General features: G+C 41.5%; 11 protein-coding genes across 19 annotated transcripts; 6 read left to right on the forward strand and 5 right to left on the reverse strand.

Moving 5' to 3' along the window:
* The first annotated feature begins 28,421 nt into the window (after positions 1–28,421).
* On the forward strand, positions 28,422–31,996 carry LOC116320516 (cholecystokinin). Its single transcript, XM_031740132.2, has 4 exons — positions 28,422–28,539; positions 29,118–29,238; positions 29,318–29,473; positions 31,560–31,996. The coding sequence occupies exons 2-4, from the start codon at positions 29,118–29,120 to the stop codon at positions 31,694–31,696; spliced, it is 414 nt and encodes a 137-aa protein (XP_031595992.1). The 5' UTR covers positions 28,422–28,539; the 3' UTR covers positions 31,697–31,996.
* A 10,873-nt stretch (positions 31,997–42,869) lies between these two features.
* On the reverse strand, positions 42,870–59,675 carry LOC116320491 (trafficking kinesin-binding protein 1-like). Its single transcript, XM_031740111.2, has 18 exons — positions 59,512–59,675; positions 58,338–58,532; positions 55,482–55,558; positions 55,242–55,358; positions 55,064–55,164; positions 54,836–54,941; positions 54,668–54,746; positions 53,365–53,495; positions 53,187–53,261; positions 52,953–53,090; positions 52,797–52,873; positions 50,871–51,119; positions 50,480–50,757; positions 47,856–47,974; positions 47,469–47,676; positions 47,160–47,265; positions 46,425–46,550; positions 42,870–46,064 (listed from the first exon to the last, which is right to left on the reverse strand). The coding sequence occupies exons 3-18, from the start codon at positions 55,530–55,532 to the stop codon at positions 45,470–45,472; spliced, it is 2,556 nt and encodes an 851-aa protein (XP_031595971.1). The 5' UTR covers positions 55,533–55,558; positions 58,338–58,532; positions 59,512–59,675; the 3' UTR covers positions 42,870–45,469.
* Positions 59,676–63,782: 4,107 nt separating this feature from the next.
* On the forward strand, positions 63,783–81,077 carry si:dkey-166k12.1 (solute carrier family 22 member 6-B). The gene is made up of 10 exons (XM_039605381.1): positions 63,783–64,743; positions 67,864–67,967; positions 68,745–68,899; positions 71,934–72,102; positions 72,250–72,364; positions 76,142–76,248; positions 76,344–76,555; positions 76,656–76,764; positions 76,848–77,060; positions 77,253–81,077. The coding sequence occupies exons 1-10, from the start codon at positions 64,411–64,413 to the stop codon at positions 77,353–77,355; spliced, it is 1,620 nt and encodes a 539-aa protein (XP_039461315.1). The 5' UTR covers positions 63,783–64,410; the 3' UTR covers positions 77,356–81,077.
* Positions 81,078–81,358: 281 nt separating this feature from the next.
* On the reverse strand, positions 81,359–89,195 carry LOC116320483 (digestive cysteine proteinase 2-like). Its single transcript, XM_031740103.2, has 11 exons — positions 89,039–89,195; positions 88,351–88,410; positions 88,175–88,267; positions 87,400–87,572; positions 86,170–86,431; positions 85,884–86,079; positions 85,591–85,784; positions 85,419–85,510; positions 83,201–83,362; positions 81,976–82,165; positions 81,359–81,890 (listed from the first exon to the last, which is right to left on the reverse strand). The coding sequence occupies exons 1-11, from the start codon at positions 89,082–89,084 to the stop codon at positions 81,703–81,705; spliced, it is 1,656 nt and encodes a 551-aa protein (XP_031595963.1). The 5' UTR covers positions 89,085–89,195; the 3' UTR covers positions 81,359–81,702.
* Positions 89,196–93,618: 4,423 nt separating this feature from the next.
* Positions 93,619–106,290, reverse strand: LOC116320486 (SH3 domain-binding protein 5-like). Its single transcript, XM_031740106.2, has 9 exons — positions 105,961–106,290; positions 105,643–105,705; positions 101,905–102,033; positions 96,843–97,007; positions 96,626–96,756; positions 96,145–96,187; positions 95,821–96,037; positions 95,288–95,659; positions 93,619–95,044 (listed from the first exon to the last, which is right to left on the reverse strand). Exons 1-9 carry the CDS (start codon positions 106,036–106,038, stop codon positions 94,869–94,871), a joined length of 1,374 nt encoding a protein of 457 aa, XP_031595966.1. The 5' UTR covers positions 106,039–106,290; the 3' UTR covers positions 93,619–94,868.
* A 2,967-nt stretch (positions 106,291–109,257) lies between these two features.
* On the forward strand, positions 109,258–117,345 carry mturn (maturin, neural progenitor differentiation regulator homolog (Xenopus)). Its single transcript, XM_031740113.2, has 3 exons — positions 109,258–110,070; positions 114,388–114,510; positions 115,903–117,345. Exons 1-3 carry the CDS (start codon positions 109,912–109,914, stop codon positions 116,008–116,010), a joined length of 390 nt encoding a protein of 129 aa, XP_031595973.1. The 5' UTR covers positions 109,258–109,911; the 3' UTR covers positions 116,011–117,345.
* Positions 117,346–118,156: 811 nt separating this feature from the next.
* On the forward strand, positions 118,157–126,454 carry LOC116320518 (E3 ubiquitin-protein ligase znrf2). Its single transcript, XM_031740134.2, has 4 exons — positions 118,157–118,901; positions 120,341–120,436; positions 123,163–123,268; positions 125,458–126,454. Exons 1-4 carry the CDS (start codon positions 118,595–118,597, stop codon positions 125,513–125,515), a joined length of 567 nt encoding a protein of 188 aa, XP_031595994.1. The 5' UTR covers positions 118,157–118,594; the 3' UTR covers positions 125,516–126,454.
* Positions 126,455–128,548: 2,094 nt separating this feature from the next.
* Positions 128,549–132,091, forward strand: txnl4a (thioredoxin-like 4A). Of its 2 annotated transcripts, none has more exons than XM_039605184.1 (4): positions 128,549–128,629; positions 128,949–129,128; positions 130,434–130,537; positions 131,582–132,091. In XM_039605184.1, the coding sequence occupies exons 2-4, from the start codon at positions 128,976–128,978 to the stop codon at positions 131,751–131,753; spliced, it is 429 nt and encodes a 142-aa protein (XP_039461118.1). In that variant the 5' UTR covers positions 128,549–128,629; positions 128,949–128,975; the 3' UTR covers positions 131,754–132,091. The 2 variants fall into 2 exon arrangements, with proteins under 2 accessions (XP_039461118.1, XP_031595964.1); XM_031740104.2 differs by having other exon boundaries at positions 128,562–128,731.
* Positions 132,092–155,890: 23,799 nt separating this feature from the next.
* fam49al (family with sequence similarity 49 member A, like) lies at positions 155,891–194,900 on the forward strand. Of its 6 annotated transcripts, none has more exons than XM_031740146.2 (12): positions 155,891–156,327; positions 172,543–172,633; positions 177,047–177,126; positions 182,830–182,951; positions 184,580–184,685; positions 187,750–187,886; positions 188,018–188,095; positions 188,389–188,505; positions 190,201–190,280; positions 190,574–190,700; positions 192,884–192,954; positions 193,039–194,899. In XM_031740146.2, the coding sequence occupies exons 3-12, from the start codon at positions 177,057–177,059 to the stop codon at positions 193,100–193,102; spliced, it is 972 nt and encodes a 323-aa protein (XP_031596006.1). In that variant the 5' UTR covers positions 155,891–156,327; positions 172,543–172,633; positions 177,047–177,056; the 3' UTR covers positions 193,103–194,899. The 6 variants fall into 6 exon arrangements, with proteins under 6 accessions (XP_031596006.1, XP_031596003.1, XP_039461889.1 ...); XM_031740143.2 differs by lacking the exon at positions 177,047–177,126 and adding an exon at positions 179,104–179,183 and having other exon boundaries at positions 155,893–156,327; XM_039605955.1 differs by lacking the exons at positions 155,891–156,327; positions 177,047–177,126 and adding exons at positions 172,228–172,247; positions 179,104–179,183.
* A 14,045-nt stretch (positions 194,901–208,945) lies between these two features.
* trit1 (tRNA isopentenyltransferase 1) lies at positions 208,946–271,013 on the reverse strand. 3 transcript variants are annotated; one of them, XM_031740161.2, is made up of 11 exons: positions 270,806–271,013; positions 232,190–232,330; positions 228,379–228,477; positions 227,835–227,989; positions 227,185–227,327; positions 226,955–227,066; positions 223,274–223,386; positions 223,042–223,119; positions 211,804–211,913; positions 210,069–210,186; positions 208,946–209,712 (listed from the first exon to the last, which is right to left on the reverse strand). In XM_031740161.2, the coding sequence occupies exons 1-11, from the start codon at positions 270,962–270,964 to the stop codon at positions 209,498–209,500; spliced, it is 1,443 nt and encodes a 480-aa protein (XP_031596021.1). In that variant the 5' UTR covers positions 270,965–271,013; the 3' UTR covers positions 208,946–209,497. The 3 variants fall into 3 exon arrangements, with proteins under 3 accessions (XP_031596021.1, XP_031596020.1, XP_039462046.1); XM_031740160.2 differs by having other exon boundaries at positions 227,835–227,992; positions 270,806–271,011; XM_039606112.1 differs by lacking the exon at positions 208,946–209,712 and having other exon boundaries at positions 211,809–211,913; positions 227,835–227,992.
* Positions 271,014–272,083: 1,070 nt separating this feature from the next.
* myclb (MYCL proto-oncogene, bHLH transcription factor b) lies at positions 272,084–278,963 on the reverse strand. Its single transcript, XM_031740140.2, has 3 exons — positions 278,670–278,963; positions 277,083–277,758; positions 272,084–275,216 (listed from the first exon to the last, which is right to left on the reverse strand). Exons 2-3 carry the CDS (start codon positions 277,711–277,713, stop codon positions 274,435–274,437), a joined length of 1,413 nt encoding a protein of 470 aa, XP_031596000.1. The 5' UTR covers positions 277,714–277,758; positions 278,670–278,963; the 3' UTR covers positions 272,084–274,434.
* Positions 278,964–288,358: the final 9,395 nt, after the last annotated feature.

Below are 288,358 nucleotides of genomic sequence, written 5' to 3' on the forward strand. Positions count from 1 at the left end.
CCAAGTCTATTTCCTCTTCCTTTATTCCCTTTTCTCTTTCGTTCTTACTCTGTAACAAAAGTTTGGAATAAAAACTAATGAAGACCAGGGAGACTTCATAATGACACGTCACCACAAAGGTCTGCAGGCTTTCATGAATTAAGACGAATGACAGTGAAGGATTTTTTCATCTTCATCATTATTATGGTGATGACTTGACTTGAGCTAGAAACACATGTGATATTTGGTGTAAAATGAGAAGCAGACCGATAACCTTCCACCATGCATAGACCCCTGTGTAAATATCCCTCTGCAACAGCAGAAGCACCGCCATATGCTGTTGTGATTGTTGTGTGTCTCAAGGCTGCTGTATTTTGACATGCGGTGATTGTGGATGAATCCATCAGGTTGAACAGGACAGCGGGATCAAGAGATTAGAAGCTTTACTGCCGTCCTCGCTGTCAGCATGGAGGACAAGTGATGTGACGCTGCTGGGAGAACTGTAGTACATTTTTAAAGAGGCAGTTATGGATGGATGCGTGCCCTTTTTTGCATTCTCAAACACATGCTAAATCTTTCTGTAGCTGAGGGGACTCACTTTGACAGCAAAAACACTGGTGATCAGTGGCACTGCAAAAACACGGAAGTGCCACAGGGTAAAAGTTAAAAATTTAAAATGTTGACACTTCATGGAAAAGCTAAGATTGGGTCTGTGGCTTAAACTGAGAGCACAATTGTTAAAGTTACTTATTGCAAATTCCTGTTTTAAAAAGCTTTCTTTACATTTCTTAAGAAAATGTCAAGGAAAAAACTTCAGTGTTTTTGTTTCCAAAAACATCTGTGTGCAGTACTTTGGTGAAGGGATATCAGCTGAAGCTGAAGTAGGGCTGGGCTGTACTTTTGTCAAACTATTTAGCCAGGCAATGCATGCCCACTGCTGGTGAAAGGTTTAGTGAAATTATTCAGAGTGTAAGGACTACAACATCTTTTGGGGACAGAGTTTACTGTTATAGATTATTTTTCATGACCTAAGCCAAACTAATACAAAGAAGGATGGACAAAATAATGAAGTGGAAAACTGAACCATGAGCTGAACGGTTGTTTTCCCATTGAGTTTTATGTAATTGGACTTATTTGTAAAGAGTGATGTATGGCCATTAGAAAGAATCCAGGTTTAAGGGACTCCTGCAGTCCATTCAACTAAATCCACTGTGATGCTTAGATATTAGTAAAGTTATTATCCTTACACCTGAACCTATTATTATTATTGTTATTAATTAATAAATTACACTATTGGTGTCCTATTGTTTTTAAAAATAAACAAAAAGAAAAATTAAAGGGTGTTTGTTTACCAGAACAGTGAATATTAGTGCATTAGATAAGAAATTGGTGGAGATGCACATTAATGTTACCCTTGGTCAAACTCAGGCTGCTGCAGTGAGCCTAGCAGCATATGGGTTCTCTCTAAACCAGGTGAGCTAAACTGGTGCCAGTGCCCTATTCTATTCACAGATGATGTTGTAGAGAGCATAATGTTCACCAAGGTGTCTCCAGACTCTTTCACGCCTTTCACATGTGGTCAGTGTGAACCTGCTCTCATCTGTGCAGAGAATGGGGTGCCAGTGGTGGACCTGCTAGTCCTGGTGATCTCTGGTGAATGCCAGTTGAGCTGCTGGGCTGTGACTACATCCCACCCTCACGGACACTAAGACCTTTGGTCAGAAACATGCCCAGGAATAACCTGCTGGAGGTCATTTCATGGGGTTCTGGCAGTGCTCCTCCTGTTCCATATGCGAAGGAGCAGATAGCGCTCCTGCTGCTTGGTTGAAGCCATTCTGCAGACCTGTCCAGCTCTCCTCGTGTATCTCCCGGCATCTCCTCTACACTCTTGAACTGTGCAGGGAGACAGTAAAAATTCTTGGAGCTGGAGTCCCTGTGCAACCTAAATGGGCTGCAGGAAACGTGCCATGCCACCAGCAGTGAGAAGGACACCAGTGAAAAGCAAAACTAAAGAAAAACCAGTGAGGAGGATAATGCAATGGTCTGTGGCCACCACCTGCTAAACGGTTCCCTTTTTAGGGTTTGTCTCGATAGTCTCTTCAGTGCACCTGTTGTCACTTCCATTTGCACCAAAGCAGATGAAATGCATTCACCGTGGTTTCTGCTTCCTAGCTGGACAGATGACATCCCTGAAGCTTCGCTGACTTTGTGTCACGCCGCGATGATCGAGTGTTCCCTGAATCATTTCTGACCATTGTGGTGTCTCTAGCTGTTGTCATTCTCTCAAGCTGCACAGCAACAAGTTGTTTTTCAATTATTGACTGCTTCTCGCAGGAAATTAAATAATCCACTGTAATAATTTAATTAGGAGCAGCGCTGGTGTATTTTTGGTAGGGTCAGCGATAGGATGGCCTTATAGAAATCGTAGCAGTCGATCATCGCTGCGTTGTAGCTCCTGCTTCTCCTGACGAACAGTAAAGGAACGGAGAAGAAAAAAGACAAAACCACAGCTGTGATTGAGGGACAGACAGATGTTATCACCCCCTCTTTCTAATTAACACCCCCTCAGACAAACATCAGTGCAGATTGATTTTAGTCTTGAGTGCTCCATTGTCAATTCCCTTGTCTTAGAGGGAGTGATAATTAGTACTGTTACAGGACATGGCTTACACTAAAATGACAAGTAATCAGTCAAGAGAGGTAGTTTGCCCTAAATTACATAAAACATTTGAGACATTTTGTCTTTATTAAAGCCTCCCAGAGGTGCAGCATTGCCTCTTTACTGTATCACCCACATACTTCAACCGAGGGGGGGGGGAACAAAATTAGGAGTTACGGTCAATGTTGATACATTTATTTGATTTTTTTAAAAAACTTAGCCCATGCTCAAACTACAACAGCACATCTGGGGCTAACGTGCAGTTTTTAATCTTCCCCAGAAAAAAAAATGAATGATCCAATTCATTCCCGAGTAACCTTGATCACTGAAAGACCCAGCTGTTCACTGCTGTTCGCTCATCTCGTACAAGCCATTAAAACTGGCACAAAATGAACTTCATAAATTCTCGAGGATAAAATTATATCTAATATCCATGTATTGGAGTGATAAGACTGTGCACGCAAGTCATTTCAGCCGCGCAGTTTCTGGTCCATTAGTGTAATATGAGTCAACTGAATGGATCAAAGTGCAAAGCATGCTGTGAAAACTTGTTTTTTCTCTCTCTCTGTGATACAACATTTCAAGTAACTCTTCAGAATTAGTGTATTATTTAATTTAAAGCTGAATTAAAACAGTAATGCAAGTTGTTAGATGGCTGCACTGGTGCAGGGGAGAACAAGAAGGCTCTGGGTTCAGTCAGCTGGAGCAGACTGCATGTTCTCCCTGTGCTTGTATGGATTCTCTCTGGTCCTCTTGCTTCGTCCCCAAGTCCAAACATATGCATGCTGGGTTACATAGAGCTTTAAATTGGCCTTAGGTGCAAATGGTTGTCTTTAAATGTTAGCTCTATGATAGGCCGGAGACTTCAGAAGGGTTTTCCCAGCAAGACTCCAATGCTATCAGGGAATCACTCCAAACCACTAACATGGTAAACGTCATACGGTTAGTGAAAGTCAGTATTCATAACCAAATTCACAAAGGTGACCACTGAGGAAAGTATTACGATATTTATGTATTTACTGTATAAAGAGCTGTGAAGTCTGGAAACGCCTCTTCTATTAACTGATTACTTAGACCACTTTAGGGAGCAGTGTAGCCAGCAAGTATTTTCATAACGGACTTCCTGGATCATGTGCCATCCCACGTTCACATTCAGATTCAGTCAAATAAATAAAGAAAGCAAAGCCGATTTTTAAAAAAAGAAAAAAGGAAAACATTGTAAGATGGTAGCCAATGCTTTCAAGAAAGCCAATCAGCCGATGTGCTACTCTTCTGCTCTCAGACTGTTTACTTGGATGAAGCCAAAGTCCATTAAAACATCCATCCATCTTTTTCTTGACTCATCCACTCAAACAGGACTGGGGAATATTCTCTCAGCAGACTTGAAATAAAAACCAGAAAACATCCCGTAGCAAAGTTACGATGTCTATATGTCTATAGATGTCTGATTATTAACTGTGTAAAGCTTCAAGCATGAGGTAATTGCCAGAAAATTTACATTTTTTGCTGCTGTTGCTGTCATATAAATAAGGAAGGAGCTGCTGAGTGAGCTACACTCACTTATGTCAACAGGGAGAGAGCGGTTCACTGTGCTGTAAATTCATTAACTTATCTCTGCATATGTTTTCAGACACACTGAAAAATTCCTCTAACTCTTGTTTTTTCTATTGTTCTCTAGTTTGTTTTTTTTACTATTTGCCACTTCAAGGGGTACTCAGTCTAATCTGTTGTCCCACATTCTCTGCAGCCAGAATTGATAGTCCTAAACAGAGCTATAAATGCAACAAATAAATTATAAAATATTAAGGAAAGCTTTTTAATTCTCTGTTGAGCGACCTCTGAACTGTGACGTGCTGCTCAGATTTAACACGTACTGGTCACTGAATTACGGGCTGTTGCGATTCACCTATGCTAACTTAATAAAAGTAAACACACTTCATCTGCTGCTTATTTAAATATTAATTTTAAGAACTGAAAACAAAACCTAAGAATAAGCACGGGCAGTCAGGACGGGCCTGCTGGTGAAGTGGGCGGGCCCTGGCCCCATGAGGCCCACCCACATCACTCCGATGGGGTCTTATTCCTGCAAAATGTGGTGATTTAGTTACTGCTAATGCAAACTGAGCTTTTCCTACACTGTTGAAACTTCAGATTAATACATGGAAAAATACTTTATTACAAATTAAGCACATACAGTTTTAAGTGGGAAAACTTACAGTTTGCTAAAATGCACTCAGAATTTTATGACCTGTTGTTAAACAGCTCAACACACAGTCTTACCTAAAGACTCACTGAAACCATTTGATTATTCATTGATTTATTGAAAAAATGGAAACGTATTCTAACTGCTCGTCCAAAAACCAAAAGATGTTTTGAGGAGCCGGAAACATTTTTAGACTCTAAATATCTCCTATAAATAATAACTTCTCAGTTTTATTAAAACTCTTGGCGGTTTACCGTCTGTCAGATGAGTAAATCATGTCATGTGAACACTTCACAAACACAAGCACAAGCCAGCCTGGTCGTATGACATCGTAAAATCCACACAAGGGTCAATTTAAATGTTATTACAAAAAGGAAACTTGGAGTACAGCCTTTTTTCATTTTCACTTTCACAGCGTTATAACCAAATTGAAGAGCTTCACACTTTCTCCCAGACCTGAACGTGGTCTGTTTTAAAGAGGTTTTCGCACAGCGACAGAAGCTTCATTAGTTCTTAAAGGAATTTTGAAGCCTACACCCCCCTAACCGCTTGTGGATGGAGCCATCTGGGAGATGGGCGGCTTGGCTCCTCTGAGATCGTCTGTCAAGCCTTAGTGCTGCCTCGCCTGTTTGGCTTCGTCTCTGTGGGATTCTCTGTAGATTCAGGTTGCTTTCTTCTTCGTCTATTTTTTACTTTGGTATCTCGTGGACCACATGGACTAATGGGTTGCCTGCCACATGGGTAACGTGGCTGTGCATTAGACGTCTCTGTTAACAAATATTTATGAGTCTGCACATTGTTAATTTCTTAGGATTGACTTTTGTTTAAAGATGTAGAAGTTAAAAAGCTTTTATCTAATTTTTTAGTTACTCTAGAAAAGAAGACGAAGCGCTATTGTCAGGCTTGCATTATTGCCAAAGTATTAAAATGAGCTCTGAGCAAATAACCACCTAGTCAACTCGCCTTACGGAGCGACTTCCTTTTTAAGCTTTCCTGCTTTTCTTTGTAAACTTCCTGACAAATGTGAAACAGCATCTTTGGTCATTAAACCTAAAGTAAGACAAATTTGAGTAGAAAAAAGGATGTTTACAGAGAAGCAACTGGCTGCATGACTTTCAAATTTTTTATGGATCCCATTTGAGTCTGAAAAGAACAAAATGTGGTGAAATCGGGAAGCAATTGAGCAGCTGATCTAATGTAGCCATGCCCAACTAACCAGACCTTTCCTGGAAACTGAGTACACAATGTGTGCAAAGAAGAGAGAAAGGAGAGTGGAGAGAGAGAGAAATACATTCTTAAATGCTAATACGTGAACAAGGTCCAGGTGTACAGGAGACAGGCAGAAGAGGTACCATCTGCTTATCTGGACAAGGCATGCCAAATATGAAATATTCATTATGATTCATAGACACACACACACACACACACACACACACACACACACACACACACACACAGCCATACCATGCATACTGTATTTCAGCAGGGTTCGAGGCTACGGACATCCATATGCAATAAGCTGGGAGCTGGATGTAGCTGTCGGGATGTGTGAGAAAGAGAGACCGAGTGCCCACATAAAATGACTGTCTGGGTTTCAGTGTGGCTGTTGTCATGGCTCTGTGACTAATTCCTTCATGCCAGCTCTAGTTAGGAGCGTTTAGCCTGTCATTGCTGTGCTACTATATGACTGTGTTTTCCAAGGAAAAAAAAAATGTCCCCACCATTCCCACCCATAAATGTTTTCATAGTATTTTTGTGTATGTGTGGATTCTTGGATTTATTTCCAGCAGTTCTGTAAATTAAAAGATTTGTCCACAGTTTTAAATATATGGATGATAAAGTTTCTAATAATAAAGGAATTACATGTGAATATAATTCCTTTATTAATTTATTAGTATATTAATGACTAACCTCGTGTTGTGGATGGATTATCTCAGTTGTTCTCCTGACTGAAGTTTGGTCCGTTTACAGCATCCTGCCATGTGATTGCATTTGACCCTAACCATCAGGAACCATCACGTTAACTTTTATCGAGAGGAAAAAGGTTAGCGTTCATCCTCCAGCTTCACTGTGTTAATAATGTTTATATTATGCTAACCACAGCTGTGTATCTCGCCACCACGTAGCACATCATTATAGACCAGCTAGCCCATCTTCAGTAACTGTATAACATCACTGCTGTTTAGTTTTGTGTCTTTATTTATGTTGAAAGTGATAGCAGAGCTGTATGTTGTAATTTTTCAGAAATCGCTCAATCAGAACATGGTGTATCATTTCATCTTAAATTGTTTTTTGGAGACTTCCCACATACCACTAGAGGGAGACCACATACCACCAGTGGTACGCGTACCACAGTTTGAGAACCACTGGTTTAAGCCTTGAGTGTCATGTTCAAAGCTGAGCATATCACGTTTACGGTACATTTGCCTCTGATAGAACATCCCTGACCCAAACGCTAACTGTTAGCTTATTAAATGTTTAAATTTACTGCATTTTTAGCTCCCAAAATTACAGACTCCATGTCTGAGAAGATACTTTTGTAGCTGCATTAAAAAAAGGGGGCTTTAGGTGTGAACATATCACACCAGCCTTCTGATCTGGCCTCAAGTGTTCAAGCTAGAAACTGCAGTTTTCAGCAGTTCCTCACTGGCCAGACCCACAGGTTGCTGCTTATGTGTTACACGAGTTGTTTGTAAGGCACTCTTCTTGAAACAGACCAAATCTGCTCTCAGTGGGTGTTTTGCAGTCCTCATAATTAAATTTCTTGCAAGCTTTTGTCTTCTTTCTCTGTACTAATAGCTCTGTATAAGATGATAAGAGGAGTGTTTTTGCACCTCCTAGAGATAATCTGTCAATCAGACAGCGCTTCCTGTCAGCACTCTCTCCGTAGGTGGCACTCTGTTTATTCAAGGTGGCGATCAGTGTTCAGCTTACTACCCACTCCTTCTATTTATTCCCTTAAAAGCAATGATAAAGGTCAAATTTTGCTGACAAAGTCCCATCAGAAAACAGATGCTGTATGGCTGATGATTTATACAACAAATACTATAAGTTTCCATGAAAGTTGCAAGTTGAATTTCTAGCAAAATAAAAAAAAAAAATCAAAAACACAAATATAGAGTTAGAAGTTAGATTTATAGATCTATCCACTGGTGACATGTCCAGTTATACCGGGACACCAGCTGATTCCCTACACTGGAAACAACTAATCAATTTAAACACTTCTAACTGATTTTAGCTAACTGATGTTGTTTTGTTGAACACATTTTGAAGTCCTGAGGGTGCTCAGAAAAAACTTAACTGTCACCCTAAAAAGATCATGGTCTAGAAATTACACATATTTAATGGAAAGTAAAAACTTTACTTTTATTAAGGTGCTGGTTTAGCTCACTGGGTAAGCAGGCAACCATATAGCACATGAAAGAAAAATCAGCGGTCAAAATTCTAGTTCAACTGGTCGCCCATTCCTGTCTAATCTTTACAGCTCCACTGTGCAAAAAAGGGAAAAATACCCAAACTATAATTGAAAGTAAACTTAAGTCATTAAAAGTCTAATAAATATATTTTATTAATATATACATCTACAGTGTGATGAGTTCTTATTTTTGTTGCATATTTGTCACACTTAAATGTTTCAGATCATCCTGAGTAAATACAAAATGCAGTTTTAAATTATGATTTCATTTATTAAGGGAAATAAAGTTATCCAACCTACTTGGCTTGGTGTGGTTGTGCCACCCTTGGGAGCAATAACTGGAATCAAGCGTTTGTGATTACTGGTAATGAGTATTTCCCTTTGGAGGGATTTTGGCTCGCTCTTCTTGGAAGAATTGTTTTCATTCTGTCACATTGGAGGGTTTTTCCACCATAAACAGCCTGTTTAAGGTCAAGCCCAAACATCTCAACCTGATTTCACTATGGACGTCTTCTACATCAAAGAAACCTTCATTTTCTTTCTTTTTTTTTAGCCATTCAGAGGTGGAGTCGCTGCGGTTTTTCAGATCAATGTCCTGCTGCATAATTCAAATGTGCAACAAACCAGCTCCAGACCATCACAGTACCGCCACCATGTTTGACTGTTGGTGTGATGTTCTTTTTATGAAATGCTGTTCGTTTTAGTTTTAGATGTGACGGGACTCAAACTTTCCTAAAAGTTCAACATTTGTCTCGAGAGTCCACAGAATATTTTCCCAGAAGTCTCGGGGACCCTCAAAATGTTTTTGGGCAAATGTGAGACAAACCTTTTTATTCTTTTTGGTCTGCTGTGGTTTTTTCCTTGGAGCTTTACCATGGATGCCATTTTTGCCCAGTCTATTTTTGTTGATCTGAAACATCTAAGTATGGCAAATATGGAAAAAACGGAAGAAGGAAGGGAGCAAATACTTTTTCACAGGACTGTGAGTGTGATAAAACTCAGAAAGATTTATTAACAACTCCACGTACATATACTGGTATTTCCATGGCTGACGGCTGAAGCAGCACATTACCAGAAGCAAACATACTTTTTTGTGTGTTTTTAAGAAGAGCCAGGGTGACACAAGCCCTGAATATCACCTTGGTACAAAAGCCATTATCACCTAAAAATCTTTTGGATTGGATCGACTGAATCACTGCTGGTTAGGAAGACTAATAGATGCTTTCCAATTCTGAATTCCTCAGCAGCATCTCTGACATGTGCAACGTACCTCAGTGCTTTCAGCATCTGTCATTCTCTCGGGTCAGTGCTTGCACACCCCCACACACTCTCCTTCTTCTCTGTGCTTGGACCCTTTACTTCTGGTAATTGCCAAATTTGTGTCACATTACTACTCTGAACTCTCACAGAGCCAGCAGCTGCCAAACTCCACTAACGCATAATTAATAGTACATCCTGTTCGAGGCAGAGCCAGGCAAAGGGTGTGTGTGTGTGTGTGTGTTCTTAAGTCATAAACTTCCCTGCTGTCTTTAGGATTCAACAAGTATTTAGAAATGGAAGTTGAAAGAATAGTGAGAACATTTGTATGAAGATTTTAGTTAACTGACACTAATTTGTTCTAATTTTTATGACTGAGAGACATAAAAAAGAAAAAGAAAAACCTCATTCAAATTCAGCAAAGCTGGCAGGAAAGCTTACAGAGCAATAGGTGACATAACAGAGCGGACACCGGCAGCAATCTGCCGCAGTCACACCTTCAGTTTGTTGTTTCTGGTGCAAACCCTTTAAGCCTTATCTATTGTTCTTTTTTTACATTCATGCTGCCTAATCACACAATAAAAAAAAATAAAATAAAAATAGTTTAAAGTCAATATGCTGTGTTATTCTTTGCGATCCAGAACACGCAGTATTATACATTTCCTTGAGCAATCGCACGTGTCACATGCGGCGCATAAATATTAATCTCAGCCGATCAATATTTGGTTAGTTTGTTAAGATTGTGTTTGATCGTTACAACTGCAGCAATCAATAGAGATTCTCCGGGCTGGATTTTAAATCTAGTTAATGGTTTCCCCTGATGACAGATAACGACCGCTGCTTATCTCCTTTTATTGGCCGATTCCTTCTTGTGTCACCAGCGCAAACATTGAACACAAAATCTGCGGCGCACGCTTCATATACGCACATCCAAGTGTGAGTCCATCATTCTAAATGACAATTAGCGCGTGTTTAATATTTAATGATTTATCTAATGGATTTGTACTTAACTGGCTTTGACGTGAGTTGTGGTTTGCATTAACGCGCCCGACTCTTCCCAGGCAAACACCGTGAGGTGGAAAAAAAACAAAACGTGATGAATCAAGTGAAACTTTCCAAAAACCAAAATGAAGGGAGATGATTTAAAACAGAGTTAGTGTTTAATTTTTGACAATGTTGTATTGGTGAGCTTACTGAGGAACAGTCTAAATACATTTAGAACTTAAAAATAAATTATCAGGTGTTGTCATTTTCTTAAGTTTTTCTAAAGTCCTGGACAAATTAATCATGAAGTTTCCTCCATATTGGATGCGATACAACTACCAGTCACTAGGGAAAAATGCAAGTTCCCCCAAAAACCTACTTGTCACTGCACTGGTTGCAAGCAGATTGCTGCAGCTGTATTTTGTATAAAAGACAACAACTTGTCTGCAAACACTTGCTAACTATTTGCCAAGATAAGAAAGCTAAACTGGAAACCCACTTGGCTTCAAAGTAAAAGTTTTGCACGTTACTGCTGAACCCAACACATCTTAAAAGGAGCAACTTTTACTTTCTTGCTTATGCACACAGCTCTAGCAGTTTCCAGACAAGTCTGCAACTTCCATGTAAACACTGGGTGACCACGGCTGAAGGCCACAAGCTGAAACGTGTTAGTCAGCTAATAAAGTTGTTCCAGATCTTTGTCCTTCTTTGGATGTGCAATGTGCAAACAACCAAAGTGACTGCAAGGAGCTTTTGGCCAACAGGTCAGGGAATAACCTCCAGCAACCAGTCACCAACCAGTCAGGAAATGTTTATCTTTCGTGCAGTGGTTGCCAGAATGTTGTTGATCCGTCTCCAGGCTTGCATGGACGGAGCCCATCACTCTGACTTCACCCACTGAGTAGTGTAGTCCTGTGGCGTTGGTAGCAACATCTCTGTGACAAAGTATCCATTAGACTGTTGAGCGCTACTTTAAAAAAAAACTTTGACTAAATGAACGAGCTGCTGGTGAAGATGCTGATTGTGTCTGGGACATACAGCTGTAGCTCCAGTATTTCAGAATGATGAGTCATTCCATCTCAAATTAGCATATTTTACAAACATTTTCTAGTTAACCATTTTTTCTTTGCCTTAAAATTTTATGGTTTAAAGTTTGGACACATAGAATGATTGTTGTGAGTAACATACTTTTTAATATGAAATTCTTAATCAGTTGTGACCTAAAAGAAAAATTGAGAAAATGCCAAAATGCCTGGATTAAACAAATATGTCAGAATACTGTCTTCTCTAGAATAAAAATGTGAAGTTTCTGGTCAGCTAATAAAATATTAGCTGACCAGATATTTAAAAAAAAATTAAAAAATAAAATAAAGAATTTTGTAAAGTATGTCTTTATTTTTTTTAATTTTTTAGATCGGACCATTTCTTCTCAAATCATCACATTTTCTGCACAACTAGCTGCGATTTGTATAAAAACTTTATGTTAAAGTTTTGATATATATTTAATTATGTCTGCTGGTCCATCCATCCGTTTTCAGAGCCTGTCGTGAGGTTTTGAGTTTGTTTAGACTTGTTGTTGCAGAATATCGAGAGAGCCTCTGAGCTTTGTTAAAGTTCTAGTTATTAGTTCTTGTTTAATTTCATTCCCTTTTCTTGTCCAGTCTCTTAGTCCTTCCTCGCTGCTCAGCGTCCCCAGTGTGTTGTCAGTCATGTCTGTTTACATTTGACCCGTGTCTGTTGGCCTCGTCATGTGTGGTTCTCATGTGGCTGTTGCTTGCTTTCATGTCTGTTCCCCTTTTCGTGTCCAGTCTGTTTTGTCTTTCCGGTCTGTTGTGTGCTTCCATGTCTGTTATCCCATGTACTAGTGTCAAGCTCACGTCTTTGTGTGAGTCTCAGTGTGCTGGCAACTTCCTGTTTTATTTTGATAGTCCCTCGTCTCATGTGTGTTACATTTGGTTTTGCTTCCTGTGTTTCATTAGTTGGATTTCTTCCATCTGTGTTTTCCACCTGTTGCCCATCCTCTTTTTATCCTGTGCATTTATCCTTAGTTTTCCTCTGTTCCTTGTCACGTCGTCATCATTCCCTTCTCGTCTGTTTCCTGTTTGCTCTGTTATGAACTCAGTAAGTTCTTATATTCAATTTAGGTTGTGTTTCTTGTTGTTTTGTATTTTATTTCCTGAACTGTTTAAGCTGTTTAAGTTGTAAGCCTACTAAGTCCTGCATTTTGAGTCCTCTCTCTACCTACCACACACCCTCACGTGACAGACCCCCTTTTTTTGTTTGCACATTGAAATCTGAGGCCATGACTGAAGATGAATATCTATATCAAAATCTAATACAAATAAAAACCAGAATTTTTCCCTGTTCTTTCTTACAATCAGAATAAACCAGAATCTGTCATTTGGGACACATTGATCAACAGCTGTATGCTGTGTTTGTGTTTTTTGATGAAATACACATGAAATGAGTTTGTTAAAAAAAAAAATTGACCTAAACATGCGCACACGTAGAATACACAAGTGGTTTCACTGCATGCGTAATCATCAGCAGTTTATCCACTCGTGATAAAAAAAGATGTGGCTCCTCTTCCCTTTTGATCCTAACCTTATCTCCCTCTTATGTTCCTAAATGCAATATTTTTATTAGCTTTTACCGCGTTTCTGTCAGTTACAGCCGTCTGATTTGCAGCCCCTACGAGTCAGAGTTGATGAAAAGAGTCCCATTTGCCCCTTTTGTTAAATTGAAGAGAAAAAAAACTCATACTGTTTCACATTTACTGCACATGAGTCCGTGTCTAAGTATAAGTGTAGGAATAAAGCCATCTCAGATATCTTTTCGCTGCTTGATGCCGCTGTTTGCTCAGTCGGAGTAACCTACAGTATATCCACTGTCGTCTGTCAGCCGTGACACACCACAGGATCATTTATAATTCAGTGCAGAGACCAAGTAGAGCCAGAGGAGGCACACGGATAGCTTTCCTGCAGACAACGCCGCAGCCGAGAAACAACCACCATCCTCTCGGGCCCCTCTCCACCCATGTGTGCCGCATGTGTAAACACGCCGTGCAAATTCGTTGATGACATTTTAGAGCTTTCAGATAAAATCCGGAGGACTGACAGCAGGAAAAACTTTGTGTGTGCGGCGCCTGTCCGGTGTGATCCATGTTCCATGACAGAATTAATAAGGTTTCAGCTTACCCCATCTTCTTCTATAGGCCTTCACTAGTTTTCGTCACAGGCTGCCTTTCCTTCAAAAGCTTTGTTAATTGCTTTGGGTTCAGAAATGTGGCGTCAATTAATGAAGGCTCATCAACTTAATTGGATGCGCACGATTCACATACAGTCAATATAGCAGCTGACTGCACACATACAGATAAACATGTGCACGCGCACATACTGTATGAGTCGAATGCAAATGTGCACGATAACATATTGCGTCCTGATTCAGGCTTTAGCCGAGCAGCTAGGAGGAAAATTTATTGTACAGGAAATAGTTTCTTAATGGAAGCTGTTCCTGTTTTTTGGGAGGACAATCCAAAAAAAGCATTTCAGCTGGAAGCCTTTTGCAAGCATTAATGAGCAAGTTTTCTTTAAAAGCCGTTCTCCCTCTAAAGACGCAGATCCATGCTTGGGATTGCAGGTCAGGATATCTATAAAAAAACAAAAGCCCTACTTATTTTGACAGTTTTCGCTTCTTCTGGGCTGTATCCCCCGACGCCAGCAGTTTTCTAAATAAGAAAAGTGATGCTGTTATATAACAAGTCCTGACGAGGAGATGCCAAAGATCAGGACACGAAGGAACAGTTTGCGAGAATATAGCTGAGGGCAAAAACCTGGCTTCCCAGTGAAATACACAATATGTTTGTGTATCTAAATTTTATCCTTAACGAAAACGACATTAAAAGCAAATAGACTGTTACAGCTCTGCTGCATTTTACATCCTAGGTTGACACGAGTTCACCTAAATAGATGACCCCATCTCGGTACAGTCTCATTACCCGCCATTACTAACTGTGGAAATCGAATCAGTTTTCCCACTTTTCCCTGTTTGACATCATGCGATTTGACTTCTGCAAAAGTCACAATGACACATTTAATACTGTTTGCAGTTCAGTCTAGAGCAACAAGGTGACTGAATAATAAGAAGTGTCATGTGTTCTGCCTCAAAAACGCCTGTCTCTGTTGTGCCAGGCTTCAGGAAACTGATTCAGATGTTGTTGAGGGCAAAGCTATAAAATGATGTTGGCTGTTCTTTACTCTTGACTTGACCTGAATCTGGATGGCCTTCAGTAACACTGTGAGGAATCTTTGAGTCGTTTTTGACCACGATATGTCCTTCAGTGTGCACATGAAAGAAATATGTAGGACTGGTTTGTTGCATTTGTGCAATCTCTAAAATTAGAAACTTCCTGTCTCAGAGTGATGCTGACAAACTAGTTGTGGTTCATTATTATCAGGATGTCCTAAAAACTCCCTGAAAAGATTCTGTTAAATTCAGAATCAAATGTAAACTCCTTCTCCTCACATACAAAGTCATAGTACCGTATCACCTCATTAGAGGACTTTGCTGTTTTGTGCTTCCTAAAGTATTTAAAAGTATACTGGGAGGCAGAGCCTTCAGCTTTCAGGCCCCTCTTCTGTGGAACCAGCTCCCAGTTTGGATTTGGGAGACAGACACTATCTCTACTTTTAAGATTAGGCTTAAACAGGTAGGTAAAACAGTGAGTGTTTTCAATGGAGCTACGGGAACATAGCAGGAGCTGTAGTGTTGTTGTTTTTTTTTAAAAAAATATAGCTTATAGTTCATGTGCCAAATCATGCATGTTTTGATGGAGCTGATCATTCAGTGTATGCTCATTGTAGAGAACCACATGGGTACGCTGCCATGGCTTATTTGGCTGGAGATGATGTAAATTTTGCATGTTTGGACTACCAAATAGAAGCAAGAGTCTGCCAGCTCGCTGGAGTTGGCTTGGTTTTTGTGACATTCACAAATTAGTCCCGAGCTGATGAGATGCAATTTAGCAAATAGCAAACTAACTTGAATCTTTAGACTGAGAGGAAATATAGTCTTTTCAGTGAATACAAAATGTAATGCCTTTTATTTGTATGTAAATGAAACATGCAAAACATAACCCACACGAGTCTACTCCACATAGACTGATAACCACCGCCGTTTCAAAGTTAAATATGAGAAAAAGGCTCATTTACTACAAATCGCAGAGGGCCAACTATGTGCTGCTGGAACAATGTGTTAACAGATGAGCTTATCATGAAATGTGAAAAGTGGAAAAATGAAAGCGCAGATGCTCCTGGAAACCACGAGCTGCCTTAAGCTCTGGCGGCAGAGAGGCTTTTCAAAAAGCAGGTGAAACAATGGTTTCATTAAAGTGAATCCATACTATTGACCACCTGAACGTCTTTTAAATCAGCTAAACTATACCTGCTGTTAATGATTCCTTCCTTCCTCTTGTTTTTAAATCTGAGACTCCTCCTTTTGTCTGCTCTCTTTCCTTCATTCAAATTTGTTTTCCCTCTTTTCACTCCTGTCATCAGTTTAATTTAGAATAGAAAATGAACACCACACAGAGAGGGAAGTCAAAAATAAATTAGAAAGCCAATATATTACATTAATTTCTTCCAGCTAATACATTCCCATCTCCGTCATATGAGACGGGAGGAATAACGTGGCCCGAAAAAAAGAAAGAAAAAGCTCAACAGGAAGAATTTCTGAGCAATTCGCACGTGATAATATGTGTGACCATGTCCATCATAGTGGGTCCATTGCTGCGGTCTCATCAACCCATGTGTCAGAACAATTGATGGGAAGCAGGGTGTAATAGGGCTCCCTGTCCTGTCCGTGCTGGTGCTCGATCTCCCGGGAGATTCATTCACACGAGACGCCGCCTGCGGCCCGCGAAGGAAAATGGAAAAGCTTCATGTGTAGAAATGAATCCTAAACTTCCAGCAAAGGGATGAATAAAACCTCTGTTTTAATAACGCGTCTGTTTTTGTTCCAAGTTTTTTTTTCTATAAAAACGAATTGATTTGGATATATGGACCGTGTACAGTAAGCTAACAATAAGATTGAAAGAAATGGAGATCTGCATAAGGACACTATTCCTTTTTGAGTTTGTAATGGATGCGGGATTGGATGATTTCCTTCCAGGTATGCGCGCCTGTGTGTGTAGGTGTTTAAAAGGGAGCGCGGGGGCTCCTTCCTTGTCTAAATGCAGCCGAGTGTCCAGGTGTCTTTTTCATACTGCACTTGAAACTGAATTCATTGGGACTCGAGTGCTGCTGGACCACCTCTGTATCAGCACCACCGGCACAGAGCATTCATCCATAATGTAAGAGTATGTGTGCTTAAACTGTTTCAGAGCAAACCTCCGGGCATACACCGGTGGGTGGTTGCTACGCTGTTGTGTTGCTCTGCTCTTGAACTGAGGTTGTAGCTTTACGTCATAACACACAAAGGGTTACTGAGAGCTGATGACAAGCACTGGATATGTAGTATCATCTGCTGTTGTGCAAGACGATTACCATTATTCGTTATTTATCGAACATTTTATTGCAAAAAGCATAAGAGATGAGTCGCTGTGACTCAGATTCTTCAGTCAAATAGGATTATATATGGCTATGACAGATAACACAGTCTGGAAAAAGAGTCAAGGGATCAAAAATTTGACGTATCAGCACCAACAAGACTTACACATCGAACATGCTGTGAAAAAACAGCTGAATTTAAATTTGTCGTGTAACGTATGTGCCACATCAATCCTAACTTACCACAATGACAAGGCCGTCATCACACAAACATACTCTCCGAAATATTGTTGGAGGTTTTGTTTTTCCTTCTTCTTATTGACACTTTGGGCACAATTTAGACATTTTCCTTTAGCAGTATACTCACTTTTGTTGCCAGCGGTTTAGACATTAATGGCTGTGTGTTGAGTTATTTTGAGGGGACATCAAATTTACACTGTTATACAATCTGTACACTGATTACTTCACATTGTATCAAAGTGTCATATCTTCAGTAATGTCCCATGAAAAGATTTAATAAAATATCTACAAAAATGTGAGGGGTGTACTCACTTTTGTGCGATATTGTATGTAGCAACGAAAAAATTGATAAATAACTTTAACATGTTTTCTATTTTAGACTCCTGAAAGTAGTGACAGTGCTGCAAACCCTTGGCCTTCACAGGTGTGCCTTGTCAGGGTCCATTTGTGGAATTTCTTGCCTTGTTAATGGGGTTGGGACCATCAGTTGTGTTGTACAGAAGTGAGGTTGGTACACAGCTGATGGCCCAATTTGACAGCTGTTAAAATTCATATTGTAACAAGAACCAATCAGCTAAGTAAAGAGGAAGTCCATCATTACTTTAAGAACTGAAGGTCAGTCAGTCCAGAAAATTGCTCAGACTTTGAATGTGCCCCCAAGTGCAGTCGCAAAAACCATCAAGCGCTACGATAAAACTGAGGACACATGAGGACCGCCGCAGGAAGACCAAGAGTCACCTCTGCTGCTGAGGATAAATTCATCCGAGTCACCAGCCTCAGAAATCAAAAGTTAACAGCACCTCAGATTAGAGCCCAGATAAATGCCACACAGAGCTCCAGTAGCAGACACATCTCACATTAACTGTTCAGAGGAGACTGCGCAATGGTGTGGGGGTGCTTTGCTGCTGACACTGTTGGGGATTTATTCAAAACTGAAAGCACACTGAAGCAGCATGGCTAACACAGCATCCTGCAGCGACAAGCCATCCCATCCAGTTGGCATTTAGTTGAACCATCATTTATTTTTCAACAGGACAATGACCCCAAACACACCTCCAGGCTGTGTAAGGGCTATTTGACCAAGAAGGAGAGTGATGGAGTGCTGCACCAGATGGCCTGGCCTGCACGGTCACCTGACCTAAACCCAGTGGAGATGGTTCAGGATGAGATGGACCTCAGAGTGAAGGCAAAAGGGCCAACGAGTGATCAGCATCTCTTGGAACTTCTTCAAGACTGTTGGAAAACCATTTCAGGTGATTACCTCATGAAGCTCACTGAGAGAATGTCAAGAGTGTGCAAAGCAGTAATCAAAGCAAAGGGTCACTATTTTGAAGAATCTAAAATATTAAACATGTTTTGAGATATTTCACACTAATTTTGTGTTCTAAATATTGTTCATTCAATATGTTCATTCATAGTTTTGATGCCTTTAGTGAAAATCTACAATGTAAATAGTCATTTTAAAAAAGCGAAACCTAACATAACCTTTCCCAAAACGTTGATTCTGTTCATCTGGACGTAGCGTTTTCAGTGGGAGAAACATTTCGTCACTCATCCAAGTGACTTCTTCAGTCTCAGATGACTGCAGGTTTCCCCGACCTTATAAACAGTACTCATGGCCATTGATCAATGGTCATGACAATTTGCATATTAATGATCAAGGAATTGATCCCACAGCCCATTGTTCCTTCAGTGGGCTAGTTTCAGTCCTCGTGAAAATGTACTGTGTATAAGGTTGTTTCTCCCACTGAAAATGTTACGTCCTGATAAACAGAATCAACCTTTTGGGATTTACTTACCTGGATGATTGAACATAAATCAGGACACAATGACCTAACCATTATTTTTCTTTCTTTATTTTCTTAAATAAAATAAAAAGGAGAAGATGTGCCTAAACTTTTAACTAGTTGTGTAGATGGCTAGTCTCGAGGCATTTGCATAAAATGCCATTAGGCTGTTGTATTCAACATGGCTGTTTCCATAAACTGTCACTCTCACCTATTTATTTTTAATGGGTTTACTTTAAGTATGAGAAGACATAATCAGTGCATATTTATCAGTACAATATCTTTTTTTCCCTAATGAATAAACTCAAAAAATGATTGACTGTACCTTTAAAGCATACCATTCAAATGTGAAAGTTACATGTTTCTGTGTAAAGAGCTGCAGCATTGTTCAGATGAACTTGTTTTTTGCTCTTTTATCTTATCAAAAAAGATCAGGAGCCTGGACCTCTCGGTTTGGTTGGTGTATGAATGCTGAGCTTGATTGTAACACCTGGGAGAACATCTACACTGATCATATAATTGGAGAAGAATCTGGACCATTTTTACCTCTGATAGTGCCTCAATTTGAGTGTGTTTGTTGCTAAAAACTGAAGAACTAGGAAATGGCTTGTTATGTCAGGCATTAGTACCGTTGCTCTGGTTACGTACAGTTGGAATAGTTATTTTTAGGGAGCTAAAGGTGGGGTTCATCTGTTTTCTAGAACAAATCATTATCCTTTTTTGTATTTGAATGACCTCTCTTTACTTGTTTAGAGCTTAATTATGCAAACAAATAACTCCAGTTCGTCATGATCATGGCAACAGCAAAGCAGTGTTACTAAATATAGTCTAATATTTGTTTTGGTTATTTTTACTCAGCTCATAGCCTCTCAAACAAAACGTAATACTGCATGTATATAACTGTGTATAAATGGTTCATCAATGGCTCATCAAGAGTTGTACTCTAAGACACTTCTTCAGCTGAGAATCAGAGAGGAGAAACACACAGTTTTACTTGCATGCAAGGGCAGCCACAGAGCACCTGCACCCAGAGTGAGGGCTCCTGGTCTTTATTTATATACAAGAAGAGTAATACAACAGTGAATACGTTTGTTCACTGGAATGTTGATGCGCGAGCATGTGCGGATATGTGTGTGTGTGTGTGCGCGTGTGTGCGTGTGCCAGGAGAGGCTCCTCTACCTGATACAGAGCAGTACCTGCTTATTAAGGTCTTATCTAGCAGGTACTGCTCCTTCCCTGCATGATAACGGGTCACAGTGAATTAAAAACAGTCTGAGTTATAAAGAGGTCATCATGCAGTATTCTATCATATGCAAACTTATATTATTAAAAGATTATACTGACTACTAAGTACAATTTTCTATTGACATATCATGAAGGGTGGAGCGTCATTTTTATGCTCATGCCTACAGATATAGTTAGAATCTGTAGCTACATGCAAACTCGTGTGTTCATTTTAATCGAAGATTTGTGGTTTAAAAGCTTACCTGGGATGAGAAATGTGAAATGAAAACAGTCAGATTTGACCATGCACCATTGCATTTAAACTGGGGGGGGCTCAAACCTAAGGCCCGCAGGCCAGAATCTGCCCAGCACAGATTCTAATCGGGTATACTGGACGGTTTTGGAAAACGTTTACAGCAGTTTTACAGCTTTTTCTACTGATAAAGACCTCCCCCATGGCAATTCATACAACACCAAAGTAATTAAGTAATAGATAAACAATTAAATAACGGGAAAGTTCATGTTTTCCCCTGTCTACTGTTTGTGTTATGTGGATCATTCTGCAAATTAACAAAAACTTTCTGTTTTATAATTACAAGACAGTCTGTGGCATGAGGTACCTGAACTTTTCTGTAACTTTACACAGTAATTTCTTACTACTTAAGCTCAGAGAGTTGTGCTGACAGATTTATTTATTAGAGCAGTATTTCTTTATCATGTAGAAAAACTGTACTGTTGAAATTCTTTGTCTTATGTTAGGATAGATGAGTGATTAAATGTGTAGTTAAACTTATTTACACTGACCAGAGGTGGCTAAAGCACAGACTTTCTATACTTAAGTAGAAGTACAGATGCTTGTGTTAAATAATACTCCAGTAAAAGTTGACGCACTGAAGGAACTTCTTCACTCAAGCAGAACTGAAAACATAACAGGCTCTGAAAGGTATTCAAAGTAAGAAAGTAAAAAGTAGCTCTTTGAAGGACAATTCTACCTACAATTTTGGTACAAAGGTAACTGAACCTTGTGCTATATTTTAATATAATAATAAAATAATATTATATGAATGCAGATATACAAATCTAAATTCTCATTCTAATGAATGTACATGATGTGATCAGCTGACCTGCTGCTCTTTGTGGATTTACACAACTGAATTCAACAAGATGTAAGCAGATGTTTCACAGATATCTCAGCTGATCTCTATTTCCTACACTGACATTACACTGTTTATAGTGTCTTTATACTAGACTGTATACAGTTGGTATAAAGTTGGTAATTATTAATGATTCTGTCATTATCTGAAATGCAAATTCATTTCTGCTACCCTTTAACCTAACTCTGACCATGAGCACCACAGCTGCTGTGCACCAGTCACTTTACTACAGCAGTCCCCAACCCCCGGGCCGTGAGTCGTTTGGTACCGGGCCGCGAAAGTTGAGGCTCGGGTGTGAAATTTATGGTTTTCAGGGTTTTTATTGTTAACTCTGTCTTATTTTGAAAGAAATATTTATGCGTTACCATAGCAACCAGAGAGCGTTAAGGGGCAGAGAGGAGGATGTTACTCTCAATGTTGTTGGCGCATTTCAGGAGGACGCTGCTAATAAAGTTACACAATTACACAGTGAATTCACGTTTATTATTATATTTACAAAAAACCACAGATTTTGTCTTGGTCGTATCATTTTATTTTGTTGTATTTATCCGCGACACCTTAAAGGCCTGTCTGTGAAAGTATTGTCGGACATTAAACGGGTCTGTGGCGCAAAAAAGGTTGGGCACTGCTGCTTTACTATACATTTACCACATTGATGCAAACTAAGTTGTTTATCCTGGACAAAACTACCAGTATTTTCTTGCAACATTTGATCTGCCCCATCTGCCCCTTAAAAGATGCCATTCCCTTCATGCATCCTCCTCTTCTGCAGTTCCGCAAACATAACTTACAGACACCTGCAGTCCTTCCAGCCATATAAACCCTATAGATGAACATAAAGTCTGTTTTGTAAGAAGTAGAAAGTACAGATATTTGTGTTAAAATTTAGGGTGTAAAAGTTGTCAAAAAAATAAATACTTAAGTAAAGTACAGATACCTAAAAGTTCTTCCCACCTCTGACACTGACAGATCAAAGTATGTGGCCCATGGTGTAAAATGAGTTTGACATCCCTAATTTAAGGTTTAAGAACATGTGAGGTGCAGCAGTGCATCATTCATCCAGAGCGTATTTTCCTGCTGTCTGGCTACGCTATGGCCCTCGGCTTTTGTGATGTCATTGAATTTCGGTTCCTGTCTTGTTATTTTTTTTCTTTCAGTTATTTTTTTTTTTCCAGATATTTGGTTTCCTTACATCTTGTTTCAGTTTCTACTACTTGTCTTCCTTTTGTTTTCTCCATAATGGTTTCCACCTGTGGAAACCTCTTGTGTTCCCTCTCTGAGTCCCCCCTTTGTCAGATAGTTGGTTCATCTCCAGTGTTTGTCCCAGTTTGTCTTTTTTCAGGGGGATTTTTGCAATAAGCTAAATAATAGACACCTTTTCATTTCTTTTGTTTGGCGGTTTTCCTGCATTTGTGTCCTCCCCATACCACACCCTGACAGATTAAGGCTGTGACTGTGGCAAGTATAGCATAATCACAATGTCCAGTCAATCCACAGAATGCCATTTTAGCCTGGAAGCCACTATAATTGGGAAATGAAGAAATGCAGAGGAAATGCCTTCAAGCATCTACATCACCGCGGAGCGACTGCACAGAAAAAAACTAAAAATTTTCAAAATGTTTACATGTTGCAGTTTTTATTTTGTTTATGTGTGTATATCTGTGTATATATGTGCGTACATATAGATATTATGTGGACTCTGAGATAATAATTACCAAATAACATAAGTTTATATTTTGTCCTACTCCTTTTTCAGTATGTAAATTGTGCCGTATTTCTATTGGCTATTTGCATTATATTATTTTTGTTGACATCTTCAAAATCAATCAATTAAAACTTGCATAATAAAACACGTAAATATGTAAGCCATTTAATCCTGACTGCTCTAAGACGCTTGTTTGAGTGGAGCACAATGCTACTGAGACAGATGCATTAATAGATCTATGCATTATTTAGTGTGTTTACTAACTGTATACCAAAGCTGTAATACCCTCAGCGAGGGGTCTCTGCCGGTTGTCTCTATAATTACGCGCTTTAGAATAGTTACTTGTGGAAATCTCCTTCAGCGTCATCAGTTAAATTCTTCATTCAAAGCAGTAAAACCCGCCTGTCAGGCTAGATGTGTGCTGCAGATAGACATTTAGCTCTTGGAGTGCAGACTTTTTGCTCACTTCCACTAAAACCTGAGAGTGAGAGCAACAGGTTGCCTCTTGGCTGCCATCTCGTCTGTCCACATCCCAAACACATACACAGCCCAAGAAGAGACGCCCAAAAGCAAGTGCCTGAGACACAACACACACATTTCACACACATGCACGCCTCCCACACCGCATGGTTAATTAATTCTAATTTGAACGACCGTAGCCTCACCTCCTACACTCATGCCTTCTGATGGTGCTTGGAGAAAATGTCTCAGTGATCTTCAGTGAGTGGAAAAGACGAGCAGAGTGAAGCAAAAGAATGAATGTGAAAATAGAAAAAATGTCAGGGGGAGGTGATGTGATTGGCAGAGACTCATTGTTCCTGTGTGGTGGCTGGGAGTTTGGCTCAAAGTTTTAAAGGCAGCTTTGGAAGTGGCAGCCAGAAGTGCTGGCTTAATTGGATGGAGATGGTCATCAAGTGTGGTGATAGTTTTTGGAGGACACAACGTCGAGCTCGGCTGCAATCAGTGCTAGGACACATCAGCTGATAGCTCAAATTTACACAACTGATATAAGGTGCTTTACTTTGGCTGCTTTAGCCTGTCCACAGGTACTGTACAAATGCAAGCTGCTTTACAACCCACCGACCAAAAGCAAGGAACCCACTAGCTTCTGGTTTCATCCATCCATTTTTTTCTGTTTATCCAACTCAGGGTCACAAGGAGGCTGGAGCCTTTTGTAATTATGTTCTATTATTTTGTTGTTATATTGATCTTGAAAAGTGATATACAAATAAATATTTGACTTTACTTACTTACCTCCACACACACACACCCCACCCCCATGCTGTATGTGCCTTAATCAGTGTTGTACATGGTGCCACTGATGCCTGGTGTTCAGTGCTGGCTTCTCGAGGCTTTATGAAATCCATGTGTGCACAAAAAAAAGGTTGGGGAGGTCCCAAAATGAAATCATGTTGCCACATAGATTAGATAATATTACAGTACATGGAAAAATCAATCTTCTTTTAACTACAGTGGTTCTCACTGAAGTACCATAATTCTTTTATGATGTCAGTAAACAGTTTACAGCAATTACACAACCTGGTGAGGTTATGATATCTAATGCAATTACTGGGATTATAGAGACTAGTGCGATAACCACATCTGTGCTCATGTCTTGCAGCTAATTAAGAAAAATATTTAAGTTTGAATGTGCCACTCAAACCTCCATGTATGGATGGCATATGGGCAATGAGATTGCTGCTGTAATACAGATATACAGAGAGTTACATTATTTGATGTACGTGCAGGTGAGACGAGTGCCGTGGTGGTGAAAAACTGTCCGTTGTGAACATTAAGACTATACAGAAAGGTGTTTAACCTGCGGTGTAGTCATTTTCCCTGTTCTTCCACAAGCAGCAAGATAGGCATGAAGATTCAGAGTAAAAGGTACACGTGTAACTAAGATGATTAAATCAGGTGTGCTCAGTGTGGTACATGTGGTATAAATTATATAAAACATAAAACCAGATTTTTTCTTGGCTCCTTGGGGGCATTGATGAAAGCAGAAAACACTGACAAATTATCCCAGCAGTTGGTGCTGAACAATGACTTTTTTACACATCCAGCAGCTACACTGGATTTCTGACATTTATTTAGATTCATATTAATGTCCCTCTGACAAATGTGATGCCAGTTTTTACTCTTCATTTTGGTGCATTTTTAATGCAGTTAAGACAAATAATATTGATGGCTTCATGGCTAATACAGCTAATGGCCCATCTAACAAGTGTGTGCTCCAGTGTGGGAGATTTGGTTGTCTTGGTATCTGTGTCTGTGTGTTGCATTGTGTATGGATGCATCTCGCTTACTAGCTTACTAGCAAGCTTAGTAAGCTAGCTTACTAAGCCACTGCCAAAAGCAAGGAACCCACTAGGTTTTGGTTCCATCTGGCCATTTTTTTCTGTTTATCCAATTCAGGGTCACGAGCAAGCTTGGTAAGCTAGCTTACTAAGCTAGCTAGCTGATATGTTAGCACTGCACCTGTTCAACCAGATACAAACAACCAACATCGCAGCTAACTAACTAAAATGCTAACTTTGGGGCTTCAAAATGCTCGATCCCAAACCAATAGGTGGCATCATGGTAGCTACGTCAATGGTGGGATTTATTGGGGGTGTTGGGCTACATCCGTTCATCTGCTAAACCAGTTTCATTCCTGGTGGGGATCAGTATTTATATCTTAAAACAGTTTACAGATCAAACAACACTAAAACCAGGAACTCTATTGGGCTTTCAGCAGATGATGATGAGTTAGATTTATTCAGCTTTTTATTAAGCTACCAAGCACTGGTGTTTCAGAGTGTGCAGCTTCTTCTGTTAGCTATAGTGCTTGTGACATTCTCCAGGTAGAAAACCGTGTTATAAAGGGTGTCTCTGAAGAAATTACCTGCACAGTTTGTTGGCTCTGCAAATGATAGTACAGCTGCTGTGATGAGCTGATATAGAGGAGCAGCTACCCTCCTGAGTGAAAAGATAAACCTTAACCTGTCCGCCATTCACTTAATCAGTCACAGCTGGAACTCGGGCTCCATTAGACAGGGCGAGTCATTTTCACGTATTTATTGACTCTCCAACTCCAGAAGTTTGCAGCTGATCTCAGTAAATGGAACAGTTTCGTCCTCCTCTGGTTAGAGATGCAGATGTGGGTTAAAGGCAGGTAACTTGCTGCAGGTGATGTTCTGCAAAAAGTAGAAAGAGTACATCATCAAAGTGGATTGTTTTCTGAGTTTGATATGTAGAAATTTAGTCTGCAGGGTGATATTTATATATTTGTTTATTTGTTTTTCAACCAACGGCATTTTGTTCTGGTGAAATATTAAATGTGTTTGAATGGCACAGTTGACCAAATAGCAATGAAGGAAGTGGGATTTAATTGAGTTTTATTCATACAGCGCCAAATCACAACAGTCACCTCAAGGCGCTTTCTATTGTAAGGTAGACCCTACAATAATACATACAGAGAAAAACCCAACAATCATATGACCCCCTATGAGCAAGCACTTTGGCGACAGTGGGAAGGAAAAACTCCCTTTTAACAGGATGAAACCTCCGGCAGAACCAGGCTCAGGGAGGGGCGGGGCCATCTGCTGCGACCGGTTGAGGTGAGAGAAGGAAGACTTTTATGACTAATATGTAATTATTTAAAGCGCACAGGATACAGTGAAATAAATATTGGTACTGATGACATATTTATTTCCTCCTCTGGCACACCTCAGGATGCTTTTGCGATTACCAAAAATATGTGATGAAATGCTCCCAGACCTTCCCCTGCGTTAATACCAGGACAGTCTGGGTGGCACAGTTCACACTCGACTTCAGTGTTGTCTCGCTCCTTTTAACGCCAGGGTCTTTGACACTGCGAGTGACCTCTTTCATATTAAACACTGATGATGTAAGCTTTTATCTGGTGCAGCTTTGCGTATTTTACTAACCTTTCCACTTTGCTAATGCAAAAATATTAATACGAACATGATATTAAATGTATGCAAAAGACTGCAGCAATTTTCTAATCTCTCTGTTACAGGCTCACACCATTAATACAGCTGCTATTTTTGACTTGTGGCTTAAATGCAGCTAACTCTCAGTGTCTTTATATATGTCTGGCACTACAACTTCTGGACAGGACTTTTGAACAGTGGATGGTGCCTTTAAGAGATTTTTCATCTGCACTGGCTAAAAAAAGCAAGGTAAAGAAGTTAAGTGTCAAGAACAGTTATTGATTTTAACAGAAACCCCTCAGAGAATCTTGTAATTGTGACTGTTTTTCACTTATTTGACAGCAAACAAGCAATTAATCCATATTTCATGGAGATGTAAGCATACTGTAAACTGTAGCTGCTTTGAAACATTGCTCGAGTACAGCTTCAGCGTCCTCTACATTTCAGACCCGCCACTCATGTTTCTATTAATTAGACTATTTGCAAGAAAAGGGCGTCTGCGTTCCTCTTGTACAGTTTCATTGTTCACTTTAACCTTATTTAACAGCCTTATTGACGCTTATCTCAGCAGGTAAGAAGAGCCGCGGCGCTCCAAGTCGTCCACCAGCATCGGGAAAATCAGCCTCATTAATAAAACTGTTAACCCATAACAGCTGATCAATAGCATTCAACCGATTTGCACCTGCATGATCAATGAGGCGGGTTAATCCTGCGTGGTTAGAGAAGCAGAGAGGGTGGGGGGAGAGAGACAGTAGGTGGATGGTGAGGATGTCTCACTTCAAGATCGGTCAACTGTTAAATGAGCAAAACTGAAGATTCTCATTTGTGCTTCCGCCCACTTTTTAAGCAGCCACTGACATCTAACACATATGTGGGTGTGCACAAACACTCACACCTACGCATGCCTGGCCATACGGCCCCCACTCACACACACACACACACACACACACATGCACGTGTGCACACAGACACACACACACATGCACGTGTGCGCACACACACACATGCATTATGAATGTCCTCGATTTTCCTACATGGATACTGTAGAACTTCTCAACATTTTGAGGCTTTACTTCAGATCAGAATGATTCAATGTTGTGTGCAATGTTCACAGATTGTTCACGATGAAACACACGCACACACACACACACATATAACGCAGTGTCACTGGATGTCAAACAGGCAGCTCTTGATGTGGAGTTTTATGATAAGCCAACAAACAATAAAAGTGAAGCTCTCCGTTGTATCACTGTAACGAGCACGCTTGCGCACGGCTCTCAAACACTCAGAGGGATACACAGGATGCCCACTCAAGGAAAATCACGCACACGCAGACACACACTCTGACGGCGCTGAGCAGGGAGTATAAAAGGGGCATCCTTCCCACTCAGCGCAGAAGTGCTCTCACTCTCACACACTCCTATAACCTGCTGAAGATCTTTTCTCAAGGTAAGCTTTATTTGCTTTATGGCAGGTGATTTCAGGCTTTTATGAGGATTGTTAAACTAAGAATTTCCTTCTTTTTTATTATTCTTTTGTTTTCTTTACAATCATTTCAGAATTCAAACACAGAGTCTATTCTAAAACAGACAAAAAGTGAGGTACAGAGGATAAAATCTGATATTTTTGTGCTAATCTTTAATTCTTTGAAAGCTACACATGCTCCCTCCTTATGTGTACAATTAGATGAAAATGATTTGACACTAATTGATAAACCAATTTCCAGAGATGTTTCCCAAAATCAAAATGGACATTTTTTTTCTGCAATAAAAATCAAGTCAGTTCCACCTGGTGAAGCTTCGTGATATCTACCCTCAGTTATCTAATGTGACCAGAGTGTGTTGCGCGCGGGTGACTGTGTTAATATGTTAATATGTTGCCCTCATTAACGTGTTGAGTCAGAGTAATTGTTTGCTGTGAAGGAGCGCTTGTCTGGCAGATGGTCCAAGCTGTCGTTTCTCACTCTGGACTGCATCTCTGATTCCTTCTCATTAAACTTCTGTTTGCTCCTCTCCCACCGCTCCCAGATGAATGCTGGGCTGTGTGTGTGTGTCGTGCTGGCAGTCCTGTGTGCGAGCTGTTTGGGGCTCCCCTTCTCCTCCCAGCCATTAGACGAGGGCCAGCGCCCCATCTCTGCTCTCTCTGAAGGTAAAAGTCGCGACACATTCCTCGCCATCACAGTGAGTTTTTGTGCCTGACTCGTGTTTTTCTTGCCTGTTTCGAGCAGCTGTCCTTGAGGCTGACACCCACACCTTGGGAGATCTCCACCTCCGACACAGGCGCTCTGCCCCCCAGCTGAAAGCTCTTCCTCTGGCTGAGGAGGATGCAGACTCCCGAGCCAATCTCAGTGAGCTGCTCGCTAGACTCATCTCCTCCAGGAAAGGTGTGTTAGTGAGTGTGAAGGATGTGGATTTAGGTAGCATCCTTTCCATGCCTGCAGCCATAAATGATATATGTGTTTAGAGAAGTGTCTGTGTCCATGTGAGTGTGAAATGAAAAACATCTGGCAACAGTAGTTTTTGGAGCGCAGTGCTTTTTCCTGCCTTCCCCTCCCCTCAGTCATGCTAATTACGGGAATTAGTGCACAACCAGCTTTGTAAAATGAATTAGTGGCTCTGAAAAGCTTTTGTGGTTTGAAAGAGCATGTATTACTGTGTAGAGCCTTCCGGCCACTTGCCTCATACCATCTTATTTCACTTTTGTTTTCCCCCTATCTGACTTCACATCACTTTTTTTTCTTTTTTTTGCTAAGGAAACAAACCCTCGATCCTGTCGTAGATTATAACGTCCAGCACTCACGTCTCTCGGACAGCTGACCGGACAGGAGAAAACACACACACATGCACAGACACACTGTCAGAATCAGACTTTTCCACTTGGCTTCCAGATACTGAATCTGACTCCTTGCGTGTCTCTTTGTAGGACAGTTTGTACAGACTGAAACATTTTGCAGAGCTACAGACAGACAGCGAAATCTTTTATTTTGGCATCAGTGGCTTTAGTGAGAAAACTGGATTTTACCCCATTCTTTAGCTCAGTTTTTCAGCTTAAGTAAAACACAAATATGTATTTGAGGTACAGCCGTACTTTTTATTTGCTGTTGTGTAATATCATTTATAAAAGTTCCCCAGACTCAGAAAGCGTTGGGCCAGACAGTGAACACTCTAAAATGTCAGAGGGCGCCGTGAAACTCATATGTAATGCCTCAGGGAATGTGTGTTTCTGTTAATCGTGCGTGTGCGATTGTGGGTGTCTGTGCTCATGTGCATGCTGTTCACTTGCATGTTTTGGTGTGGGAGGTGTCGTTATCGAGTCTTTCTGCAGCCAATCTTCTCAGCACGCCAGGGAGTTGAAACGCAGTGTGAATGCATGTGCATGCCGCCGTGTGCGTGCGTGTGTGTGTGTGTGTGTGTGTGTGTGTTGTGTAGGAGGATGTGGGTGGAAAAAAAACTGCATCTCTGTGAGCGCGCAATTGATTACCAAACGGAGAGCAGTTCTGCTCCAGTTCACTTGGAACAGAAATCAAAAGATCGGAAGCAGACGTGTTCTACAAGATCTCTGTGTGTGTGTGTGTGTGTGTGTGTGTGTGTGTGTGTGTGTGTGTGTGTGTGCGGTCATTTTACTGCAAAGCACACACAAATTTCTGCACACATGCACTGATACAGTGATCATGACACACAGGAAGGGAGGCTAATGGCACGCTGTCAGGCTAAACTTCAGCTGTGTCTTTAGTTTGTGTGTGTGTGTGTGTGTGTGTGTGTGTGTGTGTGTGTGTGTGTGTGTGAGAGAGAGAGAGAGAGAGAGGGAGAGAGGGAGAGAGAGAAATAGAAATAATGACGATGCAAGCCCAGAATCACTACCGGGCAATTAAAATGCCCAAAAGCCACCCAGTTTACCGCAGAGCGATCACAAAATGAAGCAAAGATGAGAACATTTTTTCAAAGCCCAGCTCACCAGCCAAATATCCTCAGTGCAGAGAGCCAGTTTTCGAATATTGTGGGCACTTTTTCTTCCAGAAGGCACAAATAAAAAATTAAGTTAAGCTGTAAGCTGGTAATGAACACAGCTAACTGCCAAAGTGCCCTTAAGTGCACAAAATGTGCCTTAAAAAGTTAGAAAAGAGATGCAAATTTAGATATTCAAAAGATAAATCCATATAAAGTCTATAAACTGCTTGGTTTATGAGAGCACTTATTTGCGTCAGCGTTTCCCACATTTTTTAATTTCCTGCATGTGCTAAAAACCTCTCTGAGGTTTCCGCTCAAGTTTCTTGCGGAATTAAAAGTCTGATTCATGTCTCTTACTTTGAAAATCAGAGCGTCTCTATGCAAAATAAGAAATCAAAAGTAAGATCTCACCGCAGAGAAGTTCTCAGCTTCTCTCATGCTCTCCTCACTCAGAGGAATACTAATTTCACTCATGCTCTTTTTCTCTCCTCCACCCACGCTTTTTCCCTCCTCCCCTCCAAGGTTCTGTGCGCAGAAACTCCACGGCAAACAGCAAAGGCGTCGGACCGAGTGCCAACCACCGGATAGCAGACAGGGACTACTTAGGCTGGATGGATTTCGGCCGCCGCAGTGCAGAGGAGTATGAGTACTCCTCATAAGGGGAAGTCACGGCTCACACCACCACCACCATATGGGCACAAGATAAAAAGAAGAAAAAAAAAAAACCTGCGCAAGCTGTCTCACAATAAGAGTCTATTTATGATGTATTTGTTGTACATTTGTTTGTAAAACTGTAATAATGCAATATACATACAGTATGCCAAATTTTGCAGAAAAGCTCTCACTGTCCAACTTTGTTCGTTTTTTGGATTTCTCTGGTTTCTTTATCATTCAAAGTGGAAAGGAGTCAGATGGTGTCAGGGCTTGTGGAAAGTAACCAAATAAAGATTTAAACTGTCGCTCTGCAGAAGTATTCTTCCAATAAAATGCACGCTGCTTAAAGTAGATCCATTAACATTCATTAACTGCTGTTACGTAACATGCGTGCCGAAGAACCAGATTATCTGAAACACTTCATTTCTAGTGCAATCATACGCCTTTATATAGCAAGGAACTGAAATGACAACATAAGCGTGGACTGATACTAAGTACATATTTACTTTGGTGACAGTTTATGAGGGTAGAGGCCTTGTAAATCAAAGGTGGCAGATAAAACATCCCAGTCAGGGTTAGGGTCTACTTTATTTAAGTGTTTCTACATCTCAGATTAACAGTTAAAAGGCACATTTGAACCCAGGACCTTCTTGCTGTGAGGCAACAGTGCATACTACTGCACCATTTAATTACTCAATTTGCCTAAATAAAATAACCTATTGCCTCATTTAAATAAAGTTATATGTTGTAACTGCTATCATTTATTTTGAGTCCCGGTGATTAAAGTAATAAAACCACTGGCTGTATATAAAAAATGGAAGTTGCCCACTGGTTTGTTGACTCACATTTTGAAACTCTAACATGTCAGAAGTTGCTATGTTTAGATGAGCAAGTTATCATCATCAGTTAATGCTCGCTACTTTAAATATCAACATCTATAAACTCTACATGTGCAACACAGAGACTACTGCTAACTGATGTTCTTCAAACGGCACAAATACCTCAAAAAATGATGGAGTGGTCCAATTCAGTGACCGGTCTTTGTGGAGTGAAACACTGCAGGCACTGATTTGCCACAGCTGCCTCTTAATCTATATATCCTTGCCTCTCAGTCCACAGTTTTAATAAGACATCACTCCCTGTGTATTATAAAGGAGAAAACTATGCATAGAGTTCCAGAGCGCTTTGAAGATGTTAATGTGATACTTAAAGGTCTGAGTCTAACATTGGAGTCTGTGGGGAAAGACTGGTTTTTCATTCTCGCCTCAAGTGTTCTTTAAAGGAAGTGGGGATTTTAGCTTTTCCATTTTGAAAGAGCCAAAGGTTGATAGTTGAATAAAACTCAAACTTAATAAATTCCAAAGTAAGCAAGCTCTGCTTGCAAGTTAGTTTAGCCGACTTAAAGATAAATCACCAAATCATGAAAGGTTTTATTTATTTATTGTAGAAAGCTAATAAGATAAGATAAGATAAGATAAGATAACCTTTATTAGTCCCACATGTGGGAAATTTGTTTTGTCACAGCAGGAAGTGGACAGTGCAAAAGTCATATAGCAAAATTAGAATACAATAAGAATAAAATACTGTACACAACTGTACAGAATAGAATACAATAAAATACTATATACAGTAGAATAAATAGAATAAAATATTCAATAGGATAAAAATAGAATGCAAATGCTTTATAGAACTGAGTAAAAATACAACTATGTCAGAAAAAGAATATTGCACATTAGTGTTATTGCACATGTGTGGATGTGTGTGTTTGATCAGTTGAAGTCTTTGTTGTGGAGTCTGACAGCAGTGGGGAGGAAAGACCTGCAAAATCTCTCCATCCCACACCGTGGGTGCCGCAGTCTCCCACTGAAGGAGCTGCTCAGTGCTGTCACAGTCTCCTGCATGGGGTGGGAGATGTTGTCCAACAGGGATGACAGCTTAGCCACCATTCTCCTGTCACTCACCACCTCCACTGGGTCCAGAGGGCATCCTAGAACAGAGCTGGCCCTTCTAATCAGCCTGTTCAGTCTCTTCCTGTCCCCGGCAGAGATGTTGCCGCCCCAGCAGACCACACCATAAAAGATGGCTGAGGCCACCACAGAGTCATAGAAGGTCTTCAGGAGTGGGCCCTCCACTCCAAACGACCTGAGTCTCCGCAGCAGGTACAGCCTGCTCTGCCCTTTCCTGTAGAGGGCGTCTGAGTTATGAGTCCAGTCAATAGTACTTAAATGAACAACAACATTACATATCAGTTGACAGAGATGTCCAACACACTGCTAGTGCAAACACTGTTTTTATTAACATTTGGACATCAACTGAAAAGCAAATCTTTAATCTCCGAGTCAGAGAATCTCCGAGTCGTCTTGGTCATGGTCACTAACTAAACCTTATCCCTGGTCATGGCCAGAACTTTGGAAACCACGTGATACATTCACTACAATTAAAGTTTAAAGGGACAGTGTGTAAAATGTCACCACTAGATGCTAGTAGATTGTAGACTGCACTCTCCTGAATTCAGTTTTCTTACCCCTCCCATTTTAAATCTATAATTCTAGCTATGGCGGTGGCTGTAAGACAAACAGCTCTGGCTGTAGTGATCGTAGACTGTTAGTCTGCCGTTTACCTCAGCTGTCATTATTTACTCTGGAGGAGTCTGATATGAGTCGATGAGTCAGTGAAGTTCACTTCTGTTCAATGACAGCAATAAAGAGGTGGATTTTTGAGGATATCCTGAACTTCTCTGTCAGTAAATACTGCTGTTTTGCTACTTTTAGCATCTGTTAGCTGGCTTTAGTGAAACTGTCTTTAGTGGACTTAATATTGTTGAACTTGGATGCTTAGTGAATGAACTCTCATACGATATAAGAATGTAATCAAACTGCTTATCAGAGGGAAAGTGTTATTTTTAGCACACTCGAGCCTAACATTAGCTGCCTTAATGTTAGCTGTTGTTGTTGTTTAGCTGACTTCCTGTCAGTTCATGTCAGGACAACATGGTGGCTTCCATTAACTGGCGCCTTCTCCTTTGCATTTTTAATGGATTCTAAGTTTATGAGAACACATCAATGTGTTGGAATACATAATTATGTTATGTCTATCAGTACATTATTCTTTTTTTCTATTAAATAACCTTAGAAATGACTGACTGCACCTTTAAATGCTGCATATGTGAAATAACATTTAAGAAAATCCTATATATTTAGAAAAACAAGTTATTAAATTATTAAATTAAAGTAGGTATGCAAAATGTACATAAGCCGGTGTAAGAAAGCAAAGTTTAAATATTAGCGTAAACTGAGCTAAAAGCACTCATTTGTTGCAAGCAAGCTGTTTATTTTCATTTATAGTGCATTTTTAGTGAAGCTGAACCTTCAGGATGAAGTACCGAAAGTGACTCCCTTGGAGCTAGTGGTAGAGAAAGACAATTACTATCTGATTCTGCCTGAAGAATAAAAATACACACCACAACTGGGCTGTAGCCATGGCCTTGGTGTGACGGGGGTGGAGTAAATCAGAGCTGGGAGTGTGGGGTCTATCATTCCCCCACTGAATTACATTTTCTGATCTCAGTATCTGCAAACATTGGCTCATCTCTCTTACTAATATATGCTTCTATCATCTGACTTTTCTCCTCACTGTACTGCTCTCTACTTTTCTTTTTCGTACACATGATGAAACTGTGTGAATAAAGGCCTGCTGCAGTAAAGTTGCTTGAACTGCAAGAATATTATAATACTAATCCATTGTAAGCAAGTACAACTACATGGTAAGAAACTACTGCTAACTGCATAAATTATATATGCAACACAGCATATATAGCCTACACTTTACTCAGGCTTGATGTCCCCTAATGAGTCAAATGTAATGTTAGACTGGAGCCCATGCGCACCATTTCTGGTCCTTGGGAGAATGTGTAGCTAATTTGATAACTAAGATATGTTAGCAGGTGATAGCAGTAGATGACTGGTTTGCAGCCACAAGTTTCAGGAAATAAAACTTTCACTAAGTGGTCACCTGGAACTACTGCAGCTCCTTTAGTGGCCATTTGAAGTTGCCTTAAAAAATGAGCCTATCCCCAGAGACTGTTAAATGTTAAAATACACAGCTTTACAAGCTTTACAGCATGTTTACAACCTCATATAAAAACAGTATTGGTCTCTATGGATGGTTTCTCCCTGGTCATTTTCTAAAATAGCTACTCCTCCTGATTACTGGGAGATGGCAAAATGACTGCTTTGGTTAGCATCGTTCTGACATAGGCAGCTTTAGCTTCAGCTAACAGCTGTGTACTTGCTGTTACCTTCACTAACTGGATGTTTCCACCATGTTTGTAGTGTTAGTGCCTTGTAGAACATTTTAATTAAATTAAATTAAATAACATGGTCTCCTGTGTAGTTCAGACCATTGTTTGTCATCCAGTTTGGATGACTTTGGCATCTATCTGAAAAATATGCATTACCTGACTGGTTGTGAGTTGTTGCTAACAGTAAAAGAAATTGTTGAGGGCCCATAGGTCTAGAGACCAGTCAGTGACTCACTGGTAACTAGGCAGAAGTTTTTATTCTGTAACAGGTTGGCAAGTGGTTGCTAGAGGTTGCTGGCAGACTCTAATGTGAAACTGGTCGCAAAGAGGTATGCAGTGCTGCACCAAAACCTCCTTGCAGTTGCTTTTGTCACAAGCAGGTTGCCGCAGTCAGTAATAGTGTGCATGCAAGTTGCCAGCCTGTCTGCAAACAGTTGCCAACTACTCGCAAAGCTGCACTGAATCTGTAAAAAGTATAGCGCCAACTGAAAACAGAGAACGTCTGCCTTTAAAGTAAAAGTTGCATATTTTGGAATTTGTTGGTCACAGCAACAAGACATGACACTTTTTTAATTTCACTTCTCATTTGCACTGCACTCTTTCAAGTTTCACTACAGTTTGGCGGACAGTGATTATTTATAAGTATTTTATTAAAAAATCTATAACATCAATCTCATGTTAAAGGGAAAGAGAGGTGCGTTGCAAGCATTGAATAATCACGCGAACACAGAGGTCATCCTATGCAGAAGATTAAAAACACCTTGCAGGGACATGAAGAATTATGGGTAATGATGTTGGCTTTAGAATATGATGAATGTAAAGGAGAAAACGTCTAAGGCTGACATAAAGGGACAACTTGGAGCAGCACAAAGGAGATGAAAGTCAGTGAGCGTATCATTTAGGGAGCCAGCTGGAGAAAGTTCAAAAATATCTTCAAAAGAACACTAAGATCGTTATGAGCTTTAACGTCTACGCTAAATATTGAAATGGCTTGAAGTGTCTGGGGGAAACTGGTATCAATTGAATTATTAAAGCAGGTCTGAATCTAAATCCTAATAATTGCTTTTGACTCCACTTGAGAGGCAGGAAAGGCTTTTGCGGAGTCTGGTATATTTTGGCGTGCTGTGAAAACAATGTAGGCAAAGAGAAAAGCTGATTTGACAGCTTGGCACTGACATTTAGTCATATTGTTTACTCCAGTCTACTTGACATTTTGGCTCTTTTCTTTGAAATGATCTTGAAAACAATACCAGTGGTTACAAAGGGTTATAAAGTTGAGCCTGTAGAAAGTATTAGCAGACACAATAGCCACAGTGGTGGTGAATTATAATGAATGATGCCCATTATGCTGCTCCTGGCTGTGTGTGTTAAGTGAAAGATGTGTCTTTGTGAGCGAGAGGTGGAGAGGGCGATCGATGAACAAAGCAGGTTCGGTGAATTATTCAATGAAGTGGGCTGGGAAACCCTGGGGGGAAAAGTTTGGTTTTGCTGTGCCTGTGTGTGTGTGTGTGTGTGTGTGTTTTGGGCATTAAAGCCACTGGCTCGAACTGAGGTCGCACATGAAGCAAAAACCTACAGAGCCTTGAGATTCACAGCGATCCATGGGAATCGATTCAACTTTCTGTTTAAAGAGCTGAGGCCAGAAAGGCTACAGAGCTAAAAAGGCTTAGGAAAGGTTTAAAGGCTTCAGTGGAACGAGCTGTAAATGTCTCCGTTTGTATCGTGCACATCTGTATGTGTGTGTGGTTTCAGAACTGTCAATGCAGAAATAAAAAAGGTCAAAGCCTACCATAAGCCTACCATATCCTATGTTAGGCAATTTGAGCATTCCTATATGCACAAGATTTTGTTTATGGGCAAAGCCACGCAGTCATGAAAGGAACAGGCGTGAGGCTGTAATGAAGTTCCAGCCACGTTGACGAGCAGATGGTCTGAGCTCTTCCTGAAACTGGCTGAATATGCTGCGTTTCATTCTGTTCTATCCATCTCCAAAACTTTCCTTCCTTTGACTTCAGATCTGTCATTTGAAACACATTTCAGAGGCGTCTAGAAGAAAAGGGCTTGTGGTAAAATCGGGAGTCTTTAAAGCTTCTGATGTTTGGAGCTGAACTCCAAAATGCTCCGATTCCAAGCTTACATAACACAGATTCATCTAACAGCACCGCCACCTGACAGTGCAGCAAAGACGCTGATGAGAAAATGGGATAGCTACGCATTTTGAACCGTTAGAAAGATGCTCTTAGTGTTGCTGCTAGTTGGGAATACATACAGTGGGATGCAACAGTTTGGGCAACCTTGTTAATAGTCATTATTTGCCTGTATAAATCGTTGGTAGTTGCAATAAAAAATGTCAGTTAAATATGTCATATAGGAGACACACAGTGATATTTGAGAAGTGAAATTAAGTTTATTGGATTTACAGAAAGTGTGCAATAATTGTTTAAACAAAATCAGGCAGGTGCATAAATTTGGGCACCACAAAAAAAGAAATGAAATCAATATTTAGTAGATCTGCCTTTTGCAGAAATTACAGCCTCTAAACGCTTCCTGTAGGTTCCAATGAGAGTCTGGATTGTGGTTTAAGGTAGTTTGGACCATTCCTCTTTACAAAACATCTCTAGTTCATTCAGGTTTGATGGCTTCCAAGCATGGACAGCTCTCTTTAACTCACACCACAGGTTTTCAATAATACAGGGTGGGCCATTTATATGGATACACCGTAATAACATGGGAATGGTTGGTGATATTAAAGTCCTGTTTGTGGCACATTAGTATATGTGAGGGGGCAAACTCCTCAAGATGGGTGGTGACCATGGTGGCCATTTAGAAGTCGGCCATCTTGGATACAACTTTTGTTTTTTCAATAGGAAGAGGGCCATGTGACACATCAAACTTATTGGTAATGTCACAAGAAAAACAATGGTGTGCTTGGTTTCAACGTAACTTTATTCTTTCATGAGTTATTTACAAGTTTCTGACCACTTATAAAATGTGTTCAATGTGCTGCCCATTGTGTTGGATTGTCAGTGCAACCCTCTTCTCCCACTCTTCACACACTGATAGCAACACCGCAGGAGAAATGCCAGCACAGGCATCCAGTATCCCCATTTTATTACGGTGTATCCATATAAATGGCCCACCCTGTATTCAGGTCTGGGGACTGAGATGGCCATTCCAGAGCGTTGTACTTGTTCCTCTGCATGAATGCCTTAGTGGATTTTGAGCAGTGTTTCGGGTCGTTGTCTTGCTGAAAGATCCAGCCCCAGCCCAGCTTCAGCTTTGTCACTGATTCCTGGACACTGGTCTCCAGAATCTGCAGATACTGAGTGGAATCCATGTGTCCCTCAACTTTGACAGGATTCCCAGTCCCTGCACTGGCCACACAGCCCCACAAGCATGATGGAACCACCACCATATTTTACTGTAGGTAGCAGGTGTTTTTCTTGCAATGCTGTGTTCTTTTTCCTCCATGCATAACGCCCCTTGTTATGCCCAAATAACTCAATTTTAGTTTCATCAGTCCACAGCATCTTATTCCAGAATGAAGCTGGCTTGTCCAAATGTGCTTTAGCATACCTCAAGCGGCTCTGTTTGTGCTGTGGGCGGAGAAAAGGCTTCCTCTGCATCACTCTCGCATACAGCATCTCCTTGTGTAAAGTGCGCCGAATGGTTGAACGATGCACAGTGACTCCATCTGCTGCAAGATGATGTTGTAGGTCTTGGTGTCGGTCTGTGGGTTGACTCTGACTGTTCTCACCATTCGTCGCTTCTGTCTATCCGAGATTTTCCTTGGTCTGCCACTTCGAGCCTTAACTTGAACTGACCCTGTGGTCTTCCATTTTCTCAATATGTTCCTAACTGTGGAAACAGACAGCTTAAACCTCTGAGACAGCTTTCTGTATCCTCCCCCTAAACCATGATGGTGAACAATCTTTGTCTTCAGGTCATTTGAGAGTTGTTTTGAGACCCCGTGTTGCTACTCTTCAGAGAAAATTAAGAGGAGGGAAACTTACAACTGACCCCCTTAAATACTCTTTCTCATTATTGGATTCACCTGTGTATGTAGGTCAGGGGTCACTGAGCTTACCAAGCCAATTTGAGTTCCAATAATTAGTTCTAAAGGTTTTGGAATCAATAAAATGACAACAGTGCCCAAATTTATGCACCTGCCTGATTTTGTTTAAACAATTATTGCAAACTTTCTGTAAATCCAATAAACGTCATTTCACTTCTCAAATATCACTGTGTGTGTCTCCTATATGATATATTTAACTGACATTTTTTATTGTAACAACCAACGATTTAAACAGGGAAATAATGACTATTAACAAGGTTGCCCAAACTTTTGCATCCCACTGTATGGCAGGGGCTGGTTAGCTAATAGGACTCGTTAAGTAGTTCCTGTAATGCTTGTTATACAGGCAATTTTAACTTATAATTATAGAGAAAGTTGAATACATGATATATAAAAGGCTTAGCTGATATATTTCCCCGTACGAGAGGCTCAGTTTTGCAACTAAAATAGGAAAAAGATAGCTATTGTGTTTTATTTAGCTTGGTAGCTATTGCTACCCAGTGATCATGGTTCAAGCAGTGACAGTAAAAAAAAAAAACAGAAGGACTGTAGGAAGGAATGTAGTGATATTAATACAATAGAAGTTCAATCAGATCCTCCAGAGCCAGATGTCATTGTGGGCAGGAGGCAGTACACCTTAAACAGGCCATTGCAGATTAACTATGGGCAATTTAGAGCCAGCAGTAACCCTAACATGGATATCTTTGGACTGTGGGATTTATATTTATATACTATTTATATTGTTCATCTTGCCTTTTTTGTCTCTGCATTAAGATTATTCAAATACTCTACCACTTCCTCTCCAATAAACAACGTTATCGACCAAAACCTGACCTCATCTGGAGGTGAACTCAAAGGAAATTGAATCATACCATGACTTCTCTTAATTCATAACTGCTCTTCTGCCTGCACACCATCCACAGCCTACAGTTTATGCAGCTCCAGTATCCTGAATATTTCAGAAACTGATCTACTGGGAGTTTCCCACACACCCATCTCTGGAGTTCACAGAGAACAGTCTGAAAAAGAGAAAATGCCCAGTAAGCCATTGCTCTCTAGTGAAAAGGCCTAGTTGAAGCCGAAGGTCAGAGGATAATGGCCAGACTGCTTCTAACTCATCTAATCACTGGTTACAAACCAAGTTATGCAGAAGAGCATCTCTGAGTTCACAACACGTCAAACCTTCATCATCTACACGAGCAGAAGAACACACTTAGTGTCACAGAACAGGAAACTGAGGAAACTCATTAAAACTGGACAACAGGAGATTAGAAAAATGTTGTGTGGTCTTATGAGCCTCCATTTGTGCTGCAACATTCAGATGGTAGGGTCTGAATTTGTCAGCAACATGAAGCATGGGTCCATCCTGCCTTTTATAAACAGTTCAGGCTGCTGCTGATGGTGTAATGGTGTGGGGGATATCTTCTTAGCACACTTTAGGTCCATTAGTATCAATTAGGTATTGTTTAAACGTCACAGCCCACGCGAGTCCATGTTCATCCCTTTATGACCACAGTGTACGCATCTTCTGATGGCTGCTTCCAGCAGGATACCGCTCCATGTCTCAAAACCTCAAATCATCTCAGACTGTTTTCTTCAACATGACCGGAAGTTTACTCCACTTAAATGGTTTCCATGGTCACCAAATCTCAGTCCAGTACCTAAGGAGACACTTTTAGGATGTGGTGGAAGAGGAGATTCCCATCACGGATGTGCAGCAGACAAATCTACGGCAATTGTGTGATGCTACTGAATCAAAAATTCTGAGGGATGTTTTCCATCAATAAGTAATCTTTTCACTCACTGTACTGCACATCTTTGCAATCAGTAAAAGCTACTAATCCCATTTCTCGAGAATATCATCTTGTTTGTTTTAGGTGCTTTTCCCCCACTCGTCTGCACAAATCAGGTCCAGACACTCATTCTTCCACATTTGAGTGGGAAAAAGGAAACACGCGCACAGGAAAAAAGAGCACCAGAAATGAACTAAAGAGTATCGCAGCGAGGGGCTTGAATGTCGGCACATGAACCGGTTAACAACCAACCATAGCCCAGCATTTATAAAGACCACCAAGCAGTCTGCAATCCAGGGGCTAAGCGAAGACGTTACAGAGAAACAATTTTGTACAGCAAATTAAAAAACAAAAAAATACCCCAACTTGAACACCCTAACCCTAACCCTAGCATTTAATAAACACTAAACCCTGTGAGGGTAGTCTGGGTGGTAGTTATTGAATAAAAATGATGCTTCCAGACTTCCTGTCTACTATCACCTAAAATGAGCTTGTCTGGTATATGACAGGTACCTAAGCTCATCTGTTGGGGCTGTGTCATTACATCCAACAAAAATAAGGTTATGAAACAAGATTATCAAAATGCTTCTCTAAGATGACAAATATCCGACATGAGCGACATCACTGGCATTTGAAACCAGTTTATATTTTCTAATTAGACTCGCCGCCTGCCACTGTGACATTTTTTGGTTATTGCTCACCTCTCATTCACCTGTGGCCAGCCTAAGTTTAATAAGCAGCCTTCGTCATGTCCCCTCCACGAGATCCAGATGGTGAATGGGTAATGGATGATGACTGCAGACAGACAGATGAACGCAATACACATCCTCGCCGTCGCGTGCCGAGTTATTTGTGAGCACCATCTGCTGGAGGAGGCCAAGCAATCATTTCCTGTGTGTGTGGCTTTTCTTTATGTCGTTATTACCCCGGTTCAATTCTGAGTCATGTTTTAAAACTCCATCACACAGAAAGGAAAAAGAAATCCTATTAATAAATTATTGTTTGACGACTTTTTATTTGGAAAAACCCTGATTACATGCTCACCCAGATACAGCGATGTGTGGTTCTTGGTTAAAGCACTACACATAATGGTTCGTCTACACATGACATTATAGTGACTGTGAACAGCATATATACAGTGTGTAAGACAATGCTATTTTTTACAAAAAAATATCTTAAAATCAGGAGTTTTAAAAATAAATAAACACAAGTGCAAACTATGGTTGTGTGAGCGCCATCGGACCTGCATGACAAGGAAAAATCATGAAACACAAAAGGCTGAGGCCATGTATTGCTTCATGTCTCTGATAAAACCATAAAACCATAAGGGAAAAATAGCTGAAAGCTTCCAACCACGATAAAGCAATCCCTCAGTGTATTGATCTCTCCAGTTCAGTGGAAGTACCATCAGCTTTACTGTCTAACGGCCATTTAGAAAATGAAACTGAAGTACCTTTAACACTGGCGTGAAATCTATTCGATGATTTAGTGAAAGTGACTTGTCAGACTCACACTTAATCCCTTCAAAAGAAAGGAGGGAGAGACAGAGGATGACATATTTTATGAATTCGGTGTATTTTTTTTTTTAAACCACTTCTGAAATTTTTATCTGCTAGTATTGAAGTATAAAGGCATGTTTCAGTGCTACAGCGACTACAAATAGCCAGCCAGTGCATGGAAGATTTAGCAGAGTGCACCTGTGTGAGTCTGGATGTGCGTGGGATTCTGTGGATGTGTTTCAGAAAAGGCAAGAGTGGGAGTACTACATCTAGCCAGCAGAGTCAGTCTCCAAAGCAGGAATCCGAGTGATATTTCAGTAGCTCGCTTTCAGTGTATTCTGTTTTTAACGGGTCAGTTCACCCAATTATGTAAAATTAAGTTACATAAAACTGGCTTTGTGTGTCCAGAATTTTAGATATCTGAATATTAGAGAGTGAGCAGAGATTACAGCAGCTCTATAAAGAGTGCTTTGACTTACACGCTAAACTCAACATGCTAACAATGACAAGGAAAGACTTCCAGATGCTCAAAAGCATTTCATAGGGGGTGCTTGTGCATCCATCCATGCATCATCTGCCTCCTCCGGGTAGGACTTGTCATCAGGTGATCCTATTCAGCCTGAACCTCCTCAACTGCCTCCTTTCGATGTGGAGTAGTAGTCCTCCAAGTCCCGCCTGAATCAATAAGCTCCTCCCCTTATTTCTAAGTGAGACCCAAAACACCCGATGCAGGAAGTTCATTTCTGCTGCTTGCATCTGTAACTTTATTCTTTATGTCAGCATCTATAGCTCACAGGGTAGGAACAGCTACCATTAAGATTTCCTCCCTTAATGGCATGTAAATGCTATAAATTCTTTCCCGATCAATCCGTGCGCATTAGAAAATGACAAAATATTTATGTGCATTATTAGCTTCCGATTAAGAAAACTTTAAGTAAATCTGTTTTTATTTCAGTTCAGACATATTGTGAGTGTTCCACTTATCAAAATTTTTAAAAATGTGTATTTTGTGACTAGAATCAACTATAATTAATAAGTAGATTAATAAGAAGCATTTGTTGCTCATTGACATGGAAGAAACTAGTTACCATCTTAAGAGTTACCATGTTAGCATGCTAAGGTTTGCTAATAATGACTAAAGTCAAAATAAAGCTGAGGCGGGTGTGTTTGTTTTCAGTTTTGCAGGAATTCTGGCAAAAATTTAAACTCAGACCTGTTACAGCTAGAGAGAAGGTAAGCCTCGTCATCACTTTTAGTTAGTCTCATCATTAAAACCAGAACTACAGCAGGTGTTCAAAATATAAGCAGCTGCATGTATTATTCAGCACCTTCCCACTGTCTATCAGAAAACTGACTAAGTGTTCCTGCCTAGACCCGTCCTGTGAAATCCAATCAAATTCACATTTAGCACTCTTGGCTTTTAGAAGCATGATGTACCTGAACGGCATAATTAAATGACTTTTCCCCCCTAAAACTGCATTAGCCTTTCCCCCCTTAATTTTTACATCATTACAGCGTATTAAAAGAGTGCGCTTCTCGAAGAAAAACACTTACTAATTTTTATAAAAATGAAGATGAAGGCAGCTGACGTGGGAGCACTTGTTTTGCAGGCATTCTGGCAAAAATTTAAAATTCAGACCTGTTAAAGCTAGAAAGAATGTAAGCTTCGTCATCACCGTTTAATTTAATTTAATAATTGAATTTAATAACTGAAAGTCATTAAATGTCACTGTTCAGTGCTTTCACAGAGGAGCCTCCAATCTGTCTGGTCATTTTAGCAATATCTCAAAATCTGGGCACACAAAAGCAAAACTACAGCACAGACAGTATATACCAGCAGGGCTGTGTCAGAAGATGTTGCTGTGTAGTTTGGATGAACTAACCCTTTAAGTTATTTTTCTCTTTGTTCAAGCGTGAATCACCACTGTAAAGCACTACAGAGGTGTAGTGTTTGTGTAAAACTGTAGCTGTTATTAGAAATAGGTCAGTAGTGCCATGTTGCTGTTATACAGTGTGAACATTATTATGGGCTCCTGGTGACTGATCAACAGCCAGTCCTTGGCCCTGCTGGGCTCCTACTCGTCTACCCTGTTGGCCAGCAGCTATCCAGTCTACTCCTGGGGCCCTGGGGCTTTCATGACCATGCTGGCTCCAACCATGCCTGGATAACTCCGGTTCCTCCTCATTCCATCGGGTCCAAAAGGGGAGCCAGATCTACGCAGTCCACCCAGAGGCCCTAGCATGGGACCAGGGCTCATCGCTCTGCTTCCGGGAGCTCCAGCCACACCCAGCCGCTTCACCTTGTCTACCAGGTTCAGATTGTGGACGGCCACGCTAACGTCTGTTTGGCTTTCGCAGTCCCTCCCTCGCTGCCTGCCTCTCATCCCCCCTGTCACCTCCTTCAGGATGGAACGGGCTGGTTTGGAAGCCAGGAAGTTCTCATAAGAAGGACTCTTGAAGTCAAAGCCGGCGGAGCTTGGCACAGCTGAAGCTCCCTGTCTTGTGGGAGAGTTTGGAGGGGTCGAGGGCCGCAGAGGATCGGGATTAGGTGTTCGGTTGGGGGCAATGGAGGTGCTTAGTAGGACTCCTCTGCTGCCCTGACCCTGCTCCAGGCCCTGGCTCTGGTGATACACAGCTGCTGAGATTCCTCTCTCCTGGAGAAGACGTACCAACCCTAGGGAGGTGCTGGTGGTGCGTGTAGCATCTCTGCACAGACATGAGACAAAATAGACACATCATCTCCTTTCTTAAAGGAACAGTTCACACCAAACTCAAATGCATATAGTTTTTGTGCTGATTATTTATCCAAATAAACAGCCAGCTATAACCAAGGAACTACACCTGCCAACCAAAGGAAGCATTCAGCCCGACAGAGGGAAAGCATTAATGCTTACAATACCACGACTCTGTCATCTCATGCAGATCAATGCAAACTTACTTTTTATATACACTCAATTAAATATGACATTATACAAAATATGAAATTAGCTAAAACAATCTTTTGATTTTATTTTGTCTTTTGTCTTTTAAATAAAAAGGAAAATGTCAGAGTATGGAGTTTCTTGCCTGAGGTTAGTTGAGGATTCAGAGGGCCTGAGACTGAGCCTGCGGGACGTGCAGGGAGTAGCAGCAGGAGTACCCAGCAGAGTGCTGGTCATCACACAGGAGGACGATGCAGGCACTGGGTTTAAACTGGAGGGAATGAGAAGATTTCAGCTAGGTTAACAAAAAAAATAAAAAATATAAATCACACTTTCAGGTGGTCTCATCATTAAAACCAGAACTACAGCGGGTGTTCGAAATATAAGCAGCTGCATGTATTATTCAGCACCTTCCCACTGCCTATCAGAAAACTGTCCTGCCTAGACCGGTCCTGTGAGATCCACTCAAATTCAGAATGAGTGCACATTTAGCACTCTTTCGGCTTCTAGAAGCATGACGTATCTGAACGGCGTATTTAAAATGACTTTTTTTAAAACTGCATTAGTTTTTCCCCACTTAATTTTTCTTGTCACTACAGTGCATGAAATGGCATTAAGTGCAGTTTTAACTTTCTAAAAGGGCGCTTCTCGAAGAAAAACATTTACTAATTTTTATAAAAAATGGGGAGGAGGTGGGTTACAAAGCAGCATGCAGATGTGCAGCAGGTATAGGCAGGCTAAAGGAGCTTAAAGAACGTGCCCATTGTGAGAACTGTTTATTATCATCGCCTGCCTGAACTAACACTATGTGTGACTTTTGGTGGCTTGAATAATAACAAAGAGTCGACTCTGATCACAGACACTTCATGATGTCGCTCACCTTGGCGTAACCCGCGTCTGCTCATCAGTTGGATGGAGGATCCGACAGGTTGTAAAGGTGTAAGTGGAGCTGGTGTGAGCCATGCATTTACCTGGGTAGTATGCAGCTGGAAGTCAAACACACACAACCCGTCACTGTCAGTCACCACATTTTAGCCTTTTATACATGTTCAACAATGTGGAAGTATTCATGCACTAGTGTTTGCTCGTCTGCCTTCACACGCATATGAACTTGAGTGAAATCCATTCTTAATTATACTTTTGGCAGTATAATGTATTTAGATAATGAACATTTACTATATGTCCTCACCCAGAGCATCGGTGTTGCTGAGGTGTGGTGATGGTGATGGTGAGGGCGGAGAAGGTGGGGCCAGGGTGACTGAAGGCTGTACGAAGTTGGCGTCACTTGTACTGGAGGTGGGGGGCACTGCCGGTGAGGCAGAAGCTGAGGAGGTGGGAAGATTTTGGAAGTATTGCTCTCCTGGTTCATCCTCCTCAAAGCCGCCCCATGGGTACGCCTTAACACAAACAAAGAGTCATGCAGGGAAGGGAGAGGGGTGCTTTACAGGCGATAAGGTTTGATTCTCGTTACAAGAGGATGGGCCTAAGTTTAAACCAATACAGCGGTACATGTAATCAACTGAGATCGTTTAGCGTGAACACAACAGATACATGCAGAGAAACCTCACACACAGACCTGCTCCAGCTCTAGTTCTAGAGGTCTGTAGCCCTTTGGCACAACTCCTGGCCTGGCGTCCAGGATCACACCCAGGTGAGGCTGGGCTAACTGCTGCCAGTGGTGCAGAGTGGCAGATCCTGGTGGAGAGAAGTGGATTTAACTTAATGTACTTAACCCCACCTGCACCATCTCCAAACACACATAAAAAAACATTTAGAGGAATATGAAACTATTTCAGCTGGCTGCTTTACCTTTAGCAGATGTTTTATACCTTAAATCTCCTAAAAATACTTGTTAGCATTTTAAAAGGCCTTCCTACATTAACAGGTTTTAAGAATTATATGTAACTGAGAAGTAACTAGAAGTAATAGCAACAAAACAGATATTGTGCACACACGTATCTCAGACTGTCAGCCAGTAATTCATGCGATTAAGAACAAAAAGTATTTTAAATCCTTTTCTCTAAAGAGCTCATCCATTCAATAAAAAAGTGAAAATGAAGATAATAATATAAGTGAAGAGGATGGCAGAGAAAAGTGAATAGTAAAAGCTATGAATATCAGAGGAATGATATGAAAAGGAAATGAAATGGAGAAGCAAAGCAGAATGAGAATCTTTTTATTAAGACAGCCACATGGATTACTGACAGAAAAATAAACAGAGACAGCAAAGAGGTGACAGAGTGAGCAGTGAACAAATGAAAAAGCTTAAAAAACAGAAAGTTATGAATGAATATGGACAGAACAATGTGTATAAATATATAAGAATACATATAAACAAATCCACAACAGCAGGGCTTCTGTATGTCATCTGGGTGTTTTTATACAGTTTAAATAAAGTATAAAATATTACCAGCAGAGGGCAGCATAGGCCAAAGGAACCTGTTTTGAGTGGGCTCTGTTCTGCTTTGCATTATTTTCTGTTGCATACAGAGTATACCATTACAGTGGTGGACGCTCATAATGAACATAGCCAAAGTTACATATAAAGACCTCAGAGTATGTGCAAATAATCCCTGAAGCTCACGATTCAGACTTCTCTTAATGGCCAGCAAGAGCAGATTTCCCTAATTTTGTCAACTTTGTCAGCAGTGTTGACAACTCCTCAGTAAGGAAAATCGCTATTGGCTGTCCCAAAAGTCGCTAGAAGTCTCTAAATGGCGTCATCGCATAATTTGCATAATTGGTCATGCTTATGTAATTGTAAACTATGTTGTAGGAGAGAGAAATAACATCATGGAAGAGACATAAAGTGAGTAAAAAACAGCCTAAATGCATTTAGAACATATTTAGAACTACAAATTAAATTTCTTTTAGCAATTATTGCTTTTTTTAATGTCACAATTCCAACCCTCCTCCTTTATCCGGGCTTGGTACCGGCAAATGTGACCCGAAATAGGCAGTCTGGCGGCGTTACTTTTTGTGTTTGTGTGTGTTTGTGTGTGTGTGTTTTTTTAAGTAGTTTTAAACCTTGTGATCCACAAAAAGTAAGAGTAAAAGAAGAACTGACTGTATTACAGTCAGGGCGGGAGCAGCGGCTTCGCTCATGCGCGATTCATTTGTAGGTTGGACGCGTAGGGGACAGCATCTCTTCCTCTGACAGCAGCTGGGGGCGACTTCTGCCTGAGGACGAGCGCTTTGGCATGGGCAAGGTGCCCACAGCAGCACCTGCTGATTGTTGAGAGTAAGAGTGATACGTGCTTTCAGGTCAAGAAGTGGTCATAAGTCTCCAAAAACACCAGCAAAGGTCGCCAGATTTGTCACTAGTTGCTTTTTAGAAAAAAAGTCGCTAAGGGGGTCTGAAAACTTACTAAATATAGCAACAAAGTTGCTATGTTGGCAACACTGTTTGTCAGTAGTTTTAAAGCTTCTGTTTGCGAGGGACAACCAATCAGAAGACGCGCCTTAAAAAGAACAGGCAGGAAGCCACAACAGTTTCTGACAAAGGTACCAAGGTTCAGTAAAGATAAATAAGGTTAGTTTGAACTGTGAATCATATAAAACTAATCTAGCACAGAGTCCAGTAATAAATATTTGGCACTGATCTGGAAATGAGTATAATCTTCTTTAAGGTTAAATATAAGGACACCAGCTCCTTAATTGTACATGCTGACTGACTACTACTGTGACTCTAACACACTGTATAGATCCTAAGGTCTGCCTGTTTCCCCTTTTAGCCCCGGATCAGTTCATGAGCAGCAGCCAGTGATTTGAATAGACTCCGTCTTACTTCCTCCGTGTAGTGCATGAGTGCTCAAAGCCACCCTTTGGGCTGGGTTTCTTTGTAATAGCTGTGTGGAGATGCAAAGCTGCCAGACTTGTGATGATGCATCAGAGACCAGAAAGAGTTGAAGAGCATCAGAGACAGGGGCCTCTCTGTCCACTCTTGCGCACTCCTCATCTTCTTGCTGCCGGCTCGGTCTCTAGCCCACCTCCTTCCCCTCTCCCTCTCTATTCCAGCTCCAGTCTTCCTCGTCCATCCCCACACTCTCTCCCTTTCCCCTTGACTGCCATCTTGCTTCCTCTCCCCCTCTGTTCCCCAGCCCTGCCTGCTGCCTTTTTTTGCCCCGGCCCCTCGGTGCCTCTCTCCTTCCAGGTTCCTCCCCGCCTTGCCGTTCGTTCCGTGCTCCCTTTCTACCTCACCTTCGAGTGGTTTGACGATCTGAAGCTTGTCGGGGAGGTAGGGCCCTCGTGAGGCCCAGAGGTGGAGGTTTCCGAGGGACATGATGCTTTCGGATGGGGTTAAGAGACTCTCCTGGCTGAAGGCATCGTGGAGTCCAGGGTGTCCTCCCCGCCGTCGCTCTCGCTCCTCTTCAAAGAAGCGCCTTTCACTTAAATTGTTTTGTCGGCGCAAAGACAGTCGACGCAGAGCGAGCCGCAAGTCCTCTGCCCCACTTGTCTTCTTCTCCTGGCCCTCTGTGCTGTTGACAGAGCAGGGTTAAAACAAAAATCAATCAAATGTTTTAAAATAAAATCATTCTTAAGAAAACTGAGTTTGATTCATGCAGATGACAGCAGCTTATCTTGGTCTTACCTGTCCTGATTGGATGCCGTCTCCATTAGGATGCTCTGCGTTCGGTTATCAAGGGCTACACTTTCTCCACTAAGGTCACCTCCATATATGGTGGAGTGGGGTGTGGAGAGACCACTCGATTGGGGTGACGTTCGAGCTGACAGGGACTGGTTAGAACCCGGGATGTTGGAGTTGGTTGGAGTCAGAGAACGCTGACGAACTGTCTGGTTAACATTTTTGACCGTCTCAAATACACGTTTCCGATGGATCCTGCACACAGCCAAACATAGGAGTATTATACTGATGCTCATCAACAGTGGTTCACAAACCTTTTTACCTAAGTTATTCCCAAAGATGGACTCAAGAACCCTTCGCCAAGATTACGTTTATTTGAACTCTTAACATTAAACAAATCCCAACTTTAAGTTGAGTGTTTAAAGCGACTAACAATCAGAGTGAAAAACACCAACCACCATAGCCGTGCGAAAAAGAAAGTTTTCATGTGACACTATGGAGTTCTGTGAAAAACTAATACTCCACATAGCTTATAGAACCATCAGCAATAACTCGAAGTGATTGTTTTCTGTATGACTTAAGCCATCTCTCACATTGTTGTGGAGGAATTTTGGTCCACTCTTCTTTACAATTTTGCTTCAGTTTATTGAGGTTTCCAGGCATTCATTTGTGCACAAGTCTCTTAAGGTCTTGCAACATCATTTCAGTAGAGTTGAGGTCTGGACATTGTCTGGATCATAACAACACCTTGATTCTTTTCTTTTTCATGCTTTTGAACAGTTGTTGCTTGGGATCATTGTCACATAACTAATGCTAAGATTTAGCTGTCAGACGGATGGCCTCACATTTGACTCCAGAATACTTTGACTTTGATAGTTGAGTGGTTGTGAATTATGACCAGAAGTCAGAAAGCAGTGGAGTCCAAGAAGTAGCTTTTGATTTTTGTGCAGCTTCTTAAGCATTGCATGGTCTAAACTTTGGGTGAATTTGTTTGGACGCCCACAACTAGGAAGACTAGTATTATGTTAACACATACCCAAATGCTACAGACCAGGAAACTCCCAAAACAGAGGTACTCACACTTACTGATGATCAGTTAATCAAGTGCATTTGATTCTAAGCACCTGGCTGCAACTTACCCTTTTAACATGGTGTGCTTAGTTTTTCACAGAACTTCATGACAGTGTGGGTTATATACAGTAGTGTCCATTATTAGTGACTTAATAAGGAATTTCTGTAAGATTAACATTCATCAGTTACACTTCATTTCATTAGACTTTACATTTCAACCAGTCTTTGCCTATTTTAAGCTACTACTTTATTATAAGTGTATTCATTAAGTTTTGTTACCACTTTTAACAATTTAACCATCATAGCTAACAATTTTAGCTACAATGATATTTAGCAGTTTAGCTAATCCTCTCCAACTGCATCAAATCTGTTATTTAGCACAAATTAACAGTGTCTTTGTATTTTAGCTTTTAGCTTGCTAAATAAAAGCCTGCTAGCATTAGCTGATAATTTAATACGCCACCTGTTCATTCAGACATGTTAACTTCAGGCTTGTAAAACGAACATGACAGTGGCTACAATGCAAATGCTAAAGCTAAAAATTTCCAAAAGTCCAAACTCAGTAAGTGAGGTCACAGTGGTTACATTTCTCTTTTATACACTGTATTTAAACTTTTACTAGTTACTATGCTTATGTATAGTTTTGGAAAAAGGTTTTAAAAGACTTTTAGTGAGCTATGCTAGTTTTTCACTTTCTTTGACAATTACTTATGTATTTACCTTTAATCGTAGTATATTTATTTTAGCTATCTATTTCTACTGTCTGTCCATTACTTATTGCCAACTCTTTTGCTCAAACAATTCCCAAACCTGTTCCCACGTTTGGGTATTGGCATCTAGTATGCATGCATGAATACATACTTCTGTTCTTCACACTCTGGGTCATCAAGACTCAGCTCCTTCCTCATCGTTCCCTCAATCTCAGCTGCCAGAGAGTCCTGCAACATATAAACTTTTAAGAGGGGAAGACGATGCCCACAAGCAAAGAGAGGCACACGCACTTTTACAGTATCTCACCATTGGGTACAGTCCCAGCGGGTGGTAGCGGCGTGGGGTTCCTGCAGGGTAGTTTCTGTTTCTCAGGTTTTTCAGCTCCTCCTGAGCTTCATGCAACATCTCAATGCACTCTGAGTACTTCTCTTCTAACTCCTGGAGCTGTTGTATTGTAAACACAGCAATTAAACTAAAACTCACAGTATTTAGGGAACAAACTGTGATTGGGGACAAGCTTGGCAAGAAAAGAGAAGTTACCTCTGCTGTGAGCTGCCTTTGGGCATCTTTAGCTGCCAGCAGGTGTTGAGAGAGTTCCTCATTTTCCACTGCATACTAGACACACAAATGCAGCTTTGACTGAGCAAACAGCTAAACAGGACAAGACCAGTAAAAATATAACCAGTAAAAGAATATACCTGTGTGCTTATATACTCACAGACTTGGCTTTCTTTTGCAGGTCTACTATCTGAGAGAGGAGGTGTGTGATCTCTTCTTGCTGTCGTGATGCGTCTTCAGTCTTACGGGCCAGTTCCTCCGCTATGGTAGAAATCTGAAGACTGGACAACCCTTAAAGTTTGACAGGAAGTTCAATAGGAGAACAGAGAAAAATGAGAACAAAATGTGTCAAGCAAAAACATTTTTCTGCACTGCACATAAAATATAAGTAAAATCAGAACACTTCAAATTCATATTTAAAGTGCAATGAAATACTGAAATAAAAATTTAAAAAACAGGGACATGCAGTACAATTTATATACATTCACAATCGCAGTCACCTCAAGGTGCTTTACATTGCACGATCGAGACCCTACAGCACTAGAGAGACAACATCAACAATCAACTGATCCCCCATTATTGATTGCTGTCCATTATTTGAAATTTGAAGTTATTTTCTCTAAATTTCGAGTCACGGAGGGCATTTTTTTGCTACAAACAAGCTGTCATACATCTGTAAGCAACCACTCTGTAACAGTGGAAATGAAAAACAGGAAGAAATCTCCAGCCAGGCTCAGGGAGCAGCAACCATCTTCCACAAAACTTTTTTTTCATTATATATTTTTCGGTCTGTTGTCTGCTTCTCAAAAATGGTGATTAAATCGAATTAAAAATTAGATAAATTTGTAACAGGATATGATTTTAAATGAGTTGCATCATTGCCATAGGCAGTATAAAAGGTGGCTGTAGCTACCATGACGTTACTCAATGATTTCTGAAGAACTGTTTTGATGATGCATTTTCGCTGTTGCTTGATTGCAAAGCTGCAGATGTGAGGAAGAAGAGTGGATCTCGCTATGAAACAACAAACTCGAACTACTACTAACTACTTGACAAAAATGTGACAAAATGTGAAAATGATCAGCCATTGAACATGGAGTTTCTTACCAAAAATAACCCTTCACAGACTTAACCTTTTACCCAGCATGATCCAAACCAAGTCAAACTCAGCAGGAAAGTGTTTCAAGAGGTTCAAGTCATAAAGCCATTTTCTCGTAGACTTTTGGGACAGTTACATATAAGACAGGAAGTCTACCACAGCTTTTGCCATCCAGTAGAATCCAGGTTTAAGGCACTTCCACTCTGGCTTCAATATTCAATATTTCTGTCTAGAGTGATTGCATTGTGTTTTTATTCAAATATTACACAGCATGCAAACTCTTGGAGGGAGTTGTGTAAAGAAAAACAGGCAATTTCACACACAGAAGCTCCAAAAAAGAAATTGGTGGCAAGACAAAACTCACTGAGCTCTTTGACACAGTCGTTCACGAGCTGCTGCTCCTTTTCTTCATAAGTTTCGGTCTCTGACTTTAGATGGTTAGCCTACAAGTAGACGTCCACAATTACACAAAATACTCTGAGCCGTTTTGGTACCTCACCTCCCGTGTTGCCCTCATTACTGCGTGTCATACCTCTGAGCGGAGTGACAGGTTCTCCTCTTCCAGCTCTTTGAGTTTCTTCTGGAGCGTGTCGCTCACAAAGCCTCCTGAAGCAGTTTCCACTTTGCTTTTTTTACCCCTTCAGGAGACGAACAAGTTTAGCATGAAACTTACAGCCAGTGGGTCATTTGTCTGTACAAGTGAAATGGTAAACAACAGTATTCACGCATTTTAGGAGTGACATTAAGAAAGGAAACTAACGTTGGGGAGCTGCTGGATTCACCCTCGATCTCTTCAGCTGCATTGGTGTAAAACTGCAGCAGCTCATCCTTCAGGTTCAGCTCGTGGTGCAGCTGGGCCACCTGCAGGAGGACAGGTACTGTTCAACACCTGTAGCACCAAAACATTTTTTCCTGGTCTAAATTTCTGTGAGGCAAACCTCCTCTGTGATTTGTCCCACTTGTTCCTCCAAATACTCATTCTGCTCTGTGAGAGTTCGGTTCTTCTTAAGTAGTGACTGGCCAATCTTTGCAGCAAGCTCCAGATCTCTCTCTTTCTATTGGTTGCAATGTAGGAGGAGCAAACGGAGGAGAGGAACATCTCATTATCATTTGGTCTGATTAAAAAAAGAAAAGCTTCAATTTACCCTCAAAGAACTGGCAAAATTAAAATACCTCACCTCTTCCAACAAACGTGTGACAGCATCAATGTCATTGTAGGTCTTCGTCATCTGGCCCACTCTGTCTGCACATAGCACTGTGGAAAGAACAAAAAAAGAAGACCCAACCGAGAGTCAAAATGCCGAATGACCTTCTGGTCATCCCATCACTTGAGTTGTGACCTGCAAACATGTGACTGCATGCAAAAACGGCCCCATTATGTAACACAAAGAGTATTTACACACTCAGAGGAAGTGGACGTGCCACGCATAGCGTGCAACACTTCCATCACCGCTGTTTGGAAATGCACGAGCAGGCGTTAAAGGGGAAAGGGTCGTGTTCCATGGCGCACAGAGTGTGGCTCTGCTGCCGCGGGGGTGGCAGCAATTATTGACTTCAGAGCTCGAATCGATAACGTGCTGCACAAAGTTATCGAATCCATTATGGTAAGCCTCTGTAATCCTGTTGGTACTTTAAACAACACAAAAATGTCCCATTTCTGAAAGCAAATTTAGGTGATGGCACTGAAATAGTGATCCACGCTGGTTCACACGGGTACAGCAGAGAACCATGCGTCATCTTAGTGAGGCGGACTAACTAAGAAACAAACACCGGAGCAAAACGATCAGCCAGAAACTACAGCTTTTCTGCATTACTGGAGTTCTGAAATGATGAGACTGCAACCTGTAATCCACCGCAGTCAGGAAGCAAAGAGGAACAACGACATTCAACAAAAATCAGAGTACTGAAAAGAAACTAATATCCCAATCATTTGATCACATCTTAACATTGAGCTGTCCTCCGGCCCACACTCATCCCTTCATAATCTCTCTATCATGCTCTTGCTGTCCGTATCCTCCACTTGCCTTGATAACAATCGACCGCTGGTCCAAAACACCGATACATTCACTTTCTGTCTCTCTCATGCCACTGTTCAGCTACTGTATCACAGGCTTACAGACTATATTACCCTCCACCCACACGGACGTCCCTGTGTTGGTGGAGCGAGAACGAGGTAGGCGGAGAGATGAGAGAGACTGTGTGTGCATCCGTTTTGGCTCCACAGCTGCGGAGGTGAAGTGGAAGATGTGTTATGATTGGGCAGGAGGGGATGCATTATGCAGGACAGAGCCAATAGAAGTGACTCCCACTTCTCTCATTTTTACCTTTCTTTCATTACCTCACTTCCTCTGTCTTCTGATTCATTCTCAAGCACCGATCATGCTGCTAACACAATAGACTGGGAACCTGTAATCAAACTTCCTCAGCAATTAAACAACTTAGCTGTATGCTAAGATGTCAAAGCTGAAATCATATTTTAGTAAAGATTAGAGATGAGTCTATCTAAAATGTAAAAACTCACTCTTAGAAATTATAACTCTTCCGATCAATCTCAGATACGCACAAAATAAATGAAGAAGAAAATTCAACAAAGTTTCAGACAACATCCCACACATGACACGATCTAACGTCTCAGTAAGCGAGTCAGATTCTTCCTCTTTTCATTAGACGACCTAAATTCTTCTTCACATCTTTCCATCATGCAAGTTTTCCATATGGGTCAAGGAAAAAGTCATTTGCAAAAGCCATAAGAGAGATTTTACCAACTATACCATCCCAATTCCCAAAGTATTGGGGTGCTGTGTAAAAATGTGAATAAAAAGATAATGCAGCGATTTCCAAATCTCATAAACCCATATTTTATCCACAAGAGAACACAGATAGCAGAAAAAAATGAAATGTTTAAACTTAACTTAAATTTATGCAATTTGCAGATCAATGCATTCTGCCTTTATTTACATTTTACACACCGTATTTTCATTGTGTCCACTTTTTCATACTGGGTTATTAGAGACAACCATGTGGACAGAAGCTGAAATACCAGCTTTATCCATACAGGACAAAGACAGACTAGACTAGATTAGAATAGAAAACAAACAATCCAAATCTAACATTAACATCTTATTGAAGATCAATCTACTCAAATGTATCTGATCTTCAAAATGTCAATCACATCTTCTTGTGTCACGCCCACCAGCTGCATGTCCTCCTTCACCTGCATCTTGATGATCCGCATGTTTGATTTTGTACAGATTTTATGGCGGATACTCTTCCTGACAGAGGCATTCATTCAGGCTTGGGACTTGTAGGCTGGCTTGGTGGCTCGGGTTATACTTTATAAACAGATGCCATCAAAGATTCAAAGAACAATGTAATGCGATGACAGCAAGAGTTAATATTGTTTAATATTGCACATTAATCTTTAATGTGAGAAAGCCTCTGCAGACAGCACTGCCCTTACTCCATAAACCTCTTCTCCTTACTCATAAAGCAGCGTATTAAGCAGAGTGCTGATATGATATACGAGGAGTGCAGCAATTATCCAGAATAAACGAAGATGCATTCATGTTTCAGGGCCAAACAGAAATAAAAGGCTTGGTATCCAAATGTTTTCATGGCTTAACTTTGAGCATTAAGTCAAACAGATTCATAAAAGACATCAAAGGGCTATTTGAAACCTGTCTTGTTCATCTACGGTAGGAGGGGTTCTCAAATGATTTTAAGGCAAAGACCCATAAAGGCAAGTAGAACACCCAAGTACCTCTTTATAACATCGACCCCATTTGAGTGCATGTCGACTACAATTTGTACTTTTTGCTGTCATTAGAATTATTTGTATTCTAAAGCTTTTCAACTGAAACACTTCTGCAGTTTTAATAATGTTAAACAACGTTTCAGTTTTAATCCTGCAGTTATAACCTGAAACCTTTAAATAGAGAGTTCTGTTATCATTGCCTTCGGCAGCTTTTCCTTCTTGCTTTCAGTCTGTCTCGGTGTGAAACATTTAAAGTACCAATGCGATCGGGCAGACTTACAGAAGTATTTTAGTGTCTCTTCGATCTGCTCGGTGGTCAGGTCGAGCCTGGCCTCGGGAGCGACGAGCGGCGTGTGGAGCCAGTCGTCATGGTCGTAGCCGTAGACGGTGTCGGCCCGCAAGCGGTACACCGGCAGCTGCTCCTCCAGAAGACTGATGATCTCAAACTCCGGCAGGTCAGTGCTGTTACAGACATCTGAACATTAGAGGGAGGGAGAGAGAGAGAGAGGATGAGGGTGGATGAGACGGGTGGGTTTTTTCTCCACTCATTCCCTGTGTGACCACAGCGAGTCAGGTTTGTGATGGCCGACATTAAATCTGATCAAACATTTGAAAGGCAGGTTTACCTTTAATCAGAGATAAAAAAAAATATTCTGCTAAAATAAAATTAGATAACACTTCACAAAACTCTTTTTTTTTTTGTAAGAGGACCCGTTTTAAACAGCAATGTTTCAATAAAGAGATAATTGTATGTACAATCACGTTTAGCTCAGCTCTCAGGCTTGAGGTTGCTCTAAATGCTCAGATTTAGACAGGTTTTACTGTACTTGGCTCTATATGATGTCACTGAGAGTCATCTCAGGCACACGGCTCTGGCCCCTGGACACCTGTCGGTTCAAAGCTACCGTTTACGCGGAGCAGCCAATCAGCTGAAAGCTGGCTTAAAGGAAGGGGGAAGGGCAGAAAAATAGCTGAGGGGCTGCACCAATAGCAAAATTAGGATTATCTTGATCTGTCAGTCTTTTCATTCATGGACTCTATGAATGAAAATATGGAGCTAACACGTCCTATTTAATGTGAAATATTTTTTAAAAACAACTAATACTGTACTTTAAAAACAAAAAGAAACACTTGTGCATTTTAACTTAATTATGACTGCAAGCGCAGAATGGTAAAAGACTACTTTCACCAACTGGTATCACTTTACTTTGATGCATGGCTACATCTATGTGCAAACTGTGGAAAAGTAACTTTTATTTTGAAAAACTAAGTTTGGAATTGCACATATAAAATTGCTTTTTTTAAGAAGAAGAAAAAGCAATATTTTACTAATAAAACTATTAAAAAAAGATTTATTAGAATAGTAATTTCAACACTGTCACCAGACGCTGAGCTGCATACTCAAAACTTTGTTGCTATATTTGGACTTTTGGATGATCTGAGTTCTTCTGCACCTGTGATGGTTTCGGCGTCCCTGCAGTCGGGCGGCGCCGGACGTGTCTCGGGCTGGTTGTACTCGCCCTCGCTCACATACTGCTCCTCGTGGTTGTGCTGCCGGTCGGGCTCAGGCTCTGACTCCGGGTCCTGGGACAAGGAGGGGGCTGGGGAGGCCAGCTTGGCTCACCTCTCGCTAGCGGAGAGAGACGGGGGCCATGGAGCTGGAGCTCCACTGTTGTAACGGGGACAGACGATAGACAGCAGACACAGACGCCTGCAGGGGACAGAAGAGAGGAGAAGGAGAGATCTTTACTTTTTCTGCCGCTGTGATCCAAAGTCCACTTCAATCAGTGTGGCTCTCTTTCCCTACAGACTCTTTAGCACAAGTGCTGCTGCTGACTCTGCAGAGTGCTTCCTGCCAACAAGCTGCATAAAACCACAGCCTACCCACTGCAGACACCGGGTTTCATAAGTTGCAAGACTTAAATAAAAACAGACGGTGGTTGGAGGGGAACATTTATGCTTTTCTCTATTTCCTGTCATATATACAGTACAGTAGTGGATGCCCATATGAAACATGGCCAAAGTTTCAAATCATGAGCAAATAATCTCTGTGGGTCAAAAGAGTGCGCTTCAGACCTCTCTAAACTCTCCATTTCTAACACTTTTCCTAACATCTGGCTCCAGTTGGTGTCAGTGAGAGTGGACATCTCTGGTACGATCATCACAGGCATCCACCTCTGGCTTGAAGCACATAAGCTCCACCCACCTGCTTTTAACCCTTCTGTTTGTGAGGGATAGCCAACAGGAAGAAAAATGGTGCAAAGGCCTTGTGTAAGAGCTGTAAAACATGCAGATCTACTCCAGCAGACTCCAAAAAAAATAAAACTAAAATATGGAGCTGGAAATGAGCATGAGAGGTCCCCTGTGCAGCTCTTTATAAAGACATTATACCAAAGAAGAGAAGAAAGAGTGTTCCACCTAATCGATCCAGTAATGTTAAATTAAAAGGACAAACCTTTTAGCTTCAGCCTGTTCCACCTGACTTCACAGTCACCTTAGACGGCCTCTTTCGCAGTCACACACTGTACTGGGATCCCTGTCTGAAATAAACACACCGCTGCTCATTCATGGTGACCTTGTATATCTCAGTTTGCATCCTGCAGGGATCAGCATGTCGAGGCAGGGTAAAAACACACAAGCCAGATGAAACAAATTCACCTGAGCGTCAGATCAAACAGCCGGTGCTGCAGCTCTGAACAAAAATAGAGCCTCACTAAAAGTCTCTGTGCATATGCATGAGTGTCTGTGTGAGCCAGTTGCATGAATAGCCGGTTACCTCTGTAGCTGCTTAGGAGAGACATGTCGGTGCAGAAAGTGCATGTATAACGGGACACACGGGCAAGCCCGGCTCTCTGTCATCACTGTAGCTGCAGTGCAACCTTGGAACGTCTTTCCCATTGCAGCAGTCTGAAAGCTGAACTCACACTGCTCACTGTGACAGCAGCATCTTATGGGAATTTATCTATTTTTAAAAACCTCACCACATAATCTGTGGGTGAGAGATGACTCCAGATTTGAACTGACAACACGCACATGCAGATTTGGGATTAAAACAACACATTACAACCTCCCTCTCCAACCACCTAAACTTGTAAACAAGTCCTCCAAAAAGAAAAATATCAACATTCAGTTTCTATATGATTCGTGCATATAAGCAGACAAGACTGAATGAATTAAAGCTGGAATCCCGTGCTGACGAGGATAAACGTGAGGTGCTTATTGGATGTCCTGCAGGCCCAGATATTACGACTGTCCCGCAGTGAACGCTGACAGCTGCTCCTGCTGATTGTGCTGCAGTAAATAGGCCAGGGTTCATTCACGCGTGGGGCATACACAATGCCTTGTCTGAGGGCGTGGCTTCATCTACATCAGCACCCGTCACGGATGCGAATCTGGGTTTTTGCAAATCGTGTCACCCTACAAGTATGACAGTAAGTACCAGAACCTGGTCAGCTGACCTTTTGATGCACGGCATCGCCATTAAAAGCATTTAATCGTGACAGCAGTGCATCAGCCACTACACGGACACTCACGGTGACGGATCCAAGCACGGTTCCTTGTCAGTGATCCAGGGAGGACTCGGGTGAAGCTGAGCAATCCTGCAGCTAGGAAATGTTTAGACAGTGAAATTGTTTCCAGGATGGGCAGCCGAAGACGGTGTCTGCCACACAGTCCGCGGTCAGGCCGGGCTGGAGCGCCGTGACGGGGGATTTGCGCGGTCTGGACTCTCGTTCCACAGCGCAGACACCTCTGGATGATCAAGATCACCTTAGACCGCTTTCCAGACTCGCTCCTGACCTGGACCACTGCTCCAGCCTTTCAGCCATCTCCCTCTGTCTCTCTCTTCTCTCACTTTCCCTGCGACCAGCCTCCCTCACCACTGTCACACCACACAGCATTAGATTAATAGGACTTCTGGCCGAGACCTTCAAAATAAAATCCCTATTCCCTAACAGCTTAAAAAAAAACGTGGATGCATATGTTGCACTGTAGTTAGTATGCTTTTTTCAAGCGCCTGTAGAATACAGTGGAAGTGCACAATGATCATCTTGAGATTAACATTTATTACGGCTTACACTGAAAACTCATACTTTTTCTATATATTTAATTGTTATTTCTTTTAGTAAACGCGTTGATGCTTTTAATTGTAAGGCGGTGCTTTATTTCGCACTGTTTCCTGGGTAACTGTATATGACTTGACTTTTTTCCCACCCTGCTGCCACCCAGAAGACTCCCAGACCTGAGACCCAACCCGTTCTGGATCGAGCATCAGTGACGTCACACGCGCCTAACAGGAAGAGGTTGGGGTGATCATTTGCGGGCAATTTAAAATGATAGGGTCTTTACAGCTTTAAAAGCTTGTAAGGCTACTTTTGCTTTAATCATTATAAGGAACATATTTAATTTCTAATCAAGAATCGAGAAATTTATTTGTCCAGAACAAAGTGGTCACGCTGAGCAATGGTATTCTTACTTTGAGATTTCCTACACGCCAATAAATAAAATAAATCTATAATAAAGGAAGCACTGTGTACAGAAGGGTAGAGAGTGGTCACAATATAAAGTGCAATTAATTATCCATACTATTGTAACGTCGAGACATTTAGAGTGTTATTATATAAAAATTTATTATTTTAGATTAAAAATAAAACTTGCATTGTGTGCAAAGTTACAAATGTACAGGTCACGACAGATAATCACGTTTCTTTCTTTTCATTTATTGATGATGACACACAACTTCAGTTCCCAGCAGTCCTCAGTGTTTTCTTTCTATTTGATCAACTGCACAAGTGAGAGAGGGGGTAACTTAAGTAAAAACAGCCACTCAGGTCTTCCTTCTCACTGTTTCTCAACCATTTTTCATCCTGTTCTGAAAGCCAGCTCCAGTGCAAACGAGTAGGTCTGAAACCAGAGGTGCCACCCCTGCACCTCTATTTTTTGTCTCCACCAAGCATAAATTCTGTGCAGCTATCAGTGCAGCAATATGCAGAAATGACAGGAGGACAGATCCCCCTTTAAAATAGGCATGCGCTGTAACCTGTGGTGATTATAAACGCAAAACAAGATAGCCTTGCATTATCAACTGCAAAGTAAGAAGTGTGTCCACAGTTGCATTACTATAAGTCATTTGTTAAATGGTTTATGTTGGTGTTTCTTTCTGATTCTTTTTCTGATTTCTTACGCTTTTATTTTCTATTTTTTCCCAACTTGAGCCCCTGAAAATTAACTCTTGTGATGTACTCTGGACTCCTCCACCACCCTCTTTTCTATCCTGATGTTCATATGCCACTAATCACTAACTTTTCTCTCATCTTACTGTTTTTTTTGTTTTTTGGTTTTGTTTTTTTATTTGTCCTGATCCCTTTGTGCTCGTCTTTTTTCTGCCCCTCCCTGATTCTGAAGTTTCTTCCCTTTAAAACAGAGTTCTTTCTCCCCACCGTCGCCACCGCCTGCTTGTCTCCCTAACACTTTAGGGTCTTTACCTTTCATATCTAGCACTTTCAGGTGAATGCTATGATAACCCCCGCACCCCTCCGCTCACAGAAGTTTGGTGCCTACCATCGCATCAAACGGCAGGTGGCAGCAGAGAGCCTCTTAGATAACGCACAACCTGCTTTTTGCAAATTGAGAGCAGAGATGTGTTTGAAGGCTGTGTAACAGCTGAGTGCTACACCTGCATCCACGCAGTGAACGGCAGCAAGTGAGGTTTACACGATTTCCACATTGAAGAGCTTTAAATCCGGTAATCTGTGAAATCACTGCGCCTCAGTGGTGGCCCGTGATTCTTACATTGAGTTGTTTTTTTGTTTGTTTTTTTTTACATATGAGATGTGGTAGCGATGCTATGGCCCTTCCCCTATAAGTAACGGATACGTAACACCACACGCGCTCCCCGCTGCCATAATGTGCACATTTTGCACTGAGTGGAAAACAACACTGGCGTTTTGTTGGGTGCGCGATTTTACTCCCTGTGCAATGTTTACAACGGAAGACTGATTGTAGATTTTTTAAATTTAATTTGATGCACTTGTTACTTGGTTTGAGACTGAAAAACTTTATCCGCGCGTCTCACCTTGGAGCATTTTAATCGATCTCTGTGAAGCCTCATCTGCAGACACTCGCTGCCCGTGAGGTGAGAGTGTGTTTAGGGAGAGGATACCTTCTTCAGCTCGTTTCAGTAATTGTTAAACAACTTCACTCGGACTGACCACGGCAGCACATGGGAATTTATCTTGTTTGTCTCCATACCACCGCAAACACCGCCTCAGTATCTGGTCGGTATTTACAACCATCTTCCGCCTCCATCTCCCGGCTCATCCACTCCATTGGAGCCAGTTTGACCTACATTTGAAATGAATTTCGATCAGATCCTCTCTGCCATTGGAGGCTTTGGTAGATACCAGAAAATTCTCTACATATGGATATGTCTACCTCAGGTCCTCCTCGCCTTCCACATGCTGGTGAGCATCTTCACCGGAGCCACGCCGCCTCATCAGTGCCGCGAGGGCTCGAGTCCAGCAGCGGGAAATCAGTCCCTGTATTCAGCCACCCTGAACTTCAGCCTCTCCAACTCCTCCTGCTTCTCCCAGGATGTCGTGCTGCTGGGCAATGGCACTCAGCGCGTGCCGTGCGGTGACGGATGGGTCTACAGCAGGGAGACTTTTGAGAGCACCATCGTCACCGAGGTACAGAAACATGACCATCTGGTCTGTTCGGTTTGGGCTGAAGATCAACTTAAGTCATTAATGAATTCACTTTCATGCTGGGAAAAGAGGTGGAAATGGAAAAAAGAGATAAAAAGGTGTCAAATATTAAACGGTAGGCTATCATTTAATACTTTTTATTACTTATATTAATTATTAAATACTTATTATAAGTATCAGAGTAAGGATTTTAATCTCACTAATATATAAAAAGACATATCCAAAGATCATTTGCTGCCAGTGTGCTTTATAAGCTATGATGTGGTATACTTTATCCCAAAGTTGGGACTTTTTTGTGTTACAGCAGCCAAAACAACCAGTGTTTAACACATTTATTAGACCTGCACCTAGTGTAGCGTTTATGTCTAAATTAACCATATTGATATTTACCAAAATCATCTTCTTTTGTTTCTGCAAAGCCTAATCCAAGCCTGCTTAATTTCTTTTATTTAAATGATATTTTTAATGCTAAAATATAATCGTTGTTGTTAGCCGCTGATTCCCAAATTTACTGTTTTATAAGCAGAAAAAAGGGAAGCACTTAAAAAATTATATTAAGATGTCAAATTACGGTTATTTACTTGCATTGTTGGCCTATAATATGTGAAACACATGTAAAATCTGTCCCGCGTGAATAATATTAATTCGTTAAGTGCCAGAAAGAACATTTCTGTCACAGAGTAGAAGCCGCAAGAAGTTTTTGGCAAAGTGACTGTTATCGATCTTTTATTTATCCAGTTAAAAAGTCTCATTGACTTATGACTTATGTGACCAAGTGGGTAGCAGAAATTGCAACAAATATCTAGAAAGATATTTTAATTGGCCATAAAGGACGACACTGGTTATAATGTCGCAGTCATAAAGATATGAAGAGGTTACATTTTTTATGTAAGCCCTTTGTGAATTCTGTTCACTAAAGTCTATTTACCAATATAAATAAAAAATATTACACTTAGGAAACGCATAGAAATATTGGAAATCACTTTTTGGCAAAACCTGAATTTAGTGCTTTATGTACCTAATAAATAACAATATAGTTTTCTTTTATTTAGCCTGTTTTTAATAAATATGTAAAATATTTGTGTTGTTCTTATGACATGTGGTGATATGACAATGCTTCTTGGCAATAAATTTTAGCTTGTTTGTTTTCCCTAAAATGATGGGACATTTGTCAGGAAAAACCATTTGTGGGTTGAGCAGCAGAGTTGAGTATGTGGGTTTTGCCGTAAAAAACTTGACAAATCTTAATCGCTGTTGCTAAATTTTCTGTGACCAGCACAACCACATTGTCTGACCTGCGACAAATACTGATTAAGACTGGGATGCCATGCCAAAGCAGTGTGTGACCAACCTGGTGAGGAGGAGGTGCCAGGCTGTTGTGGCTGTGTACGGCTTTTCTACATGCTGCAGAGGCCCCTGTTTGATAAATGAATCAGTTGTTAACCTGCCAATATCTCTTGTTTCTTCAGACTTCAATCGTATAACCCAATAAACAACACCAAACAAGAGTCACGATTTAAGAGAAGATTGGCAAGTTTTTCATGGATGCAATCCACATACTCAGCTCTGCTGCTCAACCCACAAATGCATTTTTTTTCCAAACGTGGCTCCATTTGTGGGGAAACAAACAGGCTTTCAACAGGTATAACTATTATTGACAAGAAGTATTGCTTCAACAAAGAAGTAATCAACCAAACATAAATGTTCTTATTTTTTGTGCTAAATGCATGTGATAAAATACAATATGGCAAAGCAAATATCTCAAAATCTATGGAAAAGAAAGGAGCTAAATAAGGAAAAACATGAATAAAATAAAATAAAAGTCAAATATGTAAAAATCAGAGAAATTTAATTAGTTATTTAATGAAAGGCTGATGTGATGATAAAGAGTAATGAACCCAGCACAGCAAACATCCACATTAACTTTCCAAAGGTCCTTGGAGCCAAAATAAGCAACTGGCCCCACTCACACCCTGCTGCACCCCTGCTGTTCACTGCTGCTGTTGTATGCACGAATTCATCAACAACAGTTTGTATTATATTACATAAGAGTCTTCTTGGCATAAAGGCTCTTGTGTCCTTGATATTGTGCTGTAGTGCTACATATTTTCCTTGACTAACAGTCACTGTCTCAACTATAAAGGGATTCAGAAATGATTGCCGTCATTTTGTACTGCTACCATATCCTGGACAGTTTAGTCACTTCAACATTGTGCGGATGTTCTTCTTGAACTTTGGAAGGTTCACTTTGTGTGCAAGGACTATTTTATGTATTTTATATATTCTATGTTATACGTTTAATGAGCCAGAACAGAAACAAATGACAGTGTAATCTGAAAATCATCAGTGTCTGGTCATTTACAGCTGGTCAGCTGCCATTTTTGTCAATTATAGACTGATTTCATCATGTTTCCTTAGAGGTTACAGTCAATCTGACCCTGATGCAGCCCTAACCCTTTCCTAAGGTCCATTTACATTTGGAACTTTATGACAGTGCTTTGTTTTGTCCAATACCAGTTTGATACCATTCTCAATAATCAATATCAGCAAAGACCAAGACCATGACCTTGACAATACTCTACATAGACACAAGTACTGGGCCAGATACAGCTACAGGATCTGCATAAACATGGAAACCCATCTTGTGAAGCTCCCAGTGCACAGCTTTTGTGCTGATGTTAATGTGAGCAGCAGTTTGGAGCCCTGTAGTTACTGAGTCAGCAGAGCGTTGGCAACTTTTCCACAATATGCACCTCAGCACTTGAAAGGCCTGCTCTGTAAGATTATATGGTCTGCCACTTTGTGGATGAGTTGCTGTGGTTTGGTTCCTAAAAGCTTCCATGTTGCAATAATACCACTTTCATGTTATTGTGTAGTATCAAAGGAGGAAGAAATTTCAGGAACTGACTTGTTTCACTGATATCATCCTACTACAGTACTACACTTAAATTTATTGAGTTCTTTTACAAACGTGAGGTGCTTAAGATTATGCGATGTAGCCCGATACTTTGCCCACAGAGTGTCTGTCACTTGCATGGCCATTTACCAATACATAAGAAATAAACAAATGCACAAGGACTAACTTCTTTTTCCACCTACCAGTGGGACCTGGTGTGCAGCAAAGCTGTGTTCAACAACATTGGATCATCTATCTACATGTTTGGCCTGCTGGTGGGATCGGTGGTGTTTGGAGCCATGGCTGACAGGTAGGCTTTTCTCACTCGGCGCACAGATAGAACAAAGTGTCACATCCTCAGCATCAGAGCACGACTGTAGGGATGGGGACTGCTGGAGGCCTTTGCATGTGGTGACTGTATGTAAGGGGAGCAGTTAATTTATTTGATTCATCAGCTACAGACACACACAATAAAACTGTTCAGACTTAACTGTGTGACTTTAAAAATCACCCATACTTTTAACACTGTTGTTCATTCTCTGTTTTTTCTTTAAACCAGAGACAATAGAAGGGTAGTATCATCAATATCTTAGAAAAGTCTTTGAACTGACACAGTAGATCTATTGCAGAAAGACAAAGGGGAAGTGGGAGTGGGTCATGAGACCTGTGCTTCCCTTTTATTGACGGAGCTGAAAGGGTTAAGAAACTGAAGAGTGAAGGCTGCAGTGGGTGGTAGTGAGCAGGTGGCAATATGTGGTTTTCCTGGTAAGTTAGGGCTAAAGTGAAGAAAAGGAAGCGTTTGCACCTGAAAAGAAAAACAGCCCAGGGAACAAACTGATGTTCCCAGCTTTGTTACTAATTTTCAAACCTCAGGTTTTCTCTGGTGAACATAAAGTTATAAGCACCTGGTTTCTGATAACTGTACCTCCTACACTTAGAACTACATAAAGACTTGGTATTTTTTTCTTTCATGTGTTTGGAGCTTAGTGTGACATCTTTACTTCTGTTTCGTTGGGTCTACTGGTGCAAAGCTTTAATAATGAGGGCGGGCTAACTCACATTCCTGTGTCCTCTCTCTGTCTACAAGGTATGGCCGACGCTTCGTCCTGCTGCTGTCCCTCGCTCTCCAGACTGTGTTCGGTGTCACTGTGGCTTTTGCACCCAACTTCCCGGTCTATGTGATTCTTCGCTTTGTAGTTGGCACAACAATATCTGGTGTCATCATCAATGCTTTTGTACTTGGTACTAAACAAACACACACACACACACACACACACACACACACACACACACACACACACACACACACACACACACACACACACACACACACACACTCACTCAAACCCTGCGTGAGGTCGATGATTTGAGGTTGCTGTAGTGGAGCGTCAGCACAGAATAACCGACAGGCACTTACCTTCCTACTGTAATCATTGTAGTGTATGTATGCATATGTGTTGGGTGGGCCAATCAGAATGAAGCTGTGCACGAATGTCGTCATGCATGTAACAATTATTAACATCTATACGTTTTTAAAAAATGTTTTAAATAAATCCAAATTCTTTTGATTTTCAGATAGATCACGTTTCACGAGTCATGTTCAACGTACGTTGCCTGTTCGAAACTTAATGGTCAACAAGTCAAAGTAAATACAGGATGAAAAATTTGAAAAAGTAGTAATTATTAAAAAGTGATGATTTCATAAAACACAGTGGCTGATATATAATCTCAGGTTCATTTAAATGGTGACAAAAGATAATTCATTAATATTTTTTTAAATTGTCAATTATTTAACAATAATGCCGTGTATGACAGGACTGCTGTCACAGGATAGTGTGTTTATGTTTTTTAAATGTAGGTTAGCATTCCTATTTTAATTTCCTTATTATGACTTTAATTTTAAAGCAATATCACATCAATAAGATGCATTTCAGACACATAAGGACCTCATCTATTCATATAAAACTTTTATACTAATAACAACTTACATTTCAATATTAAATATTTAATTTGGGCAGCACGGTGGCACGGTGGTTAGCACTGTTGCCGCACAGCAAGAAGGTCCTGAGTTCAATTCCACCATCAGGCCGGGGTCTTTCTGTGTGGAGTTTGCGTGGGTTCCCTCCGGGTACTCTGGCTTCCTCCCACTGTCCAAAGACATGCAGCTTGTGGGGATAGGTTAATTGGATAATCGAAATTGTCACTAGGTGTGAATGTGCGAGTGAATGTGAGTGTGAATGGTTGTCTGTCCCTGTGTGTTGGCCCTGCAACAGACTGGCGACCTGTCCAGGGTGTACCCCGCCTCTCGCCCTATGACAGCTGGGATAGGCTCCAGCGCCCCCCGCGACCCTGAAAAGGATAAGCGGAAGCGAATGGATGGATGGATATTTAATTTGGTAGTTAATTTAAAAATGAATTAAACAATTAATTTTATTATTATTATTATTTTTCAAAACTTTTCACACTTTTCTGATGACTTCAGGGTTTGTCATTTTCAGAAGTGTTTTTAATAAAGAAAACATAATGACAAACTCCTCCTCAGTGTTAAGACTTTTTAAGTTATTATTAAATTTTATTAATCGTCACAGATCCAGCACAGGTGTGTTTCTGGTTGAGTGTCCGAAAAGTGTATGTATAAAAAACCACATTGGTACCTGTTGTAATGTGATTACATTTACTTTGAGTGCAGATTAACGGTTACGTCACTATTTCAAACCCAGATAGTTTTATATTCTGGCTGATAAACTTCAGTTTTATTTACTCAGACTGGAAACATGGAAACAGCTAACGAGGCTCTAATTAGATACACTGAGAGACACCGCTAATACAAATTTATGGTTGGTGTCTGTGTGGTGTCTGAGGGATTGTGGGATTTGAGTCTATGAAGATATATTTGTGCACAGTTCTCTAAAACAGCCAACAGCGCATAAACCGACATTGGTGGCCCTGCAGATATGTTCACAGCTGACTGGTTGAAAATATATATTTAAAAAAAACATGCGTGGGAAGCACAGACAGTATTTGCAATGGTTAATATTTATTCTTTCACTTGGTTTCACTTCACTACAAAGAAGTTCTTATTGTCGTACAACCAGAGCCAATATCAGCACAGACGTGAAACATGAACACGTCACAGCTCTGCGTGTTTTTGACACCGCTCTTAGGGAACAGTACACAGCTATAGCATGCCGATCTGTGGTTCCTGCAGGCTGCTGGTTCTCGCTGAATGAAATCAGTTACAAAGAGGATGCTGCACCATAAACCTGCTTCTGATTTGAGATTGCTGTGGTTCCCAGTCGTTTGCATGCAACACATCAACCTGTTTCCAAACAGTCTGTGACTGCCAGCTGAGTGAATTGTAAATGGACTGGTTCTAGTTCTAGTTCTAGTTAAAGTTTTCTACCCTACAAGCACTTTTTTCTACATCTGCATCTAACATTCACACTCACACTCTGATAAATGCACTGGGGCCACATCAGGGTTCAGTACCATGCCCATTGCCCAAGGACTGGAACAAGAACACTGAACTACAAGCCTACCGATTTGTAGAAGATCTGCTCTGCCTCCTGAGCTACAGTCACCCCATGGCCAGGGTGGCAGCAAGCCTTGATAAAGCCAGAACGCTGACTGCGACAACCTGCCACTGACCAAAGCAACCTCAAGGAGGTTTTTGCCAACCCGCGGGGTAATACGCATTTTTTCCTCGTGACCAGCGGTTGCCAGGTTTTCATTGAATGGGTCCAGGCTTGTGTGACTGGGGGTTTAGGAGTCTATTTCACAACAACTGCCAGCAACCTGCAGAAACCACTCAAAAACTAGTGGAAGAATACTCATTTTTCCCTGACGATTGGTTGTTGCCAGATGGTTACAGAGCAGCCTGTGTGACTGTGGCCTTACTCACTTAACCCTTGTTACACATCCAAAAAAGCAGACAGGTTATATCATGTGATTAACGGTCACACGATTCGTGGTCACATGACTCAAAACCTCACTAATGCACCACCATGCCAGACATTTAAGAGCTTGTCTAGCGCTTTCCTTAATTTCACCTAAGTTCTCATACAGTCATTTTTTGTGCTGAGTAAACACAACAGAACTTTTAGATGTAAGTTCAGGATTTAGACAGTGCTAGGCTTTCCTCATCTTTATGCTAACAAGAAAGGAACACATTTGTGCAGACCCTTCATTATCTTCAGATATGCAAATACACTGGTTGAAAGCTGTCTTTGCAAAGCCCTTGCCACAATTCCTCTCCTCTCCTCGCTTCGTTCTACAGGTACTGAGTGGACATGCACCAAGAGACGCATGCTGGCTGGTATCATCACCGACTATGCCTATGGCCTGGGTTATATGCTGCTAGCAGGAGTAGCATATCTTATAAGAGACTGGAGAAAGCTGCAACTAGCTATATCAGCCCCGGGCTTCCTGCTTAGCTTCTATATATGGTGAGAAATTCAACTGAGATCTGAATATAAAATCTGCCCTGCTCAGACATGAAAATACACCTGCATTTCTATGAGTGTCTTGCATGTTTTCATTCCTCATTTTATCCTTTTCTCTACCTCCCTGTTTGACCTCTCAATGCCAACAAGGGTGCTTCCCCATTCTGCCAGATGGTTGTTGGCCAACAACAGGAGAGAGGAGGCCATTGCGCTCCTTCGCAAGGCAGCACTGGTTAATGGTCGTGTCTTACCTCCCACCGTACAGGTGTGTGTGTGTCTCAGCTTCAGGATCACCTGGTTCAAAAACAGTGTTTGTGACAGTGCTAGGCTTTATTTTTACAGTCACGTTTCTGCTGTTTCCTCTAAACTGTAAACTCTCACAAAAACCTTGTACTCCTCCGGCAGCGATCACACACAAACCTAACTGCGTTTTAGATCACACACCAGTGGTGTGAGCATTCATTACACGCTACATTAAACTAAGGGAAAACAGTGAACTGGGCATGTTGTCCTGGAAGCAAATGTTTGCTCCTTTGATCCTCATGTAGCTTCGTGCGATTCTGTAACAAAATTAAAAGAAAATAATCACAGAGAAACCTCCTCTCCGTACAGTTGCCTTTATATCAGCAGCGTGATTACTGAAACATCTGCATACAGTAAACATGATGACCTTGGGAAAGCCGCAGAGATTTCGTCGTCTTCATCATTTCCATGTGAAAAAGAAAAAAAAAGCCATATTAAATGTTTTGTTTTGTCTCGTAGGACTCATGCTGCAGTTCTCTCATGAAACGGGTCCCTTTGGCATTTTTATCTTGCAAGATATTCATAAGAATTAAATATGAATCAAGTGAAAGCTGAGCTTCCTGAGGAAAATGGGACAATCACAAAATGAGGAGTACAACTTTTATACAGTAAAACTTAATAAATACATACATACATACATTTCTAAGCTGGTTTTCTAATCCTTATCCTCTGATTTGATGATGGTCACATGAAAGCTGAAGGACTTGAGGCTTCGTGCCGAGAACACCGTTTTCTTGATTTGTTTTAATGCAGCGTGTAATGCATGGTCAGGATAGCAGGGATTTTCACTGGCTGTGTGCTGAACACTTGCGGGTTTGTGGCACAGATGAAACTTCAATAACTGGGTGTCACGACTCACAGCTGGTGATACACTATTGCAGTGTAGTGACGGCCTTCCAGACGAATCAGCACGCTTCCCGTTACCGTGGTTTCAAGTACAGGGCTAGACGGAGAGATACGCAGTAAATATATTGTTTGATCAATATGTGAAAAGTCTTAAATTAATTCACTGTACATGTAATGAATAAAGAATATATGCAACTTTACCTTTTTGAATGAAATTACAAATAAACATAATGAATTCTATTTCAGTGCTATCAGGCCAGTAATGATCCAACAATATCCTGTATGTGGCTGTGAGAGCCATCCTGCTTTTCTACTGAGTATTTTATGTACTTTAAATATATTTTATTTATTTATTTTATTTTTATTTTTTTTTTAGAAAGAGGGGCAATACATATTAATGAACATTTTAATAAATGTAAATATGCCAGATTATAGCCTTGGGCTAATTTCCATCTGCAGACCCTCTGGCAGGTTGGTGTTAAACACAAGTTAGTAAAAACATACAGAGACACTATTTACAGGTCATGTAACAGAGACAAAAACAGTCATCACATTATACTAGAACAAACAAATGACAAGAAGAGTGGACACAGAGGACAGCATAGATAACAATAACGGAAACACATCAATTATATTGCACAAACCCCAGTATTGCATATGCCCTGACTATCGTGATATTGCGTTCACCCATTGCACTAACAGTTGTTTCCCTTTTAGTAATACACTAACTCTTTTTCCGTCCAATATAAAGCATGATTATTAAACATGATCACATGTTTGTGTGTCCCTCAGCCGCCCTTTTAAGTGACTCTTAAAGATGGGTAGACTTGTACTTTCCCTCACTGACAGTGGAAGACTATTCCAGAAGCTCACTCCCTGGTATGACAGAGCATTCTGTGAAAAGGTGGTCCGCCTGAATGTCAATTCACAATCACCTCTAACAGTGGCTCGAGTCAATCGAGACCCGGCAACACTGCTAGATTTTTGTTTAATAAAATCACTCATTGGTGGAGGCGCCAGACCATGTATAACTTTGTATATTAGACAGGCAGATTTAAATAATTTGAAATTAGTAAAATTTAAAAACTTGTATTTATCTAAAATTTGACAATGGTGATATGAAAAAGGTTTTTTATCTAATATTTTCAATGCTCTTTTGTAGCATACTTCAATTGGCCCAATAGCAGCAGAGCTCGTATAGGACCAACTTGTAATACAATATTCAATATGAGCCAGTATCATAGAATGCAGGAATGTAATCGCTGCTGTGTCTGTTAATGATGTGCGGATATGTCTAAAGTTCTGTATATTAACATTTACAGTTTTCACTACTTTTCTAATGTGTTTTTTAAAGGATAATTTAGAGTCTAGTAGCACTCCCAGATACTTAAATTCCTCAACATTAATTAATTCTTGTGCACCCAAGCAAACTTTTACTGCAGCCACGGTTGTTTTAGGTTTACTAAAAAACATTGATACGGTCTTTTTAAAATTAAGGCACAGGCATGAGTCATTCAGCCATTTTTGTAAATCATGTAATGCCAGTGAAAGCTGATGGGCTGCATCATCAGCAGTTTTGGCTTGCGTAAAAATTACCGTATCATCAGCATACATGATCGTGTCCACATTTTTGCACACATTAGGCAAGTCATTTACATAAAGTGAAAATAACAGGGGGCCTAGAATTGAACCCTGGGGGACACCTTGCGTACAGTAAAGATAGGGTGACTTGCTATTCTTTATTTGCACACATTGTTTTCTATCTGATAGATAAGACTGTATCCATTTAACAGTATGATTACTAAAGTTAAATGTCGACAGTCTAGACAAGAGCTTAAGATGATTCACAGTGTCAAACGCACGCTTGAAATCAAGAAAAACAGCCGCAACACAACTGCTCTTGTCTAAGTAAGATTTCACTCTCTCAACAAAAGCACAGACAGCCGTTTCAGTTGAATGAAGAGTGCGAAATCCGAATTGCATAGGGTGCAAACCCGGATTGGAGTCATTAAGATGTTTGATGATAGAATTAGCAACCCACTTTTCTGCTATCTTTGAGAAGATAGGGAGTATGCTAATAGGTCGATAATTAGCAGGGTCTGTTTTATCACCCGATTTATAAATTGGTGTAACTTTTGCCACCTTCCAACTCAGAGGAACGACTGCCTGCGTGATTGATAAATTAATAAGATGGGTCACAGGCACCAAAAGACAAGATTTATAATGCTTCAAGAAATTGGTATCAAATCCAAACTCATCCCTTGCTTTAGAACTTCTTAATTTAGAGATTATATTTTCTACTTCATTTTCTGTAAATAAACATGTTTTATACTAAAACATGTTTATTATTGATCATGTACAGGGGTTTAAATTGAAATTGTTAGGTGGGGAACCCTAAGATAGATGGAGCAGTGCCACGGGGGGATTAACTTAAATAAATCACATGATGATGTGCACTGGGAGCTACAGAACAGTTTCTTTGTGGACAGCCGGTGATCAGCTGACCTGTACGCCTGGTGTTGATGACTCAGAGGTTTACTGCTCCTTGTGGATTTAGCTAAATGTATTCGGCAAAGATATAAGCAGTCGTTACATGAGCCATCATGACTGCTTAAAGCCAGCGTGGCTAAAGGCACCTGTACCACAACACTGCTAAGTACTAGATCAGTCTACACATAACTGTATGGGGTTTGTAAATTGAAGCATGCTCCACACCTTATAAAAACATCTGGTTTGAGGATTTTTAATGTAACACTTAGATTTAAATATAATATTTTGATTTAACATTTACAGTACATCAAGTAGTGTAGGGATGTTTTTAATGTACAGGTAAAATGTAAAATCTCTGAAGCCTGTTTCAAGGTTTCTGATTCATTTGTGGCGTCACCATCAGGTTGAGAAGTGTGAGATATCGGTTGAGGCGAAGAGAAGTCACTCGGCTGTCGATCTGGTACGCACGCCTCAGATGAGGAAAAGATCTCTGATCCTGTTCTACGTTTGGTAAGACTTTTTGTTGTTTCACTGTCATTTTCAGCAGAGACAACGTCTCTGTAGCTTTTTACCACCCCCTCTCTTTCTCCCCTTTGAAATCACAGGTTTGTGAATGTGCTGGTCTATTACGGTCTCTCACTGGGCGTGTCCAGGTTGGGGACAGACCTCTACCTGACCCAGTTCGTGTTCGGGCTGGTTGAGATCCCCGCTCGTTCTCTGGTCCTCGTCGTGCTGCCCTTTAGCCGTCGACTCACTCAGAGTGGCTTCCTGGCAATCGGAGGCCTTGCCTGTCTGCTCATGCTTGCAGTGCCTGCAGGTAAGATGGAAACTTGCTAAGATGCTTTTTCTTCCTCAAATAACTGATATTAAAATTTACGGATGGTTTGAATGAATGGTTTTTCTCCTTTTGTCTGCAGATCATCCTAATCTCCTGAGTGGTCTCGCCATGGTAGGGAAGTTTGGCATAGCGGCGTCGTTTGCTGTGATCTATGTCTACACTGCTGAGATATTCCCCACGGTGCTTCGGTGAGACTTTTGTCCTAATCATCAAACCGTTTTCTCAGTGATGCATTCCTGAAACTGTCCCTTTTCCCTTGCTGTGCCAAAAGGCAAACAGGAATAGGCGTATCCTGTATGTTTGCAAGGATGGGTGGTGTACTGGCACCCATTATCAACATGCTGCATAACCACAGCCCAGCCACACCCCTCGCCATCTTCGGCATCTCTCCGCTTCTGGGAGCTGTCCTAGCCCTGGCCCTTCCTGAAACTGCCGACAGACCTCTTCCAGACACAGTGGAGGATGCAGAGAACTGGGATGTTAGGTAATTGTTAAAAAAAACTGCTTGCTTCTGTGCCAAATACATGAAAGGATGAAAGTAAAAACGCAGGTTAGCAAACTTTAACACACAGTCTTCAATTTAAACACCAACGCACATGAAATCTGCCCCGTTCATTCCCACGTAAACCTTCTGTACAGTTATGAGTGTCTGCTTTTTGTTATTCCTCTCTCACAGGACACCTCCAACCGAGGAAAACCCAGAGATCTGTGAAGATGATAGCCAATCAGGACGCAGCACAGAGAAGCTGGAGTTATGCAATCTGGCAAGCCGCACCTAATGCACAGCCTCAGCTTTGATGCCAGAAATACTACTTTTCACAAAATCCTCTATGCAATTACACGTCAGGTGTTTGATTGTGAGCAGAACATATTTCAAATGGAAACAAAAAAAAAAGCACCAAACAGTCAGAAATATCTGTGTTTTACAATCTTGTAAATCCATCAGAGATTTACACCTTTTACTTGAGGTTTGAATGTGGGTAGGCAGAATAATAGCTCCTATTAGGATTTTGCATATGTGTATATATTCATCCATACATGAGAGCACTCATACATCACTTCCCTGCCACCAGACCGTTTGCACCGCCTTTTGGGTGAAAACAATCAGTGTAAAAGTGTTTGAAAAGTGAGTCACACCCTCTTGAAAAGTTGCTGAATCCTGTGTTTATAGACCGCCCTTCATTTAATCATTAGTAATTGTTCATCTCTGGCTCACCCCCAGTCAGTTAGGGCAGATGGCCCCGCCCCTCCCTGAGCCTGGTTCTTCCGGAGCTTTCTTCCTGTTAAAACGGAGTTTTTTCTTCCCACTGTTGCCAAGTGCTTGCTCACAGGGGGTCACTGGATTGTGGGGTTTTCAGTCTATTATTGTAGGTCTTTACATTAATGTAAAACCGAACTGAATTGTTCTGTAATTATGTATTTCATTTAAGTCAAATTTAAAGAGTAAAAACTCACATTTGTTAAATCTGCCAATTTAATAATAACTCTATAGCAACAATGAAACGTAGCAAAAATTAATTAGTAAGTCAGCTAACAGCTTGTCAGACATGGCTACAGCAAGCTAAAGCGACTTCCTCTCTCCTTCTGCGACACTCGTTAACTCCAGAATCTTCTTGTAGAGCCACATGTATTAACTTGAAGTAATAGTTCTCTGTATGACATCTGTCTTACAGCGTTGTTTCAGTTTATTGAGGGTTTTTTTTTTCAGGCATTTGTTTATACACAGCTCTCTTAAGCACCTGCAGCAGCATTTCTTGACTTTGACGGGACCATTGTAACGCCTGGATTCTCTTCATGTTCAGCCATTCTGTTCCTGCTGTGCTGTTACATGACCATATTTGGGTCAAGCGTTAGCTGACGGACAGATAGTCACACATTTGACTTTAGATCAGTGTGTGTGTGTGTACAGAGGAGTTCATGGTCGAGTCAGTCACTGAAAGATGCTTAGGTCATATGGCCAACAAGAAGCCTGAATCATCACCCATCCACTACTGTGCTTCACAGCTGATATGAGCTGTTAGTGCTGATATGCTAAGTTGGGTTTTTGCCAAAAGACATTCTTCAGAAGTGTTGTGGTTTGTTCAGACCTAAGCAGTGGTGCCATGTTCTTTTTAGAGAGGAGATGTTCTCCTGGTAGCTCCTCACAAGCAAGCGACTTTTTCTGTCTTTTTCTAATTGTACTGTCGGGAACTTTAACATTTCACATGCTAACTGAAGTGTTTAGAGTCTGAGATGTAGCTCACGTAGCTGGTCTGACCTTGGGGTGTCCACTCCTCTAAAGATTGGGTATGAATGCACCAGACCATCAAACATCTGCTTTTATAGAAGTGGTCACGCTTGTTGTTAGTCAGTTAAATAAACTGTGTTCTGTTATCCTCTTAATTGCTTTGGAAGCAGTAAAGTAAAAGAAGTCCAGTGAAAACTTTCTGTTTCACGTGACTGTAACGGTGCTGATTGTTGATCTGGACATAGGCCCACTGTGTGCTGCGTGCTATAAATTAGCAAAGATCTTGGGACTGTGTTTCGCACCACTTAAAATGAGGTATTGTTTTCACTCAAGATGGGTGTGCGGTTGCTGTTCAGGGCGAAATCCCTGGACGTGCTGCTCTTATGATTGGGGGGGATCAAACGCACAACTAAACGCGATTTAAAGACTGGAGAAGAAGACTAGCAAACTGCCAAATGCAGCACACCTATTCTCCAAACGTTTTTACTGCATTTTGTTCAAAGAAACGTGTTTGATATTTTTGTATGAAAGTGTTTTTGTTTTGGGCATATGTTGGTTGTAGCACAAATTTATATTGCAAGCAACTGCGTCATCCTCGTCTCAAGCCAAGAAAAATGAAACTAGTCAAGTGAGACTGCATGCACTAATGAAGCCTTTTGGTTAGACTGCTGTATTTAATAGTTTTGGGTGAAAAAAAAGATTTGACTGTTATCAGCATGTGGAAGAATATTTGATTGCAGCATTGTTGTTGTTGTTGTTGTTGTTGTTGTTGTTTTTAGATTTGTTCTTCTTTTATGATTGTCCAATACAAATGGACTGCAGCATGTATCAATGATAACACTCAATGAGTCTTCACAAGCAATCAAGGGCTGTTATTGTTATGAATTATAGAAGAAATTCGATTCATGTATCGGATGCACTTGAACGTGCAATATGATGCCATACAGTGCTGTGAAGTATTTGTGCCCCTTCATGATTTTATTTTTACACATTTAATGAAATCATCATTTAAAAACTGCATTTTGCATTCACTCTGGTTATCTTTGTCTAATATTACAATTAGTTTAATGATCTGAAACATTGTGACAGATGAGCAAAAAGAAAAGAGGGAATCAGGAAGCGGGCAAATGCTTTTTCACAACACCGTATGTTTGTGCTGTTACTCAGGCACAAGCATCTCCAACTGTAAAATGTAAATAGAAATAAAATGCAATGATTTGCAAACCTCATAATCCCACATTTGATTCACAGTAGAATATGGAAACAATATGAAACATTTAAACTCAGAAAAAAATTATTCTAGCTGCTCATCCGTCCTGAGTCTTTATATGTTGATCTCTTCATGATGTGCCAAATGCTTTCTGTTGGTGGAAGGTCTGGACTGCAGGTTAAATTCCAAGAAAAAAACGGAAAAAAATCAACGTTTTTTACATTAAAATGGCAAATTTATGAGAAAAATGGCAAATTTGCCAGGAATAACACTAATAATAACCTTTTTCTTAGATGACCTAATTTAATTATACTTTTCAATTGGACTTTGCAATAAAGAAATCCTTGTGATTTAAGTTCAGAATCACCACATTTTCAAAAGCGTCTGAGCTTCAAAGAGTCATTGTCGTGAGCTGCTATTCTACAGAAGACACACTGATTTGAATGAGGTAACAGCCTGTGTGTGAAGTACTACAGCGCAATTGATATCTTGAGGACTTGTGGTACATCAGGACGCAATCCAACAGATTATTAAAGTATTCAATCCTCATGCTTTGAAGCTTTGAAGCGTCTTAAGCACTGTAGGCTCAATGTTCTCTCTCAGATTTGCCACTTTAATGTCAAAAATCTTGAGTTTTTTGTCAAAATTTTATACCCACCCTGCTTTTTTATTTTGGGCCCTCATATGTATGTATATGCCATTCAGCACTAATGGTGCCTTTTCGGATGTGTAAGCTGCCAATTGCACAGACCGTGATGCACTCACACACTGTGAAAGATGCAGGATTTATCCGGGAGGACACGACGCTCATGTTTTCCAAAAGGAATTTCACATTTCTGACCACAGAGCAGTTTTCCAATTCCTCCGGTCCATTTTGGGCCGACAGAAGACGCCATCATTTCTTTATCATGTTCCTGTATGACTTAATATTTTTGTGACCTTCCATTAATTTTTTTAAAAAGAAACACTTGATATTATTTCTATGTTCCATTGTGTTCCATTGTGAAAACAATTTGTTGTAAAAATTTGTGTAGATTAAAAAAAAAAAAAAAATCTAAATTCCTGTTGCAAAGAAATTAAAGAAACCAATTGTATAAATGTCGATATGCATGATGTGAGAGTGCACGCCTTAATGCTGGCCACAGCATGTGATGTTAGATGTCAGCACAAATGCAACTTCTTTTTATAGCAGGAATAATTTGTCTGTAAAGGACGAGTGGAAATTTGGGACTTTCCTGAAATAAGGGCATTGAGCCAGTGTGCCTTGAGCAGGAAAATTTTAAAGACTAAGTGAACTCGTTCTGTGTGTGTTTGTGTGCCACCAAGTAGAAACAGACAAAGCAACCAGAGTTAGTCACTTCCTGGGACCAGCAAATTTATTTAAATTTGTTTTCAAAAAAATTCTGCCTTCAAGCAGCAATTAAAAAAAACTAACATCACAGAGACAAAAATGATTATCGGGACGTAACACTTTTTGTTTCACAATGATCCAGTTTGTCTTGTTATCAATGCAACACACTGTAGTGCTGTCTCCTCCCAATCAGGCCGTCATGTTTAGTTCAGTCCACGATAAGTTCTTAGGATTTTTCCCCATAAAGCTGGCCTAACACACACATCAAGATTAAGTGTAATTCATCAGTCATGAAGTGGCACCAACAGCAACATAAAGGCTTTAAAAGAAGACGCAGTCTATGCCAGTGTAACATATGTAGCATCAGTGGCAACACCACAGTTGTTATCCTTCATAGACATGAGGATGTAGCCATCATTGCCCCAGTATGTGGACCAAGAGTTCTTGATGAGCCAGTATGGCTCTCCATTCAGGGTGCCATATCCCACTGCGAGCACAGCATGGTCCAGATCATCCACAGTGTTCCCTGAAAAACAGAACCAGCGGGTTACGTTGTTGTGAGCGTGAAGGATAGTTGCTAACGTAATCACTGGGGAAAGAAAAAAACTCACCACAAGCAGGTTCATAGTAGACGCCGTGGCTGTAGAAAACAAACGAGCGGTGAGATGCGTCGATGCTCACGGCCACGGGGCCGTTTTTGAAGAGCGCCATCTTGAGGGCCAGTTGATCGCCAGACGTGACGTTCGTGTAGCTCTGGATACGTGCGGTGAGCTTGGATGAGTCCACGTGGCAAAATCCGTTCTATTCATAGAGAAAAAAATATTTGTAAAACTTTCTCACAGCTTCTCGAAATCCTCTTTTGTGTTGAAATCCACTGTTAATAAGGAGGTGCTGTCCCAACTTGGTAAATGAAACAAGCAGGCAGTTATTCTGGTGGCTTGTTTTTTAAATGTAAATTTGTAGGTTTTGCTTTAAAGTTTAGGGAAGAATGTATTGAAATGAATCATACACATGTGATTTACTGGGGTTTGTGGAGGGCAAATTAATGGAAAAACAATCCATTATTTAACACAGAAAGAAAGTATGTGATGTTTTGCTCCTTATGATTCTATGATAGCTGCAAGGAATGTTATTTTATTTGGAATACCAGAGCGGAGGAATTATTGGAACAAAATGTGAATCTTTGTTTGGGTTCTGAATATTTCTGGACCTTAAAATTGATGTTTTATTACAAAGGAAAACTTAACAAGGAGCACTGGAGAGAGTGGTAGAATAGCTGCCCAGTAAAGGCCATTTATCCACACCACCAGTTGTCATTTCAACTTGTTGCCCACCTCTGTTTTTTGTGACCTAGCACATGTGGGGCAGCCGGGTTAAAGACATGAACGTCACGTAGTTTATTTTTAAATACATGTATAATATTTAATACTACTCTCTAACAGCAGACCTATGTCTGCTTAGTTAGAGCATGCTAGATTCATAACTGAATTTTGCAAAATACTGTTCAGGTGTTGCTACTTTTGGGTGACACCGGAGCAATTTGGGATAATCACAGGTCACTGGAAGTCAGTCTCTTCCTTTCATGTTAATAAATACACAGTTATACACAGTGGGGCAAACTGACAGTAACTTTCTGAATGCTTTAAGTACTTAAGAGACACATGAAACAATCTCTGGTCAAAAGCTTGTTTAACTGTAATTTCAGGCTTCCTGAGCCTGAAATCAAACATGCCGTTAATGCCACAATTATAAGATTTGTAAAATTACACTATTAATGTCGTGAAACGGCTCAAGCTCTTTTTAATTTTTTGATTTGTTGCTGTGAAATCATCTCACCATTCCCATGTAGGCGCCATATGTTTCCGTTGTGGCGATGCCTCCGTGCTTCATGATCCACTCGTACGCCCTCCACTCCTCCCCGCCATCGCAGCCGTTATTACCGAAACCCCAGGAGCAGTCAACCAGCATCTGCTGAGACAGAACCTGCAGGGAGCCCGTCTGAAAGACACGAGCAAAAGTATGATTACACTCGGCATGATCATAACAGCCTGCGCTTACTCTGCACTAATCATGAATCACACTGTACTAAACTGCAGGCATTTTAATCCACTGATCCACTTTTTATTGACATTTGATTATATGAAAGACAAACAAGACAGCTAAACATTTATAATGGGCTCTCATTCCTACACCATTTTTACTCCAGCTGCAATCTACAGGTTTCTAGGCAGATGCTGTGAGATCACGAAGAACTAAATTCAAAGCGTGCCCCCCACTGAGTGGCTCTGTTTATGAACCTGCCCGTGGGGAAAGGGTCACTGCATCGCTCAGGTTCAAAGGCGACCTGCTGCAGCCTCACAGCAGTCCTTCCTCCAAGCCAAAACAAATTGTTCTTGCAATTACTGCAGAGCAATTAGCAGTTCAAGCAGCTTTATGTCAGTGAGAAATGTTAAGATTATTACACGGATGAATCCCTTACATTTATATATTTATACATCGTTAAACAAGAAGTAGCTACAGAGACCAAAACCAGACCTTAAAAACATGTTTTGGTTTAAAGTTGGACATTTTTACATGGAAGTCTTTTATGACCACTGACAGTGTGAAACATGGACATAGCTACCATAACTGCACTGTGAAATCTTATTGCAACATCATCTTGGTGTTTTGAACCACATGTGACAGTGAGGGGTAATCTGACCGTGAAACCGCGCTGATGCCAAGGAGCATGTCCTGGATAATCCTCCTTTTTGACACTTCAAATGACTAAAATTTACAAAAGGGATAAAGATTTATGGGATCTTCTCCTACAGACTTTTATAAGGCAGGAGTATTTTTGAAATCACAGATATCACCTCCCCGGTGGCTTTAAAAAAGAATAAACTTGGAGTTGCTTCACTTTTCAGACCCAGAAGCTCTATCGATCTTTTATACTTGAGTGAATCGCCTTTGGAGCCAGTCTCAAGGGGCTCACTTCCACATTTACTTTACTTTTCGACCCTGGATTTTGGTGTTCATTATGTCCTTTGCATTTTCTGATCAGTAATTTAAAACTAGATGTGTAAATAAACACTGAGATCAGATGTTACTGATACTCAGTGGGAAATTTCCAAGCTTTCCAGCAGCACCTTAAGTATACTGTGATGCAAACACATTTTACTTCAGTAAATGTTTAAATGTTGTTACTACACCGCAGTGAAGCAGGAGCTTTAATCTAAGTATAAGACCTGAGACTTCCTCCATCACTGGACCTCAGACTAGGAGTTACAGAGCTACAGGACACATAATTAAGAGTCTCCTATGTGAGGGAGAGACACAGAATTCGGTCACTTCAATGGGGTGCCGTCAAGTCCCAATAAACTGATCCTATGTTTGGATCAAGTTGCTAGGCAACACGGGATAAGGAATGCCTTTGAGCTCAGCTTTCTACGGGATGGAGGCAGCCCAAAGCTGACATCCCCTCAGGTTCATTCATTCACACAGACACACACACTGTAAAGCCTGTCCAACACGACTGAAGTTACACAATGAATCTTCCTGTGGACCTGCCCCCAAAAGGAGGGCTGCACTTCAGAGAGAAGGATGTTTGTTTGTTTTTTTGTTTTTTAAAAAAGGTCAGTAGACTCAAACAGCGGCACTACGCTGAATAAATGTGACAGACTGTCACATCTATCTATCTAATTTACAAATGGTTATTTTTATGGATATGGTTCTGCTGGTTTTGTCACAAAGAATCTATATCAGTCCTGCTCCTTGAATAATTTGCATCTTTGCATTTTACTCATTTCACTGGGCGTATTCTTCTGCCTGCACGAGCCACTTTCATACAAGGAGTATTAAAATAAAACCTAATTTCTCCATAAAACATCAGAAAGATGTGAACTATAAATTTATATCAAACGTAACTGCAATGCAAATAAACCCAAACAAGAACAGATGAAGCATCAAGCTGAGCATCTGCAGCTTCAAAGAGAATAGGGAAGGAGCCCCATTATTCGAAAACACTGGAATGGGGCCAAGGACTGTGCAGCAAGCTGCCTCCTATCCTTTTTACCTTTACGAAGAGAGCGCCCTCTACTGCTCCAGTGGTGGCAAAGCTCCAGCAGGAGCCACAGATGGCCTGGTCCTTTACTGGGGTCACAGCGCCTGGGAGGCCAGAGTTAAGGTGAAAAAACAAACCTTCCTCACAGATGCATCTTTGGTGAATATTTAAAGCTTATACATACCATAAAGCCTCCAGTCGAGTGACTCGGGAAGATTTACTCTTTCATAAGCTTTGAAGGGGAAGGGGAGCCCTCTGTTTGGGGTCTTTCCCCTTTTTCTTCCCCTCATGGTTGCCAGCTCAGACATGGTGCGATCTGACAGAGAGTTCAGAGCCAGAGAGAAAGACATGCCCGCTCTGTTCTTAGAGTGAATATACCTAGAAAAACAAGAAACCAGTCAGAGACACACCGCTGAAAAACTACTGCTAAAACTGTAGCCTCACAATTATTATTAAAGTATTAAATGTTGCTCTCACCGTAGGTTAAGAACAAAAGCATGCTCCCTCTTCTCGTGCTCCCTTTCATCGTTGTACTGCCGCTGGAACTTGTCCTTGAAATGGCTGAACATGCGCTGTGACTGGCCTGACGCTGAGGTGTGGATGAGATCTTTCATTGGATTGGCCAACATGTGGTGCTCCACTCCGGGACCAGGAAACCCACCACAACTCATGCCTGTATAGAAACACAACAAGAAGGAGTTTTTGTTTTTCTTTTGTTCTCTGAGTCTTCCAAAAGGTCGAGCAGGTATATATTTACACAAACCTTCAGGCAGCAGGAAGACTTTGGGGTTCACCTCAGTGCTGAACTCCTTGTATTCCACCAAGTACTTGTCATAATGGGACCCCAGCAGAGTGTTGTATCCCATCATCTCATAGTGAATGGGAATGGGGGTGTCTTTTCCTCCATCTGCACCTCGCTCTGAATGTGTCACCCACAGTGTGTACGTGTTCTTCTTGTAACCCACAGTGGTCACATTCTGCCAGACTTGACACAGGGAACCTCTGTAGTACTCCACCCTCAGGAACTAAGGAGGGAAATGAACAACTTCACTTGTCAAAATAAAAGATAAAAGCATTCAATGAAATATGTGACTAAGGTATAAATACACATAAATGATGACTGTTTATTTTCCATTAAGACGTGCTCTTTAACTGAACTTTAATTTACAAAATGAACATGACACTGTAATAAAGAAGACTCTGACTCATGACTTATGAGACCATAAACCCATCAGAAATGGTTTACTGAGGTAAGAGCTCAGGTAAGCAGTTGAGTCATTTACCTGTGTTTTCTTTTGAGGTTTTGCTGACACATCACCACTGACCACGTGACGTCAAATTCTTAACCATAAATAACATGATTGTGTGACAATCATGGTGACAACATAGGATCAAGTAAATGCGTCTACAGTGCTACAGGTCTAGAGAGTGACGATCTGACAACCATTGAACGTGAGGAGGAAAATGAGTACTCCAAGACCAGCTGTGAATGATTGCTGGAGGCTGATGGCAGTCACTGGTAAAATGACTCCTATAACCAAAGTCACACAGGCCTACAGACAGGTTAGTGACTTCCTGGAAACCACCTGTCACTAAAGAAATATTAGTATTCCCCCAGTGTTAGTAATACTGGCAATGGTAGCATATTCCCATTTACTGGTCTGACTGTAAGTGAAGGGCTTATCTACAAACACTGGCAATCTACTAGAAACACTTCCAACTGGTTGGGGAATAGACATTTCCCTAGCAACCGGTGGTTAAATCATGTCCAACGTCGAGGTCAACTCGACCTGTGTGCATGACCTCAGTACACTCTGACTTCTTCTTGCAGTAGGGTAATTACCCCCTTCTGGCCATTAGAATGATAGAAGTATACAGATTTAAGACTTTTCTGCTTTGGCTTCTGTTTTAACAAACGGAGACTGTTCCATATATACACTTTTACTCATGAAGATAAAACTGAAAAGTGGAATAAAAGAAATAAAACACACACCTGGAAGTCCTGCAAATCGGGGAGCGCAGCCTGCGGTGTGACTGCTTCGTCCTTTGTTCCATTAATCTGGAAGCACTTCATCACATTTAGCTCCTCTTCAGTGGTCTCAGGCGAGATCTTATAGGCAGTGCCATACTGCTGCTCTGATGCTAACTGGTAAGTCAAAACCTGGCCTGTTGGTGATAAAGGGTGTTAAAATTTGACATTACTGACTTCTCTAATGTCAATAGTACATTTATTTTGTTAATAACTCAAGATTTCTGAATGAATATTCTCTGTGTGGCTCAGACAAAACCTTTATTAGCTATAGTCAGGGCCTTTTGGCATATACACCAGTCAGTAGAAATGCATTATATCAGGATTCAATTTTATTATTATTATTTCATTACTACTTTGAATGTGTTCATTCTTCCTTTTTCCTAACAGACTACAGTTATGTACAAGTCAAGATGATGATTTGTCTGATGGAGGAAAAACTAAATAAAGAGGAGTATTCATGGGTAAGTTTGCACCAGCCATCATCAGCACTGTAAGCATATAAAAACACAATTTTGGGAACATAACCAAGGTACAAAGTCACATGCAACACGAGTCATCAGATTATGTTCATCACTCGTGCTTACTCTTTCTTTTTTCACTTCTGTTTTTTTGCGATAATGTTACAGTCTGGTATCGTTTCTCTTACACAACAGGCACTCAATTTCAAATTACTGATTAGCCAAGCAGGGGAATACAGAATCTGCTTCAGGAGAATCAGCTGAAGGGGGTTTCTCACCGTGGTAGTAGTCTATTCGGCTTGACTTTGCTGTTAGGTCTAACCAGGCCTCAAATGGTTCCTCGATTTCAGCATAGGGCAGAGAGATGATTCCTGAAATATAAATACTGAATGAAACATAACTTCCAACAAGGCCCAAAACATACTGTGTAACCCTCTGTTAGTTCACAGCTTACCTTTGACGTGATAGCTCTTTCCAAAATCAGGAAGGCTATGTACTGCCTTTGCCTCTGTACCTGACAAAGAAGCAGAGGTGAGTTAAAACAATACATATTAGTAATATAACTGCAGAGCTGTGTGTAGGTGCAATAAGCAGCAGATGGCAAAGTAAGAAATACTGACAACTATCCCTGGATATTTGCTATAACTGGTTACATGGTTGCCACAAACACTGGTCATTTACAGACGCTTTCTTAACTTCTAACACACGGAGCAGAGGATAAAACATAAGTATATAAGTTATAAAATTAGATAAACTTCGCATACCTCAACCTTCCTTTTTTAAGTTTTAAAGTCCACTTTATCATAAAAGGACCAGTTTTAGTTTTGGTAAATAATAAAGTAAAGTGTGGTTAGTGGCGCTCATAAATTAGCACTTCTCTCAAGCTAAAACAGGAAGACTTTAATGTGGAAGTTAAAAATTATCGTATGTATTCCTGCTCTACTGTATAGCTACCTACACCCAAAGATAGCCTCCTATTTAGCAAACTGAATGCTAATGAAAGTTTATTAACATGTTTATTTGCATGTAACGACGGCGTAATAAGAGCACCGAGTGCTAGCTACCTCCACAGCATGTAACGCTGGCTGACTGTAAACAGCTAACCTGAAAAAAACAAACAAATATGAAATATAGTTCCTTACCAGCGACAGCGCACAAAAAAATAGCTGCAATGTACCAAAGCTGCATGTTTTCTTCTGTATGCTCGGAGAGACAATGAGAACAGCTGGCAGACTAAAGCCAAACCTCACAGAAACACATTGCTCTGCGGACTCTCTTTAACCTCCAAAACAATGATTAAATCATGGAGAACGGTGCCTGCCCGGTCCACCAATCACATCGCGCAGAGGAAGTGTCTCCTCCAATCACAGTTTTATTTGCACGCACATCATGTGAAGTATGTCATACGACTGTAGTTAACTAGATAATAGGAAAACAGCGGAAAGGGCAGTGTTTGTGTGAACTACCACTGCGTTTCATGAAAGGCAGAGGCGTCCTCTTTTTGTTTGGAGCTCTTAAAATCCTTAATTCAATAAGACGGAAATAAATATTTTGATTAGATAACTTAATTGTGAGCTAATTGTATGTTAAATGACATTTACAACAGGATCAGTCAGAGTTCCCTCTTGGGTTTTGTTTGTTATAGAGAAGAGTTACTTTCTGTAAAGCTATTCTTTATATACTATCCTGTGCAAAAGTGTCAAGTCGCCCCATTTTGATTCTAATGAGCCAGTTTAAAAAAAATAAATAAAGTGATGTCGAGAATAGTCTTTAAAAGTTTCTGAAGGTTTTTCAAAGTATTCTTTGGACAATGACTGCTTCTTAATTCACGTTCAGTCCAATCCTCATACCTGACCATTTCCAGAAGTTTTTAAAACAAAATTTTAAAACAATTTCTATTATTCATTTTATTTATTTAAATGCAATCCATGATTATTATTATTTATTTATTTATTTATTTATTTATTTAGAATAGAATCGAATAGCCCTTTATTGTCATTGTATGTGTAAAACGAAGTTGTGGGTGCTCCACACCAACAGTGCCAGAATAAAATATAAATAGTAGACAGCAGGAAAAAATAACAAAAGAGGAAAAATATATAAAATCAAGAGGAATATTTTCGGAAATAAGAGAAAGACACACATTGGAGAACAAAATAGCTTCAAATAGTGGCCTGAGGGATGAGGGTCACACAGACCATGGCTCAGATTCGTGAGGTGGGTGTTTGTTAACAGTCTGAATGGCCTAGGGGAAGAAACTATTACTGGGCCTGGAGGTGTGGGACCTAATTGACCTGAGGCGCTGACCAGAGAAGCAGGTAAACAGATGGTAAGCTGTGTGAAAGGGGTCACCAGTGATGTTTTCCTGGATGGATCTGGCAATGGCCTCCGGGGGTGGCAGAGCGCAGCCAATGATTTTTTTGGGTGGTGTTAATTACCGTCTGTGCAGCCGTCCTGTTCTCAGTAGTGGTCCCTGCGTACCAAACACCCAGGCAGTAGGAGAGCAAGCTCTCCACCGAGGAGCAGTACAGGTCAGCAGCAGCTTCTGGTCCACATTATTCTTCCTCAGGACACGGAGGAAGTGCAGCCGCTGCTGGGCCTTTACCAGGGCGTTGGTGTTGTGGGTCCAGGTGAGATCAGGGGAGATGTGGGGAGATGTGGGTGCCCAGAAACCTGAAGGTGGAGACAGATTAAACCCATTCTCCATTTATAATTAGAGGGGAGTGGACCTGTCTGTGCCTCCTGAAGCCCATTATGAGTTCCTTTGTTTTAAGGACGTTCAGCTTTGCATTATTTTTGGAGCACCAGCGGGACAAACTCTCTAACTCCGCCCTGTATGCTGTCTTATCTCCATCAGAGATGAGTAATTGGCATACTTGATGATGACGTTGGTTGGTGTGCAGTCATAGGTGTACAGGGCGTGGGATCCGGTGCTGGATGTCGGGGGAGGGGGGTACACTCAACACCATAGTTTTATGGTGTTGAACGCTGAGCTGTAGTCCACAAAGAGCATCGTCAAGTATTTCTTCCTGTTCTGCAGATGGTTTAGTGCTCTGTGAAGGGTGATGGTGTTAACGAAGAACTTTTTTTAAATGCCGTCTTTACGCACTTTGTTTCTAATAGCCTGTTGCAAAAATACAGAATTTATCCCTGTTTCTTTTGTTGAATATTTGAAAAATGTCAAAGAAAATACAGTTTGACAAGCATGAAAAACTATTTTTACAACAACAATTTGATTCTAAAAGAGCTAATGTCTGAGAACCTGGCATACTCAGCATGGTGTGCAGTGTGTCATTGAAAAAACTAAGAAAACTGGACAAGTGGAGGACAAAGGAGGAAGCGACAGGCCTAAAAAACTGCTGTAAAACACCAAAACAGAGAGAAAATAAATAAATAATCTAGTATAATTCTCTAACTCTGTGTGTTAAAGACACGTTTTGATGGTTGCAGAGTTGTAGCAAAAGAAGAAGATGTGGTTTTGTGGGTGAGTCTGCATGCAAAAAGATTCATCTTGCTGATTTTCTTCTTGATTGTAAAGTGTAGAGCTGTGAAGGTGTGTGTGTGTTTTGTCTGTCTGTGGGTGAGTATGTATGTTTGTGAGCGTTAAGCTGGTGGAGATTCAAAAGTAATAGTTGTTATTGTACAAAAAGCTAATACACAGTAACATCAACGTTTACAGCTGTGTTATTAACTACATGCTGAATGTTTTACATTTATGTCCCAGTGCATTTAAAAAAACACCAACGTGTGCACATTTTGACATTTTAAAGAAAAAGACAATCCTGACTCTTAGTGACAATGTCTTGTACATACATTGTAGTTACAATATTTATAATTTCATTGTTAAAAGAAAGTATGGCTCCTGTCAGTTCTGAGGTTTTACGTACCAGGATAACATAATTTTGATCCTTAGCAGGTCTCAAAATTAGACAAATCAAATGTCAGGTGAACTACAACAACAGTCTTCTCATGAGTGGAAATTCTCCCCAATGCTCAGTTGAATTGTAAAACAAAAAAATCCAAGGGCTGCATCTCACACTCTATAGGCCTCGGTTAGTATGTTAAATGTTAAAGTTCATCACAGTACAAGTAGGAAAAGGCTGAACTAGTGTGGCTGGTTTGGAAGGACTGCAGGGTGACAGCCGCTTCTCTCTAAAGAGAACTTGGCAGCACAGCTTGGGTTTGTACCTGAATAAGTTACAAGATCTCTGGAACAGTGTCCTTTGGACAGACAAGACCAAAGTGGAGCTGTTCGATCATAATGCACAGCACCACGTTTGGAGAAAACAGAACACAGCATATCAGCACAAACACCTCATACACTGTTACTTGGTGGTGGAAGGGTGATGATTTGGACTTGTTTTGCAACCATGGGACACTGGGGACCTTGAAGTCATTAAATTTGCCATTAACTCAGCATAGCAAAGTATTCTAGAGTCAAATGTGAGGTCATCTGTCTGAAAACTAAATATTGGCTGAAACACAATCAGGCAACAGGACGATGATCTGCATCTACAACAGCATGGCTGAACAAGAAAAGAATCAAGGTGCTGCAGCGGCTTAGCCAAACTCTAGACCTCAACTTGATTGTGATGCTGTGGTGGGACCTCAAGAGAGCTGTGCATGAGCAAATGCCCAAACCTTAGTGAACTGAAGTTATGTTACATCTTCTTCCAAAGAGATGTAAGAGACTGATCAAGTGGCACAGAAAATGATAACTGGTCGAAGAGGTTCCATAAGCTATTAAATATCAGCGTGTACTCTGTTTTTCTGCATTTTGGCCTAATTTTAAATGAAACCAAACAAATAAAGTGAGAAATCTGATCTCTGCTGTGTTACCACTGACATGAAACTAATTTAAAAACCTTTAAGAACATTAAAAGTGACAGAGGGCATACTTTCTTATTCAGTTTTGTATGGTAAATGTTTTAATGTACTCATTTATTCTTATGCAATGTGATTCTATTTTATTTAATTCTAAATAATTCTAATAACCTAAAACCACAAACAACATTTAATATGCTGAGAGTGAGAGACAATCAGTCTTTAGTGCTTCATAAAAAGCAGAACCCAACCCTGTCACTAGGTGTCAGTGTGTGACAGAGCATTGCTGTGTTGTTCCCCTGCGTCTCAGTGAAACCTCTGGAGTTGATCTGGCACAGACGGGGAGATCACAGGATATTAAATAACTGAAAGGTAGCTTGCTGGCAGCAGCCTGTTCAGACAGACAGATGGACAGACAGACAGGACTGGAGTGAGAAGTCGTTCTACGATCTGTCTCAGGGCGCTAACTGAAGTCATGAGGTTACTCTTTAAACAGCTCAGCAGACCTAAAAACAGTGAGTGTGTGTCGCTGCAAAAAACCAAAACAAAAAACAGCTGACTGGAAAAGGAATCAGCAGGAAAAACGGAAGGTTATCAAATGATACGACCAAATATCCCCAAACAAAGCATTCAGATAAAGAACATTCACATTCAGCAATCCCAGTCGGCCTTGCTGCCGAGCAAATCTGTTACTCTAGACCATCTTTATTGCACTACGCTGGCAGCTGTGGCAGTACGAGGCAGCTGTTGGTGCTTCATTTGATGACTCGGGTCACTTTTTTTCCACCGGTGGCATATTTTAACATAAAATAAAAAGTTCCCAAACACCAGGCTGCAGTGATCACCAGTATGACAATCAACAACCTGAACGTCTAACACACACCATCAATTCACTGAGTTAGATGAAGTACGTGTTTATTGCTTATTTGGTGTTAAACAGTTACAACGATAACCACACGACATCGTTCATATACAAGAATACAGGAGTATAAATATAGAGTATTTGTACTACAGGGTAGGATCGGTCAAAAAACACAAGACACGCATTCAAAAAGTCATTCGCTCACACATCCGTGCAAACCGCTGACCCCACAGTGCAGTTTGCACTTTGCACTTGACACACATTCAGTCACTCATTCACAAATCCAAATGGAAGACCAGTTCTGCCTCAAAAACAGGGCTCGGTCCCCCAGAAGTCTCTTTAGTGTTCAGAGCGTCGCCTGCACTCCAGGTCCTTCTTCTGCTCTCCAGAGCCGACGCCGTCGTTCTTCATTTGGAATAAACAGGAGTAGAAGGGAGGGGTTCGAAAATGGACTAATCCTTCAGGAGACAGCTCGTCTTTGTCCCAGTTTGACCCTCACTTAAAGGGGATCTATTAACCTTTATAAATACTATTACAGCGGTGGGCCAAAGTCTTAAAAAATTTGTTCAATTTAGGTACAAGTGATTAATTCAGATTGTTTCAAACACTTTTTAAGATTATGATGTCACAGAAAGGGGATATTTTAGGTCTGTGGCAACCAATCAAAGGAAAGCTGGCTTAAATGGAGGGTAAAAATAAGGATGAACTGACCCCCCGTATCTGACCTGCAAATCAGTCCAAGAATTTAGACATGGAGTAAGAAAGGAGCGTAACGCTGTTCAATATAATGAAATGCATGTTACCGGTGCCAACAGTAGCAGGTTAACTATTAAGTTTCCTGTGTTACCTTGGATATATCCTGCATGAATCACCAACATCTTCTAGAGTCTGTAGAGGAACTTTGTCACACAGCTGTACTACACAAAGAGTTTTTTTTTGGCACAAAATGAGAAGAACTTTGTCTTCTGTAGCAAATACAGAGCGGGAGGGAAGGGGAGGGTCCAGGGAAAATGCAGTGTGAGGCTGACACTCAACACCACAAGGGTGAAGCAGAGTCCATCAGTCATCCTGTCCCTGATTTCATTTGTTTGTAATGAAAGATGTTAAACACGCTACGCACAGCATCTTCCACGTGACAGCACTGATGTTTAGACAACACAACGAATGAGACACAAAGTCATGCGGGTGTGCAGCGCTTCACTCTCCTCCCATTGTGTCTTCTGCCAGTCAATCCACTGAGTCTTAAAGCTGCGCATGGCGAGTGTTCGCGCCACGATGCATCCTCGTCACACGCTGTTGAGGAGCAGGATGGACGTGGCGGAGGTGGGAGATGTGATTTCGGGGTTAATGTAATGGGGGTCTCGCTCATCAGCGGGATCCTCATCTCGTTCTTGCGCTACATTCAAGGTCAGCTTGTTCAGACCGCTCTCCAGTGTCGCCTCTGCTCCTTCTGCTCTGTCGCCTGGAAAACATGCAGGAAGAAAAGTGCAAGGAAAGGTTAAATTAAATCAGGGAAATTATCCGACATAGAGATTTAGACAAAAGTTAACCAACAACTTCTAAATTAAGAGTCTTTCACGAGGACTCCTACTTTTATTTTAAACGTGTAACATCCTTTGCAAAATAATTCCTCAATCATTGCTTTTGTTTGTCAGGAAACGTGCTCAGGATCAGGTTTCACATCAGTGCTCAGTGGGACACACACCTCTCTCCTGGTCACAGTCTGGAGAGGAGGCTCCGCTGCACTGGCTGCGAGGGCCCAGGAGAGGCGAGGCGTGCCCGGAACTGCACACTGAGTCTGGGCTGTGAGAGCCACAGGGGCTCGCTACCTCCAGGACACCGGTGGGGCAAGAGGAGGACAGGATGGAAGAGGAAGAGGGACAGGAGGAGAGATAGGAGGATGAGGAGGGGGTGCGGAGCGAGGAGGACGAGTAAGGTTGGAGCATGTCGACGGGGGTGGAGGCAGAGGTGGAAGGCGAGGAAGAGGTTGCTTGGGGCGAGGAGGTGGAGTGCGAGTCGGCCTCCTCCTCTGAGCTGCTACTGTGACTGCCCTCTTCGTCGATAGACACTGACACCACTGAAACACACACACACACACACACACACACACACACACACACACACGGGGATGTGAGCTTGAAGACACGCACATGCAAACGGCTCAACAAAAACAAAGAAATGATAACGCGGCTCGATGATGCGGGTGACTGCCCATCTCCGAGTGGGCGTGGCACTCACTTGACAAACCGTCCGACTCCATCTTGAAGTTGGCGATGTCGTCGCTGCCGCCGTCGCCTTCTGCTCCAACTCCCTGCTCCCTGGTGCCTATGGCGAGGGAACGTCGCTGAGCGTGGATCTCCTCTGAGATGCTCTCCAGGTTGCGCAGCGCCGTGCGGTACTCCGCTTTGGCAACCATAAGTTTGGCCTGAAGCTCATCCACATGATGCTTTATTTGCTGTGAGAAATAAAACGGTGTTTCTCAGTAACGACGCCTTGTAACACAACAGATATATAGATTATGTACTGTTTACTCCTTCGAGTCTATGAGTAGGTGATACATACCTCCAGATGTAGGTAATACTTTGCTTTGAGTTCAAAATACGGTCTGCAGGGGGAGAAGAAGAAGAAAAAAGTGAGAGAGGGAGGAGAGAAATTTAGCCCGCTGGAAGAATAACCCTCCTCTGTGTGCAGTCACATTCCACGTCTCTATGGAGGGAGCGCAACCCAGCACTGCACAGCCAACACACAAAACATCTGGACTTCATCAGGTTACAGAAATTTCACTTCCCCCACTTCTTGAACACCACTTTAGCTCAGTGGGCGAGCAGGCAACCACTTGCACCATGGCCAGAGTGCAGCGGCCTGGGCTTGAGTCTGACCTACGGCCCTTTTCTGTGTGTCTTCCCACTCTCTGTCTCCTCTGTTTCCTGTCCATCTTCACTGCTAATCTATCCAGTAAAGGCAAAAAACCCACCACGCTCGCATAAGAGGTTCAGGCGGCGGGGAGCTTATGAGCAGCATTTCCCAAAATCCCATCACAAACCTCGACTTGTTGATGGAGCGTTTCAGTTTCTTCTCCAGCTGCCTCATGTGGCTTATGCAGGAATTGTAGTTGGCTGCTGTTTTCTTGTGCTCTGCTTCGCTGCACGTTCTCGCCTGCTCGGCCTCCATCACCTGAAACGACCGAGAAAAAAAGCGCCTGAGGCTAAACCGCTCGTTCAGGATGGAATTTTTTGGCTGTGCTGCTTTTATATACTTACTCGCTGTGTGGCGTGGTTAAGCATTTCCTGCCAGGCGGAGTCAAACTGCCGGGTGTCCTCCTCGAGCAGCCTCTCCTCGGCCAGGGCGATGGTCTCCTTGGCTGCCCGCAGGATCTCCACCGACCGCTGGAATTCCTGAGTGGCCTTCTGCGCTTCAATCTGAGCCTGGAGTTCAGGGAAGGACAAGCAGCGGTCAGAACTTATTAAGTCAGACTGGAAACCAAATGTTCCACCTAAAAATACAATTCAGAAGCTAAATATTACTGCACACATTTCTGATGTCAAACAACTCACTGCCTGCTCCATATTTTCCCTAATAGAGTACCTTTGCTTGGCTCACAGGTCAAAATAATGCTCATTTCTCAGCTACTGGTTCTTGGTGCAGTCTAAAAAAAAAAAAAAAAGCTCCTTATGCTTCTTTCCCTACTTGCTTTAAGCCAGCTTTATCCTGATTGGCTGCCCTTGAAAAACAAAACAAAAGATTTGAAGAGCTGTGTTCACAGCCAAAGCACGGACTGTGTATAAAAGATGGACAACAGCACATCTCCACATGCCCTCTCATGCATAAGTGCCTTAACTTCTTCTCACTTTAGCCAGTAACTGGGCTTCTTAGAGTTCTTCTTAGATTCGGCAGGGAGGCTAAAGCAGTGTATTCTCATTGGTTAATGATCTGTCAATCATAAAACATTAGCCAATGGGCGTGCAGAGTCCCAGTGTCTTTGAGCCAGAGCTGTGTGCCCAAGAAGACCATGTTAGAGATATGACATCACAAAGAGCCAAGATTAGAAAAATCTACACAAAATTGATCTTGAAACCTGAAACTTGGCTCATAGCTGAAACTTTATCCATGTTGAATATGAGGATCCACTTCTATAAGAGTAGAAGAATGACAAAAACTAAAGAAAAGCAAAACAGGTTCCCTTTAAATCATAGTGACAAATTACTTAAAATTGCTTTTATGAAGTAAAAGTTCACCGAGTAATTATTCTTACATGGTATGAATGAAGCAGGAGTCTTTGTGTTGCCTGTGTGTTTAATTTAGGACCCATACTCTCCCTCGGCCTCCCTCCCCTCACACCTCTAACCCTGAGCCTGGTTCTACATGAGATTTCTTCCTGTTAAAAGGGAGTTTTTCTCCCCACTGATACCAAAGGCTTACTCATAAGGAGCTTGTCTTATTGTCACGGTTTTCTCTGTATTATTGTTGGGTCTTTATCTTACAACATAAAGCAACCCGAGGCGACTGTTGTTGTGATTTGGCGCTATATAAATAAAACTGAATTGATCGAATTGGTTGATTCCCTTTGACGCCCAAACAGGCCAACATTCATAGAAAAAGACAACTGAGCCTTGATCCAATAGACAAACAGAATCTTTGTTGCTGAGGAAATCTGACACACTGTGAGTGGGCTCCTCCTGCCCACAGTCACAGTCAATAGGAGGGTTATTCTCATCACGCTGGACATATTTGGACCCACTCAGACAGGCATAACTCCAAGGTCATTGCACTGGCTGAATACTAACATGAAGGAGTTACAGTAACTCCAATTCAATGTCCTTGAAAGAGAGAATAATAATAATCGGGGAGAAACCTTCCCTCTGGTCATTAGTATTTAACAAGTGTACTATGAGCAATGCAGCAGTTCAGAGGGACGTACTTCATGCTGCCTGTCTGTCGGTGTGCTCCCTGTGCATTTCAGAGGGTTTCGTCTGTATTGACTGTGAACTACAATGGAACCAAACCTGCTCGTCTAGTTTGTGTTTTTATCTCAACGTGTTTTCAATGGACGATTGTTTCTACTAAACGCTCCATTTAAACTAAGAAATAAAGCCGTGAATTCATGTTAACACTTATTATTTATGTTAACATGAATGCACGGCTCAACGTCTCAAACATCTATTCTTTAAAATCCAAGAGCGACTTCTCTACCAGCGTTTTCCATAAACAGATGCAGACGCAGAAGAACACAAAACCCAGGCTGAAACACATGAAGTGGTCTGTATGAATGTAATCCTGCTGACATGACTCCAAGGATAAGAAACTTATGTCACTTCTAAGACGTAGCCTACACATTGGTATTGGTATTTACATTATAGAAACAGTGCAAAGAATTATGTTTATTACTTACTGTAAAGCTGAAATGTAACACAGCAACACCAAAGTCACTGTGTAATATACACCATTTGAACAAAAGCACCGGGCCACCTTCATGCTCAGCCATGGAAATCCATGAGGTGAAGCTCCCAGTTTACAGTTTTTGTGCTGATGTTAATAACAGAGGAAGTTTGGAGCGCTACAGTTATGGAGCCAGCAGCTCGTTGGCGATGTTTACCTGAAACAATAATACCACTCACAGCTGATGGTTGAATATGTCGGAGGAAAGAAATTTCACAAACTGATTTCTTGCAACAGTGCATCCTGTTACAGTACCACGCTCAAATTCTGAGAGCTCATTAAAACGAGACAGATTGCATGGCTTTGTGCTTGACTTCAATCCTGTGGCAATGAGACTGAAACCACCTGAATTCAAAGGTGATATAGTGTATCTGCCAACAAAATAGTCTGTCTGTGATAGATAGGTACAAGTACAGTACCTGCTAATACTTTTCTGGAGGGGCTTTTTGCCTTTAATTGATAGGTCACCAGTGAGAGGTAGACAGGAAAGAGGGGCAAAGAGAGTAGGGGAAGGCATGCAGCAAAGGGCAGCAGGTTGGACTTGATCCCAGGGCCACTGCAACATATAGCCTGCTCAAGCAGTGAGCTGAACTGACACCAAAGTGCTAGCAGGTATTTACACCTGTATACTTTGAGTGACTGAACACAATGTGGACAACAGCAGTGTTAATGAACTACAAAAAAAGTTGGAGTACAACCAGGAGATTTTCTCTGTCCATGTCCCTGGAAGCAACGCACTTCACATTACTAAAGGTCAGTGTAGTCACACAAGCTGTGTAACGTCGGCCATCTTTGAGACAAAGCCACCACCGGTGAGTGATCAGAGGTCCGCTACGACTCACACAAAATGCAGAAAGAACAAAATCTTTGGCGTCTATTGTCGTGACAGTGTTGTTGTTAAGGCCTGTGAAAAGCGATGAGAGAGAGAAAAGAGGCGGAAGATAACAGCTTTTTTATTGCGCGTGATCTGCCATTTTAACAAAGTGTTAAAGATGAATCCTTCCTCTTTGTCTCTCATCATGACCCATTTCCCAGGCTCTAAGAGGAGGGAGGTTGAGGGGGGGAAACAGAAGGAGGGTAATAGATATTTAATGAGGCAAAAACAAGAAGAAAAACAGAAAAAAGGAACTGAAACATTAAAACAACATCCATCTTTTTTTGTGACAAGATGAAGACAGAAAGAGACACAAAAATACCAGAACTTCCCAGTCAGAGCAGCTTTTCTCATTGCAGGCTTGGTGGTGTTTCCATGAAGTGTCAGTGCTGTGTGCCTTTTGCAAAAAGCCTGACGAAAAGTCTTTGGCAGCCTCGTGAATAACGTGTCAGAGAACACAATTTGCCATTATCTTCATGGCACAAAAGCACACTGAGCTTCAGACACCACGCACATAATGAATGGGCTTTGTTATCAGTTAATTAACTTGATGTCATAGAGGCCAAATCATGTGACACTCAGAACCAAACAATATGATGTTCTTTTGATCTGAAACAGCCTGGCGGGCTGTGATATGCACCATGGCTGCTCGTATCATCGTGTGTGTGTGTGTGTGTGTGTGTGTGTGTGTGTGTGTGTGTGTGTGTGTGTGTGAGACTCATTTGTAATTCATGTGTTAGACACAGTCACCCTGTCTGATGTCTAACTCTCTCTAAAGACATCCTATTTACAATTTCAAATGGGTGAGAGGGTTGGAGGGCTGGGAAAGGTGGAGAAAGGTGACTAATACCCAATGTGGTAAGGGTGGGGTTTGGAGGGCGTGAACACAGACAGCCAGACAGGCAGCGGTGCAGAAGTGAATGCTGGGTAAAAAGGACAAAAGAGAGGACAGTGCAGGCAAATTCCTATATAGCCCCCACCCACCCACCCCAAGCGTTGTTGGAATGTAAGGGGGAAAACATGGGGGGCGGTGTTTGAGGGGATGAGACTGGCTTATGGGTGGGGGTAGATGGAATATGTGTGTGTCTGTGGTGGAGGGTCAGTGAGGTCATGCATGAGTCCCTTTAAAGTAGGTCGTGTATTAAATATTAAATATTCGTCTATAAATCATAACCAGACAATACGCCAGTTTAAACCCGAGACCGTTATCGGCTTTGCTCTGTTTAAACCACCCAAACACACACACACACACACACACACACACATGCAAGCGAAGGATTTTGATCCTTTCATGCAAATGCCGGTCCCATCAAAACTCAAAACCTCCCAGTAATCCCTGGCTCTCACGTGTTAATACCAGAAGCAGATGCCACCGGCAGGTATTTTGTCACAGCGCAACAGAGATAAGCAACATACACACACACATACGTACATTCACACACACATGTGTACAAGTACAAAATCTATTTCAGTTTGACATGCAAATGTCAGCCTTCTGATGCATGACTCATAAGCTCCTGTATTGGCTAGGATGGAGGGGTGGAAACTTCAACAGGCTAGAACAGTAAATGAGACGAGCCACTGCAGCGGGACAAGCACAGATTGGGTGTCCTAACCTTTAGGTTGTGTTGCCCTGCAGCAGTGCTGCAAGTATGACAAGTACTCCCAGATCCAGCGAAAAGAAACAAGTTAGGCCATGCAAAATGTTGCAAGTCTATCACCACGCAGAGACTATGTGTGCATGCGTGTGTGCGTGAGACACTAGCTTAAGATTCAGAGCTGTGACTGAGTTTAAATATAGGCGTCATGTGACCGTAGTCCCTTTAAGTAGATAGAAGCGGCGCTGTTTAAACTTCTCATTGCTAATCCTCAGTAATCCTGCTCTCACACTGTCTGCTGACCTTGGAGTCGCTCCAGCTCACTCTTGTGAATGTGTGTGTGTGTGCATGTGTGTGTGTGTGTGTGTGTGCATGTGTGTGTGTGTGTGTGTGTGTGCGTGTGTGTGTGTGTACCTGTCTTGTCACTTTACGGGCTTCCCAGTAGGGTTTGGAGTCATCCACTGCTCGCCCGATCTTCTTCACCTGCTCATCCAGTTTGACTGTTGCCTCAACCAGCACTGCTCGGAACCTCTGACGGAAGTCCTTCACACACACACACACACACACACACACACACACACACACATTCAGATGCTTAGAAATGAGGAGAGGAACTTATCGGGTCACACTATGAGGCTGGACATGGTAGACTGCTCAAAGCACCACTGTGTCTTCAGTGCAGCGCTACAGAACAACAAGTGTGGTTATTATTTATATCTGTGTAATATCGGGCCTTATTGTGGTGTGCGATTTCCTGTTGCCCCCATTAGTCTTACCCCTATACAAGAGCATGGTCTACCCATGTAACACACAACTGTAGAGTGTGTAAACTATATTTTCTTTTCTTTTCTTCATCCAGTGGGTGTGTCAGCTCTCATTGTTGCTGAGCAGCATTGCTTATGTTTTTTTGTGGTGACCTACTGAATGAGTATGAGTATGAGTAAGGCTGAAGCATTACTGCAGGAGGGCCCAATATCCATGTGCATTTGTGCAGCTACTTTTGCGTGTCTGTGTATGCTTTAATTTGCCGAAGAGGGGTTTAAAAAGCAGCTGCATCCTCTTCACAGAGCACAGAATGGCATAAATGAGCAGTTAAAGAGGGAGAAGGGAGAGGGTGCTACAGGAAACACACTTCCTGTGACATCATCGCATTTCCTACGTCCTGTTCCTGCAACGACGGGTGACGCGCCACAGAATCTACGAGGTAAACTCTGTGAGCACGCTGCTGGTCTGTACAAAACTAGTTTAATCAAACAAATTCAAGATTTATTGTAAACAAATGGAAATAACAGTGGTGTGAGAAAGTCTTGAGCCACCCCTTATTTCTTTATATTTTGCTAGGAAAGTGGGAAACGTGCAGTGAGTTACTGAAACATTAGCAAACATTATACAAGACAACAAAAGGATGAGGTAACCTCAGAGAAGACAAATCTACTGAGAATAAAACTTATTGGATGACTCATTTTTCGTCTGAGTCACCTATTCCACGCTGCACCGTTACACTGAAACCTGGGGTTTCCCCACCTGTCAATACCTACTTTAAGCCCTCGTATGACCACCTTTACTCATCATCACAGTCTGAACTCCCTTACATAAGCATACTGGCCATTTCTTTGAGTCGTCTTCAGGAATAGTTCTCCAGGCTTGTTGAAGGACATTCAAAGCTCTTCTTTGGATGTTTCTGCCTTTTGTTTGGTTCTCTGTGAGCAGGATCGCACACTGCTTCAATAATGTTGAGGTCCGGGCTCAGGGGAGGCCAATCCATGACTGATAGTGTTCTTTCATTGTGCGCTTTTCTATTCGGGCATGATTTTAATGCACTGGCAGTGTGTTTGGTATCACTGTCATACTGAAAAATGAAGCTGCTGATCACACACTGTCCACTTTTCATGATGGTAGTTTTCTGCATTCAGGGACCAAACATTTCAATTTAATTGTAATTTATTTATATAGCTTCAAACCACAACAACAGTTGCCTTAAGGTGCTTTATATTGTAAGGTAAAAACCCTACAATAATACAGAGAAAACAGAGAATTCCCCAACAATCATATGACCCTCTATGAGCGACCGCTTGGTGGGAAGTAAAAACTCCCTTTTAACAGGAAGCAACCAGCAGCATCTGCCATGACTGGTTGGGGTTGAGTGGACGAATACAGGACAAACACACACCGTGGAAGAATTTAGATTTGGATTCATGTTTCCATTAGTCCTGTTGTCACTTATTTTCAGTGGCAGCAGGGCCTGTTTCAGGGCTTTTCTGGATTTAAAAAAACAATTCCTGAAAGACACTGCGTTTAAGTCAAAGTTCGTCTGGGTGGATGCTCCCCACAAGCAAAAGACCAGAATACTCAAGAGACATTCAAGAGATGTGTACCCGTGATGAGGGGTATCTGCCTTCAGTGACATCATACAGAGTAGAAAAAGCTTAGTTTAACTTTTCCATACAATGACTGCATTATTTCAATTCACCACAGCAAATGCTATATGTGTGATAAAAAATAAGGACATGTATAACAGGCTCGTTAAGGCAGATCAGCTCATCAGGAGCTGACAGATTCAATCAGACGCTTTCTCTGGGACAATAATAAAGAAGACGTAGTTATCGCTTCATAATAAAGGTTAAAATTTTAAAATCTGTTTAGTTTCTATGGGAGGCTCATGATGGCATGCAGTCACAAGGGCACAGTCCCACATCTGCCAGACATAGAAGAGGTTTAACGTTGGCAGGCAGACTCAACCATGGATTTAAACTCTCCGCCCAAACTTACTGATCCTCTGAATCTACTGTACATCATTTTTAATCAGCTCCAGACTGCAGAAGAACCCCCTGCAGCCTGCCAGGGGCTCCTTCCACAGTCCTTAGCTCCTCCTTAGCTTTTTTTTTTTGCCTCCAGATGCATCCATGTTTCTTCTAGTTAGATGGCATGTATGTGTATGCATATAGATGTAAGCGTGTATGTGGAAATATGTGTGTGTATGTATGTACGGATGCATATATGTATATATACATATATGTATGTATGTGCGTGTATGTTTGCAGGTGTATGTATAACTTGTACATATCTTTCTTGTGTAAATGTAAATTTGTCTGTTATTGTGTAAATACTTACGCTATTGTGTACTCCACACACATGGAGAGATGCCAAACTGCCTTTCACTGTTCTTGTAACAGTGACAATAAAAAGCTATTCTATTCTATTCTATTCTATTCTATTCTTCTGTCCGCTCGTGTATATACATCGATCACCCTACTTATACTGCTGTTTCCTGTAAACACTGCCAAAGCTGTGAAAAAGGTGAGCTTTCCAAAAGCACCAACAAGCAATACGTTAAAAAATAAAATATATATATATATATGTATATGTATGTATAAAGTTGAAATTCAGCTGGAATTTAAAGTTAAAATTCAGCTGGAATTTCATGGATTACAGGAAAATTTCTCCTGCTGTCCCTCTCTGTCTCTGTGCGTGCTGTTACATTCATTCCAGCTGTGGTTTGCTGGGTTTGGATGAGAGCGCAGGGCTAATGAGAAACAGAAGAGGCCTACTTTCAGGAAAACAAAAAACTGAGGCCTCGCTCTGGAATGTTTTCACTTTTGCTCAACAGTGACCCAGCTAGCACACACTTGAGCCGAAGCTGGCCCTTCTGTGTGCCGTCCGCCTTCCTGCAGTTGTTCGCTTCACTTTACATCCTTTATTCCTCCATAATGTGTCTGATTCCTGTTTCTGTTCTGACTCCTAAATGAATGTGAGTATTATGGAGCAATAGAGGAATTTCACCAACCGCTCCACTGCTGTGTTTTCGACTACGACCACAGCTGCACTAGGAGTTTATAAAGCGCAGGGAGGGACAGTTCCTGCTTCAGTTTTTCCACGTCTTCCGACTGATGCACATTTAGTAGTTTTCCATCTTTCGAAAGCTTTCCGTTTAGACTGTTTTAAAACAATGGCACTGTTGCTAGGCAAATCCCTGACACTACAATGGCAGAGAGACAAATCTCACAGCGCTGACACGATTTCTCACCACTATAGAGTTTTAAAAAAAGTGAGACTTAGTGACTGCTGGGTGGGTGCTAGAGCTCGGCTTACGCCCTGCTCTCAGTGTTTGAGGGGCAATCATTCTGATGCCAGCAGTGTGTTGTTGGGTCTCACCTCCAGCTCACTCTCCCAGCGGTTAATGTCGTCTGTAGACTGGTTCAACTTCTCCAGCTCTCCCTGTTTACAGAAAACACACCAATGATGGAAAACACACACACACACACAGAGGGAGAAAGGGAGGGGTGTGATTAAATAAGACTGGCAATCCTCAGGCTGTGACTTGTGTTAACCAAATTATTGAACTTACAGCTCTCAGTCGTCATTTTGGAGACAGTCAAAATATAACACACACACACACACACACACACACTCTGACAGTTTTTAACCTACTGTCACTCCACATCTGGAATCATTGTCCTAACCCGACCTTACCTGTATTCTGGGGTCCACTTCTTCCTCCTCGTCAGCACCCTGCAGGTCATCCTCACAGGTATTCCCATTTCGCTCCATTCTCGGAATTTCTGGGAGATTTCTGGTTACCAAACGAGGGTCTTCGGCGCAAACTAAGCGCGACCCCGGGGTGCTGAACAGCACAGGAGCGATCCAAACCCGCTCTAACCTTTAGCGCGGTGCATAGCTGGGCTTTTTAAAAGCAGGCAGCGAGTTTAAAGAGACGTCCAGCCGCGGGGAGGGCGGACACACGAACTACAGCGGACCACAACCTCGCAGAGGACGAGCTGCAAACGAAGAAAGCGTTTAACTACAGCGAGACCTACGGCTACTTCCGTTTGGGACATTCAAAATAAAAGCGGCGCGTAATGTTTACGTCTGCAAGCCGGACCTGAAAGGGGGAGGGGCGGGGCACGTGTCTTATTACAGAGCTGTTAGCTTAAAAGTGGCGCTGCGCGTGAGTTTAAACTGAATATGTATGATGGATACTTGCTCTTAGATTATTTATCTGGGCATTATATTTTACTTACTTATAATCTTACTGCACAAGCTTTAAAAACCAGATACAACAGATAAAAGTACCGATAAACTTATTATCGATTTTACCGATAAACAGTCACATGCATGATCGGTTGATGTATGCTCAATCATCCAGGTAAGGACATCCCTCAAGGTTGATTCTGTGTATCTGGACGTAGCGTTTTCAGTGGGAGAAGCATTTAGTCACTCATCCAAGTGACTTCTTCAGTGTCAGCTGACTGCAAGTTTGCCCAGCCTTATAAACAGTCCATTTACACAGTGATGAAACTACTGCACTGAATGAACAATGGGCTGTGACGTCAGTTTCTTGATCATTGCAAACTGTCATGACCATTGATCAGCAACCACCGATCAATGACCACTGATCAGTGGCCATAAGTACCATTCATAGAGTGGGGGAATGGCTGCTGTCACATTATGTGACGTAATTCACTGACACTTTACAACTGTTGGTCATTTTAATTACTTAGATTTTATAGCGGTGGGTAGCTTAGTCTATAACACGAGCAAACATGAAGCCTGAAAATGTAAAGGACGGCATAAATACTTTAACTTTTAAATGTATTTTAATACGTTTAGCGGCTTTTTCTTCTGGTAAAGACGTTCCATATTGCCATTCATGCTACAGAGTAATACTATGTAATACTACAGATACAGATACTGATACTTTTCATCTATAAAGGCATGGTATGGTATGACTCATCAAAAGTTTGCAAATTCTGAACACACTTTAATGTCTACTAAATCACTGTGATTCTACAATAACGAGTTAACACAATAAAAACACACCTTTCAGCGTTTTATGCATTTTGAAACTGTTTATTTTTGGAGACCTGATATGTAAATGTGCCTGTCTCTAAAGCGCAACATATGTTGTTTACATTTGCTATAAGCTATGAATAAAATAGACCTAACAGTCAACACAAAAAAGACTTTGAGATACCATGTAGATATATATACCTCTCTCTATATATTTATATATATGGTGTATGTTTTAATTCACAAAAAAATGTCATTTCACACAATTCAGTGAACTTAGAGGATAGAAACAAAGTATCGATCCAATACTAGCGTTGTTATTGATACTGTTAATATTTGGATTGATCTGCTCACCTTTGCCCATGAAATAAAATGTGTTTAACATCCCCGGCTTGTCATAACACAACTGATCTACAAAGACCAGGCACTGAACAAATGATACAGAGTACAAAGTACAGTATTTGAATTGATAGTTAGATTAGACACCCTCTCCACAGCCTACTGGTTGGGTAGAGGAGCAGCAGTGGCAGAAGGCTCTCCTCACCATGCTGCAGTCCAGGAGGACCTTTATCCCCATTGCACCCTTTAACAACCTTTGACCCCTATGCAGCCCTCAAATCATTTTCTCTCACTCATGCACGCTTCCAGTACTGCCATAGTCTTTTATCCTGTGTTATCTTTAAATATTTTTATCCCATTTTTAATATAATTTAATTATTTTATTAATTGATTGATGGTTATGACTGGAGGAATACTTATTTTTAAAATGATCTGCTGGATATTTGAATTTGAATAAACAATCTATATCAAGTAGAGTCAGTGTAGGAAAGTTACATTCCCACTGATCTGCAGTAATTCAGTGGTGTTATAGCTATTCATTTATTATTATTCATTATTCTTTCAAACCACACCCTGCAGATACATCCCCATACTGTAATATTATTTTATCACTGAATATGTAGATTTTTTGTATTTATTTACCATTACTGACTGAATCAGATTAGCATGCTGCTACAGGTGAGATTTCAAGGAAGCCATGTGCTGATAATATTCGGTCATGTCAGTTTTAAAACAAACATAAATTGTTTTTTTTTTTTTTTGTCGCAATCTACCAAATTTCCCCAATATTATTCTTTTATCTCAAACAGACTTCCTCTTAGACCCGTTTCAACTTGACAGAGCCCAGCATGGGAGGTACAACAGTTACTGGTTTCACGGGTTTCGCTCGCCCCCTGGTGGTGAGAACTCCGTGGAGCAGGCAGGGTCAGACTGGGGGTGGGGGCAATAATGGAAGCGGGCTGGATTCATGTAAACACTGTAGACACACTGTTTATGCAGAAGAGTGGTTCCCAGTACTGTGTGGGCTACATGCCACTGCAGTTTTCAAGGGTCATCAGTAAACAAAGAAGAAAATGGAACAGTTCTTGTTATGTAAATATTTTACACTTATTTAGGCTGCCAGTAAAGCTGATATAGTGCTTATTTCAGCTTATTATTATAGCAACATCAGTGCTTACCATGTAAGATATGGTGACTTCAAAAAGCATATTTATTTTGTGGCTCTTTTTGAGTTTGACTCACACATACAGTTCCCTTTGGCTATGACAGATCTTGTGAAATGAACAAATGTGATAATTATGGCTTAATCATTTTTTAATGCAAAAATGAGTCAGCATTGAGTCTGTATCAGGCGAGCTATTTTCATTATTTCCTGAGAACCGAGAAAAAAAAAAAGCATTTTTCAGTTTAACTTGTGATTTCCTGCCTCTTTGGAGCTAAAAGAGGCCACCTAAACACACTATTGAGCATCAGTATCAGGACCTGTTACGGTAGCTCAAATAAGTCAAAAGATATAGACCCAAAAACAAATGTCCATTACAGAGGACATAAATGAATAGGCTGGGTCTCGGGAGGACATACCATATCATGGTGGGACATAAATGTAACAATTGACCCCGTTTGAAGATGACGGGCGCTCACATGCTTTCGGTCACATCAGGTGGCCTTTAGAAGAAATGTCGAAAATTGGAAGTCTGTTTGGGTGGAAATGTGTGTGTGTCTGTGTTTTTATTGCTTGCACACTAGAAACCAGTAACTATGTCATGGCAGCAATGGGCCATTAATATATGATGACCTCACACTCTTTCCATATGGAACTATGACAGGACTTGCAGGCTGTCGCATGATGTCAGCTCTGTGGGTGATGAGAGCAGGTTAAACGCTTCGCTGGCGTTGTTATCGTCCTGAGCCAGCAGTGAGAAAGTTGGGGTTAGGCTTATAGCGTCTCCGTTATGGACGGCTGCCCGGCTCCACTCGTCGTCATCGCGTTTTCTCCAGCGTCCTCCTGCGTATGCATGCATGCGACCGAAGGGCTGATTTCATAACGTGAGGAGGAAGAGAGGAATGGGGCTCTGAGCACGGATGAGCGCCAGACCCCGCTAGGCTGTGTGCGCCACCAGCGTTATCTTTATTCCCGGGCCATGCAGAAGGCGCACTGAGGGAGATGCGGTATAGTGGAGGCTGCTGATGCTGCGGGCAAATCAGCTGTTAGGCCTATTTTGCGTCTTGAGCATCATCGCCGCGACGGCCAAAGAGACAGAGACACCAGGGACACCGCAGAGCGGATAACGGAGGATGGAGTTCAAGCATCTGGTGGAGGCGGCGGAGAAGTGGTGCTCCGGTAACCCCTTCGACCTCATCTTCGCCGAGGAGGACGACGAGAGGCGGCTGGACTTTTACGCAGAGCCCGGCGTCTCTTTCTACGTGCTGTGTCCCGGCGGCACCGACAGCTTTGTAAGTGCTCCATCTCCTGCAGGGCCTCGTTTCTGCGCGCTCTCTCCTAGGTGTGTCGAGGTTCGGCTGAAGGTGCGCGTTCGGCCCCGGGTTTTCTAGCTGATGGATGTGGGAGAGGAGAGGAGGGGATGATGTCATTTCAGTTTGGGTGCACCCCACCCACCCCTCCACCACCCGCCCTCCTTTCCCCTCAAAGTGTATATGTTGCTTATTTCTCCAGCATATAATCAACTCTGCTACGGGCACAAAACAGGCAAGCCTTTTGACTTTCAGAATAAAAGCCGTCGCCATCATGTGGATTTTGCGACACCAAACAGTTCATTTTTATTTCTAAATTGAAATTGATTTAGAAATAAAAATAAAAGCTTCTTATTTCGGGCTTTTATGTTTCCCCCTATTTGAAGTCAATTTTATTACTTGAAAAACTTTAAAGGCCAGTGATTGTTTTCACAAATGCAAAAAATATTTTACATTTTTGTCATCATGCCTTTATTTTGAAAGAGTTATTGCTGCTGGGTTTCAGGTTAAGCCTACTCTTATTAGAAATGTTTGTCTAGACACGGCAACGTTTACCAGCTGACGTTTTATTTCTAACACTTGATTTACTTTGGCCAAATGTGCCTCCTTAGAAGATAATCCAAACAGCTGTGACTGTGATGAAACACTGATTCCTGATGTTTTCTCTGAAAATGTCCTAAATAAAAGGAGCGTGGTTAAAGAACCACCCATCCTCCACCCCTGGCTGCAATTTCATCTGGCCTTAAAGCGCTAAAAGTGCTGCTTATAGATGAAAAACTATAGTCTTAATTTTTAATGGCCTCGCTCACATGCCTCGCAGTGGTTTGATCCGCTGCCTTCCTGTTCCTTCTCTTCTTTACTTTTCAAAAGTGAACGTGAAAATAAGACAATGAGTGAGAAATTTTTAGCTCAGTTTCTTTGCAGTTGAATCTTGTGCTTCGAAGCAACTGCCATTTTTTGATGGGGTCGTGACTCATTTGGCCCCCGTGCCACCCCATTTTTAAAAATCCTGGGTACGCCCCTGCTAAACAAGAGAATCTGCCTTAAAAACAGCATGCACTAGCTGCTCAATAGAAACTAGATGGGCTCATTAAAAGCCCCAAACCTTCAACCACACTACACTGCAGCTATGCTGTGAGCTCAGTGTCTTTGTAGCTCCAGCGCTGCTGTGATCAGCCACATGCTGTCTTGAAGCATAGCTGTATCATATATCAGTGTGCTGCAGTGGTGGCGTTATGAGTCCTAAAGCCCCAGAGGCCAGGCCCGCCCTCCTCGCTCCTCCTGCTCAGTGACAGGGGCCAACAGGGCGGGGAGCAGATGGTGATGACCCAGGAGCCAGGGCGTCTGCTCGGTCAATAACACATTATGTCACACAGTCCCCGTCTGCGTTGTGTGTTTGCAGGCATCGTCTGGACTGTCCTGCAGACAGGAGAGCAGCATTAGAGCCGGGGTTTTCCATAGCTGTGCGTGAAGAAACTGTGACGTTTATAGCTGCTGCACAATTAATTACCCGGTCTCTCTCACACACACAGACACACATAAGGCGCAGGTGCTTAAATGCATCATGTGACTCGATGTCTGTTAGCACCAACTTCCTTTTTTCTCTCTGTTTCTCTCTCAACTCACAGTTTTCTACAGCTTTTCAATCTGGTGCTCGCCAACTGCTGCAGGCCTGCTACTCTCTCTCTCTGTTTTTAACACACACACACAGCACACACACACTAACAGTTCTCCGTCTCCTATGCACATTTAAATAAGCTTGAATAACTCTCTGTCTTTCTGCAGGACTCTTGAGATCTAGTTACTCTCCCCACGATCAATACTGCTATCAGCAGGACGTCTCATGCTGTTTTTCTCTCATTCTCTCTCTCTCACACACACACACACACATGCAGGGCATCATCTTGTCACCTAGCTGCACCATAACAATAACCATAACGATAATTTGTTTCCTTCCCTGTAATTTCCCTCTGGATATGATACAGTAGTGTTTGTTTTTAGCAATCCACATCACCCGGTGTGGCGTTCAGCTGCTGAAAAACAAGAAGAATTGAACGTTCCACGTGACTCCGAAGACGCCTCTCTGCTTATCAGAGCTGTAGCTGCCGCGCAATCAATTACAGAGTCACGCACACAGCTGTGCTTGGTAGGTGGGGTCAGCTGTTTCAGTGGAGACGCTGGCTGACGTGAGAGGCCGTCCATCGGGGTCGAAGTGGAGCCGCATTCCCAGAAAAGTCGGAGCTGAAGAGCCTGTTGCCGGCGCAGTTTGTAACAGCGTGTTTACATTTTCAAGCCTCCCCCCTCCTGGGCTGTTTTATACCATTCCACATGAATCGCTCTCTCTCTTGACTCTTGCATTTCTTATCTTATTTTCACTGAATCATCAGCAGTGATGACATTAAGATAGTTTTTGATGAGATTTTAAGGGACTAATCAACGGATGACGCAGTATAATGAAGCAAGAGTACTCAAGGGATTTCAGTTTTCAACTGAGATTAAATTTCATTGTCTTTTTCCCCAGGATGTTAGGATAACAATGATCACTGTATCATTGTATCAAATGCTACAATAACCAACCAACAAAGCCTCACAGCTACATGTAAAACAACGTCTTCTGTTTGTTTTACATCTGCTCCTTTTTTGCCATGTCATTCTGCACATTTGATTTGGTTTAGCTGACGACATTGCCTAATAAATAACTTCACACAATGGCCTTTAGACTCTAATTAAACTATAAACTATAATAATAAGCCAAATAGAGCAGCTCCAATGGGCTTTGCTAGTCATCAGTATTTGTCTAACAATTCCTGTAAAGGCTTTGAGGTGGCCGACAATATGTACTCATGAGGAAGCTGATTTTAATCAGCGTGGAACTCGTACATCTGATGTATCAGATGTACACGGTGATAATTCACCGTGCTTTTGTGCTGACCATAAACACACTCACTTCCATTTCCATTGAGGTGTGCCTGAACCGTCAACCCATGCTGTAAACTGATCCCAACTCGAAACTGCACCTGTGGTTTGTGCGTTTTGTCCTAAGATACAGACAATGTAAGGCAGTTATTGTCCTTATTGTCTAAACAGCATGTATCTAATTCACAGAGATGGGAATTGTTTAGTAGTCTGAGCTCAAGAATTCTGTACAAAAGCCTCAAGCCGACTCTCATCTGATTACATTTTGCTTTTTAGGAACCAAAAAACAAAAAAAAGGAACCAGACTTTCTTTAAAAAAATGTTTTAATTAGTGCTGTCAGCGTCAATCTCGTTAAAATTACATTAACCCTATAACCGCATTAACGCGGCAAATCTCAGCTAGTAAGTTAGCACAGATCACCCCGTGTGTGGGGCTGCACGGTGTCAACGCGTTAGCGCGGTTAGCTCGTTAATGTGTTAGCGCCGTGCAGCCCCACGCTAACGGAGATTTGCCGCGTTAATGCGGTTATGGCGTTAACGTCATTTTAAGGAGATTAACGCTGACAGCACTAGTTTTAATGTGATCTTGAGTAGTAGTTCTCCAGGATTTCTTTGGACATCGGCTGCTTTTTCACTCACTTTCATCTCTTGTTTCATTTTCGGAGGAATGTTTTTAACACTGACCTGTGAATCAAGCACTGAGCATCAAAAACTGGACCTAACTCAAAAGACAAACCAGTGTCACGCCTACACATAACAAAACACTTAGCAAAGAACCAATTTTAAATGGCATCTTTAGGCAGTTTGTTGCTAGTAGCCTGGACGAGATCACGAGAGCGGCACAACAGTGAGCGTCTGCGGCCATCTGTGAAACACGGTGGAGGCTCTGTAATGATGTGGTGGGATCTTGTCAAAACTGACGGAATTGTGAACACAAAAAAGCACAGTAAGATTTTGATTTAACATAAAATTCCATCTGAACTGTATCTGAAGCATGGCACTGATCCCAAACACACTGACCATGCAGTAAAACACAAAATCGGTCATGATCTAAAGTCTGAACCTCAACATTACTGTAGCAGTGTGAGGAAGTAAAAATCCCCCAAAAAGCAAAAGAAACACTGAGGATTAAAACAACAGACTGTGTATCAACAGACAAGATCATGACAACATGTCTTTGTCAGATTTAGTTGCATTGCTCTGGTTTTTTTTTTCCTGTGCTACATCTGCTGTGACTTAGTTTTGCTCACTTATCCATTAATTAAGATGTGTACAGCCCACATGAGGCTACACCAGTGGAGGAAGTGTGACACTGTTACATCATGTGCTGTGTTTAAAGTGCATGGACAGAAATTGAAAGATTTTCCTGATCTGTGTGTGCAGCATGTGTGGAGTGAGAGCGAGGACTGCCTTCCCTTCCTCCAGCTGGCCCAGGACTACATCTCCTCCTGCGGGAAGAAGACTCTGCTGGAGGTGCTGGAGAAAGTCTTCACATCCTTCAGGCCTGTAAGTAGACAGAAGCAGGGATGTTCCCGGGGTCGCGTTTCACTTTTTGTTTTTGTACCCAACACGCTGCATCAGCCACGGCTCTGTTTGCTGCATCTTTTGTAGTCCTGAAAAATTCTGTTCTCTCTCAAAAACATCACAACACATACTCTTAGAAATCAGACATTTCACTGTTGGCTTGTTCATCATTTAAGGATTTTGTGCATTTGTGCAATGTTCTTGTCTCTCAGGAATAAGAGAAATGATCTTTATTTCCCAAAATGTAAATCTGAAGCAGTTTTTTGGTAAATAATAAATTTAAAAGGTGTAACAAGCAGTAATCAGTTTTTAAAAATCAGAAATAGGTTTTACTGCTTGGAGGTTATCATCACAAAAACAACAATCCATTTATCTATTTACTTAAGTATTGCAAGTTGCACTACTCTTAGCAACAGCGCTTCTTTGCCGTCATAAACGTGAAACAATAATTTTGTGTAAAATGCATCTGAAATATATCAAATCAAAGATTTACTCAAAAAAATAATCATGAAAGAAAATACATTTGGTTTAAACTGAGTGTATATCAATCAGGTCAATTTCATTTGAACAGCTGTCGCTAACTTTAACGGTTTACACGGTACTTACACAGTAAAAACATCTGTAAAGATACAGTACACTGTACAGTATTCATTTTTTATGGACATTTTCATGAATTTTATTCCACACATTCAATTCAACATTTACCATTTATGGAAGCCTGCATTAAAAAAACAGATAATGTACTAGCAGAAAATTACCAGGACATTTTCTGCCTTTTTTTTAACAGTGTACGTAAAAAAACTGCATGAAAATGTTTAATTTTATAATATTTTAATCAATGTTAATAAATAAATATGCAAACCTGAAACTGGTGAGGCTTGGAGACACGTTTAGATGATAGTAAGTTACACAAGAGAAGAAGGCGTCTTGTATCAAGTCAAAACTGGAGAAAAAATCAAAGAAACGAAAAATGTTTAGTTTCCAAAAAAAAGCTTTACATAATGTTTACTTATTTTGAGGTAGAGTTGGGCTGTTCCTGCTGTTTCCAGTCTTTATACTAAACTGAGCTCACTGCCTTCTGGCTGTAACTGCACAGACGTGATAGGGGTATCATATTATATAACGCTCTCACTGCAAGGTGTGTTTTTCAGCAGTGAATCAAGGAATAACTGAGCAGAATTGGGAGGATTGTTTATTTAGTGGAAGAGAGAGAAACTAGACGGCTGACATAAAGGCTCTTTCTGAAGGACACTGAGTTTGTTTGCTTTGTGAAACTATCTTCATGTTAATTAGCAAAAAAGAGAGAGAGACAACGTAAACACACTTCATGGTCTAACACTGCATTCTCTCTCTCTTCCTCCCTGTCTCTGTTAGCTGCTGGGTCTCCCAGACATAGAGGACGACAGTTTTGAGCATTACCACGCTGACATGGAGGGGGAACCCGGGCCCGACCACCAGCAGATGGGGGTCAGCCAGCAGTGATAATGCCCAAGGAGAAGCCCGGGCCTCAACACATTAAGCCCAATCACTTAATGACACACATTCGTACATATTTAAAGTGAACTTGCTTTAAAAAAAACAAACAAAACAAACAAAAAAAATTGCACCGCCATGTTCTTGAATGTCTCAGTGGCTTTGCTTCCCAAAGAGTGCACGCTGCGGCACTTTTTTTCAGCCCCCTCCCCTTCGCCTCTCAAAATAAAATGAACACACTTACACAACAATTTGGAGGCTGCGTGAGCAGTAGCCATGTACAATGCAAGTATCTTAATCATTCACCATCTGGTTAGTTAAAGTTCCACAGCACAGCAATATTACATCAGCCTCAGCTGGCTTTCTTATGCAGGAATACAGTCAGATGTTACCGCAATACCCACTCCCCCCCACCACCACCAACCCGCTCTCAAACGGGGAGATGAATGTTGCAGATAGCCTGCTTTCTTTACCTGACACACGAAGGGGTGAAAACTAACGGTTTGTGGCAACGTGAGGCAATCGGCGCTCTAGCAAAGTTCATTTTCCACCTCATGGAGGGAAAGAGGGAGGGAACTGAATAACGGCTCTCAGACCCTTCCCTGTTTTAAACACATGCTTAGAGAAGTCATATAGGAAACCGTTTTAAAGACATTTTACAGTCGCTCCTCGCGTGGAAATCAAAGTGTGCAGCTTAACAGTAGCATGGAACCTTTTCCCCCCCACCCCCAAGGTGTGTTTGTGTTAATGTTTCCAAATGCAGCACACCTCAAAAGACTTTCAAGTCACTTTATGAGGATGTTTTAATCATGTAATTATGGTATGACCATCACAGCTATGACCCATGCTGCAGCTTGATAAGCCCTTACCCAGACTGGGTGTCCCAGACTGCCCCCTTCCAAGTTCTTGTATCCAGTAGTCTTCCTGGTTGTTGGTGGTTCACACTTTGCCCTCTTTTCTCGGCAGCATCTGAGGAGATACCTTCTTTAAAGCTTGTACATCATCATAAATGTAATAAGGGCACACACCCAGACCCCTGAGTGGTATCACAGGGAAGGGGGGACATATTTGTTTTTAGCCACCCTCAGCTTAGCCTTGTTACTTTCTAACCTCAGTATTGTAGTGTCACACCTGATGCACTGCAACGCTTCAGGCCACCCACACCCACCCACAGCTGCCTTCAACCACTAGATCTACATGCAAGACTCTTTCAGACCTTTTACCCATTTACTTTTTTTGGCTTGTACAGTTTTGTCTTCTTTGTTGCCTGGGCGTTCCTCATTCAGTGTATCTTTTGTTTGTCCTCATGTGTGTGAAACTGGTCAATAAACAGTGTGAACAGAGTGTCCCGAGAGCTGTTTTTTCTTTAATCTCAAACGCCATGAGTTAATGAAAGACAAAGCTCCAAATATGGAGGGCATTTCATATCAGAGTGGACTGGTGACCTGCTGCTGTGCCAAAGGCCTGCTGGTGTTACTGGGGTTGACGTCACGCAGCCACTCAGGGCCGAGTTAAGCTTCGGACTGAAAAAGGAATCGCTGACAGGAAGTAGTGGTTTAGTATTCAAATTAAAAGCACAAAATTCATTGCAAATGTGCATTTTTCTCTGTCTCGTCCCCACATGCACATTTATAGGATACATTTGAGTATTTGTAACAGTTATAGAGGCAGCTTTGTGTATTTTGCTCGTTTAGGTTTTACATAGGAGGAAAATATGATGAGTTTACCCACAAAAACTGCTCAACAGTGAATGAAATTGTTTAAAATCTAACATCAGCTGGACAAACTATGACAGTAAAATGCTAATTTTCAAAATAATACTTCTAGAAATGAAATTTCCAGCAAAAATACACGCAGCAATGAAAAAAAGTACTTGCAATCCTGGTAAGTCCTCTTTGACAGCAGGTCAGTTGTGTGCCATGCTTTGCAGCAGCAAAGTCACTGAACTTCATGTAATAAATTAGGCTGCTGCAAAGCGTGGCACACAGCTTGTGTAATACTTTCATAGAGTAAACAATAAAAGGAATCGCCATCTGTCAAATTGAACAATTGGATGCTTTTACTTTGAAAGAAAATGTACTGTATCCGGTGGAGTTGATTACGACTGACAGCGCTGGCTTACCGGAAGAGGAGGGCAATCCCTGCTTATATTTTTCTTTCCAGACGCCACAGTTGATCACAAAAACAAACTTGAAACCAGACGGGCTGTGGGGTCAACACTTGTGCGTGTGTTCTCGGCTAAAGCGGAGAAACACAAACCGTGTTACTAAAGAGATTTTCTCTCTTTTTTTTAAAAAAAAATACTTCTGTTGTTGTAACAAAGGGGAAGGACTTTGAAACGAAGAAGAAGAAAAAAAGAACCTTTGGAAAGGAAGTTTTGCGTCAGTGAGTGCGCACTTTACGCACAGTGCGCACAGTGAAACTTTGACATGTTGAATAACCTCGGCTGTATCGCTGCACACTTGTTTGGCTGCATTTCCTTTGTTGTTTTCGACTCTTCGGGGCTTGCTGTGATCATGTGTCGTGGCTAAAAAAAACTTCTTTTAGAAAGAAAAACGCACTGACAAACAAAACCCCTAAAACCTGCGGCAGTATGGGGTCCAAGCAGAGCAGCCCTGTGTTTGACAGCAGAACTCGAGCTTATTCCAGCTCCGATCTTCCATCTGGAAATTCCAGCAGAGGAGAAAGGTTTGCGGGGTTCAGGTACACAAATGGACCCGATGGCCCAAGAATCCGGTTCACGAGTGGAGGGCCAACAAATTCTGGGCTCAACATACCGGCCGGCGGCAACCAGAGCCTCGACGGCACAGATGGTGACGATGAGGGCCAGCTGCCCCCAGAGGGACACAGGCTGCTTATAGGGTCCCTGCCGGCCGAACTGTCCTCGCGCCTGCTCGGGGGTAAGGCGCAAATTCATAAAAGTACACCTGGAGAGCCCAGGCCCATTATTGCTCAGTGCACACTTAGATTTTTAATGCACTGATTTCCTCTTTGTACTCGAGGTGCACTTCCGCAGTGTCAGTAAAGCTTTAATATCATTTTATGCATTTTATGCATTTAATGCATTTCGCCTTCTCTGATATTACTACTCATTATTCTAACGATTCTAATTAACATTTAAAATCCTGCAGCACATAACTGCCCACACTGCATATCCGAGCAACTTCATTATGACTTACATTTCTATTTAATGTAAGGTACCCTATCATTATTTCTCAGTTTCATCTCCAAAGTTGTATGCGTAATTTTGGTGTCAGAGTTACTTAGTATTTTTCCATGTGACATGCGATACCTGGCATATGGCTAAGGCTGTCTGATGACTGAGCCCTTTGTTTTGCACTTCTGCACTTTTATTCTAGCCACAGGTGGCTCTGCTGCACCACGCTTTCTTTCTTTCTTTTTTTTTCCTTTTTTGGGGACTCTTTCTTCTTCTACTGCTTCTTTGTTTTGCAAAACCAGCCTGTTTTGTCACTCTGGCTATGAGAGGGAAGAGTAGTGCACTATGTAGGTCAGCAGATAAGAGCTTCCTGCTGGTTACACATTGCCTGACAGAAACACACCACTCGCGCACATGCACAACAAACTTCCTGAATCCGCAGGTCTTGCTGTTTCTCAACTGAAGGGGTGTCTCACCGGGCCAACCTGCAACAAAAGCCTGAGTCAAACTAACATAACACGACACTCAGACAGCCTTTAAACGCCAGTGTCGCTGGGAGCTCAAACGCTGCTTAAGCGCAGGTTGAATTGAATTTTCTAGGTTTTTTGTTAGAGGCCTAAAAAGTTGTGACATGATCTCCATATCCAGCTGTGTTCCTGCCCTCTTCTCTTCCTTTTTCCTTACCGGCATATAATTCCCCCGATGAGGAAATGTAATCATTAATCGCACCATCAATAATCTTCGCTCAAGAGAACCACATGACTGGGACTCTGCAGGCCTGAGACTTTATCTCAGGTCTTGAGGTGAGCTTATCTAACATCCAGCGGTTCTTGGCCTATTAATCTTTGTACAGCTGTGCAGATACAGGGGGTCAGAAGGAACCAAAAGATCAGCCAATCGCATGTTTTATAGATGCTTCTGCAGTAAACATCACATCTGCGTTTAAGTGTGCGCTTGCAGTAAGTTTGCAGCACTGCAGTGACATCTGCAAACTGTGTGAGGTAAGCAGATTGTTAGTTTATGGGAGAACCGAGTTCATGCAGGCAAAAGGTCCCGTAGGTCACAAGATTAATTACAAGCCAACAGTCCCACGTCCTGCCATGTGTACAGTAATAGGTTATGATCGGTGCACTGCCACATCAGGGTCCCTTAATGTTTTCTCTTTGTGTTTTTCCCCTCCAGGCTTCCACTGTCCCGTTTGCTCCAAGTTCATGGCGTCGGATGAAATCGAGAAGCACCTGCTCATGTGTTTCAGCAAGACGCGCCTCACCTACAACAGTAAGACTGAGGGGGAGATTCTGAAAGCCTTTGGGACTGTTATTTTATTGATTTAGTTTGTTGCCCACTGCTAATTATTAAATGAAACTGCACAGTGACAAAGCAAGAACATTTAAATTGTGTCCTTAAGTAATGTAGCAATTCTACATTGTAATAAAATGCTCTAGTGGTTTAAGGTCTCAACCTGCTGCACTGATGTACAGCTGTTCTAAAGGTTACTATAACGGCCCTGGCTTCAGTGGTTACAGCTAACTGATATTTAAAGCTCAACTACTGATATGCATGTGATAATGGATACCAACTCTCTTTTCATCTCCACAGTCTTTGACTTTAGATAATCTTCCAAAAAGAGAAAAGACTTTGACTGATAATAATGGGGTGACCTCACAGCTAGCAGGTTCCTGGTTCGAACCCTGGGTTTCCTCTGGGTTCTCCGACTTTCTCCCACAGTTTATTAGTGATTCTCAATTGTTCAGATAAAGTGTATGGAATACAACACTGTATGAATGTATGGTTATATGTAACTTAGAGTCTAAAATGCTTTGAATGGTCAGTAAGACTAGAGAAGCACTATATAAATGTGAGTGCATTACAGATTTATTTCCATTTTTCCCCATTTTCTGCAATACTGAACTTAATGTGAGATTTTATTAGCCTGATAATTGTGAAATGCAAATCTAATTTTATGACGGCCCTAGCTAGTTACAGGTGCAAACGAGCTGCCATCAGAGCGTAGCGGGGTTTTTGTTTTTTTTTAAGATTATTTTTTGGGCCCTTTTTAGCCTTTATTGGGTAGAGACGGTGGAAACTATATAGCGTATGGTCGCCTGATCGCCCACTGAGCTAAACCTGCGCCCCCTAACCTTTTTAAAATAAATCTTTTTATGCTTTGAAAATATAAGCGCTAGAGCCTGACTGATATAGGACTGTCAGACCAATGCCGATATTTGCTGATTTAAAATCCTGATAAATAGGCACACAAAAAGATGTCCATAATATTTGTTATGTTTCTTTTGAGTCCTTACGAAGACGATCTGACAATGCATTTTAAAAATAATCTTGTTTTATTTTTACAACAAGTCGCCAATTACTTGTTTGCCCTTGCCGAACACCTCTTGGATGATAGTCCCGTTTCAAGTATTAGTGCCCCCTGGTGGGCAACCAATGCCATGCCAACATTCGTAACATGGTTGAATGGTGTTTCTCCCACGTTGTCTTTAGTTTTTTTTTCAGTTTCATTTCGCGACAATTAATAAATGCTGAGATAATCCTAATGATAGATCGACAAATAGCTAGAATCAAAATATCAGTTGTCCTCGAATAAATGTCAAAATATTTTTCTTTTTTAGCAATTTAATCATCATGTGCTCTCTAAGCTTTATCTTGTTCGTCCTTAATTTTCTTCATTTTTAATTCTGATATTTGAAACCACTAAAATATAATTATTGTAATGGTCATTACTGTGTAAGTAGCAATTTATTGTTGCAAAAAGCTGTTATGTACTGGTGTTTAGCTTGAATTAGTGTATTTATTTTATCCTCACAACTTTTCTGAGTAGAATATTAATGTCTAAATTATGATAAATAATTATGTAGAATATCCAGTGTACACACACCGTAGTAAAATCTTAATCTCTAAATTATAACATAAAATGATATAATTTGTAAAATAATTCAGAGCTTACTCATAAAATAGAATCCTCAGAAAATCCGTGATATATAATTATACATGTGTTATATGTAACTTTATGTTACGAGTTCATACATCGACACCAGTGCACCTGCAATAAAGTGCTAAACTTGAAACATCAAAGCAAAAGCGGCCGTACAGCTACACGTCTACTCATCTGCATGGAGATTTTGTTTGTGTGTGCACATGCATAGTGCAAATATGCACAGCAACACCTGTGTAATGTACACACAGGAACGGCAAACACATCTTTTCTGTCAAAAACAATCATAAACAAAGAGTTTGGCAGAGCACACCCTTCCTGCTAGAGACTCCCAGGCTTGTTCCATTTAAATAAACAAAAGTACCTAACACTAGGTTCTTCTTCACCGTTAACTCTTCCCACACACACACACACACACACACACACACACACACACACACACACACACACACACACACACACACATTGGCCATGGTGGAGTTTATTAATAGAAAAGCTGTAAAAAGTATGAAAATTCAGATAGAAGTTCAGAATCTGCGCGCTGTCAAATGGGCTGGACTGAAGACTTTGCTGGGCCAGTTATGGCCCCCAGGCCTCGTGTTTGATCCCCCTGCTGTACACTGTTTATTAACTTAGCACAGACATTCAGATGTCTTTATTTTTTCAAAGTGTATTTGACTGCAAACTTGACATACAGGCAATACTCTCTCCTTAGCCTCAGGCATGGGCACAAGAGGGTGTTACAGTTAATTATGTAGGCTGTTACGCAACGCAATAATCATCATCCATCTCAGCTTAATCTGAGGCTCGGTTTTTCTCCACCATTATTAAACTACACCTTCACATTTTCATACAGAGGAACTGGAGAACAAAAAGTGAAATTGCATTCAGCCCAGTCAGCAGCACATTTCCGCACAGATGATAGCAGGTATTCTGGTATCAAAGGTTAAACAGATGTTTGTGTGGGATTCGGTGAAGTGATTATTCGATACAAGGTTTGGTGTGCGAGGCAGCTTTTTGCTCATTTGGTCTGTGTTTGTATTGTCTTTCTCAGAGGACATCCTGTCCAGAGACTCTGGGGAATGTGCCATCTGTTTAGACGAGCTGGAGCAAGGAGACACCATTGCCAGACTGCCTTGCCTCTGCATCTACCATAAAGGGTAACTAATGTGCACAAACACACGCAGATAAACAGAATCAGCTGGGAATACTTTGACTAATGCACAAAGTTAATTTAAAACCTGTAGTACGTATATGCACAACATAAATAAACATTCCAATTAATGCTCAAAGGGCCATTTGTTGTTGTTGTTAGATGGGAAGATAATAAAGCACTCCTGTTTAAACCTATAGACCACATTAATGTAAAGCCAGCTTACAAAAACATACAGAAAGCTGTTTAAAAACAGGTTGTGAAACTTTACTGCATCCTGTAAAATACTGTGGTTTCCATCAGTGTCTGAGAAAATGGGGCATGTTTTACCTTGTGATATACAAGTTCCTAGATGACTATGTCGAGTCCCTCGGTTTCAAAGTCAGACCTGCCTCTCGTGCATGGCATGCATTTTCAAAAAACTAAGACATAAGTAGTTGCGTCATAGTGGCTAGCAGCCAGTCTAGCAATTTCACCCTACTTCTAATCTTTAAGCTAAGATAGTGCAATCTTAATTTTTCTTTTACTAGCTTTCACCATTATCCGGCCTATTTGATTATCTGTGCAAAGCACCGACAAGTTTGAACCTGTCAGATTAAGAAGAAAAGACCTGTAAATGGAAAGCATCGTTAGCCTTCTTGCAGAAATAAAATAAAATGATGAAGCTATTACTAGCAGCTAAGTTTAACAAAGTCTGAAAACAAGAGAAAGCAGCTAGTCTGGTGATATGTAAAGTGCGTTCCTGCACCTATAGTTTGTTCGATCTGATCCAAATCAGTTAAGTTTGGAAACTTAACTTTTAACTTTTCAGCAAACTCTGAACTAAAATACGTCACAACAAAAAGGTCTGGAGCAAGAAAAGTAAATACTGGAAGAAGGTGCTGTGTTCTGGTCTTGTGGATAACATGAAGAATTTACATTAATTTTACAGCTAGTTGCTAGCCCAAAACCCCCGTTTGTGCATTTTGGACATTTATGGTACCCTGCAGCATCCCAGAATGCAAAGCCTACCTGGCTACAAGAAAGCATTTAGCTCAAACTTGCAGCATACACCTTGTAGTTTGCTGGGATTATATTCACACCATAAACGAACCGCTCTGGAGTTTGTTTGGAGCTGGACCTCCAACAGGTCTCAGTGCGGTTGTTTTGGTGTGCTTGCTGTGTGTTCTTTTGTTAGGTTGGACTAGAACCAGGCTAGCTGTTTTTCACTTTTTGAACAAAATTATGCTAACTTGCCACCAACTGTAGCAGAATATCCCTCACCAATCAGTCTGCTTTGGTGGTATTATAAGCATTTAATGCATTAAAGCATTCAAAAAGCAGATGTTACAAGGAAACACTATACAATTGTTTTCACTATTTCATATTTGACATTTCCTAACAACAGGCTCTTTTCTTTTTAATCTGCATTTTAGCGCTTTTCTTATATGGACACCTATCATCAGCTGTAGAGTTATGCATGTCCCACAGTTAGCATGTAAAGGCTATAATATGTACAGAGATCCTGCTGTTCCCTTTGTTGGTGCAGGTGCTCAGATCTGGGCTCAAACATGTACAGAAGGTCGTGAGAAAGCCCCATTCCCAATCAGGAATGGGAATGTAGTTAGTAGTGTTACAGTTTTGTTTAGGAACCTTTTAAGCCAGCGAGAGGAATAAACAGCGCTAACTGCGAGTGGGTGCTGTCCCCTCCGCAGACTTTCAGAAGTTGACCAATTGGGAAGAATTTTAGTGAAGTGGGGCCTGAAGGAAGCCTGGGGATAGCATGAGCTGTTCCATGCAGAGGCTGGACTAAGGGGCCGCATAACAATCTGAGATAAAGTCAAGTGTTTCGACTGGGAGCAATGCCAAGATACACTAGAGGAGTCCCAGAATAAAAATGTGGAGTTGAAACAAGCATAATATTTACATAAGAGCAAGAATTAAAGCTTTTCCATATAGATCTTAAAAAACCAATAAAAATCAGTGAGAGGAACAAAACGATACACAAGCACATTGGCATAAGTGAATAAGTTCTTCATAATTGTTGTGATAATATTTTATTTTCCATTTTTAACTTAAAAAATATACAAATTAAAATATAAATAAAAATATTTTGTTTTGTTTTTTTTACTTCGAACTGGTTCCATTTGTTGTGTTCACAAACACTAAATATGTTTCCAGCTCCGTTTGAATCAAGCCTCCTTGTTACTGTTGCAGGTGTATAGACGCGTGGTTTGAGGTGAATCGCTCCTGCCCAGAACATCCCAGCGACTAGGAGCTGCAAATGTCCGCTACCACAGTACATCACTGGGATCGACTGTGTGCCCTGACCTCATCCCAACACTGTATTTTCCAGTCACGCATCAGCGCTCCTCAGGGATTATAAGACATTATTGCGTGCAGTTTTCACATTGCCTCATGGACTTTGGATATGCCTCTTTAGGTGAAGTGAAATGTTCAAGGAGCTGCACCGGTGGAGTCATTTCAAAATATGTGACATCCCTCGTGTCACCTACTGGCCTAAAGAAGGTTCATGCAACCTGGAATATGAGCCGGGCTGTTTTTTCTTGAGCTGGGCGTGGTTTTTATAGGAGAGGACTTCTAAGACTGACATCTCTCTTCAGGAGGGACTGAGGCCAACAGACTGTGGAGAGAGACGATGAGAAGGCTGATGTTGTGCAATATGAAAAGCAGCCACAGGGAATGGGGAGGGAAAAAAATGTCTTTATCAGCTTTAAGGGATGATTGCAGTGTTGACGTAACGAAGCAGATCTCAATGTTATTGCAAAATGGTAAATGGCCTGTATGTATTAAAATAGGCTGTCGATATTGTTTGGTAAACAATCATGTGTCATAGACCAAGCAGTCTCGGCCATTACCACTCGGCCATTTAGAACCACATTACTGTGATTGCGTAGTTTAGTTGTGGGTTTTTTTTGTTGTTTTTTTTTAAAAGTTGGGTTGTAACATATCTAATGGTGATTCATTCTGTCTCTCTCTCTCTAAAGAGTGCCATAATATGCTGCTATGTGATAGACTGGAAAGTTTTTCTATAACCTTTGAACCTTTTTGGTCAATGTTCTTTCTGTTTGTACTGTGATGAGTTGCACAACAATAAATGTTTTGTCTTTGTGTCCTTTTCCTGCATGAGAACTGTTAATGTACATTTATGTGTCTTTACACTCGCCCTCCAATTAAAAATTCAGTAAAAGTGTGAAGTTTGCATTCTTTCCAACCAACAGCTGTACTTGCTTACAATCACGCAACGGTATTACATAACATCTGCAGTTTATCCTGGAAACATTATTTTGTTGTTTTAATTGCCAAGAAAAATTAAAATCTTAATGGCACCATTACTTTTGACAGTAAGTACTAAAACTACCAGCTACAAAAATGCAGGGATGATGTGTAATACCGGTTTAGAAGTGGGTGAGCAGAGGCATGAAGAGCCAGGAGTTATTTGTTTGTCTGAGGACTTGCAATCTTTTCATTGGTTACAGAGTGTTTGGTAATGAAATGTATGCGTGCCAGAGAAGGTATTTTCATATGAGGGAAAATGTCCTCTGGCAAAGCACAAGTTAAAATATGACAATACGTCTTGATGATAGTAGTTTACTACCACCAAGATTAGACAGCTTTAAAACAAACTTCTAGGAATCCTGAAAGTCTCCTTACATAAGTCCAAAAAACAAAAATCAACATACTACTGTATGCATGTATACCTACATATATATATATATATATATATATATTTTATAACAGTACATTAAACAGTAACCAAATGTAATGTTACTATAATAAAAAGATAAAATCTAATAAAATGTTATCAACTATGAGACATGAACACCTTTTCACAGCCCATGTGTAAAATGAAAGGACCAAAATAGATCCCAAAGGTTGACTCTGTTCGTCTGGACGTAGAGTTTTCAGTGGGAGAAACATTTCATCACTCTTCATTCTCAGCTCAGCTCCTCTATCAACTCTCTACTCATGGCCAATGATCAGTGGTCTTTGATCAGTAGTTGTTGATCAATGGTCATGAGAATTTGCATATTAATGATCAAGGAACTGACCTCCCACCCATTGTCCCTTCAGTGGTGCTAGTTTCAGTCATTATGCAAATGTACTGTTTATAAGATTGGGGAATCCCGCAGTCAGCTGAGACTGAAGTCACTTGGATGAGTGACGAAATGTTTCTTTCACTGAAAACGCTACATCCAGATACACAGAATCAGCCTTTGGGATTTACTTACCCGGATGATTGAGCATGCATCAAGATATTAAGATAAGACCAAAATAGATGGCACCAAGTTTCAGCAATTAGCCCACAGTACTTTGTCTATGTCATTCTCGAACCTTTATAGAAATGTTTCACTGGGTAAATCACCTTAAATGAAGCTCTTCTAAACCGTATTTGTCTGAAAGTACTTTTGTGCAGGGACCTGTAACTGTGTAATGTTTTTCAGTGTAACCACAGTATAAACCTGTCTTCTACAATCACTGGTAAAGACCAAAAGTTCTTCCAGACAGGGGCGGGGCTAAAGGGGTGGGGTGTGGTGGCACTGACATATCTGAAATTTGTTTGCTCCTCTTCTTCACACACATTCATCACTTAAGTAGAAATACAGATAGTTGTATTTAAAAATGCTCTAGTAAATATTAACATACCCATTCAATGTCCTTACTCAAAAGTTGTTGTTTTTTTAAAAAGTGCAGGCTCTGGAATGTACTCTATACAAAAATAAAAAGTAGCTCTTTGAATTTTTTGACAACTAATTAAAACTCATGTTATATCATTATTATTATTAAAAAAAATCTTAACAAAGGCAGTAAAAAATGTAGCTGTATTTGCTGTTGTCTAAATTGTAGATGGTTGACTTTGCCTCCACACCTAAATAGAAAAACGACTATAGGGCTACATCGAGATTTGGCAGGTGTGGAAACACTAAAATTACCCGAAAAGAAAAACGTAGAAACAAGTGACAAGTTGTTTCTGATCGGATTTTCTGAATTCCTATGACTTCCACACCGCACCAACCCGCTGTGCCACCCCATTAAAAAAAAAATCCCGGAAATGCCCTTTGTTCCAGTTAATATTAAGAAAATTCTTCCATGTTGCAGCTGGAAAGGATGCCGTGTTTTCCTGAAATCTGATTTTGGAAGTCATTTTTCTCATAAATGAAAAACAGAGGTTACCTAAAGCAGATTGAATAGGGTCAGGACGTCTTACAGCATAATTCACTAAGGAAAAACCTAAAATGTGGTTGCATCTGACTAAAGCGTACACACGGACGTGACGTAAACACGTCTGGCGCTGGATTGATGACGTCACGTGTCTACAAACGAACCATTTGCGACAAAGTACACAGCGGCAAGAGCTGTAGCAGAGGTATTATTCAACAAAGTTTCTCTTTCTTGGAGTTAGGAATTGCATTGTTACCACAAACACTACATTCGTGGCCTAATAACACGGATTTATTTACGTTTTTAGGTAAGTGTTTCCAAAGTTTGTTCACTTCTTTTTATGCAGGGCTCTCTATTTCTCCTTCCAGATTTTTCCTTGCTAACCTCAACCCAGACTGCCCCGTTAGCAGCAGGCTTACTGCCTATTATGACTAACACAAACAAAAACAGAGGTTTTATTGGATGTAATTTATAATGTAATTTACACATTTGCTACTGTTATAATGAAACATATTTATTTGCAGCTTAGGAATCAAAAACTTTGGATCAACATGTCGTACATGCTACCACATCTCCACAACGGCTGGCAGGTCGACCAAGCCATCTTGTCTGAGGAGGACCGAGTCCTGGTTATCCGCTTCGGACACGATTGGGACCCGACATGTATGAAGATGGACGAAGTTCTTTACAGCATCGCGGAAAAGGTCTGAGTAGTTTATCAACGACGACTGTTTGCTAGCTTATGTTTCTTATCTGAACTCCTGTAGAGGGCGCTGTTTGTGGGGGTTTAACCGGATGCATGTAATATTATTAAGCTGATAAAATTCAGTATAGAGGAGGTCATTTTAGTACTTTAAGGGCAATACGTGGAATATTTTACCATTTATTGTAACATTTAAATAACAAATACGTATTAAAATCTTACAAATTGAAAATATATGCACAGCATCCTTGGTGGGGTCTTATTCTGGGATGTAGTGATTTTTCTCTCCTGCAAATAATCTTTCTAAACGCAAGTCTTTCTCTTACTGTTAATTACAACTTAAGAGGTGAAAGTTTGTAGAGCCTATAACTTGTACAAATGTAATGCTGGCACTTTTCCCCCTCCCTCTCCCGAGTAGTCTTTGTTTTGGTCATTTTGTTTGTTTTCATGGTTCAGGTTTTTCCCAAGTCTTTGAGTTTCAGCAAGCTACCTTCAGTAATTTGCTGACATATGTTAGTCCTTATAGTGTGGCAACAATTTTTATTTTTTCACTGGTAAACTCAAAACCCGGAGGAAAAGTAGCCATAAAAGACAGTATGACTTTAGTAATGACTCAGTTCAGAGAGCCAACTTCACCCATGTTTCTGGGTCACTCCTTGAGAGCAGTGTTATGGATACAGCAAGTCAAGAAGAGGGAAAAAAGTGCACTTAACTACATTTTCACTATGATAACTGTAGTGTCAGTGCAGTTTGATTCAATATTACTGTATCAATTTCCATTGATTCAATTTAGTTTAGTTTAGTTTTTTTGGCCTTTTAGCCTATAATGGATAGTGACAGCATAGAGAGACAGGAAAGTGGGGAAAGAGAGGAAGACATGCAGCGAAGGGCCACAGGTCAGACTCGAACCCAGGCCTGCTGCTATCTGGCCACAGGCCTGCTCACCAACAGAGCTAGTATTTGTTTATTTATTTAAACCCAGATTTTTTTTGTTTGAGACTTTCTAATGCCTCTTAAAGGGGCCTGGAGGCTCCGTACTACATTGACTGGTCATGGAAGATTATTGCTGATTTTACAACCAAGGCTTTTGCTGGAGGATTTGGCTCTGAGGTAGCAATTGGTTGATGATTTTCCAGATGTAACCTTGCTACCCAGAGCTGTTAAAGTTAAAAAGAAACCTGGCCTTGTGTAATTTTTAAAAGATAAAATTGACTTGATGTCCAGGAAAACATTTTGCTAAGAGCAGCACTTTTCTTCTTTTTTTTTCTGTCTGTGTTTACTTTTGTTTTTTTCTTTGCCTTGACAGGTTAAGAATTTTGCAGTCATTTACCTGGTGGACATCACAGAAGTACCTGATTTCAACAAGATGTACGAGTTGTACGACCCCTGCACTGTCATGTTCTTCTTCAGGTGAGGCTGTCAGTGTCAGCCCTGCATTCTGTCACTGTTGTTGTTATTTAGTAGACTGGCATTGCTGGAATGCACTCAGGTTATTAATTATTAAAACTAATCATATTAACAAAACTGCTAAATCTTGCAGTCATTGTACACTTCATTTATGTAAGGATAATCTAGTTCTTTTAACACTAAAAGTGTTCAGCTGTGCTCTTCTGGACTCTGCTTCACATCAAACTCACAACACATTAAATAAGCAGACCAGAAGACTGTACTAGAGAGGTATGACGGTGCGTGGGGGAAAACACCAGATACTGATATTTTAATAAAGAAGTTAACATACTCTGGGAATACTTTGAACAAGAGAGCTCAACTCATGCATGACCATCTTGAGAAAACTTAACCGAAAACTTTCCCAGCACTGGACACGCTTATCTTAACGCAGCTGCCCCCTAATTCAGAGCAAACAATCACTTTTTGATTGTAAGGCGATTACACAAGGTACCTGATGGGAGGCAACCTTTATGCAAACAGTTGCTGTCCGACTTGAATAAGCAGTCACACTCTGAGAGATTGCCAAAGGTTTGTAAATACGTGCTGTCTAATTTGTAAATGCAGACAGATTGCCAGCATGTTGCCATCAGTTTGAATGAGTCTTTGTTAAAAGCTGAAGGCAAGTCGACTCATCCGGCTGCCAGCTGGTTGTACTCTGGTTATATTCCTATAGAGCAGGAAGGTTCATCAGTTTATGCTCTGATCATCATCAGGAGCATCATCTATCAGCAGTCTTCCTCATGATTATGATTGGCTGTATCAAACTAGACAGATGGACAGTTATTTATTTGTTTTGGACTGAAGACCATAATTATAAAAGTTAAAACAAGAATACTTGAAATAATTCACATTATGTCACTGAAATTTAAAGAAAAAAAAAAAACCCCTTCAGTTTTTAGTTTTAATCTGTTTTCCACATTAGAACACAGATGGAAACCCAGTTTTTGGTATTTAAATGTGATTTAAAGGAACTCAACATCAAACTTCATTTCATCCCATTTTCAGGAACAAACACATCATGATTGATTTGGGCACCGGTAACAACAACAAGATCAACTGGACAATGGAGGACAAGCAGGAGATGATAGACATTATTGAAACTGTGTATCGAGGAGCAAGAAAAGGCCGAGGTCTGGTAGTGTCTCCCAAGGATTACTCTACAAAATACAGATATTGATTCTTCTTTTACTTCTCTTCTTCATTTTGTTGGAGTTCTCTTTTTTCCATCCCTGCTGTTTTGGACAGAGACTACAAATTTCAGAAGTCGAGGATTTTGTTTTCCAGTATTTTCATTTTGCCAGTGAAAGAGGACGATATTGTTATTATTGGTTGTGTATTTGTTACTTTGTGCCATTTGGGGTTTTTGTGTGTAGGTATCAGTTTAACTCAGTTCCTTAATGAGCTGTTTATTGTGCTTTTTTTTATTTTCTTGTGTGAAATGAGCTGAACAGATCACACACAGTGTACACAGCCCTTATATTTAAAAGTTGTAATAAACCTGGATTTTTACTGAGATTTTTTTCTTGAGTAAAGTTTCTGTGGTTGGTACAGTTTGTTTATTTATTGCTTTTTTTCTTCCTGTAAGGAAGACCACAGCCACACAGTGGCTGCAAGATGGGTAGAGACAAATAAGACTTCTTAGTAATGTGTTGATAGCTTGTTGAATGGCTTTGAGTTAGATTTTGTCTAATTAGAGTTTTAGCTCTGATGACCAAGCTAGACGGAGAACAGGAATTTAAAAAATGCCTAAGGAGCTTTTCTTTCCAAGCTCCTTAAACTACGGTGACCTGAATGACTGAGAACCTTCACAGACAAAAAAACGAAATTTTTCTGTGTGCTCATGTTGAAATCTAATCTCAGTATTTCCTGACCACAGGCAATAAACATAAATAGTTGAATATCTGTACACCACCACAGATTATTTTAATTTAAACAATTAAAATATGAAGTGCAGATTTTCAATTTTAACACAGTGTTTGACAGATAATGTGGTGTTTTGGACCTGAACTGAAGATCCAACCTGTAGACCCAAAATACAATTCCCTGAGATCTCCACTAGATGGAGCCAGAGCTATTTGGAAGAAGACTGCATCATTATAACGTTACAGGTTCCAGCCTTACTGCTGAACACTGGTCAAGTGTGCTAATGACCTAATTCCAATTGTCCCCTGCACCCTCCCATTGAGTAACTAGTGTAACTCCGTGTGGATGCCCACTTGGAGCTGCAGTAGTTCCTCGTTTAAGGGATAAGGGTATAAATGCAAGCTCTGGGACACGTTTGTCCTCACACAGGAACGTGCTTCCACTCAGCATCTGCAGCTAATTCTACTGTTGTCAGACGGATGTGTTAACATAGTCCTTCATCTTCTGTGCTTCACTTTCATTCATCATTTACAAAAAGCTGACTTGTCTTTAATCTTTCCTCTTTCTTGTTATTAGTATTTATAACAACAATAAAACAAATAAGAGATGAATTTTTAAGCAGCATACAGAATTTCACTAAATAAGTATTTCTCTTATTACTGAAACGGGTCATTTGAAATAATCAGAACTCAAACTCTAGTGTGCCGAGTTTACAGAGCATGCTTAGTAAGTCTGCATCGCTTAATGTTGTGGATTTTTCATGCAAACGGTAAAAATATGTAGGAATGGAATGGGGCCAACATCCAGGCAAACAAACTTAAATAAATGATAAGACTTTTTCCTCACTTTCACAGTTTAAATGATTAAAATGTAACTACGTAACATAAAATATTACCAGACAGCAGCACGACAAACAAGTGCTCCGTGTGCACACGAGGATAAAAATGCTAAATTGCGCATATTTTACAAACATTAAACAGGTTAAATCAACTTATCAAGCCACATTTAAAATACATAAATAAAACATAAACACTATTGCTTACACGAGCTAACCAACAAGATTACAATATACAGGAAATCTCTGTAGTTTCTGTCAGTTTGATCACATTTTTTGCTTCACATCTCCAGTTCTAGAAAAGTTGGTTTGATGTAATAAAATGTAAATAAAAACAATTATTTTCAAATCCCATAAACTTATTTTATTCACATTAGAACACAAGAAACGTGACATGTTTTAACTGAGAAAACTTAAAACTCTAAGTAAACGATTAAAGTCATTTTTCATTTGATGGCAGAAACAAGTCTTTATAAAGTTTGTACTGGGCCATGTTTACCACGAGGTGTAGCGTCCTCTGTCCCCTGATGATGTTATTTACTGCAGTTGACGAGGTATTCAAAGTCTCTGCAATTTAAGGTTGAAGCACATTATTTTTTTACGATCTTTGACACATATTTTATTTTATTTTTTTTTGGCAGATCGTGAACTTTACCCATCTTTACTCATGTTACTCACCTGTTGCCACTTAACCCGATTAGTTGCAAATTGTTTCTCCAGCTGTTTCCTTTTAGTACTGCTTACTTTTCCACAAATTACTATGATGATTAGAAAGACTAAAAGTAAAACTAATACAAACTGAAGTGAAACTAAACTGAGCAAAAATTCAAAATGAAGTAAAAATCTAATATAAAACAAAGAGACGAAACTAGAATAACCCTGGGACACGTTCACACACTGAACTGTTTATGAGTGTGATGTCCTGTGGGAAGAAGCAGTTCTTGTGTCAGCCTGTTTCGGAGCTCTTTAGCGCCTGCCAGACGGGAGAAATTCACATAAGTTCTGGACAGAGTGCGAAGTGTCTGGGATGGAAAAATAACCCTCAGAGGAGTCCTGGTTATTGCTATATCTCCGCATTTACATTTTAAACCAAAGTATATACATTTTAACACGATTAAAGCTTAGATGGATGATATTTCTGTTAGAAAAAAACAACAATCATGGGTCTTCATAGTTGCGAACTCCTGAAACATCAAGCTTAAGATCATGAAACCAGGGTTTGAGCCTTCCACAGTCTTCGGTTTTAATCTCTATGCAGCATTTAAAGAAAAGGGGAAAAAAGAGAGGAGGAGTTTGAGAATAAGAGAATCTCATTAGTATCCTTCAGCTGTCAGCTCCATGTTTTACAGCTCCGTCCGGTTGGACACCGCACACCAAACGGGAGTCCAATTTGCTGAGTGACAGACGAGGTGAAAGGAGACAAACTCCGTCTCTCTCCCTCTGTTTCGCTTTATGTGAGCGTGTTTGGACCGGAGACACAAAGAAGAATCCAGAGAAAATAGCCTGACCTCTTCACCTCTAATCTCACAATCAGGGTGTGTGTTCGCTTCCAGTTCACTGCACTGTATATTTCTGCCCAGTGTGTTGGGCACAGGGAGTAGACAGCTGGCCACTGAAAGGAGACGAGCGAGGACCGAAAAGGGCCAATAACTGCTTTGGCTGCTGCCAAAACCAAACACTCTGACCACACTGACATAACATGTGAAATATCTGTCTTCCAGGAAACAGAAAAATGCAGTGTTTTTGAAGCTGCTGTTCATTTTTTAAGCTTAACATTATGAAAGCTAAAGCCAAGAAATAACCTCACTGCCCTAATTTGTGTACAGTGGCAGGCCTGAGCATATCTGCAGTTCAAAATAAACTAATATCCTCATACTAGTCTGTGTTTATAGACCATGTTGGGAATCTATACACACACCCTTAAGGCCTTGTATGTTCTTTCCACTTAGATTAGCCTGGCATGGCTTTGTCTTTGTCTGGCCTGTCCCTGCAGGGCGCACGCACACCATTACTGTGCCACTGTCCTCATATGGAGCACGGGGCCAAAGGCCAACTCCATCGGTCCATTATAATTCACATTATCATGCGTTGTGTTGTTCCCCGTAACTGTTAATCAGCTCAGCCTCGGGGGAAAGTGGAGGGAAACTCCAGTCTAGACGCACACAGTGAAGAGCATGTAGTGGAGTCGTTACTCTTATGCACTATACAAGGAACGTGCATGCACTAAAGCCGCATTAATCCAGGATCTGTTTTCAGCTGATAGTGTTTAAAGTGGATCTGCACAAAGAGGGTGCAGCATGCAGACCACGAGGATCATCTGGGTGCCAAGGGGGAAGACACGCTGGCATCTCTCCATCCCTTTCTCTGCTCCCTTTCTCGTCTGACACTAACCATGTGGATGGCGAGGAGGGGGGCAATTGCCAATTTCTGGGACACCCCATCCCCCCAGCCCTGCAGCTTCCCCTGCTGGCACTGATTCAGATGAACACTCATACACAAATATTGTATTTACCCATTTCTCTTACCCGGTGACGGTTTGGTCACAGCCTAACCCAAATGTGTGCCACATGACGATCTGAGCCACTGCTCTCAAAGTTAGCATCAACTGTCATCCTGAGTAAAGCACTGTTGACCCCTAAAGCTAAACAAAGATCTCTTAACAATTTGGCCCACAGAATGAGTCAACATGGCTTTTTCAACCAGATTCAGACTCTGAAGATTTTACAAGCGTAAATTAGATTCTTTCTCCACAAATTTAAAGTGAATAAGAGGGTCAGACTTTTGTTTTACTTTTGAATTACCTGTTTTATTATTTCACGTTAACTATGTTTGCTGTGCACACACACATTTATGGCAGTTTTGTTTTCACCATACAATAACCCCCAAAAATGTACATAACCTTATAATCACTGAATTTCCCTGAGGAACCCACCAGAGGGATTAATAAAGTTTTATATAATCTATATAATCTATCTAATCTAATCTAATCTAATCTAAAATCAAAATCACCACCTCTACTATGCTGCTAGGTAAAGAGCCAAGCTAGCTAATGAGACAGGCTAGCGGCAAACAATTCAGAAGAATTTTAAACAGATGAGATTGACAAATTACAAAAATTTGTTTTTGTTTTGTCCCCCACCCCCATCCACAACAAACAAAAACAAATTAAAAAAAGCTAAAATATGTTATCAACAAGCTAACGTTTTAGCTAACATCTTAGCTTAACTAGAGCTTATCTTATCTTAGCTTAAATAGAGTGTTATAAAATACACACACTTATAAACCAGAAAAAGGTAGAAATGGTAGAAGTATTATTTGATTTTCTACTTTCCACGAGGTTGTGAACCCCTTAATTTTTTTATTAGCTTTAACTGGAATGATTTAATTAGGTCAAACAAGAATGAAATACAATAAAATCCAGATTACATTTGAAAAGATGTGAATTTAATCTTATAGCTGCAACATTAAACCCATTGAATCGTAAAGTGGAGATTGTAGCCCAAGTATACTGGTTCCTGTTATTCATGTATGTGTTTTGACATACGCCACCAACCCAAATGTCGTTGCAGACCAAGTCAACCCATGTATGGAAGGTTAATTCGCTCAGTGCAAATTAGCCATACACTTTTTGTTTATGGCTATTAAGACACATGGAAGATATCCATCCATCCATCCATCCATCCATGGTATAAAAACTATATCAAATAAAATTATTTAAAACAATACTATATATACATATATACATATATATATAAACTATTTTAAATAAATAAATAGTAATATTTTCAATTTTTTTCTTACATGCTTTTTGTTTGTCAGCTCTCCACTGAACTATGTTCTTAATTACAAATATTTTGCTTCTGTGCTGCTGCTGCCACTCTCAGTATGTGTTTATATATCTGTACATAATCATCTTGTCATCAAGCCTCCATCACTGCAAACCCGTGACCTCGTTCTTGCTTGTCCTTCAGTTCACTCTCTCCCCGATCTCCACCTCTCCTCTTGGGTTATATCACGGGCTCTTTTTACATAACTGACACAGCAGGGAGAGTTATCAAGTCTCATCTCCTCCTCGATAGTTTTAGTTCTCTAATTTCTTCAAGGGAAATGTCAATTCAGAGACCCGATGGAGAGATAGGACTGTTAGATTTTCTGAGAGAAGAGATGATGAGCACTGGCTTATCTCCAAACTCTGAATCAAGCTCCTGTTTATTCATCTGATATTTTCTCCTCTTCTAAGATCGACTTATTTGTGTGGGCTTTAGGGTGGGTTTGAGTTTTGGCCCCATTGGGGAATTACTCAGAGTGAATGAACCATTGCCCACAGGTTGCAATACATTATCAAGCGGCGATCAGTCATACTGATTATACCCCTAAAGAAACACAAACCCTACGCCATCAACCAGCTCCCCGCCCTCCTCAGTTCATAAACGCTGACACACTTAGCAGCCGACTGTTGTGTTGGTTTAATTCCTTCCCCCTCCTCACGTCTGCCTTCTACTCCACTTAGGGACCTGTGACTAAATGGATTTGCATCTCTTTTTCTGCATCATTCCCAAAGGGGTGCCATCCCTCCATGCGGGAGGGTTTACTTAACTCAAGTGAAACCGATACCAGTGTGTACGGGAGAAGAGGTGTGTTTATGCAGTCTGTCGCAATGCTGACACACCTGATGTACAGTACACATGCTGACCCCCCCATGACCCCGGGCTTAACGCACTCACTCCATTCATGGCAGGCACCTCCATTCAGAAGCTTCAGAGCCAATTAGCACCTGCACAGTCCTCGCAGGAAGACCAGGCCTCCTGCTACATGGGAAGTGTGATGTTGCTAAATGCCCCAGCTGAACCAACAAAACCAATGCACGTGCTGGTACTCGTGCACAAACGCCCCAACGCACTTACACAAGCACAAGAGTGGAAAAACTCAATTTCCCCCCATTTTAAGAAGTGGCTTGTGGGTAATGTGTGCAGCAGGATTTGACAAGCAAGAAGCAATCCAGTGATTTTACACATTAAGCTGTGCTCAGGTGTCACTGCTCAGCCTCTAAAATGTTTGTGGCAGCAAGGGAGGAGCTTTGAGAGGTGTCAGGAGTTAGTGATGTTGTAGGGGTTAATGTAGCTTCTGGAAGGAGATTTCTAATTTTTATTTATTTTTGTGAACATCTCATGGTGGATTATGTGAATTTTTTTTTTTTTTTTTGCACTGTCCCATAAAAAGGATTACATAATTGTGGAGGAAATAAACTAAACTAAAATACATGTCTGAATATAATGTTTTACATACAAAATTACACTGTTCATAAGTGCTCAGTGTGTCCCGCTCTGGACACATGGCATGTGTCCCAATACTTTTATGAGCATGTCAGGAGTGACTGCAGTCACAGCTGCTGTTATGCTACCTACCAGCAAACACGTGAAACTCAGGAATTCAGTCTTTCTAACAGTACACGTCTGATACATGCTGTCCTAGAGGGTCCTAGAGTCCTAGAGGGAGCCACAGTCATGCATCCTTTCAGGATTCAGGAAATCCATCCATCCATCCTTCTTCTGCTTATCCACTTTAGACTCGAAGGGCAAAATGTGCGGTACACCCTGGAGAATTTACCAGCCTTATATTCTAAGGTACTAGAAGAGTTTGACTGCACAAAGTACAACATGGTGTTACGTGTGACCTGAATATGACGTGCGATCAAGCTGTTAACATGACTGGGCCAAGGAGATAATTAGCACAGAACGAAATAGTGGAGGAATTGTAGCCTGTGGTAGTAACATCATACTATCATACTTCACCACACAGTCTGTAAATCCTTTCTTCCTACCTTCAAATTCCAGTGATTTTTATTCTAATGGTGAGATAAGTAAGATTTGAGTGGGTTGCATATACAAGGACACATACACATGCACTCATAGCTGACGTCCAAGTGTTTTTGTCAGCAACTCAGACACACAAGTATAACTTTTCCTCGTTTACAAGAAATGAATAAAGTGATCAGACTTACATAGTAAGAACGTGGGAGGAAAGGGATGTTGATTATTAAATGCTGATTACTTGTTAAAGTTCCTAAACAGTGGGTCTGATTACAAGCTCATAAAAGTTTCTGTTGTAGCCCTGTGGGGATAATAAATGACTTCCACTGAAAGGATTTTGTCTTGTAGGATACACATATTTCATGAGCTATGGAAAAATATGAAAGTTTGGAATCAAATACTCGTATTCGCACAATATGACTGTTTTGTCACGCACTCAGAAATAGGATTAAGTGTCCCTACAGGTACTTGCTACACCTAGGGATAAATACTGGACTGGAAGGCAATTATGTGTAGGGGAGACCGGGGATAGTTGTAACATTTTTGACATTTCTGTCTGTAGCTTGGAGCTCTTTTAAGGTAGTGGATTCAAAATGTAATGCAAAGTATTTACATGTCTCAGCTATTAAATAGTGCAGCTATTTTCTCTGCAGCACAATTACCCATTGCATGGTATGGTCTCAAACACAAAGAGTGAAATGTTACAATTAACCCCATAGTCTGGGTTAGTTGTAACATATCCTGAGGTGAAATGTAACACAATGAAATAAGGGTACTAACAAAACATTAACGTGTAATCTTTGTTTATTCAACACATGAATGCACATAGAGCCATTTATGTAGCTATGTGTGTGTGTGTGTGACAGAATGCAGAAATCTAGCTTTTGAACATATTCCAACCCCCAAAAAAGACAAATTATGGAATTTTCTGCAACTGAATATTTGATTAATTTTGGTTGGTCTTCCTTGAGTTTGGCCTCATTGGCTCAGTGGGCATTATAACCTACAACTCTTGCACCAATTTTGAACATAACAATGAAGCTAAAAAAATGTAGTTGTTCACCAGCATCGCAATTCCATTACTTTTTATCATGGCTTACCTTGGTGTGGTTTGCAAAGTGCTTCAGAAAGATGAGGAAATCTGTTTCTTGCACCCATCCTGATTTATTTCCACTACCAATACTTCCTACTGGTCCATCTCTGACACAGTGGTCTGCATAATGTATGTGTGGGAACACAAACAGTGGAGGAATTGTGTTGCCAATGGCATTAACTGCATATACAAAGGCGACCTCTGCTGATGTCGTTGCCCCAACTTGTTTAATATAAGTTAAAGTAATAGTGTGGTAAGTTGTAACATCTGCATTATTGTTACAACTAACCCAGACTGTTGCTGTTACAACTCACCCAGACTCCTATAGCCATGAACTAGCTAAGATTACAGCCAACGGCTAAAACATTAGCACTAAAGACCTACACAGAATATATCCCCATAGACATACAAATAACATAATTTAAGATTGATGAGTTTAACTGCAAAGCAGATAATGCTATTAGAAATTGAAATAAAGTAGAAAAACTTACTTTTTGGCATACAAATTACTTTTTTTCGTGTTAAATTGTCTGTGTTTGACAAAATGTGCTGATTTTTCACATGTGATAGCAGAACTGAATTGGGCATGCACAGGATGAGTCACATCATTTGAAACTTAGCCCTGATTGGAGAAATTGGAAGTGTTACAACTGACCCACGTTACAACTATCCCCGGTCTCCCCTACTCTTTCAAGTATTAAAAAAAGGTACGTGTTTCCCAGCAAGAGTGAAATGTATATAATTGTATTGTTTCCACTAGATTTAAAGGTGCATGATGTAATCATCATGAGCTGGCCAGTGATGTTGTCTGAGTATTAAGTTAGCTAAATTCTTGGTTAATCCTAACTGTCATTAGTGATGTAAATTGGATTTGCAAATTTGTAACGCTAATAGCTAACATGCATGTTTGTGGACAGCCGAGAGAGAACCCAAGAATTCAATCACAGGACCTTCTGCTGTGAGGCGACAGTGCAAACCACTGTTCCACCGTGCCACCCTACCAGGAGATGCCCAAATACAAAAAGAAATTTTAAACTAGAAATTGTTTTTTGCTCCTAGATTTTAAGTTTTTATAATTTTCCTTTGAAAATCAGACTAGAAAAGCTCTGTACACATGCCAGTCCATTTCTAAAGGAATAAATGAGTAAAAATATATAAAACAGATTCACAGATACTCCTGAACACTACTTTGTACCTTTTTAAAGCATCTGGTTTTGGATATCAAGGTACAAAATTGTCGCTACAATACACAAGGGCAAACCTGCAGTAACAGGGTACAATAAGATGAATAAAGAGTGGACAGTAATGTGTAGGGCTGCCTCCTGTAATAATTCACACATGTAAAGCAAATATTAGCATACTGTAAATGTTCCACTGTTTTAGTACATTAATGGTTTATTTAACTGATACTGTGATGTTGGAAACACATTGATGAGTAGAGGTATTACAGGAGTCTTTGGGTAAATGTTTGCATTGGCAGTTTTTCAGAAGCTACTTTTAGAAATCTAAAGGCAGGCTAATATAGAAATATTTAATTCTGAGGAGCTATTAGCTCTTAGCCATCTTCAGTGAGTCAATTGTAATAGATCGTGTCTAAACTGTGATGTTTTTTCCTGTTGCGCAGTGGGACAAAGGCAGAAAAACCTGCACGAGCCTGAAAATTGATTGACAGCTATACCCTCCTTTTAAAAATGTTGCTGTTTGCTTTCAAAAGCTCTGAAAGCTTCAGGTTAAGCCCTGTTCTTATCACACAATCGCCCGTCGCCCTCGCTCTCTGGCCATCTTCATCACTCCTTCTCCTTGTTCACTGTTTCCTAATCTCTGCTTCTCTGCCTTTACATCATCTCTCTCTCTCTCTCTGCCTCTTTTTTTCTTTCTTTTCCTCCTTTTGAGCCGCTGTCCCCCTATCTGCCAGCCTGTGCTGGTACATCCCCTTCTCTCTGCCTTTGTCAATGTATTTTGCCCTTATAAGGAGAGAGCACAGGCAGACTGTACTAACCGCGTGAGCTTAGCGGGGGTGTTGCAGGGGCAGGAGGACCACGGCAACTGTAACGGCAGGGTGAGATGGGAGGAGGATGGAGGAGAATGGATGGATGGCTGGGGACGGGGGGGTGAAGCCACCACACTTCTGTCAATGACCACCCCTTCACCCCCACCCACCCCCCAAGTAAGATGACAAAAATAGACACAAGGGAGGAGGAGGAAGGATGAGAAAGAAGAGGATAGAGGCTGTAGAGAGATGATGGTGAGGAAAGGCAGGTGAACGAATGTGGGAGTGGGGAGGCTTGCACGCCAGGTCGAGGCTTTAAGAGGCAAAGAGCTTCCCAACATCGTTTACCTCTCATTTTAAAAGCCAAAAGTTGCTCCACGCTGATTATATACGTTCACAAAGCTCCCATTTTCTGCTCTGAGCAGTATCTGCATGATGCCAGCTCACCAGCTGCCCACATACTCATCGATACAGAAGTCTAAAATTCAGCTGGTGAGAGTCATGGAGGGAGAGTGTGGGCTTCAGTGTGGTGCATGTCGGTATGGTGCAACGTGACTGATCCAGGACTCCGATGTTCCCTGTTTTGATGAGAGGAATAAGGCGCCCTTTGACTGGGTGAACCTGATCACACAACACAATATGATTACATAACCTCACTATTCAATCTCACCCCAAATGAAGGCAATACATTACAGGCTGTCATATGTAAAATGTAAATGAACAGCATGTTAAACAGCCTTCCTGTTACTGCTGTATTTAATTTTAGTTGGGTTTTTTGTAAGCACTGATATTTCTTCTTCCTCTTGCAAGTGATTAGAAATAAAGTAAATCCTTCCTTAATTCAGTAGACTCACAGTCTTTGTTGGTAAACCTGTCCTATTCTCGTATGACCAGAAGTTTGCGGTGGTTTAAATTAGCCCCACATTTCAGATTTTAAGAAGTGTTGCTATTGCTGTGTCACTGATCTTGCTGAGGGACTTCTTTGGGGTTAACAACTCATTTGTTTTTCTACATAAAGTGGACATGAAACACTACATGTACAAAAGCTAATTTACAGTATAGAGCCCTGCTCTCAAAAACCGTTTTTCCTGGTCTTGCCTCTCTACCATACGAGTGAGGAGGGATATGAATAATATGCTCATCTCAGCCATCTCAGGTCTGGATACAAGCATAACAGCCTCTCCCACATTGGTAAAAGGTAAAAACAGTACATTTCCCAACACTGCACAACTATCACTTCTCATTGTAGATGTAGCAGAGAGGCTACTCTTTGGAAGAACCAACCACTGCTTTTACCACCAAAGGGTTGTGCAGAGTCCATCAATCCATCAGTCTGTCCGTCCTCTTAACTACTTTTCTAGTTTTTTGTATTTAAAATGAACCTAAATAAAATAATAGTGTAGGGCAGCACGGTGGTGCAGTGATTAGCCTTCCGTGACCGCAAGAAGGTCCGGACTTCGACTCCACCATCTGGCCGGGGCTTTGCTGTGTGGAGTTTGCATGTTCTCCCTGTGTTTGCATTGGTTCTCTCTGGGTACTCTGGCTTCCTCTGTATCCTTTTTTGAGTAGGATAAGACGTTCACCTATGTCCCTTGGATTGTCGTCTGGGGTTTGAATTGGGAGTATGAGGTGTCCGGTTCCTGTAAAACCGTTCCAGGGGCTTTGTCCGCAATGCCAGCAAAAAGTCTGACTTTTTCCTGGTGGGTATCGACTCTGCCAGGGCTGGCTTTTTTCATCTATTCTGTTCATAGGGTCTATGGACAAAATTTCTGGGCGTAGCCAGGTGATGAAAGGCTTCCACTTTGTTGGTCTCAAATTTTTACTCTGCTTTTTGCAGATGATATGGTGCTGTTGGCTTCATCAGGTGGTTGTTTCCAGCTGCCTCTGGGGCGGTTTGAAGCTGAGAATCAGGACCTCCAAATCTGGGGCCAAATCATGGTTCTTAGTGAAGTGGAGTGCCCACTCAGGGTCAGGTGGGGGTGTTTAAGTATCTTGTGGTATCGTTCACGAGTGAAGGGAGAGAGGAGCTGGAAATGAACAGATGGACTGGGGTCACAGTTGCAGTGATGTGGATGCTGGATTGGTCTGAGAGCTGAGAATAAAAATTAAGCTCTTGATCTACATCCCTACCTTCACCTGAGGTCACGAGCTCCGTGTAGTGACCAAAACAACGAGTCACAAATACAACTTGGAGAAATTAGCTTTTTCCGAAGGATGGCTGGTTTCTCCCTTTGAGATAAGATTAGGAGTTCAGACCTCTGAGAGAGGCTGAGACTGGAGCTGCTGCTCCTCCTCATCAAAAGGAGCCAGTTGAGGTAGTTTGGGCACCTGACTAGGATTCTTCCTGGGTGAGGAAAATTAGAGCTAGATCCCTCCTCATAGGCTCCTTCATTTCATTTCAATTCAATTCAATTTTATTTATATAGTGCCAAGTCACAACAACAGTTGCCTCAAGGTGCTTAAAAAGAATTTAAACAACTCAACCTTTCTGGTGAAATGTGTGCATGTTGTGACATTTCTGTATTAAAGTCTCCTCAGCTCATATTTCCTCACCACGAGCATCACCCCATGTGTTACACCTAATGTGAGTTGTGCACTTTACATCTCCTTATAATTCATGAAGCAAGCCTTTATGGACACTTAACTCAGACACCACAGGCAGTCTGTGTCATTCATGCAGTGGCAAGCAAGACAGGGCGATTGGCCTAAAAAAAAAATAAAAAAAATCAGACACTATATAAATAATCCAAGCTGTTCCACCTTGTGTCGGTTGGCAATTATGCTAAGGTATAAATATTTCACCTCCGTATCGCTCTGTGCATCGTGGACTGGTCTTAAAAGGACAGCTTGCCCTTTTTTTGCCTTCTAATCAATGTAGGGAAACAGACTGCGAAGGCTTTCGACTCCACGGATGAACTGAAAGGAGTTAAACATGGTGATTATCAGATGCAGAGCTTCAAATACCTCTGGGCAGCTTAGCAAACTAAGAGACTGTATACAGTAGGTATCTTTGGAAGCAAACTTTCCCCAGAAGCTTATGCAAATTGACTTACTCATCATCCTCCCTCGGTATCCTTGGATACGAGTTATTTATTCATTTCGGTCTCCTTCACTGCAGAGCCGCTGCCTCTTGGAGCAACGCACGCAGATCAGGTGATGATCATGTGTCTCAGCCGGGGTCTACACTCTCTGCTGTTCAACCTGACACACACACACACACACACACACACACACACACACACACACACACACACACACACACACACACACACACACACACACACAGAAAGACACTGATCTGAGTGGGCCCTTTTTCACAGTGTGCTGAGATTTGATTTTATCTTTTAGCCGGAGAGTTCAGCTGGTCGTGAGGGATCAGTGGGAGGCCTCCCATCAAAGACAATGTTTATTAACAGACAACAGGCAAAACTGGCTCTCCAATCCTCTCTGGTTTCAAAGAGAACATCTGCTGCTGTGCATATTTGAGTCATTAGGCCAGAGGGTGGTGGTGGTCGGGCTTGTTACAACTGTGAAACTGGAGTGTTTCACTGTTTGAAAGCCTTCCAGATCCTGTTAATGAATGATCAGAGTCTTTTCTGAGAGGAGAAATTAAAAGCGGTGGTGCTGGTTGTAATAAGGGAAGAAGAAAATTCAGAAAAACCAGTGTCATCGCGCTGACACTGCTACACACCGCCATCAACAGATGCTATTTTTGAAGCTTCATTTTCGAGTGTAATTCCCGAGGATACTTAGGTTTTTGCATTTTGGTCTTTTATTGCGACGCTGGATTGAATTTACTGCACAGCTCATTAACATTGGAGTAAATTTCATTTACCTGAGTAAGGAGGGGAAGCCTAATTCACGTTCAGAGAACCAGAAACTGTCACTAAATAAATCATAACAGACCAAGGTGCGTCATCATAATAAGTCTCACACCAGGTTTATAATAACCTCCCACTCAATGAGCTCCAGTGACTCATGAAAAACTCTCTGACGTTGATTCTTTTTTCTTGAGCCTCACAGGAGACAAACTCTCCTACCAGCATTGTACTGTCAAGCTGAAGAACCTGCTCACTACTGATGAAAAAAATAGTGATGGAGATGGTTCTTCAGCTAACAGGAAGCACTGCAGCCCTACGTCCATGACATGCTTTTTACTCTGTGGTGGACAACACGTGGCACAGGTGAAACATCTTTTTTAGTTTAAGGGGCAATACATCTAAACTGTCTAAAGTTTGTGCAAATAAACTGATCTTGCAACACACACTGAGACATATACAGACCCTTTCCAAAACATTAGAATACCATGGAAAAGTTGATTTATTTCCATAATTCCATTCAAAACGTTAAACTTTCATAGATTATAGATTCAGGGCCCACAACTTAAACAATTTCAAGTACTTAGTTGTTTATTTGTACATAATTTGGGCTTCCAGCCCATGAAACCCACGAAAACAGGATTTCAAAAAATTAGAATACTGTGAAGACATCAGCCCAAATTTTACAGGGCATGAATGTTTTAAACTGAGTGTCACACACAACTCATCTACGAAACTCAAAGCACCTGCACAGGTTTTCCCATGTGTCATTAAATTGGTTCACTTTGATCCAGTTGTCTCAGTTAGGTTCAATATGGGGAAGACTGCAGACTTGACAACTGGAGAGCATCATTGGTACCCTCCATATGATGGGTAAGCCACAAAAGTTCATAGCTAAGGAGGCTGGCTGTTCACAGAGTGCTGTGTCCAAGCATATCAATGGAAAGTCTAGTGGAAGGGCAAAATGTGGCAGGAGAAGATCCATCCATCCATCCATCCTCATCCGCTTTATCCGAAGTCGGGTCGCGGGGGCAGCAGCCTAAGCAGAGAAGCCCAGACCTCCCTCTCCCCAGCCACCTCCTCCAGCTCATCCGGGGGAACACCAAGGCGTTCCCAGGCCAGCGAGAGATATAATCTCTCCAGCGCGTCCTGGGTCTGCCCTGGGCCTCCTCCCGGTGGGACATGCCCGAACACCTCACCCAGGAGGCGCCCAGGGGCATCCTTGTCAGATGCCCGAACCACCTCAACTGGCTCCTTTCGATGTGGAGGAGGAGCAGCGGCTCTACTCTGAGCCCCTCCCGGATGGCCGAACTTCTCACCCTATCTCTAAGGGAGAGGCCAGCCACCCTTCGGAGGAAGCTCATTTCTGCCGCTTGTATCCGCGATCTCGTTCTTTCGGTCACTACCCACAGCTCGTGGCCATAGGTGAGGGTCGGGACGAGATCGACCGGTAAATTGAGAGCTTCGCTTTTACACTCAGCTCCCTCTTCACCACGACGGACCGGTGCAGCGTCCGCATCACTGCAGCCGCAGCACCAATCCGCCTGTCGATCTCCGGCTCCCTTCTCCCATCACTCGCGAACAAGACCCCGAGATACTTGAACTCCTCCACTTGGGGCAGGAACTCATCCCCGACCCGGAGTGGGCACTCCACCCTTTTCCGGCTGAGAACCATGGCCTCAGATTTGGAGGTGCTGATCCTCATTCCTGCTGCTTCACACTCGGCTGCGAACCGTTCCAGTGCGAGCTGGAGGCCCCCACCGATGAAGCCATCAGAACCACATCATCCGCAAAAGCAGAGATGAGATTCTGAGGCCACCGAAGTGGAAGCCCTCCGCCACTTGGCTGCGCCTAGAAATCCTGTCCATAAAATTATGAACAGAATCGGTGATAAAGGGCAGCCCTGGCGGAGCCCATCACCCACCGGAAACAAGTCCGACTTATTGCCGGCAATGCGAACCAAACTCTTACAACGGTTGTATAGGGATCGAATGGCCCGTAGCAGTGGGCCAGACACCCCATACTCCCGCAACACCTCCCACAGGACACCCCGAGGGACACGGTCGAATGCCTTCTCCAAGTCCACAAAACACATGTAGACTGGTTGGGCAAACTCCCATGCACCCTCAAGTATCCTCGAGAGGATAAAGAGCTGGTCCAGTGTTCCGCGACCAGGACGAAAACCGCATTGTTCCTCCTGTATCCGAGGTTCGACTGACGGACGAACTCTCCTTTCCAGCACCCTGGCATAGACTTTCCCAGGGAGGCTGAGGAGTGTGATCCCCTGTAGTTGGAACACACCCTCCGGTCTCCCCTCTTAAAGATGGGGACCACCACCCCGGTCTGCCAGTCCAGGGTACTGCCCCTGATCTCCACGCAACATTGTAGAGGCGTGTCAACCAGGACAGCCCTACAACGTCCAGAGCCTTCAGGAACTCGGGCGGACCTCATCAACACCAGGGGCTCTGCCACCGAGGAGTTGTTTAACTGCCTCAGTGACCTCGACCCCAGAAATTGGCGGGTCATTCCCTCATCCCCAGACTCTGCTTCCTCCTCGGAAGACGTGTCAGTGGGATTAAGGAGGTCCTCAAGTATTCCTTCCACCGCCTGACAATTTTCTCAGTCGACGTCAGCAGCGCACCGCCAGCACTATACACAGTGCAGGTAGAGCACCGCTTCCCCTCCTGAGACGCCTGACGGTTTGCCAGAATCTCTTCGAGGCAGTCCGAAAGTCTTTTTCCATGGCCTCTCCGAACTCCTCCCACACCCGAGTTTTTGCTTCAGCCACTGCCCGAGCCGCATTCCGCTTGGCCTGTCGATACCTGTCAGCTGCCTCTGGAGTCCCACAGGCTAACCAAGCCCGATGGGACTCCTTCTTCAGCCTGGTGGCTCCCTTCACCTCTGGTGTCCACCATTTGGTTGGGGATTACCACCACGGCAGGCACCAACCACCCTGCGGCCGCAGCTCAATGCAGCAGCCCGGCAATGGAGACGCTGAACATGGTCCATTCGGACTCAATGTCCCCGTCTCCCTCGGAATGTTGTTGAAGCTCTGCCGGAGGTGTGCGTTGAAGATCTCGCGGACTGGGGCCTCTGCTAGACGTTCCCAGCACACCCTCACTCACGCGTTTAGGTGCACCGGGTCTGTCCAGCGCCCTCCCCGCCACCTGATCCAACTCACCACCAGGTGGTGATCAGTTGACAGCTCAACCCCTCTCTTTACCCGAGTGTCCAGAACATATGGTCGCAAGTCTGGTGATACGATTACAAAATCGATCATCGACCTGCGGCCTAGAGCATCCTGGTGCCACGTGCACTTATGGACACTCTTATGTTCGAACAAGGTGTTCGTTATGGCCAAACTGTGATTTGCACAGAAGTCCAATAACAAAACACCACTCGGGTTCAGATCAGGGAGGCCGTTCCTCCCAATCACGCCCCTCCAGGTCTCGCTGTCGTTACCCACGTGAGCATTGAAGTCTCCCAGTAGGACAACAGAGTCTCCAGGTGGGGCACCTTCCAGCACCCCCCCCAGGGACTCTAAGAAGGCTGGGTACTCTGAACTGCTACTCGGCGCATAAGCGCAGATGACAGTCAGGACCCGTTCCCCGACCCTGAGGCGCAGGGAACAAACCCTCTCATCCACTGGGAAAAACCCCAGCGTACCGGCAGCAAGCCGGGGATATTAGAATACCCACCCCAGCCCGCCGCCCTCACCAGGGGCAACTCCAGACTGAGACAGAGTCCAGCCCCTCTCCAGGAGACTAGTTCCAGAGCCCAAGCCATGCGTAGAGGTGAGCCCGACTATATCTAGCCGGTACTTCTCAACCTCACGCACTAACTCAGGCTCCTTCCCCACCAGAGAGGTGACATTCCATGTCCCTATTGCCAGTCTTGGCAGCCGGGATCGGTCCGCCAGGGCCTCCGCTCCTGGCCGCCGCCGACACACATTGCACCCGACCCCTATGGCGCCTCCTGCGGGTGGTGGGCCTGCGGGAGGATGGGCCCATGTCTCCTCTTCGGGCTGTGCCCGGCCGGGCCCCATGGACTAAGCCCCGCCACCAGACGCCGCCCTCGGGCACCCTCCCCGGCCTGGCTCCAGGGCGGGGCCCCGGTAACCCTATCCCGGGCAGGGTAAACTGTTCCCTCGATGTTCTTTTCATACGGGTCTTCTGATGCACCAGCAGAAGAGATGACCGTGGTCTTCAGCGGATTATCAGACAGAAGATTCAAGAATCTGGCAGAGATCCAGAAAGAGTGGAGTGAGGCAGCAAAGCTTCAAAACCACTTCTGAGTTCAACGTCGGAAGCGACTCAACTGGGCCAAGGAGAAGATGGACTGGACTGTTGGCCAGTGGTCAAAGGTCCTCTTTTCTGATGAAAGTAAAGTGTGCCTTTCATTTGGGAATCAAGGTCCAAGTTTTTGGAGGAAGATGGGTGAGGAACAGGACCCAAGCTGCTTGAGGTCCAGTGAGAAACATCCACAGTCAGTCATGATTTGGGGTGCAATGTCCGGTGCAGGTGTTGGCAAACTCTGCTTTCTTAAATCCAAGGTCACCGCAACAGTGTACCAAATGTTTTAGAGGGCTTCATGATTCCTTCTGCTGAGAATTTGTATGGAGATGCAGATTTCATCTTCCAGCAGGACCTGGCCCCTGCCCATACCGCCAGAAGCACCAAAACCTTGTTTGATGGCCAGGTTTTAGTGCCATCACAGGGCTTGACTGGCCAGCCAACTCACCAGACCTAAACCCCATTGAGAATCTATGGGGTATCAAGAGGAAAATGAGGTCCACCAGACCCAAAAACAAAGAAGAGCTGACAGCAAGCATCAAGGAAATCTGGGCTTCCATAACTACCAGGCAATGCCACAGGCTGATTGCCTCAATGCCACGGCGCATCGAAGCAGTGATTAAGGTGAAGGGATTCCCAAGTATTGAAGACTGACATATCATTTTGAAAATACCACATTTTGATTGATTTGATGTGATCCAAATTTCTTTCTTTTTTTTCCTGCAAAAACTGAGAAGTAAATGCTGATGTCTTCACAGTATTCTAATTTTTTAAAATCCTGTTTTTGTGGGTTTTATGAGCTGGAAGCCCAAATTATGTACAAATAAACAACTAAGTACTTGAAATCGTTTAAGTTGTGGGCCCTGAATCTATAATCTATGAAAGTTTAATGAATGGAATTATGGAAATAAATCAACTTTTCCATGATATTCTAATGTTTTGGAAAGGGTCTGTATAGATGATATAAATGTCTTTTTTACAGTATTGTCCAAAAATCCTGCAACACACCTCATTGCTTTATATTTTGCTTGGAAAAAAATGGAGAAATGGGTGCAAACATACAGGGAAATACAGTATACAAGAGAAAAATGAGAGCCACTCTTCCACTGAGACCTTTCTGGTGAGGCCTTGGTGAGCAGTAGATGACAAACTGAAGGACCAGATGCATCTCTCAGATCTTTTGTCAGGTCTTTGCTTTTTTCCCTTCTTGTTTCTTACAGACACGACTTTCTGACACTGTTCATTGTTCTGCTGTAGTTTCAGGCCTGTCACATTTGGCTTCCCCTTGTCCAGTTTAATCAAATCTTTGAGGACACACTGCACACCATGTTGAAATATTCCACATTTTAAGTTAAGAGCTCTTTGAGAATCACTTTGTTGATGCTAAAATACTGTTTTACTTCTGTCAAACTGTGTTATCTGTGATGTTTTTCATAGATTCAACTAAAGAAATGGGACAAATGATGAATTGCTGCTGTGTGAAAGTGCCTAAAGATACACTTTCAGATTGGTTTAGCAATGATACAACAATGGCTCATCCATTGAGTTATGACCCCTTTTTGCTTGACTGAATAGGTCAGTGTTAAATGGCTTAACAAAAAACAAAACAAAAAAACATTCTTCTGAAAATGGTCAGATAGAAAGATGAAGCTTATGGCTAACAAACTGCTGCTCTAGCCCTGTTTAAAAAATATACTAGAAAGTCTGGCTAGTGTGCTTCTGTTCCTGGTCCCAAGCCCAGATCAATGGAACAGCTGCACCAGGAAAGGCAACTGGGAATTGTAAAACCAGTATCAAACAGCAGATCTATTTAATGTGGCTTTCTTGTGGGAAATAACAGAGGAGCTGAAAGTACCTCATGTATACTCTTAAGATGTATTTTAGCTCTACAATGAAGAGAAAATTCACCAGAAATGATTTTATTTTTGAAATTAGGTTGAACTCAAGACATTGAAACAGCCTGAAAAAAAATAAAATTATATTTATATATATACATCTCTCTCTCTCTCTCTCTCTCTCTCTCTCCATAGATATATATTTTTTATTTTTTTTTTTTTAACCTTTCAACGAACTTCAGACATAAAGGGACAACTTTTATATGTCATGATAGACCGAGCCGATGAAGCCCAGAAAACAACCTCTGTAGATGTCTAATGCTTGGTGACAACATTTTTTGGGGCCTGCTAACCTTCATATCTGAGATGCCTATGCAATACTATATATGATGTTATAAATGTGTGAATGTATTGTGAAAGGGAAGGTGTGCAAGCTGCAAGCTGCCAGCTCTTAAGTGTGTTTAAGTAATGATGGAGATTATTTGCAAATGTGAAAGTAGAATTCAGAAGAAGACCAGGCAGAACCACATAACAGGAAGACCCCCTGTGTACTTGTTAGAGGTTAAACTCTGGTTTACATTTAGGCATGCAGAGGTGTGAGGAGTACAGCTTTGGTGTATCTTTACTGGACTGACTCACAAAGATCCTTTCCTATCAATAATGTACAAAACATTAAAGGTATTTGAAAATGTGCAGAAAGACAGTGCTCATTTGCTATGTTATGTTATTTGCTACTCTCTTTGCTATGCTAGAAGATGGTATTATTAGCTACTACCATGCTAGCATGCTACTTAAGATGAAAGAAATGATCACACAGATAGCGGTGCTGCGTAGACCTCCATCAGAAATGAGTGAGGCAAGTTTTTTTTATAGTTACCTCAAATGTCAAATGCTATTTTGACACCTTCTGTCTGACTGGCCAAGTCAAAGTTTGGCTCACATTTATACGGTTTCGCTTCAGTGTTTGCTTTAACCTCTTCCATGCTTGGGGCACCTGTAACAGATACAATGCGTGCAGTCCCATTTTTTTAAGGTTGCCAATTCTGTCACATAGGTCACCTACAATACGAGCAAGGTAAGGTCTATTTTTAATACCGACACAACAACACATTGTAAAACTGTCATCAAGGTTCAAGTGGTCTACATAAGTTACACATCAGAAAAACAAGTTAACAGCGTCAATATTATTAGCCCCCTGAAAAATGGATCTTTTTATTGAGCCATAGCACAAGCCACTGCTGTGTAGTGATGTGCTTTAATTTTGTAATGCTCAAAACTTTTAAAAGTTAAAAGCAAGGGTTATCTTCCAATTTACACACAGTATAAAGCTTCAGCACATGGTTTGAGCTGTCACTAGAGAAAGCATCATGTCAAAAACAAATAAATCAGTTTAGAATTGAGAAAAAGAATAATTGATGCTTACAAATGCAGAGATGGATATAAGAAAGTTATCTAAGCGTTTCCAAGTGTCAAGAACTGGAGTAAAAATATCATTAAGAAATCAAACAGAGCCACGCTGTGGAGAACACGCCTGGCAGAGGAAGGAACTGGAAGGCTTAATACACCCAGTAAAGAAAACTAGTTAGAGATGTGCCTAAAAAACTCAGAACAACTGCCAAGACCGTATAAAAACAACCTAACCAAGTCAGTAGTCTGAAAGAAGCAAATCACTGGAACCATACACAAGAATGGACTGTGAGGTTGCAGAACAAGAAAAACCCCACTTTTACAGAAGAGACACCTTCAAGTCAGACTGAAGTATGCTAAATAAAACCCAGAGAATGATTATGCAATACTGGAATACACTTGAAGTGCGTCGTTTGATCAGATGACTTCAGAGCCACAGAGTGCTGCTTATGTTTGGAGAAAGAAGGCGGACAACCCAAAGAACACCGTCCCCACAGTGAAACACGGTGGTGGGAGTATTATGTTGTGGGGACGCTTCAGAGTTTCTGAAAAGGGAATCTCATGGAAAGAAGGATATGTGAAGATTTCCAAAGGAAACATCAAGCAGTCTGCAGCAAAACTGGTGCAGGGTCATCGCTTTGTCTTCCAACGTGATGACCCAAAACATACATCGCTTTTCCAAGACCAAATAGAACATTATTGATGGGCCTGCACAAAGTCCATGACTTGAATCATTAAAAATCTGTGGGATGAACTGAAGACTAAGGTCAATTCCAGAAGACCATCTTATCTGGAGGAGCTTGAGATATTCGCCAAAGAAGAATGGGCTGGAATTTTGAGACTTGTTAAAAACTACAACAAACAACTGCAGGACGTTATCCAGCTAAAAGGATGCACAACTGACTGTTAGCATCAGGGCGGCTAATAATTCTGACCCTGGTAGTTTTTGTTTATTTGTGACATTATTTTCCTTCTGTGTGAAAAAAATCAGGATGTTTGGAAAAGCTGTGTTAAAAATTACTTGTTCTGTTTAACAGGTCTTGGAAAATCCATGGTGAGGCTAATAAATATGTCCTCATCTGTATATACTAGGACCTAAAATTGTTCATTTTAGCCTCATATAAACTGTTACTGACTTTTTTTCAGGTCAAAAAGCGAAATGCTAGCCTGAGACTTAAGGGGTTGTTTTTTTTCATGATTTTCAAAAGGGCTGCCAAATGGTTCATGACCAGTCCAGGGTGTACTTCGCCATTCGCTGGCATAGACTTCAGTTCCCCTGTGACCCTGAATTGGATAAGCAGAAGAAAATGGATGGATGGATGGATGGGTGGGCTTTCAAAAGGAGTGAATAAACTCATTATGAAGCACTTTTGTAGTCCGATAGTATGCGAGTGTAAGCTTCTCATACTCAGAGAACAAGTGTCCTTATATGACCCATGAGGCTTTTAACTGCAGCCATGGTCAGAACATCAATAATGGCTACTGGTCAAGTCAGATTCCCTCACATAACCTGACTGTAAGAGGGCAGCAGGTCATTGTAGCCTCACTCTGCATCGCAGCATTATGCCTTTAAACTTTTGTACAGAAAAAACTGAATAAAACAAACAAAAAAAGGGGCATGCCACAAGCACTGATCTGGGTACAAGACCACCAGATAATAGGCATTCTCTCCCCTCTCACACACACACCCACACCGACAAGCACACTGAGTGACAATTTAGCCACGGCTCATTTAACCTCGCCCTTTCATACAGGCTGTGACCCCGAAGTAAGGGTCCCTACTGGGAGTTTTCACCAGGCCAAATTCTTGCTGAAGGACGAGCACACAGAGGAAAGTGACGACGCACACAGTCAACCACATACTTAGTAGGCGTTCTAGTGAAAGAGGTGCCCATGAAGTTTCATAAATAGGAGCTCATTCTGTTCACACTTAAACTGTACACTTCGGCCTAGCTGTAAATAAATACACCCTCGTGCTCCCGCTACCCATAACCACAAATAATGCGAATTTCCTTCCCTTTCTGCAACGCGGCGGCGAGTGATGCTCAGCAGTCACCCACACAGTTTGCAAAAAATACCCCCGATGCACATCCCTGCTCATCGCAGTGCATTTTCTCACCATGCGGACAGAAAAAGTCACTCTGCCACTAGAACAATGTCAAACACAATGCAACTCTGCACTCTCTGTGTGTCACACACACACACACACACAGCAGTGCCCCCTCCTCTTGTTGCCAGCAGGCTAGTGGGAGATGTTAGTCAAAGGGGGAGGGGGTGTTGTGAGGATATGCTGAGTGTGAGTGTAGTGGGGGTCTTTGTGAGCGACAGAGGTAGGAGGGAGAAGGGCAGAGGGAGGGGGACATAGCGTTCTATTTCTCATAGACCAGCAGCTGCTGTCTATAGTGGAGAGAGAGAGAGAGAGAGGAAGAGGGAGGGCTGTGTGGCGTGAGGCAGTGCGTGTGCTCAGTGTTTAGGTGAATCCACAACCCTCTGGCTCACGAGGATAAAGGATCCACACACAGAAAACGAGAGGGAGAGAGAGAGAGAGAGAGAGAGAGAGAGAGAGAGAGGGAGAGAAAAGCAGCGCGGGGACTTTGTCTTCTTCTTCCTCTTCTGGCATCCTCTGCGCTCTTTCTCCTCGCTTCATTTTCCCGCAAGCCGACAGCGGTTGTTTTTGCTTCTTTTCTCCCTCCCTCCTCATCCTTCCCTTTTGTTCTCTGCATCCATCTCCGTTTCACCTCGGTCCAGCAGAGGAGGCAGGAAGAGCATAGTCAGAGGCATCATCCTCCCCTCCAGCACGCCGAGCCGGTAAGCTGAGCTCTTTTTTTTTTTTCCCCTCTCCCTTCGTTTCACCTCTCACCATCGTTCCGTCCACTCAGCACTGACAGCAGGAAGGGGATCGGATAGTCCCACCCTTCACCTTAAAGAGAGGCTGGAGAAGGAGGATGGAGGAGGCATGTGGGTCAAGTTCTGGAGTGAGGCTAGTGGGTGACTTGGGTGGTTAGTTTTAGCAGGGTAGATGGACCGGATGGGAAAGACTAGCCTGGGTCAGAACCCCCTGTGGAGTAAGGCGGGAGGAAGGGAGCATGTGGGGCTGGTCAACTGGGACTTGTCCTCTTTCACTGCAGTGCTTAGCCAGAGCGCCACAGTCACGGCCACAGTCACATTCAAATCTCCACACACACACACACACCATCAAGAATCTGCTCTGCATGTTGGAAACCATCAGGAGAGCTCATGTGTGCAAATTTCCAGTGAAGGATGGTGGCTCGGTCGTAGGACATATGTGACCTAGAACCATCGCAGCACATGCATCGTATATTACACTGATACTGTGGGAACAATGTGGATAAATTGCCAGGCATGGCCTCTCGCACATTGAGATCCATTCACCGCACACGCGTTATATCATCTAATTGTCGACGCGTACAAAAGGTGCCTGGCTTTACGCAGCGAGATGAGGTGTTTGAGGTTCAAGCTCAGGCCGGTCATTTCTGCATACAGACCTGCTAAAAACAATAGCCCCAGAATTGCAACACTGATCAGAAGGGGTGGGTGCATGCGACTGGAGTGGATAACAGGGAGGAGGGAAGGAAAGGATGGAGGGAGGGAAAAAAACTGAATGGAAAGATGAATGAATGAGGGCTAAGGATGTTTGGTCTTTTCAAATGTAGGAAAAAAACTGGTGGATGGGAAAGGTGTGCATTTGGAGCAGAAAGAGTGAAGCTACCATGTGACTCTGCAGGTCTTCTTTGTGTGTGTGTGTGTGTGTGTGTGTGTGTGTGTGTGGGAGGGGTGATGTGTGGATGGACAGATGCATTTGAAGCAAGGTAGAAAGAGAAAGCATGTGTGTAAGAGTGGACTGACATGAAAGGTGTATAATTCCAAGTATGAGGCTGAATCTATGCCTGCTGCAGTCGCTAGGAAGGTGGTTATGATTATGATAATGAATGACTCACTGTAATTTAAGTTTGCATGCGTAAATTGGTTTACATACCAATGTATGTATACCAATTATACAAATGATACACATGAATGCATATGTGTGCATGGCCAGTCTTCGATAATATATCTATATGTAGGCCTTTGTTATACTGTGCAGGTGCATGCATACATATTTGAAAGTATGACATGTACAATATGTGATATATTTATTAACAATTATTACAATTATCACTGTAGCACATGTAGTGACTGAGGTAAAACTGCATAAACAAATATATTTAACTAAAACATGACTTTAACATTAGACAAATAACTGCTCAATGCGAATCAGTTTATTTATATCTATATATAAAGCATACCAATGTGTTAATCAAATTGTCTGTCTGTGTGTGTGTGCGCGTGTTTGTGTGTGTGTGTGTGTGTGTGCGTGCATGCAGGATTTTTCAGTTTGAGGTGGAATGGTGGCTGCTATGGTATTTACTCCACTGTTGCTAGGACACTCCCTTTGAACATTTTAACAGAGCCTTTTCATTGGCCCGCCACGATGATGCAAGAATCCCTCACCCCAAATCTTTCCTGAGCGCCCATAGAAACATGCCCGTCTGCATTTCCCCCCCTGCTCTCCTCTCGCTCCTTCTCTGTCACTCTTTTGTCTCACCCCCCCACTTTCCCCCATATCTCTCCCCCCTTCTCTCCCATATCTTTTTCTATCTGTCTTCTTTTCTCTTCTTCATTATTGCTTCATTTATTAATTCCTTGCTCTCAGTAAGTCACTCCTTCCATCAGTCTTCATCGGCTCGCCACTTTCTGTCACTTCCTTCTCTCTCATCCAGTCAAAATGCTCGCTGCAAAATGGTGTTGACAGTGTGCGGCGGTGGCTTCCAGCGCTGCACGATCACTCTCTCCTGCTGTCTTGCGGAGGATTAGCACCGTGTGTGTGTGTGTGTGTGTGTCTCACACTGTCCTGTTTCGTTTGTCCATGCGAGGTGAGGCATCATCAGGCTGTTTTCCATGTGTCAGGATTATCAGCCTCGACAAGGCAGAAGACAGGAATAGGGGCTTGGGTGTCACGGCGGAGGAGGTTCTCGTAATAGACATCACCTTATCTACTTTTGTCCTTTCTCCTCCACAATATGTGCAGTTATTGGTGTTCACCTTATCACTGCAATAACCCCAAGTTAACAGCCATACATTATTTCCTGTCATGTATTTGACACTGTGGAGGTGTGCAACCTTAACAGCTCCAGTCTGTTGTTTAGCACATGTTAAGGGAGTGGGGGTAGAAGATTAGGGTATTTAAGGTTAGGAGGAAGGAAAAAGGGGAAAGTACGAGTAATTGTAGTCTTGTTTTCTGATCTTCTCACTTTTGTAAAGTGTGAACAGAGTTCCCGCCTGAAAGAGTGTTTTGTCAAAACATTTTAGCACAGAATAGTGGCTAGTAGGCTAGAAGTAGCCTAGCCTAAAACAAGTGAAAGTCAGGAAAGTTAGTGATTACATCTCAAACAAGCACTCTCTTATTTTGTAAGGTGTCTTCTCACAAACATGTGTTTTATTTGTAGCTGTAAACTTCGAGAACTCAATGCTAGTACTAGCTAGTTAGCTAGCAAGCTTCCCAGAGACCAAGAAGCTCTCATAATAAATCGTCCAAGGGAGCAGTATTAAAAAAAGTTTTGTCCAGTGTTGATAGTTGTCTACTTCATAACAACTGTACTGGCTGAAACTGGGGGCTCACCACTCTGATTGACAGGTTTATGACATAGGCTACTATAGCATATAATTAAAATAGCTTAACTGGACCTTGCTGCTGTCTATGTGTGTTGGAGCCTTTTTAATGAAATTATCAGACATATGATAAGGTCTGCAATGAATTTTGCACTAAAATCCCTATTTTAGTCACCGTGTTTGTCCAAATATACTTCTGCTTCGGAAAAGCTAACATGGTGGCAGTCAAAATGCTAATGTTGGGGCTTAAAAATGCCATTGACATCTGGCTACGTCTATCTTCTAGCTGACATCTTCTGTATGTTTGTGGCATTGGAGTTTGGAGTTTATGCATATTAGTGTTGTCTTCAGTGTAGTATTAGCTGTGGCTGCAAAATGCAGCAGCTAGCGTTTCAGTGACAGTCAAACTCTGAAACTGTCACTTCTAATAAATGGACCAGTTGACATATTCAGTTTGACTACAAGACTCTGTTGAACTTCGTGCAGTATGAAAGGAAGTACATGACATACATATTGTACTACATGTAAGTTTATTAAGACAGCTATCCAAATCAAGTCACTGTGAATTTTTTGCTCATCCTCCCATGATGCTTTGATGGAAATGGTTCTTGTCGAAGCCCAGCTTGAAGCCCAGAATTAAACACTTGCCCCACCAGTGCCTTTGGAAAGTACAACAGTGATCCAAAAGTATATTTTGGCTTTCTTTTCGTTTTAAAGCATAGCCTTCTACGACCTCACAAACACGCAAAAGTACAACCATTCTCAGTCAATCCTTTTACTAAAATACACCATCATCCATATGTTTGCCCATGTGGCCACACAAGCTTTCTCAAAATGTGTGACAGCCCACACTTTATCTTACCACTTCTAATCTATTTGACTTCCCCGCCCATCTGTCCAACAGCAACATCTGTCACTTCAACATCTGTCACTTGAGCTCTCACGCTTGCTTTTGATGTCTTCTTTTGTTATCATTTGAGTTCAGAGGTCAGGCCAGACTGGTGTCATAGACAGAGCTGAAATAATTGGGGAATTTGAGATTTGAACTGTCTCTAGCCGCTAATCCTGTAGTATTTAATCCAGTATTGTCAGGAATTATGGATTACTTCCTGCGAGCAGAGATGATCCTGTTAAACGGGCATTGGGTGGAGGAACAGAGGGTGTGGGACGAGAGGGTGGGTGCAGGCGTAGGATGCTAGAGGGCAGTATGAAAGAAGAGCGTTTACTAAATCCAGCATTAGTCAGAAAACTCTTGTGAGATAAAAGACAAAATGTAAATACCACCATTATTAATTCAGTCTTAAAGTCTTAGGACTCTTAAAAAGTAGCTTGACAAACTGGAACATTTGCATATTTCCCTTTCTTGCTGAGAGTAATTTGTAAAGATAGACAACACTTTTATGTTTGTATTAGAGTAAAGTCAGATTCAGGGTCTTGGTCTGGATTCACGCCTAAGACAGGGATTATGTGAATTTAAACAATACAGAGGCTACACTTTGACACCGTCCTACAAAAAGTCAGCACAGATTATGCTTAGGTTGAATTCGTCCAAAAGTGAGCTCGAACAGGAAAGAGAGCCACAGCAAACATCACCACAAAGAGAAGCAAGTGAAAAAAACAAACCAACCCCAAAACCCATCAAAGATTTAAAAAGGCACAGACGAGAAATACAAACAGTGGCTGCTGTGGGCAGTTATAAATGTTTTCAACACTCCACTGCAAAGAAGATTTTTGTCTATCATGATTTCTAGCATCTCTGTGGCTAAGCTAGCAGACCACCAACAGCACAAACATCAACACAAGCAGCCGTTGGGCCTGCAAAGCTCCATGTAGCACCTACAGACTATCAAGACACAAGAGACATATAACTGGTGGAAACACTAACATGTGTGCCCACATATAACAAAAACTCCTTACCACTCTCTCTTAAGGTTTCGAATGAATAGGCCTACTAATTAGTTGATTTAATTCGTATTGGTAGTTCTCAGTCATATTCTGCAAAGTCGTTTCCAGAACAGGAAAAAAGATACATTTTGGGTTTTTGAAATCAAAGTCAACTCCAAAGCATCAGCAAACTATTGCTTATTTTTCCGATAACCTTCATATTCAATAAAGTTAGTTTCACTCCATATATTGCTCATGGTTCTCCATGAAAACCAACAAGCCTAAAAAACGTGTCCTCAAAGGACTTGCTGAAGATATCTAACAAGATAAGAAATTTTGATAGTTAAACGAAACCAACGCGTTCAACTTGTTTTAGAGTAATTCAGGTGTTCTTCAGGAATTTTCTCAAGACATTTTGAAACAAACAGGAAAAATTATAAGAACTATAAGGCTCATTACGGGGTACAAAATCTAGACTAACAAGTTATCAAAAGGACTAATGTAACACGTCCTGAATTCATCCGCTGAATCAGTAAAAAACTAGATTCAGGAGCCAGTGAGATTTAATTCTTTGTGACTAGGGAGCCGGGATCTGATAAGTCATCGATATTGCTTTATTCTCAATGCTGGATTGCAGTTGTGAAAACTGCTGAGAAGTCTTATTAAACTCTGTTATCATCCTTGTTATGGGTGTTCTGCTGAAACTCTTTGAAATGTGTGCTGTTAAATCCGGGAAGACACAGAGACGAGCCGCAGTGAATCCTCTCCAGCTTCTAACTTCGACATGACTTGGCTTGTCAAACTCGTTTTCTTCCGTGGTAGTGAAAGATGATGTAATCAGATTACTTTAGTTACGCTCACCGTGGGCTTACAATAACATTGTGGCCTGTTGTCTGTTGATGAGAACAATAAGCCTCCACTAACACCAACAAAAAGTCCAATTGCTCACCCTCTGGTCATATTTAAGGTCAATAAATGAAAGGTGAAATCAATTTATGCTGGTGGGAGGCTAAAGAGAGCAGAGCGAGAGGAGAGGAAGCAATACTGTGTTGCAATTAGTGTGTAAAAAGTGAAAAGACAAGTTATGTACCCTGCAATGGCTCTAACTTCCTTTATAAGGTCTGCTATAAGGCTATATCCTAATGTCTGGTTAGAGGCTAAAGGTAAATATACTTACTGTCGAGTGGAACACTTTCCCTGTGAGAGAAGAATGACTCAGTGATTGTGTATTTACTTAAGCAGCCATTATGCGCAGCGTAATCGAGCATGTCTTTGATCGTTGCTTAAACCTCATCCCTTCGTTTACTCTTTCTTAATTGTTAGCATGTAGCCTACAGCTAGAAAGCAAATGATGCTACTTCCAAAACCAAAAGACCTTTTCAGTAACAAACTACATTGCATTTACCTACAGTTTAGGAATCCTTAGTGAAACTACACTGGAATTTCGGCTAACTTTAGGAGCTCTTTCCACGCAAAGTTTACACTTCAGCAATGAGACAAGACACCATTACATTGCCACATCCGGCAATAACTTACTCTCAAAGACTTACAGTTTATAGGATTAAAAATAATATAATTTTAAAAATACAACAACATTAAAACTTGTGCAATATTGCCTCGGTTTACCTTGTACTGGCAAAACAGCTCTAGATCCATCTAGGCATGGATGTGGGGCCTCTGGGATGTACTAGGATGTAGGCAGCTGGACCCGAAGGTGGTACTGGAATTTGGAGGCCCAGTGAGTGTCCTGGACTCTCTATTGTGTTCCTCAGGCCATAGGATAGTGTTTGCATTGTGGTGTAGAGCATTGGAAAGGCTCTACCATGACAGGGTCAATGGGTGGAGTCTGACCTAGTCCCAACAAAGCTTAAAATCCAGCTGCACTCAAGGTTCAAACCCCCATGGGAGAGTTTGGACTTCCTTAGTTTTTTCCAGAAAAAAGAAAGCATTTTCAAACCACGATTAACATTCTGAAAATTTTAACCCAACCCGTGACCTATCCCTAACCCGAGTACTACTGTTTCATAAAACCAGTGAAAACTGAAGAAGAAGAAGAAAAAAAATCCAGCTAAGTCTTGAAATACACAGGACTTGAATTCCAGTCCCCTGGGTGAGTGTCCATAACTTTTGCTGCTACCTGAGATCCAGAATCTGGCAGTATGTCATGAAAGTAGACTTGACATAGACTAAACATGCCACTCATGATGAAAAACAATGTTGAACGTTAAGTAAATATTAGCAATGCCAGAAATTCATGCAAAACTTTTGCATATCAACAACATCGTTTTCTATTAATAAGGGAGTGTTTACACCTCAATGCTGGGCGGTGGACCTGCCAGAAGATTGGGGCGGTATGCTTGGTGGCCCAACACACAAGGCAAGATACAGCTTTGATTAGCAGGCGGCATGAGCTAAGCTGGCTGTGACTACTTTTGGTTATGTGCAGCACATTTCTGTTTCTTTTAATGCAGTTTTCACTCAGTTGATGATACTGTGTAGCCTCTGTTATCACTGTAAAGCTGGACAGGTGGGCAACAGTAACTATGGCAGATCTTAGTAAATGTCACAGCTGCTTGTGTGTGTGTGTGTGTGTGTGTGTGTGTGTGTGTGTGTGTGTGTGTGTGTGTGTGTGTGCGTGTGTGTGCCTGCCCTTCCATGGGCAAACTAAGATGCTGGCAGCCATACTTTTATACTGTGTTTGATCAGGCTTGTGAGATTGTACACAGAAACTCTTCCCCCCCTCCCTCACTGTGCACATAGACACTGAGATATCCTCACTAATTAGTTTAGCAAGGATTTGTACGACTGTATATATCACTCTTTTTTAAACTACATCAAACAGCACTGAAAGAAGCTTTTAAGTCCAAAATAAATCACCGGACAGAAATAAACCAGGAAAACAGCCAAGAGCTCAAACTTTCACACCAGGGATCCACCAACATGTCCCAAATGTGCTTTCTTTTTTGTCTGTTCTTATCTTTTTCCATCAGTTTCTCTTTTTTTTCCATTCTTTGTGTCAGCTTGAGCCCATACCTCAGACTGCAGCCAGTCTCCTACATTTGAGAGCCTCTGCCCCTCCCAGTGGGATGGGGAACGGTGAAACACTGCATCCTCTGCCATGTGAGACACACTGCAGCACGGTGTGCACAGCAGAGGTGTCAAGGTCTGCTGGCAGACTTTGATGCTAAATATAGATTGGCTCTGTGTACATAAAGGTCAAACTGGGGTTAGAGGTCACCTTGTTCATTTATTCTCTGTGGTGATGTTCCAGTGGAGTGAGACACATAATGTCTCCCAATTCCAAGCATCATTATTACTGTCAGTTTACCATCAGCACGAGCTCTGGCCTCTTCTCACTCTCCTTCTTGGTCTCTGCATTATGCAGTCTGACATCAAGGTGCATTCATGTTAGCTGTTTTTTAGCAATAAGTGATGCATTTGCTACACTAATGTCATTTTCAGTTAACAGAGAATTTATATTTATAGAGAATTTATATCCAGATTTAAAGCCTGCTTAAGGGCTCTGTGTAGTTTAGACTGGAGTTTAAGGAGCTTTTGTTTGTAAAGTTTCATTTTCAGGTACGTGCACTGCTCCTTCCACCTGCTTTATGTTTGCTGCCATTTGTAGCAATTTTTCTTTCACTATTTTTATGCACTTGCACAGGAGGATGACGCTCCCATTTTTAGGCACCTCTAATGGGCTCAGTCGCTTTTGCAAACGCAGCACAACTGCCAGTAGACACCAGATCCGCTGGAATCTGCTTTGCTGTTTTGTGCTAAGGAAAAATTGGGCAAGATCTGCATCCGTGGAAATCACTTACCCGGAACTAAACATCAAAGATGACGCTGAACTCTTCTCTAATTTCCTCTTCTTAAGCAAACTGTGCAAAATTGTGCAATCAGAAGCATTTTATTAGGCATGCAGACTTCATTAAATTTACTGTACTCTGTCAATTTCTCAGTATTTATTTGTTATTAGGGCATCCTGCTGTCCATGCCATAGCTTCTGTTTGATGAAGGTGAATAAGACAATAGATACTGCTTATATACTGGAGCTGGATCACAACTAGAGAGTTTGGATTTTGAGGCTCAAGATAAGGAAGAGTTTTGGTGCACGAATGCTACGCGAAAAGAATTATTGTTAAGGAACAGAACAGTAGCTAGTGGGTGCAGGCAAAGAGAGAAGTGGACTAAAATATACAGCCAGACGTGGAATGAGTGGAATGAAAGAGTGAAGGAGAGTTGAAGGGGAGGGGAGTATCACAAGACAGCGAGACTCCAGGGACTTGACTTCAAACTGCCTTTACGTACCGTTTTATAGTAGACCTCGTCCTTGTGACATTGACTCTCTGTGTTTTACACACACTGTGTCTCTCGCTGCCTCTCTCACTTAAATCCCCTGACTTGACTACACAAGTCAACAATGATAAAGAAATTATACAAAAACAAAAGAAATATTTAAAAAGAGTTAAGTTATTTAAGGTATTAAGTGGAGAAGATAGTGACACAAATTTTTTGTGTTAAAAAAGGAAGCTCTGTTAAAAGCTTTGACCAAATCACATTACACCCATAAGCAAAGACCGTTTTTGTTTGGCTATAGCGAGTCTTGAGCATCAGTATTATGGGATATATCATTTTAATATTATACACAAACTTTGCACACAGATACAGCTTAGGCCCCTGAAGGTTCTCATCTACATCACGCATTAGGATGTCATTATGCTGCCTAGCAACCACCTAGTAACAGGCTAAAATAACCCATTTTTAGCATATAAAGAACATCTACTGCTTGTATTTTTTAATTTTTGTCAGTGACTCTTAGTGTTTTCAGTTTGCCAACAGAAAAATGGGCCTAACAATGTGTTAGCATGGGCATGCAACACCAACATACAACAATTCACTGAAAAAAGTACATTTTGGATAAATTTTTAAGGGTCATATTAGAATATTGTATTGATGACTGATGATGATCTCCTTTTTAACTACATTTTAAAACCATGCTCATCTTCTACCCGTGCTTCCTTACTTGTCAAAACAATTTTCAAATAGAGTCATATTTTAGCACTTGTGAAGGTATCGTAAACAGCTCAAATATTTAAACTAGTTATAACAATGCAATGAACGATAAAGCACGCCTCATTTGGTCCAGATAAGTGGATGGAGGTCAGCTGAACAGGTAAAACCAAACATTCGACTGGTTCTTACAACCAAAATTTTAGGTCCATAACACACATTATTACTCAGTGTAATTAAAGTCCATCCTGACTGATGTAGATGATGTTGATTCAGGCAAATACACGCTCACTGCATGTAGAGGAATCTGCTCTAATGCTCACGCTGTTCACGTCTATCCTTGCAGTTATCGTCACATGTAAAAACACAAACATACACACTCTCCTCTGACCTATATAAAACACAGTGCAAGCAGTCCATCAAGAACAAAGAGCGCCAGCATGCACGCACGCATATTCTGTCTGTCTTTGTTTACAGGTAGTGGGTGGTGGGGAGTTCTAGAAAAGGGGGTGCAATGGGGGAGGGGGACCAGAATAACTAACTACCACACACACACACACACACACACACACACACAAGCCCCCCTGCGAGTGCATGTAGAACCCTAAAAGCCTATCGTGTTCTCTTTGATGGCAGCTAATTGGCATCCCGCAACACAAATACAGATAACAAGAGCTCGCAGATACATTCCTTTATGTCCTCTGACAGCCGAAGCACAGAGACAAAACCGCTATTAAAACTGATATATAAAGCTGTAATTTTCCCAGATCTGCTTTGCCAAGTTTTAAAATGCCCCGGAGCCAAGCCGCGGTATTCAAATATTAATGGCCGCATTAAATATAAGGCATATATTAATCTGTGCTGGAAAAGAGAAAGAAACTACAGAGGAGAACTCAATTATAATTCCCAAGAATTTCCCGTGTTCAACGCTTCAGCAAAACGAGCTGCCGCAGCAAAGGCAAATAGACATCAGGTGTTTTTTTTACCCACCTCTGAACAAATAAGCTATGAAATCCCCCCTTCACTGCCCCACTTCTTTATTTCACTTGAGAAAAGATCACGCTGAAGGATGTTCCACTGTAGAAATGGATTCAAGTGCAACTTAAACGAGCCGCACATCTGCTTGCCTGCCATTTTTTTCTGCCTCTCATTATATCCTCTTTTCTTTGTCAGCAGCGCAGACTCACAATGCTCATTTGCAATCGGCCTTTCACGAGGCACCGTGCTCTCCTCCGGACTGGTGTGTGTGTGAAAGAGAGTGAGAGAAGGGGGAGGGGTAGCGGTGGAGAATCGTAACCTCTTCCTTGATTTCCATCCCTCCTTTGCACTCCATCTTTTGCTCTCACACTCAGCCTCTCTCTTCTTTTATTCTTCATCCCACCTCACTTCAAGGAGGGACAGCGGTATCTATTATTGTATATGAATGTGGATGGGGAGGGCCTGAGGCAAATTGGCTGTAACATTCCTTCAGTGGTCAATCTTTGGTGATGGTCTGGCCTTGTCTGATGCTGCCACCTCCCATTCTGCTCCTGGAAAAGCCTCTTTGTCTCCTCTCGTGTCCTCACACACTGCTTGGGCTCTCAGCAGGGTTCAGCGGCCACAGTCACAGCTGTACCTGTTTCCCTCCAAACCTTAACTTTGAAGCGTTAATAGATCTTTAAAGCTTCATCCAAACACACTGCCTGACTGTTAAACACACACCTAACTCATGCACTTGAATGCAAAGTGTTTCCTAACTGAGGCGTGTAAGTTATTTTGAAAGAATTCAAACACACAGCATCAACTATTCGGCCATTTTTGCCCTTCCTTCCTGCTTCTAGGTGCATGGCGGGTTTCTGTGGGCTGTATGAGAAGTTGACATGCCACGCAGTGGTCAAAGTTCAACCAATCTGACAGTGTGAGGAGCTCCCAGAGCACTTCAACATACAAGAGCTCCACGAGGATGATGCAAGCCCAGCATCACTCTGGTCGTCTCAGTAAAATAGCCAGCGGTATTTTTTTGACAGGCTTTTTGGATTCTTGGAGAAAACAGGCGTTTTACTGAGAAAGATAATCTCAATGAAGTGACGCCACTTTTGATCTTCAAAGCTTGAATGCAATCAGCACTGAGACTAACGAATTACTTGAGCGTCATCGCCGCTAAGCTCCTGTGCTCACTGTCACGGCGTTTAATATCGCTTGCAGTCATGTTTAGCCACTTGTTAGCAAACTCCTTTCTGGGACACATAACACCTTAGAAATTTACAGGTCAATTATTTACCTACATATTTAATATTGTAGCGCAAAGCTTAAAAAAGTCAAAGATTTGAGTTCTTCTCTTTTCTAGACGAAGAGAACCGGAAGTACAAAATGCCAAATTTATTGGTTTTAGGATTTTGAGCCACATGCTGCGTTACGTTTCGCTCAACATAGAAATCAGCAACCATGATCATTGTAGAGACTACTTACAATTAATGTTAGTATAAAAAAACAGCTGTATCCTGTGACACCACACTTATCTGCATCTGGCAAGAAAGCACAAACGAGAAAGTGAAGAAGTCAAAATTGCGGATGGTGAGAAGTGAATGATCGGCTGCATAAAAAAGAAGGTTGGAGAAAAAGTGGAAGAGATAAAGGATTAGAAAAGTCACGGATGGGACCTGCTGAGAGCGCAGAATCAAAATGGACTGATGTGTCTGTGCAATGACTTCTGATCTGTGTCTTCTTCTGCCCCACCTATAATCCTCTAGTCTGAGTCTCTAAATACATATCAGCTGTCAGGTTGCTGAAAAAAGCAGCTAGAGTGCATTTAAACACTGTCCCCTCCAGCTGGCTTGTCTAACAGTGTCTGCCATCTGGAGACTGCAGAGTAGTCTAATATTTGATTAACATGACACTGATTCACGATGAGGCTCATCAAGGGGGAAAAGAAGAGTATTCATCGATTTGTTTTGACTGCTTCCCCATTTCCAAAGAGGATGGAATGATTAGCACCTCATGGAAATTTGTTCCCAAATTGTTTTAAACAGAAACACGAATTTTTAAAATAGCTTTTCCTAACCTAGTTTTTTGGGGGGGGTGGATGCTTTTATTTTTTATACTTTGAACACTAAACTAAATTATTTCACAAAAACCAAAAGCTACCAGGGTCAAAATGATTAGCTTATTGCTAATATGCAGTTGTGTATCCTTTTTGCTGGACAACATCCTGCAGTTGTTTGTTGTAGTTTTTAAACAAGTCTCACAAATGTTTCCTGAGCAATCAAAGCCCAGTCTTCTTTGGTGAATCTCTCAGGTTCCTCCAGATGTGCTGGTCTTCTGGCGTGGACCTTGGTCTTCAGTTCACCCCACAGATTTTTAATGATTGAAGTCAGGGACTTTGTGCAGGCCTGTCCAGAACATTTACTTTAATCTTCTGCAGGTAGTTCTTCACCAATAGCAATGCATGTTTGGGTCATTATCGTGCTGGAAGGCAAAGTGACGACCCAGAGCCAGTTTTGTTGCTGACTGCTTGAGGATTTCTTTTAAAATCTTCACGTTCTTTTTTCTTTATGATTCCTTCCACTTTGACGAGATTTCCAGTTACAGAAATCCTAAAGCGTCCCCACAGCATGATACTCCCACCACCGTGTTTCACTGTAGGGATGCTGCTCTTTAGCTTGTACACCTGTCCCTTCTTTCTCTAAATATAAGCAGCACCTCAGTGGCAAAAAAAAAGCTTTATGAGCATCAACAGTTCTTTTTCTCAATTTTAAACTAATTTTTGCCGTGATGATTTCTCCCTTATTACCCTTACTTTAGTTTTTATGCTGTGTGTAAATAGTAGATAATGCTCAGTTTGACCTTGATTTCACGACCTTTGAGCAGTACAAAGTTAAAGCACATCATTGCTCAATAAAAAGGTCAGTTTTTCTGGTGGCTAATTATAATGACCCTGGTAGTTTTTGTTTCTATGTCCAAATATAAACAAGTTATGCTTTCTAAAGAAAACTAGTACAATTAGAAAACAAATGCGGCCAATAATTTTGTCCTCTGTATATATATTAACACTGTAATAACACATATCAGATTTGTGTAAGTAAATTCATCCATGAAGTTAATCATATGACTTATTTGCTCAAATCTTGAGCCAGTTTTACGAAATTTTGGGGTGACGAGCTAGATAGCATCCTCATCTTACTGAGTCCCTTCATGACCATTTTTCCTTCATTTTTACTTATCTGTATAAAAAAAAGAAACTAAATGTATTTGCATAAATGTTAATCAAGCACATTAGTCATGAAGACCATTTTTACGCCTCCTGCAACACTGCAGTATTACTCACTTAGTGGTGATTGGATTTAGCTGTTGAAATGAAAAGCTGTGCACTATAAAAGTGGATGCATCTTAAACCCTCGAGCTTTAAATATAACCATGTATGCTGGAAGTAGAGATGGAAACTGAAGTTTGTGTATGGTGAGAAAGCAAACAAGTGGCATGTAGCTTTAATGGAAAAGTGGACCATTTGATTAGCAATTAGCAGATTTTAAAAAATAGTTCTCCATCAAAGTGTGTAGTCGAGGCCCTGAAGCAGGGGTAAAATTAGATATCTATTCTCGTCTGGTAAAGGCTCAAATAGTTACAGCTGCAACTAAACGGGCTTGTGTGAGAGCTCCAAAGTTAGGAGCAAGAATAAAGTTCACCATAAGTCTGCAAACTTAACCTGCGCTTGTTAAGTGGGTAAAGGCTACTCACTGAGTTTTCTGTCTGCACCGAGCTGCAAACTCACCAGATGTGACTTTGCATATTAAATTCTTCTACAGTAAAGACGACAGTTTAACACAGATGAACACTCAACCTGCCACAACACATTTAATCTGTGGTTTGTACATATAGCGCCTGCTGCTACCTAGCTAGCTAGCACTGCTTTGTGACCACCGGTATCTCAATTAGCAACCACCTTACAGCTACAAATGCAAGAAGTGACAAATCAATCTTTTATGTGAACTGGGCTTTAGTCTCTTGGGTCTAGTCTCCTTTGAAAGGCTTGACCTTTGCCCTTTCACTGACAGAATAAAAATTAAACTCCTGAATCAGTCCATGACTCCCTGATAAGGCAGACGATGTGATTCCACGATTGCACAGCATTTTACCACTGCTACAGGAAAGTAAATGCTTTGGTGTCCCCTCGCGCTCCAGATATTGAGCGAAGTCCATCTATCCATCCCACCGCATTGATAACACCAAACTGTGCGTTGCCATGAGAATAAGAGGCTGTGTTTCCCTGGCAACTATTCTGCAAATATCCTGCCTTCCTCCTGTCTGCACTCTCCCCTGATGAGATTCGATGATGCAATGGCAGCAGCAGCAGTGTTAATAGTTACACCAGTCAGCGGGTAAGAGTGCTGGAGGTGTGCGAGACGCTCAGTCAGTAAGATGAGCTTAACAAGCTTAAATGAAGACATAAAAATGGAAAGAAGAAAGCAAGAAGCACCATTCACGGGCTCCCAGACTGAACTGATTGTTAAGCTTCTGTATCTTAAATGGTATTACTCCATCAAAACCACCCTGAGACATAGAAAACGTCTATAATCCACAACTGTGTGTGGATTACAGCTGCTTTTAGTGTATGGTCTAAATATGTATGATTCTGAATCAAACATATACCAGTTGCTTATGGTAAAAAGAATTGTTACGCGACTCTGCAGATGCTTGTTAAGGCAGCTGGAGTGGATTATCTACCAGTCAGGCTGGTGGTTTGACTCCATGTCTGAATATCCTGAACCCCAAGTTGCCCCTGATGCATCTATTGGAGTGTCAATGTTAGATAAAGTGCTTAGAAAAAAGCACCTGTATGAATATGTGTGAATCTAGTAAAAAGTGCTGTCAGTGCTCAGTTAGCGTTGAAAATAAATATACAAGGCCAGCTATTTAGTCCACCTTAGCATGCCAATAGCGCTACGGTCTGCAAGCCATTTTGCAACCCACCCCTACCCGAGCTCCATGTTAATGCTTTATCTGACTCACTCAGGCAGTTTAAATAAATACAGATTAAATTAACAATCTTCTTTGACTGTTGTGGTCTTGACTGACCTGTTTTCAGTTTCTGGTCAAACCAAGGTAGCCTTCATCAGTTAAAAACAACTAAGTTAGTGGCTATCTAAGGATACAAGCATGGTTAAGAGAAAGAACAGAGCTGAAGGAGAGTAAGTGTGTGGCCAAAAATCTGTTATTTGTAGGTTTAAACAAAGGCTTGAACGTTTTTTGGATGGAGTCACATGTTCAGTCTGGCCAATTATAACCATATCACAGTCATATTTGTTCCTAATATGTTGCCGTTTCCAACTCTTAACATCTTGATATCCAAATAAACAATACGCTACATTCCTGTTTTTCCCCACATTGCCTCCACATGTAGTTGAAATTTACGTCGACTCCCCTCCCTTGGCTTTTTTTTTTCTTCTTCTTACCCTTCTTAATCTGTTTCTTTGTCTTTGTCAGGTTGTGGGTGCTGATGCTGTAACCACTGTTTGGAGCTGACAAGCCCTGGTTGATGCAGTGAAGTGTTCCAGTGGGATAAACACAAGCGAAGGTAGGAATGCAAGGAGATAACTCGGAGAAAGAAAAACAGAAGCATACAAAACACCATTCGGGGGAAGAGGAGAGGCAGATTTTCTGAATAAAGATTGGTGAAGATGAGAGCTGAACGAGTGCAGTCGCTGGATGCAGTACAGCTGCTAAAGGGTTTGATTCACAGGCCACTGAATACTCAGTTAGTGACAGAAAGATTGTGGTTGGAGGCAGAGAGGAAGAAAGACAGAATAGAAAGGGAATGCGGATGGTATTATTGGTGAGTTAATAGAGGTTAGGCTTGGCAGTGCCATTCCTGTGCTCACTAAATCCACACTGATGAAGCTCCTGGGCTGTAACAGGAGGAATCTTTCAGTGAGAGCTGAAAGGAGGCTGGGAGGCTTAGCGCTGCCGCTTGGCTTCCAGTCTGGACCAGATTTGCTTTTCAGGCCCATGTGGGAGCAGGGCTGTGTCTTTATTAAGGCTCGAGGAGCCCCTCGCTTTGGTGTCTCTTGCCGGACTACAGATGAGAGCTGTGTGTGCTGTGCGGTTGCATAAGAGAGGCACTTTCCTCCACTCAAACGCCGGCAGACTGCAAACACTGTGCGTGTGAGAGGAGCTGCAACCGGTGGCCACCAAAGACACACTTCCTAATTCTGCAGAGTGCCGCATCTCAGCGCCCAGAGAGTCCATCTGTGAGGCATCCAGTGGCTTTGTGGAAAGTTTTAATAGCAAACGTGTGTTTGCGCTACCCTATCGCCATTTCCGTTCTGCCACTTGGATTTGTTTGCGCCCGAGGGCCACCGGTGAGGCCGAACGGCACCTTGACAGAGATGTGCTGCGACAAGACAAGGCCAAAGAAGCCGGGAGAGTGCTGCTGAGTGGTGAAATAGGGAAGTGAAGCAGAAAGGAGGGCTGAAGGGGATATTTTTGAGGAACCCATTCTGACGTCAGAAACAAAAAAAGAGAGAAGAGACTTTTCTCTATTTGAGTAGAAATGATATAAACGCACACACGAAAAAAGAGAGAGAGCGAGACATCTTATGTTCTGTAGACTCACAAGCTTACACAGCAAAAACAAAACAAAAAAAAAAGCCCATAGAGCGAATAGAAAAGGAAAAAGAAGCCACAGGCCTTTAAATAGACATCTTAAAAAAAAGAGAAGTGTGAAGTGGACAGACTGAGGGAGAAAGAGCAAGAGCAGAAGTTTACATCAGTCTCTAAGAAAAGCCGAGAGTGGGAACCGGTGGAAACCATCGTGGGACTCCAGTTGTCACTCTGGGATTTACTGACAGGAGGTGAGGACGTGCAAGAAGAAGCTGAGGACCAAACGAAAAAGCCACACACTCATAGGAAAGCAGGGTAAGAGGAGAGAGGCTGGCTTTAAAGCTTAATGAATCGCATTTACCATCCGTGCCACCAAATAAAGACCAATCTCATGAGTAGTAACAAGTGAAGCATCGGCTCGCTGTTGTGAGCGACTGACCCGGTGTGCGAGTGAGCTGGATGCTGTTTTTTTTTCCTTTTTTCTCCTTCATCTTCAGCTGAGAAGATATTACCAGGCCAACAGTATCCTGGCAACCATCAGCCCAGCTCTGCTCTCGGCACGGACCACATGCTGCTCCAGACTCAGTGTGTGTTAATGTGTGCGTGTGTGGCTGTTGTGAGGCTGACACGCACCAACACTTCACAGAAATCTTTCTTTGCTTTATGCGAGGTTGTGACGTGGATCTCAGCTTGACTTCGCCTTTGTAGTCACCTTGTCAGGCCGAAGATGAAGATCGGTTATTCATATATACACGGCGTCGGCTCGGTTTGCATCTCTCGGAGCAGGTGGTGGAAAAGTCAGGTCGGAGACGAGGTGCGTTTTGGGCCGACGCTCACAGGTTACAGCCGTGACTCAGCACACAGCCGCGTTTAAGCGATTTACCTGCAGATGGAGCAGACACAGAGTATGGCAGGTAGCTGCAGTCCTCGTGTGAAACTGTCTCAGTGACCGGACAGTGTAACCCCATCCCTTCCTCTGTGCTGCATTGCAACACCCGTTCTTGCTGAGTAACAGGGAAAAGACCGTTGATACATTTAATTTATTTTCTGCAAAATGGCATCTAGAGAACATGCAAATGCCAGCTGTAACTCATTCTTGAAGCGGGAAACTGATAGACCTCAGCTGTGAGCTAACACAGCACATGCACAAACACAAAGGGCACGGCAGAGGAAGTGAAACTTGGCAGCCGCTTACCTTCTGCTACCAAAGCGAGCGAGAAGCAGGGAGACGATTAAAGGCGACCTGTTATGCTCATTTCCAGCTCCGCGCTTTTACTGTAAGAGCAGATGCATGAGTTAAAAATAATTGTTATTTATCTTATATTGGTTATGAGGACAGATGTCTTCTGATTGGATGCCCCTCCCAGTTCAGGTTTGAACTGGGAGGGGCATCCAATGCTGACATATAAAGGATATCTACTCTCACTCTCAAAGTACTCTCTCATGCATTTGGCTAAGTCATGTTTCTTATCAACATTTATGATTTTTAAACTACTAAAATTAAAGGAAGACTTTCATTAAAGTGTTGGAATTAAACTTGTGGGATATTGATCTGCTCAGTTTAGTAGCAGAGGGGTTTTAATCAGTTTCAGCTGCTTTGGTGTTGATGAATTTAACAACAGGTGCACTCGAGGGGCAACAATGGTTTTGGGGGTTGTTGGTAGCTGCTTGTAGCATGAGGCATGGTTGGCATCAACATCATACTCCAACTCCTCCAGGATGGCACATCAATACGTGCCATTGCCAAAAGGTTTGTGGTTCCTCCCAGCACGGTCTCAATCACACCTGATCTGACCAAAGAATCATGAGGGTGGCTCCTGAAGCCAGGTTTGCATTTGCCAAAGAATACCAGGATTAGCAGGTCCATCACTGGCGCTCTGTGCTTTTCACAGATGAGAGCAGGTTCACCCTGAGCACATGTAATAGACATGAAAGGATGTGGAGAAGCTGTGGAGAACATAATGCTGCCTTTAACATCATTCAGCATGACCGATTAAGTGGTGGGTCAGTGATGACCTGGGAAAGCATATCCATGGAGGAACACACAGACGTCTTCAGGTTAGGTGCTGCATTAGATATCAGGATGAAAACCTTAGTTCCATTCTCAGACCTTTTGCTGGTGCAATGCATCCTGGGCTCCTCCTGGTGAATGACAATGTCCAACTTCATGTGGCAACAGTATGGAGGCAGTTCTTGGAGAATGAAGGAACTGACACCACTGACTGCCCCCTTGGTGTTATAGGCAAAATGGAGTAATCTGCTCTATAATTTACCTTTCAGGGTGTCTTTGAATTCAGCTCTCTGTAGGACGATCATTTTCATTTCCATCAAACAATGTGGGATCCTTTCATTCCTAACACATCAGCATAGATATCCAAATATCTGACGTGTTTTTTAAGTGTTCACTTCATTTTCTTGAGCGGTGTACATACAAAAATAAGGAGCTTCCTTAACAGCATAACAGGTCCCCTTTAAGGAGGGTGGCTTTTTTGGTGTTTTTTGCTCTAAACTACCTGTTTAAGCAGCTTTAATGTTTTTAAAATCATCTTGTTCCACAGTATGACATGCTTTGTGCATGAGCGTATTACTGAAGCTGTGTGTGAGTCAGTCAAAGGTAAATCAGCAGCATCATTTCAGACACAGAAATAAAATTCAGCAGGCACAACGGATATTTTCATTGAGATGTGGGCACCTTAATGCACCTGTACTTACTGATAGTTTGGAGTATAGATGCTCCTGTTAGTGTGATTAGTGGCAGAAAAAGAGCCTCACCAACGTCACTATTTTCAGTTAACTGCCAAATTGATCTTAAATGGGCCAGACCAGTAAAACCGTTGAACAATAACCTTTTAAACACCCCAAATTGTTTATTTTTAATTCAATGAAATCATTCTGAAAAGCTCTGTATTTAATGGAGAGTTTGGATCCTTGGGTTCACGCTCTGGCATCTGGCCCTGTGGTCTGAAGAAGTATCTATAGACTGCTGTACATAGAGAGCATTAGAGGGGAGCAGTCTGCACATGGCAGGCTTTTATTGGGTTACTATAGTAATGTAAATGGATTAAAACCACCGCTCAGCTCGAGCGACTCCCAGTGAGTGAGCTAAATGATTCACGACTGGATTTGGGCCGTGCTGTAATTGAATACAGCATACGCTGCGTATCGGACACAAACTGCGACCGGTGTCATCTGTGACTGGACGTCCGGCTTCGCTCTGGACATATTGCTTAGACAGAAGGATGCAGAGGGGAAAATTAGGAAAGTGCAGATGGGTAAGAAACTAAAGCACTCCCGGTCTGCTGCGTTCTCCATGTGCCTGTTGTGTATTTTGATTGCAGGTTGCCAGATCCTGTGTACTGTATGCATTTTGTTGTTTCCTCCCGTCCAGGTCGCCAGCCATGGGGAACCTCATTAAGGTCCTTGGCAAGGATTTAGAGAACTGTCCACATTTTTTCCTGGACTTTGAAAGTAAGTGGGCGCCTGGGTTGCGTGCGTGTGTCCGTGTGGTTGAATTGTGAGCGTGTGGAGTGGAGGTGTGCAGCGGGGAGGGGGTGGGGCCAGGAGAGGAATGACTGGATGTGAGCTGCTGAGCTGGTGGTGATTTGATGGAGTGTTGTTGAGGGTGTGGTTTGTCATTATCAGACACTCTTTAGTCCCACTCTCCACACGAGGAAACCTGTTTGTTTTATGAATTAGTCAGCCGTCCACGGAAATCAGATATTATAAGAAGCCAATAAACAGAAACAAACCAAACCAACAACCTCAGACGCTTGAGCTTAAAATAGAGAGCAGTGACCACAGGTAATTGAAAGCAGCACATGGGGTTTTTCTCTCATAGAAACTCACCTTTTAAAAAAATTCAGTTTCACTGCTCCAGTTTTGAGTCACATATCTGACACGCAGCTTTCATAAGGTGGATGCAAACACTCCAGTGCTACGTAACAAGCTGTACTTTGCATCAAATTATACCAAACTAGAAACAATCTGTTTTTATTACACAGTAAACAAACGCAGTCATATCCTAATTACACCGCGGTTATGGGCTAATTAGAACCTGTGCATAATGTTTCTGGATCCAAAAGTATTAAACCTAATTAGATCAGGTTTGGCCTTTATTACAGCGGGATGAAACACAGAGCTAGACTTTATTCTTTCACTTCATTTTATCGCAGGGTTCCCTTGTAATGTGTTTCATTCACACTCTGGATGGATCCATTGTTCAGACAACAGAGTTATGATAGTTTGGCATTTAAAAAATGTTGTTTCATTTTGAATTTTCCTTTTTGTATCAGTTTAGTTTTAGTTAGTTTCCAGAGTGGGCAGGAGGAACATTACAGTACTGCCGACATCACAGGCTCAACAAAGCCTCATCAGGCAGGCTGTGAGTGGTTTATCAATGAGTGTATTCCTGTTTTACAGTTTATTTGTATTAAAATAACTGATTTTTTTAATCACCTAATTTTAGCTTTTAGTTTAGTTTTAGTTAACTATAATAACATTGCCTGACTAGTATTAGGCCAGTGTTAGGCTGTTAGAGGTAATCCTATAACACCAAGGGAAGCATATTTTATACACGAATGTTTGAGATCAATAAATTGCACATAAAGGCAGAATGCAGGAAAAATGATGCGATCTCACTAACTCAACAGGACTCGAACGCATCAAGATGCATGTGAAGTAGTTACAATGAGCAACAAATGGCCTTGTAATAAAGAAAAAACATGATCAATAAAGGCCCAGTAAGTGTCCTCAGAGTGCAGTGTTTTCAGTGTGAACCAGTACACAGAGTAGAACTGGATACTCTGGATCTGACAGTATATGGAGTTTCTAACTAGATCATAATTAAGGTGTATTGTGTCTAATCAGAACGTATTATTCCTAGTGTTTGTCTAATTTGATAAAAAGGACAGCTGATTAAGTGTTATTAATGCAACAAAAAATAAAGTGCACCCCTGCAGTATTTTTTAAGTCGTTGTCTGTATATTTCATGACTTTATTGCAACTTTTAATTTAAACTTTCTGCACCAGACTCAGGTAGTTTCCTGTATTTGAGTCTTAATGAGTTTCCTGTCTTCCAAACTAAATAAGTTCAAACTGTTCTTGCGACGAACTGTCATGAGATTGAGGCTAGTGGCGCATTCCTGCGACCTTTGACCTTTAAGCTCGAGGGCTTTTGGAGTCGGCGCCTCCAAATGAAGGACTATTTTATGTCAGAGGAAACGGTGAGAGTGGGATTAAAGACGTTCTGCGTCCACGTTGTCACGCTCCACCCAGGACATACTCCCATCATGCCATTCCAACAACGTCCTCTCATCCACCTCGACACCCTCACCTCTCGCACAACGCACACCCACCTACACCTCACACGCACGCACACGCGCGCACAACCCCTCCCGACACCCATCCCCTCATCACCCACAGACTTCTCCCCTCTCTCTGTTCCAGGGGGCTCATGGGAAACCTCCTGAAAGTGCTGGCTTGCGCCGAACTTGAGCATGGCCCAATAGTTTTCCTTGACTTTGAACGTGAGACCATCCGCTTCTTATTTTTTTGAGTTATCCCTTTCTCTTTGTTGCTTCCCCCCTCCTCCCTTTTATTTTTTGGTCATATCATCCATCTTAGCTGACCATTGTGTCATCTTTAGGTCCTTCATTACACTTTATTTCCTCCTCAGCTCTCCCCCTCCTCACCCCTCCTCCTTTTCTTTATCTTTTTGATTTCTGCTCCGGGGACCGGCATTTGAAAGGCATCTGGCTTCTTTCTGAAGGGTCTTACTCACGCACGCTGCATCCTATTAGACGCAGACAGATGCACAATAGCAGGGTGGCACTGCAGCAAAAAGAAAATAAATTCATTAATGTTAAAAACTGACAACAATAACACTTTGCTCTCCGAAGCTACAAAGAGCTGAGGAGAAACAAACAGAGAATGCCAGTCCTGTGTGGGTTTCTGTTGCTCGGGGATGACGATGGCTAACAAAAAGTCTGTCGTCATCCCTCCACCTCCTCATCTCTTCATCCCCTATTGTGCGTCTAATCTATTTGTGAGTGTGTGTGTGCGTTAGGAGAGTGGGACTGATAAAGAGAAGCTGAAGTATGACTGTGAAGAAAGGCTAATGAATTCACCTCTGTCCCCTCTTTTCTAATTTACCCAGTCAGTGAAGTCTGAACTTTGCAAAGCATCCATCCTAACAAATCTTTTTTACTTCATTACTCAGTGTTAAAATCATTTTGTAGTTCACCTCAATTTATAATTTACTTTGTTAGCAGGCTCGGCATTTAACACAAAGTTCAGTGAGCGAGCTGACATGTTTAGAGGTTTTCTTGAATTGTTGGGTTTCCTTGAGATTCAGATTATTTTGTTCCTCTTTTGATGAGTTTAAAAAACCTTGAAAAAGCATCTCAAGGGAAGATCTTAACACTGATTATGAATTTTTAAGATGTAGATGTTTTGCACTGTATCCCCAACATGTTCTGCACCTCCTCAAACATCCCCTTCCCCCCTTTTAACAGCTGCCTTCCTCCCCCCTCTTTCTTTACCCGCTGTTACAGTGGGAGTGGGAGAGCTCACTGCTGGCGAGAGACGTCAGCCGTCAAATAGGTTGAATTTCCCCTTCGTGTGTCGGGCCTGTGATTCACTTTACTTCAAAAGCGAGTTGGGATGAGTCAGACTCGGGAATGGCAGCTTTGGGAGCGTCCCTCCCCCTCCTCACCCACCCCCCTGTGCCATCTGTGAGCTCTCCTTCTCCACCTGGAGACACACACTCACCTCTGTCACACAGCTTCAAGTTTGGTTTCTCGTTAAACTATTTATAGCTCGGCGCTGATCGCACCTCCCTAACACCCTTTGAAGGATAAGATGCAGTTCTGACCACTGACAAAAAGATTATCTGGATGGATGTCTGGACTGAGCTGCTCTCTGTGAAAATCATCAGTCAGCTTGAAGTCATCCTCAGACTGAATTATAGCAACCTCTGTGTCTTAAAACATCTGAAGGAAATGGTTTGAAAATCAGGGAAGATACTGCTCTCACGATGAAGCTGTAATCAGCCAACCTCGGAGAGAGAAACAAACTTAGTTTGGTGCACACATTGTGAAAATCCCCCTGGGAGCACGACTAAATACAAAAATCAACAAGTGAAGCTTGAGGTTTATCAAGGTTGTGTAATACTGTGATAATTATGGCCAGATTTCCCATATCCATAATGAGACTTCTGTCACAAACAGTATGTGCGAATCACTCACTGCACTGTGTATTATAATTAGGGTCGTCCATTTTATTCAGTAAATTTATATCCACGACTGCCCGCAGTAATTCCATCCACTGCATGAGCTTTATACATGCAAAATAATAAAAATAAGTGATTCAGCTCAATTCATTTAAATTTATATGTTGCTAAATCACAACAATGAACCAACCATAAAAGTGAAGTCGAAACCTTAGACCCCATCCCTGGCTTTTTTCGTTATACTAGCGCATGCCAACACATTCTCTGCTCCACGTTCATATCATTAACTGTATATTAAAAATGGACATCACAACTGTAATGCAACCAATTGGTTTCTGGACAATGATTTTTTTAACGCCTCTAATTTGGCATTTTGGCCGTCATCATCTCTGCTGATCAGCTAATACTGACTGCTAGCTAGCTAGCTTAGCTAATGAGGTGCATTTGTTATTTACTTAGCCGTACATGGGATGCTAATTTGGCTAGCAAAAGACAGGGTTAAAACAAAATGTAGAAAACTACACAGCAACGCCTTTTAGTACAACCAAAAGTGTGGGCTGGATATGAATGAGGAATCTGTATGATCACAATGTAGCCTTGCCTGAAGTATACTGTGCTGTATTGTTTGAATAACAGCTTACAAAATGAAATCTTTCTCTATTAAGGAAGACTTTAAATTTGCAACTCAGACCATAAATAGTTCTTTAGCTAATAAATCAAATTAGCAGCAGGATAATTGTCTGTAAAGATCTATAATTGATTCATTTTTTCCAACCAAAGGAGTCCCCCCCCCCTGCTGGCCAGTATAAAGAATGCAGGTTTAAGGCAGCTCCAGACTGATACCTGAATATGTCCATCTTTTATATACAGCTAATTTATCTTACAAATATGAGAGCGTTATCAAACACCAGATCTTGGCTTGATAAGTGGATTTAATACAAAGCAATTATGCTATACTTAATTAATACCTAGTAAACATAATGTGTTGTTTACCAGAATAATGAAGGAGGGCATTAGAGAGAAGTCTCTAACGTTGCACTGCTTGCTGTGCTTATAATGGCAGCTGGTGTGCACATAGGACAGCAAATATGCCTTGATTACTATTTCTCCGCAGGGAAGCAGCGCCTCGGGGTGCAAAAATAATCAGCAGAGCAACCGCATGTAGAGAGCTGCCTGGGCACACTCCCACTCTTTATACCTGAGTCAGAGGCAAGAAAAACCAAACACAGCGCTGACTCAAGAGGACCCCTCCTAAATTGTGTCCCTGTAAGCACTTCATCTGTCCTGTGTGCATACAAGAACGAAGCAAAAACTGTGACTGGAAAAAAAAACTGAGATAAAAACTGAGCATGCCCAGAGGTTTCCCTCTCTGCTGCTTATTTTTCTCACAATTAAACTTAACAGTCATTAAAAAAAATCATTTCACAGATGTGTAAAGGGAAAAGGAGAGTGAGAAAAAATCTATAAGACTATTACATCAGTCTGGTTCTGCTGTTACACCTACCCAGGCTTTGGTACATTTATGCTGAATGGGCAGTGGACATGAATGGTTGCTTTTACAGCGACTGCAGCCCATCAAAATGTAAAACTCTGTTCCCTGACACGAAACCAACTTGTTATATGAGTAACCACAAACCTTGCTGTCTGACAGAGCGCGCTCTACGAGTGTCCTGTTATTGTTCTACCTGTAGGTTGTTTATTGGCCAGATTTTAACCTTAGATATTTACACCTCCAATGATTACTCTTTGTCTTTCTAATTCTTTGCTAATCTCAGGTTTCTATCTGGCCTTCTAGGACATCATCATCTAAGCTCCTCACTAATCCCCGCTCTCCCTTTCCTCTCTCCTCTCTGTATCCCATCGCCTCTGCTCTTGGTATTTTCATCCCGTCATGACACTTTCACGTCCCACTCCCCGTCCTTCTTCCCTCCCTGCCCTCATAGATGCCCAGCCCACGGAGGCAGAGACGGCCGTGTGGAACCAGGTCAGCGCCGTGCTGGAGGAGGCTCACGGGATCCTGGCCGAGCTGCAGTCCTACAACGGAGCGGGCCAGGAGATACGAGAAGTGAGCATGAAGCAGTCGAGCCCCCACTGCAGCATGGGGAAAATAGCGCTCATGTGTGATGCCAGGGTTGGAGTTCTGACATGCAGCGTGCCGTGCAGCGTGCCGTGCAGCGGGCACAGAATCTAAATCCAAGCAGAAACACCAGAAACATTTCATGCAATATGTCGTTTCCATAAATATAAGCAGCCACAAAGCTGGTACACTGGTCCTGATGATCAGATGGCACACAATAAACTGTCTTCAGACACATTAATGAGAACCACTGCTGATAGCTTAGCTGTCAGGATAACTACATTTATAAGTGCTGAATCATTTCCTCTCCTTGCATCCTAACTCTGAGGACACAGATACTGTATGCCGGGGGCTATAGAGAAGATTTATGTATTATTAATTCCACAGAGGAGAGAAACTGAGGAGAGTATTATTATCAAACCTGAGTAAAGATAACTAGAAATATATCTTTAGTGATAACATGCAACCAACAGATATCCCCATCAGCATTTTTTTACACTGAGTAATTTGTGAAATATTAATGCTGACTAAATATGTGTCAGTTTGCACACTTTTCCAGGACAGAAATGGGAACATTTAGATGATCCAGGTTCAAAAAGTCTTCTTTCATATTGTTGGCAAATTGGAGTAAAAGGGGTTTTTTGCAGGAGGGATTTTGGAAATCTGTGTTTATCACTCCATAACAGCCATTAAAAAGTCAATTTTCACTGTGTTTTAGCAATAAAAGGGGGCTATAAATCAGGCTTTGAAGGGCTATATGAACACCTGATGGTGTAAAAACCATCAGGATATAGACAGCACAGTAAAAGTGAGAAGTTTGGTGGATTTAAGAGCTGTTCGAGTGGAGCTTTTTGGCTCAGAGAATTAAAAAAACTCATATTTCTTTCTTTTTTTTAAAAAATTGAAGATATCTGTTTGCAAAAGAACATGCTGTCACAACAGGATTATATATCTTATATATTCAATAGCATAATTTACAGGAAAACATATGATGACAGTCATAAGGGCTTATTATGGAGCTGATATGTATTGATTTGCTGCTGAAAACAGCTTTAAGCACTGAGTAAGCCTCTGCAAAATGTTTCTGTGCCCTATTTAAAGATTTACACCAAAAGTAAGCGCAAAACGAATATATATATATCCACACAATGCTGACTTTGAAAAATTTGATTACATGTAAATTTTACCTCTAATTTTTTTCTGTAGGAGTACAACATAGGAGCCACATTTTTTTTTAATGAAACTCGAGGAATGACTAATTAAAAATGAAAAATAATTTGAAGAAATTAATGCTTGATTTTAGACATTTCAGTTACATTTTACCCAAAATAATTATTTTATAATTATGTTTATGAGGACAAATAATTGTTGTTGTTTTCTTTCAGTGTAAAGAAATTGAGAGTGGGGATTAACAGATGTATTGATTTTTATTTGTTGATGCAAAGAAATATCAAACCTTTTCACTTTGTCTTATCATATTGATCAGGTGAGATTATTTGAGGCATATTTGAGTGTGTGATACTGTGTGTGAGATCACTGGTCAGAGGAAAGGACAAGGAACAAAAAAGATGGCAAGGTTTTTAAAAGTAACATCTGTCTGTGTTACTGGGCTGCAGGCCATCCAGAACCCGGGCGACCTTGCTCTTCAGGAGAAGGCCTGGAACGCAGTGTGCCCCCTGGTGGCCAAGCTGAAGCGGTTCTACGAGTTCTCCCTCCGACTGGGTGAGTGTGGCCGTTGCAGTCTATGAAGGCATTTCGGAGAGTGATGTAACCCCATCTCTGGTGGCCATGTTGGAGCTGAAAGCATCTGTAACATGAACCTAAAATCTAGAGAGACGGCATTTGCTGTCAGCTGCTCATTTATGAGAGAAGCAGGGTTGTCAGCTGGGTGGATGTGCTGCAGTTTAGTAGGTGTAAAAGTGCTGCACGGAGCCAGGTGAAGCCAGGAAAAGGAGTGGAGATGAGGTGATGGGTGCACACCTGAGATTCACGTCTGTTTAGTGAGACAAATTACGAAGAGCTTCTCTCGCTAATGACATTCTCTGTCCTCTGTTTATCTCAGTTTGAAACAGCTGTTTTGTTATTTAGCATCTGCGCTTCATTGGAGTGCACAGGCTTGTGCTGATCGTGTCAGCACTAGCTATTATACTGCTTTTTCTTTTGTTGTTTTTTTAAATTGGCATCTCTTCAGCAGCTACAGGATGTGATAAATCCTGTTAAGACTGACTGATGAATGCAGTCAAAAGTGTCCACGCCGCATATGTTTCATTAAACAGGAAGGAGGATTGTTGAAAGTGATAAAAACGGGCCTCGGCAATGCTGAGAGCTCCATCGGCATTGTGTCACTCCAGGCTTGACAGCATTCCTCAACAAACACACACACACTCACATTCATACTCCATGATGTCCTCTCAGCCATCTCTGCAGCATCCTGACCCAGCAGCAGCCAGGCAGCCGTTGCTACGGAAACAGTGGTCCACAGTGGTCCAGCACGGAGAGAAAGAGAGAGAGTATAGAGAGGAGTATGGCAGAGAAATAGAGTTCAGCTGCCGCCTCTGCGCTGCCTTCCAATAATACTTTCAGTCTCAGGGACATTGTGTTCTCAGATTACCATACAATGGGAGCTGGCCAATAATTGATGATAATGTCTGGCGGCTAATGTATCTATGAGATTCAGTACAATAGAGATCGCATACTTCCATCGTGCTGAAGAGAAAGGGTGGCAGTATGTCCCAGCACCACCTTTTGCTTTATAGTTATTTGATCAAAGGGGGCAGTAAGAGGTGGAGAGGTCCAGTTTAACATTAACAGCTGCTGCATCTCTATAAGCCGTCAGAGGATGGAGATCGTGCACTCTGTGCTCTCGGCAGGAGCGAGACTGGGGTGTCTGCCCAGGGCCTCAGATGAAACAATTCCATGTTGTATTTATAGAAGGCACTCGTGCATTTTTAATGCAGAGGAAGGGATGGAGCCCCAGGAGCTTTTGCTTCTGAGGCATCAACACCACTGTACATACAGCCTCTGGAGTCCAACTGTGGAGTGTGATTTGTTGCAGACTTAGTTTAACATCATGGATGACACGGGTGGGATAACCATGGCCACTGCCTCTGCAGTCACAGGCACAGGCTGTATGAGCAGCTGCAGCTTGATCTGTGAACATGCAACATGCAGTCTGTGTTTTAGCAAGGAGCGCTCTGTTAAGCCTGTGGTCACTGAGGGCAAATAAAGTCATGCTGAGTTGCAGAGCCTTAATGAAAGTGAAACTAACAAGACAATAGCAAGGAGAGCGTGCAAGTGGGTATTTTGGATTCCATGCTAAGCAGAAAAACATTAATCATGTTCACCATCACACCCGATGTCTGTTTACCAGTTCAGGAAGGTAATACTGCATTTGCTTCCAAAAAAAATAAATACATAAAATGTTGGACTGATCTGTCTCTACTCGTCTCACTCACGACCTACAAACTGAAACTGCTCCCCGAGAGCTCTGCCTCGAAGTGTAGCTAAATATGCAACATTAAAAATGCAACAGACATGCTGTTTCAAATCCCGTGGCTCCACTGACTGTATATAAAAGATGGAAATTGCCACTGTGACGAAACCTGTTGGTTTGTTGATTTCAATTTTGGAACTTTATGCAAAGAGTAAAAATATCCAACATAAAACTTCTTGGGTGTCCTCTTAGGTCAAGAGATTGTAAATAGTACAGATCTGTCAAATAGTGTATAGCATATAGTGTTTGTGGGAGCTGGCAGCCACAAGTGGCCTGTCTGCCGAACCGCAGCCTTCAAACGTTCCTTCTGCTGTGATGAAGCCATTTTGGTGTTTATACCGTGATAAACTTGACTCCTCGTCCCAGGTGCCCACGCTGAGCTGTTGCATAAAGAAATAAAGAAAGAAATTCTTTCCTTTGCTGTCAAAAACGATTTCAGTGTAGAGGCAGCAGTCCTTTACTAAATTTACACCTTTGTGCATCCTAACGGGACACACATCAGAGAAAGACTTTTAAGGCTCATGCAAAATGTAGAAGACACGCTGGTAATGATTTCCTTTTAGGAAAGCAGCTTTTCCGTTTGCATACTTTCACTTCCTCTGAAGCTTTATTTCTCAGACCAACTGTTTGGCCCCAATTCTAAATTTCTGGACACCTGAAAATGTTCAAATTCAGCCAAAAGAGGCCGGCTGGGGGACCTAAGGAGGTCTGGAGGCCTCATGCACAAATCTGTTTTCAACAAGCTCATCAGTTATCCTGCAAAATAAGAAAAAAAACTTGAGCAAAGGGGATTTGATCTGTTTGCACCCACTGCTGCTGCTTCCTTTAGTGTTTAATTAAGTTCAACCCAGTTTTCCTTATATAGCACCAAATCCCAACAACAGTTGCCTCAAGGTGCTTTATATTGTAAGGTAAACACCGTACAATAATACAAAGAAAACATCCAACAACCAAACAAACCCCCCTCAGAGCAAGCACTTGGCGAAAGTGGGAAGGAAAAACTCCCTTTTAACAGGAAGAAACCTCTGGCAAAACCAGGCTCAGGGAGGGGCGGCCATGTGGTGTGACTGGCTGGGGTTGAGGGGAGGTAGATAAGACAAAAGACACGCTGTGGAAGAGAGCCAGAGATTGATAACAACGATGATTAAATGTATGTATTTTAGAGAAAGAAAAAAGAAGAAACACTCAGATCCTGGCTAGATTAGAGAGGATTACACAAGTCTCACCAAACTGAGATAAAACAGGCAGGTCCTAGCTGGACTGGATGAATTTCTGACTTGGATCCATTTGCAGAGAACGCCTTGCGCAGCCTGCTGGAGGCGCTGACGAGCCCGCCGTATGCTCCCATGCAGCACCTGGAGAGAGAGCAGGCCTTGGCCAAGCAGTTTGCTGAGATCCTCCATTTCACCCTCAGCTTCGATGAACTAAAGGTGAAGGAAATCTTTGTTGGTGTTGTTCTAATTACAGCCCTCAGACGCTGACCTTTACTGTACTGAAAAATCAATGCGGTCGTTGATCAGCCTTTGTGAAACTAAATGCCACCTTCTCTCTCACCGTGCAGATGACAAATCCAGCCATTCAGAATGACTTCAGCTACTACAGGAGGACCATAAGCAGGAACAGGCTGAACAACCAGCAGGTGAGGCAGGCCTGGCTCCGGCTGTTTGTGCTGCATACATGATCAAATGGTTCAGCGCGGCTTCAGTTCCCCTCTTTAATCATTAATGAATGAAGTGGGGGTGTCCGTTTCCTCCCAACGACGCAAAGACGTGTACAATCAATATTTCATCTAACTTTTGAGTTATACAAATTAACACCAGGGTTGCCTCCATCATTACGCTCTCCCTTCACCAGCTGCGTGACATGATTATCGGATCGTCTGAAAACAAACGTTTGTTTTAAGTGTGACATCTGTTTTGTTTCGGCACGCAGCTGGAAGCGGAGAACGAGGTTAACAACGAGATGGCAAACAGGATGTCGCTGTTCTACGCCGAAGCAACACCAATGCTGAAGACTCTGAGTAACGCCACCACCAAGTTTGTCTCAGAGGTACATGTCATCCACTCGCTGCTTACATGTGTTTATGCCTTAGTCCACATTCCCAAAAACAACATTCCAATCAATAATAATGAATAAAAGTAGTGGTGACACAATACATCCTCAACAATGAGTAAAAGACCAAAAGTATTCAATGCAGACAAGGTTTCTGGTAGTATTACCCCATTTTTGGCTTAAAAGGGCAGGATAATTCTACCAGCTATCTTTGAGCAGAGGAAACTGAACCTCGTCTCATGTTAGAATAATATAATAGAATAATCCTTTAATTGTCCCACTAGGGGAAATTAGCTTGTAACAGCAGCAAAAAAAGCACATATACAAACAGAACAGGACACAGAACAGAAACTCACACAACTTTTACCGAAGAAAATATTTACATCGTGCACAATAGTTACAAAAATAGAGTTCTGTACAGTTATTAAGATTAAAGTACAGATAAAAATGGCAAACCCAGGTTATCGTGTGCAAACAGAGCAGGGTACTGGAAGATGTTTAAATAATTAAGAATATTTAGAATATTTAGAAAAAGTACAGATTGTGCATTGTACCTGTGCATTAAAAAGTAAATGTGTAACTTCCAATAAGTTAGTATATATGTTATATGATATGTGCTACTACTAATAATAAAAGGAGTACATGAGTACAAACAAAAGTGTAATTCAGTGAGTGAATCTGATCAGCATCATCGCTTTAAATTTAACTCGATGTCTTTAATGTAACCTGACACTGACCAGGAACACCACAGCTGCTCTGCACCAGTCAACCATGTCAGCACAGCACTGTATACTAACCACTTTAGCAAGTTTCGCGAATTCTACTGTATTGATTTGCAGTGAAACGTCCATATATGACAGTGAGCAGGCCCCAGCTGATGGGGGATAGAGCTGCTCCAAGTGGGGGACGACCAAGCAAAAAACACAAAATAAAATAATGATTTTTATTTAGAGAAATTAAAGAAACAAGAGTACCAGATGTCTCCTGCTAACCTGAGAGCAAATGAAAGGACTGGGTTGTTAACTGCTTTTGGGTTCTGAAGAGGGGCCAACCCAAGCTACAACGACCAGTATAAGAGGGAGTCCTGTTTCCCTCACTGTAGGGGTCTTAGTTTTAGACGTGGTCATTGTCAAGACATCTGGGTGTAACTAAGTAAAGTAGAGTCTGTCAGCACAGAAGTGAAGCTCAATAAAGCGAATAGAAGAACAGAGCCCTCTATGTAGATTTGATCCAAATTACTGTGTGTCTCTATGTACACACTGTTTTTGCTGTGCTTGTAAGAAAAAAAACAAAACCATATCCTTCCACGGTACACTCGAGTCATCACCTCAGGCGGCCATGTTGAACTGCTGTGTGAAACATCCGCCTTCTCCTGTCAAAACACAGCTTTACTGGTGAGGCAGCAGCCTTTTGCTAACTTTACACCTCGATGCATCCTGATGGGCCGCACGCCACACGGAGAAAGACTTCAGAGGTTCATGCAAAATGTAGAGGACACACTGGTGATGAACGCCTTCCAGCGTAGCAGCTGCACAGTCCTCATGCTTTTTACCCTGCTTTGTCGCCACCTTGTGGTAGAACATTTTTGGCGCAGGCAGTGCATTAACATGTAGAGGACTTTTTCACATTGTCGTCTCATCCAGATGGAAGCCATTTTTACATCTTCTTTCATTTCCCTTTTGTCTTTATCAGAATAAGACCTTGCCCATAGAGGACACCACAGACTGCCTGAGCACCATGGCCTGCGTGTGTCGCGTCATGCTGGAGACTCCGTAAGTGCTTCTCGTCTCCCCATCATCTTTTGCTCAGTCCATCTCCTTGAATGTCAGAATCCTAAATTCGAACTAACAGGCTCTTTCACCGTGCCTTGTAATATGTCAGTAATTCAATAGATTGACGCTCAGAGTCCTTCATGCTAAATATAAAATGTTTAATCTTTGTTCTGCATGTCTTTGTGTGAAGAAACTCTCATCTCAACTTGTTCCCTGGTATTTGGTGGACACCCCCAACCCCCGCCGTGTCCTCTGTTAAACAGAGCAAATATTAACTCCCGTTTTTGTCCCAGGGAGTACCGCTGTCGGTTCACCAACACAGACACCATGCTGTTCTGCATGAGGGTGATGGTGGGCGTCATCATCTTGTATGACCACGTTCACCCCGTCGGGGCTTTCGCCAAGACCTCCAAAATTGATGTGAGTACAGCAAATACTTGCATACTTTGAAAATAATGGCCCTCTGTTGCATGTGTAAAGCAAAGGAGGTTAATCTGAGGGGTCCTGCTAAGCCAACAGTTTGGTTCGGCTGGTCATCAGTCACAAAGCTTTAGTTGACCAGTTGCGCTCATTTCAGTCTCCATATTTTTATTACTGAGCTCCACCAGAGAAGATCTGCACAACTCAAAGCTCAGATTAATCTTTTTATCTCATAACAGCTCAGCTTATCTGCTCGCTGGAGCACGTTTGTAAAGAAGTGTGATGAGTGTTGAGTAACAGACCTAGAAAAAAAGGAAAATATTTAAATTTTGCATAAGATGGATGGAGTTGTTAATAGCTGGGTATTCTGAGCATCAATGTAATCTGGGCTTTGTTGTGATTGATGCAAATCCATTAGCTTCAAATCCCCAAGTTTCATACCAAGATGAACGCCTCTCTTAAATGTTTTTTTTCTTTTTCTTTTTTCTGTGAAATACTGAATATGTGAGGATTCGGAGGTTGTAGATTAAAGAAAAAAAAAAACAATCTGAAGAGCAAAGAAATCAAATTAGATAAAAATCCGAATTAGAGAGAAAACTTGGCAAAGCAGAAGGAAGAAGTCGACTCCAGGAGGAGCAGCTATCCATTTATTACCAGGACAAACTGATAATAAGGAATTACAAATAGACGAGCATGGAACTGATACACGCTGTCCTTTATCAGTGACCCACATCTTCAGCTTCAGTTAACTGACGTTGGTGTGCATTTGTTCATGCACGGCGCTCTTTAACTCCTGTTGCACTTTGATTGCAGCACATTTTCTTTTTCAGCCGTTCTGTTGTAGAGTTGCTGCTGTGCTTGGGATCATTGTCCAGCTGTTTGACAGATGGCCTCACATTTGACTGTAGAGTACTTCAATATACAGAGGAGCTCATGGTTGACTTAATGACAGCAAGGTGTCATTAGGGGTTCCAAACAAGTCCAAGTCCACCACCGTTCTTGACAGTTGGTAATGGGGTGTTTGTAGTGCACTTTCTGTGCATTACGTAGTGCTCTCCACCAAAGTAGAGATATCAAACATCTCCACTTTGGCCCTGTCTGTCCAAAGGGCATTGTTCCAGACGTCTTGAGGTTTATTTGGATGCAACTTTGCAAACATGAGACATGCTGAGAGAAGAAGCTTTCTCATGGCAAGCTTTCCAGTCAAGCCATACATGTTTAATCTTTTTCTAACTGTACTGAATTTTAATGAATGTTAAAATTTAACATTCTAGCCGAGGCCTGTAGAGTCTGAGGTGTCAGTTTCAGTTTCATTTATTTGCCGCATTTCATTATAGTTCATCTCAGTGCGTTTACAGTAGATAAAAAAAACACCAAATCCTGTGTAGGTTTAAGATGAAAATAAAAGCTAACACACACACACAGAGTTATTAACTGCAAGCCTGCGAGAACTTAAAGGTTCCGAGTCTGTTTTTAAATGTATGCACGGATTTGACTGACCTCAGGTCAGCAGGACAAGATGTTCTGGGGAGCTAAAAGGTTCGTGAACTGGGAAGGAATTCAAAGGTAGTTCTGTGTTCAACTAGGAACCCGTGAAGTCACTTCAATACTGGGGTAACATGATCACATTTCTCTGTACATGTTAGGAGTCCAGACAAGTTAAAGTTGTCCTACTGATGATTTGGATAATCGACCCTGCTCGATATGAACGCAAGGATCAGTTTCCCAGAGTTGGTTTGAGAATTTTTAACTTCCAATATATTACATTCCTGAATATTATTACAAAAAGCTGTGATCACTGTCCAAAAACGATGCCATGGTTCCTGACCTGCTCACCGAGTTCCAGAGAAAGGGATGATGCAGTAAGACGTAGCTCTTGGGTTTCTGTGCAGTTTCTCTGGGCACAGGATGGTCTGATCTGGGGTGAATTTTGCTTTTATAAAGGTGCTCACACTTCCTGTTGATTAGTTAGTCAAGTGCATTTGATTAGCGGCGCCTGGCTGCCCTCCTAACTCCTATAAAAGCAGTGAGGGTCTACTGAGACAGGAGGCTCTTGACTACATTTCATAAATATCTGCACGTGAGTTTAGGGTTTGTTTTTTTTTACTGCAGCAGCAGGATATGATGTGATGTGAGCCCGCTGACCTTTCTCTAATGCCCTGTGTTGTCTTTGTGGTGGGCAGATGAAGGGCTGCATCAAGGTGCTGAAAGAGCAACCGTCTAACAGTGTGGAGGGACTCCTGAACGCACTGAGGTGAGTACGAATGTAGAAGAGTAGAAAGGAACAAATCTCCTTCTCCTTCCTCGCTCTGACTTGAACGTCCTTCTGCTTCTTCAGATACACGACACGGCATCTACACGATGACAGCACCTCCAAACAAATCAGGGCCCTCCTGCAATGAAACAAAGAAGAAGAAGAAGCGACCAGGAGAGGAGGAGGAGGAGGGGAAACGAAGGAGCGCACTTGAAGGAGGAGGAAACAAACGCTGATAAACCTGTTTGTTTACAATGAACAAAGAGAAAAATCATCTCCGGGGTTAAGTGCGACCTGATGACAATAAGAAGAGGAAAATAATTATATATATTGTCAGCTGTCCATCATTCTGTCTCTCATTTTGTAAAGTAAGAAAAGAAGAAAAAAAAGCCAGAAAAGAAGATATAGATATATATTAAGAAAAGTGAAACACTGAGCAGCAGGTGAAGAATAGGTAGGATTAAAGAGGAAGCTATATTGGAAGATTTAAGGTCAGAACCAACTGAAAGTGTACGAAACAAAAAAAAAGAAAAAAAAAGAGGGTTAATGTTCCAGAAGTAGTCTGACGAGTATTTTTGCACACACTTTGAAAACATCTCCTTCCCCAATGAAATCTGATCCCAAACTGGTTCCCATTGCTTGAACTGGAGGGGCTCTCCTTCAGCTGCACTGGTCTCCACCCACGGGTGAATCATAAAGCAATGTGATGGATACACTCCGGAGATTTGCTTCTACCCGTTTCACTTTCCTTCTGGTGCAGCTGGAGGAAAGCAGGCAGGCGGAGACGGGACGCTTCTGTTTTTGCCCCGATTTCTTCCTCCTCATCCATCCATCAAGTATATGCTTTTTTTCCCCTTTAAATTTCTCCTCATCACCAACAAAAATGTAAAAAAAATAAAATAAATAAAGATCCGCCCGTGTCGTGTGCCCCGATGCCGTTTATGTTCCTGCACACAAAAACCATCTTGCCAGTTGTCTGGCTTTACTTGAACTACGTCCTTCACTCTCTCCATGGTGCTAATGTGGTTTCTCGCAGCTTCTTATCTGATATCGTTCGGCTGTGATGTGGGACATACAGTGATTTTGTCATCCTCTTCTTTTGTGCACAAGTTAGCCACGATGGTGAGTGAGCCTTCAGCATCTCTGTGCGTTAAAAAAGGGGGTCAAATCTGAGAGGGCATTTTTGGGGAAACCGCAGCACACTTTTACTTCTTCACCCAGTGCCAAAGCTTATTCTGTTTTTACATCGCACGTGAGTCAGGCTCCAGGGTTTGATGGCATTATTATATCACTCATCTTTCTTTTCTTTTTGTAAAAGAGGATTAAAAAGCCGAGACACACGTGAAAAACAAGTGGGAAGGTGGTCCGATTTACGCACATTTTAAGGGAGATCCGAGTGTTCCGGTGTAAATACGTGAAGCTTTTCACAGCGGGCATCCACACGTTCCCCGTCGGGGAATATGAAAAAACCACCATCACGAACTCACACATAAAAACTCGAGTGCTTTCTTTTAGAGCGAGGTTTAAAAAGTCCATCAATAAGTGGGAAATAAAAATGAAACTAAAAATGATCCAAAAGGAGATTCAAAAGAAGTGCTGTACTTTGGATGTCTAGAGCCCTTAGTCTTATTTAATTTGATCTTATAATATATTTTCTATACAGGGGTATGTGCGCGAGCATATTCTGTATAAATACATAGATGGCATGTTGCAAAAGTTCTGACAGAAATGTGTAAATAAGGTGTTTTTATTCATTTTTAATCGTTCAGTGACGCTGAAATTGGGTATGTGTTGTCTCTCAGAATTACCATGCGTTTGGCTTGGACCATCGGACTTGCCGTAGTCATAGGTTTCAGAAATTCAGCTTCATTAATGGCGAATGAACCGGAGGGAGGGGAGGGACGCTAAGTGGGGAGGGGGCCGGGGCTGTCCATTTGCTTGTTATTTTGTATATTTTGTGCAACAATAAACTTGTCATTTATTACATTCAACAACAGCCATCCTGTGTCTGTTCAGTCACGTGTAGGAGTAATGGTGCTGGGGGTGTGATGTCAAAAACTGGAGGTCAGGAAAATCTAATTTTTCTAAAACAGGGCTGTCAAACATAAGGCCCGCGGGCCAGAATCGGTCCGCCAAAAACTCCAATCTGATCCATTAAACAGAAGATTGGAAAATGTAAAGGACGACGTAAATTTGAGAATTTTTACTGTATTTTTAAGTTTTATTTTCCACTTCCCTCCTTGGCTACTCATACTGCATCACACCAAAGTAAATAAGTAAAAGATAAACAATGAAATGACAGAAAGTTCCTGTTTTTTCACCACTGTAGAAATGTAGGATTTTTATTATGAGCTTACAGTATAAACAAACAAAAGAATAAGAGGACATCATGTCAATTAACAAAAGATGTCCAATTTATAATTTAGGTACATCCTGTATGATGAATTAACAGAACTTTTTCCGTCATTTTAAACATTTATTTCTTACAATTTAATCCCGAAGCAGCATTTCTTTCACATGTATGAAAAATGAGATATGTTGCTGAAATTGCACTTCTTCTTCTTCTTACACACATATATATATATATATATATATATATATATATATATATATATATATATATATAAAAATGTGTAGTTAGACTTCTTCACAGTGACAGGAAGAGAAGCTTCACTGGTCCAGGCCACTTAAGATCAAAGCGGCCTGTACTCTGCCCACAATTTAAAATAAATGCGACGTCCCTGCTCTAAGGTAAACTCTCACAGTTACACTGATGTAGTCTGAAAATATGTAGCTTCAAATTACAGGAAATATTTGACTGGAAAGCAATTAAATGTTTATACTCAAAGTCATTACAAATTTATAATAAAGTCATAGAAGTGTTAGTTACTTTTCAGTGTTTCCTTTGGTTTAACTCAGTCCAATGAAGAGTAGTCACACGTAGTTACACGTGTGAGTGTGTAATGTAAAGAAACGTAGTTTCACAGTGTGTAATGTTGCGTAGGTCAAAGTGGTTTTGCAATAGTACCCACAGCGGGAGCGCAGGTGACTTTAATGGTGCAGGAATTGGTCTGTGACTGCAGGATGTAAACTCCAAATTTTGCAAAAAAGTAAAACATATTAAACAAAATTAATTATAATTATTTGCCATCAATCCCCATAAATCTGTTAAAAAAAAACTCTCAGAGTCAAGCTACTACTCCTCCCAGTTGAAAGGAGTTGGGTGAGGCGGTTCAGGCTTGGAAAAGCCTCGGTGTCTCCCTGGAAGAGCTGGAGGAGCAGAAACTGGATGGACTGATAAAGAACACAATCCACTGCATAAATAATATAAAAATGTTAGAACTCGATTTAAACATTTTAAATAAACCAATACAATATTTTCATGACTAAAATAATCCACTGTTGCAGGCTGCAAGAATACATTGGGAAAAATGAAGAATTTCAAATAAAAATAAATTATAATTCACTCAATATGCTGAGCAAACCAAGGTGTATCCTGAATTTGAAAAGAAAAAACAAGGCAAAGTAATGGAGGCTGAAATGTAACATTTAGACTCAATTCATACACTTAGTCCAACATAACACAATGCCAACGAGGCAAGAAGGTAACTGATGTAATGTTGGATTATGCAAAATCTTTAATTGGTACATAAATTCTTATTATCTTAAGTGTCATTTATATGCCACTTGAATTAAGTATTCATTAATGAACATTACTGTGTTGTAGCATATCAGTCACTCACCACAAGGGGGCAGCAAACGATCATTTTATGAAAGACTACAAACCAACTCAAACTTGTGCGCCTGCTCTGCTTTTTCACATCAAAACTGCAGAGATGTAATTCACCTCAGCATAAGAGCCCTACCAACACTCACTTTGATGAACATCAAACAGTTCACGAGGTAAATCATGCGCAGCTCCAAATGAGCAGTGCTGTCGAGCAAATAAACTTCAGGTATGGTGCGGCACCTGTTATCGGGTTCTGAGGTCAAAATGATGAATAAGCTGCGGGAACATGCAGCTGAGAGGTCAGCCTGACTGAGCTGTGCTGTAAGGTGTGATTGGTGGAGGGTGTAAAGTAGGGCAGGAGATAGGAGAGCTTGTCAGAAGTTATATGGAAATGAGAGCAGCGGGCTGCAGACACTGAACCATGTTATGAGATCAAATTCAACAACAGCTTGAACAGAAAAGAAAGTGGCTGTAAGAAAATATATAAGCTGTAAATATCAAAGTGGGCTCATCAGCTCATCCTACTGCTTTCTGGATCGCACTTTTTTGAAGCCTCAGCGTGAGTCGAGTGGGTTATAAGAAAAACTCCACAAAGACCAAAAACCACTTTGTGTACCGAGCTGTAAACGTGATTATTTCATGGCTGAAGTTGAGCACTTTATCACAGGAGTCTGTGGGGATTTACTCACTCGTGGAGTCAGCCTCAAGTGGACATTTCAGGAACTGCAGAATTACAGTTTAATTTTTCTGCTCTGGTAGCTGCTGCTTAAAAAATACAGACAAAACGATGGAAATGTGTCTCATGCATAGCCATGCATTTCCCTGAGTAAATTCAGCAAATTCTAGGCAGAAATGATTAAACGTCAGATACAAAGTTTTCTTTATTTCTGGTAAATGTTGTACTTTTCTGCTCTAATATATGATGGAAATATCAAAACACAAAAATCAGGAACCAGGTGACCACATAAACTGGTGGTTCTCAAAAAGTTAAACCCTTTGCCTCTGTGGGGAGGAGATAAATTTCTGATCCCCTGCTGAATTCACAAGTTTACTCACATACAAAGAAATGAACAGTCTCTCATTTTAATGGATGTTTAATTAGCAACAGAATATCAACCAAAAATCTAGAACAATAAAAAAAAAAACACATTACTGGGGAAAATGTTGCTCTTCTTCTACCCAGAAATCTACACCTGTGACCTCACAGTTTGAAGAGAAATGCTCTGTGTGTGTGTGTGTGTGTGTGTGTGTGTGTGTGTGTGTGTGTGTGTGTGTGTGTGTGTGTACTTGTATCCATGGGTCTGGCTTTGGCTTCGTGCCCTAACTGCCATGTAATAAATAAAGAACCAGTGTCTCAGTTTACTTCCCTAATGTCAAATGTATTCAAATTTAGAGGTAAATGAATCCTTCGCAGCTACTTACTGTTTTTCAACAGACCATGCAAATAACAACAATTTAAGAGAAAGTCACATCAGATACTTGAGTGAGCACCAAACTGTAGTTGTATGTTAATTAATTGCTGTTAGTAGTCTGGGATACACTGGATTCATCCACAAAGACATCTTTGGTAACACAATTTATAATAAAACAAACGATTAAAACATGTAAATAAATGTTTTTTTGGGTTTTTTGCTTATTTATTTAAACAATGTCTCCGTTTGACATAAACCAGCAGAGCTTACAGGGTCATCTCAGATATGGAAATGTCCTTTTCAGTTAGATTCATTAAACAAAGTTATCTCAGATAACTCAAAGTTCCCCTGAAATGTTTTGCAAATTCCCCTATTTCTTTGTTGTTCTCGCTCTCTTCCCTTCCGCACGATGGCCCGGCCCCGACAGATCAAGTATTAACCGTTAACTGCCCTCAAGGCGAGAGCACCTTATCAGCATAAATGAGCGCGATACACGTTCAGCAGTGGTTTCCCTCCTCTGGGTTCACACCTGGCCTTTCACTGAACTTGGACACACACACACACACACACACACACACACACACACACACACACACGCCAGTAAGCATTTTTCCCGCCCACTCTGTCGTTCCCTCTCTAACCAGTCCTGGCATGGCTTACTTCATATCAGCAGACAGTCATTGTCCTCGCGGGCCGCAATGTAAATCAGCCTGAGCGGCGTCGGAGTGGTTAGCAACTGCTCTGTTGTACAAATGTGCAGACCAACTGTGCTGAGCAACAGTTCTCTCTGCTCTTTAACAAGCCCGTACATGCCTGAATGTGCGAGCGCGACATGAGGACAACCATTCTGTGGCAACTTAACATAAAAGATTCAGCGATAATTTAATGCATTCATACTTCAAATTTGCAGCTTTTAGTGAAACAGAACAAATGTATTTAACACAATGTTTGCCCTGCACATGGCAGCCTATAATCACACAATATCCTTTTGAAGATGAAGTTAAAACTCCTTTAAAACTTCACTGTACATGTTTAAGCTTGTGATCTTAGTGCAATCTGTAAGAGTAGCTTTGCATTATTCAAAATTACTACTACTTATACTACTAATGAATCTTATACGTGGCCTTCTGTCTGAAACAACCAATTTAAGCGCTCTTCCATCTCTCCTCAACCCAGCTTTGTAAAAAACGCTCAGTAAAAGTAGAAAAGCATTACTTGACACCAGTCTGTTTACTTTGTTCTGATTGGCTGCCCCTTGTAAATACAAAGTGGGAGGGGCTATGTACCTAAAATGACCATATTTGGGATATCCACTCTCACTGATATCATACAGGACCAACAGTTGAAAAAAACTAAATGAAGTGATTAAAGCGGTCTGCTTTTGGTGGATTACTTTTACATTCACTAACATCATTTTTTGCACTGAACAATTGCACCAATGTACCAAATATAAGACCTAAATAAGGAAAAGTTTAATAGCCTCAGAGCTGTGACACAGCTCCCTGCTGTGCATGTGTGGAGCTGATATGAGCTGCAGTATCGCCATCATCTGGTCTGTATCGACACAAATGAGTGTCTATAGCTAACAATGCTCACGTGATTAAAAGACACTTGAGCACCGAGTATGAAACCACATGAAAATCTAATATTGCAGAAGAAACAACCCAACAGTGTTCCAAAATGACCGAGATGTCATTTCGACCCAGCGACAGGGTAATGGGCTGTCGAGTATCACTGATGCACAAGGGGAGCAAAGGCTGACAGCGGTGGCCCGATCCAACATTTTCAACTGTAGCTGAAATTTAAAAAAATAAATTTATGCTGGTTCTGATAGAAAGATGTCAGAATACACAGAGCATCACAGTTTGTTGCAGATGGGGCTGCGTAGCTGCAGAGCAGGCAGGGTGCCCATTCTGACCCCTGCTGAAACGGTTAAAAGCACCAACAATGGGCACGTGAGCATCAGAACTGGACCATGGAGCAAAGGAAGAAGGTGGTCTCGTTTGATGAATCAGTGTTTTCTTTCACATTATGTGGATGGCCATCAGAGGCAGTGTGATGGTTTGGACAATAATCTGCTAGGATCTTGGGTCCTGTATGCTTAGGCCTTTTTCAGCAGGATAGCACGTCCTCCTACAAAGTAAACATGACTCAGGAATGGTTTGAGGAGCACCACAACGTGTTGGAAGTGTTGACTTGGCCTCAATACCTCAAACTCACCTGATCGGTGTAAAACAGAAACATGCATGCATTCTAATTTTATACACATGGCACATGCAAAACGTTGTAACTGAATCCATGAGGCACAAAAACTAATGCACAACTGTACTTGTTTATAAATCAGCAGGGCACACTGCACAACTTCTCTTCCTTGGATCAAATATCACACGTCAGTGTGTCTACTGTCCGACGAGTACACAAATATTTCTCAAGCATCAGGCTGACAAATTGCACAACAGCAATATCAAAGACTAATGGGAAGAACAAATAAAGGAAAAAAAAAAATGTCTGTGCCCAGGTATACAGGGGGGTTCTGTTAGGCTGTCCATTGGAGGAAAAGGTCACTGCAAACCAATACAGAGGTGCTTCAAGTCATCACCTTTATCCTTTAATGAAGCACTCATCTCCTGAGGGGACTGATGTCTGTCAGGATAACACTGTCCCCATCTAAATGTAGAGTCTGCAAACTTTCACCCAGATAGGAGATTTTGGACCAATGTGTAAGTCGGTGCTCTCCACCACCATCATCAAAAACCTAGAATCAGAGAAAATCTTTGGGAGACTGTTTGGAAAACATGCGCGTCTTTGCAGAGTGCCGAATCGCACCAAGAGCAACTCAGAAGCGGTATGCTGAATCTGCACAGGGTCTTTTATTTTGAAAATGCTGCCCTCGTGTCTCATTTCCCACCATTCCCGCCTGCTCTGTGCAAAGCACATCTTCCTGCGATGCTTTTAAAAATGCGCCGTGGTGCATTTGGTGGAACCGAAAGTAGCTGCAGTGATCGCATCAGGAGCAGAATGCAATACAGCTACGTTCACTGTATTCCTAGACTGATGTTTCATCCTGCCAAGAGACATCCTGAAACTCGGACAATCAATGCCAGGAGACATTTTTAAGCTGCGCTGGCCATGCACAGTCGCCCAGGACCTTACTATGACTACAGACTGTATATACGAGTTGCACATAGTGGGATGTAAAAGAGAAGTCAATGTTGAGTTGCCTTAATCCTTAACTCTGTCTAACGGGCAGTAGGGGGGGTGGGGACTCTACAGAACTCTATCGGCTCCTTTGATCTGTGACCCCTGTAAACACTGACCCGATGACTTTATGATGTAAAAAAAAGAAAAAGCTAGATTCGAGTAATTGGAATCGTGCTAGGAAGATCATTTTGCAAATTATGGCTCTCGTTAGAGTTAGTAGAGGTATTAGAATATCTGCTTATTGATACAGGTTGTAATGCAAAAACTGATATTTTAATATACTGAAACAAGATATTTTGGAGTTGTGAAGTATGTGTGTTGTGCTTAATATGTTTAACTTCATATAATAAGGCCCTTTGATAGGAACTGCATGAAGAGGCGTGCGAAGTAGCACACATGTGTATGTGTGAGTGTGTGTACAACAGCTGCTATTGGCATACATGCCATCTAATGTTACACTGGGTTTTATAACACACTTACATAAAAGAGCCATGTGCTGTTACACACACACGCACACACAGACATACAATAGCACAGTTTTACAACACTTATAAATTAATACTCGAGCTCCAACTCTTTAACTTACAATTAGTACAGGTTTGAAAGTTTATATATTATTATTTGTATTTTAAATTTGCACCAATTTCAGATCAACAGCTAGATGTTTATCTCAAGTGTGAGACACCTTGGAAACAGGGCCACGAGTATCTGGTAAACAAATGCTTTTGTGACACACGTGTTAGATTTAGGATGAATTATTATCTACTTTCAGAGTTTTACTTTGTGGCCATGAGTGAATATATCACCACTCGGACCACTCCACTGGTAAATCCGAAAGCGTGGCGATGTCAGTAAAATCAAAATATAACCCTTCACAAAAGGATTCACACGGGAGTAAGTTGAGTAAATTTAGTCATATTTACAAATGAACACAGAACATAAATCTTTAATTAAAGTTGCAAAATCAGAGATTAGACTTTCCAAACTCTAAGATCAACAAGCTTTAGGTGATGCTCCTCTTTGGAAGAGAGAACAATTGGCCTTGAATCCCCAAAAGCTTCGACTACACTGCGTGTCTGCTCATTGATGGTCAAGCTGTGCACGGTTACAGTTATGCACACCCGGATATACAGTTAATGCTGTGTTTACGTCCTCCTAATGAACAACCAGTTAAGTCCAATAAAGGGGAAAGTTGAGTATTTATAAAGCCAGACAATACTCCAGCACAGAGACCTTTGATCACAGTGGGTTAAATAACTTGTTGTATAGTATTCAGACTACAAGTAAAGACTGTTCATTTAACATAGTAGGTGCAGCCCTATGCTGTCAGAGTCCTGGTGAGCAGAGTAAGGACGATTTAATGCACTGCACCGCCTGACCTTCACCCTGGCAGTGAAAGCGTTAAGCTCTGCATAAGGGGAGGCTCCCAGCTCCGCCCACCTCACGTCTATTTGCATATCGGGCGGGAAGCGGTGGCTCTTTGTTGCTGCTGAGCACAGCCAAAACCCCTCCCACAAAACACCGCACTGGCGGGAAAAAGCCGGCTACAGCGCTTAACTCACTGACAATGGCGATGCGCACACACACACACCCTTTGTCTCACACTCTGTACACTGCAGAGAGTACATTGCTCCCAGTGCACACATAGGTCCAATGAAAATAAGCACACAAACACGCATGCTTACACATAACGGAGAGTTAGACTGCTTTGTTAGTCCTTTATGAGCCAGCACACCCATTTCCTGCCTAAGAGCAAAGGTGAAAAACAAGTGGACAGACACACAAAAGAGAGGAAAGATGGACAGCAGTGTGGAGAAGAGTGACAGAGACACACACGCAGACCCAAGGAGTGTGAGGACGGAGACATTTATGAGTCCAGCCAGACACAATACATCAAGTGCAAACAGCTTTATCTAAAATAAGAGCACCATGCATACAATACGTAACAATAGAAAATGGGCAAGCACTGCCCTGGGAAAAAAAAAAGGGTTCACTGGGTTGCTGGAAAAACAGGAAGGCATGTCATGCTCTGGATTGGGGAGGGTAGAAGAAAAAGGAGAAGGAAAAAAGTACAGAGCAGCCCCCGCGTTACATAACCAAGGCAGGAAATATGCAGCAGAGAGCGAGAGAGGACAGACAGAGAGACTATAGGGAGCCATGCATAAGCTGCACCTATGACACTTTCCTTAAAGGCTTTTCACATCTTATCAAATCTCCTCCTCTCCCTTTCCTTCTGTCGCTCTTTCGTGTACGGCGACCACTACAGGAACCAGACAGTGTGACACAGAGAGAGGGGAGAGAGAGCTGCATGAACTCAGTGAACCTAGTTCCTCCCTATAGACACACACACACACACACACACACACACACACACACACACACACACACACACACATAAATAAATGATGGTCTGCACTAGGCTCTGGATGCATACATCAAATTGAAATGTTATAAAACAGCATCTCAGGATTAGGCTGCAACAACACTCATCCCTCACTGAGCAGCTCTGGCCATGTGTGTGCAATTCATAATGCATACAGGTGCAAACACGCAATTATTACATCTATACTGCAGGAGCTACAGACACATGCGGTCGCCACAGAGGTAAGAAGTGACTGCCTTGCATTTTGTTGTGGTACTTGTAATATAAAACAAGACTAACACCTTACATTCGTGCACGCGCACACACACGGAACAACACAATACGCTTTTATCTTATCGAGTCACACCTTGCAGTGTTGTGTTTCTCACAGGTTTGTCAAACTCCCTTTGTCCTCATCCTTACATGCATGGAAACAGTGTGGCCCCAGCTCGCAAGCAGGGATTCACAAACACGCACACATTGATCTTTATAGAGAAAAAAGATGTCAAAGGCTACAAATGTGAGCTCCTAGTATCTTCTCTGCTCGCACACTGAGCGGCTCACCGCCTGATAGTTGACCTTTTGCTGGTTTTAACCGTCTGCGCCTATAGTGTCAACAAAAGAGATACACATTCTCAGACGAGTCCTTCATACGCCACAAAACGAGATTAAAAGGCTGTGTGGTGTCTATTATTTTGCTCCCTGGCAAAGACTCGGCCTTCTCTGGTATCTCCAAGAATTCTCCGCATAAGCAGAACTGATATTTCTCGTCATTTCAACAGTGACTTTGGCTACCACCTATCTGATCAGCTGCTTGCATGTCTGCCTGCGTAGATACGTGCAAGCATTTTTTTTTCGTCTCGCCAGAGCCAGATGGCAGAGAATGTTTAGTCAAATGGGATTAGAGATTAGGATTAGGTGGACTTCAAATTACCTAGATGCACAGTCACTGGGTGACACACTACTACAAGCAGAGCTCTGAGAAGCCCACAAAGCTCAAATACAGACGTCCATTGATCTCAATTAGAGGACAATCTAGGAAAATTAATGAGGAGAATGATCAAAAATAAAGGTCTGACTGGTTAAAAAGACAGTATCACAGTTACTTTACAAGAAATCATCAAAGGAAAGTTTACTCAATTCCTTTTATTAGGAAGTTCCATGAGAATAATCACATAGCTGTCTTTATGGTATGCTAATAAAACAGCTACTGCCTGAAGCTAATCTTAGCATAAAGACTGAAAACTGGCTGCTTCTGTTCACAGGTGAAAATCTGAAAAGCACCAACAGAAAGTGCTGCAGGAATGAGCTGGGAAACCAATCTAACTCCAGTTGACCCACTGCAGTGTTGACCAGTGTTGGTCAAGTTACTTGAAAAAAGTAATCAGTAACTAATTACTGATTACTTCCCCCAAAAAGTAATCCCGTTACTTTACTGATTACTTATTTTCAAAAGTAATTAATTACTTAGTTACTTGTTAAAAACACGATTTACAACCTGAATAGGTGATAAAGCGATAGATCTTTCAGCCCAATTCTACTTTTTCTGCATAATCCATCATACAAAATGTAATCAAATGGAAACGTCTCTTTTTAAAACTTTAAACTTTAAATCTTTTACCTTTATGCATCAAGCAAAAACCTATTTTCTGCACATTCCAGCATATAAAATAATTTTTTTTTTGTGTTTACACTCAGTCTTTCAAATAGATGCAAGTAAAACACAGCAGAAAATAAATAAAATCAAAGACTAGCGGTCCTGTTGCTCTATTTTCACCTGTAAAGCAGGAGTGGGGTAGGCGGAGGTTTACCCTGGTGCAGGTGTGCGGCAACGGTCAGTGGAAGAATCCGCGAGTTTCTCTGTGAAGTTCACATTACGTCGTAGCGCACTCGGTGCTTGCTTGGAAGTTAAGGGGGTTTTTTTCGCTGTAAAAAGAAGTTTTCTTCCCACGCACAACGGACACTAATGTTTTTGTCACTTTTTATGCAATCAAACTCAAAGTAAGATCAGTACTTCCACGCTTTAAACGCTGCACGCTCATACTCTCTCTCGCACTCCATATATTATCCATTGTTGATCTGCACACAGCTGTTGTCACGAACATCGCACTCGCTTACGTCACTGTCATGAGACATTCTTGCAAAAAATCACGGTTTTAGTAACGCAGTAACGCAGCATTCCTATGGGAAAGTAACGGTAATCTAATTACCGTTTTTGCAATAGTAATCCCTTACATTACTCGTTACTTGAAAAAAGTAATCAGATTACAGTAACGCGTCTCTGGTGTTGACCCACTGTTGGTCCTAAGCACTAGGCTAAAAGCTTTTGGCTAAGCTAAAAGCTTTTAGAGCTAGCCCGGTTATTTGTCAGCTAATTCTAGTAACAATGCTCTAAAACAGGGGTAGGGAATGTTAGCCCTCGAGAGCCGGTGTCCTGCAGGTTTTAGATCTCACCCTGGGGTCACCACACCTGAATCAAATGATTAGTTCATTGCCAGGCCTCTGGAGAACTTCAAGACATGTTGAGGAGCTAATTTAGCCATTTAAATCAGCTGTGTTGGATCAAGGACACATCTAAAACCTGCAGGACACCGGCCCTCGAGGCCTGGAGTTCCCTACCCATGCTCTAAAAGGCACTAGCAGCAAAAACACGGTTGAGAAGTCCAGTTCAATGACTTCAAAGACGACAATTAGTGGAGAGAGGCCTTGAAGAAAGCCAAACATTGTATTTAAAGTTTCCTAGCCTTGTCTTTCACTCACTTCTTTAAATTGTCAGCAGCCTCCTTACAGTGTCATAACAGTACAGATGGAGTGCACCTTAATCGAAGAGTTTGGTTGGTCTAGAAACTGAAATTAACAGTACCTCAGCAGTAAAAATGCACTCACTGCTTGAAAGAAAAATAGAGCAATCAAAATGTTTTCATGGGTATTATTTGAGGTGGCCAATTGGGGGTGCTTATGAACAACTAGCACAGAAACATACTTAGCCTCCACCATTGGTAAACTGTTTAGAATCTCTTTCTGTTGAGCTGTCAGGCAGGCTGATATCAGCTCTGCTCTGGAGAGTCAGGGTACCAATGCGTGAGGTTGTGTGAAGTCTGGTTTATACCATTGATTTACAAGCCCACGCAGGAGGCAGTGTATGGAGTACTAAAGGCCCCAAGGTGAACAGGCCAGACCAATGGACATCTTTAGGCTACCGCATGTACAGTTCCCCTATACTGGGCCTCATGTATGGGGCGGTATGTGCTCAGAGCATTTACAAATACTGACTGGCTATGGTGAGGACTGGAGAGAGGGAGAGGCAGAAAAGTGCTGAAACTGGGAGAATCATTGTATGGCTCACTAACTGATGCAGCTATACATGCAAACACAAACACATACACTGGGTAGATTTAGAAGAGGGGTGGCAGCTACTGCTGCAGTACATCCCTCCCCCCCTCCAAGCCTGTGTCAAAGCTTTATTCATTCAGTGCATGCATCGGTGACACGTTGCTTCACAGTGTGCACATCGCTAATTAGCCTTGTGACTGTGGATACTGGCATTCCAGTCAAGGTGCTTTATGTCACCGAATTGCGCAAGCTTGGCTCTTAAATGTGAGGTGATTCAGCGGTGCTTGGAGGTGCCAAGCCAGACTCGCTGAGCCACTCAAGATAACCACACACCACGTGTAAAATTACTAAAGAAAATGCAAGGCAGTAATGCTTTTTCCTCATTCAAAGATCCCACTCGTTGGTTTTTTTGTAATTCCAGAGATCACAAAGATGAAAAAAGCACTGCAGTGGAAAAAATAGAGCCGTAGCTGATTCGAAATGGACAACAGAAGGAAAGAAAAACAAACCATCCAAACAGAGGAGTGGTTATAAAAACCAGACACGAGCCGTACAGTGACCTTTGCTATCACTGTGACTCCCGTACTGTATGGTAATACCCCAGTAAGCTGGAGGCCTGACCCAGTTTGGAAAGACAGAATGTGGGACGCACACAGACAGACGCACACTTCCAGCTATTATGCTGCTGGAAATATTTTTAGCCATGTGGATGAGGTCAACTTCTGGGAGCCTGTGAACTAAACTCTGTAATTCCTCAGACTGTAAGACTGCAACTGAAAACTTAAAGACAGAGAGCGTTAACACAGGAGTGAGGTGAGGAGACGGAAAAGCACCGCCAAAGAAAGCCTCTGGAGCAATGCCAGGTATTGTGGCTTTACAGCGGGGGGAAGACACGCCTCGGGTTGAAAGCGGTACGGCACGCTGCCGGATAAACAAAGACCTGCAATCACCGCTGTGAAAACACACTCCTCTCACAGCCTGACCTGCTGGTGGTTTACACCACCGTCAGGGCTGAAATGAGCTCGGCTGGGCCCCACTCAGGAGATAAACCAAGCCAATCAGGTGACTAGTCATTACTGAACAAAAGACCAGAAACAACATATTTCATGAGTGTAAAATGAGGTGGCAGCCAGCAAACAAAGGACCAAGCTCAGTGCTGTGTCAGCAGGCCAATGAGAGCTCAATGAGACCAAGGTTAAACTGCTGCTGTCGCATTGAGAGACCCCTGAAATCCAATTTTGTGCTTTCTACTTCTCGCTTGAGTGGCATAAAAGCACCGTCACTTGGATAAATACAATTTAGACTTCCTAGGATTATGAAAACAACATAATTGGGATCCAAATGCTTCTTTCCTAAAAGCCCAAACTCGAGCCAAGATGACAGAAAGAGAGCGTCCGATCACCTAAAGAAGTTATCGTCAGGTAAACCTGGGGAAGGACTCATTATGCCATCAAGGGTCTCTCACCTGACCACTTGGGGTGACGTGTGACTGAGGCGTTGGTTGGCAGTCCATCAGGGTCTCTGCATGGCTGCAGTCTCCTAAAAGGCCCGAGTCTGCTGCAGCTTGGCTCTGTCTTCCACAGTGGGTGGAGGCTGGAGGTCCACAGCTGTCTTTACTGTCAACGCTATAGTGTTAAGTCCATGTCCCCCCAATTTCTCCCCCTAAATGTGTATGTAATCAGTTCTGTTTGTCTGTCTGTCTGTTAACAGTTTAGCATCCACAGTTTTCAAGATATCATCTTCACGTTTTGAGTGATGGTAGACCCCAAAACCAGCTCGAGCTGTTCAGTAAATCAGCAAAAACTTCACATTACCCACAATTTTTTTATGGATACCAACTTCACAACAATATACTAGGCCTCAGCAGACAACAGTATCTATGTTAGTGCGCTCTCTGAGTGCTTGTTTCATTTGAATTCTGTATAAAGTTTTGGGAAATTCCAGAGAGAGACATTTTTTTCAGTTTAATAAAAATATGTTTAATAATAAAATATTTTATGTCACAAGATTACAGGTTGGGAGCATGAGCTGAGAAAACTTTGGAGTTTATTTGAAATAAAGGTGACCGGGCTTAATACTAACAATCTGTCCTGAAGCCTGAAATGCTGACAAACTAGAGAGTCCATAGCAGCAGTATATACAGCACAGTCTTAAAAAATAAAAAAAATAAACCTCTCTCTTAAAATTTACATTAGATTTTCAGGCAGTGGTAAAAAATAAATTATGATTCGTTTTTTTTTCTTTGCCTGCACACGCCATAAATCATGTACTTTATTCACTTCGGTCTGTGTTGCTACTGGAGAGAAAAGAAAAAAAATGCTGCAAGAACCTGAAGCTCGAGGGCTTCAGCATGTTTGAAGGAGGGTTTTTTTGTTGCCGATTTATGTGTTGGAATTCAGGAATTAATAAATAAATTAGATCCTATGGAAACCAGGAATTAATCATATAAGAACTGGATGGAGACCTGAGTGAAGATGGATGTGGATCAGAGTCAGTGCAGGCTTTTTAAAGAGTCACTGGTACTTCCTCGTGTGTCGTCCCAGTAGAGTCCTGAGAGGTCTGATCACCGCTGCCCGGAGCAACAGTATCACAAGAGTCTTTTGAAAGAGTCTCTCCTGCAGAGTCGGAAGGTGCGCTGGTCCTCTGCGACTGGTCACAGGATGGATCGGACTTCCTCTTCTTCCTCACATGATAGTGATGCTTCTTAGATTTCAGGTGAGCTGTGGGTACAGAGGATAAAAGACACTCCTTGGATATATTTAGCAAGAGAGACAGAGAAAGAGAGTGCACGGTTTGATCTCAGTGATACTTGAAGAAAATCACAAGACTTGGTGCAACAGGGCTCAGAGGTGATCAGGTTAGCATGTAGAGAAAAGAAATCTGTGTTTGGTACTGGGCATGAATCTCCACAGGAATCTTAAGGCACCACTAAACAGTCAAATACATAACATGGTACGACTTCTTTAGTACTTCTCAGTTTGCTTGTCCTCGGTGCTTTGATGAACATATTAGTATTGTTAGCTAACGTCTATATTCATATTTAGCTTCTTTTTTTCCCCACATGCTTATGCCTCACCTGTCCACTCCAGGTCACCGATGATCACTTTGTCACACAGGTCACACGTGTGGTGGCTCCGCTTGTTTCTCTGCTCCGCCCCCTGCGCTCTGACTGGTGCAATAGCTGGCTCCTCATGCTGAGAAGTGGAGCGAAAAAAAAGTCTGGGTTTTTTTTAGGTTTTAAATCTGAAAAACTTATTTATGACGTGCTAAAACGAAGGGAACGGAAGCAGACATGGGATAGGCAGCAGAGTAAAGCATGATTTATGGTCCCATAAATGTGCCCGATTGTGTGATCCTCCGAGATCCTGTAATGGGGAGTCTACAGAATGCTGAATGGTTGACAAGTGCAGTTCACCGGGAAGGGGTGAACCGTGGAAAAACCTCAAAGATTTAAAAAAACAAAACAACAACAACAACAACAACAAAAATAGCATGAACAGCACATACGGTGACTCCACTGCACACTTTTCATTGTTTTTAACACTCGTGTCCCATCAGCTCTTTGTCATGTAAGAACTTTGTTCTTCTCCACGGCCGGCAGACGCACCAACAACGCACGATCTGATATCCTCGATCAACACTGCATCTGACCAATCACGTTGTCTGAGTATTAAGCAGTAAGCATTAACCAAGCAGTTTGCTAATGTTAAATATCACAAGCAAACCAATACAAGTAAGCTAAATTCAGCTAACAGCAAACATGTGTTGCAGAAGACAATTTTATGCAAACAAAGGCCTTTTTTTCCTTTTTCAACCAAAGCCCAAAATATAACATCACAACAATGTCACTGGTTAGTTGCAATGTTGATCCTGGACCAGCATTATGGTGATGATGCAGGAACAACACCAACACGGTGATATCAGACGCACCGACCAACCTCAAGTGGCCCACAGACCGGGTGTAACAGATACTGGGGTCACTGCCTCTTACTGCTAACAGAGCCCTCGGCCCTGTCCTCAGACTGCCACTGGACAGTGAACGCACCACCTCGCCTCGACCATAAATTCTGCTTAAGCAAGGAAACAGAAAATGATGGAACAAGGGAAAAGCGAGAGCTTGAGAATAAATGAATGAGAGACAAGGATGAAGACAGGAAATAGAAATACTGGCAGCTGACTGTGGTACCCCTTAGCCTCCTAGCAGACACACCTATGGAATCAATTTCAAAATCCTACGTTGTGTTTTCTCAAGTCATCCCATTCACAGGAAATTAAAAGAACTTGACCTTGACTTTGACATCGAGGTCACTGAGATTCAAACTTTTTTAGTAGATTCATCCGTGATGTCAATTTTAAAATTCTATGTTGCCTCGTTCTTGAATTATATTATTCACAAACTCGGGTGTCCACACTACCCGCCTGGCGGTGTGGCGACAACACGCCATCGCCCTTTGACAACTGAAGGACAAAAACGAATAAGGAAATCGCAGAGAGGAGCAAAAGTGGGCAGAAAAATGAAAAGAAGAAAAATTAATAAAAATGGGACCAAAAAAAAAAAAAGCCCAAATAAGGCAAATCCAAGGAAGAAGGGCATATCCTCAAAAGGAGGAATAAATAAGAGCAAACAAGGAGAGGAACACACTAATGGCAAAAGGATGAAAGGCAGGAAACGTAAAACCACAAAGTACGCAATGAAAAGATACAGAATGATAAAGAGTAGCGAAAGGAACTGAAGTAAAAGAGAAAGATCCCACAGCACCAGATGAAAGCAGCCAACAGGAAGCTGCCACTTTAGACTGCCGAGGCCCCACCTTACTGAGGCTGTCCAGTATCTGCAGTGCAGGGTCCAGCACCGTCTCCTCCCACCGTGACACGTCCGTCACATCCAGGCCATACACTGCAGGGATGTTGTCCCCTGGTCCTGTACACACATCCACACAGAAAGGTCAAAAACACACACTTATACATTTGACAAGGACAACGAGGACTTGATTTGATATTGGATTCAGTGTTTCCAACGATTTATTTTTAATAAACAGGTGGAGGGAAAAAAGGCGTTGAAAAGAACTTTCAGACCTCTGACAGTGACAGTCCTCATTGTACACAAATAAATAAATGAATAAATAAATAAATAAATAAATAGAACAGTGAAGCTCCTGAGGGTCTGTCTGCAAACTGCAACGGCTGAGACAGGCCAGTTCAAACCGGGTAAGGCACAGGAGCAGCGATGTGCTGGAGCCGCACCCTGAAGCTCCATCAACCTGCTGACTCACACTGGCTCAATAATGTCTCTCCCCTCCTTCCTCCCACCCTCGTGTCTTGTGCGCCGTCTCTCTTTCTCTCCCGCCATCAGTCTCGCTTCAGCTTTCACTCACTGTCTCTCCCTCGAACTCTTCCACCCCCGTGTTTCTATTTTGCATCAGTCAGCAGTCTCCGGGCCAGGCCTCGGGAACGCAACGGCAGCACCAGACCTTGCCCCGCTCGTCTCTCTGTCTATCCCAGCGCTCGCTTGCATCCAGAGCCGCTGCCCTTCAAGGCGTACCGTGGAAATTTAGATCGGCGCAACTTGCAGAGAGAGTGACTTCTAACAGATGCAACTTTTTTATGAAAGTTAAACTTAGCCAAACACATGAGCAGGAAAGCACAGAAAAAAAAAAAGAGGCTGAGCCCCATTTTTTATCTCTTTTGTGTCGGTGCACACAACAACTCTGTCACACAAGTTGTCTTCAGTTTCTCCTTTTATTGTACTGAAGAGTTTTTCCTCCAGATGGTTAGAAAAGACAAACAGACAGGCTTTTAAATGACACTCAAAGCTAGCTAGATGGTTATCTTTTCAAGGAATCAAGGTTACCACTGCGGTCTGAATGCAAGCAAGCTAAAGCACGAGAGAGGCGCAAACTGAGGCTGTACTCAGACACGACGCAGCTAAAAGAAACCAACCCGACTCCAGATGTGCCAGCAGCAACCATGACTGAACAAACGTGCACGTGCAGATGCAGCAGAACCTTATTTCAAACCCTCTTCATGCTAAAAACCGGAGCCTACATTACCCACAATACAACTCGACAGCTTACAGCTCGGGGATTTGGTTGTGCTTTTGCGCCTTCATGTTCGATTCAGTTGACTAAATGGGCGAAATGAATTTCCGGATGGGAAAATTTGCGACAACGCCCGAAACGACAAGTCGGAAAGCTGGAGAACATTTTTGTCTATAAGTTGCCAAGCTTACAGAAAAACATAAGTTGCCAAGCTTACAGAAAAACATGGTGGATGACGGTAAATGTTAGTGAATGGGTCAAATGTACAGTACTGTGCAAAATCGTCCCATTTTAAAAAAAAAAAAAAAAATATCTGCTTCCAAGGAGCCAGACATTCATGTAATTGTTTAAAGTGGTTTCGAGGAAATGGTTCTCCAGGCTTTCTGGAGCTCTCTCAACACTTCTTTGGACAATGTCTGCTTTTCACGTCAACCACTGGCAACCTCTGACTTTGCCTCACATACTACATTACCCTGCATGTTTGCAGGTCACAGTCACTGCACCCATTTCCCTTTTTTCCATCAAAATACAACAAAAACACATTGCATGCAAAAGTGTGCAATGTATATAATTTTTACATTGAATGCAATTTTTAAAAAATAAACTTCGACACCTTAAACACAAAGGAATAATATATAACACATCATCTCTGTAGCCACTCCATTATGTTCCCACATTCTGAGTTAGAGGTTAGAAAAACTCATTCTAAACTAGGCAAACTGGAGGATCTGAGGAACGCGTGAATCTGGGGTTGTTCTGGTTTTCCAACTTTGGTAACTCGAAGGAGATTTAAATCTGGCACCGTCTGATTAGAATATATGTGTGTTAAGCTCACACTCTCAGGTAAACCAATCCCATTAACCTATAAAGCGCTGTTTGCCAACTCAATTATGTGTTAGTCCTTTCTACACAAAGTCAACTGTGGATTTGAGGGCAGCAGACATCCTATAGACTGAACTCCACTGGGAGCCGTCTGGGCCTCCATTATCACAGAGAGACACAGAGTCCTGACTGGATGACTGTATAACTAACAGTGTTGACTTTGTCAGAGGACTGACTGTGGGTGGGTGTGTGTGTGTGTGTGTGTGTGTGTGTGTGTGTGTGTGTGTGTGTGTGTGTGTGTGTGTGTGTGTGTGTGTGTGTGGGAACAATGAGTCCCCACACAGCCACACCCGGCAGCTCTACACTTACATTTCACTCTTGGTACAAACTGCAGTTCAACTGCCACTGGGTGAAATTTGCATATTGTAGGTTTAATCTGCAGTCAGCCATTTAAACACGTGACATATTTTATTCTTTCATGCTGAGACCAGCTGTGCTTAAATGAATCTGACACAAGGTTCAAATGCAAAAACAAACAAAAGGCTCCTTAACAGCAGAATCTCACCCTGCACCTGCATCATTTGTCTTCACAGCATGTGTTTTTTCCCCTCCTCTTATCTGTGCGCACCACTTATCCTCAAAACTTTGTCCTCAACTCAGTCGGGCTTGTCTGTGTGTTGTCAAACAGCAGTTACTGTTAATCAAAGCCTCTGATTCCATTTGCATGGTTCATGCGTGTGAGTGTGGAGGTAAGTCTTTTGTGTTGGCGGCACAATACCAGGCAGGTGGTGGCGGCAATAAGTGTCACCTGGCGTACCCGCACCAGATGCAGAGTTGGCGATCTCGCCTTCAGGTTCTCTAATATTTACTTCACCTCAGCAGTGGGCATTCTGCGCCCTCCTGTTGACACTATCTGTTTCCTTACTTTGTGTTTTTATCTCTCTCAGCACCCTCCTACAATTCCCTTCTGCAGTCGCTAACCTCCCCCCTGGGCAGAGTGGAGCGGTGGTAAATAAAAGGGGAGATACTGTATGGTGGGTTGCCAGATGCTCCACAACGATTCTCATTTGGGATCTGGTGAAATTTAACCCCGCTAATCCGCAACATCTCGAATGAGAGTTGATAAGAAATGCCGAAGGGACAAAGGATGGGGTGGTCGGCGTGGGCGCGCGCACGCACACTCAGAGAAAACACAAAGCGTGAGCGCTGGCTTTCGAGTGCACAGGGGAGATGGCCTTGCCAACAATAAGGAGCAGAATCTGTCGCTGGGCAGCTGCCTGCCAGCGCCGGGTGTGCGTGCGCGTGTTGAAACAGTCGTCCACCTGTTGCAACAAGCGGGCGAGAAGTCATTTGCTGTGTTATCCTTGTGTTTGCTGAGTGAGGATGTGCGGCTGTGTGTGCTTTGCTATAAAAGCTCCGCTACCAGCATCAGCGCGATGTCCCCTGGCCCAGCTGTGCTTCTTTGGCTGCCATCCACACTGGAACACCGCAGCTGCCGCTATTGACTCAACAGCCTCCTTCCCCTTTCCTAAAGTTCCTCTTCCACTTCTCGTCTCACTCACCTCCGTCGTTTAACTGTTGTTTGTGATTGAATTTCTGAAGCGGGTTGAGTACGGCTGGTTCAAGTTTCCACGGGGAGGTAAGGATCTGTAAAAAGTGGACTTTATTTCTGGGGATTTTTTGTGGAATGAGGGAATCTAAAATTTAAGCTCTCTACACATTAAGCTGCATCCTCACACAGGAAGCAATTCACAGTGACATGATAACCTCAGATCACAGAAAGGAGCAGAACATAATCTATTAGTGATGAGAAGCGAGCAGACTGTGAGAAAAACTTTATCTCAGCCTCAAGGTGAGCAGTTGAAACAGCTACCAATGAGAGTGCAGGATACTGGTGATTAATACAGCTTATTTGATCCCTTGCACATTCTTAAAGAGATAAACATTCTCTAAAGAAGTATTACATCCCCAAACTTCCAGCTACCACAGACTGACTACAATCATATCGATCAATCAGTTACAGATGATCATCAGAAACATGGTGGATCAGCCCAACACTACACGGGAGAAGCTTGTTAATGATCCTCAGGCAGTTGGGACCACAGTCACCAAAAACACCAAATACTAAGTCATGTTTTGCTTGGGGATTTTTTCCACTCAGTGACACGCAAATTAATTTATAACTTTTACGTAATGTGTTTTTTTCCGGATTTTTGGTTGATATTCTGGCTGTAACTACCATAAGAATTAAAGCCTGCAGCAGAATGAACACGTCATGTAGATTCACAAAGCTGAAACTGATCATCAAACTACACCGACTAGATCAGGCCGTTCAACAACATTGGACACACCTCCGAGTCAAAGTGCAAAGTACAGTAGAGCGTTTTAAAGAGAAGAGAGAAGTGTGGCAAGGAAATCTGTAAATGCAGTTAGATCTTCCTAAAAGATCTTGGTACTTTGCTCAACAGCAAACAGCAGCCTCACACTCCACAGAAATTAAAGTGTGCAAGAGAAGCTGCTGCATTAAACGAAAAGTGCAGCGGAAGTCGCTTTGCTTTAATTAGCTGTGAAGTGTGAAGATAAGCTAAGAGTGCAGGCTAGCAGTTCCTGGACTTTGCATAAACAAGAGATCAACTTCTTGTAAGTGGAAAAAACAACAAGTGTCACCAATTGTTTATACGGAGGACTTTAGCATCCTTCACCTACTTATATTTTTTTTTTAATGAGCAAACTATTTTGGGTCAGCATTACTGCTCTCATAGTTCACAGACCAGGGGTGGGGAACTCCAGGCCTCAAGGGCTGGTTACCTGCAGGTTTTAGATCTCACCCTGGGTCAACACACCTGAATCAAATGATCAGTTCATTACCAGGCCTCTGGAGAACTTCAGGACATGTTGAGGAGGTCATTTGTCGGATCAAGGACACATCTAAAACCTGCAGGACACCGGCCCTTGAGGCCTTGGACACCCCTGACACAAACAGTGAACTGCCCAGATAGTCCCATTTTCTGAGCCTCGAAACTATGTATAAAAATAGACGAATTCATAAACCGTTAAAAAACCCGTCAATGTCCAAATACTTAGAGACACAACTGTAAGTCACTCTGTGTTTTTCACAATGGCAGATGTGTTTTGTAATGAATGACTGTCTCTCCTGATTCACATGTACCCTGTGGCATTTGTATGAGCCACTGTGGCGATAAAGATGACGCGTAGCGGTTGAATACTCTATGACAAGCCAGCTATATTTGTTCTGAGGAGCAGAGACGAGTCTTTTTCTTAATACACCATCTCTTCCCCACCTCACCTCAGCAAAATAAGATTCTAGATTTCTCGTCAGCGTTTGACGTTTCCGCCTAAACATATCTTGCCCGTCTGCCGAGCGGAGGTCACAGAGAGGTCTCTTTGGCAACAACAACACCGTCTTGTTTTTATCCATGGTATGAGATTGCATTTATTTATTTGTGTGTGTGTGTGCATGTGTGTGAGAGAGGGTTTCACACTTGCTAGTGGACAAGGGTGTAAACTCACCCCACACCTGTTGCCTCAGCTGGATCAAATTACTCTCCCTTCTTTAACCAACCCAGCCGTCCATGTGCCATTCCTCTCAGTCGCCCTCCATCCATCCTTCACTCACTCATTTACTCCTGGGACTGAAAGACACTTATCCCCCTGTTACTTAACGCTCACGAGGCCTCGGTCAAACTACACCTGCGTAACCTGGTTACAGGTACTGTTTGCACTTGTATGCCTGCCTTATGGGAGTTTTACTAAACAGAGGGAGCTGCATCATCTGCATTAGATTCAGCGCCTAATAAAATGAATATAACCTCAGATTACTATGTAGTTTAAGGGTAATTAAATCGACTAATTAAGTCCACCCCCCTCGCCACGCACACACTATAGGTATACACCCACACACAGCCCCAAATAAAGGCAAGTCAAATTAAGCTTGATTTCTTCTAAGCTGGCTGACCTGGTGCTTAAATCCTCACAGCAACCAGAGCCGAGTCCATCAACAACCACGTATCCTGCTGAGAAGTATTTAAAGCACTGAACGCCCACCAACTCTCGCTCTGACATTTGCTACTAAACATGAACCGTAAAACTGGGTTAAACTTGTGCCTTCGAGGCATGTGATTCAGCCTCTCTGTCTGTATATCTACATATAAAGTCAGCATTCAGATTATGTTCTAGCTTCTTTAATCTACTTCATTGTTAGCCTGACTGAGGCTCTGTCGTTTTCAATTTGTCTTTCCCTTTGACCCACTAGTTTCTGCATGCCTGGGTTGGTCTGCGCGGACCCCGGCGACCCTGTTGCCCGCGTTTGTGTGGTCGGGGCACATTCCCAGCAGCTCTGTAACGCTTCAAGAGATTAGCCTGCTCAGCTGAGGCCTGCCGGCATCTGTGCGGGCATGTGTGGGACTCGGGCGAAAGAGAAAAGGAGGTCAGCAGTCAGAGCAAGACAGAGAGGTCAACGGAGATGATGCAGGACAGAAAGGTGGATGAGAGCAAAACCTTGGTTAAGGGCATCCCCCTACCAGGGGTAGGCATTACAGGGCTGTCTTGGGCAAATCTTTAATGAATCTAATATGTGTGTTTTTAATATCTGAGCAGATGTGACTAACTCAGACTTTCCCCAAACTCTCTTGGTTGGCTCCAACAGGCTGTAGATTGATTTATTTTCAAAGGAACTGGGTCAGATTTTGCACTAACCGCCCCGCTGCCCTACAGCCAACAGTATTCTGCTAGTTACTGACACTGAGAATTGACTGGATCCCAATGATACAAAAACTCCAGCTACAAACAAAAGCTGATGTGTTTTAACTTAGTAATGCTCAAAGCGTGTAAAACCAAGTTAAAACTAAGAGTTATTTTATAATTTAAACAGTCTAAAAACTTCAGCATGTCTTTGAACTGTCACTTGAGAAAGCATTGTGCCAAAAATAGACTTTTTGGCATTTTTGGACTTGAGAAAAAGAACAAGTGATGCTCAAAAGTAGGACATATACAATGTTATTCCAGCGTTTCCATGTGTCAAGAACAGGAGTTAAAGTATCATCAAGAAATTCAAAGTGAGCCACGCAGGACAGAACAAGCCTAGGAGAGGCAGGAAGTGAAAGATTTCAAAGAATCTGGAAAGGAAACTAGTGAGAGATATGTCTAAAGACCCCAGAACCAATGCCAAACACAAGTGAATGACTTAATCAAGCTGGGAATTGTAGTCTCAAAGAAGACAATCACTAGAAACCTGCACAGGAATGGACTGCGAGGCTACACAAGAAGAAAAACTTCACTTCTCAGAAGAGACAACTTCAACCCAGACTGAAGTAGCTAAGGGCAGCCTGGAGAAAGATTATGCGACAGTGGAATACACCGGAAGCACATCCTTTGGTTAGATGAGATGAAACTAGAAGTCTCTGGCCACAGAGACGCTGCTTATGTTTAGAGAAAGAAGCCATTCAACCTGGAGAACACCGTCCCCCTTAGTGAAACACGGTGGTGGGAGTATTATGCAGTGGGTACGCTTCAGTGCGTCTGGACCTGTGAATCTCGTCAAAGTGGAAGGAATCATGAAGGAAGAAAGATACGTGAAGATTCTGAAAGAAAACCTCAAGCAATCAGGAGCAAAATTGGATCTGGGTCGTCACTTTGTCTTCCGACACTTCACACTCGTGGTGAAGAACTACTTCTAGAAGACCACAGCAAAGATTACTGACTGACCCGCACAAAGCCCTTACGTGAATCCCATTAAGAATCTGGGTTGAACTGATGACCAAGGCCCATGCCAAAAGACCATAAAATCTGGTCTTCATGAAAGATTGGGCTGGGACTGGATATTGGAAAAGTTATTCTAAAAATGTCTTGCTGTGTTTAAATAGGTCTGGGTTTAATAAGACATGCTAGTAAAGCTAATAATTCTGCCCTGATCTGTAACCATGAAAACACTTTACCCACCAACTCTGCACAGACACCGACAAAAACAACGTCAATGGAGTCAACAGCAAGAACAACATGTTTCCAGAACCACACAAACAGACAAGGTCATCCGGCGACACAGTTCCTCGTGACTCAGCTTTTGCAGCAAAGCCACCCTACAAGGCTGGTGCACTGGGTAATTAAATATGAGCTTGTACATTCTTATCTAGTAACACGAAGGCCTTCTTCAAGCCATTTATCTGGTGCCTGCCAAAAAAGCCGTCCTTCAAATTCTTCCTTGTGATAACTTAACGGTGCAGTGTTTTGGTATTTGCAGCAAAAATCCTTCAAATGACTGATGTGTTTCTTCAAATGGACTTCCTGGTAAATTTGTGTGTCTGGCTATTACCAGAAGAAACATGACGCCAGGGGTGGTTTATCCTCATAACAAAGATACTTTTTTAGTATATCTGTTTGTCTAGTCACCTTAAAATTGAGACCAATATCTTTATACTTTAAAAACTTCTTGAAAGTTCTTGTTATCTGCTGTAACCTGTACACTCAACTCTTTGAAACAAAAAGAATAAATAAATAAAGCAAGCATAAAAAGCAGTCCTCAGTAAATCCCTGGAGCTGCTACAGTAGACTACTGCTGCACTTATTTCCAAGGGACTACTTTTTATAGCTACTCTTGGTCTGACTCAAAGATATGTTTGCCTGATTGACGCTGTTCTCGCTCTGGTTTATATTTCTACAATCCGGTGAGTAAAAACGATCATGGTCCATAACATCCACAAATCTAACAAAACAAAACGCCGCATGAAGCATTTCCTCTGAGACTTCGTTGGACGGGAGTAGAGCAGGGCGATATGACCAAAAATATTTATCACGATATACATTTGAAAATTTGCAATAACGATATAACTGACGATATAATTGACACTAGACAAAATACTTTACAACTCCACAACTTTATTAGTGCAAAAAAACCCCATCAATGTATTTTCACTTGAACAAGCAGCTGTTTTTTATGTGCATTAAAGTTATATAAAAATGTAACAGTGCAGATTCCTTGCTGACAGTTTAACCAAAAGGCATTTCCAGTGGAAACTGGCCGACATATCCTCAGCATAACCATGTAGAATATCCACAAAACTTAAAAAGGTTATACACACACAATACGGTAATATTATGTTGAAGCACAGTACGTATCACTCCGCGAGGCGCCTGCCTACGATAGCCGTAATGCTCCGACGATCCATCAAGCGGTGCGGGTTCGTAGCTTAGCAAAGTCGTACTAAAACATTTGACAGATTTTCGAGCACCGTGTACCACATAAAATCGTTTCCAGGTCAGTAAACACAACCAGAATTCATACATAAGGCACACGGGATTATAAGGGGCACTGTCGATTTTCAGAAAAATCAAAGGATTGATTTTAAGTGTGCCGTATTTTCCAAACAACACGGTAATAACGACGGCCCGCTAGCATGCTCTACCAAAAATAGTGCTTTGTTGTGTATTTGACGGACAAAAGCTAAACCAGTTCCACACCACTGAAGTTGCAGCATTTTTACAAACCAATTCTGGTTCATTTAACGATCCACTTTCGCTTTTCTCATTCTGCGTCGCCGCCATGTGCGTATGTAAACATAGGCACTGCGCATGCGCGTTTTACCCACATTCTATCGTGATATTTCATTTTCCTATCGTTGCCCAAAATTACACCGGTATTACCGTGAACGGTATGATATAGCCCAGCCCTAGACGGGAGGTTGAGGTCTTTGAGGAGAGCTAATCTCATCTGCTGCCACCTGCACTTTCAGGCCTGATGCAGCAGACAGAGCACAGTCTAAGCAGGGTCTTCTGTGTGTGTGTGTGTGTGTGTGTGTGTGTGTGTGTGTTTGTGTGTAAGGGGGTGGGGGGGGAGTTATATGGATTGTCTGAAGGCAGGACACACACTTAAAAGCACACGCGTGCACACAAGTAGACAATCTTAGACAGATTACTGCATGTTTCTATGATTATAGCAGCAACACAGACAGACGCGCGCACACATGTGATGTAGTCCATATGGCGTGTGCAGCGGGTAGGCAGGCGGTCAGAAAGAGGGGTATTGAGGTTTAGGGCTGGCGTGGCCTTAAGCCACTTGGGCCTAACAGGATTAGGAGGCAGGGTTACTGCAGGGCATGCTGCCGGTGGGACCAGGTTTCCTTTTCAAGGGAAGAGAAACGCACTACACACTCTACTCTTACGCACTCTCTACACTTTAAACTGACTCACGGTGGCAAATCACCACTTTCCAATGGCAGGTTGATTTTGGCTGCGGTGGGCAGTCTTGTCCGTTCTGCAGTGGCAGCTGCTCTGGCAGGTAACCAAACACTGAAGTTCATTTCTATGCATTTGGAAGCACGGGGGGGTTGAAGCTTTCACAGGTCTTAGCTGCAGGTGTGTGCTGGGGATGGATCTTGAAACATTATCCAATGTACTACGTCACAGTATTGCGCACATGCTGCATAAAATCAAATCTAACTTTGTCCCAGTGATTAAATGAATGCCGTGGTTTTCCCTGCTGAGCTGTAAAATCATTTTGCAAAAATAAAACTTGGATTTAGATGTTCACCAAATAAGGAAACTGAAACCACAGTTTATGGTTTCCATCTAGGCTTTTGTTTTTTAAAACAGAACACAATGAGTCGATTAGTTATGCTTACATGTGATTTATTTGTGAAAGACGTCAGAGTGGTGTCAGCCTTTCTACAGCTGTTTGAAAGAAACCACAAAACAGCTCCTTGGGGAGGGAAGACTGGGATGAACATTAACATTAATTTTGCCTTTTTGCATTAAAATTGTTATGAATATACCAGCAAATCAGTCGAATATCCCAATCAACCAACAATGGCAATTGAGGTGGAATTAATTAACGTTTACTGAGGTTTCTCTGCTGTGTTGCATAAATTTTCAGCTTACTAAACATTCAAAAACTGTATGACGAGGAGCCGAAAGACTTTAAAACAGGTTGCAAACATGTCTCTGTTTGCCTGGAAGGGCCAATAACAATAACTGAAACAAAAGCTTTAAAAAGGTGGCGTGCGCACACGCCATCTCTGTACCCGGGAACACAGTACGGTGGGCTGAGAGGCTTATTGTGTCTCTAATAGAGTGCATGAATCTCATCTTGTTACAGAGTGCTGATTGCTAAGGATCTGTCTGCAGCACAAATGCACCCCCCACACCCGACTCACACACTCATGGCTGAATGGTACTCACGTCTGAGGAAGCGGTTGCGGACCCATTTATTCTGTTTGCGGGCGTAACGCCTTGTAGCAATCTTCAAAGCTTCTATACCTGAGTGAGTGAAAAACAAGCTGGTCGTTAGATGAAGCACAAAATGAAGGGAGGACTAAAACAAAAAAAACCCTGATTGTTGTGGTTGATCAGCAGTCCACCAGCCAGTGCATCCAACTCCATCTGAGTGACTTTGATCAGGTGTTTCTCTAACCTTTGTCTCGTAGCGAGTCTTTCTCCTGCTGGGTGCTGCTTTCCGGAGCCGTCAGGTAGTCGTGAAACTCCTTAAAACCGATCGACTGGAAAATCCCATGTTGATAGTCTTGACTGAGAGGAGAGGAGAGGAGAGGAGAGGAGAGGAGGAAACATTATCCATCAACATAAAAGCTTTCGGCCTTCAACTTGACATTTATACACTCGCTGGTGACTCATTTCATCCTTTCCTCCTCCATCTCTCCGTCCCTTCCTAAACTCTTAGTGAGCAGATGTGAAGCCCTTCAAGAGAGAAAGTGACAGAATGACACGAGCAGACGGAGGGACCCACGGCTACTAAAAATCCAGCATGGTGACCAGGGCTGACACAAGGCTGGGGCAGAATCCCTCCAGTGAACTTGCCAGACGGAGCATTTTGGTAAATGTCAGAGCACATCACCCCAATTTGAGCACTGCAGCCAGTTCGAGGCTAAATCAGGCTTTTCCAGGTGCTAGCAGTAGCAGAATAACTGCTGTGACAATATCTGCGTTGTGTAAAATACATTCTCATTTGATTATTTTCCAGTTTTTCTAAGCCTTTATTTAGAAATGGCAGCCTGAAACTAGCCGGATAGCCTATTTTGTACTGCTTTTGTATAACAGTACAAAATAGGCCGCCTTCCACAGGTTGTTGTCTTCAGGCTGCTTGTTTGTAAACAAACGCTACCATCTAACTTCTTGCGACTGCAGTCAGCATTAGAAATGGTTCCTCTTTGAGCCCGATTCCTGTTAAAAGGGCGTTCTTCATTCCCACCATCGCCAAGTGCTACTAATGTGGGAGGGGGTGAATTTGTGCCTGCTATCGGAACAAAACAGTGACGTGTCAAACTTTTATGACCTTGTTTCTGTGATAATCAGAAATCCTATAGAAAGTAGAACACATTCCCCGAGACATCCCTCCAGCTTCAATACATGATCAAGAGGTGCAAACAATATCACTAGTCGAGCTTTATGCTTCACTGCAGGACAAATTCTTGATAGGAAGTGATGACGGAGTTACCAAGTATGAAACAAATGTCTGATTATTGCTTAGAAATGCTCCATATGTGCAGTCTGGGCTTAGATTCTAGCAAATCCAGATAGCGAAAAAGCATCCTACTTTGTCGACTACCTGTTACTGGTATTTTCACCTTCACTAGCTGATGTCTGAAGATGTAAGAAGTGCTTAACTGATTGCCGCCTGAGTATCCTCCCATATTTGTATCGCATTAGGTCAGATAAGACATCAGAACTAATAACTGAATAATAACATTTCACATTTTGTGTCCTTTTTACTTGTTATTTACAGGTAAGGTTTCTACATTGAAATGCAAATAAGATATCTTTATAATAAAACACACACACAAACACAATTGCTTTTATCTAATTCTCTTTCTCAAATACACTGCACAGCAAATATTAGAATAAAAAGGATTATTTCAGGTCCCTAATTTCTAGGCTTGTAAGAGAAACAACGAGAGGAAATAACAAAAATAAATCTGGCTAGACGGGCAGAGACAGAAATTTGAGAATAGCGTCTGAGCACAGGAAATGTAGAGTCAATGGAGGGAGGAAAAGAAAGACAGAGGAAGAGAGGGAGGCAGGGAAGGGGGTGGAGATCTGACCTTGATGTCTGGCCACAGCAGCCAGCTGGGGATGGAGACATGAGGGCAAAGCAGAGAAAGACAGACAGACAGAGAGAGAGAGAAGGGTGGGGGTGGGGGGAGTAAAGTGCATGGATGATCAGATTGCTGAGAGGGCAATAGTGGCAGAGATGGAGGGACAGGGAGGAGGACGAGGGAGGTGAGATAGGGTGATGAAATAAACGAAAGGGAGGGGAGCCGGAAGGTTCCTGGGCAACGTTCCACCAGTGCATCAACTCCCTGCAGCCACACCCCATCATACATTATCAATATCGACTACCAACAGAGACACACAGCAGTGTTCACGTCTCTCTTTCTTTTTGGTCTTCATATTTCATGTCACACACAGGACATGGAAAGACAAAGTTAACAAAAATGTAATGTAGTGATGTAGATACAAAAATAATGACAACAAACGTTAAATCTCAGTATAGTATGAATGTTTTTTTTTACCTGCCTACTTGGAAACAATATATAAAAAAATCTGAATACCATATGGAAACTGAATACAATAAAAGGTGATAAAATGCAGGTTCTCTTGTGTATTGCACCATATGGTGAGTAGGTAGCTGCTAGAGCTAAATCTAAAAATGTCCTGGTAGAGATAGTGGGGAATCGTTGCTGCCAAACAAAGTGTTGCTGAACGTAAAAATAAACCCTGAAGATTCAGTCTTGTCAATTAAGCAAGGTTAGTGCTTTTACCTGTGAACAATGCAATGGCAAAAAAAAAAAAAAAAAAAAAAAAAAAAAACAACCCCAAAGAACAAAATGAAGCCAAATGTCAAAAATTGCTGTTTTTAAAATGGGATATTTTGTAACTTGGCCAACTTTAGTATGCTAATTTTCTATCAGCTCTGACTATCAGCTCGGGCTAGCCTGGGGCTAGCCCAGAGCTAGCCATGAGCTACCTAGCTAATACTAGCGTTAGCTGATAATGCACAAGCTGTACTGGTCTAAACAAAATGGTGAAAACTATGAAAGGCTTAAAAATGACAACTCTTAATTTTTAGTTTCATATTTTATTTCCCTTTTTCCCCTCCTAGCCATAATTAACCTCCCAATTGATTTAACAGTGCTAGCTGCAAGCTAACTTTTAACTTAGAGTATACTGTAAACTAGCAACCCCTTGTAGTGTTGACTCCCATGCGCTACCATTTTACCGTCTTGCCCAAATATGGTAACATATTTTGTTTTCCACCTCCCAACAAGCCTCAGCTAAAGTTAGCATCAAATTAGCTTACACTGAAACCTAGCTAACCTGCGCTAATATTAACAGATCGCTCCAGAATTCTACTGTCTAGTCCACATTAATTTTTGTGTATCAGATGGAAAATATCTTCAGCATGCCTTAAATTATTCAGGGTTAACTCGGCATCGTTTCTGACAAAGAGAATATTGTTTTAACCCAATTTCAAGAAAACATATTTTTGTATGGGGCCAGTTGAGTTTAACTTATTGAAGATGGTTATTGAATTATGATGTCAATGAGAGCGGATATCATTAATATAGTCATCTCAGGATTATGGACATCTGTAGCACAAGCCGTGGGAACAGAAACCCCACCAATCTGTAACTTTTATGTTTGTGAGGGGTAGCCAATCATAAAAGGGGAAAAGGCGGCAAGTGAGAAAGGAACCAATCCAAAGCCTGCATAAAAAAGGATTATTTTGAGTTGTTAATCATAAAAATTGTTCTAGTGCAATCCAAGAATACAATTATAGAGTTATCTTCAGCATGGAATTAAAATTCTTGAGGCACTAAAGTAATTAGCACAAAACACTAGACTCCCCTGGTAGCGTCAGATATAAATAGGCTTATCCCTTATTATTAATAATTAGTGGACATCCTAGAGTAATATTAGTCCCACATGAACATAAGTCTAAACACTGTGGGCTTTATCTAGAACAGCATAATTCTTTGACATGAGAAAAAAAACAAACTAAAAAAACGTCAGGATGAACATGATCTGGTTGGTTGCGTTCATTCAGGTGAGCGGACACCTCACCTTCTTATTTCCTTACCTGTTGTCCTGGATTTTCTGTCGATTATATCGGATATGGAAGTCTCTAAGCTCCTGTATCACTCCTGCAGACAACATATCGTCTACACGAGCATCCAGCTGCTTGTCTAGAGCTGAAGGACACAGAAAACAAATGTAGATATGACAAATGTAGCATGAAAATAAAGACACATTTCAAAGCTTGTTTTATTCCCCCACACAAAGAGCACATCTACAAATCTCTCTCCTTACCCTCCATGTCAGCATGCAGCCAGAAGATGCAGGGGTCTTTGTACCTTAGCGGCCCCCCAAGACCATCACCACCTTCCTGCCCCCTCTGCTCCTCCAGCAAGCGGCTATGTGGAATCCCCGTCTCTTTGTGGATTTGCAGACTCCTGTTGAAGTTTTAAGTTCAAATCAAACGCTTGAAATCCACGTGTACTATGAAGTTTTATTGAACTCCTTGTTCATAAGGCCTGGGAGGGTAAACTGAAATTACATAACAATCCGGTCAAATGAAGAGTACAATTTAAAAGTGGTGAGAATGTTCATTATTGCTGCACCAGGGGCATATCCTTCAGAAAAATGAAGACATGAAGCAAGAAGAAATACAAATAATTATGAAGAACAAACAATCTCTCAATTCTTTTCTCACCAGGATACTTTCAAAGTGAGCTTTAAAAACAAACATAAGAAAACTCTCGACCTGTTGAGATTTAAATCGAAACCAAACTTGTGGCTGAGGTTAAGAGGAAACGATCATCCTTACCAGCTCATATTAAAGAACTGGGTAACTTAACCTGAGACCAGAGTGCATGCTACACATCAAGGAGCACAACACATGCCCCAAAACAACATCCACATCACTAAAACTGACAGATTACCCTCACCAGCTGTATCACCTGGCTATCTTGCGCTTGTCATTTGGGTGCAACATGGCAGCCATATCGGGGTCCACCTCGGCCAGCCGTTTATGCAACTCAGCTCCTCCCAATTTCTCAAGCTCGAGCTTCCTGTTCGGAGACCCATCTCCTCCATCCCCCGGCTCCTCGTTCTCCTGCTGTGAGACAAGTTGTATTTGCAAAAGCTGCCCTCGAACACTGCCATTAAGCTCCTGCTTCCAAATCTTTAACACATTACAAGGTCCGTTTAGAGCGGCGCTTTGGGTCAGAAGTAATGTGCAATGAAAACAGAGATTAAGATGAGAAAAAGCACCCGTGGCAGTTTTATTAACAGTAAATGACTATGCAGCATGAAGAAATGAAACTAAAGTAAAATATTACATTATCTTCAAGCTGCGAAAGCTTAAGCACTCTGGCTTAATGTTGTTATCACAAGTAAAATGGGTAAAGATAATAAGACATTTATACATTTAAGAGATTAACAGTACAAACGACAGAAAGGACAGAGAGCGGTGTATTCAAGTTGAGCATCCATGACACTTACCCCGGTGTCCAACAGGACTTTCCACAGCAGAGACTCAATGTAATAGTTTGTTCCTCCAACAATGATTGGCAGTTTGTTCCTCTTGTGCATGTCATCTATGTTGGAACGTGTCAAGGAAGAAGTTTATCCCAGCGTATTTTGCATGGCTTAACAATTCCAGGACATTGTTGTGCATTCATGTACAATCTAAAGTAATTAAAAATATCATTATTGTTTAATTGAGGTAGAAAGAGTGAATACATCATATTCCTAATGAAAACTTGAAGACCTGTGATGACTACATTATCCAGTATTTCAGGAATTCTGGGTTTTCCCCTTTATGCTACTGTTGAAGTTAACAGCATCAGTAGTATTTCAAAACACTCAAATATTATTGGACTTAATGGATGGATACGTAAATTTGTTTGTATTTTTATTTCTGCTGCCAAATATTAACGCGTTATCACAGATTACGCCATCATCACGATTAACGCAATTATCACATCTGGAGTGTAGAATGACTCAAAATCCCTGAAATGTTTCTGTCAATGCATTTTGGGCAGAGTGTAGAGTTACCTTCGCACATGCGCAAATGGGCAGTTGATCTGGTAGTGACGGGCAGCTGAACCAATCAGCTCAATTTGGAAGATGATAAACGCACATTGGCCCTCTCGATGGGAAATTTGAGTATTAAAAGACTAACAAGACTGAACAGTCGACCGACAAAAAGTATTATGCACATTGTGCAAGAAGGAATTTTCTTTTCACCGAAGCACTTCCAGCTTAAAATATCACATTAACACAATTACCAAGTGGATTGCAACAAACTGCAGACCTGTTAATGACGTTGAGAACACGAGCCTTACACAGCTTTGGTTCCTCGTTTCAAGGACTTGAAGTGCCTCCTCAAGAGTGACAGAGACAGTGGATAAATGTTTACAGAGTTTTTTGTTAACATGAATGTTCAAGATGTTTAATAAACATGTTAAGTGCGTATATTTTCCCTTTTTTCTTGAGTCTGTTTGCTCATGCAAAATGAAATGCGATTAATATAGAATAAAGATGAATGATATTTAATCGTGATTGATCAAAATTAATCCACAGTAACCCCGTAATGAATCTGATTAAACATTTTATTTGTTTTAGATCACTAATATATATTATATATTAGTGAATACTAATTTTTTTAAAAGTTGTATTTCACAGGAGTGAACCTGTGCTAACAGATTGAAGAAAACTATTCAAATTCTCCTTGAATGTAAACGCACATCCTTTGTGTTTTTTCTGCATTTACTTCATTATATTGCATAAATGTCAGTTACAAGCTTAAATATAAAGTTGAAAAAATGTAATTGCAGCCAGGCTATTGATCAAGTAATTACAATTAATCGCGATTAATTACAGAAAATTGTGCGATTAATTAGTTAATTTTTTTAATCTATTGACAGCACTAATTTTTATGGTTAAAATTGACAACAAATCTGAATAAAAACCTGACTTGTATCTATGTTGCTATTTTGACTCTGAACATTTGTAGCCATTACTCAGTGGAGGTTTAGGTGAGAATCAAACAATCTGGTGTTTTAGCTCAACACAAAATACTCTTAAATCAGCCAGCTCCTGAGTACAAAGGTCGTGCCCAATTTGATGTCCAATTGCCCCCATGCAGGAACAGTGCAGGTAATAGTCCAGTAAATTCAGAGAGAGCAAATGGGCTCATGTTTCCTGTCTCCTGCATGCTCCAGGCCTGGACGATTCTCCTAACATCTGGAGTGTAAAATTTGGTTATGTCAGCTTTAAACTTCTTGTACTGTGTCATTTGAATAAATGTCCTCAGCCTAAACATGTGGAGCTTTCCAATAAGGAAAAAAAAAAGCAAAAAAACTATGGTTATGTCTAGAAAAGAATTTAAAAATCTGTGTTGCAGAACTTTGATTCTGGTCTTTCTTACCCCAGTAGGCATCTCATGACCCATTACACCTCCTGACCCCAGGCTTAGAGATTCAGCAGACTATTTATGGTCTGCTGAATGTGTTTCGGACTGTTGTGGAGAAAATATAACCAATATAAAAGCTTCCACCTGGGCTACGGGAAACCTTTTAAAGACCAAACAGCTGATAGCTTTGAAATAAATAAATGTCAGAAGCTGTGATGAATTGTAAACTCAATATTAACAATTTAGTTAACCTAAAATTATAGTGTCTCCTTTAAATTAGTACGAGAATCCAGCATTTTAACTGGGGCAACAAAAGACTGGAGGAATATTTTGGAGCATGTGACATTCATTGGCAACAGGTCTGTAACATGATTGGGTGTAAAAAGACTGTTTTAGAGAGGAAGAAGTAATAAGATTATTTACAACTTGTGGAATAATTTCAGAATAATAATCCTCAATGTAAAATTGTGACATTGTATATCTTATTTACCATGCATAAAATCATCAAAACATTATGAGAATCTGGAGAAATCTCTGTGAGCAAGGGTCAAGGCCCAAAAAATAAATAAATAAATAATACACTGGATGCCTGTGATCTACAGGCCTTCAGGTGATACTGCGTTAAAAATCGGCATGAATCTGTCCTGGAAATCACTGCATGGGCTCAGGATCACTGTCACTGTGAACACAGCTCACCGTGCTATCCATAACTGCAGGTTAAAGCTCCATCGTGCAAAGAAGAACCCGCATGTGAACATGATCCTGAAACACCATCATCATCTTCTCTGGAGCAAAGCTCGTTTAAAATGGACTGAGGCGAAGAGGATCATTGCATTCTGTTTTTATTTACATTTTCCAGCGTCCCACCTTTTTTGTAATTGTAATTTTAAAAATAGAAAAGCATAACAGGTCCCCTTTCAAAAAAACCTGCAGGTCACACAGACAGAGCCTGTGTGCCACACCTCATTCCTTCTCCCTCTTTTTCTGTCGCATCTTCTCTCATCTTGCACCTTGCCTTCTCTCCCCTCCTCCCTCCCTCTGGTCGCCTACTTTCTCCACTCTGGGATGATTAAATAAATACCCAACCAAACAAGATAAAGGCCCATCAGCCATCGTCACTCATCACTTGCAGAGGAGCGAGGGCAACTGCCGGCAAACAGCGAGGAAAATTAAGAGAGGAGAAAACAGAAAGAGGGATGGAAAACTGAGAGCAAACAGAGCCACAGAGGAGAAGGTCCAGAAGGAGAGAGTTTATGTGAATGGCATGTAGAGAGAAGGATTGACGGCTGATGAAGAGTCATTACACCCATTAGGCGTCTTAACTATCTTGCACGCTCCTTCCTCTTTTTCCTGATTTTCAGTTAAAATCCTCCAGCTTTACTAATCTGTATTCATCTCTTCCCGTTTCTCCCTCTTTCCCACCAGCAGGCTCGCGGTGCACTGAGCCTATTCTTGGAGCTACCGCATCCTCTCGCTGCGCTGGTGAGGGTGAGAGAGAGAAAAGCGAGTGTCTGTGTGTGTGCGTACATCCCATCCTGATCTATTAATACCCTCTCTCTAGTTATCGCCTCCTCTCTCCACATCTGTGTGACGGCCAGTGTCTGCAGGAGGGTGTGACTGCCCAGACTCTGTGTGTAGACTTACCACAGAGACTCCTCTATAAATACAGTCTCTAGTGATCTCTCGCTTTTCATCTTCACTGCAACATCTGCAGCAAGACACAATGACAAAACAAGAATACGTACACACTTACACAAATCAATTACTAAGAGTGAAATTAGTTCTTTCTCTGCAGTTACTACTTGATAATTGGGGTGGGGCACTGTTGTAGCATGTGGTGAGAGGTGTTATGGAAAACACTGCTCCCATGCTTTCACATGGTTTCAAAAAGGATATCAGTGCCACCGCTTTGTTCCTGAAGTCTACCACCGTGTAGGTGCTCACTAATGGGTCCACAAAGCCGATCATGTGATGTGTGCATTGGTTGCGCTCCTCAGCTGTCACCTTATTAGTGACAATGTCCAGGCCCTGGTACACCTGAAGGGACACAAAGAAAGGAATCAACAGGCAGGAAAAACTACCAGGTATAATGAAAATAAAAATAAATAGAAACCATTACAGGAGGTATTACAGGATAATTCAAAGGGTGAAGTTAAAATTCTTGGAAGGTAATTAGCATTGCAGCATTACTAGCATTGTTGAGGTTTCTTGTTTAGCGTCATGTGCACATTGCTCATGCACATACAACCACCGGTCTTGAGGGAAAAATGTGTGTTCCCTGAGCAGTCGGCTAGTAGTTGCTGGAGGTTCTTAGGTGAAATAGGTTGTACCAAAAACCTCCTTGTGATAGCTTTGGTTACTAGCAGACTGCTGCAATCACCTGTAGTTTGCATGGAAGATACCAACATCTCCACAAACACTGACTACTAACCTACCCTCAGTAAAGCTTGAAAAAGTGCAACACAAACTGGAAACTGAGAATGCAGAATGCAGCCAACGTCATTCAAAAGGAACAACCTTGTACTCTGAAGGGAACAGTCTCCGTTTGCAGACAAGTAATCCTCCATGGAAACTACGATCAAATAGGATAATCTGCCCGCGACCAAAACAAAGCACTGTATACCAGCGGTCCCCAGCCCGCGGGCCACGGTCCGTGAGTCGTTTGGCGCCGGGCCGCGGGAGTTGAGGGTCGGGTGTGAAATTTATGGTTTACCGGGTTTCCTTTTTTTTTTTTTTTTTTTTTTTTGTTAATCTGCTTTCATCGTTAACTCGGTTTCTCGGTATAAAAAGACAATTTTTTCTACATTCATTAAATGGGAAATATATAATTTTGTTCTTCATGAAGGTACCAATTTCAGATACTTGCTGCCTAGCTAAGTTACAGCTAGCTAGCTGACAGCACCCTTGTTGAAAAATAAATGCAACTCTCTGATTTTAATATCCGACCTAGTACAAATTGAGGGTAGCTTGGGGTGAAAGACAATTTTTGAATATGGTCAAATAATTTCACGTAATTACTGAGTAGTGTTATGATTAAAATCCCTAGGTAATAACTTCTAATGTTAAGAAATTGCTTGATAACCAATGCAGCAACTAGCTGGCTAACTTTAGCCTTCTTGTCCGCTAACATAATTAGCAAAATACTATATGACGCATAAGTGTTTGGGGGGTCTTGTCCTAATTTGGAGTTTGTGTTATGGTCTGCATTGGTTACCAGTTGGTAATTAGTGGACTTATTTCTAAGCTAACATTTGCTAGTGTTGGTCACAGCTGACTTAAGGAGCAGGAGAAAGGCAATAAGGCTAAGCACTGACTTCAGCCCAAGTCTCTCCCACAGAAATTAGTCCACAGGCTGTCAGAGGCCACCGAGATAGTCTGGAAAGGTCTCTTTTTTAAGTTACTTTAGAATCTATTCAGACATATCCAATAAAAAGGCATGTTATGTAAAAAAAACAACTTTGCATAGAGCATGCTGAAAACAACATTTCAAGCTATATTAATGTGCTGTAAGAAGGCAAGTTTATTGAATGTTCTCAATCTGAGAAATTATAAAACCCAGGGCAACACAGTAAAAATAGCTTCTATAAAACAAATAGGGTAGGGGATTGAAATCTGGGCTAGTATGAGACTGTGCGCGTATCTTTCAACGTCAGAAGCTGGTCACAGGGCTATTAAGGGAAAGGAAGGATGAGTGCTGTCCGTCTTGCATGTCAAATTGCTCTGGCCATCCCTGCAAATTATGACACGCATCTCCCGTCCGCTTTATATCACCCAGCGATGGAGCTCCCTCTTGGAATGTGACAGCTGGGTGTCACACAGTTGTCCGTCATGATTTTCACACTCGAACAGAGTTGAGACTTTTATAAAGGGATATCTTGGGATACAGAGCACATTTCTTGCTAGGCTTCTCTTGTTAGAAGCCGTGTTCAGCCTTTTAAACTTCAAAGTCATTTTCTCCAGCATTAAAATGTCTGAGATGATCACGCACATCAAAAGCTGATGCGCTTCCTTTCGGTGTTTATGTGCACTCCTTCTGCAGTTACTTTTTACATGAACTGAGATGTTTTTAATATCCTTCAAATATGTTCACCTTCACATTTGTTTGTACAAACCAATTTTTTTCCCCCCCATTTGCAATTAAAGTTCAGTTACAGAAGTCATTTGATGACATAATTGTGTGGATGCTTTTTGCATCCACACTATTGAGTTCCTGTTTCTCTTTATTGTGTGGATGCTGGAGGCATCCACACTATTGAGTTCCTGTTTCTCTTTATTGTGTGGATGCTTTATGCATCCACACTATTGAGTTCCTGTTTCTCTTTATTCTTTATTCTACTTTCTTATTATTATTATTCTAGTTGCCACTTTTTGCACTTTTTTTGGCACTTTTCTACTTCCACAATTTTCAGCCGATTTTCACCGTTCAAATTTTAAACTATTCTGCTATTTCTGCTAATAATGCGCTATGACTTTTGGTATTTTTAACTCTTATACTTTTTAAAATATTAAGCTTTTTCCTTTAATTTGTCCCATTGAAATGAATGGGAAACTTCCATAATTCTGCTAAAACTTGCTTGTTTTTGAAACTTAACTACTTTTTCCTACTTTCACGTAGAACAACCATTCAAACTTTAAAATGTTCACAAATTATTGGGCTATTCATGAATGATTCAGCTTTTTCATATCTGTTACAGTTTTACTTTTATCCCTCTTAAAGTTTTGAGTTGCAAAATTGTGATTTTTCAGAAAATACATGCGTTGTTATGGTTGCTATGCACTTGGCTTCCAGTGTGCCACTGTAGGTTTCGCAGTCTTCTCTTCATGTCCGAACAACTTCTTGCTACTTGCTCAATTTTCACTCAACTTCCACAAATTATACATCAAAACGTAGGCATTTTTGCTGGCTTTCCGAAAATGTCACCATCATTGTTGTGAGATTTATAGAATTTTGGCAAATCTCCTCAGACCAACACAAAGTCATAAAACTCTCCATAGAAAGTCAATGGAGAGCTTGTTCAAAATCATCGCTTGATTTCTGTAATGAGAGGCATATTCGAATCGTCATATCTCCTTAACGAGCGAAGTTAAGACATAAGGCTTGTCCCAGTATATCTTCAGACACTCCTGACGCTCACAATTCAAGAATTTTTTCTCACCTATTACCGTTCTGAAATGAGTTAGACTTGTTTGAGGGTAGGAAATTAGTCCTTCGCTCAGATTTCTTCAGATTTCAAACTCTGAAATGAACAACTTTTTCTCTCGTCATATCTTTTTTTTTTGGATTTCCACAGAGACCTGAAAATTTCCATGATTGTTCACCAAAGCCTGCTGTCTCTTACGGTGAAAGAATGATATTGATACTCCAAATAGATTTAGAGTTAGAAAGCGTTGTTTGAGGGCAAGTCAAGGCAGTTTTCGCTTGCCTCTACTCAGTTATGGTGCATTAGAAGTCAAATATCTTTAATAATTCATATTTTAATGATAAATTGTAAACACTTTAAGATTCCCCATCTCTTCTGAACAAAAGCGGTGTAAGAATGACCGTTCTAGCCCCTACGGTTAGGAAATTATGGTCATTTGTTTGAGGGGAGTCGTCATTATGAGAAATAGACTGCAAAATCCTGTCTCTGTGCTCTGTGTGTGTAAAAGCGGCTGCACCTGTTTTGGCGGGAAAAAGTACACAGCCTCTCTGATTGGTGGATTCAAATTTAGCAGCTCCCAGGCTGCTTGATTGAGCTAGAAACTTGATTTTCTCTCTGTGTGTGTGTGTGTGTGTGTGTGTGTGTGTGTGTGTGTGTGTGTGTGTGACAGAGAGAGAGAGAGAGAGAGAGAGAAAGCCTTTTTATGGGATGATCTCAATGTAAGATTCAAAATCAATATATTTAGACTGGTTGACTGAATTGGATCTTGTGTGTGTGTGTGTGTGTGACAGAGAGAGAGAGAGAGAGAGAGACAAAGCCTTTTTATGGGATGATCTCATTGTAAGATTCAAAATCAATATATTTAGACTGGTTGACTGAATTGGATCTGTGTGTGTGTGTGTGTGTGTGTGTGTGTGTGTGTGTGTGTGTGTGTGTGTGTGTGTGTGTGTGTGAGAGAGAGAGAGAGAGAGAAAGGCTTGTTATGGGATGATCTCATTGTAAGATTTAAATTCAATATATTTAGACTGGTTGACTGAATTGGATCTTGTGTGTGTGTGTGTGTGTGTGTGTGTGTGTGTGTGTGTGTGAGAGAGAGAGAGAGAGAAAGGCTTGTTATGGGATGATCTCATTGTAAGATTCAAAATCAATATATTTAGACTGGTTGACTGAATTGGATCTTGTGTGTGTGTGTGTGTGTGTGTGTGTGTGTGTGTGTGTGTGATTTAAATTCAATATAGTTAGACTGGTTGACTGAATTTGATCCTGTGTGTGTCTGTCTGTGCACGTGTGTTACCATATGTGTACATATATTTGGTGTGTGACTGTTATACTTTTTTTTGCTGGTTTTTTTCTCATTTAACAATTACATTTGAGGGACCCTTAGCATGTTCAGCATTTTTTCAGCTGTCCATTTTGCTTTTCCAATTTTTCTATTTAGGTTATTACTATTGTGCTAAGTCATAGCATTTCTGCTGCTTTCCAGTATTTGTGCTAAATACAGCATTTCTGCTAAATCATACTATTTCTTCTATTTCATCAGATTTGTGCTAAATATAGTGTTTCTGCTACAGCATAGTATTTCTGCCAAATATAGTATTTTTGATTAATTATAGTTTTTCTACCAAATCATAGTACAGTTTTACTGCTTTTTATATGGCTTCTAAGACAACCAATCATATCCGAGGGCTTGCACATTCAAATTTGCATATTGTTGCCTTCATGGCTTCCCAGCCAGCCAATCATATCTTAGGACTTGCACATTCAAATTTGCATATTGGGGCAATCATGGCTTCTAAGACAACCAATCATCTATGTCCTATATCTATGATGTTTCATATTTTTATTTTAAATGGTCAACATTTCAAGATTCTCCCATGTCTTCTGAACACAACGGTCTAAGATTGACCGTTGTAGCCCCTCTGATTAGGAATTTATGGCTGTTTGTTTGAGGGGAGTCCTCACTATGACAAATAGACTGCAAAAATCCTGTCTCTCTCTGTGCTGTAAAAGCCTGCACTTGGTGCACCAGTTTTTGGCAGGAAAAAGCACACAGCCCCTCTGATTGGTGGATTCAAATTGAGAATCTCACAGCTGTTTGACTGACCTAGAAACATGCTGTTAACAGCCCTTGTTCACTTGCTGATGCTATGTGTGTGTGTGTGCGCGCATGTGTGTGTCAGCCTGAGTGTGTGTGTGTGTGTGTGTGTGTGTGAGAGAGAGAGAGAGAGAGAAAGACACACACAAAGCCCTTTTTAGGGCAGCATCTCATTGTTGGATAAAAATATAATATATTCAGACTGGTTGACTGGCATAGACCTTGTGTGTGTCTCTCTCTGTACATTTGTGTATCCATATTTGATTTTGTGTGTATTTGTTGATTTGTGTATCCATATTTAATTTTGTGTGTAACTGTTGGCTGTTCTTATTTGTATTTCTAAATGTATTTTTATTTTATTTTTTCACAGGTGAACAAAAATTAGTTTTGAGCAAACATAACCATGTTCCTTTTTATTCAGCTTGTCATTTTACCTTTCCAATATTTTCACTTAAGTTATTACTATTCTGCTCAATCATAGTATCTGTTCTAAATCATTGTTATTGAGCTATATTGTAGGATTTCTGCTAAATCATAGTATTTCTACTATATTATATTTTTCTTTCTAAATATATCATTTCTGCTATAGAGTAGTATTTCTGTAATGTTTAAGAATGTTTGGCTAAATATATTCTTTCTGTTATCTTATACTATTTCTCTGAAATTCTTGTATTTTGGGGAAGTTATCGTGTTTCTGGTAAGTTACAATATTTCTGCTAAGTTCTGCTATGCTATTGTATTTCTGCCAAGTATTATGTTTCCTCTAAGATATTGCAGTTCTGCTAAGTTACTACATTTTAGCAACGTTCCTTTGCTTCCATAAAGTTTTACAATTTCTGCAACTTTTCAGCTTTTTCAGCTAGTTTCAGCTGACAGCTTCAGCGTTCCAGCATCCACACTGCATTTTCGCAGGAAATGCAAATTTTCTAGTTCTTTATTATTATTCTAGTTGCGTTCCGTTACACTTTTTGGCACTTAACTACTTTCACAATTTTCAGCCGATTTTCACCGTTCAAATTTTAAACTATTCTGCTATTTCTGCTAATGTACGCTATATCTTTTGGTATTTTTCACTCTTATACTTTTTAAAATATTACACTTTTTTCCTTTAATTTGTCCCATTGAAATGAATGGGAAACTTCCATAATTCTGCTAAAACTTGCTTGTTTTTGAAACTTAACTACTTTTTCCTACTTTCACGTAGAACAACCATTCAAACTTTAAAATGTTCTCAAATTATTGGGCTATTCAGGAATAAATCAGCTTTTTCAAATCTTTTACCGTTTTACTTTTATGCCTCTTAAAGTTTTGAGTTGCAAAATTGTGATTTTTCAGAAAATACATGCGTTGTTATGGTTGCTATGCACTTGGCTTCCAGTGTGCCACTGAAGGTTTTGCAGTCTTCTCTTCATGTCCGAACAACTTCTTGCTACTTGCTCAATTTTCACTCAACTTCCACAAATTATACATCAAAGCGTAGGTATTTTTGCTGGCTTTCAGAAAATGTCACCATCATTGTTGTGAGATTTATAGAATTTTGGCAAATCTCCTCAGACCAACACAAAGTCTCAAAATCCCCATAGAAAGTCAATGGAGAGCTTGTTCAAAATCACAGCTTGATTTCTGTAATGAGAGGCATATTCGAATCGTCATATCTCCTTATGAGCGAAGTTAAAACATGAGGCTTGTCCCAGTATATCTTCAGACACTCCTGACACTCACAATTCAAGAATTTCTTTCTCACCTATTACCGTTCTGAAATGAGTTAGACTTGTTTGAGGGTAGGAAATTAGTCCTTCGCTCAGATTTCTTCAGATTTCAAACTCTGGAAATGATCCACTTTTTCTCTCGTCATATCTTTTTAATGGATATCAACAGAGACCTGAAAATTTCAAGATTGTTCACCAAAGCCTGCTGTCTCTTACGGTGAAAAAATGATATTGATACTCCAAATAGATTTAGAGTTAGAAAAGCGTTGTTTGAGGGCAAGTCAAGGCAGTTTTGCTTTGCTCTACTCAGTTATGGTGCATTAGAAGTCAAATATCTTTAATAATTCATATTTTAATGATAAATTGTCAACACTTTACGATTCCCTGATCTCTTCTGAACAAAGCGGTGTAAGAATGACCGTTCTAGCCCCTACGGTTAGGAAATTATGGCCATTTGTTTGAGAGGAATCCTCACTATGAGAAATTCACTGCAGAAATCCTGTCTCTGTGCTGTGTGTGTAAAACGGCTGCACCTGTTTTGGCGGGAAAAAGTATACAGCCTCTCTGATTGGTGGATTCAAATTCAGCAGCTCCCAGGCTGCTTGACTGAGCTAGAAACTTACTTCTCTCTCCTGTGTGTGTGTGTGTGTGTGTGTGTGTGAGAGAGAGAGAGAGAGAGAGAGAGAGAGAGAGAGAGAGAGAGAGAAAGGCTTGTTATGGGATGATCTCATTGTAAGATTTAAATTCAATATATTTAGACTGGTTGACTGAATTGAATCTTGTGTGTGTGTGTGTGTGTGTGTGTGTGTGTGTGTGTGTGTGTGTGTGTGTGTGAGTGAGAGAGAGAGAGAGAGAGAGAAAGGCTTGTTATGGGATGATCTCATTGTAAGATTTAAATTCAATATATTTAGACTGGTTGACTGAATTGGATCTGTGTGTGTGTGTGTGTGTGTGTGTGTGTGTGTGTGTGTGTGTGTGTGTGTGTGTGTGTGTGTGTGTGTGTGTGTGTGTGAGAGAGAGAGAGAGAGAGAAAGCCTTTTATGGGATGATCTCATTGTAAGATTTAAATTCAATATATTTAGACTGGTTGACTGAATTGGATCTTGTGTGTGTGTGTGTGTGTGTGACAGAGAGAGAGAGAGAGAGAGAGAGAGAGAGAGAGAGAAAGCCTTTTATGGGATGATCTCATTGTAAGATTCAAAATCAATATATTTAGACTGGTTGACTGAATTGGATCTGTGTGTGTGTGTGTGTGTGTGTGTGTGTGTGTGTGACAGACAGAGAGAGAGAGAGAGAGAGAGAAAGGCTTGTTATGGGATGATCTCATTGTAAGATTTAAATTCAATATAGTTAGACTGGTTGACTGAATTGGATCTTGTGTGTGTGTGTTTGAGAGAGAGAGAGAGAGAGAGAGAGAGAGGGAGAGAGAGCGAGAAAGCCTTTTATGGGATGATCTCATTGTAAGATTTAAATTCAATATAGTTAGACTGGTTGACTGAATTTGATCCTGTGTGTGTCTGTCTGTGCATGTGTGTTACCATATGTGTACATATTTGTGGTTGTATGACTGTTATTTTTTTTTGGTTTTTTTTTTCATTTAACAATTACATTTGAGGGACCCTTAGCATGTTCAGGATTTTTCAGCTGTCCATTTTGCTTTTCCAATTTTTCTATTTAAGTTATTACTATTGTGCTAAGTCATAGCATTTCTGCTGCTTTCCAGTATTTGTGCTAAATACAGCATTTCTGCTAAATCATACTATTTCTTCTATTTCATCAGATTTGTGCTAAATATAGTGTTTCTGCTACAAAATAGTATTTCTGCCAAATATAGTATTTTTGATTAATTATAGTTTTCTACCAAATCATAGTACAGTTTTACTGCTTTTTATATGGCTTCTAAGACAACCAATCATATCCGAGGGCTTGCACATTCAAATTTGCATATTGTTGCCTTCATGGCTTCCCAGCCAGCCAATCATATCTTAGGCCTTGCACATTCAAATTTGCATATTGGGGCAATCATGGCTTCTAAGACAACCAATCATCTATGTCATATATCTATGATATTTCATATTTTTATTTTAAATGGTCAACATTTCAAGATTCTCCCATGTCTTCTGAACACAACGGTCTAAGAATGACCGTTTTAGCCCCTACGGTTAGGAATTTATGGCTGTTTGTTTGAGGGGAGTCCTCACTATGAGAAATAGACTGCAAAAATCCTGTCTCTCTCTGTGCTGTAAAAGCCTGCACTTGGTGCACCAGTTTTGGCAGGAAAAAGCACACAGCCCCTCTGATTGGTGGATTCAAATTGAGAATCTCACAGCTGTTTGACTGACCTAGAAACATGCTGTTAACAGCCCTTGTTCACTTGCTGATGCTATGTGTGTGTGTGTGTGTGTGTGAGCCTGTGTGTGTGTGTGTGTGTGTGTGTGTGTGTGTGTGTGTGAGAGAGAGAGAGAGAGAGAGAGAGAAAGACACACACAAAGCCCTTTTTAGGGCAGCATCTCATTGTTGGATAAAAATATAATATATTCAGACTGGTTGACTGGCATAGACCCTGTGTGTGTGTGTCTCTCTCTGTACATTTGTGTATCCATATTTGATTTTGTGTGTATTTGTTGATTTGTGTATCCATATTTAATTTTGTGTGTATCTGTTGGCTGTTCTTATTTGTATTTCTAAATGTATTTTTATTTTATTTTTTCACAGGTGAACAAAAATTAGTTTTGAGTAAACTTAACCATGTTCCTTTTATTCAGCTTGTCATTTTACCTTTCCAATATTTTCACTTAAGTTATTACTATTCTGCTAAATCATAGTATCTGTTCTAAATCATTGTTATTGAGCTATATTGCAGGATTTCTGCTAAATCATAGTATTTCTACTATATTATATTTTTCTTTCTAAATATATCATTTCTGCTATAGAGTAGTATTTCTGTAATGTTTAAGAATGTTTGGCTAAATATATTCTTTCTGTTATCTTATACTATTTCTCCGAAATTCTTGTATTTTTGGGAAGTTATCGTGTTTCTGGTAAGTTAGAATATTTCTGCTAAGTTCTGCTATGCTATTGTATTTCTGCCAAGTATTATGTTTCCTCTAAGATATTGCAGTTCTGCTAAGTTACTACATTTTAGCAACGTTCCTTTGCTTCTGCAAAGTTTTTACAATTTCTGCAACTTTTCAGCTTTTTCAGCTATTTTCAGCTGACAGCTTCAGCGTTCCAGCATCCACACTGCATTTTCGCAGGAAATGCAAATTGTGTGGATGCTTTAAGGCATCCACACTATTGTTTTCCTGTTTCTCTTTATTCTTTATTATTGTGTGGATGCCCTAAAAGGGCTTCCACACTATTGAGTTCCTGTTTCTCTTTATTCTTTATTTTTTTTTTCAAGTTGCTTCCGTGCGTTTTTGGACTTTATCTACTCCCTCAGTTTTCAGCCGATTTTCTCCGTTCAAACTCTATACTGTTCTGCTCTTTCTGGAGATGGGTGCTATGACTTTTGGTGTTTATTACTGTTATACTTTTTAAAATATTACACTTTTTTCCTTTAATTTGTCCCATTGAAATGAATGGAAAACTTCCACAATTCTGCTAAAACTTGCTTGTTTTTGAAACTTAACTACTTTGTCATACTTTCACCTAGAAACTCCATTCAAACTTTAAAATGTTCTCAGATTATTGGGCTATTCCTGTGTGATTCAGCTGTTTCAGATCTTCTACCGTTTTAATTTTATGCATCTTTAAGTTTTCAGTTGCAAAATTGTGATTTTTCAGAAAATACATGCGTTGCTATGGTTGCTATGCAATTAACTCAGAGTGAGGGCTGGTCTGTTGAATTTTCTCTTCATGTCTGAACAACTTCTTGCTACTCGCTCAATTTCCACTCAACCCCCACAAATTATACATCAAAACGTAGGTATTTTTGCTGGCTTTCAGAAAACGTCACTATCATTCTTGTGGGATTTACAGATTTTTGCAAATCTCCTCAGAGCAACACAAGGTCTGAAAACTCTCCATAGAAAGTCAATGGAGAGCTTGTTCAAAATCACCGCTGAATTTTTCTAATGAGAGGCATTTTCAAATCGTCATATCTCCTTAACGAAACAAAGCTGAGACATGACGCTTGTGCCAATATATCTTCAGACTCTCCTGATGCTCACAATTCAAGAGTATCTTCCTCACCTATTACCGTTTGGCCATGAATTACATTTGTTTGAGGATAGGAAATTTGTCTCTCGCTCAGATCTCTTCAGATTTCAAACTGTGGAAATGAGGCACTTTTTTTCTCTCGTCATATCTTTTCATTGATTTCAACAGAGCCCTGAAAATTTCCATGACTGTTCACCAAAGCCTGCTGTTTCTTACGGTGAAAGAATGATTTTGAGGCTCCATAGAGATCTAGAGTTACACAACGTTGTTTGAGGGCAAGTCAAGGCAGTTTTGCTTCGCTTCTTCTCAGTTGCAGTGTGTTACAAGTCATATAGCTTTAATAATTTATATTTTATCTCTGAATTATGCAGACCTGGAGATTTCCCCATCTCTTCTGAACAAAAGCGGTGTCAGAATGAGCGTTCTAGCCCTACGGTTAGGAAATTATGGCCATTTGTTCGAGGGGAATCCTGAATGTGAGAAATACACTGCAGAAAACTCATACCTCTCTCTGTGTCTGTGTGTGTAAGTGCTGATTACAGCAGGTGCAGCTAATTTAGCTGACCTAGATATACCAAGCCCAGACTCTAAACAGCCACTGCTCGCTTTAGGCTCTGTGTATGTGTATGTTTGTGTGTCTGTATCAATATTTCTCCCATGTTACATATTACTCCTCCATAATAGTATTTGTGCTAAATCAAAGTACTTCTACTACATCTTAGTACTTCTGCTCAATCATAGTATTTCTGCTAAATCATAGTATTTTGAAAAATCATGGTATTTGTGCCAAATCATGGTTTTAGGGCAGAACCATAATATTTATTTTATGTTATGAGATTACTACTAAGTGGAGGAATGTCTGTTATGTTATAGTTTATGTGCTGAATATAGTATATCTGCCAAATCATAGTATTTATCCCAAATCATAGTATTTATGCCAAATTACAGTATTTCTGCTAAAAAGCAGAAATAGTACCTTTTAGCAGAAATTTCTGTGAAAAGATATTATTTATGTTAAAACATAGTATTTCTGCTAAATCATAGTATTTCTGCCAAATCATAGTATTTGTACTTATTCATAGTACTTGTGCCAAATCATAGTATTTGTACCCAATCATAGTATTTCTGCAATATGATCGTATTTGTGGCAAATCATGGTATCTTTTGCCAAATCATGGTATTTGTGCCCAGTTAAAATTTCTGTTATATTATAGTGTTACTACTAAGTCGTAGAATTTCTGTTATGTTATAGTATATCTGCTGATTATAGTATATGTGCCAAATAATAGTATTTATAGCAAATAATAGTATTACTGCCCAAACATAGTATTTCTTGTAGTATTTGTAGTAGTAGTTGTTGTAGTATTTGTGCAAAAACATAGAATTTCTGCAAAATCATAGTATACCAAATCATAGTATTCCAAATCATAGTATTACTGCAATTCCATAGTATTTGAGCGAAATCATAGTATTTGTGCAAAAACATACTATGTCTGCAAAATCACATTATATCTGCTATGTTATAGTATTACTACTAAGGCATAGTATTTCTACCAAATCATAGTATTCCTTCAAAATCATAGTATCACTGCAATTTCATAGTATTTGAGCGAAATTGTAGTATTTGTACTAAATCATGGTACTTGTACCAAATCATAGTATTTTTGCAAATCATATTATTTCAACCAAAACATTGTATTTGTACGAAGTCATAGTATTTCTTCTAAATCATAGTATTTCACCCAAATCTCAGTAGTTGTGCTAAAACCCAGTATTATTGCCAAATCGTAGTATTTGTACTGAAACATAGTATTTGTGCCAATAAGAGTATTTGTACTAAATCATAGTACTTGTGCCAAATCATAGTATTTCTGCCATATTGTGCTAGTTGTGCAAAAACATAGACTGTCTGCAAAATCATAGTATATCTGTTATGTTATAGTATTACTACTGAGTCACAGTATTTCTGCCAATTCGTAGTATTTGTACTAAATCATACTACTCGTGCCAAATCATAGTTTTTACAGTATTTTACAGTATTTCTGCTAAAAAAGCAGAACTAGTACCTTTAGCAGAAATTTCTGTCAAAAGATATTAGTTATGTTAAAACATAGTATTTCTGCTAAATCATAGTATTTGTGCCTATTCATAGTATTTGTACCCAATCATAGTATTTCTGCCATATCATCGTATTTGTGCCAAATCATGGTATATTTTTGCCAAATCATGGTATTTGTGCCAAATTAGAGTATTTGTGTCCAATTAAAATTTCTGTTATGTTATAGTATTACTACTACGCCATAGCATTTCTACCAAATCATAGCATTTCTTCAAAATCATAGTATTACTGCAATTTCATAGTATTTGAGCGAAATCGTAGTATTTGTGAAAAATATACTATGTCTGCAAAATCACAGTATATCTGTTATGTTATAGTATTACTACTAAGGCATAGTATTTCTGCCAATAAGAGTATTTGTATTAAATCATAGTAGTTGTGCCAAATCACAGTATTTCAGCCACATTGTGCTAGTTGTGCAAAAACATAGACTGTCTGCAAAATCATAGTATATCTATTATGTTATAGTATTACTACTAAGTCGTAGACTTTCTGTTTTGTTATAGTATCTCTGCTGAATATAGTATATGTGCCAAATCATAGTATTTATAGCAAATCATATTATTTGTGCTAACACATAGTATACTGCCACATTAGTATATTTGTGTAAAACCAGAATGTCTGCAAAATCATCATATATCTGTTATGTTATAGTATTACTACTAATGCATAGTATTTCTAACAAATCATAGAATTCCTTCAAAATCATAGTATTACTGCAATTTCATAGTATTTGAGCGAAATCGTAGAATTTTTTGCAAATCATATTATTTCAACCAAAACATTGTATTTGTACGAAGTCATAGTATTTCTTCTAAATCATTGTATTTCACCCAAATCTCAGTAGTTGTGCTAAAACCCAGTATTATTGCCAAATCATCGTATTTGTACTAAATCATAGTACTTGTGCCAAATCATAGTATTTCTGCCATATTGTGCTAGTTGTGCAAAAAAAATAGACTGTCTGCAAAATCATAGTATATCTATTATGTTATAGCATTACTACTAAGTCATAGACTTTCTGTTTTGTTATAGTATATCTGCTGAATATAGTACATGTGCCAAATCATAGTATTTATAGCAAATCATAGTATTGTGCTAAAACATAGTATACTGCCACATTATAGTATTTGTGTAAAACCAGAATGTCTGCAAAATCATCATATATCTGTGATGTTATAGTATTACTACTAATGCATAGTATTTCTGCAAAATCATAGTATTTTGCAGAAACCTTGTACTCTGGTAAATAATAGTATTTGTGCCAAATCATAGTATTTGTGCCAAAACATTGTATTTGTACAAAGTCATAATATTTCTTCTAAATCATAGTATTTCAATCAAATCTCAGGAGTTGTGCTAAAACGCAGTATTATTGCCAAATCATAGTATTTGTACTCAAACATATCAGTTCAACTTATTTAACTCTTCTCAACAGCCCAACACCTCTTCTTCACCCGTTTCAGCAGAATTGTGAGTGTTTTCACCCCTTTTCAGCACAAATCCCAGCTTTTTCAGGTGTTTTCAACAGAAATCTCTTTTTTTAGCAGACATTCTGCTGATTCACCTGTTTTCAGTGCAACGTTCTACTTCTTTACCTCTTTTCAGTAGAAATTCTGCTGATTCACCTATTTTAAGCAGAATTTTCAGCCTTTCACCTCTTATCAATACAAATCTCAGTATCTTCTGCTCATTTCAGAGGAAACCATTTCACCTCTTTTCAGTAGAAATTTGAACTTCTGTACCTCTTTGAAGAAGAATCTTTGCCTTTTCACCTCTTTTCAGCAAAAGTTTCTGTTTTTTCACTTGTTTTCAGCATAATTTTTCAGTTTCTTTACCGCCATACAATTTTTGCAGCTTTTCATCTTTTTCAGTCATTTTCAGCAGGCAACTTCAGCGTTAAGGCATCCACACAGCATTTTCGCAGGAAATGCAAATTTTTCTAGTTCTTTATACTTTATTATTCTAGTTGCCAATTTTTGTACTTTTTTTGGCACTTAACTACTTCCACAATTTTCAGCCGATTTTCACCGTTCAAATTTTAAACTATTCTGCTATTTCTGCTAATGTGCGCTATATCTTTTGGTATTTTTGCTGTTATACTTTTTAAAATATTAAGCTTTTCATGCAATTTTTGTCCCATTGAAATGAATGGAAAACTTCCAAAATTCTGCTAAAACTTGCTCATTTTTGAAACTTGACTACCTCCTCATACTTTCACCTAGAACAGCCATTCAAACTTTAAAATGTTTTGAAATTATTGGGCTATTCCTGAGTGATTCAGCTTTTTCATATCTGTTACCGTTTTCATCTTATCCTCTTTAAGTTTTGAGTTTCATTTTGTGATTTTCACAAAATACATGCGTTGTTATGGTTGCTATGCACTTGGCTTTCAGTGTGCCACTGAAGGTTTTGCAGTCTTCTGTTCATGTCCGAACAACTTCTTGCTACTTGATCAATTTTCACTCAACCCCCACAAATTATACATCAAAACGTAGGTATTTTTGCTGGCTTTCTGAAAATGTCACTATCATTGTTGTGGGATTTATAGAATTTTTCATAAATCTCCTCAGACCAACACAAAGTCAGAAAACTCTCCATAGAAAGTCAATGGAGAGTTTGTTCAAAATCACCGCTTGATTTCTGTAATGAGAGGCATATTCGAATCGTCATATCTCCTTAACGAAGCAAAGTTACGACATGAGGCTTGTCCCCGTATATCTTCAGACACTCCTGACGCTCACAATTCAAGAATTTGTTTCTCACCTATTACCATTCTGAAATGAGTTAGACTTGTTTGAGGGTAGGAAATTCGTCCTTCGCTCAGATTTCTTCAGATTTCAAACTCTGAAATGAACCACTTTTTTCTCTCGTCATAACTTTTTGTTGGATTTCCACAGAGACCTGAAAATTTCCATGACTGTTCACCAAAGCCTGCTGTCTCTTACGGTGAAAGAATGATATTGATACTCCAAATAGATTTAGAGTTAGAATGCGTTGTTTGAGGGCAAGTCAAGGCAGATTTCGCTTGCCTCTACTCAGTTATGGTGCATTAGAAGTCAAATATCTTCAATAATTCATATTTTAATGATAAATTGTCAACACTTTAAGATTCCCCATCTCTTCTGAACAAAACGATTGTAAGAATGACTGTTCTAGCCCCTACGGTTAGGAAATTATGGCCATTTGTTTGAGAGGAATCCTCACTATGAGAAATTCACTGCAGAAATCCTGTCTCTGTGCTCTGTGTGTGTAAAAGCGGCTGCACCTGTTTTGGCGGGAAAAAGTACACAGCCTCTCTGATTGGTGGATTCAAATTTAGCAGCTCCCAGGCTGCTTGACTGACCTAGAAACTTGATTTTCTCTCCGTGTGTGTGTGTGTGTGTGTGTGTGTGTGTGTGTGTGTGTGTGTGTGTGTGTGTGTGTGTGTGTGTGTGTGAGAGAGAGAGAGAGAGAGAGAGAGAGAGGGCGAGAGAGAGTTTTTATGGGAGCATCTTATTGTATGATTTAAATTCAATATATTTAGACTGGTTGACTGAATTTGATCCTGTGTGTGTCTCTCTGTGCTTGTGGGACTTTTTGCAGCTGTCCATTTTGCTTTTCCAATTTTTCTATTTAAGTTATTACTATTGTGCTAAGTCATAGCATTTCTGCTGCTTTTCAGTATTTGTGCTAAATACAGCATTTCTGCTAAATCATACTATTTCTGCTATTTTATAAGATTTGTGCTAAATACAGCATTTGTGCTAAATCATACTATTTCTGCTATTTTATAGGATTTGTACTTAATATAATATTTCTGCTTAATTATAGTATTTCTGCCATTTTATAGTATTTGTGCTAAAACATAGTATTTCTACTAAATGCAGGATTTCTGGGTAATCATTGTATTTCTATATATTTCTGCCAGGTCCCCAGGGAGTCAGTCCTAATATTCAAATTTACATATCAGGACCTGGACGGCTTCCCAGCCAGCCAATCATATCTGAGTCCTGGCACACTCAAATTTGCATATTGGGACCTTCATGGCTTCTCAGCCAGCCAATCATATCTGAGTCCTGGCACATTTAAATTTGCATATTGGGGCATTCATGGCTTCCCACCCAGCCAATCATATCTGAGTCCTGGCACATTCAAATTTGCATATTGTTGCCTTCATGGCTTCCCACCCAGCCAATCATATCTGAGTCCTGGCACATTCAAATTTGCATATTGGGACCTTCATGGCTTCTCAGCCAGCCAATCATATCTGAGTCCTGGCACATTCAAATTTGCATATTGGGACCTTCATGGCTTCCCAGCCAGCCAATCATATCTGAGTCCTGGCACATTCAAATTTGCATATTGGGACCTTCGTGGCTTCTAAGCCCACCAGTCATCTATGTCATATATCTCTAATATTTCATATTTTTATTTTAAATGGTCAGCATTTCAAGATTCCCCTATGTCTTCTGAATAAAATGGTCTAAGAATGACTGTTTTAGCCCCTACGGTTAGAAATTCATGGCTGTTTGTTTGAGGGGAATTCTCACTATGAGAAATAGACTGCAAAATCCTGTCTCTCTCTGTGCTGCATGTGTAAAAGCCTGCACTTAGTGAACCAGTTTTGGCGGGAAAAAGCACACAGCCTCTCTGATTGGTGGATTCAAATTGAGAAGCTCACAGCTGTTTGACTGACCTAGAAACATGCTGTTAACAGCCCCTGTTCACTTGCTGATGCTGCTGTCTGTCTGTCTGTCTGTCTGTCTGTCTGTCTGTCATTTAAATTCAATATATTTAGCCTGGTTGACTGAATTTGATCCTGTGTGTGTCTCTCTGTGCATGTGTGTTTCCATATGTTTCCATATTTGTGATTGTGTGACTGTTATACTTTTTTTTTGCTGATTTTTTTTTCATTTCACAATTACATTTGAGGGACCCTTAGCATGTTCAGGATTTTTCAGCTGTCCATTTTGCTTTTCCAATTTTTCTATTTAAGTTATTACTATTGTGCTAAGTCATAGCATTTCTGCTGCTTTTCAGTATTTGTGCTAAATACAGCATTTCTGCTAAATCATACTATTTCTGCTATTTCATAAGATTTGTGCTAAATATATAGTGTTTCTGCTAAAAATAGTATTTCTGCCAAATATAGTATTTTTGATTAATTATAGTTTTTCTACCAAATCATAGTACAGTTTTACTGCTTTTTATATGGCTTCTAAGACAACCAATCATATCTGAGGCCTGGCACATTCAAATTTGCATATTGTTGCCTTCATGGCTTCCCAGCCAGCCAATCATATCTTAGGCCTTGCACATTCAAACTTGCATATTGGGGCAATCATGGCTTCTAAGACAACCAATCATCTATGTCATATATCTATGATATTTCATATTTTTATTTTAAATGGTCAACATTTCAAGATTCTCCCATGTCTTCTGAATAAAATGGTCTAAGAATGACTGTTTTAGCCCCTACGGTTAGAAATTCATGGCTGTTTGTTTGAGGGGAATTCTCACTATGAGAAATAGACTGCAAAAATCCTGTCTCTCTCTGTGCTGCATGTGTAAAAGCCTGCACTTGGTGCACCAGTTTTTGGCGGGAAAAAGCACACAGCCTCTCTGATTGGTGGATTCAAATTTAGCAGCTCCCAGGCTTGCAAGACTGACCTAGAAACATGCTGTTAACAGCCCTGTTCACTTTCTGCTGCTGTTGCTGTTTGTGTGTGTGTGTGTGTGTGTGTGTGTGTGCGTGTGTGTGTGTGTGTGTGTGTGTGTGTGTGTGTGTGTGTGTGTGTGTGTGTGTGTGTGTGTGTGTGTGTGTGAGAGAGAGAGAGAGAGAGAGAGAGAGAGAGAGAGAGAGAGAGAGAGAGAGAGACACAGAAAGACCCTTTTTAGGGTAGCATCTCATTGTTGGATAAAAATGTAATATATTCAGACTGGTTGACTGGCATAGACCCTGCCTGTGTGTCTCTCTCTGTACATTTGTGTATCTATATTTGATTTCTTATGTATCTGTTGACTGTTCTTATTTGTTTTTCTTCTAAATGTATTTTTGTTTTATTTTTCACAGGTGAATAACAAATAGTTTTCAGCGAACTTAACCATGTTCCTTTTATTCAGCTTGTCATTTTACCTTTCCAATATTTTCACTTAAGTTATTACTATTCCGCTCAATCATAGTATCTCTTCTAAATCATTGTTATTAAGCTATATTGTAGGATTTCTGCTAAATCATAGTATTTCCACTATATTATATTTTTCTTTCTAAATATAGCATTTCTGCTATAGAATAGTATTTCTGCTATGTTATAATATTTGTGCTAAACTGGAGTATTTTTGTTAAAACATAGTATTCATATAAAATTAAAATATTCATAGTATATTACAGTGTCTCTGGTAAATCACAGCATTTCTGCTATGTTGTACTGTTTTTCTAAATCATAGTATTTCTGTAATGTTTAAGAATGTTTGGCTAAATATATTCTTTCTGTTATCTTATACAATTTCTCCTAAATTCTTGTATTTTTGACAAGTTATCGTGTTTCTGGTAAGTTACAATATTTCTGCTAAGTTCTGCTATGCTATTGTATTTCTGCCAAGTATTATGTTTCCTCTAAGATATTGCAGTTCTGCTAAGTCACTACATTTTAGCAAAGTTCCTTTGCTTCTGCAAAGTTTTTACAATTTCTGCAACTTTTCAGCTTTTTCAGCTAGTTTCAGCAGACAGCTTCAGCTTTAAAGCATCCACACTGCATTTTCGCAGGAAATGCAAATTTTTCTAGTATCTAATATTTTCTGGATCATAGAATAGGGGAAAAAAGAAACTTGAATTCATCCATTGCACAAGTGGGAGGGAAATTGAAGCGTATCAATAAGCTCGGTAATAATCAGACACAAAATAGAGACAAAAGATCAAGAGATGATTACAACTGGATCAAGTCATAAAATAACCTGAAAGAAAGGTGACTCATGACATTTATCGTTCAGCAGAGTTGGAGCTCCTGAATGATGCAGTTTGGTTTGCTGTTCCTTAGAGAGTTGTCAGGTCTAATAGTATTTAACATTTTAAAGTTTTCTTGGGGAATTACTTCAAGTGAAGGAAATGTGTCCTGTCCTGGCTGACTGTGCTGCAAGCCCAGACACGGTTCAAAATGTCATTTTAATGGGTTTTCAATTGAGCTAATGTCCATTTAGGTTCTCAGTCATCCAGGTCATGGTAGTTTGAGTCCTTGAAAAGAGAGCAACCTTCAGGTTAGAGAAGATGTTTAACCTCTTATTATCTAAGGAGCTTCTTGAGCTCCAAAACAACTGATGGAACCTGAAGTCCCAGGTACTTAACCCCTAGTGTAGTTGTCTCCTTAGAGGTAGTCTTGAGGGCCAAGGTGTTAAACATCACACACCCCACATTATCATCATGCACCTGGAAAGGAATTTCAAGACTGCCCTATAGGTGGGTGATAGCTGGTACTCTAAGCCACAATCTCTGTCCAATGATGGTCATTCACAGTGGGCGTACATGACCTCCTTTACTCCTCTATCCATCCATTTCAGTTCAAAAATATAAGCACTGGCGTCCTCGAAAGAGCGTTCTTTCTCCTTTAGCTGTGGGTGTAAAGCCGATCCTCGTTTTATACTTGAGTTGGGGTACCGGGGAAAGCAATCAGCATCTACCTGCAGCGAGTGTTTGTTGTCAGATGGAGGCAGTAACAAAAACATCTGACACAACCACTCTACCTTACGAATAGCTAAAGTGAAACTGAATGTTAAAAACAATGAAGCGTCTACTGCGGCCACTGTTTTGCTTTTCACTTTTGATCTTTGACGATTTTTTTTAATGCTTCTCTGGTTCCCGGTGAATGCCGCTGGCGCTCCCCTTCTTTATTACGACCTACTTATCAAACAATCAGCATTCAACCAACGCATAGGCCATCTGCATCCAACAACGTGGTTGGAATTTTGGACGACTGCACGGGAGCATGTTTGTGGGGGTGAAAACCCCTCTCTGCACGCTGTCCCAACAGAAACCTGAACGCAGATGGACCACAAATTGCATTCAGGAGTGCATGGTGGGACTCACCACGAGGATACTATATTTCTCTGTATACAAATAAATTCATCCGTAGTTCTGACTTTCTTATAAGACAGAAAAAGAGAAAAATAAAATGTAAAAATGGTGCAAAATAATGACCCAAACCCAAATAAAGGACATCAACATATGAGGTTTATAAAAAATGACCAATCAAATAATTTGCCATTAAAATGATTATATTTGTTGCCTATTTCCTATACATCTGAGCAGCCTCGTCTTTTCTTACTACCCACTCTATCACCTCCCGACTCACTGAATAAACATTCTACTCATAAAACGTCCGACTCATTCAACAGCAAATCTTTTGTCTTGTAACGTTCATCATTTTTCATGGCAGGAAAAAACTGCTCCCAAGTGAACGTAAAGAGTGACTTTATCCATTTGTCCATTCATGCTAAACAAATAATACTTGTGTGTCCATTTGGGAGGGTGCTTTAGTCTTAATAGCTGGCTGTCTGCTTTGATTAAAGGCTGCATTTTCCTATGCTGAAATACTGAATAATAGTGTGTTTCACCAAGATTTTATTTATATATATTTTTTGAACTCAAACTTCTGGTTTTATGTGGACAGGATTTAGGTCTACTGGTCATTTTTGACTTGAAAGGGTTTCACAAAGTTTTCCTGGCATCTTCAGGGGGATTCACTTTCTGAGCACAATCACACACTCTGAATGGATGACAGTAGACTACACACAGATGCTGTGCAGAAGACATGGCCTCAGGGCTGTATTCATATGATAAAGTGGTGGTGGTGTGTGGGAGGGATGATATTAGCTACCACTGCTTCTGTCTTACGTGAAAGCTTGTTTGCCATATATGTACTGTTTATCATCAGCAGACATATACACCACTACTGGTATACATAATGTGTGGCAACGTAAAGGCAAAGCCAACTCTGAGTATCTGCAATGTGTGTTAGGCAACCACATCTTAAAGTCTTTGGAAATCTGCCGTAGGGATGGAATACCATTTTTCCCAAAGCTATTCCTTCACTTGATAGTTGAGAGTGTTTTCTAACATGTTGGTCCAAAACTTGGTAACCACACCGATTTATTAGTGGGACAATATTAATCGTTTTCCAATGTATCAGTGTCTGCATTTATAACAATCGATAAACCAAAATTTAAAAAGTAAAGAAGAGATGGGAGAAACACCCTCAATCCAAGTTTTGAGTGTTGGCACGCCATAGTTTGCCCATCAGAGGGAACCAAGCAAGATTTAGGCAAAGCGTAAACAAGTTAAAAAACCACAACTACACATTACAGATGTCCTCGATTTCTTGTAACTGCACACACTCAAATAAGGTACAAATAAGGAAGTGATACAACTACATTCTAACTTCCTTACCTTTGCAATTTTTAGAGTTTTGGGGCTGTTTTTGTTTCCATTTAACTGCATCTGTAAGCTGTATTCATGAGCGTGTCTCGATAACTAGCTTATTGCACGATGATGCTTCCAATCGTTTTGCATTAATTTGGGGTAAAATATTCCAAATCTACTCGTCTTATATTGTGATTTTCACCCAGTCAGATTAAGCTCAGAATGATTAAGTCAGCACAAATTGAAGATTGCTGTTTTGTAATATCTCAAAGTTGTTTTTCTTTTTAGGAAGTATTTTGTGGTGCACGCCTTGCCCACATCCTCTTGAAACCTGCCTGACATTGCTACTAAGCATCTTTTTGTATTCCTGTAGCATTCAAAGTCAGCAACAAAATACAACTGTTTGTAACTTGACATACAGTACACGTGTTAATCAATAGAGTTGTGCAGGCTATTGATCAAATCCTCGGTCAGAGACTGCGTGGATTGCGTGTACTCCAAATGTTCTTCATCCAAAAGAGGGGAGCAGTGCAGGGCAGAACAACCAAGGCAGATAAATTATTTACGGCTTCTCTGCACGACACCACCCTCAGCCAAGCGAGAGTTGGATACAAGAACGGATGGAAGGATGGATGGATGAAGGATATGAAGAGCGAATCAAGGAGGATGAAGATTTAAAGGGGTTTCTCTTTTTTTGGAAGGACAACAGCTTTAGAGAGATGAAAGGAGATGAACGGGCAGAAGAGGAGACAGAACAGCGCTGTGTACTTGTTACAGAGAACAGGATGCTCCCTGACAAATTTGCACACATTATCTACCAGCAGCCCTCCTGCTCTGTCTCTGACAAACACGCTCACACAGATTGTACCGAGAGGAGACAGGATGATGGTTAGAAGGATGGCAGCATGAATGGTGAAAGAAAGAAAGATAGATGCTCAGAGAGACAGCTGGTATTTCTCTGTGTGTATAGTAGAAAGACTAATAGAGAAAGACATACAGGGATAGCTGTGTGTCTCATTTTGAGCCGCCCCACCTAGCATATTAACACAACTTTGTTAGTCACATGGTGAAAAAACCAAAGACAACAACTCTGTATGGTCTATTTAGCATCCCCGCTTTCACTAACATCACAGGCTCTCTATCATATATATGAAGTGAGTTTCTCCCATCCATCCATTCAAAAACACATGCGATGATTCTAATTTTGCCTTAAAGAGGACATAGAGACCCAGAGAGCAAGAGCCGGCAGAAGTGTAGAAGTGTAAACAAGAAAAAAGAGAAAAGAGCCGCTTGAATGGAAGATATGAAGAGAGGGAAAAAAAACAATTTGAGGGGGAGCTGCAAATGAGAGGAAATAAAATCAGAAATAAATTAAGACTTCCAGTCGAGGCGGTGGAAATGAGCTACAAATTGGAGCGATGCTCAGGCTCAGAGTCATAAAGGAATCAAAGATAAAAATCAACACGCCTAATCGTGTTTACACGTCTTCTGGAGGAAACTGGAAGAAGATGTCACAATAAAATTGAGATTGGGTGACTAGCACAATCGGGCGTCTTCTTTAAGTAAGCATCTGAAATGATGGGGGGAAAAATTCCTCTATCAGCTGGCTTGGAGAGAGAAAAGGAGAGGCCGCTGTTAGAGAGACAAAAGGATGACGAAAGGTAAAGGATAGATTTGAGGTGAGCAAATTGTTTGCCTGCAGCTAATGCTGGTCACATCTCACACCAGCTGAAGACCACACCAGAAAATCCTGTTTGGAGTTTTATACTCAAGTCCAGCATCTTCATAGAAACGCCCACATGCACACTTTACAGCTACTTATAAAGAGATCTCTTTGATTTTTACTCCAAACTGTCCCGGTCTAAATGTGTTAGATCACCCCGCATCACACACACGCAAACGTGCACACACTGTAAAGGGCATTTTCTGAGAAGTTGCTGATGAAATGCTTCACATATTGCACTCCTCACTTTCAGCTTTTTCCAATTTCAGATGTCATAATTCACGCTGATGCACTTCAATGGAAACCCAGCTAATGTGGGTTCAGCTGCCTACTCCTTCCTGCCTCGCTTTTAAATGGATGTGAGCATGTGGCTTGTGTGTGAGTAGGACAGGGGAGTGTGTGTGCGAGCTTGTATATGAGACAATGAGCTCAGTGTTCGAGCTCTGCGGAGCCTGCAGCCGGACTGCCTGGCCAACCTTATGCCCTGCACGAGACAGCTGTTCCTCTGCCACATAAAGGCAAAGGGGAGGCGCACGGGCAAATGAAAGAGGGCAAAAAGAAGACAGAGAAGGGTGAGGAAAGAATAAAGAAACACACACAATCACTCGGTGAGACACAAAATAAGACTCACAAAGAGCATTAAAGGGTAAAGGGAAATGAAACAGACCTTTCAAACTACTGTTGGACCGATGTAATGACTTTAAAGTATTGGCATTTCAATAATGTGCTCTCAGAATTTCCCTCTGTAATGATAGCTGCCGGAAAAATGAAAATACAGACATTTTCCAAATTTCCCGGGAACGCACCACTCCGATCCACTGAATTTGTTTCCGTGGCAGCAATTAATCTAAATTAGATGAGTCCATTTAGGAGCAAATGATGGATAAAGCTCATCTTGGTAGTTAAAAGTCTAATTTTCACTGTGCGGCATGGCTCAACTCCACTCACTCTTTTTTTTTTTTTTGAAGCACCTCGCTTGAAGTTTGAGGCAAGCAAAGAACAATACTAAGCTTACATGGAAACACTCCAGACTGCTGACTGGCAAGTGAGAGCAATCGAAAAGCAATGTGCAGCACTGGACATCAAACCCTGCTTCTGTAATTACTCATAAATATAAATAATTGATCCATTTAAATACAAAGGAGTGAGCCCCAGTCTGTGGAAGCCGTCATGTTGCCTGCGATACTGAATACAGTGGCCGAGATGGACATCACTGTTCCACCAATCGTGTTTTATGTAGAGAGTGGCCACATACATAGTATGTCGCACCAGGCATGACATACTATGTGTGACATACTATGTACCACCATGGTACAAATTTGTATCTGCAGCTTCACATTCTGGATATGAAAGATCATAGCTATGTTTTGTCATCTTTCACCAAAGAAGTGAAAACCTGAGAGAGCGCAACCAGCATCTGGATAAAACGTCATCCTCTTCCTCCTCATCTCAAACCTCATCTCCTGAAATGAAGTTAAGGCTCTAACATGCAGATAATGTTGCACTTACATATTGTCAGCACATTAAACATGTGATCCTCCCGTCTCCTAACAACAGACAAGCGCTGACTAAACAACAACAGCAGAGGATCATAAGCTAACATTATGCCAGCTAATGTTAGGCTTGACCTGTGGCATTTCATCAGGAGAAGCTAAATACAGACATAAGTTAATGTACCAAAGTAAATCAGTCTCTCTCCTTTCCTTCTTGTGGCCACAATCTGATTTGTTGCTGAAAGCTACGCTTACTTTTTGCTTATAGGACGCTGTAGCTGTCTCTGTTATAAAGGCATGTCCATCTCCCATTAACAATGACTGAAGCTGTGCAAGTTGAGAGGCCAGCGGCTTTTATCTGGTGAATGCGAGCGACAGATACAGAAAATGTAAAGTCCACAAAGCAAAAGCATATCAAGCGCACCCTAAATTACTATCTGATGATGTGCCAATCACAGCTGTTCCATACAACGCGCTGCTTAAAATTTCCCGGATGTAGTCTGAATGAGAAAAAGCCAGAGATACGAGAGATAACAGACCATAAAATTCAAAAGCCTGGTGCAGTAGAGGGCAATGAGCTCGGCCCTCAAATCATCATCATCCCCTGTCTGGATGTGCTTTGGATTTATGGTAAATGCTGTTAATCGACAGCACCATATGTGTGTCTATGCCGCAAAGCAACACAACTAAACTACTGAACTGCCTGAAAGACACCAATAACTGCAATTTGTATGAAAACCTATAAGAGCTAAAAAAAAAAAATGCAAATAGCACAAGATCAGTGTTTTATGTTAAAATTTTTGCAACTAAAATCAATGAAATATTGTGACAAATAAATTAAATAGACCAAAATAAATGTGATTACAATTTTGGAAATAATTGTGCAATAACAGCATGCTGCTTTTAAATGCTGCCCCCACAGACATGCAAGTTACCCATACCATGTGCACTAATGATCCTTCATTCCATCACACACGTTGACTTTTGAAAAATTTCCCACATTCCTGAATTTTCTTGAATTTTTCACTTTCATTTCATCCTAAATAATCCCAGGCCCAGAAATCACCAAAATAATCTGATTCTTAGATTACTCGATCATTTCACTCATGTGATCTCTCCCAGTGTAATGCATCCTTTTCAGTCTTTATTGAAGTGCTCTCTGGATTCTGTTTTCATATCCAATTCTAGTTGTGAGATGACGCAAGCAGTTTTTAACCATTGCACTGTTTCTGCAACAATTTGCTGCCCCGGTTCCAAATTTTCTGAACTATGTTGCTGCCACTGAATTCAAACAAGTGCATATTTTTCAAACAGCAGTCAAATTTCTCAGTTTAAACTTTTGATCTGTTATTTTCATCCCGTTTTCAATTAAACAGAAGTTTTAAGTAAAGGAAGACGCATTTCATTCTGCACCTGGCTCCAAAACAAAGTAAAGTCCAGTCAAAAAAAATGCCCAAGAACGGCTAGAGGAATATGACCAACATACCCCACCCCTCAACCCACAGGGCACTACCATAAGTCCAGATCTGTTCTAGGCACATTAAGTGGACCTGCACAATATTAGGTAGGCGTGGATTTTAATGTTGTGACTGATTGGTGTAATCTCATAATCCTTAGGCTATAATTAAAGTTTGCAAAAGTCTAAATGAGATTTAAGTGATGCACGTTCATGCTCATAGTCCCAGTGAGAGGCTTATAAATGTTACATTTTACAAAAAAAGAAAATGATAACTCGTCACATCAATACCATTTGTTGCTAAAAAATAACTATTGGAAACTGTCAGAACAACACATATTATTTAGTAACACGCGAGTGTTTTTGCAAATCAAATGCAGATCTAATCTGTGTTTGTGCTGCAGTTTGTATTTCATTAGCTCAGATTTCAGCGAGCCTGCGATGATGATTTAAAATCACACTTCAGCGCTCAAACAGCAAAGCGACAGCGCGCTAAACATTTAATACAAAAATACTGAAAGCTTTGATCAAAAACCAACAGCGGGGTCAGAGGGAAGCTGTCGATAACGGCGCGGTTCAGCCTCCTCGAGGCCGCGGCACATGCTCCGGCGCATAGACTGTAAGCTCTGTCTCCAGGAATCCTTTCCTCGGTTACGCTCACAAATGAATGCTGCCCATTCTTTTTCTACCCCTTCTTTCCTTCCTTCCCCTCAAGGCACCATCCTTCAACAATTTATCCCTCCATCTTCCTCTCCTCTGTCTCTCTGTGGGGAATGGCCCAGTAATGCCAGACTAATAAATCATTCATGGCGTAGCCCCACCGCCCCCTCTCTTCCTCTTCCTCCTCTTCTTCCATCCTGCTATCCTCCTCTCCCATGCTGCCTGACTGTGCCTGACCGCATCACCACACCCGCAGACTGCAATTCACTCACACACACACACACACACACACACACACACACACACACACACACACACACACACACACACACACACACACACACACACACACACACACACACACACACACACACACACACACAAAATAGGAGTTTATCAGTTTTGTGTTTTTTTTAGAGCTCTGCTACACTGGCTTAGGTTACTTCTAAAGGTACATAATAAACTGGATGTGGGAGGAAGCATTGCCTAAGTTACAAGGCACACCGATCCGTCAAAGCCCAGACAGGTCACAGGCTCGGCAGACACACAGAGAGAGACACGCACAATGAGAGCGAAGGAGGGGGAGGAAGGGATGACTGCTTGAGAATTAGAGGAATATAAGAGTGTAGGATGTGTCTGATGCGTAGACAAGCACCATGCTTCTGTGTGTAGCATGCATGTGTAGCGTGTGTGTGTAACAAGCTCTGGCCAGTAATAAGAGTAGCCTGCGAACGAATAAGCCGCCTCACAGGAGTGAAATCACAGCGACACGTTCTAAATTTACAACTTAAAAAGGAAAATCAGCCCTTTGGTGTTTTTCACTACAAAAGCCCCCACCCCACCCCCCTCTCTCCACTTTCATAGGAGTATAAGAGCCACGATGACACAAGGCAGCTTTCCCGCTGCTCGGGCCCATTTTTCGCATTCAGCAGCAGATGAGTAAGCCTGACAAATCATCCACCCTTTCACCACTCATGCGGTCCTTAAGAGAAACACAGCGGCACCTTCTTTCAGACGCGAGATATACGGCGCGCATGTGCACGACCTGTTGTAAATCGACCCCATCCCCACCCCTGCGAGGCACGCCCTTCGCGCAGTCCAGCGCGGTGATCTTTTTCGCCGTGCCTGGAGACGAATATGTTGTTAGTAAATCTATCCAACGTGTGACTGTGAGTAAGCGTGAAAAATCTGTTCACACACACACACACACAAAAAAAATCTGATCTAATCTGAGCGGATGCAACCGCTGCTGACTGATCTTCATATTTACCCGTGTGCAGGGCTTGGCATTTAACTGTTGCGTCACCTGTTCCATTCTGCGAGCGTGTGACGAAGAGGCGAAAGCCTTTCAAACAGGTCGGTCATTATAACTTTTGTTTTGTTTTTTAAAGAGGAGTTCTTGGCACAAAAAAGTGGGAAATAAACAAAAGCATGAGAACATATCGCAACATGTGCACAAACTTTGAATTTAAATTCAATTGAATTCAGGGGCTGCTACAGCGGATCGTCTGCCTCCATCACACCCTAACCCTACCGTCTTCTTTTGGAACACCAACCTTCCGCATGCCCTCATTCACTGTATCGATCCGGGCTTCTGCTTCATGAGTGGACAACTCTTAAAAAGAAAAACAGCACTTACCTACAGCTTTATGACAACAACGAGCTGCTCTACCTGCCACCAGTCTTTTGAAACTGTCTTGGCCTGTTTCCCTACTCTCTGCATGTATCAGCAAAGACAACACAACAGGCTCATGCTTTTCTTAGTTTGGATCCTTGTTGGGTCTTTACAGACACGCTCATCCACAATTTTCCACTAAGGGTTCTTTAAATGTCACGTCCGCCTCTCATAATGTCTCAGATGTCTCTTAAAATTTGCTGATATCCTGAAATATTCCTGGGAAAACAAAATATCCCATGTGTTTGTTGTACAAGAAGCCCAAACTAACAGATATCTCAAACCTGAATCACAACACTGGACAAAATGTTGACTGAAAATATGGGCAGTGGCAAATAAAGCGAGGGATCCACAAAGTACTTTTCACACAGGCAGCACAAGTTTATATTTCATATGAACCTCAGTCTGCCTCCTTGCTGTCACTAACCATATCAACAGTTTCTTATTAACAATAATGTCTTGCAAAGCACTGTCAGTAAGTAAGCGATGCCCTGATAAATCATCCTCTCCCTCGAGGTGACGCTTGATTAACAAATGTCCGTCTGTCGCAGCTCATCAAACGCTCGTCTGAGCCAACCGAATTCTGCATCATGTCCAATCAGCGCGACGGCAGTGCGTGAACACATCTCTCCTCTCTAGAGGGAAACGTTTGCGTGCTCTGCCTTTTCACAGTCTCATTCATACACCGAAGCCTAGAGCAACGTTATTACCTAAACTCTTACTCAGAGCTTGCCGCTGCCTGGATATGTATTCGAAGGAATCGAGGGCAGTTGTCAACAATCTGCCAATATTTACAAGCAGGCTGCTGGTAAGTTGGAACCAGTCAACCCCACAAAGGAACAAAGGCCCCCGGTTCAATCCCCTTAAACAGCTGTACACACAACATCCACACTTCGCCAAAAAAGTAAACACACAAAACAATGAGATTCGAAAAACCTTGACAAAACATCAAACTGCAGGGTGCCTTTTTCAACTTAAACTGATAACAGCTGAATACAAAAATTCTCAATGAAATCTGAGTTCAGGACTATAATCTGGTTAAAAAAGTGCTTCGGATTTATTTGGGAGTCAACCCTCCCTCTCAGAGGATCTTTGTGCGGCAGTTTTCCCCCATGACCACCTCCGTTATGTCACATCCTTCAGCATCCTCTCAGGAATGTACAACTGATCAAAGATTTGCTGTTTGTGTCACCAGTAACAGCAGCCCGAGTGGATCTGTCAACTCATTTATGCATTTTTATTTTTCCCCAGTCAGAGAGAAGGACACCACTCGTGACAAATTTACTAGTGAACAATCCTCTCGCTCTTCTTCAAAGAGTGTATCGTCTCAATGTGGGACGGTCTCCAGCTCCACTGCTTTGTACTGCAGCTACTGACGATTTCAGTTCTGGAGACTTGCTCCAACTGAAGGACACGCAACTGGAACCAGACATAACATCAGCTGGAGAACTGTGGCTGAACAAAAGCTCACCTGGCGCTGCAGAGAAGAATAAAGACTACCAGCCAGCACTGCAGCACCATTTATTTATCACAAATTACCTGATAAATAAAGAATCTGCAGATAAAGGTTCTGTTAAAAAGGGCTTTTTTTTTTTTTTTTCAAATTTAATTTAGGAAAGCATGTGTGCACACATACACATCCCCTTGCCACAGTGGATCAATGATCAAATTAAAACAGCCAAACTTAAGTCCCCCCAAAGACCTTTTTAATTGAACCTTTACTTGAATCAAAGGTCAATGAAACCTGTAAATTGGAGAGAAAAGGAGAAAAATGGTACAATCTAATCTCTGCAACCAGTACAAGAAAAGGAATTTAAGAAAATTAAACGCAAAAGGGCATCAAGTCCAGTTAAATTTAGCTAAATATATGCTGTAATGCAACTACTAACCCAGTTCTGGAATAATTTAATAGTGAACATGTGCACCTGAGGTTCTCTCTCTGTGCAACAACAGGAGCTTTAAATAACTGCCTAATTTAACACAGCTCACACTTGCAGACACCTGGTGAGATGACAGGAACAATGAAGGCTGTGAAACTTGAAATCAGTTGTTCCAATTCCAAATGCTCTTACTGAAGGACCTCTGCTGGTCCCTGGACCCCACTTTGGGAACCGAGGGTTTATGCTACTCGGCAGATCCTCATTCAGTGACAGTACAGCGAGCCGCTTGTGCGTTTGCCATGGATAGCATGTTCATTTAATGAGTGAATAATATCCCCCTGCATGTCCAATGAACTGTGGGCTGGGGGCCGGGGCTGTGGTCGGGAGGGAAGGAGAGGGGGGGTGAAGGAACACAATAGGAGTGTTAGGGAGTGTGGGAACCGATTCTCCACGGGACAATAGGCACTTCCCAGTGGCCACAGCGTGCCCATTCACTCTCAGCTGCCGGGCCCGGCGTAGCACGGCGCTGAATATGCACCAGCTCAGCACAATGCTGCTTTCTCCCAAACAAGCCCAGACTGTTTCCTATCCCAAAGACAACACAGGCCAGCTCTAGCCTATACACAGCCCCATTCTCACATAAGCAGCCACTTTCTCACTCGCTCCGTGTCTGCGTGTCTCTCCGGCTTTCTCTCGCTGTCACACACACTGACAGGAGGCAACAAGGCCTGATACTGTGTGGAGGCTGCGGACGGGGCTGCCGTGCTGTAACTAGGCCACAGTTTCTCTCCAACCAGGGCCGCTGGTTGCCGAGATATTCTGGGCTGAAATGTTATTAGTGTAACCCAGTTTGCCCAATACCAGGTGACTGCTGGAAGAGGCAACTCCCCACAGGGACAGACGCTCTCAAGGACAATGCACATCAAGAAGCAGGTAGACGGGGGTTGGGGAAGGAAGGTGATGGAAGATGTGATTAGTTACCGAATAAGAGAAAGCCCCGCAGGACACCGGCATCTGTGGATAGCTGGATTTTTTTTTCCCTCCTCTGTGCATTTCTGTTCTATAACATGACCCAGACTCAAACCAGCACCCAGCTTTCTCTCTTTAAGTGAATGTGCCTTTCTGGTTGCTGTGGTAACAGAGCCTGAGAACCAAAAGGCAGGGTGGGGCTGAGAGAGAGGTGAGGGGATGACACGAGTGTGAGAGATTTTAAATGTCACTGCTTTGACACAGAGACACGCACAAAGAGGCGTGCCTCCATCACTGCAGAGAACATTGCACTCATTTACATTCATTTCCCTAAAACTGACACCAGCCTCTAATCACCATAACCCCTACCTAACCCCTACCTCCACCAAACCTTTTCTCAGCTTGAAGTTTAACAACTCGAGTGAACAGGTATGTCTGTGTAGTATACAATGCTGTGATACTGACTGTAATAACCATGAAAGACACCAACAGAACAACAGTCTTAAAGCCACATTGGAGAAAGGCTGGCAAACTCATGAGAATCACACCAGCACTGCAACAGACTGGTGACCTTTCCAGGGAGTGCCTCGCCTCTTGCCCTATGACAGCTGGGATAGGGTCCAGCCCCCTCCTTCCCTACGACCCTGATAAGCAATTAAGAAAATGGATGGATGACTAACTGAATCAGAGGTCGGCATATAACAACTTTTTGACACGCTTTAATTTTCCTGAAAATGCAATCCGCTCAGTCTACTCACGTGCAATGCAGTCCACATAAAGGCTGAAGCAGTCAGCAAAAATAGCTGCTTTTCCACGACGCCACCAAGTCAATAAAATGCATGCAATGTGACTACGGTTCTGCAAGTAGGCTGCCACCTGGACACCTCACAACACCCTGTTTATAAGCCCAAACGCGACAGCTGCTCATAGTGTGCGTGGAGCATTTCCTGATGTAAAAGCAAAACAGTCAATCTTTAATTGTGTCCTTGCACTCATTTCTACAAATCTCCATTCAACCTTAAGATTAAACAAACTTCAAAAATACTAGACAATAAAAATCTGCAATATCACCACTCTAAGATTCTGCAGAGGCATCATTTTTTTCTCTGTTTGGTGCTTATGGGTATGTGGATGTTTTGCAATTTACTTTTTGTGCAACATTTTTGTGACGGGTACAATGATTCAAATAGCAACATTTATGTTAATGTTGCACATGGTCCCTTTACAAACAAAACCAATTAAAGTTTAAAAAAATGTCTGTGGGCCCAAACATGACAAGAAGTAAAAATAACTTCTATCAGGGACTTTCCATTTACAATACAGCCTAGCTTTATGCCATAGAGTAAACTTTACAGTTTCACTCGTTAGCCTTATGGCTCCACTTTAATTTGAAATATGATCTCTGGTTGCTACATGACTCTTTCCAATCCCTCAACTTTCTGAAGCATCTTTTACTGCCTGTCCATGACTGCTTAGGGATATCACCACACCAGAGAGATAGATGTCCCTGCCAATTCCAGTAGAATTAGCGTGTTTTCCACACTATAAGGTGCACTTAAAATCCTTTAATTTTCTCAAAAATTGACAGTGCGCCTTATAATCTGGTGCACCTTATGTATGAATTCTGGTTGTACTTACTGACCTCAAACCGATTTTGTGTGGTACAAGGCACTCAAAAATCTGTCAAAAATGTTTTAGTACGACTTTGGTAAGCTATGAAGCCGCACCGCTTAATGGATTGTTGGAGCATTACGGCAACCGTACTCAGGAGCCTTGCAGAGTAATCTGGGTCCCCAAAACTCCGTCTGCTTCAGGTCCCAAAGTCAAACGAACACTATGGCGTCACTGAGAGTTGAAAACTGTCTAAATTCTTTCATCTTCAATAAAATGATCAGCATTGCTGCTTTACCAGGTGTAACAAAAAATTTTAACATCCAGGCATCCATGAAAACAGAATTTATTCAATTTAACGGAGTTAGCAGGAAGTTAGCGGAAGTTAGCTCGCTAGTTTCCATTTAAACATGATATACCGTGATATACCATTGCATCCTGCCATGCAATTGCATGGCAGGATGCTGTAAACTAGGGCTGCTCGATTATGGCAAAAATGATAATCACGATTATTTTCACCGAAATTGAGATCTCGATTATTTGACGATATTTATTTAACAATAACAATGTATTGAATAATGGCTTTAAAGATTGTCAAAAAATAATATAAAATAGTGTACAAATACTGATTACAGTGCAAATGTTTGCAATATAAAAAATAAATGAAAAATGTAAACATCTATGTTTAGTGAACTTTAAAATACTGCACAATATTTGATCCACGTCTGACTCCGCAAACCCATAATGTTTCCACCAATGTGTGTTTGTGTTAGACTACTTTTAATTAACTGCTTTAGCCCACTTACAATGAAAATTTAAAAAATCCTGTTCATGACCTGTGTAGTATGTTAACACTATTGGAAGTAAAAATAACTTGAACTCCAATTTTGAAAACACAACTTTCTTTCTTTTTAAAAAAAAGCTCTGACTTGTATTATGAATATGAGTCTGTGGTCTGGGAGAGTCCTATAACTCTCTGTCTGCAAAATACAGTATATAATGACCAATGTTGGGCAATTAATTATATAGTTACTACTTCAAAAAAGTAACTCAGTTTGGCAAACAAAGTTTTTTGCAGCTTTTTTTTTTTTAATGCAGCCAAGGCGTTTTTTTAAATAAACATTTCAAACTATTTACAGAACAATCAGCTGTTCTGCATCAAATCTGATGCCACACAAATTATTTGTGCCACTTCAAAAAATAATTTCCGTCCACTATGCGATAAAGGAGAACATCACAAGCCTGATACCTGCAGGCCTGACAACAGGAGATGTATCACTCCTGTAACACCTGTAACATTCAGTACTCGCCTCATTGTTCTGACACACAACAAAACTATTGACTACACTACACACTAACTACACAAGATTTGCGCTAAACGTCTCAAATCTCTCACATCTCAGAACACCGCCGTCACTCCTAAAACTTCCCCCCATTTCTTAACAACTAGATGCCACGTTGCCATATCATTTTTTGATTGGCTGACATGGTACTTTTTTTGACCAATAGGAAAGGGTGGGGGGTTTTTTGGTTTTGTTTTTGCTCACAGGCGGAGAGTGCTTTCGGCGTTTTCCTTATAAACGCGCCGCGTTTTACCATTTCTTCCCGCAGTAAATATAAACAACGACAGTATTCAGGAAGAAAACCAAACATTGCATATATTTTTATCATAACTCTGGTTTTAGTGGCCTATCAACACAATTTAAAAACTGGTATAAAGTCCACACTTTTTCCGTCAATTGTTCCGTCTGTCCTGCTCACATCTCCAATGGTTGTACACGTTGTCATTAATGTGGCTTCAGTGCACATCAGCCACGCCGCTTTGCTAGCTAAAACACCGGTGTCGGCACATAAGGACGCTGTCATAGCCTGTCAGCAACGTTGATTGGCTGCATATATACGAATGTGAATCGCATTATTGGCTGGACTATGGGATAAGGTGGCATCGTTCTAATCCCATACAGGAGCAGCCAGTCACTTACTGACTAACACTGCAAAACAGAATTGTTAAAGTTTTAATTTTAATTTCAATTCAGGTTAGATTTTTTTGTGCGCAACGCAGATTTTCTGTGCGCAGAGACCGTGCCAGCAGTGCGCAATTGCGCACGCGGCGCAGCTTAGAGGAACATTGGTTTCCACACCACTGAAGTCGTTTTACCTCTCTTTTCAACCAATGGCATTCTTTCTTCAGCAGCCATTATCCTCTCCTCTCCAAATAACTTCTGCTTAGCTTTCCGAGCTTCCTTCGGGTCCTCTTAATTGTTGTGACGCGTGTTCCAAACGCAGAGAGGTGCGCTCGATTTGCCACACGGAGCAGCGCGTGAGTAAAGTACGAGGGAGGTGCTAATAATCGGCTCAGTCATTTTTAATGATCGTTGAAAACCCAGATCGTAATCGAGATTAAAATTCGATTAATTGAGCAGCCCTACTGTAAACGGCCCAAACTTCAGTCAGGAGAACAACTGAGGTAATCCATCCACCTTACAAGGTTAGTTATTAATATACTGCAACCACACGGGAATAGAGCAGCTGCGAGAGAATTCAACATTAATGAATCAATGGTACGGAAGTGGAGGAAGCAAGAAGAATGAGTTGAGTAAAATTTGACTTATCTGACTGTTTTGTTTCGCTTAATGCGCCTTATAATCTGGTACACCTTATGATCCGAAGAATTCAGTACCAGATTGCTGAGACCCAATTTGATATGAAAACAAAATGAATAGTTGCCTGCTAACGTTTCTACTATGAGTTAAAATGTTTGTTACTTTACAGCTACTTATCAGCTTAAGCATTTATGTAATGTTCACCACTGCAAACATTGCAGCCTACTAGCAAACCACCACACTTGCTTTGTGTTAGGGTTAATAAACTGTCAAGAAAATGATAAGTGCTATTATGAATAATATTTGTTTTTACTTTTTTTAGTTATAATGATGCAACATTGATTAGTCTATGGTGAGGTCACATAAGATTAAAATGAATTCAATAAATAACCGGATGATATTTAAGCGTTACCTTAACTAATCGTCTCCACTTCAAATTACACACATTGTACAAGTTCCACTTTAAAGCACTCCTTAGCTACACCAATATATCCTCAGTAACTATTTATGAATGCTGGTGTGTATTCCAAATGATGAAACAAACTACTCTGTCTCCTAACTCTCTTAAGGTTGACTGCCTCCATTAGCATTTTTCATTTTTGGTGTTACCCTCTGATAACTAGCTTGTTAGCTTGAAGGTGCAGTAAAGTTGCTGCTGCAGCAAGGAGGGACAAAACTTTCTGGTGCCTGGTTAGAAATTTGGCCAGATTTGGCTTGCAGGTGTGACTCATCTATATTCATGCTTACACTGTGCAACACTGCACAGGTTCCAACCAAAGATATCATTCTGACAAGTCCTTCTCTACCACAGTCTTCACTGCTACACAAGTATGATTTTTATTTTTACTCATTTATTGCAAATAAATGAGTAAAAATGAACACCTCACTTAAAATTATGATAATTGAGTGAACTCCTGACATCTATTAAGCATTTCCTATATGTATTTTTCATGCTTGATAATACAGAGATCCATATGTATATGTATTTTATGTTACTGAAGAATACCATCCAACAACCAAGAGCTAACCTCAGAAAACTACAGTTCCTCTAATGATCTAAAGTTGGCTCCAAAACCAACTCATTCTCAAATTCAGCTACAAAATTGTGACAGTGGTTATGAAGAAACTTTTGGTTTCTCTGTAGACAATCTCAACTTTCAGAGCAACTTCAGAGGAGGTATGTGAGGCAAAAAAGCGTTTAGCTTTGGTGAAATGCTACTATCTGCTAATAAGCTTGAATTAGCAGGTTATGTGTTTGCACCTACACAGTTTATGCTAACTACGCTTGCTAGCTTTAGCTGATGACATTGCACTTCAGCCTCTAGAAGAATAAATATGGTCACTTTTGCCTCCAAAAAGGGCCAAAGTACCAACACTGATGTTTTAAAATGCAACCAGAAACAAACGGTGACGTCAAAGTGGTTGCGTCCATCTTTTATATACAGCCTATGGGTGCTACAAACCAAAGCTAAAGCAGATCAGACACATTTTGAAACACTCACCCCTCCGCTGCTCGAAGACGTCTGAGGTAATCGTTACATCTGTTAAACTATGCTATAATGACCGTCTTATGATGACGAAGTTTCATATTTTACGTCTTGACGTTTTATTTTCCTACTGTCTGCTATCTGGCAGACAGTAGATAGTCAGCACCACCTTGGATGACGTGCTGCTTCTCTGAATTCGGATCTACCTTACTTATTTATTTATTTATTTTCACGTTTTGCTCTGCCTTTCTCCAAATATTTCAACAACCGGAGGGTCATGTAAAGCATAATGGCTGCCATGTCAAGGACTCACTGCGCATTCCCTCGTGTTCCTACCTGCATGGAGTCGGCGCTGATTATTTCCCCCTGAAGCCGTTTTCCGATCTCGATCGCTAGCTTAGACTTGCCGGTGCCGGTAGCTCCCAAAATCACTACCAAAGACGGGACCATCGCTCTCCGCAGAGCACCCTGCACGCTCAGAGTGGAAGCCGCCATGATGCTGCCTCATCGGCGCCCAGCTGACGACCGCACGCATGCGCTGTGAGCACAGGAGACAAAAGGAGGGTTCTGTTGCCGAGCAACGGGGAGCCGTTACTGCTGTACCATTATTATTATTATTATTACCATTATTATTATTATTATTATTATTATTATCATCGTCATTATTATTATTATCATTATTGTACCGGTTCAGTCTTGTCGCTGTTATAAATTAAACTGAATGCATTAAACGGTTTTACTGGCAGTAACCGGTTCCGTCCAGTTCCGCAAATTAACCAGCAACCAAGTTGTCATAACGGTAGATGGCTTTGATGCTGTATTTTTGCACCAATCAGATCGCTCGTTGCTACATTCAGGATGCCCGTGCGATGCTTTTTGCAGATACATTTAACAGCATAGTTGGCACTGTTTCTATGGAAACTGCCAGAACTCTGCAGTAGCAAAGCAAAGATGCTTGTTGCCATGGTGAAGATGCTACCAAGCGTTACCATGGAGACCGCATAGAACAAACACTGGATGAGGAGTGGGGGATTCTGTTCAGTCATACAGGTGGTTTGATGGAAAACAGTGTGTGTGTAATAGAATTGGATGCTGCACATGTCGAGCTCATATTGTGGGTTCACAAATTACCCCAGGATCTTTAATCTCTGCTTAAGTGCAAATCTGTACTTTGATTGCATCGTTGTTTTATTTTAAGTCTGTTGTGGTGGTATAGAAGTCCAACATTATGAAAACTGCAATTCTGTTTGTACCTAACAAAAGGAAAAGCTTTTCAAGTTTTACAGCTTTACCCCCAAAATAAGACTTTAAAGAAAGGGTGTCAAATATGAGGCCTGTAGGCCAGAATTTTCCCACTAGACAGCTTTGGAAAATGTGAAGGATGTCATAAATTTTGGACTTTTAATTCTATTTTTCACAAATTTTGCAGCTTTTTCTGATGATAAGACCTCCCCATGGCCATTCAGTTTTTTTTTTCCTTTCAGCTGACTATGTTGCGAAGCGCTAGTGCGTGCGCATACGTCAGTGCAACAACACTGACTGGCTAATAGGTTTCCTGTTTCTGCTGTTGATTGTCTGAATTCTGTGTTTTTCTCAAGAAAGAGAGACAAACGATTGATTTATGAAGTCAAACCATGGAATTTATTAACTTTTCTGACTTACTCTTCATACACTGAGGCTTATGAGGTACAGGAAAAAGAAAAGTGCTGAGACAAGGTTCAAAACAAAAAAAAAGAAAAACATTCACTGCTACTATGACTGTGCTACAGCAGAAATCAGTGACCATCACACATGGGGGGGAAAAAAACAAACCAAAACAACGACAACAATGTAAACCACTGCCATGGGTGTACCCTGCTGGGGGGAAAACCTGACTGGGTTTACTGGTGGTTTGTGCTGAATTAATGAGCATTAAGGAGGAAGCGGGGGAAACGCACACAATTCTTCAACCAAATCCATCCATCTCCTGCTCTTAAAGCTCACTTTCTCTCCTCTGTGGTGGCTCCTGAGGTTGTTACAAATAGCATAATAACAGGTTAAACGCCCCCCCCTTCCAAAAGCACAGTCTACAGCCCTGATACAAAAGCTGCAGACTACATGGATTTTCCTGAGAGCGGGCGAAGCTGGGCATGCTACTCATCGTTTACAGTACTCGATCCGGGGCTACAGTGTCCTATTGCATGGCTTACAGGACAACAGGCAGCAACAGGATTGCACAATAAAAAAGAAAAGAAAAGAAAAAAAAAGAAAGAAAGAAAAAGCAGAAAGCATCGACATCAAGGCTACACGCAGCTAAAAGTTTAATCAGTAGATCCTCTTAAGTCCACACACACCATCCATAACACCTGCACTAGATCTAAGAGCGTTACAGCTATAGTGATTGAATGGTTTGTGGGGGGGTATGTATCCAATCAAGACACAACTTTCAGCACATAAACCACCAATAAAGCCCAGTCACTGCGATTAACCAAAAAAAAAAAAAAAAAAAACAGTCATTAGCTCACACTGAAACACAACTTGGTAGGAAAATATAGTATAAAAACTTCTGCCTGGTCTGATTTATTCTTTAAACAAATGAAGAAACCCCAGAAACACACAAGTATGAAAACAAGGAGGCTCTGAAAACAATAACAAATGAAAAACATTGTGACAAAGTGACTAGTGTGATCAACGTTCAAAGTGTTTTATTTTGACTTTTTTTTTTTCTCCTTTTAATAATCATTTTATTAACAAAAATAGAAGCTTTGAGTTGTCTCTGAAAAGCCAGCAAGCTTGAGCCAAAAAAACAAAAACCAACTAGGGCAAGTATAGTAGACAGCTCTGGTTTTGGTTTGGAAGGGACTGTACAGGAAGTGTACTATATACACATAACATCCAACTGGACAGTCTACATACACTGAAAGGCTTCTAAAGGCATTACATCAATGTGCAAAAAAAAAAAAAACCCAGGAAAAAAAAAGATTTCATGAGACAGCAAGATGAAAAACATACAGCTGAACCTCAGTGGGCTTCATCTACAGGCATTTTTTTGAGGGGGGGGCAAAGATTTCAAATCAGGTCCTTCTAAAAGTTTCTCTTAGTTAACTAATGAATGCTGACATTCATCTTCTGGCTGGTCTCCATGGCACAATAGGAAAAGACAGGGGGGGAAGATTCTTGGGATTTTTGCTAGATTTTTTTTATCTTCTCCGAATAACGCTACGAAACAGAAGGGCAAAGCCGATGCTTTTGAAACGTCTGACGATCGAGAGGGTAATATACCAAAAGCTGCAATCTGGAACCTGCAGGCAGAGGAGTCGGGACTTCATCTGCTCGAGACGCGCATGGTAACAGTGCATCATTAACTGCTCCGTGTCTCTGGCTGGTCAGAGGTTAGAAAAGGGGTAGGGGGTGGAAGTAGTGTGAAGAAAACAAGAAAGGGAAAGAGATTTGAGGACAATGACAGATAAAAAGAAAAAGAAAGGGTCAACATGTTGGATATCAAGTACTTGGGGGCCATGTGATGGGAAAGTACACAAAGACATTTCAGGGGGGAGACGTCGCAGCTGTGCAAGCGCAACAAGAGTCCGTCACAATCGAGGAGGCGGTGCAGCGGTTAACGACACAGTCGCGGCAGTTTCCTCAAACAAACGCGGCAGGCCGTAACAAGCGACAGTGTGGACAATATTTCATGATTGGGGGTGGGGGGCTGGACAAACCTAAAACTGAAAGCCCACGCATACACCGATCCACGGATGCCCCCGTGCGATCATCAGTCCCTAAGCTTGCCGTCATGACGGCTTGTGGCCTCGTCAGTCACTCAGAAGCTAATGTGCAAACCACAAAACAAACAAAAACAAGAAAAACAAAAGAAAAGGAAAGAAATGAAATCCACCCGCACTATTCCAAGTGAACATTAGTGTTTTTTCATCCTCACAGAGTCCCGTTCAGTCCTGTGAGTGTACTTGTGAGGTGCCGTGTCAGATTCAGGAGCGCTTGAGCTGCGCCAGCCTCTGCAGCAGCTGCAGCTGCCGGGCTTTCAGCTGCTTCCTCTCCTGAGCCTTCTGCCGGTCGCTGGCGTGCAGCTGCTGCAGGTACTCGGTGGCTCGGGTCAGGATGGCCACCTTGGGAGTTTTGGGGCAGTCCGCCAAGCCCGGGATCTCGTCCCGCAGCGACAGGAAACGCGAGCGCAGGTCGTTCCGCCGCTTGCGCTCGAGAAAGTTGTGCGCCTTGCGCTTGTCTGTGTCCTCGCAGTCGGACGACTGGGGGCTGGAGAGGTGGGAGAAGGAGGGGGCCTTCGAAGGGGAGCTCTGGGGGTGGGATGAGGAGGAGGAGGAAGGAGATGACGGCGAGGCGGAGGAGGTAGGAGAGGAGGCGCTGAGATTAGGTGACTCCGACCTGGCCAAGGTCACGTGAGGCTTTCTGCTGTCCAAGTTCAGCGGGGCGTGGCCGGGCCGGGGTTGGTGGGAACTAGAGTTCTGGGGAGGCGGCGGCGTCGCCTGAGCCGATGCGTTCTCCTGCCGAACCCTCTTCCGCGGCGGCTCGGGCGCTGTCGGCAGAGTGTCCGGGGAGGGGGCGGCGTAGTTGTGCTGCTGTTGGTGGATGGAGATGTGGAAACGCTTCATGCCGGGGTCGAAGGGGTCAGCTCGCACCGTGATGGTCACCGGCTTGCGGGTGTTTACCAGTCGGCGAGGTTTACGCTGCTGCTTGTGCTCCACCGTGACCACATCAATCTCCTCTTCATCCTCATCTTTGTCGTCATCATCATCTGAAGGGGAAAATAAAAAGGTAAGAAATTGGATAAATGTGAGTCCAAAGAGAAGCAAAGACACAGAGTGAAGTGTTTAAGACTTAAAATGCCAGCTGAGGTGAGCGGCCTGACTGACACGCTCGCTTTAGCCTCCCGCCTCCTCAGGCCAATTATATGCTTCTGCGAAAAAGAAATTCACAGAGCCTCGCGAAACCTGCATGATCTCCCTCACTCACACACTCTCACCAAGGCTCTGAATCATCACTGCATTAGGTCAGCTCCCTGAGTGGAAATTCCCCCTCTTCATTCATGTGCACAGAGTGAGCATGAGAGGGAGAGACAGGTTAGGCTGTGAAGCACTCAGGTGCTTCTTCAACTTGTTAAAATGAGCCGACTAATATCCAGCGCCGCGAAACCCATTTGTTCCTCTATTTACTGGAGTGGAAACAGGGTTTAAAAGAAATAAATAAAGAAAATAAATCTTTTTGACTCCATTCCCGCAAATCGAGTAGACTGCCAGGAGACTTTCAGCACTCTTATAGATTAAAACACACTCTTAAGTAACTAACATCACAGCAAGAAGAGGGGACAGACACAAAGCTGGGAGTAAGGCGACCCCATCTATTATCCTCAGCAGCACTCATGTGAAAAGCAAGTCTCATATTACAAAAGCATACAGGACGATTCTCCAGAGTAACCCTATAATGGCTCTTTACTGAAGCTTAAACACACATCTGTTTCCCGGGCTGGCTCATTCTCCTCCTCTCAGAGCTCCCCTCTCTCCCTGAAATGCTTAACACTGTCAAAAAAACAAACAAAAAACAAAACAAACAAACAAACAAAAAAAAAAAACAGGACTGTGCAGACCCAGCCTGAACCCTCCTGAACGGGCTAATCCCCCACCGCTCCTATTCACAGCCCGGGCTGGCTCGGCCCAAATACCCCTCACCCCACCCCACCCCACTCCGACACAATTGGCGCCGCAGCCTGTTGAGCGGAGGAATGCAGCAACAAGTTCCCTTTGTGGCATTCCACACACCATTATGCACGCTCTGAGCTCGACATCACATAGCAGCCTACATACCAGACTCTATCATATGGGTTCGGGGGAGTGGGAGTGGGAGAGGAAAAGAATTACAAAATTGGGAAAAAGTAGGTCTTGTCTCAGGGAAAATTTAGGCTAGACAGAATAACTAAAAAGGAGAGGAGGGGAGGGAAGGTGGTGGTGGTGGGGGTGGCTTCTCAATCCCCTCCCAGTTACATAAAGTTCCAATAATAAGTGCTCCTTATTGAATTCATGTCAAATCTGAGGTCAGGGAGAGCCGGCAGAGAGGATATTGTTATCATAAGTCAGACTGGAGGAGAGGAGCAGGGAGAGGTAGCAGCTGGCCTGCTGGAGCCCTGCCAAGCAGCAGATGTTTGGATGGGTGTGTCGCTCTCTGGGCTTCAAGCATGTGTTGCATGCACCAAAGGTAACGCAATGCAGTCATCATCATGTGCCATGCCAGCCATTACTGCCAAGATGGCTGACCATAGCAAAAAAAAAAAAAAAAAATGTAATAAAAATGACTAAGTAAAAAAACAAAATACCTAAAAGTCGCTGATCCAAGCAAACAAATAAAGGAGACTTCAATAAAACATGACTGGGCGGGTCTGGAAGTTCCAGTGTGTTAAGTACTGTGTGTGTGTGTGTGTGTGTGTGTGTGTGTGTGTGTGTGTGTGTGTGTGTGTATGACAGGGATGTGGTGGAAACAGAACAGGTAACTATGTGGAAGGTTTATTATGGCCACTGAACTACCTGTTCAACGTCACTGTGACACACAACTGCACAGAGAAAAAGCTACCATTCACGCTGTACATCAGTGCGCTTCACCTGTTACTGACCTGAAGAGTCGCTCTGTGACTCGGAACCAGAAGAGACTTGTTTCTTGCATCCGCCTGTTATCGGGAACGTGAGAACCGCGGCGGGGTCCACGCAGTCCGCAGCCAAGCCGCCGAGGGCAACAGTGTCACCGGGGCCACTCTGCACCCTCCCGGGGGAGGTGACTGCAGACCCTTTAGCGGCCACTCCGGTCCCGGGACAGGCAGAGTACCGCTCCCCTACAACTCTCTCCAGCTGCTGTCCGGCCGAGAAGCCGCTCCACATGCAGTCCTGGATGATGATGGAGCTCAGGTTCCCGAACGAGTCGCCGGTCGTAGCCAGCTTGCACGGCACATCCTGCTGATGCTGCTGCTGCTCATCCTCCTGCCCCAAGAACTGGGACACCCACTCCAGCTTGTCTCCGAGAGACGGGTAGAGCAGTCCGACCCTCCCCGACCCTTCCACCGCCCGGATAGGGGACATGGGCGGGGTCGGCACCAGCTCGAATTTCTTCCATATGTCCTCGCTGGGCGCAGTGGACTTGAAGAAATCCTCGTCCGGGTCGTGGTCGTCGTAGAAATAATGTTGGTAGTGGTCGAGGTGGTCCATGTCCCAGTTTTCATAACGAGGCGCGGTGGAGCTAATGCCCGGCATGGGTGGCTGGAGGCAGCGAGGTGAATCACTCCCTGTTCCCGCTGTCTGCAGAGACACACACACACACAGAGCCCACAGCTGGATCAGAACTGAGCCTTGTTCTCATCAGAAATAATAACACCGCTGTGCGTATATTGTTTTTAATCATTTATTTATTTATTGGGGTCGACCCTGTGGTAAATGCATAATGCAGCTATTTTCATGCATCGCTGCCTATTAGATAATGATGCAGTTTATCCTTGTAAACAGCGACCTGCCTTTGAGGGAATAAACCTCCAGCTTTAAAAAAAAAGAAAAGAAAAGAAGGCGTAACAGATGACTTTAATCACCAGAACCTTGTTTACGAATCGGTAAAGACTTCATAAGGTGACAGTATTTGAGAGAGGGGTGGTGGGGGGGTGAAGACACCCACTTTCAGGCATAAAGATTCTCCGCTCACACGCCTTAAGGTTTAAACAACAAAAACAAACCAAAACCAGAACACCAGTCTTGCTGCAGCTGTTGAGAAGTTCAAAGTTTCGCAACTGTTTCATTACATAACACTGTTTTAGTAGTAGGATACTGAAGGGAGGGGGCGGGGATGTTCCGCTGACTGCTCAGCAGAAAACAGGGCGATTAAAATGGGACTGAAAATAGATTAATTGGACAAACAGGTAGCAGGTAGCAGCCCCGGTGCTGCCGGTGAGGCTGCTCAGACCGAAGAGCCGCGCGTAAAGCACTTTATTTGGCTCCTCCTCGGCTCGACTCCTTATCAAGCTCAAGGAATTCAGCTGCGGCTAAAAAGCCGATCAGTTAATTAAGCAGCGGGCGCGCTGGAGATGCGGCTTTTCCATCCGTCAACCCCCCCAGTACACACCCCTCTCCGAATAAAATTCAAATTAAAACTTTAAGAGGTTCACTTATTATCTAAACCATCCACGTGTGCGTTTGCGTGTCAGCTGTGAGGAGTTTTTTACCTGGTGCCCAGAGTGAAAAACCTGTCTGCGTCTTCATGGATCCGCTGTGCGCAATTACCCCACTAAGAAAAAAAAAAACAGAAAAAGCAGCCACAGTGATTCCTTTACAAGCAATCTGCTCCCAAAGCGAGCGTCCCTCCCTCCCTCTGCTGCTCCGCTCCGTGTCTCTCTCAGGTGGTAAACAGTCACCGGGGGTGAACGAGTCCGTTTGGTCGCGGTCCCACCGCTCAGAGGGCTGGATAGGCTTCGGCTGTGGTCACTTTCTTTGCAGACTGCTGCACTATATGATCCGGGGGAAGGACTCTTGGCTATTCTGCATAAGAGGCGGGTCGTAGTAGGAGAGCCACGCCTGCCGTTTAAAGGTGCAGCACGCTGAAAAATAACAGCCCGGAGCGCAAAAGCGAAAGTGCGAGCTGAGTGTTATGACACAGATTTCGTAAGGTGACAGCGCGCTGCTTTTGCAATAATTACGCACGCGCAATAAGAGCGTGTTTTTGTGTGTCCGTGCACATGCATAAGCATCTGGATGTGCGTGGGAAGGAGAGCTTTCATGCATCATGTGTAAAAGAAAACATAAACCATATGCTGGAGTCTAGTGCAGTGAGGCTCTCAGGGATTCTGCATTAGAATGTTTAAATGCTATTGCCTGCTGAGTGAGCACACACACGTAAACACACACAAGCACGATTTAAGTTGCTGTTTCGTCCTCTTTTGTTTATTTGCTTGGCTCAGACATGAAAGTCGGAGTCGAACAGGCCGACGGTCCTTTGCTAAGGTGTCTGTTTCTCTTTGGAAGTAACAGGTGGCAGCTGATCGTTTGGTTTATTGCAGTTAATAAACAGCTGTGTAATTGTTTGTTTGGCCAGGGTGTTCCCCACCTTTTGCCCTATATGGCAGCTGCAGGCTCCAGCTGTTGGATGGGGGGTGGATTTGTAACCCCCCCCCCCCAGCTCTTAGTGTTTCACTGAGCTTATGTTCACAGCTTTCTGCACGTTCAAATCTGTGATGATCTCAAGGACTCATGTATATTTCAGTGTTCTTTTTATGTCTGACTGCAAACCTGACGGTCAGTAACACTTCCTATGGCTGACAATCAAATTAGCAACAACACTGCTTGAATGATTTGGCTCATAATGCACTTTGTGTTAACCTCTTTCCTCTGTCTTCTCCATGGTTATAGAACTGAGGGGTGAAGGAGATGCTGTGTGTTTGCCTGTGTTTGCTTTCATGAACCACAAATCATTCAGTGGTGTATCAACTCATAATTCATCCTCATGTTTTGGGAGTCACTGTCTGTGGTTTTGTTGCCTCACTGAATAATGCTACAGCAGCTTTGGGTTGTTTTTTTTTACCCTCCTCATAATACCTCTGGTTCTAATTGTTTATATTGTTGTGCATTTATGCATTTGTTCTAAATTCTGGGGGTGTGAAAGCTTAAAATCCATGTCTGTGGGTCAGCATTTACTGCAATAAAAACACAAAATTTCAACACAATAAAGTGACAGTCTGCTGCAGTTTGCATTGCTTTCAAATACATTTTACCAAATTATCTCAATATTTATGTGAAACTGTTCTACTTTAATGTTACCCCATTGAGCCAAAACACACACATAAGCATGATTTACTCTTCTGTGTTTACCTGGTTCTAAATGTGAGTTTTAAGATTTGACGGTTCTGTTTGATGTCATGATGCTTTTTTTGTTTTGTTTGGTGAAGTAACCCTTATGCTAGGACGTATGTTACTTTTACACTTCTAAGATGAAATAATTTAAGTTGCATTAAATAACTGTGCACAAAGCACACCGCACATACGAGTGTCTCTGCTGTGGGAAACGTCGTCATCTCAGCTATTTTATGACTCAAAGCAAGGACACATAACACTCTTAATTCAAACCATGTCCTTATGCAGTTTCATTTGGTACATTAGATAAAGTTGCACTAGTTTTTGTAGTTTAATTATGCTTATGTATCTGTACTTTTTGCTTATTAATGTTAAACCTTTAAATATTATTTGTTTTGGGAGCATTATTTGAATTATGTTACATTTATAATTTGACTCTTGTGGATTTGTGTTGTGGTTTCAGGTGTTTGTGTGGCAAAGAACAGTGTAATGGTTTGGCTAACAACAGGTCACCATGTCCCCTGGTTTTAACTAAGCCTAATGATAGCCCAGATTATCCATACCAAAAGCAGTTTTGAGTGTGTTTGTTCATTGTGCTGTTAGAAACCCCTACTGGGTCCAATTTCTAAAATCCAGCTGTTGATTTGAGGTGAAGTTTAGGAATCTGGAGCTAGTCTTCATTTTTCCATCCACTTTGTTGCAATGTCCCAGTCCCACAGAGCCAAGGCATGGTGATACCACCACCATGCTTGACAGTTGGTGCAATCTTCTTAAGTTTGAAAGCCTCACCTTTACTTTCCAACATACAGCTCAATTGTTGTCTCATCTAAAACTAAAACCTTTCTCCAGAAGGCATTTGTCCACGTGGGTATCTGAAAATTTGCAGTCAAGCTTCTTTGTTTCACCCTTTGTTGAAAATGTAAAGCTCAGTTCACTGTGGACAGTCACACTGGTGTTCTAGCAATTTCCAGTTCATGGCGATGTTGAACCTTGGGGCTTCCTTGGTTGGTTTTGAACATCCTTATTGTAGGTGACAGTTTGGGTCTCCTCCCAGACTTTGGCAAAGTGGTGACACACCTGAAGAACTTTTACTTATGTACAATTGTTTTTTGAACTGATCTTCAATTTCTTGCATAGTTTAGGTTGACTCAAAACTCTGACCTCAGCTTATTGAAATTTTGTGCATGATGCTCTAAAACAATCAGTTCTAGGAAACCAACACATTTAAATGGACTCTGACAATTCTGCCAAGAAGACTTTTCAAATTTACAGCCAGAATTATGCCAGAAGCTTGTTGATGTCTATTAAAAGTGTCTGACTGAGTGGTGTATGAATTCGCCCCTGGGTGGATTAGAGAAAGTTTAGCTAAAACTTTCAGCATATACTCGATAGTTGGTTCAATAGATGTTGGATTACATTCTCATCACAAACAAATCACTCTGGAGTTAATTTGGAATTTTACTGAGACCGCCACTTCTAAAAGCTCGTGCATTTATTTTGGTCCTCACTGAGTATCATTACTGTGTTCACATCCACATAAACAAATTACACCAAGGGGGAAGACAAACCAGAGTCAGATTTAAACCAAGTAAACACTAAAAATACATCCATCCATTTATCCAATTCAGTGTTGCCAATAAATGAAAATTTAAACAGTAAAGAAGAGACAAAGGAAACACCCTTCAATCTTACGAGTGTTGAAGTTGCAAAGCTTGTCCACCAGAGGGCACTCTGCAACTTCCTGTTGGTCTCACAACCAGCTGCTCTGAACAGAATTGGGCAGAGCGTAAACAAGTAAGTAAAAGTACATAAATAACTAAACATAACAAATGTTAGCGAAATTGGTTTGTGTATTATATGTTTGAAATTAACAAAAAACATAACATATTGGAATATTGTTTTTTTTTTAAACAAATATCATGTCAGTCATAGAGTTTATATAATCTTAGTATATCTAACATTAGAAATGAAAGTGCCATCCATCCATCCATTCACTTCCATTTATCCTTTTCAGGGTTGCTGGAGCCTATCCCAGCTGGCATAGGGCGAGAGGCGGGGTACAGCCTGGACAGGTCGCCAGTTTGGTACTGTGCAAAAATAAAAAAGCTAGCATAATTTTGCTCTCCGATTTTGATGTTACTTTTTTGAGACAGGTTTGCATCTTTTTTTTTTCAGTAAAAGCAGTTTGCCCAATTTCAGTATGGTTAAAGTAACAGAACACTTTTGAAGTCACAGCTTCCTTGGCTTTCAGACTTTTTGAGGAAAACTCTCCTAACATCCGACCTCCTTCTCCTTTTTACTTCTGGCTTCGACTTGGTTACGAACTGGCCTGTGAGCGCACTGTGCCAGAGCAGATGCTGTACAGCTGCTACGTGAGATCATGACACTGTGTGAATCACAACGTAAGATTTTATGGCTGTATGAACTCTTGACTGTCGGGATGTCAAAAAAGAACCAATGGTTAAAAAAAATAAAGGGCTATGATGTGGATGGGCAACTTCAGCAACAGTGAAGGGCAAGCAGTTATTGATGTGTGTGTGTGTGCGATCCCACTTCCTTCATGTGGACATATGGCTGCAGTATCTGGTGTCGACCGTGCATCTGACAGTCTGTGTAATCAATATCAAGCTTATGATGTAAAGCCCCCCCTCTGAGAGCGTCTCTCACACACACACACGCACACACACACACACACACACGGACAACTGCTGACACTTGTTTTTCTTGCCATATGAAACCAACTCGCTAGTGCCATTTTGGAGTCATGAAACCATACCGCACACTCTCTTGAGCACGATGACTGAAGAACATCCTTCCCATAACTGCCCCTCTTCAGCTGCCCGTCCAGCTTGAAGCAGACAGCGTGAAATCCTAGTCTGTCCACCTCATCATCCCATCAAACACAGCAGACACCGCCCTCCTCTTTTTTAAAAAATCTCAAACCCCATCTTCTGTCACTCATCCTCTATTCATCTGTCTTCAGTTCTTCCTGCCTACTTTTCACTATGACCTCCTTCATGCTCTTTTATTCCCAGTCACCTCTGATCCAAAAGATTTTGACCCTACATGAAGCCGGGAGACTTTAGAAGGTTATATCTCCGTTTTCCCAGAAGATTCCCTACAAAGACGCAGTACTAACAGACTGGAGAAACAGAAGCAGCAATCTTTCAGTTTCCCCCATCTGCATCGCTTTCTCTCTCTCTCTCAGCTCATCCGTGCCCTGATATCTCCTTCACTTGCCGCTTTCATCTCATTTCTCTCTGCCCTCTGCCTTGTTTCCTACTTTGAAATGTTTAATCTGCCTCCCCTCTTTGAATTAATCATCAAAAGTGAATAAGAGCAAGAACCCGCTCCTTAAAGTGTACAAAGAAATGTCTTTTTAGATAATATAAGTGAGTTTAAGGAGTCCCTGTGGTTCTCATCATTTACATGTACAAGAAATTGTCTTATTTAAAGACAACATTTAATTACAGTATGTAAATTTGATTTGGGGAAAAGGCAGATCCCTACATGGATGTGTTGTGGTGAGGCTCAGTGGGAAAACACTCATTTGCACCAGTTCTCCTATGGATCTGTGAAGCTTTTTGCATGAAAATGGGAGGGGTAGCTTGCGATGCGCACTGATCTTCCCGATACATATAGACAGTCTCATAGGATTACTGAAATGTTATTACTCACGAGGTCCCAATTAAGGGCTATCTTCTCCCAGAATAGGGACACTCAGAGTGTTGAGATGCACTTTACATATTAATATAAAACAGCATGTTTTCCTATGCATAACCAAGCTGTTTTTGAGCCCAAAGCTATCTAAAGCCTGCACGGCTATTGATTCAGGATCAGTGCTATGGCTTGCGTCAGCAGGGAAGAGACACATCTACGCTTTGGAGTAATTTGTGTTGGAGAATTATTGTATTAACAGCTCAAAAACAGCATTTTTTTAAAGGCAGTTCCTGATTAAAATAAAAATAAAATCAGGTTATTAAACATTAAGGTAAACAATTATCAAACTTCCACTGTTACCAAGTACCCACCACCTGAAACATCATTCTAGCATCTCCCTCCTAAAGCCATCTTTCTGGCTTCCCCTTGCACTCATAAATTTAAACAACAAGTGGGCGGGGCTTCTGGATTGACTTCTAATGAAGTATTACATCTATGTACTGTGCACTCATAAAGAACAGTGAAGTTACCCATTGCATCGCCTCCTGTAAGTCTTCATGCACAACTAGTGCATATACATCTGATTCTTTTTCTTCAAACGCTCCCTTCAGCTTTTGTTATGACATACTGTGCATAGAACAGGGTATTATTTCAATGTGATTTGGTTGCTTCTAATCATTAGATTAAATTGGATTAAATAAAGCTGCAACGATCCCCATGGGGTTGCTGGAGCAGCAGCAAACGATATGAGTTTATCATACAGAATATGCAGATTATTAAAATGATGACACTTAATATGCAAAGAAAGCGAGAAAATGTCTTTAGTAGAATATTAGTGGGATGTGAATAAATCAGCGTAGGCTACCTTAAATAAACTTGTGTTATTTGAACTGATTAGATTTACACATGGATACGTTTGCGGCAATATACTTAGTTTCCTAGCAGTTGGCAATGATGTATAAGAAAATAACACATGCTGTGGTTTGGTTTGTTTACTAAATACGCCAATCAAGTCATCTTCTGTCAGGAATACGGTTATTTATGGAACAGGTAATTATGTCAGTGGAACGATTTATTGTACCGCAGAAAGAAAAGTAAAAGATAAACATCCCAGAGAAAAAATGAAATGGAGTTGGATAGCGAATGGTGGCCAGGAATGTCAGCATAAAGATGGGAAAACAAGTCACCCTTCCCGTCATTCCTGTAACCACCCCCGCTGCACTCGACTCTGACCTTCCAGACTGATCAATGAGCACCTAGTCTGGATTCCAACCATCAGTGTGTCTGTGGCGTCCGCAAGTTCACTTCATGTAATCTGTGAGACAGGAGAGGAAAAGTGACAGCTGCTACCCACTGGATCGTGTTGACCTCCTGCTGACACACACACACACACACACACACACACACACACACACACACACACACACACACACACACAGAGTGAGAGGATTGCCTTTTGGTCCAGATGCTCATTACATTGAACTATTTCACACAGACATATGTCCACAAAGTGTATATGCAGAAAATCTTCTCAAATCTCTAATACTTGAATGCACAATTTTATTTTGTGTGTCTGCGAACTCCTCCTACAGGAGGAGGATGAGGAGCTGAGGAACCAAACTTGGCATGCAGATACATCTTAGACCCCTGAAGGTTCTTATTTACTATATGTGTCTGGCAACCACCTACCAATGAGCTAAAATTAATCATTTGCAGTTTACCTACTGTGTAACACTTTACAAAAGCATGTTGTCAGTTCAGATTTGCAACATGTAATTTTTAAGCACATAGAATTATTTTATGCTTGATATATTATGAAGTCATTGTGGCTAGCAACAATCTAACTAACTAAAACTATAGATCAAACAATATTCTGGCATGGTTATGTAATAATAATAATAATAATAATAATAATAATGATCTCCAAAAGTTGAATCTGTTCATCTGGACGTAGCGTTTTGTGGGAGAAATGAGTGACGCAAACGTTTCTCCCACAAAACGCCACGTCCAGATGAACAGATTCAACTTTTGGAGATTTACTTTCCTGGATGATTGAGAATGCATCAAGAAATAATAATAATATTAATAATAATAGTAAGGATAATGATGCAATATTTAACTTGGTTTTTCATATCTGATGAAAGTCTGTTGGCTTAACTGGCCTAACTGTTAGCCAGATAGCTAAGTGTGAATGCTAAAGTGGGCTACAAGACTGCTAAAGGGAGAAGCAGCCCTTTTGGCATTGTGCAGATTTCCTATTTTTGAAGCCTTGTGTTGAACTTTTTAGCCTTTTTTAAAAAACAATTTTAAAATTTTTTTTAGTGCTGTCAGCGTTAACGAGCTAACCTCGCTAACGCGTTGACGCCATGCAGTCCCACGCACGGGGCGACCTGAACTAAAGCTATGCTAGCATTTGACAGACTTCTTTAGTGCAATTTATATCACAGCGATCAGTTTTATTTATTTGAAAAATCCATTAAAAACATTGCAGAAGAAACAGATGCCACAAACACGCTTGAAATGACTCTGCTAAAAGACTCAAAGCAGACAGCTAGCAGCTCCAGCTGCTTGTGTTAGCTCCGTAAACATATAAATACACAATCATTGGTTGGCCAGTGCAGCCACAGCTTTAATCATAGATAACTTTAAGCCCTAATGCACTTTGAATGAATGGCTGAGTTATAGAAATATTTTTAACACTATGGGAGTGTTTGCGTATTCAGTCACTTTTTGCAGTTTTAGCATTTCTGCGTCAGGTTATGGGACTATTTTAGCTGCTAGATCAAAATATGATGATAATTCCAGGGGTGCCTGTTCACACTGCTTAATGTGTCAATCATTCCTAATCAATCTACCACCACATTCATCATGAATAGTTTCTGAGTGTTGAACTCCATACAGGCCCATAAAGATTTTATTTTACGACCTTTATTTTTAGGTTGCTCCTTCAGTTGTGAATACCTACAGTTACATTGAGCGAGGATTTGGTACACTCACATGGCCTGTGTATTTGTGGACTTTCCAGCAGTGGATGCGAGAACGATTTCCTTTTAACTAGAAAATCGAAGCATCATATTTTCACTAACTGACAGAGTACATTACACAACATCTTGTTTGTGTCTCATGCCTGTCACCATATAACCACAGCAGTGTGTAAAAAAACAGCAACTTTGCGTAAACAAATGAGAAATTGATTTTAATCACATGGCAGCACAGCTAATGATTATCAGTTACAGAAAAGGTATGGAGGTGACAGCAAATCCATACAACCTTGTGATGCTATAATACAAATACCAAAGGTGCTCTCAGGTGTAACGTGTGGACAGATAAATGAACTCTGCTCCTTACATTCGCCTGTTCCCTGCGAGCCATCCGCACTGATTGACAAGCAGTTGTTACTCGGCTGCTCCGCTTCTTTCTTCAGTGACTTTTATTGCGTTCTTGGTCAAAATCAATTCTGGAGGAACAGCCTGTCAGCACAGACTGTACCCCGGGAAAGATGCGCACACAGAAAAAAAGAGAGAGGGCGTGAGTGTGACAAAGAGAGAGGGGTATACGGGATGTGCCAGAAAGCAAGGGAATAAGCAAGGGTCTGCAGGAGAAGAATATAAAAGGAGTGGGGGGATGGAGGAGGAAGATGCTGTGCAAAATCAAAAGTTAGCAGGAGGGTGGGAGGAATGTAGACAGGTCTGGGTGAAATGAGCGATCGGGTAAAAATCCATCAAGTGAGCGAGGAAAGGGAGAGAGGGGAGAGAAAATAAGAAATCAGGGATGCGATGTGATAGCAGTTCACAGGAAGAGAAAACAATGCAATTGCATAACTGATTTGGCAGGGCTGTGATTCTGAGCATTCTTGAAACGTTGCTCACACTCACGACTACACACACAACCACAAACACGGGCATGCGCACCATCTCGCACACCCAGTCAGTCAATACAAGAGGACAGATAATATCGCATAGATGCACACAAAGTGAAGTAAACAAATACACGCTAATAGCCTGCGAGCGTTTTCGCTGATAAATCACCTTCTGTTTTTGTGTCTGTGCTACGTAACTGTTGTCAGGAATTTGTCAATGTGTGTGAATGTGAAGTTCTTTCTGTGTTCTAATCAACACAGCTGATTGTTTTGAATGTTTCTGGCCTTCTGCTCTGATGCCCATCACGGTTTTGCCCGTTCATCACATGAATGCCTGGTTTTCTCCAATAACAGCTGGTTAATGCAAATTTGAAACAAAAATTTGAATTTGCGTACAGGGAAAAAAAGAAAGAGCAGAAAGGCGGAGGAAAGATAAAGAGATATCAAACTAAAACTTGTACTTGTTTTAATATACTATACCAGTTAGATCAGTTTTAATCTGCAGATATGCTCAGTGTCAGTTGCTTATGTCGATAATACAAGTGCACT

This window comes from Oreochromis aureus, linkage group 22, assembly GCF_013358895.1.
Source record: "Oreochromis aureus strain Israel breed Guangdong linkage group 22, ZZ_aureus, whole genome shotgun sequence".
NCBI classification, from domain to species: Eukaryota; Metazoa; Chordata; class Actinopteri; order Cichliformes; family Cichlidae; genus Oreochromis; species Oreochromis aureus.

Excerpts from the sequence above, each read along its gene's own strand:
- fam49al (XM_031740143.2), top strand. The coding sequence starts at position 179,111 with ATGGGAAACCTCCTGAAAGTGCTGGCTTGCGCCGAACTTGAGCATGGC. Across the intron at positions 184,686-187,749 it reads CGAGTTCTCCCTCCGACTGG|AGAACGCCTTGCGCAGCCTG; the intron begins GTGAGTGTGGCC and ends ATCCATTTGCAG. Across the intron at positions 190,281-190,573 it reads CGCGTCATGCTGGAGACTCC|GGAGTACCGCTGTCGGTTCA; the intron begins GTAAGTGCTTCT and ends TTTTTGTCCCAG.
- LOC116320518 (XM_031740134.2), top strand. The coding sequence starts at position 118,595 with ATGGGGTCCAAGCAGAGCAGCCCTGTGTTTGACAGCAGAACTCGAGCT. Across the intron at positions 120,437-123,162 it reads GACGCGCCTCACCTACAACA|AGGACATCCTGTCCAGAGAC; the intron begins GTAAGACTGAGG and ends TGTCTTTCTCAG. Across the intron at positions 123,269-125,457 it reads CTCTGCATCTACCATAAAGG|GTGTATAGACGCGTGGTTTG; the intron begins GTAACTAATGTG and ends TTACTGTTGCAG.
- LOC116320491 (XM_031740111.2), bottom strand. The coding sequence starts at position 55,532 with ATGACGAAGACCTACAATGACATTGATGCTGTCACACGTTTGTTGGAA. Across the intron at positions 54,747-54,835 it reads ACCTGTCACTCCGCTCAGAG|GCTAACCATCTAAAGTCAGA; the intron begins GTATGACACGCA and ends GTCTACTTGTAG. Across the intron at positions 47,266-47,468 it reads CAGCAACACCGATGCTCTGG|CTGCATACTACCCAGGTAAA; the intron begins GTGAGGACATAT and ends TTTGACTTCCAG.
- mturn (XM_031740113.2), top strand. The coding sequence starts at position 109,912 with ATGGAGTTCAAGCATCTGGTGGAGGCGGCGGAGAAGTGGTGCTCCGGT. Across the intron at positions 110,071-114,387 it reads CCGGCGGCACCGACAGCTTT|CATGTGTGGAGTGAGAGCGA; the intron begins GTAAGTGCTCCA and ends CTGTGTGTGCAG. Across the intron at positions 114,511-115,902 it reads TCTTCACATCCTTCAGGCCT|CTGCTGGGTCTCCCAGACAT; the intron begins GTAAGTAGACAG and ends TGTCTCTGTTAG.
- txnl4a (XM_039605184.1), top strand. The coding sequence starts at position 128,976 with ATGTCGTACATGCTACCACATCTCCACAACGGCTGGCAGGTCGACCAA. Across the intron at positions 129,129-130,433 it reads TTTACAGCATCGCGGAAAAG|GTTAAGAATTTTGCAGTCAT; the intron begins GTCTGAGTAGTT and ends TTGCCTTGACAG. Across the intron at positions 130,538-131,581 it reads ACTGTCATGTTCTTCTTCAG|GAACAAACACATCATGATTG; the intron begins GTGAGGCTGTCA and ends TCCCATTTTCAG.
- LOC116320483 (XM_031740103.2), bottom strand. The coding sequence starts at position 89,084 with ATGCAGCTTTGGTACATTGCAGCTATTTTTTTGTGCGCTGTCGCTG. Across the intron at positions 85,511-85,590 it reads ACTCGACTGGAGGCTTTATG|GCGCTGTGACCCCAGTAAAG; the intron begins GTATGTATAAGC and ends CTGGCCTCCCAG. Across the intron at positions 81,891-81,975 it reads CTACTATGAACCTGCTTGTG|GGAACACTGTGGATGATCTG; the intron begins GTGAGTTTTTTT and ends TCTGTTTTTCAG.
- LOC116320516 (XM_031740132.2), top strand. The coding sequence starts at position 29,118 with ATGAATGCTGGGCTGTGTGTGTGTGTCGTGCTGGCAGTCCTGTGTGCG. Across the intron at positions 29,239-29,317 it reads CATCTCTGCTCTCTCTGAAG|CTGTCCTTGAGGCTGACACC; the intron begins GTAAAAGTCGCG and ends TGTTTCGAGCAG. Across the intron at positions 29,474-31,559 it reads ACTCATCTCCTCCAGGAAAG|GTTCTGTGCGCAGAAACTCC; the intron begins GTGTGTTAGTGA and ends CTCCCCTCCAAG.
- si:dkey-166k12.1 (XM_039605381.1), top strand. The coding sequence starts at position 64,411 with ATGAATTTCGATCAGATCCTCTCTGCCATTGGAGGCTTTGGTAGATAC. Across the intron at positions 64,744-67,863 it reads AGAGCACCATCGTCACCGAG|TGGGACCTGGTGTGCAGCAA; the intron begins GTACAGAAACAT and ends TCCACCTACCAG. Across the intron at positions 76,249-76,343 it reads CTGATCCTGTTCTACGTTTG|GTTTGTGAATGTGCTGGTCT; the intron begins GTAAGACTTTTT and ends TTGAAATCACAG.
- trit1 (XM_031740160.2), bottom strand. The coding sequence starts at position 270,964 with ATGGCGGCTTCCACTCTGAGCGTGCAGGGTGCTCTGCGGAGAGCGATG. Across the intron at positions 227,993-228,378 it reads AAGTCCTGTTGGACACCGGG|CAGGAGAACGAGGAGCCGGG; the intron begins GTAAGTGTCATG and ends CTTGTCTCACAG. Across the intron at positions 227,067-227,184 it reads GCTGCATGCTGACATGGAGG|CTCTAGACAAGCAGCTGGAT; the intron begins GTAAGGAGAGAG and ends TGTGTCCTTCAG.
- LOC116320486 (XM_031740106.2), bottom strand. The coding sequence starts at position 106,038 with ATGGAGCGAAATGGGAATACCTGTGAGGATGACCTGCAGGGTGCTGAC. Across the intron at positions 105,706-105,960 it reads AAGTGGACCCCAGAATACAG|GGAGAGCTGGAGAAGTTGAA; the intron begins GTAAGGTCGGGT and ends TTCTGTAAACAG. Across the intron at positions 96,038-96,144 it reads AGTATTACCTACATCTGGAG|CAAATAAAGCATCATGTGGA; the intron begins GTATGTATCACC and ends TATTTCTCACAG.
- myclb (XM_031740140.2), bottom strand. The coding sequence starts at position 277,713 with ATGCCGGGCATTAGCTCCACCGCGCCTCGTTATGAAAACTGGGACATG. Across the intron at positions 275,217-277,082 it reads GTCACAGAGCGACTCTTCAG|ATGATGATGACGACAAAGAT; the intron begins GTCAGTAACAGG and ends TTTCCCCTTCAG.